At 42.5% G+C, this 288,358-nt stretch overlaps 1 protein-coding gene, 2 non-coding genes and 1 pseudogene across 10 annotated transcripts; 1 reads left to right on the top strand and 3 right to left on the bottom strand.

Moving 5' to 3' along the window:
* Positions 1 to 24,211: 24,211 nt before the first annotated feature.
* Positions 24,212 to 24,375, bottom strand: LOC118884485. Its single transcript, XR_005017317.1, has one exon. It is a non-coding gene; the product is annotated as a U1 spliceosomal RNA (small nuclear RNA).
* A 35,988-nt stretch (positions 24,376 to 60,363) lies between these two features.
* Positions 60,364 to 279,979, top strand: ABCC4 (ATP binding cassette subfamily C member 4). 8 transcript variants are annotated; one of them, XM_036831958.1, is made up of 32 exons: positions 60,478 to 60,580; positions 96,646 to 97,171; positions 105,010 to 105,120; positions 105,675 to 105,795; positions 118,108 to 118,332; positions 138,549 to 138,638; positions 139,231 to 139,394; positions 140,536 to 140,661; positions 142,182 to 142,431; positions 148,975 to 149,076; positions 152,720 to 152,809; positions 154,007 to 154,198; positions 159,006 to 159,100; positions 159,326 to 159,412; positions 165,155 to 165,251; positions 168,444 to 168,653; positions 170,012 to 170,152; positions 170,967 to 171,004; positions 171,394 to 171,488; positions 173,218 to 173,364; positions 210,190 to 210,269; positions 229,484 to 229,634; positions 231,103 to 231,222; positions 232,656 to 232,766; positions 233,765 to 233,865; positions 234,900 to 235,091; positions 239,782 to 239,937; positions 256,007 to 256,096; positions 258,270 to 258,442; positions 258,874 to 258,979; positions 265,319 to 265,453; positions 278,212 to 279,979. In XM_036831958.1, exons 3-32 carry the CDS (start codon positions 105,065 to 105,067, stop codon positions 278,317 to 278,319), a joined length of 3,849 nt encoding a protein of 1,282 aa, XP_036687853.1. In that variant the 5' UTR covers positions 60,478 to 60,580; positions 96,646 to 97,171; positions 105,010 to 105,064; the 3' UTR covers positions 278,320 to 279,979. The 8 variants fall into 8 exon arrangements, with proteins under 8 accessions (XP_036687848.1, XP_036687854.1, XP_036687855.1 ...); XM_036831953.1 differs by lacking the exon at positions 96,646 to 97,171 and having other exon boundaries at positions 60,364 to 60,580; XM_036831955.1 differs by lacking the exons at positions 60,478 to 60,580; positions 96,646 to 97,171 and adding an exon at positions 61,890 to 61,918.
* On the bottom strand, positions 67,441 to 69,254 carry LOC118884346 (annotated as a pseudogene).
* TRNAK-CUU lies at positions 78,587 to 78,659 on the bottom strand. Its single transcript has one exon. It is a non-coding gene; the product is annotated as a tRNA-Lys (tRNA).
* Positions 279,980 to 288,358: the final 8,379 nt, after the last annotated feature.

Here is a 288,358-nt window from a genome sequence, read left to right as displayed (position 1 = left end):
GCTGCCATAACAAAATACAAATTGGGTGGCTAAAAAATAAGAAATTAATTTTCTCACAGTCCTGGAGGCTGGAAGTTCTAAATCAGGGTGCCAGCATGGTTGGTTTCTAGTGAATATTCTTTCTGGCTTTCAGAGGGCTGCCTTCTCGCTGTGTACACACATGGTTATTTCCTTAGTGTGTGCTTGCAGAGAGAGAGAGAGAGCAAGAGGGCAAGAGAACTCTGGACTCTCTCTCTCTTCTTACAAGGACACTAGTCTTACTGGATCAAGGTCCTACCCTTATGACCTCATCTAACCTTGATTACCTCCCTAAAGGCCCTACCTCTAAACACAGTCACACAGGGGTTTAGGGCTTCAACATATGAATTGGGGTTGGAGGGACACACACATTCAGTCCGTAACATTTAATATTGTTATACCAACTTTGTTGGGGGAAATGTTTTCTTTGTATATCATTTTCCTTCACTTTAAACCTCTGATTTCATTATGTTTTAGGTGGATTTCTTATAAATGGCATAGATGGTATTTCTTTTTTTCTTCTTTCTTTTTTTTGCCACGCCACGTGGCTTGCGGGATCTTAGTTCCCAGACCAGGGATCGAACCCAGGCCCTTGGCAGTGAGAGCTCAGAGTCCTAACCACTGGACCGCCAGGGTATTTCCCCATAGATGGTGTTTCTTGTCCAATCTGAAAATCTCTTTTATGACTGATGAGTGTAATAATATAATACATACGTTATATATAGGATAAGTAGAAAACACTACACATATTTTATTGTCATTTTAAAGCCCTGTTTGAGATGGAGGCTCCTACTTTTCTTCAATTCTGGACAATTTTCTCTTCAAAAATGACCTTTTTACCTGTTCTCCCTCAGTTCTCCTCTAGTTTCATACATCCCAACCTTCGTTTCTCCTAATCATGCTTTCATATATTTCATCTTTTCATTTGTCTGTGCTGCAATCTGGATAGTTTCAGATTTCTCTTCCAATTTACTAAGTCACTTTTCAGCTATTTCTAAACTGCTGTTTAATCTGGTAATTGAGATTTTGCAAACTGTAATGGCCTTCAAAGGAGATTATCTTCTCTGTGGGAGTTCCATGTGACATGGTTTGTGAGTTTTTCTATCTAGTGGTTTTTAAGTTGCTTCTGCCAGGTGTAGGGGAGGGTCAATGGTTCTATTAAACCTCTCTTTCCCTCCCTGCCTCCCTCTCTCTCCCCTCTTTTTTCTGCTAATCCCTTAGTTTTGATTTGTATAAATCAGGATCCAATCAGGAAAAGAGAAACCACACTAGTACTTTAAACAGAAGGGATTTAATACAAAAAACTGGCTACCTAGGTATTGGAAATCTGAGAGCACAATGGAGATACTGAGGTAACCCTGAAACAAACAACTGCAGGAAGCAGATAGAATCCCTTGGGCTGAGGAAACAAAAGAGAAGAGGTGGGGTGACCAGAACTAAAGCTTGAGAGAAGGGCACTACAGGTGCTGTTCAGACTCCTGAGGGGAATGTCCACTCAACCGGTGCTCAGGCAAGGCCTCAGCAGCTGTGTGGACCCCTGAGGAAGAGGCCCGACTCCACAGGGGCTCAGACCGCGAGGAGACGAGTTCTGGGAAACCAGGAGGTGTGGACGGGGCACCAAGGAGCTCAGCTCCACTGGGGCTCCAACTGCCACTGCTCCTAGTCTGAGAGGGGGCTTGGGCTGTTGCTGGAGACGGTGCCAGAAGCTGGAGGAATGCTGGCAGAAAGCAACATAGGAAGTCTCCTTTCCCTCCCCGGGCCTCAGGTCTCCCTCTGGTGCCTCCTGCTGACAGAATCTAACAGGAACCAACCAGCAAGGGACTCTGGGAAAAGTGGTCTCCAGAATCCTAGCCCCAGCTCTCTAGAGGAGCCTATTAAAGGATGGCTGTATACACAGCATAGAGTAAACACAATAGAAATGTTGTTTGGGGTTTTACCTCTTTCCCAATCCCTAAATCGCCACCTACTTTCTGTTGTTTGAATAGTAAAGGTAATATAAAGAACTAGATTGTGGTATAAACAAACGTGAGAATGTTTAATTTGCTTTTGGTTCTACTCATACTTTTTTGTACATTAAAGAACATGGATTTTTTTTTTCTTAAAAAAAAAAAAAAAAGAAGAAGAAGAAGGATGGACTTAGGGGTAGGAGACATGAGTTGACCAAGCTCATTTTGCTCTGCCCCCTTTGACTACTCCATACACGCCCTTCTACCCGTATTTGAGCCTACATCTGACAACTCTAATAGTCTTGTGCTTTTTAAAGAAACTATGGTAAAATATACACAATGTAACATTTGCCATTTTAATCATTTTTAAGGTACACTTCAGTGGCAGTTAAGTACTTTCACAATGTTGTGCTACCATCACTACCATCCATCTCCAGAACTTCTTTATCTTCACAGACTGAAACTCTGTACCCATTAAACAATATCTCTCCATTCGCTGCTCCCCCAGCCCCTGGCAACTACTTTTTTTCTCTCTGAATTTGACTCCTCTAGGTAACTCATGTAAGTGTAATCATATGGTATTTGTCCTTTTGTGACTGGCTTATTTCACTTAGTATAACGTTCTCGAGGTTCACCATAAATAACATGTACATAACAACAAAGTAGAAAACATGCCTAGCTGCTGTAGCCCTCATTTCTATAGCTGACCCTGAGCCTTTAGTTGATATTTATAATTTTTTCCTATTACCCATTCCATCTTCCCTTTCACTTCAGCCAGGAAGTCAGCTGGTTGGGATTCTTTATGTGGTATTGTGACCTAAATCTTCATTCCTGAAGGATCAGAATCCTTAACTGGGTGAATACAGTCATTCTTTTAACCTTAATTACTGGACTTGAGGGTATTAAGAGGCATTCCAGAGAGTCCCTGGTTTGACTAAGTCTTACCTGCCCCACCGTGTAGTAGCAACCCTACATCCTCTTATAATTGTAATCAATTACTCCAGTCAGTAATTTACCTGCTTCTTTGCATATTGATTCAGTGGCAAGAGAAGCAGTTTACCTGGAACCACTGATGTGTCTCCCGGTGGACGCATTCTCCTCGCAGAAGTAAAGAAAGTCCACTAAATCTTCAGACATTAAAAACGCAGGAATGGGAAGCAAATTTCAGGTGTGAGACTAAGAGGCGCTATTCCAACTTCTACCAGCTATATCCTGGACCAGTGTCTGACTGTGGGAGAAATATTAATTTCTGACCCAAAGCATGTACCTTATCCTGTAAAATAGCACTCCAACCTAACAGGGTGTTTTCAACCACGAAAAGGAGTCTCGTCTCCTTGGACACGGAGAAGAGAGTGAATCCACTTGTAATGGTGACTTAGGGACCTTTGATGTTTCAAAATCATTTTATTTGTTCAAATCCACACAAATGTCCCCATTTCAGTTCTCAGAGTCCCAGTTCTCAATTAATGCCCTAAGGTTTATGTCAGAAAACTGGAGAGGCTGCTAAATCAGTTTCTCTTGTAATTCCTCAGACCAAATCATCCAACTGTAGGTCTCTACCAGTTCTGTGGCTACAAGAGATCAGTGATTATTCTAGGGCTATCATAGAAGTTCTTGGGTTCTCTGATGGCCTTAAATTGAGTATTTAAAGTCCTGAGTTTGTCATTTTCTTTATTTAAGGCTCTTCGGTACAGTAAGGAGTAGTCATCCAACCTCACGATCCTTGCACCATCATTCCCAACGAAACATTAAATGCAGTAGCCACTCAGTGTCCCAAAGCCTTGCCTTTGAGAAGTACTTCATCCAAGGCAGTCACAGGCCATAATTCAAACACCTCTTTTGCCATTGATGCCATACCCTACCCGGGTCCTATTTTTCATTGGCCATAGGGTTGTCACTATATTCCAGCCCAATCAATTTGATGACCAATCTCAGATTCCCATCTTGAGGGTCTGTTTTTTTGTGATCCATTCCTGGTACCAAATAGTGCAACAGTCAGTATCTGGTCCAGAAAAACATGACTCTATGTATTTCCAAAACCATCCATCTGCACTGAGGAAGATTGAGTGAGACCCAGGTTTCTTAAACACAGTGGGTGGGGGAGCATATATGAAGATGATCCAAGGAGAGAAGGAAACACTGAACCTTTTGTGAATAAGGCACGTGGGTACTCAAGCGTTTTGTTGGAAAAATGAAACTTGGGTGACTGTGCTTGTACTTGGACTGGATGAAGAAGATCATACTGAAGGGCTTATATGATCTGTTTCTTAAACTGGAGGCCATGGTGATGGCTCCTTCATGTAAATTACTCCTGCTCTTTCTGTCTCTTCCAGCCTTTGGTGCTTGATATATGTTTATCTGTCTATGAACGTATCCTGTCACCCCAATGGGATTTCAAGCTCTGATGACAACAACCAGGAATATTTCCTTCCCTAGACTTGTAACCTTAAAGCACAGTGATGCCCGAGGCACCAGGAAGAGGTGAATTCATTCACCCTGTTAGTCATCCCTTTGATCTCAGAGAACTGAAATTATAGATTAAAACGAATTAAGTAAAAGAAGTCACAAAATAGTAAATAATTAGCAGAAAGCAAGTCTTAAATGAATTACTAAAACCAAACCAGTCAAGGTGTTTTGTTTGAAAAGTCAAGTCTCAATTCTCATCTACTTTTATATTTAGTTTCCAATGAATACTGCACAGTTGGTCCTCATGTACCCGGTTTCTATTTGCTAAACCAATAGACAGGTAATTTCCATAACAACTCCTGTAATGGCAGAAGCAACAAAAATGTTAAATATTAACTTTTGAGGTGAGTGGGTAGGGGATCAGTGTCAATTCATTTAAAAAGTACAGAGTAATGATTTAATTATTTGGGGGAAGAACACATATTTTAAGTTCAAATCCCTGTACATTTTATTCTCAAAGCAATGCAACTGAGCAGATTTGTGTTTGTAGCTAGAGATGGGAGAAAATGAAAAGAGAAACATCAGGTGACCTGGTCAAGGTTCCTTCTGCCCACAATTTCTGTGTGATGTTACCTGGACTGACTGGAATATTTTGATAAATAAATGCAACCACATGTGCTTTCTGGCTGGGGCTGGTGGGTGGGAGTGGGGAAGGTTTTCTGCTTCTGAAACTCTAGGAGAGGGAGAATGAGCCCCCAAGAGCAGCCTTATATTTGATTAGGAATCATTGCTAAATGATAAGAAAGATGCATAGTTGGGGAAAATGTCTATATAATTTACCTTTTGGCTTAACTATTTCTATCCAGATCCTAGCAATCCTAGAAATTACTTTAAAATTAGACAAAGGGGTGTTGGTGAATAATGTTCTTTAAAAGAAAAGCGTTCAGGGGAAGATTCATCTAATTTTTGCCTATAATTACCTTTGAATGAAATTTAACTTTCAAAAATATAACTTTGACAGACTTCTGCTTCCAGTCAAGATGAAATAAGAGGGACTAGATTTATTCTTCCACTTGAAAGAAGAAGAACAACAATAAATCAGAAAAATATGTGTAACTTTAAGACACTGGACATCAAACAATGAAGGGCAGTGACCCCTGAGACACAGAAAAACAACGAGGTGAGCCAACACCTGATTCAGCTTACTGTCCTGAAATAGTTTCCAGGCCAGGGTGCAGGAAGTGGGCACCTGGGCAGAGCCTACAGGAGGCTCTGAGTCAAGAAGATTGAGCCAAGGGACCAGGGAGACCAAGGTGGTTACAGAGCTGCACAGAGAGAATCCCTCAAGAATTCACTAGAGGAGATTGGTTCAAGATGGCAGAGTAGAAGAATGTGCGCTCACTCCCTCTTGCGAGAGCACCAAAATCACAACTAACTGCTCAACAATCATTGACAGGAAGACACTGGAGATCACCAAAAAAGATACCCCACATCCAAAGACAAAGGAGAAGCCACAATGAGACGGTAGGAGGGGCGCAATCACAATAAAATCAAATCACATAACTGCTGGGTGCGTGACTCACGGACTGGAGAACACTTATATCACAGAAGTCCACCCACTGGAGTGAAGGCTCTGAGCCCCACGTCAGGCTTCCCAACCTGGGGATCTGGCAACAGGAGGAGGAATTCCTAGAAAATCAGACTTTGAAGGCTAGCGGGATTTGATTACAGGACTTCGACAGGACTGGGGGAAACAGAGACTCCACTCTTGGAGGGCACACACAAAGTAGTGTGTGCACTGGGACCCAGGGGAAGGAGCAGTGACCCCAAAGGAGACTGAGCCAGACCTACCTGCTAGTGTTGGAGGGTCTCCTGCAGAGGCGGGGGGAACAAGGACACTGGCAGCAGAAGTTCCGGAAAGTACTCCTTGGTGTTAGCCCTCCCAGAGTCTACCATTAGCCCCACCAGAGAGCCCGGTAGGCTCCAGTGTTGGGTCACCTCAGGCCAACAACCAACAGGGAGGGAACCCAGCCCCACCCATCAGCAGACAAGCAGATTAAAGTTTTACTGAGCTCTGCCCACCAGAGCAATGCCCAGCTCTACCCACCACCAGTCGCTCCCATCAGGAAACTTCCACAAGCCTCTTAGATAGCCTCATCCACCAGAGGGTAGACAGCAGAAGCAACAAGAACTACAATCCTGCAGCCTGTGGAACAAAAACCACATTCACAGAAAGATAGACAAAATGAAAAGGCAGAGGACTTTGTACCAGATGAAGGAACAAGATAAAACCCCAGAAAAACAACTAAATGAAGTGGAGATAGGCAATCTTCCAGAAAAAGAATTCAGAATAATGATAGTGAAGATGATCCAGGACCTCGGAAAAAGAATGGAGGCAAAGATCGAGAAGATGCAAGAAATGTTTAACAAAAACCTAGAAGAATTAAAGAACAAACACCTAGAAGAATTAAAGAAAAAACAAACAGAGATGAACAGTAAAATAACTGAAATGAAAAATACACTAGAAGGAATCAATAGGAGAATAACTGAGGCAGAAGAACGGATAAGTGACCTGGAAGACAGAATGGTGGAATTCACTGTCACAGAACAGAATAAAGAAAGAAGAATAAAAAGAAATGAAAACAGCCTAAGAGACCTCTGGGACAACATTAAACGCAACAACATTCACATTATAGGGGTCCCAGAAGGAGAAGAGAGAGAGAAAGGACCAGAGAAAATATTTGAAGAGATTACAGTTGAAAACTTCCCTAACATGGAAAAGAAAATAGCCACCCAAGTCCAGGAAGTGCAGAGAGTCCCAGGCAGGATAAACCCAAGGAGAAATACGCCAAGACACACAGTAATCAAATTCACAAAAATTAAACACAAAGAAAAATTATTGAAAGCAACAAGGGAAAAGCGGCAAATAACATACAAGGGAACTCCCATGAGGTTAACAGCTGATTTCTCAACAGAAACTCTACAAGCCAGAAGGGAGTGGCATGATATATTTAAAGTGATAAAAGGGAAGAAGCTACAACCAAGATTACTCTACCCAGCAAGGATCTCATTCAGATTCGACGGAAAAAGCAAAAGCTTTCCAGACAAACAAAAGCTAAGAGAATTCAGCACCACCAAACCAGCTCTACAACAAATGCTAAAGGAACGTCTCTAAGTGGGAAACACAAGAGAAGAAAAGGACCTACAAAAACAAACCCATGACAATTAAGAAAATGGTCATAGGAACATACATATCGATAATTACCTTAAACATGAATGGATTAAATGCTACAACCAAAAGACACAGGCTCACTGAATGGATACAAAAACAAGACCCATATATATGCTGTCTACAAGAGACCCACTTCAGACCTAGGGACACATACAGACTGAAAGTGAGGGGATGGACAAAGATATTCCATGCAAATGGAAATCAAAAGAAAGCTGGAGTAGCAATACTCATATCAAATAGACTTTAAAATAAAGAATGTTACAAGAGACAATGAAGGACACTACATAATGATCAAGAGGTCAATCCAAGAAGAAAATATAATAATTATAAATATATATGCACCCAACATAGGAGCACCTCAATACATAAGGCAACTGCTAACAGCTATAAAAGAGGAAATCAACAGTAACATAATACTGGTGGCGGACTTTAACATCTCACTTACACCAATGGACAGATCATCCAAAAGGAAAATAAATAAGGAAACACAAGCTTTAAATGACACAATAGACCACACAGATTTAATTGATATTTATAGGACATTCCATCCAAAAACAGCAGATTACACTTTCTTCTCAAGTGCACATGGAACATTCTCCAGGATAGATCACATCTTGGTTCACAAATCAAGCCTCGGTAAATTTAAGAAAATTGAATCATATCAAACATCTTTTCTGACCACAACACTATGAGATTAGAAATCAATTACAGGGGAAAAAAATGTAAAAACCACAAACACATGGAGGCTAAACAATACGTTACTAAACAACCAAGAGATCACTGAAGAAATCAAAGAGAAAGTCAAAAAATACCCAGAGACAGATGACAACAAAAACACGATGATCCAAAACCTATGGGATGCAGCAAAAGCAGTTCTAAGAGGGAAGTTTATAGCAATACAATCTTACCTCAAGAAACAAGAAAAATCTCAAATAAACAATCTAACCTTGCACATAAAGGAACTAGAGAAAGAAGAACAAACAAAACCCATAGTTAGTAGAAGGAAAGAAATCATAAAGATCAGAGCAGAAATAACTGAAATAGAAACAAACAAAACAATAGCAAAGATCAATAAAACTAAAAGCTCGTTCTTTGAGAAGATAAACAAACTTGATAAACCTTTAGCCAGACTCATCAAGAAAAAGAGGGAGAGGGAGGACACAAATCAATAAAATTAGAAATGAAACAGGAGAAGTTACAAAAGACACTGCAGAAATACAAAGCATCCTAAGAGACTACTACAAGCAACTGTATGCCAATAAAATGGACAACCTGGAAGAAATGGACAAATTCTTAGAAAGGTATAACCTTCCAAGACTGCACCAGGAAGAAACAGAAAATATGAACAGACCAATCACAAGTAATGAAATTGAAACTGTGATTAAAAATCTTCCAACAAACAGAAGTCCAGGACCAGATGGCTTCCCAGGTGAATTCTATCAAACATTTAGAGAAGAGCTAACACCCATCCTTCTCAAACTCTTCCAAAAAATTGCAGAGGAAGGAACACTCTCAAACTCATTCTATGAGGCCACCATCGCCCTGATACCAAAACCAGACAAAGATACCACAAAAAAAGAAAATTACAGACCAATATCACTGATGAATATAGATGCAAAAATCGTCAACAAAATACTAGCAAACAGAATCCAACAACACATTAAAAGGATCATACACCATGATCAAGTGGGATTTATCCCAGGGATGCAAGGATTCTTCAGTATATGCAAATCAATCAGTATGATACACCATATTAACAAATTGAAGTATAAAAACCATATGACCATCTCAATAGATTCAGAAAAAGCTTTTGACAAAATTCAACACCAATTTACAATAAAAACTCTCCAGAAAGTGGGCATAGAGGGAACCTACCTCAACATAATAAAGGTCATCTATGACAAACCCACAGCAAACATCATTCTCAATGGTGGAAAACTGAAAGCATTTCCTCTAAGATCAGGAACAAGACAAGGATGTCCACTCTCATCACTATTATGCAACATAGTTTTGGAAGTCCTAGCCACTGCAATCAAAGAAAAAGAAATAAAAAGAATATAAATTGGAAAAGAAGAAGTAGAACTGTCACTGTTTGCAGATGACATGATACTATACATAGAGAATCCTAAAGATGCTACCAGAAAACTACTAGAGCTAATCAATGAATTTGGTAAAGTGGCAGGATACAAAATTAATGCACAGAAATCTCTTGCATTCCTATACACTAATAATGAAAAATCTGAAAGAGAAATTAAGGAAACACTCCCATTTACCACTGCAACAGAAAGAATAAAATACCTAGGAATAAACCTACCTAAGGAGACAAAAGACCTGTATGCAGAAAACTATAAGACACTGATGAAAGAAATTAAAGATGATACAAAGAGATGGAGAGATATACCATGTTCTTGGACTGGAAGACTCAATATTGTTAAAATGACTATACTACCCAAAGCAATCTACAGATTCAATGCAATCCATATCAAATTACCAATGGCATTTTTTACAGAACTAGAACAAAAAATCTCAAAATTTGGATGGAGACATAAAAGATTCTGAATAGCCAAAGCAGTCTTGAGGGAAAAAAACCGAGCTGGAGGAATCAGACTCCCTGACTTCAGACTATACTACAAAGCTACAGTAATCAAGACAATATGGTACTGGCACAAAAACAGAAATATAGATCAATGGAACAGGATATAAAGCCCAGAGATAAACCCACGCACCTATGGTCAACTAATCTATGACAAAGGAGGCAAGGATACACAATGGAGAAACACAGTCTCTTCAGTAAGTGGTGCTGGGAAAACTGGACAGCTACATGTTAAAGAATGAAATTAGAACACTCCCAACACCATACACAAAAATAAACTCAAAATGGATTAGAGACCTAAATGTAAGACCAGACACTATAAAACTCTTAGAGGAAAGCATAGGAAGAATACTCTTTGACATAAATCACAGCAAGATCTTTTTTGATCCACCTCCTAGAGTAATGGAAATAAAATCAAAAATAAACAAATGGGACCTAATGAAACTTAAAAGCTTCTGCAAAGCAAATGAAAGTACAAGTAGACAAAAAGACAACCCTCAGAATGGGAGAAAATATTTGCAAACGAATCAATGGACAAAGGATTAATCTCCAAGATATATAAACTGCTCATGCAGCTCAATATTAAAAAAACAAACAACTCAATCCAAAAATGGGCAGAAGACCTAAATAGACATTTCTCCAAAGAAGACATACAGATGGCCAAGAAGCACATGAAAAGCTGCTCAACATCCCTAATTATTAGAGAAATGCAAATCAAAACTACAATGAGGTATCACCTCACACCAGTTAGAATGGGCATCATCAGAAAATCTACAAATAAATTCTGGGAGGGTGTGGAGAAAAGGGAACCCTCTTGCACTGTTGGTGGGAATGTCAATTGATACAGCCCCTATGGAGAACAGTATGGAGGTTCCTTAAAAAACTAAACATAGAATTACCATATGACCCAGCAATCCCACTACTGGGCATATACCCAGAGAAAACCATAATTCAAAAAGACACATGCACCCCAATGTTCACTGCAGCACTATTTACAATAGCCAAGTCATGGAAGCAACCTAAATGCCCATCGACAGACGAATGGATAAAGAAGCGGTGGTACGTATATACAATGGAATATTACTCAGCCATAAAAAGGAACAAAACTGGGTCATTTGTTGAGACATGGATGGATCTAGAGACTGTCAAACAGAACGAAGTAAGTCAGAAAGAGAAAAACAAATATTGTATATTAATGCATATATGTGGAACCTAGAAAAATGGTACAGATGAACTGGTTTGCAGGGCAGAAATAGAGACACAGATGTAGAGAACAAACATATGGACACCAAGGGGGGAAAATGTAGGGGGGTGCTGGTGGTCTGATGAATTGGGAGATTGGGATTGACATGTATACACTAATATGTATAAAATGGATAACTAACAAGAACCTGCTGTATAAAAAAATAAATTAAATAAAATTAAAAAAAAAAAAAGCATTCACTAGAATACAGATCAGCACGTGCATTTGAGGAAACCCAGGTCTTGAGAAAGAATCATCTGAAAGAAGGAGAGGAAACAAGCATTGGTGCTTACACAGGACCAGGAATCATGTCTGTCATCAATGGCCAGATTGAAAAACTCATAATTTATGGACATTGGGTAGACTATTCAGGAAGATCTTGCCTCACTAATGGGGAATAATTAGCTCTAGACTAACTACTACTCCAGAGCCTCCTAATAAATTATAAAAGCAAGACCCTAAAGAATCCAATTTCTAAGCAACACATTGCAGAATAAAGCTCAAAAATATTTATAGGATTATAAAAATATCCAGCCTGCAACAAGGTAAATTTCACAGTGGCTGACACCTAATGAAAGATTATACAAAAATACATGCAGAGACATAGAAAATACAACTTATAATAAGGAAAATAATCAATTAATTGAAACTAACCTAAAACTAACACAGATGTTAGAATCAGACAAAGACATTAAAGCAGCTATAATAACTATTTCCCATATGTTCAAAAGGTTGAATAAAAGCAAATAAGATATAAAAAGACTCAAATTGAACTCTACTGACTACAATTTCTGAGGTGAAAAAATAATCAGATTAGGCAGCTTAGACATTGTAGAAGAAAAGATTAGTTAATTTGAAGACGTCGCAATACAAACTGTCCGAAATAAAACACAGAGATAAAAAAGGAATTTAAAAAATAAAAAACAAAGTGCATCAGTAAGCTGTGGGACAACTTCAAACAGCCTAATAGATGTGTAGTTGAAGGCCCTGAATGGAGAAAGGGAAAATATATTTGAAAAAAAAAATTTCCAAATTTGATGAAAACTTTAAACCCATGGATCACAGATGAACAATTAATGCTAACATAAGAAATGCAAAGAAAACTATATTAAAGTGCATCATAATCAAATTGCTCAAAGCCAATGACAAAGAGGAAAATTTAAATACATCCCGAGGAAAAAAGAAAAGAAAAAGGACATGTTAAATACAGAGGAGGGAATTCCCTGGCAGTCTGGTGGTTAGGACTCAGCATTTTCACTGCCATGGGCCTGGGTTTGATCCCTAGTTAGGGAACTAAGATCCTACAAGCCATGCAGTGCGGTCCAAAAAAACCCAAAAAAGCAGGAACAAAGATCGAGATGACAACAAAGTTTTTGTCAGAAACAAATTTAAGAAAAAAGATATTGGTATAGAGTCATTGAAATATTGAGGGATAACACACCATTGTAAAGCAATTATACTCCAATAAAGATGTTAAAAAAAAAAAGAAATATTGAGGGGGAAAAAAACCCTGTGAAACTAGAATTGTGTAAGTAACAAAATTATCTTTCAAAAGCAAAAGTGAAAACAACTTGGTACATTTACTGAAAATCATGGAATTGTACAATTGAAAGGAGGGCATTATATGACATAAAAAATACGCCTTGATAAAGTTGCTTTTGAGTCCCTCTTGCAAGGGCTTCTCTTTCCAATTTCCCTTTAGCAGGTATATCTCTTGCTCTGAAGCAAATGACCTTTGTTCCATCAAATTTATAAGAATTTTACAACATTTTTAAAAAAGCAAAAGACGTGCTTCCCTGGTGGTGCAGTGGTTAAGAATCCACCTGCCAATGCAGGGGACATGGGTTCGAGCCCTGGTCCGGGAAGATCCACATACCGTGGAGCAACTAAGCCCGCGCACCACAACTACTGAGCCTGTGCTCTAGAGCCCGTGAGCCACAACTACTGAAGCCCCCACGCCTAGAGCCTGTGCTCCACAACAAGAGAAGCCACAGCAATGAGAAGCGCACGCACCACAACAAAGAGTTGCCCCCACTCGCTGCAACTAGAGAAAGCCCGCACACAGCAATGAAGACCCAACGCAGCCAAAAATAAATAAATAAAATCAATTTATTTTTTAAAAAAAGCAGAAGACTTTTGCAATCATACAAAAGCTAAAAGAATGCATCACAGCAGACTCACACTACAGAAATGTTACAGAAAGTCCTTCATGCATAAGAAAGATATTATCAGGTGGAACTCTGAATCTACACACAACAATGAAGAGCACTGGAAATAGTCACTACTTGGAAAGCATTTGCTAAGTATTAAATAATATTAAGTAATAAATACTAAGATTTTTTCTGAGTATTCAAATCTCTTTAAAAGATAGTTGACTGTTTCGGGACCTCCCTGGCGGTCCAGTGGTTAAGACTCCGCACTTCCAATGCAGGGGGCGGGGGTTCCATCCCTGATAAGGGAACTAAGATCCCACATGCCATGCCGCGCGGCACGGCCAAAATTAAAGAAAAAAAAAAAAGATATTGGGAAAATCCTCAAATATTTGGAAATGAAATAATATATTTTTATATAACCCATGGATCAAAGAAGAAATCAAGAGGAAAATTAAAAAATATTTTGAGCTGATTGAAAGTGAAAACAGAACATGTTAGAATTTGTAGAATGCCAGCAAAGCAGTATTTAGGGAGAAGTTATAGCACTAAATGACTATATTAGAAAGGAGAAAAAGGTCTCAAATAATTGGCCTCAGCTTTTCCCTTAACTAGAAAAGGTAGAGCAATAAAATCCAAATTAAGCAAGAAAGTAAATAATAAAGATCAAAGCATAGGGCTTCCCTGGTGGTGCGGTGGTTAAGAATCCGCCTGCCAATGCAGGGGACACGGGTTCGTGCCCCAGTCCGGGAAGATCCCACATGCCGCGGAGCAACTAGGCCTGTGAGCCACAACTACTGAGCCTGCGTGTCTGGAGCCTGTGCTCCGCAACAAGAGAGGCCGCGATGTGAGAGGCCCGCGCACCGTGATGAAGAGTGGCCCCCGCTCGCCGCAACTGGAGAAAGCCCTCGCACAGAAACGAAGACCCAACACAGCCATAAATAAATAAATAAATAAATAAATTTATAACAATAAAAAAAAAAAGATCAAAGTGTAAGTTGATGAAATAGCAAACAGCAAAATGGCTGTGAAAATGAATCCAAAGCTGGCTCTTTGAGAAGATCAATAAAGTTGTTAAACCTCTAGTGAAACATTCTTGCATACGATTTCTCATATCTTATAAATTGTTCTGAGGTCCAATGAGATAACTTTGTGAAAAATAATAATCAAGATATGACTATAAGATCATTTCTAAATGTCTATTTGCCTATGGTGCTGCATTTAATTCTATAAATTACTTAATGGCTTGAAATTGTAGAAAGTTACTGGCCAATTCTGTTAGAATTCACAGAGCTGGCTCAATGAGGAGAAAAACGGGATTTTTTGGACCCCAGAAAATGCCCATCTTTTCTCCATGACGCCATACCACCTTTGTGGAGATTTCAGGGAAGAAGTCTCTTGCTTCCCATCCCAGAAAACTACAAATGGCAAAGCTAAAGCAAATATCCTATAATTCACACTAGGATGAGTATTAAACATACCTATTAAGCTCATACTGTGTGACACCACGTGAAATGAGAGAACAGATTCTGAAACCAGATTTCTGTGTTCAAATTCTAGCTCTGCCCTTTACATGAGAAATTTTATTAAATCTTCTGTGCTTCAATTTCATCATCTGAATAGTTGAGATAATACTGGGTCACAATACAAAATATATTTCTTTTTTTTTAGGCCTCACCATGCGGCATGCAGGATCTTAGTTCACCGACCAGGGATCAAACCCTCACCCCCTTCAGTGGAAGCGTGGAGTTTTAACCACTGGACCGCCAGAGAAATACCGCAAATATTTATATTTCTGGGACTTCCCTGGTGGCACAGTGGTTAAGAATCTGCCTGCCAATGCAGGGGACACGGGTTCAAGCCCTGGTCCAGGAAGATCCCACATGCCATGGATCAACTAAGCCCGTGCACCACAACTACTGAGCCTGCACTCTAGAGCCCGCGAGCTGCAACTACTGAGCCCGTGTGCCACAACTACTGAAGCCCGCACGCCTAGAGCCCATGCTCTGCAACAAGAGAAGCCACCACAATGAGAAGCCCGCACACCGCAACGAAGAGTAGCTCCCGGTCACTGCAACTAGAGAAAGCCCATGCATAGCAACGAAGACCCAACGCAACCATAAATAAATAAATAAATATTTATATTTCTAACTACAGGTCCCAGTCCAATAAGTTTGAAAGCCACTGGTGTAGTACTTAAGAGCCTAAGACCTGGAGGATTCAGCCTGAATTCCTGACCTGAAGTCAGGAATCCACCTAGATCTGAATACTAGTTTTGCAGTTTATGTCATAAAAGTTTGGGGGAATTTACTTAAGTTCTCTGTGCTCATTTTTTTCATCTATGTAATGGGAATAATAGTAACCACGTTATCAAAGCGTTGTGAGCTATATTTATAACACGAGCTAATTTTTATTAAGCACTTAGAACATTGCCTGATGTACAGTGAGCTGTAACATAGGGGTTTTTTCTGTTATTTGTTGGTTTGCTGGTTTGGGTGGGTACTTACTTCCTTGAGGAAAGACTTGAGGATAGCAGGTAGCATCCTATCAAAGTACTGATCACAGAAAAAATAAAACCAGAACAAGCAAAAACATTTTTTTTTAAATTTTAAGGCAATATATTCAATGTTTAGTCTACAAAAACCATGCAGCTTTTCCCATCTTTACGTTTTGCCCAAAACATAATAACAACTTGATCACAAGGACGAAATCTTGTGTTTACTTTTATCTCTGCGGTTAGCATGATGGTTGGTATGTAGACAGTTAAACCCAACTTCAAGAGCTTAAAATGCAGCAGCGGCCAGGGCACAGTAAAAGAACTGGATGTAAACATTGGCCAAGGTGAAACAAACAGACTACTTGCTTGACTAAATTAAGGGAGAAGGGAGAAGCACGTGTCAAAGATGACTACTGTAGACCAGCTCAGCAATGGAGAGGGAGGGGGAGAGGGAGGGGGGAGGGAGGGAGGGGGAGAGGGAGGGGGGGAGGGAGGGAGGGGGAGAGAGAGAGAGAGAGAGAGAGAGAGAGAGAGAGAGAGAGAGAGAGAGAGAGAGAGAGAGAGAGAGAGAGAGAGAGAGAGATTGATTTGTCAAGAATGGCCTGCATTTTGGTGGTAGGGAAACCAGTTCAGGAGTTTGAGGTGGCTACAACAGAGAGGGGAATGTCCGATAAGTCTCCTCATAGTATGATTATAAAGTCCAAAAGACATGGCACCGTACCTTTCAGCAAGTTAAACACACGGTTTTGCCCCACAGTTGGGATTCTTATAGGAATCCTGGAGTTTAGGGATAGTTAAATGCCTGAGGCCAGCAGTGTGTTCTCTTGCAAACTTCCCAGAACTTTGGTACTGGTTCCTCCAGTACCAAAGGCTGGGGTCACTGCCGTCACAGAGCTGTGGGCGCCATTGCAGAGACAGATAATGTAGAGACAGGGTGCAGGGAACCCAAGGCTCACTTAGCTGAGTAACCGTTCCAGCTACATTGACTCAAGGATAAAGTAAGAGCATGGAAACTTGGCAACAGTCCCTGGCCTAACCCCCATTTGTAAAATCAGTGGAGTCTACCTGCTCCAAGTTTCAGCGGGTATTTCTGGGCAGCCTCACATGTGCTCTTCCTGTGGTTAAAGGGTCAGCTGCTGACACCACGTGTCTCTCAGGGGTGTGGTGTTTATTGTCCTTCCAGGACAACAGCTCCAGGAAGAACTCACTCAGGGGTGGGCAGAACCACCATCCTGTCCGTGCGCTAGGCACTGTCACAAGTCACTCAGGAGGTGGTTTCCTGGTGCTTCCAGGAAGTGTAGCGCTTTATTTTCCATGTCAATGTAGCCTCCTAGGAACCAGACAGAGGTAGTAATTGCTGGGCTGCTGTACCATCTGCATTGTCCCAACCTCCCATGCCGCATTCCACATCCCCCTGAAACTGCCTTCTTGTAAAGTCTTGGCACTTCTGGGATGGTCCTTCATATCACCACGGAGAAGTGGTAGAAAGGCAAACACACAACACAACTAGGAGTGCAGGTCTTTGAACCTCCCCAAGTGAGGATCAGGACGGGGGTCTTTCCAATCAACAGGAGGAATCAGGTTCACTCTATGGCCCTTCTGAGCATTCAGTAGCCTAAGTTAATCCCAGCCCTGAGGACCTCTCCTTGGCCCCTTCAGTGACACAGAAATACCTGGTTGTATTTCCAGGTATTTGAGAATTCACAGTTCATGGAACCTGCAAGATAATTTTGCTTACATCTTAGCAATGCTGCTTCTACTTTAATTCCCATTTACAAATTTGATATCAGGCCACAGCTTGTCTTCTTTGAACAGTGTTGGCTTTCTGCTGATACTTTGTAGAGGACACTGATTTGAATCTATAACTAAATCAATGAATTCTCAACACTGTTACTTAAAAAAGTCGTTTCATCAAAATATTATTGCTAAGTCATCCTTACCTTTGAATTCTGAAAGGGAACACAAACTAGATCTTGCTGGAGTAACCTCTTTTTAGAACATTCTGACTCAATTTGGTTCCAAATTCCAAGTGGGATGAGCACCAGGGCAAAGTATAGACTCCTGTAGCTCAGACAGTGAATGCTTGGCCCAGATAAAAGCCTAACTATTCAGATCCCAGGGTACAGCCACAGGCCATGGTACTATTCAATATACTCCCCTCCTAGCAAGCTTTTTTTAAAAAAATAAATTTATTTATTTTATTTATTTATTTTTGGCTGCTTTGGGTCTTCGTTGCTGTGCGTGGGCTTTCTCTAGTTGCGGTGAGCGGGGGCTACTCTTCATTGTAGCCCTCGGGCTTATGGTGGTGGCTTCTCTTGTTGCCGAGCACAGGCTCTAGGTGTGTGGGCTTCAGTAGTTGTGGCTCGCGGGCTCAGTAGCTGTGGCTCACAGGCTCTAGCGCGCAGGCTCAGTAGTTGTGGCGCATAGGCTTTGTTGCTCTGTGGCATGTGGGATCTTCCTGGACCAGGACTCGAACCCATGTCCCCTGCATTGGCAGGTGGATTCTTAACCACTGTGCCACCAGGGAAGTCCCCCCTAGCAAGGTTTTGATTCCTGTAATTTAAAGTCAGTCCTTCTTCCCTAATGAGTGCAACATAGTAAATACTTTTTATTTTTTTAAGTTTATTGAGCTGTGATAAAAATAAGAAATGAATGTCATGGAGCATTAGTATTTGTAAGCTGTGACTTGATTGCAATACATTTGCCTGAGTCCAGCGAACAAAAATAACGTGAAGTATAGCCAAACTTTTCAGAAAGTAAAATTATATAAGGCCCAGTACACTGCAGATGGTATGGATTCAGTGAACATATGTTAATTTTATTAAGTGGTTTTTGTTTGTTCTTTTGTTTGTTCTTAACTTTCCTTATAGCAATAAATATTTTGATAGATGAATAGTCCCTTTAAAATCAATTTTGTCAGATATTTTAAAAAAATAAAAAATGAATAAAGTCAGTCCTTGTTTTTCTCAATTCAGTTTGAAGTCCAGGTTAATGAATATGTCATATTATGCTGACTGCTAATGTGGGATATGTAACAACGGAGATAGGAACTGGCTTGAAGGTTTCCTATGACTCTAAAAAATGCCCAAGTGATCTGACTAGAAAAGAGAAATTGGGGGCTTCCCTGGTGGTGCAGTGGTTGGGAGTCTGCCTGCCAATGCAGGGGACACGGGTTCGAGCCCTGGTCTGGGAAGATCCCACATGCCGCGGAGCAACTAGGCCCGTGAGCCACAACTACTGAGCCTGCGCGTCTGGAGCCTGTGCTCCGCAACAAGTAGAGGCCGCGATGGTGAGAGGCCCGCGCACCGCGATGAAGAGTGGTCCCCACTTGCCACAACTAGAGAAAGCCCTCGCACAGAAACGAAGACCCAACACAGTCATAAATAAATAAATAAAAGAACGTGAATTTCTTTAAAAAAAAAAAAAAAAAAAGAGAGAGAGAGAAAGAGGGTTCAAAATGGAGACTGAGGTCAGAGCCTATGGAGATCCCCAGAGCCTTTTTGGTATATTCTGCAGCTGCCAAATTTAAGTAAAAAAAAGAAAAGGCTAACTACTCCCCAACAACCTTGCTACAGAATTTTAATGACAGCTGATTTCAGATGGAATTCTGCCACAAGGAGAGTCAGCTATTAGCAAACATTTATGAGCAAGCAAGCATAAAAACAGTTCACATAACTTGTTCTGTAAACTCCATAAAGTCCCAGCTCCCTGTCCTTATATATGCTGTAACTACACCTTAGGAAAGGTTGACTTGAGACAGTTACAGCAATCTAGAGATAATAAGTAGTTAACCCACTGGCAATCAAAATTCTCTGAAATCATGGCTGGACATGCAAGACCATTTCAGAAAGGTGCCTTGGGATCCAGTTCAAATGAAGAGAGAGGGAAGTCTTTCAAAGTTATGTCTACCTTGTTCATGTAAGGTTGGTTTTACATGATGCTGTCTAAAATATTTTAATCTATTCTTGTAGTTTGAGTACCACTGAGTCACCAGCGAGGATCCACTTCTACACCCAGGATGCCAATTATGAGCTATTCATTTCACCAATGAAAACCCACTAGTTCCCATTGGATTTGTTTGTTTACAAGAGCTATTAGCACTTGGTGTTTACACTGCAGTAGTGCTGTGCAACATGGCTTATCATTTAGGCCTTCACTTATCTATAGTCTCTACAGAGATGCCACTCTCCCAGTCCTGATCTGTTGCGAGGTGAATTGTGCCCCCATTCCCCCAAAAAATACATTGAAGTCTGAACACCAACACTTCCACCTGTGAACGTGATCTTATTTGGAAATAGTGTCTTTGCAGATGTAATCAAGCTAAGATAAGGTCATACTTGGGAATTCCCTGGAGGTCCAAAGGTTAGGACTCAGCGCTTTCACTGTGGTGGCCGGGGTTCAATCCCTGGTCAGGGAACTAAGATCCTGCAAGCCGTGTGGCATGGCCAAGAATAATAATAATAATAATAATAATGAGGTCATACTTGATTAGGGTGGGCCCTAAATTCAATGACTGGTGTCCTTAAAAGGAAAGATTCTAAGTGTTGTATTTATTTCAGAGCTCTCCCTATTATCTGAAGTTACTGGGTTTTGGTTTTTTTTTTTTTCACTTCTTTATATGTCATCCTCTACTAAGCTGGAATGGACCCTATTTATCTGTTGTTGTTGGTTTTTTTTCTGTATTCCTCCGTGTCTTTAAGAGTGCTTGGTACATGGTCGATGCCCAGCAAACATTTCTGAAATCAATGAATGAATATGGCTCTAGCCGCCTAGGGTTGTTGTAATAAAGCACCACGAGCTGGGTGTGCAGCAACCCCCCCATATAAGCAATTGATTCGTTCATAGTTCTGGAAGTTAGAAGCAGCAGCAGTTCTCAGCGTGGGAGGCAGGGTATGGGGGAGAAATATAGATGGAGATGCGCCCTCTAGGAGGAAGCAAAACCACCAAGTGAAAAAAAAAACGTCTGGTCCAGGTGATGATGGGGTGCAGCCGGAAGAAAGTCTATATTGAGGAGGGCAGGACCCTGGGCCAGTTAGACCTAATCTAGTGAAACTGACGTAGAGAATTTGCAGCCCCATAGCTCATGCACATGGTGAAGTGCCCTTGATAGGAATCAACTTTGGAAGGGAATGCATGACCCTGAATAAGGCATTCAGTAAGTCCCATGGATGGCGGGGCCGGCACAAGTATGGTACACAAGGAAACCAAATCCAAATCCAGAACGTGTCTATTCCACTGAGGACAAACTGCTGCCCTAGCTACAGTGGAAGGGCCCATGGCCTCAACATGCCATGAGATGGCTGGGGTGGCTTTGGGCACCCAAGGTGTGGCTCCATACTGGGGCATCAGGGTTGCTTGCTGCTGCTGTGGGCCAGCTGGACGCTCAGCGGTGACAGCAGCCAGGCTCACTGGGAGAGAAGGGGTCTGTATTACTGAGTCCAGGCACGGTTTCCATCCCTAGCACCTCTGCCACTTTGTTCGTGAACTCACTGGGCAGGTCTTGAAGAGGCTGAGCAAAGAGCTGTCGTAGGGTGGGAATACCCAATTTGAAAACATCCTCAGCAGCGAGGGACTTCCAGTGGGCATTCACGTGGGACAAAAATATTGTCTCACTGTGATGCCAAAAGATACATCCATCCATTCATATATCTCTTCCCTAGAATTTGTTACAAATCTTCCAACCATGAATACCTATCATCTGGCTAAAATTTTAGCCATGATAGATGACAGATAGATAGATAGATAGAAAGATAGAAAGATAGAAAGAAAGTCAGACAGGAGGGAGGGAGGAAGGGAGGAAGGAAGGGGTGGGGGAAAGGGACATATACCTTCATGTCTAAGTTCATGTCTGTTCATATACCTTCATGTCTGTTCATATTTCTCAGGCCATTCCTTCTAGGCAAAGTGGGTAATGATGCGTATGTACCACTCAGAATTTTGCTGACAGGGAATATTTCACATCAACCTATTCAGTGCTATCCCTGAGTGTGGCTGATACACCACAGCGGTTCACGTCTCCCTGAGATAAGCACTTAGTGCAAAGCCTGCTACTTCCTGCTCTACAGGTCCTATCAGCATGATGTTATCAATGTAGTGGACCAGACTGATACCCAGTGTAATAAGGAGATGATAAAGTCACTGCAGACCAAATTGTGACAAAATGCCTTCTGTCACTTTATGTCATTCAACATCAGGATAACATCCAACAGCCTATTATGTTCCCTGTTTACTGGGTGAGAGGAAAGAAACTGTCAGCTCAAGAGCTACATATCAGGTACCAGGTGCTGTGTTAATTTTCTCTAGGAAAGAATTCTATCTACAACAGCAGCTGTTAATAGAGTTACCATCTGATTAGGTTTATAATAATCCACTTGTTTTATTCTAGATCCGTCTGACTTCTGCACTGTGTAAACCAGAGGAGTGATAAGATTTGCCACCTATAGAAGAGTTACTAGTTATCCAACGTCTGTCCTTCTCTTATTCCTCAATAACAGAACCTTGTTGGCAGCTTGGTACATGGTCCTTCCAGCTAAGAGCGGCCGTGGGACTAAACTCTGGCTGACGGAACGTAGGTGAAGGAGTTTTGTGCTTATATCTAAGGGTGTTGGTTGGGGGCCTTATCCTTCCCTTCTTTATTCCTGCTGCCTAGAATGAGAATGTAATCAGTGGTCCTCCTGCAGCTGCAAAGCCATATGAGTGGATGAGATCACCTTGGGGGTCAGTACAGTTGATGGGAAGTAAAGTTCCATTAGTAGGAAGATGAAAAGAAATCAGAAGAGGAGACTAACTATAAGGTAGGAGGAGGATCAAAAGAGAGTTATGCCTTAGAGAGCAAGAGAAGAAAGTGATTTAAAGACAGCTGTTCAACAATATTACATAATACTTATAGGTTGAGTAAAACGTGGAATGAGAAATGATTATTGAATTCGGCAACATGAAGGTTCCTGGTGACTTTTGGGCTTGTCTAATGTCTTCTTGTGATTAAATTCAGGTACGCATTTTTGGCAAGAATAACACAGAAATGATGTTGTACCCTTCCAGAGAAAAAGAACTAACAGGAGATGAAATAAAATTCATATTTTATGGCAAGACAAGAAAAATTTAAATGTTCTCTGTCCGTTTGGGCCTCCTCCCTCCCCTTTAGTGTGTATCGTGCATCTGCATTGACCAGACTTCCTTAGGAGATAACATTCCTTCTTAACTTGTAAAGAGTCAGGATGACCCATTACTTGATAACTCCTCAGGAGATAACCTGCCTTCTTAATCTTGTAAGGTGTCACATGTCCCACTACTTACTTTGTACCTGCAGATCTGGATTGTGTAACTGTCAATACGTTATTTGACAAATTACCCTTTGTCTCAAAAACATATATAACTGTGCTTTGATCTCTAACGGGGCAGAACAGTCCTCAGAGCTTTCTAAAAGACTGCGTTCTGGGGTTATAATCCTCAGGTTGGCACCAATAAAATTTTCCATTTCTTTCTTAGATTGACTATTGATCTATTTTTCATCGACATATACATATATATATATATACATATATACCTATATAAGGGAGATTTATTATGAGGAATTGGCTTACATGATTATGAGGGCTGAGAAGTTTCACAATCTGCCATCTGAAAACTGGAGACCCAAGAAAGCCAGTGGTGTAATTCAGTCCAAGTCCGAAGAAGGCCTGAGAACCAAGGGAGGCAAAGATGTAAATACCAGTCCAAGAGCAGGAGAAGATGAGATGAGATGTCCACTCAAGCGGTGAGACAGGAAAAAAAGGCGTGAATTCCTCCGTCTTCTGCCCTGCTTCTATTCAGGCCCTGAACAGGTTGGGTGGCGGCAACCCACACTGGGGAGGGCAATCTACTTTAAAGAGTCCACTGATGCAAATGCTAATCATCCTCACAGACTCACCCAGAAACAATGGTGAATCTGGGCACTCTGTAGCCAGTCAAGCTGACATCATATTAGGAGATACATGATGTAGATATGTTTCAGCATTGGTGATAATAACTTAATCACAGGTTTCTCCCCTGTGAATTTACTATTGCCCTTTCAACTTACTAAGGGTTTTGTGGGGATATACTTTGAGTCTATGCCAATATCCTGTTTCTTTTTTTTTTTTTTTTTCCAGGGGAGAGCACGAACGCAGTCCCCCACTACCACAAATTATGCAGTCGAGTTTCCCATACTTGGGGAAATCTCAGTGGTCAGCACATCCAGAGTGCAATGGATGAGGCTCGCCCTGGGAAAACCACCTCTGTGATCATGGCATCTTCCCTGCCAGGTAAGTATGCAATATCTTATTTCTCATCATATTTTTGCCTATTAATTTTAGCATTTATTCTTACCTATAACTATTACTACTGTGATGTTTACCACATGGTAATTTTTAACATTTCTGCCAACCCGTCTACGTTTATTAATTGGAATTTACTCTAAAAGAGTGTTCTGCTCACTTCTAAGTGAGAGTAGGTAGGACTGTGTTCTGGCTGCTGGCTCTGTGGTTTGTGGTGATGATTCATGGTCACCTTTGTCCAGTAGAAATATTGGGAGGTGGATGGAAAGGCACCAGCCCTCTGACCATGAAGAAAAGAATTGACTTTCAGTTTTTCATATTCTTCTCCAAATTTTATGTGATTACATTGTCATTAATTTAATAATAACACTTTCACAGTAAAATAGACCATAACATGACTGATTATCTTCTGGGTGACTATATTCATTAAGTCAGAAAGAAAAGAGTGTGGGTAGGGTAGAAATGACATGAAAATTTCTCATTCAATTTCCCCTGCATGTGAGAAGCAGAGAAAGGACAGACTTCTCAAGCTCAGCGTGAATGATATGATGACCTTTATGAACCCTGGCAGCTTTAGATCATCTAACAAAGCCTTTTCATGGACTTGGCTGGAGGCTCAGGAGGTGCTTTTGACTCAAGAAAAATACCTTGATTTGAAAGGGGTTTTGGTTTCTATTTCTTCCTTATAGGAGCAGAAAACACAACCTTTCCTCTCCTACAGAAAACTGCACTCTGTAGGTAGAGAAATAAGGGCAGGATCTTTTATCCGATGAATTCCAAGTGTTTTAGGGTTGGGAACTCACCATTCCTCACTATCCTTCCTTACAGGCAGGCACGGGATAGAGAATTATTAGTCTTTGTGTAAAAAGCAAGGGAAGGAGGGCGCAATTACAGTAAGAACAAGCTGGCCTCTGCAGACAGGTGGGCTGATGGCCGGGACATCGGACAACTGCAGCCCTCACTGCTAAGGTCTGCTGCCTGTGACTCATGCAGGTTCATTCCAGAGCCCTCTCTCCACTGCCCTCACTTCTCAGGGTTTGCTCTCCAAATCCCTAGACTTCCCTTATTCCAAAATAAGCCTGGAAACACACTGCCTTGCTGATCTTCAATTAATTCCTTGATCAGACTTTGACCCTACACGAGCCTTGCATCAACAAACGACAAAGGAGTGAAAATGAAATTTATACCTCACGTGTTATCCTTTTGCCATCTGACCAAGAGTATTGCTAACACCAGATTCTTTTTTCAGAGCGGGTAGAATGTTGAAGGAGGGAAGAGGAGGGAAGATTGAGGACTGGACTGTCCTGATGGGTCTGTCCACCCAAATACTGTTGAGTTCATCTCCTTGAATCTCTAATCCCATCTGCTTATCTCAGCTCCAGCTCCACCACTCAAGCCCAGTGAAGAGTATTTCTCTCCTGGAAGACAGTCATACTGGCCAGAGAAGCCCTGCATTCACTCCAGCCCAGTGGTTCTCAACTGGGAATTTGGCTCCCCCAGAGGACATCTGGCAATGTCTGGACACATTATCAGTTGTTACAACTAAGTGGGGGGGGAGGCAGGGGCAGTGACTACTGCCATCTAGTGGGTAGAGGTCTAGGACACTGCTATGCATCTTGCAATGTACAGGATAGCTCCCACCACTAACAAAGAATTATCTGGTCCAAAATGTCGATGGTGCTGAGGTTGAGAAAGCCTGCTTCCAGTTCCCCTGCAATACCTCGAATATATAACCATGACCTTTTTTTAAAAAAATTAATCAATTAATTAATTATTTTTGGCTGCGTTGGGTCTCTGTTGCTGCACGCAGGCTTTCTCTAGTTGCGGCGAGCAGGGGCTACTCTTAGTTGCGGTGCGCAGGCTTCTCATTGCGGTAGCTTCTCTTGTTGCGAAGCACGGGCTCTAGAGCGCAGGCTCAGTAGTTGTGGCGCACGGGCTTAGTTGCTCCGCAGCACATGGGATCTTCCCAGACCAGGGCTTCAACCCGTGTCCCCTGCACTGGCAGGCAGATTCCTAACCACTGTGCCACCAGGGAAACCCCCATGCTCTTTCTTTAAAGAGCAACTTGTATCATGTCACCCCATTGCTTAAAACCTTTTACTCTTTCCCATTTTTCCTAGTATGAAGATTAAACAGAAAATCCTCAGCTCCTTGAATCTGCATGACCTGGCAGCCATCCTCCCTCTTTTCTTGTACTCTGTGCAGTAACCAGACTAACTTTATTCCCGTTTTTCTAGAAAGCATCATACTTCCTCCTCCCTCACAGGGTCTTGGCACATATTATTCCCTCTTATAAATCATTTCCCTCCCTCTTACCAGCCTCTCTGCCTTCTAATCCTTTAGGAGACCTCAGCTCACAGCTTACCCTATCAGACTCCCTCCCTGACCACCAAGCTGTAAGCAGCCTGAGATGAAAGGCCACGAGGAGAGAGAAACCAGCCCATCCCAGCTCTTCCAGCCATCCCAGCTCAGGCCTGCAATGGAAGTGAGGCCCGTCTTGGACACCCAGCACCAGCTGAGCCCGACGCTGGGCCTGTGAGTGAGCCCAGGGAGGCCAGCAACAGCACTGCCTAATCAGCCCTCACAAGTGTGCTAAGTAATGGATAAATGACCACTGTTTTAAGCCACTTATGTCTCGGGTGGGTTATGTAGTGATAGACAGCAGATTCATTCTCACTGGCGTTCTTGAGCTGTGCACTAAGAAGAACTCCCTGATATCGTGCGGAATTTTCCCCTCACCTCCTGGCTCTGTCACCCTTCACGGGACTGTCGCTCAAGACCTGAGTTTCTGGGTCATGGTCCACTTGACAGGATGATGCTCTCTCCCCAGCAGGTCAGTGAGTGGAGGAGAGGAGACTGGGTCCCCTTTCCCATCTCACCACCCCGTCCCATCAGCCTCCCTAGAACTGCAGCACTGCACTGGGCAGGGATATTCTAACTCAGTTAACTCGAGAGCTGGAATAAACTCAAAAGGGTATTTATTTCAGTGCAGAAGGGAAATGGCTTAAGTTTTTGACAACTTGTCTTTTCCCAGATTCTAAAAGGGAAATCACTTAAAGAACTGGGCCTTTTGCAAAAAGGTCTCTTCGTGGGAACTCCCCAGGGTCCACACCATTCTTCTTGCCCCCGGTTTTTTATTGAGGGCCCTTGTTCAACTCTCTTCACGTGAATCTCTACCCATCACCTTCAGGAGACCCGTCCTCATAGGAAAACCTCATCCCCAGGAGGGTCGCATCACCTGTGTCAGGCTCCATTCCCCTGGCCAGTCGCCAGGTCTCAAGTCTAAATCACTTCGTTTAGAGTGACAGGGGCGTTTCCTGGGGTTCAGGTCAGTAGGGTGGGGCGTCTGAAGGAGAAAACACTTGATGCTGCTGGCTCCTGGGTCTCGTGTGAGCCTGGGTCTCCCGGACAACGCATTTCCTTCCAGAATCCCACCTCTGAGAGGTTCCTGAGTGTCTGTTTCTTTAAGTCTCTGACCTGATAGAACAAGAAGGTCTATAAACCTCACCTGGCTTCTATCAGGAGGGGAGGCACAAGTTTCCAAGAGTAAATAATCACTTTTCAAGGGAACGATGCAGACTACACTCGTATTAAAAAAGCAATACTTTTCTTAGCTAGTCCAGCGCTTCTCCCTTATCTAGGTCTCTAGGAGATGTCACATACCTTTATTGGGCAGAAGAGGGTTTGATTTCTTCCCGTTCTGTTACCGACCCTCCCGAGTCAGACCCCAATAGGAGTCCTTCCGCCTGGTGCCCATAGAAGGATCACAAGTTCAGATGAGAAGCAAAGGAAAGCTCTAGTCTTTGATCAGAGAAGAGAGAAGGGAGAGGTGAGAGCTTACGCTCTAGCATACACTCCCCCGGAAGGCTCTCACCGGGCTGCATTATTTGGTTCCTGTGAGCGGGGAGGGGGGCGGAGTCTTCGTGGGTCAGGCGCAGCTGAGCTCCGGCTGCAGGGCCGGGGGCAGCGTCTCTGCACACGGCGCCCTCCCCGCCATCTTGAATCACGGTGATGGGTGCAGCTTGTTTGCGCACGGCGCGCTGGGCTGCGGTGTTGGCGCAGCCGTTTCACAGCCGGGACTCTGTTCCAAAGGGCCGGGTGCGAGCTGGACTAAGCACAAAGGAAAAGAAAAAAGGTGAGACTTTATTTTAGGACCCAGAGTCTGTGTTTCCTCCCCGGGACTCGTTGATGGGCTTGGCCGGTGACACGTCCCTCCTCTGGCTTCCGTCCTGCGCCTCGTTCCTGAGGGGCGCGGAGGGGCGCAGGTCCGGCTCCTGGAGCTGCTTCCTGCTGAGTGTGGGGTCGTCAGGCCCCGGGGGAGGAGCAGGACTTCTCCCGCCGCCTGTAGCCGTGTTTGGGGGCCCCCGGGGCCCCAGCCCTAACTGTTGTGCCTGTGCGTGACCGCTGTCTGGAGTTTTATAGATCCTGAGGGTCATTAAGGGGCCCAGGAAAGGCACAGCCTCAGCGGCGCGAGGGTGGCCGGCGTTTCCCCGGCTCCAGATGTGTTCACCAGGTCAGGCGGCCTGGTTTCTGCAGACAAGCGGCCTTCCCGGTGGTCTGTCCGCGCCTCCTCCAATTAGGCCGCGTGCATCCGCGTGAAAACAGCTCCACGTGCTGCCCGGTGCACAGACCCCCGCCCCCCTCCTCCCCGGGGAAGCTAAGGATGATCCGGGTTAACACGGTCCCCCGGGACCATACCGGCCAGTGAGTCGGCGGACTTTTGTCACATCTGAAGTCCAGGCCGGTCTCGTTGGCCGCTGTCGCCAGGGTGGCTGTTACCTTTTTTATGATGACAGTGTTGTATATGGTTCCCCCGACCAAGGTCACTAGCTCCCCTCTGAGCACAGTTGATTCCTACAATTAGTCGTCTCCTCTTTTGGGACACACTTTTGGTTTTTTTTGGAAGAGAAGCTTCAGGTCAAGAGAGGGGTTCGCATGAGTAATCAGGGCGGTCCGTTTCCCCAGGTTGTCCCTCTGGAGGTTGGGGCTCCGGGGCCCCCTTCACGCGAGTGTCATGTCCCCGTGGAGTGACGCCCTGCAGCTTCCGGGCGGATGGGTGCTTAGCATCACCAAGTGGGGTCCGTTCCTCTTAGGAGTCGCTGGACTTGTGGGGCTGCAGGTTTTCCAGGTTTTCAGATACACCTGGTCCTCTGGCTGGAAGGGGTGGAGGGCAGGTCGGAGGGTGCGGGCAGCACCTCGTTACCACGGTGTCTCCTACCTGGAGGGCACACTCGAGTCGTTCTATTTCAAGGGGGTTAAAGTGTCACTTCTCTTGGGCTTGGGGAGTGGGTTTACCGTACATGACTTCAAACGCCCTTTTAACTTATCCCTTGGGGCTAAGCACAGGCTGAGTAGAGCAGTTGGAATTAACTTAATCCAGTTTTCTTGAGTCTCCTGGCATAACTTGGCTGAGATTCATTTTAAGGTCTGATTTGATCTCTCTACTTTCCCTGATGATTGGGGTCGCCAGGCTGACTGCAAGGTCCATTTTATGCCCAGGGCAGTTGTTATCCCTTTTGTCACTTGAGACAGGAATGCTGGGCCATTAGCATTTTGTAAGGATCCTGGGAGCCCAAACCTGGCGATTACTTGTTTTACTTTAACCACTTCACCTGCCATTTCAGTTCTAGCGGAGAACCCTTCTACCCACCCTGAAAACATGTCCACTAGCACCAAGAGATACCTGAAGTTGCCCTATGCTCTCGGTATGGCAGTGAAGTCAATCTGTCAGTCTTCTCCAGGATATGTCCCTCTGGTCTGAATAGGCCTTATCTGGGGGCCTCTGGGGGTCTGGTGTTGGGGATGTTCATTGTGCGGATGGGACGCGTCTCAACTATCAGACTAATTATACTTTTCATGCCGGGAGTTACCATGAGGTCAACGAACCAATTATATAGGGCATCCCTCCCATAGTGAGTTCCGTGATGAGCCTCCCTTATGACTTGACAAGCTGCTGTTTGGGGAAAGAAGTATTGCCCACATTCATTAACTACCCCTCCACGGCCTCCTAGATCTCTTTTGAAGCCCCATTTCTGGGCTTTGTGTAATTCATCCTTCATATAGACTAGGGAGTAATAGGATGGATCTGGCCTTTTAGGTATGAGGGTAGTTGCCAAGTTACCAGTTCTAGGGCTGCCCTTCTGAACTAAGTACTGTTCAGAAGCAAAGGACACCTTTAGTCTTTGATCAAAAAATGGAGAGGTGCAAGCTCCTGCTCTAGAGTACATACTCTCTCCAAAAGGCCATAGGCAGGGCTGCTTTATAAAGTTCTTGGGGGAGGGGGTGTTCCAGATTCAAGTGCCAAGCGTAGCATTTCTGCACCGGGCCGGCCAAGCTGAGGGGTCGGCGCAGCCATTTTGCACTAGGGACTCTGGTCTGAAGGGCCGGGTGCGAGGCCTCTTCACGTGGCGCCCTGTGAGCAAGTGAAACTGAAGCCGTGCAGCTCAGATTGGGACTTGACTCCAAGTGCCCAGGACCGAACCCAGCCTAAACCCAGCTCCTTGCAGAAAGAATTCAGTGAGAGACAAAGTGATGGGTAAGAAGTGCATTTATTTAGAGAGAAACACACTCCACAGAGTGTGGTCCATCTCAGAAGGCGAGAGGCCCTGAAATATGGCGTGGTTAGTTTTTATGGGCTGGGTAATTTCACAGGCTAATGAGTGGGAGGATTATTCCAATTATTTTGGGGAAGGGGTGGGGATTTCCAGGAATTGGGCCATTGCCCACTTTTTGACCTTTTGTGGTTGGCCTCAGAACTGTCATAGCACTGGTGGATGTGTCATTTCGTATGCTAAAGTATTACAATGAACATAGAATGAGGCTCAAGGTCTATTGGAAGTAGAATCTTCCGCCATCTTGGACCTAGTTGGTTCTATTCAGTTTTTGTTATGTCCTATGGCTAAGTCATTCTTTTAAAGATTGCACCCTGCCCCCTTCCCTCCTGCTTCAAAACTAGACTAAGCACAAAGGGAAAGAAAAAGTTAGGGTTTATTTTATTAGCCAGATTCAATTTTTCTCCCAGGGAATTGTTAATGGGCTTTGTTGGTGACAGTTTTGTTCACAGCATGGGCTACTGAAAATTAAGGGGACTACCTTACCTTTAATCACTGTTTCCTTTGTTATCAATGGAGATAATCCTGATAAAGAGAAAGAGACCCTATGCCTGAATGTCCAAAGAGAGAAGGTATTAATGTAATGTTTTTGTTTATTTTATTCTGTTGTTTTTTTACCCATAAGGTAAGTACCTAGTTTTAGGGGTTTGATGTTTCTCCTGAAATGAGTGAGAGTCCTTAGTGTCCTTTATTTGCAGAAGAGAATTGGGCATTAGTTAAATGGGAAAGGAAAGGGCCTAGACATCAGTGTGCACAGAGAACCGGGTCTGGGCTCCCAGGTAACAGGCTAGGATGGCCTTGTCAATATGGAAACAGTGTGTCTGTGCTTGTACTGTGGGGGATGAAGAGTACGGATTATAGACCTAACCTGATTACAGATCATATTGAAATGGAGCAGGACCCTGTGGGGCCCTCCTGGGCACAGATCCTTTCTGTGACCCGGTCCCTCTTTCTTGTTTGTAGGAAGTAGGCTTCTTTCAACCTCCTTGACCTTCCCTGACTCCCAAAGGGCAGATTCAAAGTTGCTAATCAGGGAAGGGAGCGAATGCAGAAAAAAGAGGAGCAGTCCAGACACAGTAGTGCAGCCTTGGGGGCAGGGTCCTGGTTCCTCCTCAAGGAATATACATAACAGTATCTCTGAGCTCTTCTGCAGGAACTAGGGCCCCCGTCCAGGTGGAGGACGGTAACTTCAGCCTGCGCACGGGACTCCTGGACTCCTGGAGCAGCGCCGCGTTGCCTCACCACCAGCCAATCAGCCACATACCCTGCAGCCCTCCCCCCAAATTTTGCCTATAGAAACTTTACCCCCAAAAATCCGTCAGGGAGCTTGGGGTTTTAGAGCATGAGCCACCTGTCCTCCTTGTATTGGCACCTTTGCAACAAAGTTACATTTTCCTTCACCACAACCCAGCATCAGCGGATTGGCTTTCCTGTGCACGGGTGAGGGGACACAAGTTTGGTTCGGTAACAGTATTCTCTAGATTTAAGCAAGGTTCTTATTTATCTTCCTGTTGTTGTCTCTTAAACTTTAGCAAAGTGGTTTCCACTTTTCTGGGCAGATATTTTTAAAATTTATTTTATTTTCAAAATCAACTTTGCTACAGGATTTTTTTTTTTTTTTTTTTGGCTGTGTTGTGTCTTTGTTGCTGCGTGCAGGCTTTCTCTAGTTGTGGTGAGCTGGGGCTACTCTTCGCTGCGGTGCGCGGGCTTCTCTTGTTGCAGAGCACAGGCTCTAGGCGCATGGGCTTCAGTAGTTGTGGCTAAAGAGCTCTAGAATGCAAGCTCAGCAGTTGTGGTGCACGGGGTTAGTTGCTCTGTGGCATGTGGGATCTTCCCAGACCAGGGATTGAACTCGTGTCCCCTGCATTGGCAGGCAGATTCTTATCCACTGCCCCACCTGGGAAGCCCCTGCTACAGGATTTTAAAGGACGGATGTAACTGAGTCCTCATCTACTCCCCAGCTGGATGGTACATGCTTCATCTTCTTCTATGGCATTCTCTTATCTTGTCTCACAGTATCCGTAATCCTGCTGCCTCCCCCTTTTCATGCTGAAAGTTCAGCCTCTCTGTACACCAGTGGTGAATCGCATCTCGGAGACAGAGTTCTGGGTGGAGTAGAAAAGGATAACTTTATTGCTTTGCCAGGCAAAGGGGGGACACAGTGGGCTCCTGCCTCAAAAAACTGTGTGTCCCAACCTGGGAGGATTTGATGAGGAGTTTTATAGCAATAGTTCAAGGGTGTGTTTGCTGACAAGATGAGGGTGTGTGCAGAGGCTGCAGTGCCTTAATCTCATCTCAGGTGGTCTGGTCTTCAAATCTTGATGAGCTTCTCTGGTCCTTCTAATCTCGCCTCAGGTGGTTTCCTGGCTGCCCCTCCCTTGATTAGCAGCAGTTCCAGTCTGCCGTTTGGAACTCCGGATAGGTCATGGAGGCTGGAGTCTTGCCTACAAGAAAGGGGGGGGGGGACAAAAAGGGTTCTCTGCCCAGGAGCCCCACAGAATCCTGCTTGGTTTCACTTTCTGAAGTTTCCAGACCCCAAGTGGGAAATTAGGGCTTTTCTACTTTACTCGTAATACAGGCTGATGGCATGGGAGTCTCTTCTACAAAGCTGCCAACTCGACTGTCTTATAGCAGGAAGTAATGTAATAGGAAAGAACAAATCTGATGCCATATTAGACCTGTTTCTTTCACTTTAACTTTTGTATTCTATTGCTTTTGCTACAAGTTAATCACTAAACGGATGTTACCTATAGCTTAAAATATACATAATGGCCCATCTCAGGGAACCCTGCCCACATGCTTGAATGATAAACTAGAATATCTTTGCTCAGCTCACAGGGAACATCCTGACCCAGCCCACCTGTGAAGGGCTGCAGGAAAGAAGAAATTAACACATCCCCTCCTGAGTCTGGCAGAAACCGGGAGATATTTGCAAGAACTTATAACCTATATTGCCTTTTTTTGTTGTTTCTTGCATGAACAAATGTGTGACTGAGCCTCTGATAAAATGATATGTAGTTCCAGATGAGATCAATGATTGTAATAATGTAACTTTAGATATGGAAAGAAGCAAAAGGAGGGAATATTTTCCTGGACCATAAGAGACTAGCAAGGTAGGTAGTCCAGAGACTTTTGGCACTAAGTCCTACTCCAGTGATAGCACATTGAGTGGCCTACCAATGAAATCTTTGCCAGACCTGGGAATGAGCATTCCTAGCACCATGGGACGAAATGGTCATGAAATGCCCCCAAAACCATGGTCAAATTTATGACCATGAAGGGGCCCTGCCAGCTGAAAATTGGCACTTGCCATCTACCTCTCCACTGCAGCTGATGACCTTCAACACCCCCTGAAAGGAGTTCAAGGTGGAGATGAGGAATGAGGCATGCTATGCTCTGGGAAAAACTGGCAAAACAGGCCTTCAGGTAGTTAGATATTTTCAGAAGATTTTATGAGTCCAAATCCTTGCATCTTCTCATATATAGAAAAGCATTAAAATCACTAATGGTGACATCTGCTTTGGCCATTGAAGAAAGAAATGCATTTGGAAGTAAAAATGGAGTAGCTGTGCCACAAGCCATTCTCAAAGCAGTGTCGGCCGAAATGTGGGTACCTCTGTCAAGTTTACGATTAACCTCCTTATCCGAACCTTTATTCCTTTTCTTGTTCAAAACTTGTTCTCGGGCCTTCCCTGGTGGCACAGTGGTTAAGAATCTACCTGCCAATGCAGGGGCCACGGGTTTGATCCCTGGTCCAGGAGGATCCCACATGCTGCGGAGCAACTAAGCCCGTGCGCCACAGCTACTGAGCCTGCGCTCTAGAGCCCGCCTGCCACAAGTACTGAAACCCACGAACCAAGAGCCCGTGCTCTGCAACAAGAGAAGCCACCGCAATGAGAAGCTCGCGCACCACAACAAAGAGTAGCCCCTGCTCACCGCAAGTAGAGAAAGCCTGCACGCAGTAACCAAGAACCAACGCAGCCAAAAATAAATAAATAAATAAATAAATTTAAAAAAAAATTTTTGTCCCCTCAAGATTGAGGAGTATCAAAGAAAAGGGAATTGTAATGGAGCGGGGCCCCATGGGGCCTTCAGCGGCGGGGGACAGGCCTTCCCCCGGATCCTCTGCCTTAGCACCTCTCTGAAGTACCTATCAGATAATAGTATTTGATGCACATTTCCTGAGTGGTTTTGCAGATGTAACTCCCCCCACCTCTTCCAACAAATGGAAGATGTTAAGGACATAACGACCATGAGCACACAGCCCCAGGCCTGCTGGAGCCTAAGGGCTGATAACGTTTATCTCTGTGACACCACCCTGCTACCTCCCCATCAGCCAATCAGAGAACTGTGCACAAGCTGATCACATACCCTGCCACCCGCTTCCCTCACTTGGCTCTTATTTTATTTTATTTTTTTAAATTTTATTTATTTATTTATTTTTATTTATGGCTGTGTTGGGTCTTCGTTTCTGTGTGAGGGCTTTCTCTAGTTGCGGCAAGTGGGGGCCACTCTTCATCGTGGTGCGCGGGTCTCTCACTATCGCGGCCTCTCTTGTTGCGGAGCACAGGCTCCAGACACACGGGCTCAGCAATTGGGGCTCACGGGCCTAGTTGCTCTGCGGCACGTGGGATCTTCCCAGACCAGGGCTCGAACCCGTGTCCCCTGCATTGGCAGGCAGATTCTCAACCACTGCGCCACCAGGGAAGCCCTCACCTGGCTTTTAAAAGGGCTTTGCTGAAGCCCTTCAGGGAGCTTGAGGATTTTTAGGGTGTAAGCTTGCATGGCCTTGCAATAAAACTTTCTCTGCTCCAAACTCCAACGTTTCAGTTTGGCCTCACTTTGCGTCAGGCGCACAAACTTGCATTAACAGTAAGGCACAAGCCATATCCTGTATCCCCCCTAACTTGCCCTTGCCCAGGAGTTTGGGGATGGTGACAGTTGGGGACAGGGAACTCCAACTCTCTGCCTCTCGTTCCCAAACCTTTGCTCTCCTGTGACTTGTGTTTCAGTCTCTCTTCTGTGGAGGAAAACTTGGCTGGATACGTTTTCTTGTAAACCGTGCTCTTTATGCCAGCACCAGTTCCCTTCAAGCTGAAAAACTCAAGAATTCCATTCTTTCATTCCTTTTGCACTCTGTGTGGTCTGTTTCTTCCATGCCAAGTGTTAAAAGGAGGAAGGGCCACAGGGTAACAAAGGCATTACAGGGGTGCAAAATTGACATCATGCCATTATGTAAGAGTGACTTTCAGACCATTCCTGCGGTTGCTCAAGAAGACAAGAGGGGTTATAAAGATGAGGGTGTGACGCACATAATCAGACAGCAGGGCCCAAGAACTTCACAGCCTGTTCAGGGGGGCAGCTCTCACCAGAAACTGTCGAAGAGGGATCCTCTGATACAACAGGCACACAACAGGGAGGAGTGAAAAAGCTGCCAAACAGGATTTAGCTCACAAAGAGCTTTAAAGTCCACCTCCGGAGTTTTCCTATCCTACATAGCAACAAAAGTGGCAAAGCTCTGAAATTGCCATGGGAACCTAATTCTGCTATACAAATGCTGGCTCCTGGCCTGATTTCTGAAGATCAAGTAAACAAAGGATTTCTTTATCAGATAAAGTTCCCAGATTCCTGTGCTAATAAGTACTATTGATCTAAGCAAGAGACTGATAACTACAGAGAGACAAAAATATGTATATAATATATTCCAAACAAAATAAGACACCCTGGTGGCAAGAAGAAAACATTAAGTCACTATTTTACTTTTTGGAGTATTTTTAAAAATTCAATTGAAATAATGATTAAAGGCAGGTAGCATGCTCTATACCCTGTGTGGCCCATGAATCTACAGCAGCGGCATCACCTGGGAGAGGGTAAAAAATACCAGTTCTCGGGACTTCCCTGGTGGCGCAGTGGTTGAGAATCCACCTGCCAGTGCAGGGGACACGGGTTCGAGCCCTGGTCCAGGAAGATCCCACATGCCGCGGAGCAACTAAGCCTGTGTGCCACAACTACTGAAGCCTGGGCTCTAGAGCCCGAGCTCTGCAGCAAGAGAAGCCACCACAATAAGCCCACGCACCGCAACAAAGAGTAGCCCCGCTTGCCACAACTAGAGAAAGCCCATGTGCAGCAACGAAGACCCAACAACAAAGACCCAGTGCAGCCAAAAATAAATAAATAAATAAATTTATTTAAAAAAAACAAGTTCTAGGGAATTCCCTGATGGTCCAGTGGTTAGGACTCTGCCCTCTCACCTCCAGGGGCCTGGGTTCAATCCCTGGTTGGGGATTGGGGAACTAAGATCCCACAAGCCATGTGGCACGGCTAAAATTGAAGAAAAAAAGAAAAAAAGAAAGAAATACAAGTTCTCAGACCTACTGAACCAGAATCAGCATTTTAACAAGATTCCCAGGTCATTTGTGTGAACATTAAAGCTTGTGAAGCACTCTCTATGAAACTTTTAAATTATTATACATAATAAAGGCACATATCTGTTCATGATAGCAGACTGAAGTCTTTGGAACAATGCAATTAATATGTTAATATTTATTTCATATAAGATACAACTGATATTGTTAATTACAATATTCTTAAATCTTGCGTAACTTAGATTTTCTAGATACACATTAGTTTGGAATCATTTATGTGTTGGGAAAATTAGCAAAGGCAAGTCACTTTGAATTTTCAGATCTTCAATTATGTAAATGCTTTTTTTTTTTTTTTTTTTTTTTTTTTAGCCACACCCGTGGCTTGCGGGATCTTAGTTCTCCAACCAGGGATACAACCTGGGCCCTAGGCAGTGAGAGCTTGGAGTCCCAACCACTGGACCACCAGGGAATTCCCTAAATGCTTTTTTTCTTTAATTGAGAGTAAAATCTAGGATCTTGAAGGTCTTGAAATCTTACTCCAACAGTGACTCAAGGATAAGAGGGTGTGATAATGGTTGTAAATGAAACACTGAGCTCAGGTAAGGGAGAAAAGGATTTTGAATACGAAGACATTAGGCTTATTCTATATGAGAGCCAGGCACACCAGGAACATTCGGACAAAACAATTGGTCCTGGCTGCATCTCTCACTTTCTATGTCATTTCCCAAGGGAGGACATAGTTGTTACCACACATTTAAAAAGCAAAACCAAATATAGCTTGTCATTCTTATGCTAGTGGGCAATGCTTTCATTTTATGCAGTCTTGAATCCACACCCACCCAGCAGAGGGCATGGTGTGGTTAAACTGTAAATCCTTAAAATACTTCCTTTTTTTTTTTTTTAAAGTTTTTTTTTTTTTAATTTAATTTATTTATTTTTGGCTGCATTGGGTCTTTGTTGCTGTGTGCGGGCTTTCTCTAGTTGCGGTGCGCAGGCTTCTCATTGCGGTGGCTTCTCTTGTTGCAGAGCACGGGCTCTAGGCGCCTGGATTTCAGGAGTTGTGGTTTGCAGGCTCTAGAGCGCAGGCTCAGTAGTTGTGGCGCACGGGCTTAGTTGCTCTGCGGCATGTGGGATCTTCCCGGACCAGGGCTCGAACCCGTGTCCCCTGCATTGGCAGGCAGATTCTTGACCACTGCGGAACCAGGGAAGTCCCCAGATGTGATATTTTTGTTAAAATTCAACTATTCTCTTGCTTAAGTCATGGTGGCATGGAAAAGTTAACATCCAAAAAACATTTCAAGGTACTTCTCTAGCTGTCCAGTGGTTAAGACTCTGTGCTTCCACTGCAGGGGGCACAGGTTCAATCCCTGGTCAGGGAACTAAGATTCTGCATGCAGCATGGCCAAAAAAAAACAAAAAAACTTCCAAAAAACATTTCAAAAGTATGAAAACAATTCAAAGATTAGATAAGAATTTCTCTGTTTAAAAAAGATACATTAGAGTTAGTCATAAACAAAAATTCTGAAAGGAAAAAACATAAGGTGTTTTAGATATCAGGAATAAATATGCTTCAAAGAATATGGCTATTAGTTTTCTATTTTAAAAATATTTAGGAGGACATTTGAGAGTGAACAAGTATAATGAAACAGAAGGTTAACATTCCATTTTAAGAGTCCAGTGTCATCCCACTCTGTTCATTGACTTGGGGTGATCAATGGATGTACTTGACAAACTGAGAAGATTCAAGTGTGACTTGACCCTGGGGCTTTGGGTCCACTGCCTGGTGGTCCCAGTGACTAATATCAGCTATGAGAATCCTTTTTTCCACAGAGGCCTGTTGCCTTACACTGTATGTGTGTCACAGCAAATTATAACTCAGATTTTCCAGGGATGACAATGGGAAGAGAAGGGCCATGTTCTCTTCCTGTTACTGCCACCATCGCATTCCGTCTCAAGCATGGGCACCAATATCTTTTTTTTTTTTTTTTCTTCGCTTGTGGAACTTTAGTTCCCCTGACCAGGGATTGAACCTGGCCCTAGGCAGTGAGAGTATGGAGTCCTAACCACTGGACCTCCAGGGAAGTCCCACCAGTATCTTTCACGTTCCATAGAAATAACAGCAACTCAGTAAAGCTGAGGGGGAAGGAAAAGAAGGAAACGAAAAGCAGCAACAAGGAGATTATACAGAGTTCTTATAGAAAAATTGAGGTTATAAAAGGCAGTAACTCTAATAATATCAACAGCTGCAACAATAAGATTTTACCCCATCCCATCTGATATCTTCCTAGAAAACGAAACAAACAAAACAACAACAACAAAAATAAGAGTTTACTCATTGGGGTAAATACATAAAGTGGCTTATTATTTTTTTTCCAAAAGGTGTTTTTCCAGCTCGTCTATGTTATTGTCTTTCCCTTAATGAAATCTGACTGATTCTATGTTTTTTCAGTTCATAAGACTCAGCGCTGTTCATTTACAACTTCTGTCTTACACTCTATTCAATCTCTTCTCACCTGCCCATCAAGCTCATTAGACCCTGGGCCCTATATCTGGGTCTCTCCATCTCAGGTCTGTTGACATTTGGGAGGGCTGTCCCATGCATTCATTGTTGAATGTTCAACAGCATACTTGGCTTCTACCCACTAGAAGCTAGCAGCACCCTCCCAAAAGTAGTGACAACCAAAAATACCTCCAGGCATTGCCATATGTCCCCTGGAGGGCCAGGTCTCCCCCAGTTGAAAACCATGGCTCAAGAAATTTGGAATGTGTTATGGAAGTTGCGGTATGTCTGGTTCCCACACAGCTCTCCCTGGTGCCAGAATCCCCCAGTCAAGTAATTGCAGCTGGGGTGGGGTGGGGATTCCCTGGTAGTCCAGTGGTTAGGACTCCATGCTTCCACTGCAGTGGGCACAGGTTCCATCCCTGGTTGGGGAACTAACATCCCGTGGCATGGCCAAAAAAAAAAAAAAAAAAAAAAATGCAACCTAGCTATCTATTTCCTTTATTTGGGATTGGGGAATCGGTGGAGGGAAGATACAGGGACTGTATTAGTCCATTTTGGCTGCTATAACAAAATACTGTAGACTGGGTAGCTTACAAACAACAGAAATCTGTCATAGTTCTGGAGGCTCAAAATCTGAGAAGAGGGTGCCAGCATGGTTGGATGAGGGCCCTCTCCCAGGTTGCATACTTTTCATTGTATCCTCACATGATGGAAGGGGGCAAGTAAGCTCTCTGAGGCCTCTTTTACAAGGGCACTAATTTCATTCATGAGGTTCTGCCCTCATGACTTAATCACCTCCCAACGGTCTCACCTCCTAACACCATCACCTTGGTGATTGGGGTTTCAATGTATGAATTTGGTGGGGACGGGCAGGACACACACATTCGGACCATAGCAAGGGACAAGCCAGTTTAGTATTCTAGTAAAATATCTTGCCGTAATAGCTTCCATTTATTGAACGACTCCTATGTGCCGGGAACTGTATTAAGCACTTTCACAGAAACAATAACTCTGAGAAATAGATACTACTTTTTAATACCCACCTTACCCATGAAAAACTGAGTTCAGAGAATACGTGTCATTCAGCCAGAGGCAGAAGAGTTGTGAAAGATGGAAGACATGAATATGAATCTAGAAAATTTGGTATACAGTACTCATCTTCAAATTGGGGTTCAGCTTCTGGGATAAGGACAGATTAACACAGGGGAAATAGGAGAGATACTAGATCCAGGCAATCTGATCTTAAACGTCACAGAACACTGTTGGGTAGAAGTGAGGTACAAATGACACATGAATAATAGGGAGATAGCTGGGCAACATTCAGGGTGTATTCAAAGCAGCAGGATAATGAATAGGGGAGATTTGTTTCTTTTTCCATTTCCAATAACTACCTCTGCCAGCTCTTCCTGCCCAAGTCACCAGGACAGGTATCCTGCACTCCTTTTACTGGTCCCCATTTTCTCTGCATCATCTTGGGGCTTAGCTGACAAAGCTCCTCAGCTAACTTACCTTCTGATGTTTGTGTTAACTGTGGTCTACTATGAAGCTCATCCTTGCCAAGGTAATACATCTAAATTTGGACAGTAAAAGCCTTTATTGTCTGGTGAAAGTCAAGACAGCTGGCTTTGAGTGAAAAATATGTGGGTTTATGCCCGGCTCTGTCACTGTCACTGAGATGTGTGGCCTTGGCAAACCAAGGATTTTCTCTGAGCCTCAGATTCTTTTCCTGTAAATTCAAATGATATCTCCCACCTTACAAGAGTATTTGGGGGATTAACTGAAGTATCCCACCTATGAAAACCAAGCACCATCCCTGAATTCTATGAATTCAGTAACAGTAGTTGGATGGAATCTTAATCCACAGGAGAGGGAATTTCAAGGCATCATTAGTCAGTAAAGACATATTGGGCAAGGAGCAAATTCACATTGTTTGGGATTATATGGGCTAAGTTAGAAAGAAAAAGAAAGAAAAACTGAAGGGCTCAGGTTAAATTACTCAGTTCTGATGGAATAGGAAAGATAATGGCATTGAAGATTAAAAGAGGAGCTCCAGGGCTTCCCTGGTGGTGCAGTGGTGAGAATCTGCCTGCCAATGCGGGGGACACGGGTTCGAGTCCTGGTCCGGGAAGATCCCACATGCTGCGGAGCAACTAAGCCCATGCACCCCAACTACTGAGCCTGCGCTCTAGAGCCTGTGAGCCACAACTGCTGAGCCTGCGTGCTGCAACTACTGAAGCCCACACGCTTAGAGCCTGTGCTCTGCAGCAAGAGAAGCCACTGCAATGAGAAGCCTGCGCACCGCAACGAAGAGTAGGCCCAGCTCGCTGCAACTAGAGAAAGCCCACACGCAGCAACGAAGACCCAACAGATCCAAAAATAAATAAATAAAATAAATAAATTTATTAAAAAAAAAAAAGACTGCAGCCCATAATAGTCCCACATGAATACCAGTGACCAGTAGAGACCTCTGTCCTGTTCTATGCTGAGTTATCTTTAGTCTGCGTGTACTGTAGCACGTTCCTCAACAGCATCCAAACACTGACGAATTCGTCGTATCCTAAGATGCCCCCCAGTAACCCGTATGTTAGTACAGTGCAGCCACATCTTTGCTGAATGGGTCAATGTGATCATGGAACTCGGCTTTATTATGAAATAGGAAAAGCTTGTCTTTCGAGCATTGTGGAACTTTCTCTTTCAGCACCTCCCCCTCCCGCCTTCCCGAGAGGTCCCCTGAGGCCACCCTCAAAGAGGGAAAGGGGGGAATATTACAAACCTGGAAGGAGTTGTCTTGCTCAGTGAATAAGGCCACTCCTTCCTTTTCAGGATTTAAAGCAAAACTCACATGAAAGCAGAAATGAAGCTTCTGAGTTCAGTTTTGGGTTATCCAAACGAGAAAGTTTAAGCTCAAATTGAGGATTTCCTGGACTATTAAGCTGTAAAATAGCACCAGTGAAATTAATTTCTCCACCTGTGCACCTAAGTTCTGCATGGCGTTTTCACATGTGACAATCTGACTTAGACCCTCAGAAAGGGATGGATAATCAGGTTCAGACTTACAAGAAAAAGAATCCAAGCTACTAAATCAGGGAGAAAAGTTATTACAGGCTTTTTCATAATTCATAGAATGTCCAGTAGGGGGGACAACTAGGATTGAAGGCTATGTCCACAGAAAAAATATGTCCGAAATTGTGCCGCCCTACTAGGCTTGTGAAGATGCTCTTGCTACTGCCACTGGCCACGGACATAGCCTCCTGCACTGTTGCTAGACCTTGGACCCTGTTGTTAGAACCATGACCTCCACACTTCTGGAATCTGGCTGTAGTAGCCCTACCTAAGACAGAATGGATTCCACACAGGTCAGTCTCTTGGCATCAGCAGTTCCTAGATCAAAATTGTGTGTGGGTAAGTCCAATTGACAGAGCTTAGGCAGGTATCTGGCCAAGTGGGCAGGTGAGAGGACATTGCTGAGTGTTACCCTTTTTTCCTGCTGGCACAGACCCAGTTTTGTTCCTGATATCTATACTCCATGCCATCCTGTGATTCAGAAAAGGTGGATTCAACCACCTCAGGAGTTGAATCTAGACCTTTTAGGAATTCTGTTCCCTTGCCAGTGGACTTGTGATACAATTTTAACCGATGAGATGTGAGGATAAGTCTGTTACAGGGTGTACAGATACCAAGACACTCAGTTCTAACTTTAGGTGAACAAAACGAGAAAACAAGGCCCTAAATGTCCTCTGTACCAGACAGAGCTTTGTAGTCCCATGGGTTTTATCAATGACCTTCATTCTGTGTGTGTGTGCGTGTGCGTGTGTGCGTGTGTGCGAGCACGATGCGTTGGAAGAGGGCTGGCCTGCTCTCACGAGGGGACGTGTCAGAATAGGAGTCAGGGTGCTTAGCACCACTTTTTCCCCCATTAAGTTCTCTAGTCATGGCACATGGAGTGTTGAGTGTTTCAGGGACCTATGCCAATAGGTCAGACCCAATCTGGGTCTAAAAAACAATTATTGGGACTTCCCTGGTGGTCCAGCGGTAAAGAATCCACCTTCCAATGCAGGGGACACGGGTTCCATCCCTGGTCAGGGAACTAAGATCCCACATGACGCTGTGGGGCAACTAAGCCCGTGCACCACAACCACTGAGCTCGTGTGCCTCAGTGAGAGAGTCCGTGTGCCACAAAACCTACAGAGCCCACATGCCCTGGAGGCTGTGTGCCACAACTAGACAGAGAAAACCCACACGCCACAACTAGAAAGAAGTCCATGCGCCGCAGGAAAGAGCCCACAAGCTGCAATGAAAGATCCCACATGCCTCAAGGAAGATCCCGTGTTCTGCAACTAAGACCTGATGCAGCCAAAAGAAAACAAAAACAAAAGCAAAAAAACAAAAAGAACCCACAATTGTCAACTTCAGAATATCAAAAGAAAGCTGTAATATTGATATTTACAGTTATTTAATTAAATATTCCTACAACACAACCAGTGACAACTCCTTTCATTGCCAATTTTAATATTTATGAAAATGTTAATGGAAGTGATTTGAGGGACTTCCCTGGTGGTCCAGTGGTTAAGACTCCTTGCTCCCAATGCAGGGGGTCTGGGTTCGATCCCTGGTCAGGGAACTATTTAGATCCCGCATGCCGCAACTAAAGATCCTGCACGTGGCAATGAAATCCCACGTGCCACAACTAAGACCCAGTGCAGCCAAACAAATAAATAAATAAATATTAAAAAAATAAAAAAGAAAGTGATTTGAAAGGTCTGGTTTTCTCACTGCACAGGTGTTTCTAAACATGTACACTATTTGTAAGGATATCTGTGGATAGAGATATTACAGTCAATCAAGTAAATGAGTTATTTGTAGCCACATAGTTTCAAAGCAAACTCCTTTCTCAAATGATTCCAACATTAAAGCATATCTTCCGTAGGATGTGAGTGCATTTTGACATGGGAACTTATGTGGGGTGGGACCCATCAGAAGTGTCCAAAGCCAAGGCCACTTTTGCATTAGCACAGGGCCCCTGTTTAGAAGGGCCCTGAGATTGGTTTAATGATCTGCTGTTGTTATCTTGGAAGTCTTAATAATTTTTTAAAAATGAACCCAACATTCTCATTTATCACTGGGCCCTCCAAATTGTGTAGCTGGTCCTGTCCAGAACTTAACAAGATTTTAAAACAGCCCTGGGTGGAGCTGTTCATCATTCTAAAACAATAAGGCTATGCTTCCTTTGCTTTGGCTTGTTTTCAGGTCCTGTGTTTCATTCATTTGAAAAATGTATGAGATTTTATAATTCTTACAGGGTAGCCTAGATTTTAAAAGTTGGGGCTTGAAAAGACAAAACTCCCGTTAACCAAAGACACAGACCAACATCAGAAGGCATTACAAACAGTGCCAAGAATTTACAAAAAATAAAGGGTGCATCAAAATTAAATTCAGACTAAGCACTTCAATAGGTATTGGCGGCCAAATTGCATCTAGGCTGGGAACCAAGAGTGAACAAACATTTACCTCCACAAATTAAATTTTAAGTGGCTGCAAGATGTTTCCATCTACTTCAGATAAAGTTTTAATATGGTTGTATCCACAGTCCATCAAAGTACTGTCTAGACAATGGATGGCATTTTCTGTTTGGGGAAACCAGGGGAGGAAAAACCTCAAGGCCACATCCTGCTGATATCCTAGGAGACTCAATGGCAGGATAAGGCCCTGAGCATTCACTTAACCCTCCCCTTTCTTCCCATGCCCTGAGGAGTCAAGGGCCAGGTGAGGACACTGCCATTTGTAGACATAAAAGGAAAACTCAATCTAGGGACTGGTGAGCGGAGACACACGCACCCTAGGAGTCTCCGGTGCTCTTGGGACAGGATGAAGGGAAGGATCGCCAGTGGGAATGGGGTTGTTCATCATCATCCTCATCAGTTTTATTCTTAAATAAAATTTATCTTAATTTGGTGGCCAATTTTTTTTTACCCTAGAAATAGTATCTGCTCATCATGTAACATTTAGAAAATTTGGAAAAAAATAGAAGAAACCACCCATAATTTCACTTCTTTAAGAAAAACCATTACATCATTAACACTTAGATATCTTTCCTTCTGGTCTGTCTTCCACAATAATGTATATTTTTACATAGATTGAGTAAAATATATGTTCATATTGTACATATATAATTTTGTTTCCTTTTTCCTCTTAAATGGCATGACACAATCAGGATAAATAAAGTAAAAAATAAGATGGTTGAAATTAGTTCTAAATATATCAGTTATTAAAATAAGTTAATATTGGTTAGTTTTATGAAATAAAAGAAATAAAATGTTGTGTTGGATGAATAACAAAAGCCAGACCTGTACTGTTTACAGGAGACAAAACTAAACCATAAGGACCCATCAAGTTGAAAGGAAAAAAAAACAAAAAACCAATCAGATACCAGGTAATACTAGCTAAAAGAAAAAAATAGCCATAGTCATATTATACAAAATATATTTTATCCCTCAAATAAGATCTGAATAAAAATGAAAGTGTTGCCTATCAAATCTTGTAGGATGCAGATAAACTGTACTTACCAAGAGTTACATGGTATCTGTATCTGGGGTATCTGTATTTGGTTATCTGTATCTATTTTGTAACAGTACAGTTGTTCCAAATTCCTTTGTATTCTTGGCATGTAGTTTTTTCTTTCCATTTTTAAATTTTAACCATTTTTTATTGAAATATAGTTGATGTACAGTGATATTATATAAGTTACAGGTATGTAATATATTGATCCACAGTTTTAAAGGTTATATTCCATTTATAGTTATTATAAAATATTGGCTGTATTGCCCATGTTGTATGTTACATCCTTGTAGCTTATTTTATACCTGATTGTTTGTACCTCTTACTCTCTTAATCACCTACCCCTATCTCACCCCCACTTTGTCCCCCTACTGGTAACCACTAGTTCTTTATACCTGTGAGTCTGCTTCTTTTTTGTTATATTCACTAGTTTGTTGTATTTTTTATATTCCACATATAAGTGATATTGTACAGTGTTTGTCTGACTTATTTCGCTTAGTATAATTGGGCATGTGTTCTATTTGGCGGGGGGGGGGGGCATATGTTCTTACTGCATCCCATCTCACCAGCCCCAGCCCCTCCACACACACATTTTTGATACAGGCATGATCAAAATAATCGTATTTGGATAGTTGCTGCAAGATGGTTACAGAAAAGCATATTCCCATTTTTTAATCTAAATTAAAGAGATTATTCACTTTAGACCTTTTGAGTGCATCAAAGGAAACTATTGAAGGAAAGGTAAGTTTCCCTCTCATCCTAGACCCCCTGGTAACCCTGTCCAGAGGCAGCAACTGTTAGGTTTCCACAAACATGCAAGGATGATATATGCTACTGTTTTGGGTTTTTCACAGAGGGGACATATGTAAGTACTCTTTTTTGTCTGGCACTTTTCATTTCATGATATATTTTGGATAGCCTTTGATATCAGATAGAGCAGATAGATCTCTACTTCTCTTTTCTGTTTCCCTGTTATTCCACTGTATCAATGCCCCACATTAATTTAACCAGTCCTCCATTGATGAGCACAACGTATCATTTGCAGTCCTTGCTTTTACAACCAATTTTGTGATAACGTCTTTCTTCAGAGATGTCAACACACAGGCATGATTGCATCTTTAGGATGTGTCCCTGAAATACGTTGTTGTGTTGAACCTCATGTCCATCAAAATGTTTATAGATTTCGTTTATCATAAAATGTCACCAAGTCTTATAAAGATGCCAGTTTCCACACCCTGGCCAACACATTTTTTGCTCTTTTGCACTCTGTAAGGTGAAAAATTATATATCTCATTGTTTTAATTTGTTTCCCTAATTATGAGCAAGATATTAAGCATCTTTTCTCTGGTTGATAAGCAATTTGCATTTTTCCCCTATGATCAGCCTTCTGGATCTTTTGTTCAATTTTCAGTTGGGTTGTTAGTATTTTTCTTACTGATTTATCCAATATCATTGTAAATGAAAGGAACAGCCCATTTTATCTACAGCATACCTACCGCAATTATCTTTTTTTCCTGTCTTGTCATTTATATTTTGATTTTTCTTTATGTGATTTTTGCCATACGACAAACTTCTGTTTTTAGTAAATCCATTTTAACAGTCTTGTTCTCCATGGTGTGTGGGTTTATGACTTTTAAAGAAGGTCTTCTCTAAGCCAAGATTATTAGAAAGAAATCACCTGTGTTTAATTCTAGGACTTTTATAGATTCATTTTTTAAAACATTTAAATCTTTGATTCATATATATATAATATATATGTACATATATATATATTATGGTATAAGGTGTGACGTACGTATTAAATTTTATCTTTTGCAAATAGCCTATTACTTCAATACTATTTATTTATTTTCTTTTTTCTTTCTTTTTTTTTTTTTGGCTGTACTTTGTAGGGTCTTATTTCCTCAAGCGGGGATTGAACTGGGCCCTCAGCAGTGAAAGCTCAGAGTCCTAACCACTGGACCAACAGGGAATTCCCATTCAATACTATTTATTCAAGAATGTATCCATTCTAGTTTCAATTGCTGCCTTCATCACAAACTAACTTCCTTCATGTATTGTTGTCCAAAATTGGAGTCTCTTGTATTTTATTACCATGTTGGTGCTAAACTTTAATTATTTTAGTGTAGGTTTTTGCATTTCTTCTCTGAGGTGTCAACTCATGTTTATTTAGTTCCTTTCTATTTTGTCTCATCCTTAAGCACATTTATTCCTTAAGTCCTTAGATTTCTTCTTGGAGCTTTTGTTTCAGACAGGCCATATTTGATTCAATGGATTAGTATGTACCCTAAATTTCATTTTGGATTCCTGACATGTGCTGTCAGTGATTTCTGATGGAGACTTGGCTCTGCAGGGTGAGCCTTACTACTTAGGTAAATAGGTAGGCGACATTGTCCTAGGAGAAAGATTATTTACCTTGGAATTATTTCCATTGTGCAGGGAAGAGTCACTTGACCAGAGTCTCAATTATATAAGTGTATGGTGAGTAGGCCTCCTGTAACACAGTTTGTCTTGCTATAAATTTGACTGCTCAGTTTAGAACAACATAAGTTGCTATGTAAGGTGAGTAGCCCCATGTCAGGGAATAGTTTAACTAGATTTTCTCTGTGAGTGGCTTCAGACCTCTGCCATGAAGGAAATGGGGGAAGGTGGGTCTGGTCAGAGAGGCAACAGACTAGGACATTCCAGACACAGACCTTCAGAAGCTGGACAGTACTTTGGAAAGTGATTGGGTCTGTGAGGTAAGACACTTGATGCCTGTCACTTTTACTCTATGCCATGTGCCCAGGCCTGTTTGGGTGTGAGGCAAGCTTGACTTGAAGGAAAGCCTCCATACAGAGTCTTTGTACAGTGACTCAGCCCAGCACCAAATCAGCCTCCTCCATCGGTTCTCAGGGCAGAATCTGTTTTAGGATACTTGGTGACACTGATTCCCTAGAGCCAAAATCTCTATATTTCCACTTTCGATATGCTGGCCAGCACCAGCTTCCCTCCAGCAGCCAGAGAACTATGTGGCCAGGCAAGCCAGAACAGAGGGCTGAGAGAGAAAGGCCTTCCTCCCAGTGACCTCAACCTAAAGCTTTACTGGAGGATCCCTGGTGCGTGAAAGGGAGGAGGCTGGCAGGGGAGAACCTGGATCTCTTCCGTTAAAGCACTCTGAGGATGACTGGGACACATTACCCCCCAAATCAAAGAGAAACACCTCCACTGCTCTATTAAATATTACACACTGAGAGCCTGTAAAACAGCCTTGGCATTGGGACCCTAAAAAACAGATGGACAACCACATGGAGGGATTTGGAGGGTATTATGATTAGAGAAATAAGTCAGACAGAGAAAGACAAATGCTATACAGTATTACTTATATGTGGAATCTAAAAAATAAAACAAGTGAATATAACAAATAAGCAGATTCACAGATATACAGAACAAACTAGTGGTTACCAGTGGGGAGAGGGAAGCGGGGGGGCGGGGGGATTAAGAGGTACAAACTACTATGTATAAAATAAGCTACAAGGGGGGACTTCCCTGGCGGTCCAGTGGTTAAGACTCTGTGCTCCCAATGCAGGGGGCACCGATTTGATCCCTGGTCGGGGAATTAAGATGCCACACAGTGTGGCCAAAAAATAAAAAAATTTTTTTTTAATTTAAAAAATAAAATAAATAAAATAAATAAAATAAGCTACCAGGATATATTGTACAGCACAGGGAATATAGCCAGTATTTTTTAAATAACTGTAAATGGACTTCAACCTTTAAAAAATTGTGAATAACTATGTTGCACACTTGAAACATTTAGTAAATTGATATCTCAGTAAAAATTTAAAAAATAAAAAAAAAGGTGGAGACATTCTTTTTTCCTTCTTTCAGAAATAACACTTTAAAAAAATCGTGCTTATAGGGGGTCAGAATATGCAACCCCCCAAATATGCTACTTTGGCATAAAAGTTATTTTGAACTGGAGGCAAATGAGAATTAACAGATATAGGAAGAAGCCTTCCCGGAGCTTCCCTTATCCAACTAAAAGCAGAAACTTCCAAGAAATGAGGCCAGCCATAAATTCTGTCTCCAGGAAGGTTTAAGGTCCTGTGGAAGGGACTCTCCTGGTGGTCCAGTGGCTAAGACTCCACGCACCCAATGCAGGGGACCTGGGTTCGATCCCTGGTCAGGGAACTAGATCCCACATGCTTCAACTAAGAGTTCGCATGCTGCAACTAAAAGATCCCCCATGCCACAACTAAGACCTGCCACCGCCGAATAAATAAATAAATACTAAAAAAAAAAAAAGGCCCTGTGGAAGACAGAAAGTAGGCACCACGATTGGTCTGCAAACAAACCAAACCTTACTAAAATAACCCTCATCTTCCAGTGGTTTCTCCCATATATTTACCTTCCCACAGTTTGCCATCCCTAAAAACCTAACCTGGTTTTCCTTTGTCTTGTCATTTCTCTATAGATCTGTTTTTCTTTATTAAGATGCTACATATACCCCAAGTTCTAAGGACCCCTTTGAGTTACTCAGCACTGCATTTCTCTCATATTTATGCATGCTGCACACGTCAATAAACCGTTGTTCTCTTGTCTATCTGCCTTATATCAGTTGGCCTTCCAGTGCCCCAGTCTTCTAGAAAGGTAGAAGAAAAAGGAATTTTTCCCTCCCCTACATGGTAAAATATAAATAACCTCAAAATTTACCTTTTTACCACTTTTAAGTGTATTGTTCTGTGGCATTAAGTACATCCACATTGTTGTACAACTGTCACCACCATCCATCTCCAGAACTTTTTCATCTTCCCCAGCTGAAACTATGTACCCATTAAACAACTCCCAACCCACCCCAAACCCCCATCCCCTGGCAAATACCATTCTACTTCCTGTCTCTAAGAATTTGACTACTCTAGGTACATCATATAACTGAAATTGTTACCAAACGCAAGTTCATGTGCCCAACTCACAGTGAGGCCAAACAAACCAAAATGTCAGAGTTTGGAGTGGAGAAAGGTTTACTGCAGTGCCAAGCAAGGAGAACAAATGACTCATGCTCAAAAACCCGAAATCTGATGGTTTTCAGGGAGTTTTAATAGGCACAATTTGGGGTGAGGGCTGCAGGGTGTGTGACTTTCTTCGGATTGGTTGCTGGTGAGGTAACAGGGCCGTGTTCCAGGAATCCCGTGCTCAACCTGAAGTTGCCATCCTTCACCTGGGTGAGAGCTTTAGTTCCCGCAGAAGAACTCGAAGATACTGTTATGTATATTCCTTGAGGAGGAACCAGGATCCTGCTTTCATCTCTGCATTATAGTTTCTTGATTGTTCTTCCTCTGTTTTTGCATTCCCTTATTTCCCTGAATAGCAACTGTTTGGACCTGCTCTTTGGCATTGAGGAAGGTCTAGGAGGCTGAAGTCTTTTTCCTGCAAATAAGAAATGGCGGGCACAGAACAGCGTTTGTGCTCAGGAGGGCCCCACTGGGTCCTGCTCAATTTCAGAATGTCATTTGGTGACTCAATACTTCTGGCCACCAAATGGTGGATTTTTTTCCCACGCTAACCAGTTCTCCAACTCTCCAGACATCAACTGTGTCCTACAATTTAACTCAATTCTGACACTATCTACCTGGAGTTAGTGTCAGACCTTGTAGGTTAAGGGCTCAGTCCCACAAGTCTGCCCCTCCTTCCCAACTTTCGAAGCCAATCCTAACTCCAGGTTGTCACACGTGCTTCTTACAGACTGGTTATAAATCAGGGTTCCCACAACCCCTCCACGGGTTTCGTAGTTTTCTAGAGTGGCTTACAACTTAGGAAAACAGTTTACTTAATTAGGTTACTAGTTTATATTATAAATGGATTCAACTCAGGAACAGCCAGATGGAAGAGATGCATAGCAAGCTATGGGCGGAAAGGGCATGGGGCTTCCAAGCTCTCTCCAGGCAAGTCACCCTCCCAGCACCTCCATATGTCTGCCAACCTGGAAGATCTCTGAACCCCATCCTTTTGGGATTTTTATGTAGGCTTCATTGCTTAGGCACAGTTGATTAAGCCATTGGCCATTGGTGATTGAACTGTTTCCAGCCCTTCTCCCCTTCCTGGAGGTCGGGGGTGGGACTGAAAGTTCCAACCCTTTAATCCGGTGTTTGGCTTCCCTGACAAATGGATTCATTCACTCAAACTCAGGTGTGGTTGAAAGGGGCTTGTTTTAAATAGCAAAAGAAACCTTATCACTCTTGTCTTAGACCTCCTAAAGGTTTTAGGAGCTCTGAACCAGGAACAGGGTGAAGATTAATGTATATTTCTAATTATAAATCACAATAACAGTCTTCTGTGTTCATGCATGCTGCAGCATGTGTCAGAATTTCCTTCCTTTTTAAGGCTGAAAGATACTCTATTGCATGTTTATACCACATTTGTTTATTCATCCCAGAAATAACACTTTTGAATGCATTTATTTTCTTCAAATAAATCTTGACATACAGGGAATTCCCTTGCGGTCCAGTGGTTAGGACTCCGCACTTCCACCACAGGGGGTGCAGGTTCGATCCCTGGTCAGGGATCTAAGATCCCTGGGTGGCACGGCCAAAAAATTAAAAAAAAACAAACAAGACGAAAACTAGTATTTCTTTAGGAAAAAAATCTTGACATACATATTCAGATGGGTTTCATATATGGCAAAAATCTGAAGTTATTTATTTCCCTCTTGTGCTATTATCCACTTATTAGCTCTTTTTTTTTTTTAAAGCTGAAAATAGAACTAACAGGATTCTTTCTCCCTTCTCTCCTAAAGCTTAGTCTATGTTTTACCTGTAAATAAAGTAGTGAGTGACTAGTAAATATTCAGCAAATACTGCTGAGAGATAGGTAAGAGCTGTTCTCGTGTAAAGTGTGATTGAAGAATCTAATTCTGACCAAAAATTTATTCTACAATAGGTAAATATGTAATCTGTGCCATTTCTAGGCTTTTAAGCTCATAAATACTTTAAAATTGTGTTTTCTTGGACTGGGCAATTAAAAAAAAAATCCATGTCTCTGCTGTACAAGCTGACTTTTCTGCTGTTGCGATCATACTGGTTCCAGGGTTTGGAGAGCACAGTGTTGCAGTCATTCTACCCAACTCGATTCTGGTGACACCACTTCAACTCACTGTGAGGCAACCGTTTGCTCCAGCAAACTGTCTTTATACACGTCTAGCTTCCTGGTTCTAAATTGCATCAAGTACCTCAGAAATGTTGATGCAATGATTACTTCTTTACTTTCTGTTTGTGACTCTAAAATCATATCTGAAGATGAAGAGAGAGGCAGCCCAAAGTGGCAGAAAGTTCATGGGCTTTGGGACCAATATCTGTGTTCAAATCTTGTTTTTCCATTTTGGAGAGTTCGCTTCACCTTTCTCTAAACTTTATTACCTGTAAAAAGATAATTACATATGCCCTATACCTATTGCAAGGATTTAGTGAGATGATAAAAGAGTACAGTTACACATTCAATGAAGGGTAGTTATTGTTAGTGAATGAAAAATATCACGTTTTGCCAAACAATTGCCTTATATGACATAACCTTTGGTCAGAAGCATAATTACAGACTGATTATAAATTCCTTGGAAGGCTTGCTGGATTTTTGGTGTGTTTTTCATATGAATATTGGTACGTACTTCATTTGCTATGTGTTGCTGAGAAAGCTAACATCAGCGATGATTGTATTTAGTAACAGTTTTTGTTCTTTCAACACTGCCTTCTGAAATTCAGAAAACCTCTGTTAATCTGTATAATGTAATACAGCATTTATTTTATTTTATTTTGTTTATTTATTTACTTATTTTTTGGCTGCGCAGCGCTGCATGCCAGATCTTAGTTCCCTGACCAGGGATCGGACGAGCACCCCCTGCAGTGGAAGAGTGGAGTCTTAACCACTGGACCACCAGGGAAGTCACTACAGCATTTCTTTTTTTTTTTTTTAATATTTTCTGTACCTCTTAGGGTTGTGATTTTTTTTCTTTTTTTTAATATTTATTTATTTATGGCTGTGTTGGGTCTTTGTTTTTGTGTGAGGGCTTTCTCTAGTTGTGGCAAGCGGGGGCCACTCTTCATTGCGGTGCGCGGGCCTCTCACTATCGCGGCTTCTCTTGTTGCGGAGCACAGGCTCCAGACGCGCAGGCTCAGTAATTGTGGCTCACGGGCCTAGTTGCTCCGCGGCATGTGGGATCTTCCCAGACCAGGGCTCGAACCCGTGTCCCCTGCATTGGCAGGCAGATTCTCAACCACTGCGCCACCAGGGAAGCCAAGCATTTCTTTTAAAAAACTTTATTTCCCTCAGGAAAAAATAAGGTTTGCCTTGGTTTTTAATTACCCATAATCTGACAATACAGAAATAAACAATTATTGTTATCATTTTGGAATATTTTCTTCCAGTGTTTCTTGTTTCACGCATTCTTGTGCAAAATTGGTATAATGGTTTCGTGTCATTATATGAATATTTTCTGTTGTATTAGTTTGGTCCCCTGAAACTAAACTCTAGGACAAGAATTTGAATGCAGTAGATTATTTTGGTAGTGGTCCCAGGAAACGCTGGTAATGGAGGGGGGAAGTGAGACAAGAAAGGGAATGAAGGCAGCAAAGGTTATATTATCAAGCATTTTCCAGGGATGGGCTACTGGAGCATAATCCTGCTGGGTAACTTTAGGAGACAGTGTGGAACACAAGCCTCATGGTTAACTTCTCTGAGGAGTGAGTGAGTTGGGGTATTTATACTCCTGTCTGTCTGTTGACTGAAGGCTGCTGGGGGAGGAGAGCAGAGAGAGACATTAAATTCCCTGGCACTCTGGGCCTGCCTTGAACTTGAGCAGAGCTGACTGTGGTGGCAGACAAAGCCCTCAGGCAGAGTTGCAGGAAGTCAGGCTGGTGTGAAATGGAAGGGGCAGGGCTTATGGGCAGGCACTGGCAACTCTCACCCATGTCATTAAACACTGGCTATAGAACAGTCTACAGTGTGGAGGAGTGCCTTCTCAAGGGTTGTACTCCTGCAGTTATTTCTTTTTCCATTTTCTGTTCCTCCTCACAGCAAAATTTCTCACAGGAGTTGTGTATAACCACTGTCTCCACACCTTCACACACTGTCCTCTGCTCAACACATTTTTATAGTGTTTCTATCTCTCTCTCTTTAAAATACTGCTTTTCCGAAGTCACCAAAACCTTCCACTTTGCCAGATCCAATTGTTACTCTTCAGTCTTCAACTTACTAGCTCTCACAAGCATAGGTTCCAGTTTTTCCTGCACTTCTGTGACCACATTTTCTCCCACCTCTATCTCCTTTGGCTTCTCCCTCTCTCTCTCCCTTTGTTTTTTTCCATACATCTTATTTCTTTAAGGAAAATTCTAAGTAAATATAGGAAAATCAATATTTTATATAATCTGGGTTATATACACATTTAAAAAATAAAATTTGGCGATATTTTTAGCATTCTTAAAATACTTCACATTAAAAGAAGAGGGAAAATTTACTAACCATTTAGAGACACTTATAAACCATTAGCAAACCAAAGTGCCTTGTGATAACATTCACTTCTCCAGCTGTCATTCTTTAGGCAAGTTCAGTTTCACAGAAGACAACTGAGGCCAAGAGGCATATAAGTTGCCAAAATTATATGTACAAACTCATAATTATTATTCCTAGCAGAGAGCCTCAGATCCTTACTTTGAAGCCTATTCAATATTACTTTACAAGCCGGTTTAAAAGCATTTAAAGGGGGGACGCTTCCCTGGTGGCGCAGTGTTCAAGAATCTGGCTGCCAATGCAGGGGACATGGGTTCGAGCCCTGGTCCGGGAAGATCCCGCATGCCACGGAGCAACTAAGCCCGTGTGCCACAACTACTGAGCCCACGTGCCACAACTACTGAAGCCCGCGTGCCTAGAGCCCATGCTCTGCAACAAGAGAAGCCGCGGCAGTGAGAAGCCCATGCACCGCGATGAAGAGTAAGCCCCGGCTTGTCACAACTAGAGAAAGCCCGTGCACAGCAATGAAGACCCAACACAGCCAAAAAAACTAAAATAGTATTTAAAAAAGGAAGAGAAGAAATAAAAATGTATAAAAAATAGACGTGAACTTTTTAAAGTTTAAAAAATTTTTTGTTGTTGTTGTTATTCAATATATATACATAAATCAGTAAACCCCTATACCTTATGTTTCATTAGGCCTAAGAGTATTGCACCAAATGACACAATACCACATGCTGGTAATGATACTAAATAATTAATAACATTTGTCATTATGTTCTGCCCACTCTGAGAATGGAGGGCCATCAGCAATACATTTTAGAAAAATGCCCATCAAAAAAGGCAACATTTTTTGTTTTAATATTGAAACATAATGGAATTTATTTCCATTATCTACATTACAATAAAGGCCTTCACTCAAAGGTGTGTCTCTAAGGATGGAAATTGCTAAGTTGTAAGCTCTGTGAGGGTATGAAACTTACATTTCATTTAGATGCAATTTGCTACTTCTATACAGTACAGCTTCCCTGAGAGTTCATATCTAAAAGGAATGAAGGGGGGGGACTTCCCTAGGACTCTGAGCTCCCAACGCAGGGGGCCCGGGTTCAATCCCTGGTCAGGGAACTAGATCCTGCACGCATGCCGCAACAAAGATCCCGTTGCTGCAACTAAGACCCGGCGCAGCCAAAATAAATAAATAAATATTAAATAAATAAATAAATAAAAGGAATGAAGGGAAGTCTTTTCAGAAAACCAAAAAGAAATTCTAAGTTTTTAATGTTCAGGAAGAGTGCTTCAGCTTTTTAACCCCTGAATGTTATATATCTATGAGTATCCAAAACAGAGATTAAACAATAATATGCAATACAAATTAATTTTATAAATCTATTTCTTACCTCAAATTCTATTTCTCTTAGTTTAATATATAATAAAAAAAATTTTTTTTAATGAAGAAAAAAATGGACCCGATGATGGTAATTTGCAAGGGATGGAAAGGAGATTATGATGATAACTTTGGTAGTGTTTATACACTATTTTCTAAAAATTGACAGGAGAAAAGCTAAGTCTACCCTTCTAATTTTCTTGAGTTGAAGAAAGCTGTATCTCTATCAGATGCTATATAAGACTGAAATTCTCTAAGGGATCAATGGGGATATTTTATTAATATAGAATCTGAATCTATAACTTAAAAAATCTCTTTATTTCCACTATTATAACATTTCACCTTTTGGATAAATAGTCTTCATCAGTGTCTTACCAGTGTTTCATACATTTTTTTCCCCTTTTCTTTCCCCCTTCCTTCCTTCCTTCCTTCCTTTCTTTCTCTTTTTTGAGGGGCAAGTACGGAGATTTCCCAAATCTGCCCTGTCCCCGCACTCCATAGCCTCCCCACTACCAGCATTCCTCCACCAGAGTGATGCTTCTGCTACAACTGATGAATCCACATTTACACATCCTAGTCACCCAAAGTCCATAGTTTACATTAGGGTTCACTCTTGGTGTTGTGCATTCTACGGTTTTGGACAAATGTATAATGACATTTCCATCACTATGGTATCATACAGAGTATTTTCATTGTCCTGAAAATCCTCTATGCTCCACCAGTTCATCCCTCACTCCCACCTCCACCCTCTGGCAGCCACTGATCTTTTTATTGACTCCGTAGTTTTGCCTTTTTTGTCATATAGTTAGCATTATACAGTATGCAGCCTTTTCAGGCTGGCTTCTTTCGCTTAGTAGTAAGCATTAAGGTTCCTCCATGTCGTTTCATGGTTTGGTAGCTCATTTCTTTTTTGTGCTGAATAATATTCCATTGTCTGGATGGGTCAGTTTATCCATTCACCTACTGAAGGATGTCTTGGTTACTTCCAAATTTTGGCAGTTATGAATAAAGCTGCTATAGGCATTTCACAGATTCAAAAAAATTCCTTTCTCTTCCTTCGAAATGCATCCAAACCAGACTGAAGAGGTGCCTTCCTTTGGTCTACTTCATACTCTCTCCATATTTGCATTAATTGCTTTATTAAATTAGCATACTATTTTCTCCATCTTCCATGTATTTATTTTAAACAATGCGGGAAAATGCAATAAAACACCCAAATGGATCGACAAGTGCCATTACAATACAGAGATGGTTGTTTAATGGAAACTGAAAAAATTGACTCATAGGCAGAGATGGTTGGTTCATGCTCAGAAACTGCAAACTCCCAGATGGTTTTGGGGAGACATTTTTATAGGCAAAATTTGGGGTGAGGGCTGCAGGGTGTGTGAATTTCTTCAGATTGGTTGCTGTGAGGTAACAGGGCAGTATTCCAGGAATCCTGTGCTCAACCTGAAGTTACCATCCACCTGGGCGGGGGCTTTATTTCCTGCAGAAGAACTCAAAGATATTTTTATGTATATTCCTTGAGGAGGAACCAGGATCCTGCTTTAATCACTGCACTATAGTTTCTTGATTGTTCCTCCTTTGTTTCTGCAGTCTCTTACTTCCATGATTAGCAACTATTTGAATCTGTTCTTTGCAACAGGGAGGTCTAGGAGGCTGAAGTATTTATCCTTCAAATAAGAAAGGAGGGGACAAAGACAGGTTTTTGCGCCCAGAAGGATCCCACAGGGTTGTGCTTAGTTACAGATTTATTCATCTTGTGTAACTGAAGCTAAAAGCCGTTTTTTTTTTAAAATTGAAGTATAGTTGATTTACAATGTTGTGTTAAAAGCCATTATTAATAACACCATTTTAGCCAAGGTACATGGGAAATTATCAAAGTGATCTTGTTATAAGCACCAAGAACTTTGATCCTCCCTCATTTAGGGTAGAAGGGATGAGAAACTGCTGAGCTGGTAAGATGGCCACACAAATAACTAAACACTTATGAGTGGGAATTCAAGATTTTGTTCATTCAGTCCTACAGTCATTCATTCATCCAAACCATGTATTCTAGGTACTTTCCACACACACTGTCCATCCACCAGACCATGCTGGACTCTCGCTTGAGTCCAAATCAGAATTCATCATTTATTGATTTTAAGACCTTGGTCAAGTTCTGTCCTTAAGCCTCATCTTTTTCATCTGTGAAATAGGGATAAGAATGCCTTCTTAAATAGGGCATTGTCAGAGTTAAAAGTGAGATCAGGTCCCCAGAAATTCGAACAACCGTGTTTTGTAAACATACGTCACTGTTATTCCACTAGGATCTGAGCACATGACGAAAGAAATCATAAGGCAGTCTCTCTCTCCCCGTATTCCCCTTTCCTCATCTAAGAGGGCAGCAAAAAGCTCACAGAGGTCCCTCGCACAGTGCAGCAACGTGAGATGCTAAAAGCCTGTCCCAATGGCAACATGCAGTCATCTTCCAAAATCATTTGAGTTCTAACCCTCTGTTACTTTTCTTTAGCTCTTGCAGCTCAACGAACATAATCTGTGCTAAACGCTGCTGTTGTCCGTGGTCAAATGCTCGGCCGCAGGTCGGAGACCCTCCCCCAGGACTCTAGTTTGGTCAGGATGAGGGCAGGGGGCCCAGAGGGCAGACTGCTAACGCCTTCTGCCCGCTTTCTCCCGGCGTTTGGAAAGCCGCTGCCGAGGGGGCGTTTCTGAGCAGCAGGGGCGGGCAGATATGGCGCCTCCCCTCTCCACCTTCTGGGTGGGTGCCTGGGCTGGGAGCAAGAACTACGGCAGAGTTTGCAGCCAGGTGCCAGCACGTGGGCGCCTAGGCGCGGAGCCCGGTGTTCCCTGCGCTCGGCCTACCCGCCTCCATCCGAAGGCGCCGGCGGCCTTGCCTCACACCTTCGCCAGGCTTCCTACTGCGTCCGCGCGGCCAACCTTTTGTGCCGCCGCCCCCGCACGCGGCCTGTAGCTCTAGGCTCCCAGGGATCCGGCAGCAGCGCGTTGCCGGCTTCCTCCAGGCGGCCCCGGGAGGCGGCGCGGCCTGGGAGGCGGAGACCCGGAGGGCCACAAGCGCTCCGCTCCCGGAAGCGAGTTGTTCTCTGGCTCCCGTGGCGCGGATCCGCGCGGCAGCCTGAGGTCCAGCATCCCAGCCGACGCCTCCAGGAGCAGCGGGAGCGGCGCCCACGCCGGAGCAGCGCAACCCCGGCCAGCGCCCGTCCTGGCCTGCAAGATGCTGCCGGTGTACCCGGAGGTGAAGCCCAACCCGCTGCAGGACGCGAACCTCTGCTCGCGCGTGTTGTTCTGGTGAGCGCCCCGCCTGAGCCGTGACACCCCTTGCCGCCGCGGGCCGGCGCCTGGCGCCTTTCGGGGGCAGAGGGTTGCGGCGAGCAAGCGCTTTCCGCTGGCGCCCAGGCCGCTGGGCTTCTTGCTGCCGGTGGGGCCGCCCCGCACTAGCCGCCTGGTACCCGCCTGCGCGCGGCGGCGGGGCAGAGGGCCGGTGACTGGGACCTGGCGGCGGCGGCGCCGGGTGTCCCTGCCTTTCCGCTCGCCGCCCCGCCAGCTTCCAGTTGCCGGGAGCGGCGGGAGCAGGAGGCGGGGAGGCTGAGACCCGAGGCTGCCCGTGGGGGGTCGGCACCCAGCGGGAGGAGGGACTGGACCCTCCCCACCCCCGACTCCACCTCTGAACTGCACCCTTTTTTCTTTTTTTCGTGAGCAAGCAGCTTATGAACAGCTTCCTTTATGTAATTAGTGCCCTGGACCAGTCGCCGTCTTCCAACAATGTCCCCACCCTTAACCATATTCCTTACATGTCTTATGTGACAGCAGCGCTCCAACTCCTCCGGGCTTCCTCTGTGTCTGTGACCCTGTCTCCCTCCCTCCCTCTCTCTCTCCGTGTGCGTCTCTCAGTGTCCTGGTACGTAGTTAAGGCAAATTTCTAGTGGATTAAAAAACACTCTTATTTGTATTTAATGAACGGGGACACTATTAGAGAACACGTTTTGCTTTTGCCTGGGACTCACAGCCACGACTGGAGTGTGCATTTGACCAGCCCTTTCCCTATTGGGAATCTTTCCACTTCCACCTTTGAGGACCACTCTGGGGATGGGGTCCCTGAAGTCTGTGGGGTCTTACCCAGGTCTCTAGCCTTCAGAGATGTGTTCTGTGGTCTTGGTGCAGGTGGTCTGCCCAGGAGTCCTATTGTCTTGAAACCACTGAAGAGTCCTTGAGTTGAGAGGAAACACCAATGAAAAACGGCTCAGAGAGAAGCTCTTAACTGAAGTTTTCCATCTAGTAGCTGGGACTACTAACTTCAACCTTTGGGCTTTAGTCACACTTGCTTGATTATTAGACCTTTTGTTTCAGGACCCTAACTCATTCATCTTTCCCGTATATTCTATTTCCTTTTTTTAATGGGACAGCCTAGGGGATCCCCCGGGGATGGGAGCTCCTATGCTTGTTTTGATGGTGGTGTATTCAGTTTGTGTAGGTACGTCTCTTGGCCATTTGGTGGCCTTTCAGGATCAAGAGGGGCCTAGAAGAAGAAATATGGGTGTGGTTACAGTAACTTCAGGCAGGGCAAGGAACTCTCCAAGCCCATTCTGTTGGTGGACTTTCAAAATGTATGCGAATGGAAATGGGAAGGTGAGGACTTCTCATTGATTTTGGTAGGCACCCATTTCCAGTTTTCCTGCTGGAGGGCAAGGACCTATATTATCTCTTATTTTACAGCTGAAGGCACCGAAGCAGAGAGTTTGAATAAGTTGTCTACCATCACACAGCTAGTAAGTGGTGGAGAGGGACCGTAAACTAGGCAGTCTGGCTTCTGAGCCTGTGTTCCCTGTGTATGTAACTGCAGTTCTGAGCTGCTTCTGTTGGTATATTCATTGGTAAACACAAAGAGAAGGCGATTGCAAACACATCTTTGTTCTTCTCGGCAGGAGTTTCTCAAGGGAAGTTCTTAGCAGCTGTTGGAGGTCATGGTATGTGATACGTCTCTATAAACAAGCTAAAGGGTGACTGTTCTCGAAGTATGGTACTCAGCATCCTCATCACCTGGGCATTTGTTAGAAATGCAAATTCCCCTGCACTCATTCTAGGCCAGTTCTGTAAAGTTAGAAACTCTTCGGATGGGGTTTAAACAAGCACTCCAGGTGATTCTGATGGAAGGTTGATACTGGCTACTGCTTTAAGTCACTTCTCCCATTGGCATTGTTACTTCAGTATTAACTTGTAAAAAGGGGTCCAGGACTTCCCTGGCGGTCCAGTGGTTAAGATCCCGCTTTTCCACAGCAAGGGGCACGGGTTTGATCCCTGGTCCAGGAACTAAGATCCCGTATGCCACGCCAAAATAAGAAAGAAAGGGGGGCAGGGTCCAGACTTTGCGAAGTTAGTTGTTGACCATGATTGCCATCCTGTATTCAAAGTCTGAGGTACCTTAGTGATTTCCTTGTGTACCCAACTTGGCTGTCACGGGAAAGCTGAAATGAGCCCAGCCAGGAAGTTCCGCCCAGAGAGAAGGCCCACCTTGTAGAGAAAAGTCAAGTTTTCATCTTCTCATTGGGTATGTGCTTCTTAAATTTCATCTGGGGTTTAGTGTTTCCACAGCACAGTTTGCGCACATAGCATCTAAGGAGTCATACACTATGGCTTTGATAATTTTTGTGGATTTTAGAAAAGAATATGTATTTTTCTATTTTTGTAAGAAATTTAGAACTATAGAGCAAGACGAAAAGAATAAGGATGTGTTACACCTATTAGCCAAGTACACTTGCTGATATTTTGGTTATTTCTTGGTCTTTCCCCTAGAAATCTTTATGCACACCTTCGTGCCCACATTCATCTTTCCTATAAAAGGAAATAGTTTTGAATCCTGAACCCTTCTTAATTTTCTATGGTTAACATTTACTTATGGCATTAAATAAGCATGGTATTAAAACATGGTATTTAATTGCAGTTTATGCAGTCTTTCACTTTTGTCTAGCACAGTTTATTGCTAATTATGATGTGCTGTATATCCATGACCTTGTATTTTGGTGCGTCTTTCCTTTTTCTATATTCTCAGAAGTAAAATAACCAGTGAAAGGCTACATTGTTTTCCATCAGGTTCTGGCCAATTTGCCCTCTTAATAGCTGTTTGTGAGCTCATTTCATTGTCAGCTTTGAGTACGTGAATTACATTTTTCTAGGTCTAAAGTTAAAAATAATATCAAACTCGTTTTTTTGTTTGTTTGTTTTGTTTTGTTTGGCTGCGCCACAAGGCATGCGGGATCTTAGTTCCCCGACCAGCGATGGAACCCGCGCCCCCTGCATTGGAAGTGTGGAGAGCTAACCACTGGACCGCCAGGGAAGTCCCCCAATATCAAGCAGTTTTAATTTGAATTTATTTTATTATTATTATTATTATTACTTTTTGGCTGTGTTGGGTCTTCGTTTCTGTGCGAGGGCTTTCTCTAGTTGCGGCAAGCGGGGGCCACTCTTCATCGCGGTGTGCGGGCCTCTCACTATCGCAGCCTCTCTTGTTGCGCAGCACAGGCTCCGGACGCGCAGGCTCAGTAGTTGTGGCTCACGGGCCCAGTTGCTCCGCGGCATGTGGGATCCTCCCAGACCAGGGCTCGAACCCGTGTCCCCTGCATTGGCAGGCAGATTCTCAACCACTACGCCACCAGGGAAGCCCTGAATTTATTTGATTTGCAGAAATGGAACCTTTTTTTGGTGTCTATTGACCATTTATTATTATTTTTTTGAATTGTGTATTAATAGATATTTTCCTATGAGGTATTTATATTTTTGAAATAACTTCTAACAGTGCTTATAATTTTGCAGATTTTCATTTCTCTTAATTTAGCTTAGAGGTTTTAAATTATATATCATTAAGTATATCAAACTTTTCTTTTTGGTTTCTCCTGTTGCTTTGTAATACCTTTTCTAAATCCCAGCATCATCTAAATCTCTGTAAGCATTTTACTTTACTTCTTGTTTCATTTCTAACAATAAAGCCAGCTAGAATTTCTCTTAGTGTTAGATATAAGATAGGCCCCATTTTTTCTGAAACAGCCCATCTTCCTATCATGGTTTATTGAATAATTCTTGCTCATCCCCATTATTGGAAATAAGTGGCATAAATTATGAACTGTGTCCAGTCTGCTGAGACTCTTCCTGGTTATGTCCCCACTGTCCGGCACAGCAGGCCTCTGGGGTGTGCTCTGTACTTCTCTCCCACCCTCGTCCCAGAGGCCAGCAGTTTGGGGGTTAGTGTGGGACCTGTCCCCAGAGATGAGGGTTGAGTAGGGTCTTTGGCCAGATGCACTTGGCCCATCAGGGAGTGGTTAAATTGTAGCTTCCCTGACGCTGACCATGTCTCAGTTGGTGAACTGTCACCTTGCAAAGGGAGTGCTGTTGTGGAAACTGCCACTGGTGTCCAGACAGACTCTCTGGAGACTCTTGTCAGAGAAGCTGATGACATGAGGGGGGATGTGAACTGGCTGAGTGCTGAGATGTTTAGGGAGGTTGGTCCTGTTAGGCCCTCAGTAAATACTGATCGTGAATGCACAGAAATGTGTAATTCCAAACTAGAATTCTTTGCACCATTTTCATACTACTACTTGTTAGAATCTTGTTGTTCTTCGTCAACAGTCAGAAATCCAAATGTTGTAGATGCAGGCTGGGTGAGCTTTCCAGGGCTCTTTCTCTGACTTTGGTTTGTTCCCCTCTTAGGTGTTTAGTTTGATTAGTTTTGGCAATTTTATACAATAACTCCAGCACCATGGAAGATGAAGAACACCCTAAAGGTGTATTAAAATTTACTACTAATGGGACTTACCTGGTGGTGCCGTGGTTAAGAATCCACCTGCCATTCATTGCAGGGGACAAGGTTCAATCCCTGGTCCGGGAAGATCCCACATGCCGTGGAGCAACTAAGCCCGTGTGCCACAACTACTGAGCCTGCGCTCTAGAGCCCATGAGCCACAACTACTGAGCCCGTGTGCCACAACTACTGAAGCCTGCTCACCTAGAGCCCGTGCTCTGCAACAAGAGAAGCCCGTGCACCACAACGAAGAGTAGCCCCCGCTTGCCACAACTAGAGAAAGCCCTCACACAGCAACGAAGACCCAGTGCAGCCAAAAATAAATAAATAATAAAAATTTACTACTAAGTCCTTACAGTGAAATACACAGTGTAACAAATTTAAGTTTACTTCCTGTAGTTTATTCCTGGTTTTTTGGGTCTTTATAGTCCTCACCTGCTCAGCCTGAGAGGTGTCAGCTAGTGTCCACTCAGACGTGTCACGTGGATAATTTGCCTTTCTGAGTCTTCCAGGGGTCCCCCAACGTGTTGACTCCCTTCCCTTTGTTGATCTGAAACAGTCTGTCAGATATTTCTCCAGCAAAGATGGGTTTATTTGGGATCAGCAGTGAGTTGCAATTCAGGGTCTGCAGCCGTGGCGAGCCATGTGTACGTCTCCAAAGGGCAGGGGAAGGAGAACTCTTATAGAGGGGAAAAGAGAGCTGCAAGGGCTGTTGTCGTAAGCAGAGTCCATGGCTTTTCTTTCTCTTTTTTTAAAAAATAAATTTATTTATTTATTTATTTTGGCTGCGTTGGGTCTTTGTTGCTGTGTCTGGGCTTTCTCTAGTTGCGGCGAGTGCGGGCTTCTCATTGCGGTGGCTTCCCTTGTTGCGGAGCACAGGCTCTAGGCACGCGGGCTTCAGTGGTTGCAGCATGCAGGCTCAGTAGTTGCGGCTCGCAGGCTCTAGAGCGCAGGTTCAGTAGTTGTGGCACACGGGCTTAGTTGCTCCACGGCATAGTGGGATCTTCCTGGACCAGGGCTCGAACCCGTGTGCCCTGTGTTGGCAGGCGGATTCTTAACCACTGTGCCCCTAGGAAGCCCCATGGCTTTTCATTGGCTGAGTCCTTGGTAGGAAAGAAGAGTCTGTCTGCTTGCCTTTGGGCTCTGATATTTTTGCAGGCGTGAGAGCTCCCCCTCCTGGTCTCCCAACTATTTAATTGAGGTTTCTGTTCGTTCATTTTTTTACCCTTCCCTGTCTGTCTCCCAGGCTATGTCTGCTATGTGGGGTGTGGAACACCTTCATCCTAAATCTTGCCTGTAACTTTCTGATGGATCCAGGGAACCCTGTCCCTCTTACCATGAGGCTTTTCCATGGGTTTCCTCTTTGCGTAAGATAAGCCCTTGTAAGTGTTTTCTGTGTTTCTGTGTCCACCACGGATAAAATAAAGGTGAATACCTGTAATGCAGTGGGAAGTTCTGGACTTAGGTGTGGATGGACTCAGGTCTCATCTTCGGCCCTGCAATTCTATGTAGCTACATGCAAGTGAATCTCAGCCTCCCCTGGCTTAAAATCGGGAGGCTGGAGATAATCTTAATTCAACTGACCCAGTCCAGAGTTATGGCCTCAGGTTGTTGGGGCCTGGGGATGCCTGAAGACAGGCAGGTAACTTTTAGGTCCGTTCAAAGATTATTCCTTTTAAGATCTCTTTATGTTAGGTAAATACCTAGGGATAACTGAAAATGGCAGGGGGTAAACTGAATCCTTTCTTCAGATGTTAACTCATGTTTTCCCATTTTCAGCAGTATTTTCTGATGTGCTGTTAAAAATGCAGATGCAGGGCTCTTTCCCTCCCTGCCTCAAGGTATTCTGATGCTGGTAGGTGTGGAAGGGACCTGCATTTTAAGTTTATTCACAGCACTTGCATGCAATTAGTCGTCAGAGATGGAAACATCTAGATAACAATACACATAACCACTAACACCTATTGAATGCTTCCTCTGGGCTCAGAATCTTGCTCATTGTTTTTACTTTTTTAAACATTTTATTTATTTATTTTTGGCTGCGTTGCTGCCCGCCGGCTTTCTCTAGTTGTGGCCAGCGGGGACTGCTCTTCCTTGCAGTGCATGGGTTTCTCATTGCGGTGGCTTCTCTTATTGCAGAGCCCGGGCTCTAGGCACATGAGCTTCAGTAGCTGTGGCGCAGGCTCAGTAGTTGTGGTGCACGGGCTTAGTTGCTCCGTGGCATGTGGCATCTTCCCGGACCAGGGATCGAACCTGCGTCCCCTGCATTGGCGAGCGGATTCTGAACCACTGCGCCACCAGGGAAGTCCCTGTTTTTATTTTTTATTTATTTATTTTTTAAAAACTTTATTTTAAAATTTTGGTTACAGTTTCATTTTTGTTTTCTTAACAAGTCTACTGTTTAATCTCTCAGGATTAAAAAACAATTATTAATCTTCTAAAGAACTGAACAACAAAGGAATGTCAAGGGAAGGGCACAACTGCCCCATTCTCTGGGGGTATAGTAGCTACTCCAGTTTAACACCTAGCTTCAAAACAAAATGAATTTTTATATTTTCTAAATGAAATAATGTACAACCACCATCTTCATCTGAGCTTATTATAACTTTCAAACACAAAGCTTCATTTTAAGCTTGGTAAAAATCTTTTAACAGGAATGATGGCTGACCTTAATATGTAGTGTGTATCTTACAGGAAATGGTTTTTAACAATCATAACACAGTAATAATGCCATTAATGAAGTCCTCAATTTAGAATCTGGAACATTCTTCCATCAAGGGGGGGAGGGGGAAATTCAGTCCAATGAGTCTGTCTCAAGATCTTCATCTCTTGTTTGCTCCACTTGTATTCTCTTTTCAGTAACTGGATTAATGCTTTGAGCCCAAAATGAGATATATTTTTTATTACTGTAGATTACATGTTGTTTGGTGCTCAGTTTCCATTTGTTCCTCTTGCTTGCGTTTTCTATCTGCTGCTTCTTTGTCATGTTGGCCTTTCAGCATATTCCTTCTATGAGCAGTCTGAAAGTTTCTTCCACCTTTTCTCTTCTTTTCACCTTCTTGATCATCTCCTTCCTCTTCAGAATCAGAGGTTGATGTAAGCCCTGTTTTAGCTAAATTTTTCCTTTTTGGTTCAACTTCTTTTTTCCCCTCTTTTTTATCTGGCTCTTTTCTTGGCTTATCTTCTCCCTTTTGGCCCTCTTAATCCTTTTTAAGCTGCTTTTTAGGTTGTTTTTCCTCTTGCCCTTTTTTCTTACTTTTGTCTTCTTCAGTTACCATGTCACTCTCTGAAGGACAGGGCTGTGTTACCATTTTGGGTCTGCCTCTTGGTTTTGGAATCTTGACTTCTGTAGCTGCAGGTCGTCCTCTTTTAGGACTCACGTTTAGATTAACAGATGCTGTTGCTGTAGTCACTACTCCTGCCTCCTCGGTTTCTACTTGTTTTTCTGCCTTTCTCTTTCTCCCTCTTCTGGCAGCTTTTGGAGTGGTTATGTCAACTGCTTTAGTCACATCCTCGTTGCTGGCCTTTTTCTTCATGGTCAGTATCTTCCTTTGAAACACTAGTTTCTTTTTCTTCAACTTCAACATCAGATGACGCATTTGATTGTTTAGTTGATGCCTGTTGACTTGAAAATTTCACTTTCGGACTGTTATCTATCTCCCATAAACCTTCATTAAAGCCTTTTCGTTTATTTGGTTTGCCGTACTTTTCCTTATTTTCTGAGTAAGGAAATATGTCCTTTGGGCCTAAAAAAGCAGTCTCATGAGTTCCAGAAAAGAAAATGGGTAGTTTGTTTGTGGGTGGTTTTACAGCTCCATCAGGAACTTCATCTACTCGAGCTGGCCAATGAGGATAACCTTTCATCTTGGCGAAGATGAGGTCCCCAGGTTTGAAATCGCGAGTCATGTTTCGGGGGCGAGGCCGGGGGTCCGAGCACAGGGAGGAGGTGTGGCGGTGCGGACTGCGAGGGGATGCGGGAGGGCGGACGGCAGCCGAGGCTCCCGCGGCGGCGGGAGAGGGAGGATGCCTCGGGGTGTCCCGACGCGCCTGCCGGGGCCGCGGGCGCTGAGGCTGCGGTGGCGGGCCGGCCGCCTCTGCCCGCGTCCACGCAAGCCACCTGCGCCACCAGCTGCCGCAGAGGCGTCTCAACGGCTCCGAATAGCAACCGCCGCCGCCGTCGCTGCGCTGCTCCCGCGCGGCTCCCGCTCGGCGCCCGCTAGCACTGGGACGGGACCAACTGCTCCTGTTTTTATTTTTAATGTCTCATTTAACCCTCAGACATTCCTATGAGTCAGTGAGGCAGGCATCGTATGAATGAGGAAATCCAGGTCCAGAGAGGAGCCTCATAGCTGGGAGGTCTGAAGGCCCCAGCTGGGACTCCACCCACATCCTCGGCACACCCGGGAGGCTGGCAGTGCTCAGTGTCCTGTCTGCCTGGCTTTAGCTCCCACAGGTTGGGTGAATAACAAATGAATATGCTGACAGTTAAAACTCATGTTAGTGACTGAATATGCTCTTTACATAGGCATGCATCTGGAGCATGTTTTCCTACGTTCTGTTTGTTGTGCTGCTGCCCGAATTGCTGAGTGGGTTGTTGGCATCCTTATTCCTGCAGTTCTGAAGGCATCAACCTGTCAGTTCCCCTTGACTTCTTCAGCCTCATCTGCTGACATCAGATCCTGTTGATTCAACTTTAGACATGCCTTTGGAGTCATTCATTCATTCAGCAACTGTTTCCTGAGTGTGGATGTGTGGGATTCACAGGAAAGGGGACCACAAAGATGCCACCCTCCTGGAACTTGTGTCCCTCCCCGCCCCTGTTCCGTCCTCACCTAACAGTCTTGGCTTCACGTCCTCCCAACGGGTCTTCCCGCTACCGTTCTTTCCCCTAAAACAAATCCATGCCATCCCCCTGCTTAAAAATCTCTGCTTCCTCCTGCTCTGAAGAGTAATTCTTTAGCATGATGTTCAAGGATCCTTAAGAATCTCCTTTCTGAGCCTCATCTTTCATCATTTCTTACACAGCTGGACTTGTCTGATGAGTTGAGGCCGATCTTATAGCTATCCTGCCTTTGCAGGGCCGTCAGAGCCAGGCCTGGGGTCCTGCCTGGTGAAAGGCAGCTGCCTCTGAGGGAGCCGTTGCGTTACCGGGGCTGTGGGAATAAATGCGGGATAGCAGGCCAATGCCCATGTTGTTTTCCCAGCACCACTGCCCGAGGCTCATTTATACAACACTGAGTCCTCATCTAGGTCGGGTACAGTGGAGCAGTGCCCCATCTGAAGCCAGATTGCCTGGGTATAGATCTGACCTCTGCAACTTACCTGACCATCATACGCACCTCACAGGGTTGTGGAGAGCATTAAATGAACCAAACACTGGTGAAACATTTAGAACAGTGTCTGGCAGATAGTAAGCAGTAAATAAATATTAAAAGATAGCCATGGCACCTTCTTGTTAGCAGTCGTAAGCTAACATTTTCGTTTGTAAATTGACACGGTCTATTTCCCAGATGGGTGTGTGCTGCAGGAGCGGTATGAATGAGGTGTGCACTGATTGATGCAGGGCTTTGAGGAGGGGTGGGACGGAGGAGGAGGGGACGCATCCCAGGCAGGAGACGGGCGCACGCCGGACGCAGAATTCTGTAGGAGGTAGTACGTCCTGAGAATAGAAAGACGTGTGTGGGTGCCCCTCTCTCCCGTCTGGTGGTGTTTGCAGTTCCTCAAGGTCACATTCCTCCCCTATGTCATCCCTGCCGACTCTCAGACTTCTCTCATCCTCTCCCCTAGTCGTGTGCTCCTGATGCACATCTGTAGCCCGGCTGTGGTTTCTGACTTAGCTCCTTGTTCCATTTCCTGGTTTCATGGCCACTTCTGTGCTGACCTCTTCGTGTGGCTAGTCCCTACCTGGTCTTTTCCCGAAACCAGCTCCTGTCTGCCCTCCTTCCAACGTTATGAGATCAGAGGGTTGGAAGGGAGAGAGCTTCTAATCCATACTGAATACAGGAATCTCTTCCAGACATTGTGCAATGGGGAAATTTACTGCTCTTTATGTCTTCATATTAAAATGCCAGAGTATGGTCTATTGAGCCAGTTTTCTTTCTGACCAATTTATACTCATCTGTGTCTCCTTTTATATTTTTTGGTCAACACAGGAATTTGACTCCCCATCTTCATATGGGGGCCTTCTGGTATTCAGAGATGGGCTTCACGGACCCATTAAATCTTTTCAGAGAACTGTCTCCAGTTTCCATGCTGCCTTTTTAAGTGGCAGGGTTTTCAGGCCCTCTTCCAAGTGGTTGAACTGAATGCTCTTTAGTAAGGTTTCTTTTTAAAATAAATTTATTTATTTATTTTTCTATCTTTGGCTGCATTGGGTCTTCGTTGCTGCGTGCGGGCTTTCTCTGGTTGCGGCGAGCGGGGGCTACTCTTTGTTGTGGTGCGTGGGCTTCTCATTGTGGTGGCTTCTCTTGTTGTGGAGCACGGACTCTAAGTGTGCGGGCTTCACTAGTTGTGGCACGTGGGCTCAGTAGTTGTGACTCATGGGTTCCAGAGCGCAGGCTCAGTAGTTGTGGCGCACGAGCTTAGTTGCTCCACCGCATGTGGGATCTTCCCGGACCAGGGCTCAAACCCGTGTCCCTTGCATTGGCAGGTGGATTCTTAACCACTGTGCCACCAGGGAAGCCCCTGAATGCTCTTTAGTTTATCAACGTCTTTATTCTCATGTGGCATCTGGAACTGGACAGATTTGATCTGATCAGAGGTAGTGTTTTAACTAATTACTTAGACAATTTAACAAATAATTTGTGTGCTTGACGTGCTCCAGGTTATGTTCTAGACCACGTGTTGGCACACTGTGACCCACAGGTCAAATCCAGCCTACTATCTGCTTTTGTAAATGAAGTTTTATTGAAACACAGCCATGCTCATTCATGAGCATGAATGTTGCAACAGATGCGAAGTTGCAACAGAGACTGTGACCTGCAAAGCCTAAAATGTTTATGATGTAGCTCTTTACAGAAAATGTTTGCTGCCCTGTTCTAGATGCTTGGGATATAGTAGTGAGCAAAAGAGGTAACAGTCCCTGCCTTCACGTAACTTAAGCTCTAGAAAGGTGAATAAGTAACATATAGTATGTTAGATGGTTATGAGTGCTGAGAAGAGAATAATAAGACGGGGAAAGGGATCAGGAGTGTGTGTGGGGAAGGGAGGTGACAGTTTCAGGGGGGCCAGGGGGAGCTTCACAGAGAAGACAACGCACCAGAGAGATGACCTGGAGAGGAGGTGATGGAGTGAGTTGTGCACATTCAGGGGGAAGGACAAGTGTAAGGCAAGAGATGATGGGGACTCCGTTGGCCGTTGGAGGACTTGGGCTTCACTCTGAGTGGATGGAGTCTACTGAAAAGTTTTGAGAAGAGGTGTGACATGATTTGCTCAGGATTTAGTAAGATCACTCTGGCAGCTGTACGGGAAGTCGACTAAAGAAAGTTATGGGCAGAAATGGGGAGACTGGCAGGAGATTTGACAGTAGTTCAGGCCAGAGATGATAGTGGCTTTGACCAGGATGGAAGGAGTGGCAGTGGTGAGTAGTAGCTGGGTTCAGGGAAGAGCTTATTTAAAGGTGGAGCTGTGGGAGAGGGGGTTGGCTTTGATGGTGGAACTTGAGAGGAAGTGACTTGCAAGGTTACCTCTGGATTTGGCCTGAGCACCTGTAAGGATGGAGTCACCATTAAATGAAATGCTGAAACCTGCAAGAGGAATGGGTTGGAGAAGACCAGGAGTTTGGTCTTGGCCGAGTTAAGTTTGAGATGTCTGGTACACGTGGGAGAGGTTGAGCAGGTCATGAGTCAAGGGCTCAGAGAAGAAGTCTGAGCTGGAGATAAAATTTGGGCGTCATCAGCAACGCATACAGTTGAGATGTATTGGACCCATGGTCAACTGACTTCACAGTGCATCCCCATACAAACTTCTATTTTATCTGGTTTTAAGTTCATTTATTTTGTTGATGTCAAAGTTCAACGTCTCATTGTTGCCTGTAGAAAGTGCTTTGAAAACTTTTGTTGTCTTTACTTGAGAAAGGACGGGTCCTGGGACTGTCCTCCAGGTTGTGGCCAATCTGCTAATGAACATCGTGGGCAGTGGGTGAACTTGACACAGGTATCAGGAGAGGTCGGGAGTTCAGAGGTCTCTTATCTACTGGGTAGTTGTTCTGAAACCCTACAAAGAGAAGACTTGAGGTTAGTTTGACATGATTTCCTCTTAATGATTGCAGGCTGGCTCTTGGTGCTGCCTTTCCTAAATATACTTGGAAATTACCTTCTTCAAACAATTGTTGGCATGTATTATCTGTTAAACTTGCTAGCTCTGTTTTATCTTAAGTTCCTGCTATTGATTGTACAGCAGTTTCTCAGCCCTCAGTATGATTGAATCACCTGGGCAGCCCTAAAATTTGAATGCCTGGTCCCTCCGGTTAGGCCAATTTGAATCATCATCTCAGGGCATGGAACCCAGGTATCAATATTTTTAAAAGGTTCCCTGCAAATTTCTGATGGACAATGAAGACCAAGAACCCCTGATTAAAAACAGTTTCCAAAGGTCAGACATTTTCCTGTGCAAATTTTCGTTTTTGCGGCTGGGGGTTCTGGTCTGCCCTCACCTGCACCGCCTTTTCTAAGTTCCTCTCAAAGCGGGAGAACAGCTGGCTTGTTCATCCCTGTGGGGACTCAGCAAGGTGTTGTGGAGGAAGGGAGCTGCCTATGTGTGGGGATCTTAGATATACTTGGTCCTTGGGTCCTTGTAGTAAACCCTTGTTGAACCTGGTTTTGTCCTCATTTTACCAAAGCAGGACAATTGAGGAGCTCAGAGTTGAGTCAGGACGACAAATTCCAGAGAATGAGCTATGGCATCTATGTCGCTGTGTTTATTTCCTCACCCTGGGCAGACAAGAATGCCTGGATTGATTGAGCCTACAAGGGTAATTGAGTGGAAATCTCACACTTGTCAACAAAAAGCTCGTGAGCATAAAATTGCTCACCCAATAAATTGCTTTTATTTGCAGACCCTTATTGGTGTGTTTTGTTGGTCAGGATGTGACTGAGATTATGTGATAAACCCAGTTGGCTACTTCTTTTAACTTCTATTGAAGGGATTCTTCAACTAGGCAGTGTGCACTCTTTTCTCTCTCTGTAAATATAGAAAGGTGTCTGTCCTGTTTTTTTTGGCTGTGTTGGGTCATTGCTGCGCGGGGGCTGCTCTTCGTTGTGGTGCGCGGGCTTCTCATTGTCGTGGGTTCTCTTGTTGCAGAGCACGGGCTCTAGGCGTGTGGGCTTCAGTAGTTGTGGCAGGTGGGCTCAGTAGTTGTGGTTCGTGGGCTCTAGAGCGCAGGCTCAGTAGTTGTGGCACACGGGCTTAGCTGCTCCGCGGCATGTGGGATCTTCTCCGGGCCCGGGTTCGAACCCGTGTCCCCTGCATTGGCAGGCAGATTCTTAACCACTGCACCACCAGGAAAGTCCTATCATGTCTTTTTATTGCTTTAAATGATCAAGTGTTATTTAAGTCTTTATTCATTTGTGACTTAAAAAAGAAAAAAACTATATTGTTAGCTCTTCAAGGGCAGAAACTAGTGTCTTTGGCATCTCTCAGTGCCTAGCTGAGCATCTTGCCCTTAATAGGTTTATTCAGTGATTGTAAATTACTTTAGTCTTTTTTTTTTTTTTAATTTATTTATTTATTTATTTATTTTTGGCTGTGTTGGGTCTTCGTTTCTGTGCGAGGGCTTTCTCTAGTTGTGGCGAGCGGGGGCCACTCTTCATCGCGGTGCGCGGGCCTCTCACTATCGCGGCCTCTCCCATTGCGGAGCACAGGCTCCAGACGCGCAGGCTCAGTAGCTGTGGCTCACGGGCCTAGTTGCTCCGTGGCATGTGGGATCTTCCCAGACCAGGGCTCGAACCCGTGTCCCCTGCATTGGCAGGCAGATTCTCAACCACTGCGCCACCAGGGAAGCCCAATTACTTTAGTCTTAATCTGAGTTTTTCTAACTTGGAGTTGCTGACACCTCCGTCTTAGATCGGAGCAAGCTGAGTATAAGGAGAGAGCATCAGACTGGAGCCAGGGGTCCTAGTCCGGGATCTTACTAGCTGTGTGACCTTAGGCAAAACACTTAACCACTCTGGGCTTTGGTACCCTCTTCTAGAAGCTGGCAAAATTAAACCTACTCACAATGTGTTCTGAAAATTAGATTTTAGATTTAGTACAATGAACGAATAAAGTTCCATATACTTATTTTTCTCCCCCACTTCCAATCAAGCAGGGCAAGGCAGCAGGGAAGTAATGTGGGAAGTAGTGCAGTGTATAATATCCATCTCTGATGAATGGAGAAGTGACCCGTTAGTAACTGTCCCACAGAAATTAAGATATATGAAAAAAAGCTACAAAAAATTTATACTCAGAACTGGGCTGCTGTCTGTCGAAGCATTTTGAAAATTATAAGGTGGTGTTGCTACATCTGCCAGAAGTCTTCTGGAAAGCAATTTCTCAGCAGAGCAATGTGGCCAAGACTGCCCAAGTCAACTTCTGGCAGCTTCCCTCTTTCATAAACAGCGCCAACGCCTTGATCTTGGACTTCTAGCTGGCAAAGCTGTGAGAGAATAAATTTCTCTTGTCTAAGTCACCCTGTGTGTGGTACTTTGTTAGCCTGAGCACATGAGCAACTCCCTCCCATGGAGGGCTTGGTTGGAGTTAGTGCCACTGGTCATTGATCAGAGCTGCTTTGTATTGTGGTAGTTTGTCCCGTTAGACTGGACTCACCAAGGATTCTGACCCCACAAGCCTTACCCTCTACTCCATCTGCTTATTATAGACCGGCCCTCACATATTTTTTTGAGTTGAATTCAGGTATAATTCCTAAGTCTTCAAACATACATGTAGCCAATCTTCATAAACCCTTCGAGTGCTGTACTTGGGAGGGGAGAGTGCATTCTGTCCCTGGGCAGGCAGGCTGGGCATTGCAAGTATAATTTATTGCTCTAGAAATTAGATTACTCATTGTTGCTGTTAGTTCCCCCAGCACAAGGTGGGGACATCTTTGGCATAAGGCTGTCTATCCAGTGTAAGCTCTTCTGTTCTTTTGGGCTATGAGGTAACTCAGACTCATGCTCTAAACTTTCTCTTTTTCATCTACATGAAAGTTTCCCAAATTATTTTTTGCTTTTGGGAAAACCCCATACAAGTCCGTAGTGTATCTGATATTAATAGTTGAAAAAAGATGGCTCTATTGTTCTCAGGCAAACTCAAAATCCTTTCTTCTCCCCCCTTAGAATATGATGTAGTCCTAGTTTTTCCTTCAACAAATATTTTAAAGAGAAGAGTAGTCCCTTTGAGTAAGCCAAATTAGAATTCCTCTTCTCCCTCCCTCCTCCCTCCCTTCCTCTCTTGAGTGGATTTTGGTCATCTCGGCTAGGAGCCGCTCAGAAAGTAAAGTCTTTTGAAGGGAAATTCCAGCCGCTTCATGGGGAGGGATTCCTATAAGGGGGAGACACATTTTCTAAGAAACCCTTCCAGGAAGGATGAGGTGCAGCAGGAAGGAATCCCACAGGGCAGCCGACTCACAAACAGAAAGGGAATTAGCTGCCTTTGATTTCTGGGAACTGGCCTTTTTATTTAGGGCAGAGCAAAGTGAGTAAGGAGCAGCTACCGCCGAATGCGAGTTGTGCAGAAGGTGGTATATGGGGTGGGGGAGGGTTGTGTTGGAGAGACTGAACTCAGCCTGCAAACTGCAGATGAACCCGAGGCCGGCTGAGCCGTGCTGACTCCGGGTCATCTCAGGCTGACTCTCCGGGAAAGTCTGATTACTCTGAGAAGCTGGTGACAGGCGAACCCCTGGCCCAGGCAGGTTGAAGAAAACGCCGCGCAGGGTCACGCAGACAGAGCCGCTGTGGTTTAAAGCCACTGTGCGGTTTCCTCCCTCTCACATGTTTAGGCTGCGTTCCTGGCAAGGATTTCAAGGCCCTAAGAGGTGCACATGAGCGCCGCTGCAGCGCCCCGTGCGTGGAAGGACCCACGGCGCCGAGCGTGGTGGAGAAGGTGGACCTGAGTGAGGCCGCCGAGTCCTGCCTTCCGGGGGCAGGAAGCACGCAGCGCCGCCGCTGGCCTGAGGTCTCACTCCACGCTTCCTGCCGCCTCTGGGCTCCCTCCCTCGGGCCTCTTTCTGCCTCCTGGTCCTGCCTTCTCCGGTGTTCTCTGCTTTATTTTTCTCTCTGCTCCCCTCCCCTCCGTCCTCAGAAAGTTGGCCCCGTCTACTGAGTTCCACAGAAAACCATGTGCAGTGACGCTGGGTGGTCTTTGAAGGCGGGGACTGAGGGTTACCAGGCGCGCCTCCATCCGCCTCTCAGCTGCCCTCGCTCTCCGCTCTCCAAAGCAAGAGGCGCATCCTCTGCGCAGCCACGCTGAGCGCTCCAGGACCCGCCCCGCCCGGGCTCTGCGGAATACTTCCCGGCCTTAAGCAAATTCCCGTAATGCCAGGTGCACTGCTACCGCAACCATGGCTAACGTTTGTAAAAGCCCGGCCAAGGGCAGCCGCGTTCCTTGCCTCCAGCTGAGGAAACTCAGGTGCGGAGAGGTCAAACAGTTTTGTGCCCACAACTTTGTAAATGGGGAGGGGGTGGTATTCAGATGTTGCAAGTCCGGTGCCAGAGGTCCTTGGAAGGCAGAGGAGGAGGAGGAAGACTTACACTGAGCTTGAGGAGCTGGTGGGATCTCAGAATAGAACCAGGTGGTGCTGGTAAAACTACATTTTACCTTAGTTTGTGCAGAAATTCTCTTTTTTTAAATCCCTTAAGAAGTGCACCTCCAAAAGCATATCGCACTACAAATGATGGCTTCTTTGCTAGGTTTAGCAATCTGGCGTTTATGTCCAAGTCCAGTCTTTATTTCTTTTTTTTTTAAACGTCTTTTTTTAAATTTTTTATTTATTTATTTATTTATTAAATTTATTTTTTATTTTTTAAAAATTAATTAATTAATTTATTTATGGCTGTGTTGGGTCTTCGTTTCTGTGCGAGGGCTTTCTCTAGTTGTGGCAAGCGGGGGCCACTCTTCATCGCGGTGCGTGGGCCTCTCACTATCACGGCCTCTCTTGTTGCGGAGCACAGGCTCCAAACGCGCAGGCTCAGTAATTGTGGCTCACGGGCCCAGTTGCTCCGCGGCACGTGGGATCTTCCCAGACCAGGGCTCGAACCCGTGTCCCCTGCACTGGCAGGCGGATTCTCAACCACTGCGCCACCAGGGAAGCCCCTAGTCTTTATTTCTGAAGTGTCCCCTGATTCCCGATGGACTTTAGCATTTGGCTTGATTGTAGACAAAAGGGTTTGTGTTCTTTATATCCTGGTCTTCTGACAGGCCAGGATCCTAGTGTTGTTGCGCTTGCATTTTTTACTTTGTTTTTGTTTTAAATTTTGTTTATTTATTTTATTTATTTTTTTGGCCGGGTGACGCAGCTTCTGGGATCTTAGTTCCCTGACCAGGGATTGAACCCAGGCCCTCTGCAGTAAGAGTGCAGAGTCCTAACCACTGGACCGCCAGGGAATTCCTGCATCTTTTTATTTTGGAAGGAAATGATTTGGTCTAGCAGCCTCCCTCCTGCTCTTCCCCCCAAAAAAGGGGAAAAAACCATACCTTGATTTGATATGAAATCAGATTAATAGTAAAACTTTTCATTGCCTGAGGTTGTAGAGCTGTACTAAGTATTTTTTTGAATTTTATTTATTTATTTTATACAGCGGATTCTTATTAGTTACCTAGTTTATACATAATAGTGTATGTATGTCAATCCTAACCTCCCAATTCATCCTACCACCCCCCTGCCCCGCCCCACTTTCCCTTCTTGGTGTCCATACATTTGTTCTGTACATCTGTGTCTCTAGTTCTGCCTTGCAAACCGGTTCATCTGTACCATTTTTCTAGATTCCACATATATGCGTTAATATACGATATTTGTTTTTCTCTTTCTGACTTACTTCACTCTGTGTGACAGACTCTAGATCCATCCACGTCTCTACAAGTGACCCAATTTCGTTCTTTATTTATGGCTGAGTAATATTCCATTGTATATATGTGCCACAACTTCTTTATCCATTCATCTGTCGATGGGCATTTAGCTTGCTTGCGTGACCTGGCTATTGTAAACAGTGCTGCAGTGAACATTGGGGTGCATGTGTCTTTTTGAATTGTGGTTTTCTCTGGGTATATGCCCAGTAGTGGGATTGCTGGGTCATATGGTAATTCTATTCTTAGTTTTTTAAGGAACCTCCATACTGTTCTCCATAGTGGCTGTATCTATTTACATTCCCACCAACAGTGCAAGAAGGTTCCCTTTACTCCACACCCTCTCCAGCATTTGTTGTTTGTAGGTTTTCTGATGATGGCCATTCTGACTGGTGTGAGGTAATACCTCATTCTAGTTTTAATTTGCATTTCTCTAATAATTAGGGATGTTGAGCAGCTTTTCATTTGCCTCTTGGCCATCTGTATGTCTTCTTTGGAGAAATGTCGATTTAGATCATCTGCCCATTTTTGGATTGGGTTGCTCTTTTTTTTAATATTGAGCTGCATGAGCGGTTTATATATTTTGGAGATTAATCCTTTGTCCGATGATTCGTTTGCAAATATTTTCTCCCATTCTGAGGGTTGTCTTTTCATCTTGTTTATAGTTTCTTGCTGTGCAAAAGCCTTTAAGTTTCATTAGGTCCCATTTATTTTTGTTTTTATTTCCATTACTCTACGAGGTGGGTCAAAAAAGATCTTGCTGTGATTTAGGTCAAAGGACGTTCTTCCTATGTTTACCTCTAAGAGTTTTATAGTGTCCAGTCTTACATTTAGGTCTTTAATCCATTTTGAGTTTATTTTTGTGTATGGTGTTAGCGAGTGTTCTCATTTCATTCTTTTTTCTTCTTTTTTACAATTTTATTATTTTATTTTATTATTTATTTTTTGGCTGCGTTAGGTCTTCATTGTGGTGTGTGGGCTTCTCGCTGCGGTGGCTTCTCTTGCTGCAGAGCATGGGCTCTAGGCGTGCGGGCTTCAGTAGTTGTGGCTTGTGGGCTCTAGAGCGCAGGCTCAGTAGTTGTGGTGCATGGGCTTAGTTGCTCCGCGGCATGTGGGATCTTCCCGGACCAGGGCTCGAACCCGTGTCCCCTGCATTGGCAGGCGGATTCTCAACCACTGCACCACTAGGGAAGTCCTAATTTCATTCTTTTACATGTAGCTGTCCAGTTTTCCCAGCACCACTTATTGAAGAGACTGTCTTTTCTCCATTGTATAGCCTTGCCTCCTTTGTCATAGATTAGTTGACCATAGGTGTGTGGGTTTATCTCTGGGCTTTCTATCTTGTTCCATTGATCTATGTTTCTGTTTTTGTGCCAGTACCATAGTGTATTGATTACTGTAGCTTTGTAGTATAGACTGAAGTCAGGGAGTCTGATTCCTCCAGCTCCGTTTTTTTCCCTCAAGACCGCTTTGGCTATTCAGGGTCTTTTGTGTCTCCGTATAAATTTTAAGATTTTTTGTTCTAGTTCTGTAAAAAATGCCATTGGTAATTTGATAGAGATTGCGTTGAATCTGTAGATTGCTTTGGGAAGTAGAGTCATTTTCACAGTGTTGATTCTTCCAATCCAAGAACATGGTATCTCTCTGCATCTGTTGGTATCATCTTTAATTTCTTTCATCAGTGTCTTATAGTTTTCTGCATACAGGTCTTTTGTCTCCCTAGGTAGGTTTATTCCTAGGTATTTTATTCTTTTTGTGGCAATGGTAAATGGGAGTGTTTCCTTAATTTCTCTTTCAGATTTTTCATCATTAGTGTATAGGAATCGAAGAGATTTCTGTGCATTAATTTTGTATCCTGCAGCTTTACCAGATTCATTGATTAGCTCTAGTAGTTTTCTGGTGGCATTTTTAGGATTCTCTATGTATAGTATCATGTCATCTGCCAACAGTGACAGTTTTACTTCTTCTTTTCCAAGTTGTATTCCTTTTATTTCTTTTTCTTCTCTGATTGCCGTGGCTAGGACTTCCAGAAATATGTTGAATAATAGTGGTGAGAGTGGACATCCTTGTCTTGTTCCAGATCTTAGAGGAAATGCTTTCAGTTTTCCACCATTGAGAATGATGTTTGCTGTGCGTTCGTCATATATGCCCTTTATTATGTTGAAGTAGGTTCCCTCTATGCTCACTTTCTGGAGAGTTTTTATCATAAATGCGTGTTGAAGTTTGTCGAAAGCTTTTTCTGCCTCAATTGAGATGATCATATGGTTTTTCTTCTTCATTTTAATATGGTGTATCACATTGATTGATTTGCGTATATTGAAGAATCCTTGCATCCCTGGGATAAATCCCACTTGATTATGGTGTATGATCCTTTTAATGTGTTGTTGGATTCTGTTTGCTAGTATTTTGTTGAGGATTTTTGCATCTATATTCATCAGTGATATTGGCCTGTAATTTTCTTTTTTTATAGTATCTTTGTCTGGTTTTGGTATCAGGGTGATGGTGGCCTCGTAGAATGAGTTTGGGAGTGTTCCTTCCTCTGCAATTTTTTGGAAGAGTTTGAGAAGGATGGGTGTTAGCTCTTCTCTAAATATTTGATAGAATTCACCTGGGAAGCCATCTGGTCCTGGATTTTGTTTGTTGGAAGATTTTTAATCACAGTTTCAATTTAAGTGCTTGTGATTGGTCTGTTCATATTTTCTATTTCTTCCTGGTTCAGTCTTGGAAGGCTATACCTTTCTAAGAATTCGTCCATTTCTTCCAGGTTGGGTGCATATATATATTTGTAATCGTTATATCTTCTTCTTGAATTGATCCCTTGATCATTATGTAGTGTCCTTCCTTGTTTCCTGTAACATTCTTTAGTTTAGAGTCTTATTTATCTGAAGTGAGTATTGCTATATCAGCTTTCTTTTGTTTTCCATTTGCATGGAATATCTTTTTCCATCCCCTCACTTTCAGTCTGTATGTGTCCCTAGGTCTGAAGTGGGTCTCTTGTGGAGAGCATATATACGGGTCTTGTTTTTGTATCCATTCAGTGAGCCTGTGTCTTTTGGTTGGAGCATTTAATCCATTCACATTTAAGGTAATTATTGATATGTTTGTTCGTATTACCATTTTCTTAATTGTTTTGGGGTTGTTTTTGCAGGTCCTTTTCTTCTCTTGTGTTTCCCACTTAGAGAAGTTCCTTTAGCCTTTGTTGTAGAGCTGGTTTGGTGATACTGAATTCTCTTAGCTTTTGCTTGTCTGTAAAGCTTTTGATTTCTCTGTCGAATCTGAATGAGATCCTTGTTGGCTAGAGTAATCTTGGTTATAGGTTCTTCCCTTTCATCACTTTAAATATATCATGCCACTCCCTTCTGGCTTGTAGAGTTTCTGCTGAGAGATCAGCTGTTAACCTTCTGGGAGTTCCCTTGTATGTTATTTGTCATTTTTCCCTTGTTGCTTTTAATAATTTTTCTTTGTCTTTAATTTTTTGTCAGTTTGATTACTGTGTGTCTCGGCATGTTTCTCCTTGGGTTTATCCTCCCTGAGTGTCTGTGCTTCCTGGACTTGGGTGGCTATTTCCTTTCCCATGTTAGGGAAGTTTTCGACTATAATCTCTACAAATATTTTCTCGGGTCCTTTCTGTTTTCTCCTTCTGGGCCCTCTATAATGCGAATGTTGTTGCGTTTAATGTTGTCCCAGAGGTCTCTTAGGCTGCCTTCATTTCTTTTCATTCTTTTTTCTTTATTCTGTTCCACGGCAGTGAATTACACCATTCTGTCTTCCAGGTCACTTATCTGTTCTCCTGCCTCAGTTATCCTGCTACTGATTCCTTCTAGTGTATTTTTCATTTCAGTTATTGTATTGTTCATCTCTGTGTTTGTTTGTTCTTTAATTCTTCTAGGTTTTTGTTAAACATTTCTTGCATCTTCTCGATCTTTGCCTCCATTCTTTTTCCGAGGTCCTGGATCATCTTCACTATCATTATTCTGAATTCTTTTTCTGGAAGATTGCCTATCTCCACTTCATTTCATTGTTTTTCTGGGGTTTTATCTTGTTCCTTCATCTGGAACATAGTCCTCTGCCTTTCCATTTTGTCTGTCTTTCTGTGATTGTGGTTTTCATTCCACAGGCTGCAGGGTTGTAGTTCTTCTAGCTTCTGCTTTCTGCCCTCTGGTGGATGAGGCTATCTAAGAGTCTTGTGCAAGCTTCCTGATGGGAGGGACTGGTGGTGGGTAGAGCTGGGTGTTGCTCTGGTGGGCAGAGCTCAGGAAAACTTTAATCTGCTTGTCTGCTGATGGGTGGGGCTGGGTTCCCTCCCTTTTGGTTGTTTGGCCTGAGGCGACTTTGTGTGTGCCCTCCAAGAGTAGAGTCTCTTTCCCCCAGACCTGTCGAAGTCCTGCAATCAAATCCCGCTAGCCTTCAAAGTCTGATTCTCTAGGAATTCCTCCTCCCGTTGCCGGAGCCCCAGGTTGGAAATCCTGACCTAGGGCTCAGAACCTTCACTCCAGTGGGTGGACTTCTGTGGTATAATCATTCTCCAGTTTGTGATTTGATTTTATTGTGATTGCACCCCTCCTACTGTCTCATTGCAGCTTCTCCTTTGTCTTTGGATGTGGGGTATCTTTTTTCGGTGAGTTCCAGTGTCTTCCTGTTGATGACTGTCCAGCAGTTAGTTGTGATTCCAGTGCTATTGCAAGAGGGAGTGAGCACACATCCTTCTACTCTGCTATCTTGAACCAATCTGCCTCTAAGTCTGTTTTTTAAAAAAATTTTTCTTTTCGCCTGTATCAGGTGGCTCACCTATTGGTTTGCCCAGGATGGTCCTGGTTTACATCACTTATCGCATTGTAATTATTAACAGCACCCCGTTTTACTCCTAGGAGTATCTTAGGTTGGGTGATAAATAATATGATCACTCTAATGGAGCTAAGGTCATCTTCCTTAAAATGTGCCCCTCCCCCCTGCCGTGGAGTATGGGCAGGAACTGTGGACAGAGTAATGCTAATAAACTTTTTAGTATTTGCTGAAGTTTTACCAAGAGTAATGTTTAGTGAAAACCTATTACTATTATTATCCTCACTTGAGCGGGTATCCCCCTAAGATAACCCCTGACCTGTGATATGTACATGAGAGTGATGGCTGTGAAAGCTACAGGGAGAGTATGTCCTCCTGGAGGTGGCATCTGGCAGGCTGGGTGGGTGGGCATCTGGGTTGCTTGGTCCCAGCCGGTTGTGGGACCTGGGGGAATGTTGACAGTCTTGGGACTGGAGAGACAGTACCTAAAGGGGTCTCCTGAAGGTGTGTGCTAGTCTAGCCAGTGAAGGTGCTTAGCTCAGGCAGAGAGAGCCAGCTGAATAGGAAGCCGAGGCAAGGGGACCGTGAGCGGCCGGGCACCAGGGAAGTCCTGGGTCGGGTGGAGAGGCTGGCAGGCCCCCAGCTGACCCAGACCTTCACTGTCTTAGCTAGCTTAGACGACAAGCTGATTGTAGTGCTTTTGTAGTGGGTTGGGAGGAAGAGTGGGCTAAGGGCTCCGAGGGGCCTGGTGGCTCCCTGTGCCCTTGGGCTCTGCAGAGGCTGAGGAAGCTGGATTCTCAGCCCTGATGGAAGGACACTGTGTCTGAGGTGGGGTTTAGTAAGTGAGTTTGAACTCTGTGGTGACTGTCCTGGCTTATTACCAGCGGTGTCTTCTCGATCTTGGTCCATTTCCAATCTGAGCCAGTCTCTTTTTTTCTCTTCTTTTCTTTTTTTTTTTTTAAATTTGGCCACGCCACTTGGCTTGTGGGACCTTAGTTCCACCACGAGGGATTGAACCCACACCCTCCGCTGTGAAAGCGCTGAGTCCCAACCACTGGACGGCCAGGGAATTCCCCCAAGCCACTTTCTTTATTTGCCAATTTAACATATTAGTATTAACCTTGTGGGGTGGATGGGAGAAGATTTTAGCCACGTTTGCTTTTGCTGCTTTCCTCTGGGACCTGCCTGAAGCCCAGCTACCTCTCCCAGATTCGCCGATACCCTCCCTTCTACAGGACATTCTTTTATGATCTCTGCTGAATTAGAGGCAAGTACTTAGTATTTCGGGATTTTTCTGAGAGTGCTTTAGGCCTTTGGCTTCTGACTCCCTGTTCTCTTTGCTTGGAACACGAGGACCCTGCTCTCATCCTTCGAGTCTTGGTCCACACCTGGCCTCCTCAGTGAGCTCGGCCTCCTCACGCCATCTAAAGTGGCTGCCCCCACCCTCAGCCGTGTCTCCCTCTTTTTATTTTCCGTCTGGTCATTATCATTGTTCTGGACCTATCTTTTTAATTTGATTATCGTCCTTCTTCCCTTCCCGAATGTGAGCTCCATAAAAAAGACTGTATCTGAGGTCTAGAACCTAGAAAAGTGCCTGTTACACGATGGGTGCGTAAGCGTTAATTCGAATTAATGTTATGATTCCGGTTTCCCTATAGTCCTGTTGTTGAGATTCCTGGTGAAAAAAGTGGGTTTGTGTGTTGCATCCTTTTGTATTAATAAAGGGGTTATGCATATGCTGTGGTTTGGGGGCTGCTTCCCTGGGGATTGAGGGAGGAAGATCTCATTTGGTTCTGGCCTCTTTGGAGGGAGAAAGAGGGAACGGCCCTTCCTCTGCTCTTGGGTTACACAGCAGGGTCCTGGGGCCCTTTCACTGTTCTTAACCCTTTGCGGGGTGTGTGTGGGGTGGTCTCTCTTACCTCTGTCCCTCCATCCTTCTGATGAGGTGCAGGTGACCTCCATGAGGGGCGGGGAGTAGAGAGGCTTGTGAGAGGGAATCAGATTCCCTTGAAAATGGCATTCAGGTCACAGGGGCTGGTTTAGGGCTGTGGGGAAACAGGACAGCCTGGAGCCAAGGTGACAGGCCATCTTAAAGTGTCTCCTACAAAGCATTCTCTTTGCTGACAAAGCCTGTTTGTGTTGTTTTCAGTTGCTTTTTTCCCGCCTCTGCAAGCTTATAGGAAACTTTTTTTTTTTAAAGCAAATGGAGAAGGTACCAAAATTATTAAGTAAGCTGTTTTAGCCTGTCCTAGGATTCACTAGGGAGTTTCGTCTCCTATCAAATAAGCCCTTTAACAGACCACTTACAGAGGCTTTTCACAAGATGTTTTTGTTCTTTCTGAATATGCAGCTATTCAAGCTGAGGGTTGGTATGTTCATAATTGACCTAATGCTTCAAAGAATGAACTGGTTTAGCTGGAATTTTCCGAAAGTCTGTCCTAGTGACTTAGTATTGCCCAGATAGAAAGTGTATAATTTATAATTAGCTTTTCCCCCTGAACTCTGAGTAATAGGCAGAAAGCCTATTACATTTTAAACTGGATTATCATTTTGGACAGCTCTTCTCAGTATTATGTAAAGAATTCCCCATTCCAGGTCTGGAGTCTCTGCTGAGAGCTCTAAACAGTTGCCTAGAAGAAAGATGGACAGAATAGTCATAAAGGAGGACTGACCTGGTGTGGAAGAGTGGTTTTATGTTCACAGCCAGCGTGGGCACTGGGGATTTTTCCATCACGCCTTCTGCCTCAGGGCTGTTGGGCCTTCTATGTTTTGTTTATGGAGCTGAAGCAATCTCTCAGTTATTAGTTCATGGATAATTACCAGAAATATGAACTCAAGGACTTCTCCGGTGGTGCAGTGGTTAAGAATCCGCCCGCCAATGCAGGGGACACGGGTTCGAGCCCTGGTCCTGGAAGATCCCACGTGCCGCAGAGCAACTAAGCCCGTGCGCCACAACTACTCAGCCTGCACTCTAGAGCCTGCAAGCCACAACTACTGAGCCTGCGAGCCACAACTACTGAGTCCACGGCACCTAGAGCCCGTGCTCTGCAACAAGAGAAGCCACCGCAATGAGAAGCCCACGCACCACAATGAAGAGTAACCCCCGCTCGCCGCAATGAGAGAAAAGCCTGCACGCAGCAACGAAGACCCAATGCAGCCAAAAATAAATAAATAAATAAATAAAAAGTGATGTGTGGTCTCTATGCACTTATTAAAAAAAAAAAAATGAACTCAAATCATTACTTTTTTTTTTTAACCCTTTACCTTTTCTCCTAATCATGTAGGGTGGTGACATAAAAATTAAATGAAAAAATAGGCTCACCTACTTTATTAGTTATTCTGTTTACTTGGAGGAAAATCATAGCTGTGTCATCAACTGCCCTTTCTCTTCAAACCTCATACCATTTGCCAAGAGATAATTGTGAATTGTAGGACAACCTAGGCCAGAGGTTGAAGTCTCTTGTCAGAGTGTTCCTATGGGGCCTTAAATATTTAAAAATTAGTCACCTTGCTGTGTGATGATACAGAAGAATCTGATGGCCAGGCCTGAGGAGAAAGAAGTTTGGGCAGAAACATGAACAGCTGAAGCAGATTGTTAAGAAAATCCTGGAGCCAGCTGCAAGAAGCATTGGAGAGAACAAGAGGGTCAGTGGTACTATACCAAAGTCTTAGGGTCCTCAACTCTCTCAGTGGAACAGAAGGGAACGCACCAAATGCTGCCTCATCGAACATGGTGAGTTTAATTTTAACTTTCTGCATTTCCGATGACATCCTCTGGGGAATCGAAGGCACAACTGAGTCTGATCGGTGGGCCTGAAGAGTCATGACCCCAAGGGAAGGGACCAGGAACAAAAGGAAGCAATAACAGAGGATACTCTTCAGGACTTCACGCCTAAGCCAAGTTGACAGAGCTACAGTGAGGCTGGGCAAGATGGACTTGCACCCTGAAATTCACATCGGTGTTGAGGGAGCCCTAGACTGTCAATGCTGAAAGAATCATCAGAAAAAGAGAATGTCTAAAAATTAGAACTGTGCTGTGTGGAGACTTTGGGAAAAAACAGTTTGGAAGTTTTGGGGAGATTCCAAATAAATAGGAACCTTGTTCTGAATAAATTGTTTTCGAGTTAGAGATAAATGATTGCAATAGATGCATCTTCCTGATTTTTTTGGGTGGCAAAATATCTGTTTTTCTTGTCCTTTTTGGGGACATAAAATAAATGGGGTCACAAATTAGGCATATGTGTGTTTTTGTGTTAAGTAGCAAGTATTTAGGTTTGCCCAGAACATACTTTGCATTATATATTAGGTGCTTTGGGGAAATGAAAACAGTAAAGACAGCCTGTGGCCTCGTGGGACCACTGAAGGTAGAGGGGATTGATTTAGATTTCATGTTTGACTGTGAAATTTGTGGCAGTTTCAACAGTGCCAGGCTGGAAGGTGCTTTCTTCCCTGGCTGTGAAAGGTTTTTCCTAAGTACATAAACATTATAAGTTAGATGCCCTGAACTCTAGAATGTTTTTTCCAAGGAAGTTGTCTCTGGTCCCTGAGATTAAGCAGCCTGCGCCTCTTTGAGTTCATCCAGTAATTTAGATTTCTCATGAATTCCCCTTCAGATGGCTCTTTCTTAGAGTTAGTGGGCAGAGGCTTGCGATGGGAGTTCTTGGGGGGTGAGGGGGAGGATCGGAGCTTCCTGGATGTTCAGCCTGTTTCCCAGGCTTTGGTTTAATGGTGATTGCAGGCGGAGGGAATCCCATTCCCCGCTTCTGGTTTCATGCAAAGCCATGTCACACTCTGTGCCCTGATACATTGTGTGCCCAACGTCTGTTACGTGCATAGCAAAAGAACATGAAGTTAGGTAAACTTCACCCTAGACCCAAGGAGGTTCCACTGCAAAACAGAGCGTCTCAAAGTATCATGGGGTTACTGCCAAGTTCTCATCTGCTTCTTGCAAATTTTGGACAAACACAGTGTACAAAAGGTTACAAAACCTTTATAAACACCGGACTGCTAGTATGTTGAGGGCTGAGGTGATGCAAATATTTGCCAAGATTTTATATAGACAAATAGTCTGTTAATGATAGCTGTGGTCTCAGGGAGTAAACAATTTCTACATGGACTTCTGCGTAAGAACAGGAGTTCTGGTGGGCCCTGTGTGTGAACCCAAGGCCCACGTGTGACCTTCTTGTCCTCTTGTCCTCTACTGCCAGGCCAGCTGTCGCTATTCGTGTGCTGTGGAGATCCCACTGTTGACAGCCCTGTCCTCTGACTCGGGGTGGCAGATACTGTTTTTAATAGAACCCAGGCAACTTGTATCACGTTACACATACTAAAGTAATCTGTCTGCAGCTGTCTCTGGATTCATTTACTAGCTGCACTTTGAGACCGGAGTTAATCATAGGTGAGAGTTAAACTTTGTCGTGGGTCAGGAGAGAAAGGCCAGCTGGCTATTCCTGGTTGGGTCGTTTTTGGTGTGTCTTCTACCGCTCATCATTTGACTGCCATCTCTGAGTCATCAGAAACGAGAACCTCTTTGGTGGGTGTCTGCCTAGAGCCTCGCTGGTCTGCAGACCAGCAGTATCGCCATCACCTGGAGCTGGGGAGAAACGTAGTCTCAGGTCCTGCCACAGACTTAGTGAATCAGAATTTGTATTTGACCAGGATCTCCAGGTGATTCGAATGCATGGGTGTAGGCCAGGCTCCTGTTGTCTTCTGCTTTGTCGAAGCTGGGTTGCTACCTCATCCAGGTTCTGACGGTGGAAGAGGAGAGCGTGGAGGAGGTGTGCTCATGGTTTTAAGGCCTGGATCCTGTGTGTGAGTGGCACACAGCCCTTCTCCTGTCTCCCGTGCCACACGGTCTCACCTAACTGCAGGGGGGCTAGGAAATAGTCTGAACATGTGCCAGGAATAAGAGAAGGAAGGATCAGACTCACGAATGGGCCAAGTGATGGATTAGGTGAGCCACGCTGTGGATGGAGTTCAGCTGTTAATATTATTCCCACCTTTCCTTTTGTTACTCCTTTATTCTTTGTTTTTCATTAATCATTACATTAATTAAAATATTTAAAAAGTATACTCGGGTTTCCCTGGTGGCGCAGTGGTTGAGAATCTGCCTGCCAATGCGGGGGACACGGGTTCGAGCCCTGGTCTGGGAAGATCCCACATGCCGCGGAGCAACTAGGCCCGTGAGCCACAACTACTGAGCCTGTGCGTCTGGAGCCTGTCCTCCGCGACAAGAGAGGCCGCGATAGTGAGAGGCCTGCGCACCGCGATGAAGAGTGGCCCCCACTTGCCGCAACTAGAGAAAGCCCTCGCACAGAAACGAAGACCCAACACAGCCAAAAATAAAAATAAATAAATAAATTAAAAGAAAAAGTATACTCATTGCTGATTAGAGAAAAAGATATTAGTTTTATTTCTAACCACAGATAACACCAATATTAATTGTTGGGTGACTCACTTTTATAGAGAAAATAACCCAACATCTAAGACCTATGTACAGATGTGGATTTACCCCCAGTCTTCCTTCTTTTCTCTCATGATGGAAAATGACAAGCATATACAGAAGTAGAAGGAGTTGCATAATGAACCCCTGAGCACTCATCTGTAAGTGTCAACAAGGGTACCACCTCATGGCTAATCTTGCCTCGACTCACTTCTGACTCACTTCCTGTGCTGGATGTGAAGTGTCCATTTTTTTTGCATGTCTGATGAGTGAAGAATGGTGTTATGGGCTGAATTGCGTCCCTGCAAAACTTAGGTGTTGAAACCCCAGTGCCCAGTACGTCAGAAAGTGACTGTATTTGGACACTGGGCCTTTAAAGAGGTGATTAAGCGAAAATTAAGACATTAAGGTGGGCCCTAACCCAATATGACTGGTGTCCTTGTAAGAAGCGAAAAATTGGACCCTGAAAGAGACACTGGGGATGCACATACACACAGAGGAAAAGGGCCTGTGAGGAGACACAGAAGGTGGCTGTCTGCAAGCCAAGGAGAGAGACCTCAGAGGAAACCAACCCTGCTGACACCTTAATCTTGGACTTTTAGCCTCCAGAAATGTGAGAAATTTCTGTTGTTTAAGCCACCCAGTCTGTGGCATTTTGTTGTAGCAGCCCTAGCAAACTAATACAAATGATATACCATTGCTCTTTCCTTTTTTTTTTTTAAAAGGAAGAGCACCAAAACCCACTTTTGTTAATGTCACCGTGTATATTTGTTATGTAATTTTCACAAGTCTTTGTAGGAAAGTGTCAGTATGATTATATATACACATACACACCTGTTAAATTATCTATTGATATCACATTGTACATCTTCTCACTTCACAGTTTTTTTACTCTTTGTGTCATACAACAGGCACAGAATATTATATAAACAAAGGCATAGCTTTAGAGAACTGTTGTAAAGTGAACACCCTGTAACCACCATCCAGATTATGAAATAAGGTTCTGCCAGCTTCCCCTTCCACCTTCAAGTATCCTGTCCCAGTCACAAGCCCTTGCCTTTCCTCAGAAAGAATTAAAGGTCAACTTCAAACTCTTCAGTGTCTATATTTCTTTTAAATCTTCATCGGTATACCTGTAGTGTATTCAGTTTTTTAGAGTTTTAATTAGTCTGCTTACTCTGATGGGTTCACATTCTGCTTCCTTTTAAAATGCAGTATAATTTAATATAAGCAATGCCTTTTGATAATGCCGGTCCTATATTTATCTTTTAAAACAACTCTAATATATTCTAGCATATATATTTTAGCGATTTATCTGTTTTCCGGCACTTGCCATTTGGCTACTTTTTTAAGGTAGTATTTTGAGTGTAATCATCATCTCTGGACTGATTCTTTAATTCTGAACCGTGTAATCATTCATCCTGAAAATACATATTCAGCACCTTCTCTGCCCCAGGTACTGGACTATGCACTGGGGAGAGAAAGTGCTGGCCTTCTCTCCCAAGCTTTAAAGCTTAACTCTGTGGAGTACATTTCTTTTTTTTCCTTTTTTTTTTGGCTGCGCCGCACAGCATGGGGATCTTAGTTCCCTGACCAGGGATCAAACCTGCGCCCCCTGCATTGGAAGTGCAGAGTCTTCACCACTGGACGGCCAGGGAAGTCCCTGAGTACATTTCTAAAAGTTAAATTTCTGAGGCAAAGGATACACTGGCTTTGTATTAAACACATCTGGGGGTTTTTTTTGTTTTTTGTTTTTTAATTTTATTTATTTATTTTTTGGCTGCATTGGGTCTTCGTTGCGGTGCACGGGCTTCTCATTGCGGTGGCTTCTCTTGTTGCGGAGCACGGGTTCTAGGCACGAGGGCTTCAGTAGTTGTGGCTCGCAGGATCTAGAGTGCAGGCTCAGTAGTTGTGGTGCGCGGGCTTAGTTGCTCCACGGTATGTGGATCTTCCCGGACCAGGGATCGAACCCATGTCCCCTGCATTGGCAGGCGGATTCTTAAGCACTGCACCACCGGGGAAGTCCCTACATCTGGGTTGTTTTAAAGGAAAATTGGATCAATTTGAAATGTGCCAATCTTGTAATTGTGTCTGTGTTGACCTGGCCAAAATTGGAAGGAAAAATGAAATTGGGTCTGGCATGGCACCTTTGTGTTTTTCTGATTCCCAGCAAGGTTGACGTTTCCCCAGCACTGCTTACTGTTGGGTTTCCTGAACAGGTTGACTGTTTATCGCTAATGCCCTTAGGAGTGAGGCAGGGCCAAGTTCTCTCCTCACAGGTGTCCCTGACTTGAATCCTACCCTCTTCACACTGGCATGGCCCCAGGTGCTCAGAATCTGTCCATTGAGAGCCCTTCTCCTACCTCCTTCCAGTTGCTGCTGTCAATTTCCACAGCTGTCTGGAGCCTCAGACCTGTTCCACTTCTGAGCCAGTGGTCAGTGGTGGCCGGAGTGGCGGGCATGAGGGGACACCAGTGACAGGGGCCCGTGCATCCCCATTCAGTAGCTGGTCTGCTAGGCAGTATCAGTATCCTAAATCCTTGCTTCCCCGTCCTTCCCTCAGGCATCCACCACAGCTAGATTCTAGGGGGAGGGAGGGATCTTTGACCTACCCTTTGCAAGGTTCCTCAGGCCGGGTATCCCAAAGCCTGAGTTTTTGTTTCTAGTTCAATCATTTAACTGACCTTGCCATCTTAGGCCAGTTTTCCTCTCTGGGGCTCATGGGCTGTACTAGATTTTCCAAAGTGTGTTCTAGCTCTCATCCCCTATGATCCAACAATCATTTACCACCGCCGGTCTTTCCTGGAAGGGTAATTCTCCATGCAGTTCCGGACCAAATCCACGAGGAATGCTTGCTGAAAATGCAGATTCTTCGTCTCTGCCCCAGATCTGGGGAGTCAGAACCCCCGTGAGTGGGGTCTGTGTTTATTTTTAATGAGCTTCTCAGGTGATTTCATTGCAGATTAAAATGTGAGAAGTCTGTCCTAGAGTTAGATAGAGCCCGTGCCCACCAGGCAAGAGGAGGGAGCTCTTAAAACATTCCTAGTCTCTTCTTTCCGTGTTGGCAGAAATGTTCATAGTGACAGCAGTGGGCTGGTGGGCACTCGGTCTAGGACTGTAGTTGTGTATTAACTGCGGGCAGGACAGGGAGGCTGTGGGAGAAGGAGGTGGTCAAAGCAGAGGAGCCAGTTGGTGGGTGGACCTCTCGGCCAGCAGAAGCTAAGCAGGTGTCGTCCTGAGATGTGAGCTGATGATGTGGAATCTTAAGCTCCAGGGAAGAGTTGTGCACTGAGTTCCGGCACCAACTCCCAGGAGTTGACCCAGACCTCACAGGTGAAGGGCCTTGTCCTCCACAAGACTGCCCTCCCTCCCTTCAGACACCAGCTCCCAGGCCAGGGGTCCCCAGGCCACCCTCGCTTTTGACCCACTGGCTACAAATTAAGGGATTCCCACAACCCCCTCCCGTTCAATAATTCGTTAGAACAACACACAGAACACAACTGCTTATTATGGCAAACAGATTCAAATTGGAACCAGTCAAAGGGAGAGTCACACAGGGTGAGGTCTGAGAGGGTCCCAAACTCTAGGCTTCCTTGTCTTATCCCTGTGGCGGCAGGACATGTCACCCTCCCAGCACATCGGTGTGTGATGATAGAGTATGGCCAACCAGGAAATCTCCCCCAAGCTTTGGTGTCCAGAGTTCCTATTGGGGTTTCATTATGTAGACATCATGGATTGGACCACTGGCCATGTGATTGATCTCATCTTCAGACCGCCCTCTACAGAGGTCAGGCTGAAAGCATGGACTCACAGGCCCGACCTTCTAATCCCATGGTTAGTCTTCCTGGTGTGGCCAATCCCCATCCTGAGTCCTCTATTAGCATAACCTTTAGGAGCCAACCATGAGTCACCGTGTTAGCATAAACAGTCAGAGCCCACACTCATGTTACTTGGGAAATTCCATGGATTTAGAGGAATGAGGATAAGTAGCAGCCAAAGTCTTTTTTTTTTTTTTTTTTTCCTTCCCAGCTTTATTGAGGTCAATCGACAAAATTGTAGGATATTTGGAGTTTACGATGTGATGAGTTGATATATGTATGCATTGTGGAAAGATTCCTCCCATCAAGTTAAGTAGTGCATCCATCACCTCATGGACACCTTTTTTTGGTGAAAACATTTAAGTTCTATCTTAGCAAATTTCAGTTGGACAATACAGTGTTATCAAGTATAGTCACCATGTTTTATATTAGATTCTCAGACCTTATTCATCTTAGAGCTGAAAGTATGTACCCTTTTACCAACCTTTCCCTTTTTATCCCCAAGCTCCTGGCAACCACTTTTCTTTTGTTTCTATAAGTTTGACTTAAAAAAAAAAAAAAAAAGATTCTGCATATAGGTGATACCATGCAGTATTTGTCTTTCTCTCTCTGACTTATTTCACAAAGAAAGCATAATGCCTTCTAGGTTATTCCATGTGGTCACAAATGACAGGATTCCCTTCTTTTTTTAAGGCTGAAGAATATTCCATTGTGTTATGTGTGTGTGTGTGTGTGTGTGTATACATATGCATACATACATATACATATATATCACAGTTTATTTATCCATTCATTTGTTGGACATGTAGGTTGTTTCCTTACCTTGACTATTGTGAATAATGCTGCAGTGAACATGGGAGTACAGGTATCTCTTTGAGATAAAGATTTCATTTCCTTTGAATATATACCCAAAAGTAGAATTGCTAGACTGTATGGTAGTTCTGTTTTTAACTTTTTGAGGAATCTCCGTACTGTTTTCCATAGTGGCTGCACCAACTTACATTCCTACCTACAGTGTATGAGGGTTCCCTTTTCTTTACATCATCTCCAACACTTGTTATTTCTTGTTTTTTTGATGATAGCCATTCTAACTGATGTGAGGTGATATCTCAATGTGGTTTTGATTTGTATTTCCCTAATGATTAGTGATGTTGAGCATCTTTTCATGTCTGTTGGGCATCTTTATGCCTTCTTTGGAAAAATATCTATTCCGATCTTCTGCTATTTTTTAATCATTTTTTTTTCTTTTTTTGTGAAGATGTATGAGTCCTTTATATAGTTTGGCTATTAGCCCCTTGTTGGATATGTGATTTGCAAATATCTTATATTCAGTAGGTTGCCTTTTCATTTTGGTGATGGGTTCCTTTGCTGTGCAGAAGCTTTCTAGTCCCATTTGTTTATTTTTGCATTTGTTTCCCTTGCCTTTGGAGTCAGATCCACAGGAACATTGTTAAGATTGATGTCAGATAGGTTACTGTCTATATTTTCTTCTAGGAATTTTATGGTTTCAGATCTTACCTTCAAGTCTTTAATCCATTTTGAGTTAACTTTAGTGTGTGTGGTGTAAGATAATGGTCTAGTTTCATTCTTTTTTTTTAAAGTAAATTTATTTACTTATGGCTGTGTTGGGTCTTCGTTGCCGTGCATGGGCTTTCTCTAGTTGCAGCGAGCGGGGGCTACTCTTTGTTGTGGTGCGCGGGCTTCTCATTGCAGTGGCTTTTCTTGTTGTGGAGCATGGGCTCTAGAGCGCAGGCTTCAGTAGTTGTGGCACACGGGCTTAGTTGCTCTGTGTCATGTGGGATCTTCCCGGACCAGGGCTCGAACCCGTGTCCCCTGCACTGGTAGGCGGATTCTTAACCGCTGCGACACGAAGGAAGCCCAGGGTTGGGACTGTTGAGGTAAATACAGACAAGGTGTGCTCTGTGGCAGGTTCTCAGACTGCAGCCGGCGTCAGCGTCACCTGGAAGACTTGGTCCAGTACAGCTCGCTGGGCCACACAGAGTATTTTTCATAGGGCAGGGTTGGGACTGAGAATTTGCGTTTCTCACGAGTTGCAGGATGCTAATGTTGCTTTTCTGGGGACCACAGTTTGAGAACCTGTGCTGTATAGAAGATGGGTAAGCTGGGGGATTGATCCCTTAGCCCTACTTTGCCCTACATTGACCTGCAAAAAAGCCAAGAAGCAGATCCTATGCATAGCTCACAACCACAGTTTCCACATCATATTGTAATTCCTTGTTAACATAGATCCCTTGCTCCCCAGACTGAGCTGCTCAAGGACAATTGAACCAGCGAATATAGGAATGTGTTTAAACCATAACCCTTGACTTGGTGGTTAAGGACTGCTGCCAGTGCCCTGTGCTACTCTCTGGGGCCAACCTTTGAAGTAAAGTTCTGTGCCTTTTCCAGAAAGACAGATTAGGGCAGTGGTTCTGATCTAGGAGATTTGGCTACCAAAATGTCATTTTAGGTTGTCACAACTTAGGGTGAAGAGATGCTACTGGCATATTGAGGAAGGAGCCCAGGGATGCGGCAGACTTGCCTACAAAGCACAGGGGAGCCACCTGTGACGGAGAAGCATGCAGCCTGAAACGTCAGCAGCGCTGAGCTTACGAAATCCTGCCGTAGGGGAAAGTGTTCTAGTGCGGTAGGGTGGGTCTTACTGTGAGATCTGTCTGCGTGCCCCTCATTTGTCCCTCACCTCAGTCCCTGCTCTTGGACTTTCTGACCCAGGTCATCCTATTTCCCTACACCCCGTGTGTCACCAGCCCTGCCCAGGCTGGGCCATGGAAGCCTCCAGTAAGCAGGGAGCACTAACCAATGATTAATAATTTGCCACAGCTAAAAGTGCTTTAAAATGCATTATTCTTTCAACAATAAATGACTTATTTGAGTGGGGTGAGGGCACTTGTTGAATGTTTAACTGACCTCAGCTGACCTTTGCATTCCCCTTCTCCTAGAGAAATTTAGAGAGCGTTGTGTGAGTGTTCTTTGCCGTGGCTTCTCCACCAGCGAGTTGTTCATTTATTTATTCAGCAGAGTTTTGAGTGACTCACTCTGTGCCGGGCCCAGTGAACCACCACGGAAAGACTGGGTCCTACCTGCATGGAGCTCTTGCATGGAGAAGGACGAAGTAAATGAGTGGATTATTTTTTCTCTCAACAAATAGAATGTAGTAAATGGGTAAAGAAAGTTGGAAGGAGGAAGTAGAGAATCTGGATTTGCTTTTTTAGACAAGGCAGTCCAGGCCTTTCTGTGGAGGCAGCAATTAGCTTGAGACCTGGAAGAGAAAAGGTGTAATGATGGGGGAAAGTGAGCGAGAGGATCTGTCTGTTCCCAACAAAGGGAACAGCAGTCAGGAGCGTGGCAGGCTCTCGGAAGCGTAGCACATCAGCATGGCTGGAACACTGAGCAAAGGTGCTGGACGGGAGACGGGGTGGTGAGCTGGGAGGGACCCATCATGAGTTACACTCGGTCAGGACCGTAGGTGTAATTCTAGTGCAGGAGGACAGCATGCTCTTGTACTTTGAAGACATCATTCTGGCTTCTCTGTAGAAAGATCCTAGGGAAACCAAGGGTGGAAGCAGGCAGTACAGTTTGCAGGCTCTTGCAGCTCTGAGAACCGATGGCGGCTTGGGGCTTCGGTCTCGGGACGATGGTGGTGGGAGGGTGAGAAAAGATGCCAAGTGGTTGGGGCCAGGCTGCACTTTGGAGGAAGCAGCTGTGGGACTAGTTGGCGGGTTGGCTGCGGGGGGGTGAGGGGAAGGGAGGCATCAAGGGTGACCACCAGGTTTCTGGTTTGAGCAGTGCCTCTGTGAGGTTGACATTTACAGAGAGAACGGGGAGAGCAATTTTGGTGGGGAAATCGGGAGTCCCATCTTGGACTTTAAAGTGGAGATGCCTGTTAGCCATCTATGAGGAGAGGACAAGGAGACACTTGGCCATAGGAGTTAGGGGGAGGAGTAGCCGCTGTCAGAGAGTGCAGGGGACTGCTTTGGCTAACATCTCTACACCTCCTAGTGTCTCTTTCAGCCTCTCCTCTTGCGGGCCTTCTAGCGTCTCCTTCAGCCTCTCCTCTTGGGGGCCTTGGGGAACAGAGCTGAAAAAGCAGTGGCTTCACAGATATACTTCCTCAACATCAAGTGGGTGCAGCTTCCCAGTAATGGAGCCTCAGTTCTGTTTTCTAGCCCATCCCTGCCTACCTGTAAACACGCCCCGACAGAAGAACCTGTAGAGGCCATGGCACGTCTTTGCCAGTTCTCTTCATTCAGTGTTGAGTCTTTTTTTGTTTTTTTTTTTTAAGCATGCTCCATAGTTTAATAAAACTTCCAGGAAGACGCGCCAGTGTTTCTGTGGCCTTGTGCACTCCTGGGGCATCCGTGAGCCCTCCTGGGAGCGTGGGGTTCCCTGGGTCAGGTCAGGCACACGGCTCCGTGGGACGTTGGCCTTTACAACATAAGTACTTGTATTGTTTTGGTTGTTTTACGTGTCACTTCCTTCTCAACTTTATGGAAAACAGGTGACACGGAGTGGCAGCCAAGTGTGAGCTGGGGAAGGAGGAAGCCCTCCTCAGAGGAGGTCATTTCCGTGTGGTTCTGTGTTCACTGAGCTTCACCGTGTCCCAGGAGCCGTGCAGGTCACGGAGTGTGCGAGGCGTCTGCGAGGCCGTCCTGCCCTTGAGGGAGCCCCAGTCTGTTGTGGAGGTGACGGTGCTACGGACAGTGTGTGCTCAGCGGGCAGCTGTCCGCGCCAGTGTGGTTCAGACGTAAGATCGCAACCCATCAGTGCAGCACGAAGTCAAGTTTGTGGATTTCGCCTGGTGTTTCTTTCTTCTTCAAAATAAGTTTTAAAAATTGTGGTAAAATACACAACCTATTTACCACCTTAACCATATTAAAGTGTACACTTGAGTGGAATTAATGACATGACACTCCTGTGCAACCATCATCATGGTCCACAGGATTCTTTTCATCAGTAAAACAGAAACTCTGTACCCATCACTACAACCCCCCTCCCCCTCCCCTCCCCCCTCCCCTGGTAGTCACCATTCTACTTTCTGTCTCTCTCATTTTTGACTCTTTGGATACTTCATATAAGTTGAATCATATGGTATTTGTCTCTGTGTGACTGGCTTATTTCACTTAGCATAATATCCTTAAGGTTCATCTATGTTGTAGCCTGTGTCAGAATTTCCTTCTTTGAGACTCAGTAATATTCCAGTGTACATGTATGTACCACACTTTGATTATCCATTCATTCATCATTGGACACTTGGGTTGCTTCCACCTTTTGGGTACTGTACTGCCAATAATGCTCCTGTCATTATGGGTATATCATGACTGGCATTTCTTTTGCAATGAAGTAGGCTAGAATAGAAAATAGCAGGGGATGGGACTTCCCTGGTGGTCCAGTGGGTAAGACTCCACACTCCCAGTGCAGGGGGCCCAGGTTCTATCTCTGGTTGGGGAACTAGATCCCACATGCATGCTGCAACTAAGAAGTCTGAATGCCGCAACTAAAGATCCCACATGCTGCAACGAAGATCCGGTGTGTTGCAACTAAGACCTGGCGCAGCCTAAATAAATACTAAAAAAAAAAAAAAGAAAAGAAAGAAAAAGAAAATATCAGGTGTACATAGTGTGGGCAGACCCAGACTACTGATGAGGCATGAGGCACAGCTTTGCAAGCTGTATGAGATGCCATATATCCTAAATTAACCTAAACGCATTGATGTTTATTTCCCACGGACTGATAGATACACTTTGAGCACTCTGTGAAAGCATCAAGATAACTCACTAAATTCTGTCAGTTCTTTAACCTTGAGTTAGGCATCCTTGTTTTTGGCCACGCCGCATGGCATGCAGGATCTTAGTTCCCCGACCAGGGATCGAACCCGCGCCCCCTGCAGTGGAAGGACAGAGTCTTAACCACTGGACTGCCAGGAAAGTCCCCTAGACATTCTTTTAATTAAGAAAGTGTGAATTAGTTGTTCACATGCATTTGATTCAGCTGCTGGAATGGTTCTTTGACCCAAGTAAGGTAGTTTCTTTCCTTTGCTCTGTGGTTTCACAAATCCCAATGAGTAGCATCAAAGGCTTGCTTGGGTAGGCAGTCATACTCCTTACTCTCAGGAGGGATATCTGGAACTTGGAAGCAAGAGCTCTGTCATCCCTCATGAGGGAAGAAGTTTAATAGTTTGGAAGAAAGGGTTTGACTGGAACAGACACTAAAGGCCAGATATTCAGAGGTGAGTCAGCACCAGGCACTAACCGGCATAGAGGGATCTTGGTGACGAATTGAGTCCTGTATCTAGCGGTGGCCGTGTGTGCTGTGCTAAGTAGATAAGGTATCACCTGCTGGTTGTGAGGTCCCTTACTTGTTAGTTCCAACCAATACTGCTTCAATCCCTTCAGAACCTTGGGAGGTGGTCAGCATGAGTAATATTTTACTTGTGACTCCTTGTTTTATTCTCAGTGTTAACTGAATTGTGTGCAAATGTGTCAAAAAAATTTTTTTTGGAGGGGAGGGATAAACTGGGACCCTGGGATTGACATATACACACTACTATACACAAAATAGATAACTAATAAGAACCTACTGTAGAGCACACGGAACTCTGCTCAATACTCTGTAATGACCTATATGGGAATAAAATCTAAAAAAGAGTGGATATATGTATATGTATAACTGATTCACTTTGCTGAACAGTAGAAAGTAACACAACACTGTAAATCAACTCTACTCCAATAAAAATTAAAAAAAATTTTTTTGAGGAGGCGATGAGGATGGTTACCCATGCACAATAGTTGTAGATTCTCAATGTTGGTTGTAGCGTGGGAAAAAGTATCTGGAAGACGTGTGGTGATAAGAAAAGGGACACTATGAAGAAGTGAAGGGAGGGGATTAGCTGGTGGGAGGAAAGGGAGATAAGAGGGCCAGGGATGAACCAGAAAAGGCCTGGAAGCTCTGAGGCAGGAAGGCTCTGCAGTGCCCACAGCCTGGGAGGACCCGGGTGGACCCCAGGGTAGAGGGTATGGAGGGAGCTGGGGGCACGCAGCTTGCATTGCTGCTTCGCTTAGAACAGGACGTGGGTAAAAAGAGCAGGGATGAGAAAATGGATTTTGAGCAAGTTTTAAGAAATGGGGAAAGTCACAGAGGAAAGGAGAGAAGATTCTAGCTTGAACATTGCCACCCACGTCTAATTGGATTTGGCTGTGGGCCACTCCGGGAAAGCCAGGGTGGTGACCCGTTTCAAGATAGTTCATCAGCAGTGTGGGTGTTCTGATGTCACGCTGGATGGGTTCCAGTGACATCTGTGCCAGACACCGTGGCACGCAAGGCCCGTGGAGATGCCACGTAGTATGTGAGTTGTCATCGCCTGGAGGGAGTTGTGGTCTCTGGTGGGACAGTTAGGAGGGAGGTGCTGCTGCTGGATGAAGACTTGCGGGAGAGGAGGGAAGGAGAGAGTATCATGGTGGCGAGGGCGACTCTTGGGTTGGAACTGGGTTGAGGGATGGCTAATTTGGCAGTGGTCTCAATGCTGTCAGTGATAAATTGGAGTCAGGGTGCCAACTGACTCAGGCCTCCGTGTCTAACTGTTTAGGTGGTGACACATACTTTAGGCTCCTGTCAGTCAGCTTGCCATCTGATGGAAATGCAAACCTTCATGCCTTGATGGTACCCAGATTCGGGAAGTGAACGGATTTGTGAGGGTCCTTAAATCAAGAGCTATGGGGAAAGAAATTTGCCTAATTGAGCAACTTCATCTATTTTCTGCTGGGACCCACATGGGATTACTCAAGATTGCTGTCATGGTGACAGCTGCTCTTTGTCTGACGGGACTTTGTAGTGTGCGGAGCAATACTGAGCCTTTCAGTTGGTGGCTCAGCAGCCCAGGGAGGTGTTATGATCTCCAGGTGTTCTCCCCGTTTGCTGGAGGCCAGTGCTGAGAGGCGATGTGGCCAATTCAAGGCCATGCAATCAGAAAGTGGCAAAGTATCATTACATTTTTAAAAATTGTGGTAAAATGCATATAAAATAAAATTTACCATCCTGACCATTTTTAAGCACATGGTTCAGTAGTGTGAAGTACATTCACATTGTTGTGCAACCAATTTCCAGAACTCTTTTCATCCTGCCTTAGTGTGTCATTAAACACTCCCCATTGTCCTTCCTTCGCGCCCCTGGCAACCACAGCGCTACTTTGTTTCTCTCTGAATTTGACTAAGTACGTCATTTAAGTGGAATCATACAGTATCTGTCCTTTGTGACTATACCATTTTGCACTTCCAGCAGCAGTGTGCAAGGGTTCCAGTTTCTCTACATCCTTGCCAACACTTGTTATTTCCCTCCCTCCCTCCCTCCCTCCCTTCCTTCCTGATAATAGCCATCCTAATACATGTGAGGTGGCATCTCATTGTGGTTTTCATTTGCATTTCCCTGACGATGAGTGATGCTGAGAATCTTTTCCTGTGCAAGTAGACTTTTAAAGAGGGCCTTTCAGGGTAAATCGCAGTGTTAACTCCCTGAGCGTTTTCGGTAGCGAATAAGTGTAGGATAAATGGCAAAACATTTTTCAAACCTGTTTAGTGGTGATGCTCACAGATTTATACTTTTACTTGGGAAGGCAGTTGAGACCTAGAGATATTAAGGGTCACGGAGATGCTGAACTGGAGTGGAGAAGGAGATGGGGGGACAGTTGAGGCCCTGGGGCCTCAGTACCACTGCTGGGACTAGAAACCAGTCTTCTGCCTCCTGCTCTGGGGATCTTTAGAGGTGCCAAGCTACCAGGGTTAGCAAAATCTGAAGCTTAGTCTCTCTTACTGCTTCTTTAATAATTCATAGACGTTCATTTATTCAACAAAGAATTCTTTAGCATCTCCTTTCTACCTGTATTGTGCTAGGAATAACACAATAAAAGAAGTGTGGGGCTTCCCTGGTGGCGGAGTGGTTGGGAATCCGCCTGCCATTGCAGGGCATACGGGTTTGATCCCTGGTCGGGGAAGATCCCACATGCCGCGGAGCAACTGAGCCCGTGCGCCACAACTGCTGAGCCTGCGCTCTGGAGCTCGCGAGCCACAGCTACTGAGCCTGTGCACCACAACCCCCGTGGGTTGTGAAGCTACAGCTACTGAAGCCCGCGCACCTAGAGCCTGTGCTCTGCAGCAAGAGAAGCCATGACAGTGAGAAGCCCGCGCAGCACAACGAAGAGCAGCCCCCGCTCGCCACAACTAGAGAGAGCCGGCGTGCAGCAACGAAAACCCAACGCAGCCAAAAAAAAAAAAAAGAGAGAAGTGTGGTCTCTGCTTTCATGGGTTATTATTGTCTGGCCTTGGAAATTTCCTTACTCTGGCAAAGTGAGTAGAATGGTGTTAACCTTTGGGCTGTCTCTGCATATTAATCATTATCATTTAAATAATGCATAATGGATTTGGATAATTTTTTTTTTAGTCCTTTGTATAGTTCTTGTTTTTTCCATTAATAATAAGTAATTTGTGGAGAGGTAATTTGAGATTATGTAAATATCATGGTTCACATCAAGCTTTCACCCACTAGATTTAACTTCCATTGATAATTTTCTGACTCCAATGTTCCTTCTATATTTGTTTGCATTCTAGACTGCAACAACTTTCCCTTCTCTCCTATTTATGAAGCAATAAAGTCATGGATTCTTTTGTTATTTAATGGGTTATAATTCACTGGCATTTATTTAATACCTAAGGTATCCCAGATTTGGCTAGCAAGAGCCCTTCAGGCTGGCTTCTCTGTCTTTTGCACACGTCCTTGTGATTACTTTAGAGCTTCCTTATTTTCTGGTGCAAGATGTCCAGGCCCATCTTGTACTTTCTCTGCCGTTGGTCCTGGCCCGTTGATAGTGATGCTGTTGCCGGGAATGCCTGGGGCTCTGCTCACCTGGACCCGGTCTAGTTACAGCAGCCCGCACAGAAATTTCCTCTTTTGGGGCCCATGTTGTGGCTGGACCGGCCCTTGTGGTTCTTACGATTGTGAGACATGTCTCAGCAACAACCAGGAGGGAGTTCTGAAATGGCAAGGTTTGTCACTCACATGTCCTGAAGGGTGCAAGGCACACCTGGGGTCACACAGCCCCAGAGAGAGGGAGACGGAGGGAGGGAGGGAGGGAGAGCCCGCGCCCGTGGGTGAGCTTGTACCTGCACTTCTGCCTTGTTGGGGTCAAGGGCTGGGTGCATGTCAGGCAGGCACTTATGATGAAAAAAGCTAATTGTCAGGTGCTAACACACGCTGAACCAACCTTGGAACCAGCCATTGCTTCAAGGAGCGCTGGTTCCTCTTAGGAAGGATATTAAAAAGCCGAGATCTGGGTGAAGGGGACCAAAAGGCACAAACTTCAGTTATAAAATAAATAAGTCATGGAGACATAATGTCCAGCATAGTGACTGTGGTTAATAATACTGTGTTATTTGAAAGCTGCTGAGAGTTGACCTTAAAAGTTTTCATTAGAAGAAAAAAAAATTATTACTGTGTATGTTAAAAAAACAAAACACCAAGATCTGGAGGCTTGAATACTCCTTGCTACCAGTGTGTCATTTTTTCCAGGGCCTCTCAGCATATAGAGTTAGAGAGAGAGAGAGTGTGTGTGTGTGTGTGTGTGTGTGTGTGTGTGTGTGTGCGCGCGTGTGTGTGTAAACACGCATCTAATTTTCTTCCCCCATATCTCTATATATTTAAAATGTAGACCTATTTCTGTAGACCTCTTTTTTTAATTTTTAATTTTTTTTTTTTTTTAAAAAACAAAGGCCGTCAGTGTGGGATTCTAATTAGACAGATGTGTAGTTTGGATATATGTCACTCTCCTTTTAATTTTTAACAGGTGGCTAAACCCCTTGTTTAAAATTGGTCACAAACGCAGATTAGAAGAAGATGACATGTACTCAGTGCTTCCGGAAGATCGCTCCAAGCACCTTGGAGAAGAGCTTCAGGGGTAAGTAGCAGGCAGTGAGGAGACGGGGAAGGAAGAGTGAGAGTTCCTCCGTGTGGCTAATGGTTTGGAGTGGGTCTTACCTTCCTCTGGGTTCTTCTGCAGCCTCCCCGCCCATGACATTGCATGCTCACCCCGCTCAGGCTGACCCTGGGCTTAGCCCACTTTGGAGGCCGGGGGGACCCGTGTTTCCTGTGCCTTTGCGGAGGGGAGGGAGCCAGCAGCCAAGGCCCTGGATGCTGAGCTCCGTCCCCGGAGGTGGTGTCCCTGGAGGATGCTGTCTGCCCTCTTGAGCTGCTCTTGGTGCTGTGAATACAACGAAGCTTGGAAGTAACTTGTTTATCCAAGACCGTGACTGTTCCCCTCAGAGCCTGTTTTTCTGGTCCTTCAGGGTCTGTACCGCTCATCTTTCAGGAGCCCTGCAAGCAGTTAACCAGCATTCGTGGGGCGGTCACAGAGTGCCCTGTAGTGAAGGCCTATCTTCCTTCCACTCTGCCACCTCTCCTGTTTTACCTGTGGCGGGGCTGTTCTTTACTGTGCTGTGTTTCTCATTGCAGGTACTGGGATCAAGAAGTTTTGAGAGCCGAGAAAGCTACACGGGAGCCTTCTTTAACGAAAGCAATTATAAAGTGTTACTGGAAATCCTATTTAGTTTTGGGAATTTTTACGTTAATTGAGGTAAAAGCTGTTACATACAGCGCATTGCTTTTCAGTGTATGTGGCTCAGTAATGAGATGGATGCGACAGGTGGGGAGAGGCCAGTCGTTTAAGGTCTGAGGATAAACCTTGTCTAGGAAACATGTAGCCCAGCGGTTGTGTTTACCTTCAGAATGGACAGGTCCTGAAAAGGAGTGGACCTCCAGGGGGTTAAAATTTTTCTTTTAACTGATTAAAAACATAGTGTCGTGGAAGGATGGCACTGAAAAGGAAAGACATGTTATGTTAGGATGTTCTTGGTGCTCAGTATAACTGCTGAAAGTGATCCTTGACCAAAACAAAACCCTGCAACCTCAAACAATATGTGCCCTGTGGTTTGGAGAAAGTAAACTTGGACCTGAGGCCACAACAACATAAGACATTTTACAGGCGCTCAGCAAATAATTGTTAACTTGACCAGGTCACATCTGATAAATGCTTTCCTAAGAAGGTATCTTCACCTTCCCCCTTCCAGCGGAACAGAACCCATGACCCTGCATCTGGGTTGGAGCTGTCCAGAGCTCGGAAGAGCATACCCTTCACTGGGCTGGCCCTTCCCAGCGGGCCGGGCACTGAGAGCCGAAGCCCCCCACGGGGAGGAGCTCCAGCTTCACCACGAATTCTGTGCACCACACGTCCTGGTTTCTGTCCCTGGCTGTGGGAGTGGATTGCTGGTTGAAAGCAGAGTCTTGGTAGCTGGCGTTTGCCGAGGGTGTAGGAGGGGGATGTGCAGGGGAAAACCTAAGGCAGAAAGCTGGGAGGTCAGTGACCACCGTGACCCAGAAGGTTCTGGGTTAAGCTCCCCTCGTGAGACAGTTCTCCCTGGGGGCACAGTGCCAGTCAGCCTACCTATTCTGGCTGCAGCCTGCTGGAGGCCCGCTGCAAATCCACTTGGGTGGCTCGTGCTCTCTGTGGTACCTTAGTGCTGCCTTAGGGACAGGGCCGGCCTGTGAGTGTGTGAGAGCAGGAGGGATAGAAGATGCAGTTGCTATGAAAGGGTTGTTTTAGGTGGAGAAGGTGGTGAGTTGTCATAAATATGTTTTTATTGGGGGTGAGATGGGTCGGCTAGGTGGTTTGTAGGTGGGAGGTGTGGCTCTTTTTTTTTTTTTTTTAATTTTTATTGGACTGTAGTTTCCTTACAATGCTGTGTTAGTTTCTGCTGTACAGCAAAGTGAATCAGTTAATGTATACATATATCCCCTCTTTTTTAGATTTCCTTCCCGTTTAGCTCACCACAGAGCATTGAGTAGAGTTCCCTGTGCTGTACAGTAGGTTCTCATTAGTTATCTCTCTTTTTTTTAAATAAATAAATTTATTTATTTATTTATTTATTTTTGGCTGTGTTGGGTCTTCGTTTCCGTGCAAGGGCTTTCTCTAGTTGCGGCAAGTGGGGACCACTCTTCATCACGGTGCGCGGGCCTCTCACTGTCGCGGCCTCTCTTGTTGCGGAGCACAGGCTCCAGACGCACGGGCTCAGCAGTTGTGGCTCAATGGGCCTAGTCGCTCCGTGACATGTGAGATCTTCCCAGACCAGGGTTCGAACCCGTGTCCCCTGCATTGGCAGGCAGATTCTCAACCACTGCGCCACCAGGGAAGCCCAGTTATCTCTCTTTTTTTTAAAAATAAATTTATTTATTTATTTATTTTTGGCTGTGTTGGGTCTTCGTTTCTGTGCGAGGGCTTTCTCCAGTTGCGGTGAGCGGGGGCCACTCTTCATCGCGGTGCGCGGGCTTCTCACTGTCGCGGCCTCTCCCGTTGTGGAGTACAGGCTCCAGACATGCAGGCTCAGTAGTTGTGGCTCACGGGCTTAGTTGTTCCCTGGCATGTGGGATCTTCCCGGACCAGGGCTCGAACCCCTGTCCCCTGCTTTGGCAGGCAGATTCTCAACCACTGCGCCACCAGGGAAGCCCTAGTTATCTCTTTTATGCATAGTAGTGTGTATATGTCAGTCCCAATTTATCCTGCCTCCCCCCGCCCCCAATTCCCTCCTTGGTGTCCATAAGTTTGTTCTGTACATTGTGTCTCTATTTCTGCTTTGCAAGTAAGTTCATCTGTACCATTTTTCTAGATTCCACATATACGCAATATTATATGATATTTGTTTTTCTCTTTCTGACTTACTTCACTCTGTATGACAGTCTCTTGGTCTCTCCACGTCTTTGCAAATGGCACAGTTTCGTTCCTTTTTATGGCTGAGTAATATTCCATTGTATATGTGTGCCACATCTTCTTTATCCATTCATCTGTCGATGGACACTTAGGTTGCTTCTATGTCCTGGCTATTGTGAATAGTGCTGCAATGAACATTGGGGTGCATGTATCTTTTGTAATTATGGTTTTCTGCGGGTATATGCCCAGGAGTGGGATTGCTGGGTCACATGGTAGCTCTATTTTTAGTTTTTTGAGGAACCTCCATACTGTTCTCCATAGTGACTGTACCAATTTACATTCCCACCAACAGTGCAAGAGGGTTCCCTTTCTCCACACCCTCTCCAGCGTTTATTGTTTATAGGTTTTTTGATGATGGCTTTTCTGACTGGTGTGAGGTGATAAATCTCACTGTAGTTTTGACTTGTATTTCTGTAATAATTAGTGATGTTGAGCATTTTAAAATGTGTTTGTGGGCCATCTGTATGTCTTTTTTGGAGGAATGTTTATTTAGGTCTCCCACCCATTTTTTTGTCGGGTGGCTCTTGTTTAAAAGGCGTGGTTGTCCTGAAGGGCACCGCAGGCAGCGGGCAGCTGGGTAGGTGAAGTCTGCCCCACACAGCTGGAGAGACCAGAGAATTCTGTCACCTCGCGGGTGACTGGATGGTCCTGGGAGACTGAGTCCTCGTTGATGACACAGGTGGGTTGGCCATTGTGCCAGAGGGTGGGACATCTATATGGGGCCGTGTTCCGTCTTTGAGAGAGCACTGACCACCTGAACACTGCCGTGGCCTCGTGAAGGGCAGGGTGGAGATGCAAACCCGTGCGATTTCCTCGGGGGTTGGAGAGGGTGCAGGAGCCCCTCAGTCTGTCCCAGCCCTTCTTTGACCTGTGTACAGCTGTCCCAGTGATGGTGTTTCTGCATAGTCACAGTAAGTCTCTGTTTGGAATACAGGCGGCAAGCTGGTGTGGCCTGTGTGTGTAGGGTTTCCCGACCTCACAGAGCAAGCGCTCATGAATTCTGCTTGTCTGGAAACCTTGGGGCTTCGGGGTGTGTCTGCAGCTCATGCCGGGTGCCTGGTTTGGGGGGAGCAGAGATGAGTGGCCTCAGGTTTAGTGTCGGATCGTATCCTGAAGCAGGCCTTTCTGTGCTGTCCCTGGTTCTCTAGTTTCTCTTTGGTACCGGATGCTGAAGAAGTTGAAGGCAGGCGGGTCTCAAAGCGTGGCCCATGTGGCTGGGTTTGGACCGAGCTGCAGGTTTTCCATGCTGTCCTGCACTGTTGGCTCCTTGGGTGGGGTCACTAAACTTTAGATGGATCCCATCCTAATATGAGCCCCAGGTCTTTGCTGTGGCAGCTTATGGAAGAAGCAGACACAGAGGGAGAGGCCACAGGCACTGGGGTTCTTCCTGAGAGGGAATCGGCCTCACTGGGGTGCTGGGAGCTTTGATTCCGAAGTTGTCCAGCCCCGGTAATACTTCCTGCTAGGGGTCCAGGAAGAGCAGGCCTGGGGGCTGCATAAGGTGCACCTGGTAGAGCCCTGGCCCCTCTCTCAGGAGGTTGGTTGTTGGGCGGTCATGGCAGAAAAGGGGGGAGTAGAGGACCTGGCAAACGTGCGGGCTCATCTCAGTAGTAGTACTAGGAGTACTAGTACCAGTAACAGGGGCTCCTACTCAGTAGCACTGGTGGTGGTGACTGCAGTACCATTAGTGTGGTAGTAAAAATATTAAGTTCTTGAAAAATACTACGTATCAGAACTGCTGTAAGCACTTTATACGTGATATTAGTATTATTTCTTTGGCTGAGTCAACAAAGTCATAGGTGTTATATTACCCCCATTTTAGAGAAGAAGATACTGAGTGCTAAGTAGTTACACAGCGTGCCTGTGGTCACACGAAGCATAAAGGACGGACTGAGGTTCCATCTCGGGCGCTCTGACTTAAGAGAATGTCCGTCTCAGTGACTGAGCTTGTCCAGGGTCCGGAGGGCCTGTCTTGAGAGCTTTGTTTTCGTGGTCTCAGGCACACGCATCCTGAACTTGGTTTAAGGATGATGAATAGGATGCTAAGAACCCCCTGCAGCAGGAAGCCAGCTGCGAACATAACGAGGGCGGAGCCAAGGTGACCCCATCTCCTGGGTGAAGAAGGTACTAGGGCTTTGACACTGGCGGCAGTGTCATGCTGTGTTTCGATGGACCAGGAGGGGCCCTTTAGGAAACCACCTTCCACTCGTGACCGGCTGTACGTGGATGAGGTTGTGACTGTTCCGGTGACCCAGGTTCTAAACATCCATCCCCACTCTTACGAAACCATTCCAGGTGGGCTCCCTGAGATGGACCAGGGGGCAGGTAGTAGGTCTTGGGTGGTGGCTACGGTGGGACATTGATAATCTGGGCACAGGTGGAGTCTTCCATGTTTTTTTGTTTTCTTAAATAAATAAATTTATTTATTTATTTATTTTTTGGCCGTGTTGGGTCTTCGTTTCTGTGCGAGGGCTTTCTCTAGTTGCGGCGAGCGGGGGCCGCTCTTCATCGCGGTGCGCTTGTTGCAGAGCACAGGCTCCAGACGCGCAGGCTCAGAAATTGTGGCTCACGGGCCCAGCTGCTCCGTGGCAAGTGGGATCCTCCCAGACCAGGGCTCGAACCCGTGTCCCCTGCACTGGCAGGCAGATTCTTAACCACTGCGCCACCAGGGAAGCCCCCATGTTGTTTTTTAGTAAGAGTGCCCAGTTGCTTGCTGAGAGCTCGCTGAGAACTTGCATCCCTGTGAATATGGGGTTGCATTTGCTCAGTGAGAATGAGAATCCCAGGTCAGTTACTGGGGTGTGGAGCAGTTCTCCTGTTCTGTTGTCTGAATACACTTCCCCACACACAGGTGTGCCCCGGGCCTGAGGTCCTAGGGTGATAGCTGGGTAGGGCCAGCTGGACTGGTTAGGATAATAAGTGGCAGAACTCATGGTGGTTCACAGTATAAAACCAGACAGGGGTCTCTATTCCCTAGGTGAGTGTTGTGACGGGCGTACGGTGCTCATTCTAAATTTGTGCCCTTCGGATAATAACTCGCAGAACTCTTAGTCCTGATGCAGTGGAGTTCAGGGAGTTGAGGGCCATTAAAGCTCAAGGAGAAGTAAACACTGAACTTTACTGGCAGTCAAAAGAAGCCTGAAATCCAACACAAATACTCCTGTTTTCCTAGACTTGCCTTTTGACATACTGCTGTTTTGGAGAAGTTAATAATCATTCCTTATGACAAAGCTAATAAGGATCTGTCACATTTTAAAACTCATTTTCAGGTGCTGTTTTGGGTTTTCAGTGATTAAAACTACTGAGTTAGATGCAATAAATGTTACTTAAATAATTGATTTTATGAAGCAACTTCCCATTTTGTGATCATCTATGCTGCTTGCTGGTCTTTGTATTTTATTTTATTTTTTAAAAATATTTATTTATTTGGTTGCGGCAGGTGGGCTCCTTAGTTGTGGCATGCGAACTCTTCCCCCCACCACAACAAATGTATTTATTTATTTATTTATTTATTTATTTTTGACTGCATTGGGTCTTCATTGCTGCATGCGGGCTTTCTCTAGTTGCGGAGAGCGGGGGCTACTCTTTTGTTGCAGTGCGGGGGCCTCTCATTGTCATGGCTTTTCTTGCGGAGCACAGCCTCTAGGTGCTCGGGCGTCAGTAGTTGTGGCACATGGGCTCAGTAGTTGTGGCTTGCGGGCTGTAGAGCGCAGGCTCAGTAGTTGTGGCGCACGGACTGAGTTGCTCCGTGGCCTGTGGGATCTTCCCGGACCAGGGCTCGAACCCGTGTCCCCTGCACTGGCAGGTGGATTCTTAACCACTGGCATGCGAACTCTTTTTTGGGGCATGCATGTGGGATCTAGTTCCCTGACCAGAGATCAGACCTGGGCCCCCTGCATGGGGAACGCAGAGTCTTAACCACTGCACCACCAGGGAAGTCCCCGGTCTTCGTATTTTAGATAGTGCAGGATGTATACTCAGTACTCAGTCCAGGATTCTCTGAAACGCAGATGTTTCCTTTGTGACCTCCGGGCCTCTTTTAATTCCTCTGGTGCACAGAATGCCTCGTGGCTCATCCGTGATTCCCAGGCAGTGTGCTGTGACCACCCACAGTGCCGGTGGGGCCTCCCCGCGCTACTGGCAGCACCAGCGGGAAGAGGCAGGTGACTCCAGTCCAGGGCGAGGCTTCGGGATTAGGATTTCGAAGTATGAAAACCTCTGTCCTCTGATAATTGAGGAGTGATCATAATGCTTGGAGAAACAAGTACCAGACTGATGTTGAACATGGAGAGCTTGCAGGCCACCCCTAACTAGAACAGAACAAACAGCGAGGTCCCAGCACGCCTGGCCCCTGTGTGTACCTTCTCAGGGACCGCAGGTGGGGAGGACAGGTCTCTGCCTGCCCAGGGCCCTCAGGGTGGAGAGGAGGAGCCTGAAGCCTCTGCCTGGGCCAGAGACACAGAGGCTGCCTCCCCAGGTCACCAGGGGTCTTCTCCCTGCGAGATGAGGTCTCTGCCTGCCTGCTGGTGTGTAAGTGGGGTGACCTCAGAGAGCAAGGGTGGGTTCGCCCAGTCCCTTCCCCTGAGAGGGGAGGAGTGGCCTGGGGGGTTATGTATTATTCCCGGGACCCTTAGAAACGGCCCCCGCCTAACCTGTAGAAAGGCCTCATTTGGCCTTTGTCTGAGGCCACTTTTGCTGATTGTCTGTGGTCCGGGTGGAGCCTGTAGGAAGGCACATGTTTGTTTAAACTTACTCTGGAACTCAGCTGATGGATGGGAACTAAGCAGAATCCTCTGGTTCCCTCAGAGCTGTAGTGGGCCTTTGCATTTATTTCCCAACACTTCCTTCCATGTGTCTCTCACTTCCACTCAACCCAGAAGACTGAGGAGTGGCTGCTGGTGGTAAAGATACTGTGGGCCGTGACCAACCACTGAGGGCCACACAGCAAGGGAGAGGTAGAGCGAGCACTGAGCAAAGGGTACGGGGGACCTGCAGAGCAGACCTGCTGTGTGCAGCCTGCTGGCTCTTGAGTGTAGGCGTTAGCCGTGAGATATCAGCAACACCCATAGTGATGACCTTGAGTCATCAGTGAGGGTGATGCTCTTCAATCCATTTTCTTTCCTTTTTTTTAAACATGTGTAGGTTTTTATTATAACAAAAGTTTTAAAAAAATTGAAGCATGATTGACTTACAACATTATATTAGCTTCAGGTATACAACATAGTGATTAAATATTTCTATACATTACAGAATGATCACCCCCGTAAGTCTAGTTACCCTCTGTCACCATAGAAAGTTTTCCAATATTATTGACTATATATCCTGTGCTCTACGTTACATTCTCTTGCCTTATTTATGTTATAGCTGTAAGATTGTACCTTTTAATCTCCTTCACCTATTTCACTCATCCCCCCACCCTTCTCAACCCGTCGTTTTTTAAGAAGTCAGGCAAGTAGGTGACTCATTTTTACAAGAGTGCATTTACAATGGTTCAAATTTTAAAAATCTGCTTAGAACCGAAACTTTTTAGTACTTTCCAGAAAAGTTGGCTTTTATGAATGACTTCTCAAGAGTGCTTGTTCTGCTATGATCGCCTGTAAGAAGCAATGAGTTTGCCAAGCCCTTTGTGAAACCAGCCTCTGCCATTCAGAATAGAATAGGTCTCTTCCCAGAACTTCTGGATAATAAAGTGATCATAGCTTACATTTGTTTTTATGCTGGTTTCAGAGCACTTTGAGCTGTTTGTTGTATTTCATTTAGCTGTCCCAGGATTCCTCTGAGGTAGACGAGGCAAGTATTTCCACAGACAAGGCCCTGGAGGTGCAGGAGGGCACATGATGGGCTTAGGGGGTCATGTGGCTTGCAGGTGGCAGACCTGGGTTCTGAAGCACAGCGTTCTGATTCCTAGGCCAGTGTTCTTTGCATTCTGTCCTGAGGCTTCCTCTCCTGCCACAGCTTCCAGTGAAGGCTCGCAGAGCCAAGACTTTATGAGAACAACTTTTTTTTCTGATAACAGCTCTGTGCTCCTCTTTCAGCTGCTTCCTGCAGTGCGGTTTTTTGGGGGTTTTTTTTGGGTTTTTTTCCCCCCTGAAGATTTTAAAGAACATTTCAAAAATAGAAAAACAGAATAGTGTTGAAAGGTAGCAGAATACAGCACCCTAGAATATGGCTTTCTGGAGTAAAGTTTATTTTGAGCTGACTTTTTTTGAAAAATAGACACAGGGACATTTACATTGATAACTCCATTTGTAAGGGCCTCTCCTTCTCTGTGCCTGGAAGAGAAGATTGGCTCTAAATCACAAAAGAATCTTGTCAGTGAAGATTGGGTTTGCATAAGAAATCCAACTCTACCTTTCTTAACTTGTTTACTCTGCTTTTCCTAGTAACCTCTCATAAGGCTCCCCCCTCCCCCCGTTTAGCTGGAACCTCAGGACTTGTGTTCATATAGGTTTTTCTTGGAAGTACGATATGTCTCATGAAATTCTGATTAAAACCCTTTGTGGTACTTGTAAGTCATTCAGAGCAGGTCTGTAGCCCCTCCAGACTCAGATGCCATGATGATGCAGGAGAGGAGGAGAGCAGATGTTTACATGAAGTTAGGTTCTGCATCCAGAATCTTCCAGGGAGAGGGAATTTAAGGCTCCATCCCTAATCTGTTGAACCTAAACCAGTTCCTAGAGGCTGGGCCTCAGGCCTGTGAGTGCTCTTAACCCCTCGAGGTGATGCAGTCACAATGAAGACCACTGTGTAAAAGAGGAGTGAAGACAGATACAGAATCCTGATGGTTATTATTTCTCCAGATTCACTGCTTTTCCTCCTTAGCTCTGTATCTTTCTCAACTCTAACTTTGTCACTTCTTCCCCAGTTTCTAAAAATTAACTGCCTATTCATTTTCCCACAAGCTCACTCATTTGTTTCTTTGTCTGTTAGATGGTTTCTATTTCCTGTATTTTTTTTTCCCCTTCATGACTCAGAGATGACGGAGTTGGGCAAGAAATATTTAAAGTACGTGGGGGAGGGACTTCCCTGCTGCTCCAGTGGTTAAGACTCCGTGCTCCCAGTGTGAGGGGCCCGGGTTCCATCCCTGGTCAGGGAACTAGATCCCTCATGCCACAACTAAGACCCGGTGCAGCCGAATAAAATAAATAAATAAATAAGTAAGCAAGTAAGTAAATAAGGAAAGAAAAAAGAAGGAAGGAAGAAAGAGAAAGAAAGAACATGGGGAAACATGGAGGAGAAACTGTACATACTGGGGAAGTTCTACCATCAAACTGTGTAAGAAAAAACCCTAAGAAGAAGTAAGAGGTGGGGTTAAATGTGAGGTGCTTTCAGGAGGCTGAATACGAAGGACTCCACCACGAAATATTTGCCTGAGAGATTCCTGTGAAACCTCAAACAATGGGGCTTTGTCGTATTATATTGGGTTGTTTTAAAAATCCTTTATGGTTTTGCAGTTGTGAAGAATTCTTGTGAAGAAATAAGAACTATATTCTCAGTTGGTTTGTGGAAAGAATATTCACTGGGTCATAAGTTGGTGCCATAGATGAAGCGTTTATTGGAGCAATTTTTGACCTTGTTCCTGCTTATCCAGAAAGTTTTCATTTGGTTAGTTCAGGTTTGATAATGAATATTTTTTCAGTTGTTTTATTTCTCACTAGCTGAGGTTTAGGATCAGGAACAGACAGCAGTTTGGAAGCTTTGGGCCATGGACTGGCATTACTCTTATTTTTTTAAAAAGATTTATTTATTTATTTCATTTAATTTTTTTGCTCCATTGGGTCTTAGTTGCGGCACGTGGGATCTTCGTTGTGGTGTGCGGGCTTCTCTCTAGTTGTGGCTTATGGGTTTTCTCTAGTTGTGGAGCGCAGGCTCCAGGGTGCGTGGGCTTTGTAGTTGTGGCGTGCGGGTTCCAGAGCACATGGCCTCTAGTTGAGGTGCACGAGCTCAGTAGTTGTGGCACGTGGGCTTAGTTGCCCCGCAGCATGTGAGATCTTAGTTCCCTCACCAGGGATTGAACCTGTGTCCCCTGCATTGTAAGGCAGATTCTTTACCACTGGACCACTAGGGAAGTCCCTGGCATTACTCCTTAATGAGACTGTTTGCTCAACTGAGTTATTAAAGATGGTCTCAGTGAAAAAATCATGACGCTTAAGCAGTAGTGACCTGCCTTTATTTTGTACTCTTTTTTGCTGAATTTGTTGCACCTGTCGGTATTCTCTTTGGTGGGTTTCCGACGTTAGGCTCAGACGGAGAGCTGAGTAACAGGAAACAGTGATTCCCAAAGATAATTATAAGTTTTCGGAAAGTTTGGGACGGCAGGTGTTACCCCTGGGCTTCTGGTGGAGAGCCCCAGGTTTGTAGGTTGCGGCACTGGGCTGCCCTTGGCCATACCCGGGCTGGGACTGCCCAGTGTGTACAGTTTGACATTCTTGCTTCTCTGTGTCAGCCTCCAGATTTCCATCTCAGTAAATTCTAAACAGTGTGTTTTACCATCTACTATATGAAGGGCTCTTCCATGAGCTCTTAATGCCTCTAGGGGTGAATGAAGGGGCATGCTGAAAATGTAACAGTGAGCCTTTGTGTCCTTGAGAACTGATTATCTGGCTCTGATCTGATGATCTTACTCATCATGATTGTTCAACTAAACAGTGTTACCTTCCTTGTCTGCAGTAGATGAAACCTTCCATGACCTCATGGAAGGCGAGGCAGTTGGTGCAGCCTGTGAACATGTGTGTAGAGCAAGACAGGAGGGTTGGGGTTTGATGTCACACTGATTTGAGGGACGGGGACAGCTTTCTGTAAATATCCTGATTGGGTACTAGTTGGTTGAGCACAAAATGCATGTTAGTTTTGTTTCGCGTTTGGACTTTTGGATTCTCCATCCCTTCCTCTTGCGTGTGGGTTCTTCAGCTTCAGACAGACAGAAGAGAGCTATCAGATTCAACCTGTCATTTGTTTACCATGTCTGTGTCAGTAAGGAGGGATTGCTTAAAAGGAAAAGCCGAGTTCCAGAAAGATTTCCAAACTTTTGGCACTTTGTCTTTTGAGAAGTCTGTGGAGGAAAGGATGTCGAGGGCGGAGGTGTTTACTTTTGGTGACTTGGATTTGTGTTGAGTGTTTGGTTTTCCCTGATGGGGGAGAAGGGTAACTTTCGAGGGGTGACTAGAGGGAGGAAGTAGGTTATGGGGTGGAGTGGCCATTTGGCAGGGTGGGCAAGTGCTGCTGTTTTGCCTTTAGTTTCGGGAAAGAAAATTGCTTTCACTAAGTCTCTCTCAGGAGGTAAGCATCAATGCCTCCGAACTCATTGGTTTAGGATTTTAATTTTTGCCTTGGGGAATAGATGATTGGTAACATTTCTTCCAAACCAGCAGCTGCAGTGTATGGCGGATGGAGAACCATGGATGACATCATTTGTTAGCTTGGCTTCTGTCCTGTTTAATGTTGGACTCCAAGGAACATCCCAGCTTCTAGTGGGTAGAGACATATTCACACAGCGCCCCCTGGGGCTGAGAGCCTGCGAACCTCCCAAGCTTTGTTTCTCTGTGGTGCTCCCGCAGAAGCTGGGCTGCATCCTCTTGATCTCTGGACATGTGGAGTTTGGGTTGGGAAAGAGCGGATGTGTTTATGCCAGTGTCTCATTTCATAAAGGCTCTTAAAACAGAAGGTGACGGCAAGAGCCTGTCTCCTGTACATAAACCATCTTGACTTTCTGTTGGGCTGGGACGTTGAGAGCACAGGGGGCAGGGGCAGGCTGCCAGCAGGGCTTGTTCATATGGAAGCAGATTTCTTACCCTTCTTCAGCTTATCTTCGGCTAAGACTTACTTGGTATTTTGCCAAATGCTTTCTAAAGCACCGGTTGTAATATTTATTGAGCATCCACAGTGTACGAAGCACAGTGTACCTAAGGCTTTATTGTCTGTGTAAAATTTTTGCTTAAGGTTAAAACTGCTGTCTGCTTGTGTTATAGAAGATAGTGGATATGTGGATTTTTCTTTTAGATTAACCATGAATGTTGCGTTTTGTCAAAACGCCTTTTTAACAAGTAATAATAAAAGTAAAGCTTGTGTTAAGAAAAACTGGTTTGGCTTGTGTTTCTAATTAAGGCTTTTTTTCTTTACTTTTAGGAAAGCACCAGAGTAGTTCAGCCCATAATTTTGGGGAAAATTATTGGTTATTTTGAAAACTACAATCCCACTGATTCTGCTGCTTTGTACGAAGCCTACGGCTATGCTGGAGTGCTGAGTGCCTGCACGCTCGTTTTGGCCATCCTGCACCACTTATACTTCTATCACGTTCAGTGTGCGGGGATGAGGTTAAGAGTAGCCATGTGCCATATGATATACCGCAAGGTAAGTGTCATCCGGTACCAAAGTGTGTACCTTTCCTGAAGTATCAGAAGCCTTTTGGGAAAGTTCTCTGTAAAGCAAAAATTTTATAACTAGTAAAAATTGTGAATCACTACATTGTACGTGTGTAACTTATATAATACTGCACATCAAGTATACTTCAGTAAAAAAGTAAGAAAACACATTGCACCCGGGAAAAAAATTTTTTTTTTAATGACTGTACTCACTTACACCATACTACAGAGGCTTGCTATTTGCATCAAGCCAATTTTGTTGTTTAAGCAAACCTTACAAAAATGTAATGAAAAGATCTGTGTTGAGATCAGGTCAGGGCTGCTTTTGATAACTTTCTTTCACAGTCCACTGCATAATATGCAGTAAATTTGTAATGAAGTCTATAAGCATCAGAGTTATCAAGTTGATTTTTACTGTTTTCATGCCTATATCTCATAGTGGTATTTATGGAGACTCTGTTGTTGTTCATGAAAACCTTTATTTACACAAAGTTGTATTTAATAGTAAGCTTCAGTGATTGGATCTATAAAATTAAATCTAGGAGAAAAGAATGTATTTGAGAAAGGGAATGTTTATATATATTTTTTTTTTTTTTTTTTTTTATTTATTTATTTTTGGCTGTGTTGGGTCTTCGTTTCTGTGCGAGGGCTTTCTCTAGTTGCGGCAAGCTGGGGCCACTCTTCATCGCCGTGCGCGGGCCTCCCACCATCGCGGCCTCTCTTGTTGCGGAGCACAGGCTCCAGACGCGCAGGCTCAGCAACTGTGGCTCACGGGCCCAGCCGCTCCGCGGCATGCGGGATCTTCCCAGACCAGGGCTCGAACCCGCGTCCCCTGCATTAGCAGGCAGATTCTCAACCACTGCGCCACCAGGGAAGCCCGAATGTTTATATTTTTAAGTGACCCATCTAATCATATTCATTATAATTATGTTCACTAAAGAAAAATGTAAATGGAGTCCATGCTACATAGAGACTCACTCCTTGTGTTGTAGAGTTGTGATTGTTCATAACAGTATTAAAGAAAACAGGTGTTTGGGATAAAACTTGAAATTTTTCATTGTTTTTAGTAATTTGGGGGAGAATTCGTTACCGTTCATTCAAAGTCTTTTTCTTAATACATTTCCCTTTTTTCTTTAGTATGTATTAATAGCAGTTTTAATAAGACCTGGTTTGATGTTTTCAGTGCTTTTGTATTGAGAAATGCCCATACAATTATTCCATAGATTACCCTGGTCTTAACTAGTATAAAAGGTGTAAGGATTTCAGGTGTCTTTACAAAGGAATTGCCACAGATACACCAGTGTCAAGAGCTGAAGGGCTCTTTATAAACTTGATCCTGGATATCTCTTTTCCCTATTTACTTTCTTAAGAATTTTCATTTGACTGTACTGTATACTTGAAATTTACTGAGATAGCAGATACACACGCAAAGGACAACTACATAATGGACACGTTAAGTGGTTTTACTACAGTAATTATTTCCCACTGTGTATTTATATCAAAGCAACATGTTAATACACCATAAATGTATACAATTTTTATTAAAAAATAATTAAAATCGTCCTTGAAAGCCAAAATCAAACAATTTAAATTGAAATTTTCACTTCTTTTACCTAGTTGCTACTTATTTAGACCTTCTGTTTCTTGGGAGTACTTTTCTTGGCAAAATGGAAGATGTGTCATCATCTTTTCTTGAGCAGAGTCTTGTGAATCTCGGGGTGTCTGTGAACCCAGGGACCTGGCATCTCACTGGCTGTGTTTGGCTACAGCATCTGAGCCGGTTTCCTCCTGGGTGACGTGGAAATGGCAGTGGTGCCCGTACACTCTAGTCAGGGGTCTTCCTTGTCGTTCATCATCATCTTTGTTATTCTGTGTCACCTTCTACTATTTAGGAGACGGATACTCAGATTGCCACAAATTAGCTAGATGCCTGTCTTTCCAGATCATGCTTAGCTCCCATAAATAAATAGGAAATGTCACCAGAAGTGCCCTGTGAAAGCCTTTCATTAGGTCTGATGGTTCAGTCAAACAGAGCGCTCTTTGCTGCACAGGTGAGCCATTGTCTACCTGTTTTTCTTCCTCTTCCCACTAACACTTGGAAACGTTGCCGTTGGGAAATCTGATATAATCTGGCACATTTGCTTAGATGAATGTAAACATGTCCCAAAGCCATTAGTTTGCTGGCTTGATTAGGGTAAGAGAATTGTTCTTTACGAAGTCAGCTATTGTTGGGATTATACCATAGACGTGACCTGAAATTCCAGAAACGTGGGAAAGACCAGTTTCCTCATGCACAGCCTTACATCTAGGATCCTGCTCAGGCGTAGAAATATGACACTTCTTAGCAGGTTACAGGTGGGCTAGTTCCTTAGGGGAAAAGCTGGTGCTGCAGAGCAGCTCTGAAAAGCCCCTCTGATCTTTGGGGTTTATGCTTACACCCCCCGCCCCTGCTAATCCCTGGTCCTGGGGAGAAATCAGGTTGGGTGTTAGAAATGGAATGGCTGCTAAGTCACAGATGTAACTTTGAATGATCTTGTGGGATGTATCATATATAAGAATGACTTGTCGTTTATCTACCTTTCAGCTGCTTTGGTAAAATTACTTTTGATCACTGCTTTTTAAAAAAATTGTAGTAAAATATACACAACATCAAATTGTCCATTTTAACTCTTTTTATGTGCACTGTTTAGTGACATTAGGCACATTCACATTGTTGTGCAGCCATCATCGCTATTTGTCTGCAGAACTTTTTCATCTTCCCAAACTGAACCTCTGCACCCATTAAACACTTAACTCCCCACCCCCTCTCCCCTCAGCCGTCACCATTCTACTTCTCTGTATGAATTTGACTGCTCTAGGTGCCTCATAGAAGTGGAATCATACAATGTTTGACATTTTGTGTCTGGCTTATGTCATATAGCACAATGTCTTCAAGGTTCATCCATGTTGTAGCAGGTGCCAGCATTTAATTCCTTTTTAAGGCTGAATAATACTCCATTATAGGTTTTGTGTATCCATTCATCTGTCAATGGACATTTGGGTTGTTTCTACCTTTTGGCTATTGTGAATAATGCTGCTGTCAGCATGGGTGTTCAAATATTTGTTCAAGTCTATGCTTTCAGTTCTTCTGTGTACATCCCCAGGAAGTTGAATTGCTGTATTATATGCTAATTTTATGTTTAGTATTTTGAGGAACTTCCATACTCTGTTCCACTGTGGCTACATCATTTTACATTCACACTTGATCATTGATTTTTCTGTTTAACTTGAGGACTAAATGAGAAGTTTTTATGAACTGTGACATTTTGTTTGGATCAGTGGCTCCAGTTGTTGGTCTGTTGAAACAGCTCATGATGGTCTCTTCATGTTCCTCAAATCTCTAGGGCATTTTTTCGAACTTCTTACCAAATAAAGGGATTGTGGAACACGGGCTCTGTTTTTTGTAAAGTCAGCAGACTGGCATTACAAACACAGGTTCCTCAAAGGAATAGTGTTTTAAACATTATATTCACTCATTTTAGAAAATCGCCCTCAGTCCCTGGTGATATTCCCAGCATGAGTTGCTATCACCTTTACAGTGAGACCAGTGTCTTAATTCCTGTCTTTGTTTTTGGTTGGGACAGAGAAGAAGGAGAACTCATCCAGCTTCAAATCTCAAAGGGTAACTTCCCCAGCTCAGAGCATGGGAGGTGGGCCCGGGCTGGGGGAAGATGGTAATTTCAAGCAAGCTGAGCCTGGCTTGAAGACAGCTGTTGATCTCCAACCCCAGTCAGTAGTGAGAATGTATCTCCCAGTTTCCAGTCCTGACCTTGTCTTCGTGCCTGAATGTTACAGGTGTTCTGACCTGGGGCAGACAGCATGATAATCTCACTAAGCAGGTTGATCTTGTCATATGGCACAGAGATTTTATGTATTATAAAATGCATAGGGCACAGATATCTTTCCTTAAGAGGCTCCTTAATAGCCTAGTGGACTGTAGGTTTCCTGACTTTGTGTGCAGTTTGTAGAACTGTGGCCGTTCCCCATGGTGGGACCCGATGATGGGTTGGTTTGCTCTGTCTGAACGCCAGGTAAAGCCAGAGCGGATAGTCATGGAGATCACTGAGTGTTCTCTGCTGCTTGTTACCCAGTGCAGACTTACTTGCAGAATCTAATTAGTTTGAGCAGATTTCTTTTTGTGGCTGAAATCATCACTCTCTTTAGTGTTACCCAAAGGATAGTTTGCAGGAGAGATTTGTCATTCTTTGTTTCAGCTTCTAAGATGAGTTGACTCGCTGCAAACACCCTAATTTCCCTTTATCCTTTATTGTAGACCTGTCTTAAAAGAATTTATGTACAGTTAATCCTGGATATTTGTAGATTTTGTGTTTGCGAATTTGCCTACTTGCTAAAATTTATTTGTAATTCTAAAAATCAGTACTTGTGGCTCTTTCATGGTCTTCTGCGGGTGTGCACATAGTCTCTTAAGTTTTTTGTCATCTGATATGCATAGTCCCAGCTGGGGTGAAAACAATATGTTCTTGCTTTCATACTATGGAACAGATGCCCTCTTTTTGGTCTACTTGGTGCCTTGCTTTCCACATTTTTGTATTTCTTGGGGTGTGATTTTGCAGTTTAAAATGGCCCCTAAAGAGGGCTGAAGTGCTGTCTGGTGTTCCTAAGCTGAGGAGGGCTGTCATGTGTCTTACGGAGAAAGTATGTGTGTAGGTGAGTAAGCTTGCTTCAGGTATGTGTTATACTGCTGCCGGCTGTGAGGCCAATGTTAATGAATTTACAACAGCAATTAAATAAGGTTAAGTAGAAACATACGTAAAACAAGGTTATGTGAGTATTGAGGAGATGGTGAAGACGTTGTTACCAAAGGCTGCCAGGGACCCTAGCCCTGTATTTCCCTCAGGAGCGATGAATATTCACTAGTTCACATTCATCGTGACTGTAGACCATGAACATTGTCAGTAATGAGAATCGACTGCTGACTCAAGGAGGTTGTTTCTATAGATCAGCATCCTGCCTAGAGAAATATTCTTACTTACCTCACATCTATTTTCAATCATCTAAGTGATGTAGTTCTATTTTCAGTTTGGGGGGACATACATGCTCGTTGTATCCACACTATTTCTATTTCATGGTTTCAGGTAACCATCATCTTTCTGAGTGAAAGACCCTTTCTCTTTCCTTTAATCCTGTCTCTTAAGACTCCCTCCTCCACTCAACCATGTTATTTCTTTTTCAGACACTTCAGCTCAGTCATATATATATGTTTATAAATTTATTGATTTATTTTTATTTTTGGCTGCGTTGGGACTTCATTGCTGAGCGCGGGCTTTCTCTACTTGCAGAGAGGGGGTTTCTCACTGCCGTGGCTTCTCTTGTTGCGGAGCGCGGGCTGTAGGCGCGCGGACTTCAGTGGTTGCAGCACGTGGACTCAGTAGTTGTGGCTCACGGGCTCTAGAGCACAGGCTCAGTAGTTGTGGCACATGGGCTTAGTGGCTCTGTGGCATGTGGGATCTTCCCGGACCAGGGCTCGAACCCGTGTCCCCTGCATTGACAGGTGGATTCTTAACCACTGCGCCACCAGGGAAGTCCCAGCTCAGTTACATTTTAAGATCAGTGGTCAGGACTGCAGGCATCCTTTCTCACAGAGCCTAAGCAGGAAGTAGAAGGAGGCCTTCCAGGGTGCAGGGGGTGACCAAGTTTACAGACTCCTCCGAGCGATGTCTGCTGTCCTGTGCGTAAATGGAGCCTGACTTTAAAAAAATCTATGCACTGAGTGTGCTAAGTGTGAGCAGGGAAGGAAGGGTTCAGCCCCTGCAGCACCTCCCTCTTCATCCCACCCTTCCAGTGTCATCTCCCTCTGAATTTGCTCCTTGGAGTGTGGAAAGCAGAGAGTAGAAAGCTTTGTCACTGTCTCAGCCATGTGATGTTGTGTTCATAGTTCTCAGAACTTTTGTTTTTATTTAAAGCTAATTCTGTTTCGGTACAGACAGTAGATTGCTTTAAATTTAGACTGGACAATATGGAATGACAGATGTTCAACTGATTTGGGCTTATAAAACAGCAATTTCGTATGGTTCAATCTGATATCTTGCTTACTAGTCTGTGGTTGTATTATATTTTCTTTCTGAAAATATTGAGGGACCAGCATCTTGAGTATTGTTAAAGTGAAACAGTGCGGTATTTATGGAAATAGAGTGACTCCCTTGAAGCACGTGATACTTTGTTTGGACTTTCTCTTCTAATGGTATTTTCTAACTTTCTGACAAGATTAGAGTGAACTAGTAATGCTTCTTACACTCTTCCACACTTTTAAAATATTTTAAACACACTTTTTTCCTTATTTCTCTTTTATTTCTGATATAACCTTGAATTGGGTCTGTGCATCTTGTGAAGAGTTAATCTCATCAGGGGGCAATTGGCAGTTGTTCTAATTTGCTGGGGAGAGCTAAGAGGAGCCAGTGGGTGAAAGTTTAATTTTCTGTGGGTACTCCTAACAAAGCAGGTTAAGGAAGGAGAGGAGAGACTTTGGTTTAGCTTTGTTCGAAGGGGATGTTTCTGCTGCTGGAGAGTAACGGGTGTCAACTGTATTCTACCTCCTGATAACTGTCTGCTGTGTGGGGTGCAGTGCAAGCTGGAAGCGAATGCTTAGCTCAGTGGTTCCCGAACTGCTGCACGATGGATTCATGAAAATTTAAAAACAACACTGATACCCGGGCCCTCTCCGCAGGCATTCCATTTTAATTGGTATGGGGGGAATCTTATTTTATTTTAGTTTTCGCATGCAGCATGTGGGATCTTAGTTCCCTGACCAGGGATCGAACCCGTGTCCCCTGAGTGGAAGCACAGAGTATTAACCACTGGACCGCCAGGGAAGTTCTTTTTTTTTTTGTATGGGGGGAATTTTAAAAGATGCCAGGTAATAGCCATAGGCCTCAAATGCATGTTCAGCTTAATTTTTTTTCTTATGTCTTATAACCAAGATCTTCCAGTACATAGGGGTGTCGTGCGGCCTGCGAGTTTAGCCTTTCTCAGCGGAGATGCCCTTTCGAAACTGCGGCCGTAGACCTGAAGGGTGGTGGCTGTTCTACAGCCCTCCCGTGTCTCAGATTCCGCGCCGGGAGCCTCGTGTGCGCCGAGCCGTCAGGTGTTGAGTCAGGCGCACGGGCACTTTGTAGAAGACGTTGTGGCAGGTCGGATAGGGTAGAAGACTGTGAGCGTGGACCGTGAGGACAGCCAGACCTGAGATCCAGTCCTGATTCTGCTGTTGGCTAAACTGTGAGTGAACTCACTTCTCAGGCCCTCAGTTTCCTGAGTTTAAACATTGGAGTAGAGAATATCTGCTTCATGGGGTTTTTTGAGCATTGGATAACATAACTCCTGCAAAGCACTTTTTACGGAAGTCATTTATTAAATTTGGGAGGGTGGGCGTCGTAAGCATAACAAGACTCTGTAGTTTGACTGCTTTTGTATGAACCCCAGCTTCCCTCTTTGTAGATGTTTGCCTTAGGCAAACTGCTCTAAGCCTTAATCTCCTCGTTTGTAATAGTACCCAACTCTTAAGGTTGCAGAGAGGATTAAATGAGTCAATCTGTGTAAAGCATTTAACACAGTGCCTGGCATTTAGCTAATGTTCAAACATTCCTATCGTCTTTATTATTGGCACTCAGTCACAGAAGGGTCAAATACATAATATAATCAGATGAAATAGCAGTACGGGTGCTAAGTGGTACACAAGTGTATAGACTTAATGGTTTAGGAAAGGATCCCTCCAGTTGGTGGAGGGGATGTCTGTGTGTTTGTGTATGTGTGTCTATGTGTATGCACATAGGGGGGGGCGTTCCATGCATTGAGCAGTGTTGAGGTGGAGAGTTGAAACAGTTTATTCAGGGAATTGTGGAAGCACAGTTGGCATAAAAATTTAGGAGAGCATTAGGCTCCAAGGTACATCTAGAAAGGAATACAGGGACCAGGTGATGGAGAGCCTTGATCATGAGTTTAAGGACCTTGGATTTATTTAGTTGGCAGAGGGGAACCCCTGGAAGTTTTTAGTAAGGTAGTAAATGATCAGAGCAGTGATTTAGGAAAATGCACCTGACGCCTATTGTACATGGCCATGCATGAAGTTGCAAGGGACCCTCATGGAGATAATGATTGGAAAGGAAGTCAGGTCTGGGAGATGCAGTCTGAGTATCTTACAAGCCATTCATTCATTCATTCTTTCATTCATTCATTAACTCTTACCATTTTGGCTATTTGGTGAAGCATTTAGTTCTCAATAACTGCTCCTGATATCCCACAGATGAGAGTAGTAGGTCACTGTAAGAATATAATAATGTCTTATTTCATCTCATGTATATGTGAACTGATCTAGTACAATAGTGGGCAGAAATACATGTTAGACAAAATAGCAAAATGAGTTAGTATGTAGACCTTTTAATTCATTGCAATATTCATGAGAGATGGAGAAAAGAATAGAAAGGAGCCAGATCTGAGCGATTAGTTATAGAAGGGGAGAAAAGTGTTGGTTAGGAAATCATAGTTCTAATAGGAATCCACAAAGCTATCAGTCTCTTAAGTATTGCTGTTTTTGCTTACCATTATTCCAAAAATTTGGGAGGAAATACCCCAAATGCCATCATCCTATATATAATGGCAGGTATCATTTTGCAGATTCTTTTCCAGTCTTTATCTAGCCACACATATCCATACATTTACAGTCTTATTATGTATACAGCTTGTGTCCAGTTTTGTCACTGTATTGACTGCACTCTTACCTCCTCACTGGCTGCGTTGATAGTCCATCTAAGAGACTCCCCGTGTTTGCTAGTCTCAGGGTAAAAGACGTCTATATTCATGGCCTTACATGGAGTGTCTCTTTGGTCCATGTTTTGGGATATGCCAAAGTTACCTTCAGATGGGATTTTTTGCTGTAGTCATTTATGGGAGCCTGACTATGGCAGCGCACTGTTCCACTTGAGCTGTGCCGTTCTCATAGTGACAATGTTAAGTCCCCCCTGGAGGTGGGCTGTGTGTGACCCAGGGTAATAGGTTTTTACTAGCTAGCCAGTTTGAAAGCAAATTGGCAATACTTGCTTCCTTTCAAAAATTCCCCAACAACAACAACAATAAAATTCCTACACCCTTTCATCAAAAGTTAATGTAACTAAATTCCTAAGTTTGGGGTATACAATACACTGTTTAATACTGAGTCTTCTGTTTTCATGTAACTAAAGTTCTGCTTCTCTTCACTATTTTTTAATCAACTCGAGTATTTTACATAAATGCACACATTTGTGCATTCAATTCTTGACAAATGTATACACTTGGAATGTATGTATAGCAGTTTCTTTAAATCTTTCAAAATCGAATGTCTGGGTCAACTTTGTTTTTATTATGAAGAGTGCCTTCTTTTTTGTGTGTGTTACATTTTAAAATTTCTTTGCATGTCTAGGACTTTTACATTGTTTATTGGACGTTATGAAAGCTCCCTTGTAGGTTTGCATTCTGATGTTCTTCTGAAGAGTGTTGAATTTTGCCCAAATCTGTCTTTGAACTTGTGTAGGCTTGGTTTGATGCTTTTTTAGGTTAGATCTTTGGAAGTCCTAAGGTGTTTTTCCCAAGCTTGTCTAACATGTGGGACTCCACCTTCACGCCCCATGTTTCTTGTGGGTCTTCTTAGGCCTTGGTGTTAGTCTTTTCTAGGACAAGTCTAGAGTAAGTCTGTTTCAGAGGAGGGTTTCTAAACCTCAGCAGTACTGACTGCCATTTAGGGCTGGATATTTCTTTTTATGTGTGTGTGTTAGGGGGACGGGGTGAAGAGTAGGGAGGCTACCTTGTGCCCCGAGGCTCCCAAGATCCTTTTTTTTGGTAAACCTCTTTACTGGCTGGCGTCTTGCCCTGGAGGAACCTGCCGGCTGCTCCAGCTGACTCAGTCTCTGGCCTCTGCCTCGGCTCCATGGGGCTCCTGTGCTGTTTGGACCTCAGTTCGCTGCCACAGCTGTGAAGTGGCTGAGAGCCAGGCCAGTGACCGTGTTCACCTCGTGGGTGTCCCTTTTCTCAAGGATCAGTCTCGTACTGGCAGTTATCCAGTGCCTACCCATGTGGTTGCAGTGGAAGTGGGGCTCTTCCACTATCAGCTACTCAGCCATTCATCAGAGCAGCAGTCTCTCCACGGCTTTTAATAGCTGGATATTTATGAGCCTTGAGGCTGGGCACTCTGTGTACAGTGCAGGGCATGGTAGTTTGACCTGCAGTAGAGACCTGTTCTAACTTCTCGCTGAACAGATAAAGGGTGAGGGCTTATGCTAGGCTGAGGTTCACCAAATTCTGGTGCGAGTCACTTTCGTGCTTAGTTAAAAACCCAGAACCTCTGTCTAATCCCAGACCTACTCCCTTGGAATTTTTTTAAGGAAGAAGCCTAAAAATCTGTATTATTTAATCTGTGCCCGAGGGATTCTTATCATCGAGAAAGTAGGATGATACTTTCAGCAGACTGGAACGGGGCAGGGGAAGATGTGATGCCCTCTTGGAAAGGGAAGAGAGCAGCATGAACATTCTGCATTCCCTTCCCTTGGATCTGTGCTGTAATCATGACTCAAACCTATCTATCTATCTATCTATCTATCTATCTATCTATCTATCTATCTATTCATTCATTCATTCATTTCTTCCTTCCTCCCTTCCTCCCTTCCTCCCTCCCTCTCTTCCTTCCTTCCTTGGGTGTCTCACTGCAGTGGCCTCTCATGTTGCGGAGCACGGCCTCCAGGCACGTGGGCCTCAGCAGTCGTGGCTCGCAGGCTCTAGAGCACAGGCTCAGTAGTTGTGGTGCACGGGCTTAGTTGCTCCGCGGCATGTGGGATCCTCCCAGACCAGGGCTCGAACCCGTGTCCCCCGCATTGACAGGCGGACTCTCAGCCACTGTGCCACCAGGGAAGCCCCTCATACCTATTTTTAAAAATTCTAATTAGTTAAACAATTTTTTTTTTTGTCTGAATATGTTTTTATTTCTCCTTCATTCTTTATAATATTTTGCTAGGTTTACAATTTTAGGTTGGTGGTTATTTTCGTTTAGGTCTTCAAAGGTAATTTTTTTAAAAAAATAAATTTTATTTATTCATTCATTCATTTATTTATTTATTTTGGCTGCGTTGGGTCTTCGTTGCTGTGCACGGGCTTTCTCTAGTTGTGGCAAGCGGGGGCCACTCCTCATCGCGGTGCACGGGCCTCTCACTGTCGCAGCCTCTCTTGTTGCGGAGCACAGGCTCCAGACGCGCAGATTCAGTAGTTGTGGCTCACGGGCCTAGTTGCTCCACGGCATGTGAGATCTTCCCAGACCAGGGCTTGAACCCGTGTCCCCTGCATTGGCAGGCAGATTCTCAACCACTGCGCCACCAGGGAAGCCCCACGATGCATTTTAAAAAAATGTTGATAGAAGTCTTTTTTCCTCCCCCCTTTTGGGGGGCCTAGTTGATTTGTATTCTCATTAAGATTATCTTCTCTTGCCGAACCCTAAAATGTATATTTATGCATGTTCTTGGATCTCCTTTCTCTCCCTGTCATGGGGTTTTCAGCACTCTCCATGGTTTTCCTTCTTCCTGTTGCCCTACTAGCTCACCTTTGCCACAGCTGTTTCTGTGTGGTTCATCTTTCTGTTCACTTCTCTTGCTTGGTAAACCAGTCATCGGGGCTTCTCTTTCAAACGGAGCAGTTGGTGGTGGAAGGGTCTAAGGGTAAAGGGTCTTTCAGCCAGTATCTTGGAACGTGACCTCACTCTGAACATACGTCTATGAATTTGCCTTATCTATTCCTTGCATTTATATCATAGACTTTATTAATTAAACTGTAGTCATTTTCCTAAAACAGTATATATTGACCACCATCTCAGTCATGTAAACACCTATTTTTAGTTCATTGTTTCAGGTTTTCTGGGATGTTCTCAAGAACCTCGGGCACTTCCGGCCCTTCCACAATGGGGAGTAGTATTTAGCATGCTGTATGGTCACCAGTGAAGGGTTTGACAGTCTTGGTGGCAGTTGTCAGAATGGGGGCCTGGCCATATTCTGCTTGTCTTCACCATGCAGGAGCTCTAGGACTTGGGGGGGTTCCCAGGGTACTGCCTCAGGGACTCATCCCCCAGAGGGGATGAGGTCAGAGAATGTGAAGAAACTCCTCCTGAGGAGTTCACGTCCTTAGCCTGACCTTGGGGTAGATATCACAGGCTCCCATCCCCCAGTGGTTCTCGTGGTCCGCATTATGACTCTCACGTTCAGAGGCTCACTTGTCAGCTCTGTATACATGGCGTTCTGGCGAATCCAGTAGGTTCTGTGGTATAATGGTAAAAGGTGGCCAGCAGAATTTAAATGAAAGCTAACAGTTCTTCTTCCAGGAGGTAAATGCCACATCCTTCAAAGCTTACAGAGAGCTTCTGAGTAGTTGTGCTGGCTTGCATGCCAGCCATGGAAAATCAGGCCAACAACAAAAAAAGGCAATGGAGTTGTCAGATGAGAGAGGAGCATGTGGTTGATCTTGCATTGACTTTGTTTTTCATTTCCTTCAATCCCATAGAGGGAATCTGTTTAGTTTTATAGAGGTCACTCGTGTTCATGGGGGTGGAAGATATTAGGCAGAGTTTGGCTTCTTCCCTCAAAGCAGAGATTAATGGCTTTAGATTATGCAATCATGACAGTAGGTGTGACAGCATTACTAAGCACCTCTGGGCAACAATATGGGAAAAATACAGCAGTGTTCTGCTTTAGGTGAGCTAAACATATTCTCACCCTAGTTGCCTGTTGGAGGAATACCCAATGTACCTAGAAACTGCATTATCTGACAAGCTCAACTCTGGGGGGTAGGGCCGTGACCCAGGAAGTAAGCCAAAAGTGCAAAATAAGTGACACAGTGCCTGTTTTCTGTTCTGAAAGTCCTTTAGGTTCTTACTCAGAGCCTGTTTACTCTGACTCACTTACAGTTTTATGAAGCCATATCCTAGTTTAGAAACAGCAGTAAATGGTGAGATAGTCTCTTGAAGGGATAGCCTGACGGCAAGGGACAAGATAGAATTACAATGTATGAAAACCCAAAAAGCATGGCCATTTTGGGCACTTCGTAGGAGCGTCTACACACTGAGGATCATTGGCATTGGAAAAGAGTCATGTTAGTGGTGAGGAATCTTCATCATGAGGATGGTGAAGTACAGCTCCCGTCTTCTGTTTTAAAGGACTACTGGAGAACGGTTTGGGGAGCGTTTCTATTAAAATGAAGATTGGATTCTTAAAGGGATAATACTTTTCACCAGTCTGGAAAACTCAATTCTGTGGAAAGAACATTCTTTTCTCCTCTGCTCCTTTGATGGTTATATTTATCTGCCCACACTTAGGTTTTGTGTTTCACGAAGTCTGCTGATTTAAAATAATTGAGGAAGGACACACTGTTTATTTTTCAAATGAATGACTAATGTTTCTTGCATTTCTTTTTTAAAAAGTTGAACAAAATCGATGTTTTGGCCTAGATTATAGAGTTCTCTTATGACCCCATATGTAATTTACCACCCCCTACCCCCCATGCCGTAGGAACCCACCATAAATGGATCCTTGCTTGGGTGGAATTCGCACTTCGCAATTCATAATATTGTTTTTAAAGGCCATGCGGATTCTAGTATAATCAGTAATTAGATATTCAGATTGTTTTCCAGTTTTTATATATTAACAAACAGCAGCGCAATGAACCTGATTAAAGCTAAACCTTTGGAGACATCGTTAATTTCTCAGGGTGTATACATTTTAAGCCTTTTGATATACCAGATTTCCTTCTAGAGTTAACTGTTTGCGTTCTCTTTAGTGAAATGAGATGGCCCTACACCCTTGCCAAACGTGGATGTCACATTTTGAGTTTCTTTGAATTTGAGTATTTGCAAATTTTCATTAGCCTTTTGTGTGTTTTGTAGTGAATTTCCTGTACATGTTCTTTGCCCTTTAAAAAAATTGGTAGGCTTTTATAATATAATTCTTATCTATATTTAGGTGTTCTTGATTTATTAAAGATTAATAGCTTACTAACTAATTTAGCATCTGACATACATGGTGCAAATTTGATTCCAGTTTGTTTGCCTTTTATTGTTCTCATGGTGGAACTATTTTGCTTTCACAAGGAAAACAGATTTAACCAAATAGTATCCCCTTGTAAAATGTCAACTTAAAGGAAATATAGAACCAAAACATTAGCATTAATTTGTATGTTGTTTTTCTCTGCACTGGATGTGACATGTTTTTAACTATAACATAAACATTTTATTAGAACTGAATTTTAATTTTCTAAATTAATGAGGAACAGTGTGTGGACTGAAAAAAAAAAAAAAAAGCACAATCTAGAAGTTGAGAGTTATATTTTATTTAGCGGACTCTTTCAGGACCTCAAGCCCTGGAGACAGGACGCTCGGATCACTCTGAGGGGCTACTCGGAAGAGCAAGGGGGTGCCGGGGGCGAGGCAGGATACAAAGGGGTTTGTGCAACAAGGACTGGGTAGTCAGAACATCAAAAGATTACTGTTCGTTAAAGAAAACCAGACATCTCAAGGTAATGAAATCAGCACTTTTCTGTGTATAGCAAGATACAAGTCTGGGCTCATTGAAATCGTTCCTTTGACATGCACCCCAGCCATCTGGGGCCAGTATCCTGTGCTTTCTCATCCTTAGTCTCCTCAGGGTGCACGGCAGGGGTGGCTGCAGCAGTCGACTGCTTCATGACCAGCATTCTGTTTCCATCCGGAATTCCCTCAGGGGACCGGCAGTAATGTGGCAGCTTGATGACTGCAACATCCTTTGTTTAATGACTTGGCAGGTAACATTTCTCCTTCACAAGTTGTAACTTTGCTTCATTAAAAACAAAATAACTGAGTGCCCATTCTTTGTCAGGTAAGAATACTTTCAGTTTATTTTCTTATGTGCAAAATAGGAAACAATTCTTACAAATAAGGTTGTTTTCTATTCAGTGTCTGGCTTGTAGTATGTGCTGAATAAATGGTAGCTGTTTTTATGATCATGATGACATAAATGACTATGACATGTCTGTGCACTCAACTACCTGATAGCTCTTGAGGGCAATAGACATGTAATTGATAATGCATATTTCTTATTTCCCTTGTGATATTTTGTTTATTTCCAATGTTAACATATTGGAAATATGTTAATTTCCAAATAGTTGTGCTTTTTAGATAAGATATAAATTATTGATTTCTAATTTAATTCTTGTCATCAGAACATTCTGCGTACCATTTTTTTTTTTTTGTACCATTTTTATATTTAGAAATTTATTGAGATTTATTTTATGGCCCCAGCATATGGTCTTGGTGAATTTACAATGTGTACTTGAAAAAAACCTGTCCTATAATTGTTGAGTGTGGTGTTCCATAAATGTCAGTTAGATTAAGTTGGTTACTTGTTATTCAAATCTTCTGTATCTTTACTGATTTTTTTTTTTTGGGGGGGGGGTCTACTTGTTACATTTACTGAGAAGAAGGATGTTAAATTCTCTTGCTATGATTGTGGGGTTTTCTGATTTTTCTCCATAGTTCTGTTGCTGTCTCATATATGTTGCAGCTCGGTAATTAGATCCATACACATTTAGGAGTGGTGAATTGACTATCCTATCATTATGAAATGTCCTTCTTAATCTCTGGTAGTTTAATTCCTTGACTCAAAATCAACTTTGATAATAAGATAGCCTCACATGATTTCTTGCGCTTACTGTTTGCATGCCGCATCTTTTTCCATCCTTTTACTTTAAAGTGTATCTCACATATACAACAAGCTGGGTCTTTCTTTTATTAATCCAGTGTGAGTGTGGCAGTCTCTGGCTTTTAACTGGAGTGTTAGTATGTTTGCTTTTAGTGTAAATATTGATGTGATGGGGCTTAAGCCTTTTACTTACTGTTTATTTTCTATTTGTTTCATCTGCCTTTTTTTGGGGTGGCGGGGCTCCATTCCTGACTTATTTCAGTCACTCAGATATTTTTTAGTATTCCATTTTGATTCCTTTGTTGGCTTTTTATCAGTATCTCGTATTTTTAATCTTGCTTTAGTGATTAAAATAGGCATCTTATTACAGTCTTTTTTTGCATGTTAATATTGGATTACTTTACATAAAATGTAAGAAACGTATAGGAGTAACAGCCTATCCCTTGTACTATTGTTACATATTTTACATCTACATACACAATATGGTGTTACCATTATTTTGCTTTTAAGCAGCCATTTGTTTCGCAAAGAAATGGAAAGGAATAATACAATCTCTTATATTTACCCACATGTTTGTTTGTCATTTTGGTTTCTCTATTTTTCTACAACTGAATTTCCATCTGGTACCATTTCCCTTTAGCTTGAAGAATATCCTTTGTAATTTCTTAAGGATCAGGTTGGGTGGTGATAAAGTCTCTGAGACTTTATCTGAAAATGTCTTAATTTCACCTTCATCATTTGAAGGATATTTACTTTTGTTAGTTATAGAATTTGAGGTTAACAGTTATTCTTTTCTTTCAGCACTCTATAAATTTTGTTCCACTATCTCCTCCTCCTTTTAAATTGAGGTATAATCGATATACAGCATATTAGTTTCAGATATTCAGCAAAATGATTCAGTATTTGTGTGTGTGTGTGTGTGTGTGTGTGTATATAGTGTATAGTATGTATGTGCATATGTGTATATAAATGATCACCACAGTAAGCCTAGTTAATATCCATCACCATACATAGTTACAGAATTGAGTTTGTTAAGTCAGCTATTAGTTGTATTATTTTTCTTCTGTATGTAATGTGTTGTTTTTCGTGGGCTGCTTTCAAGACTGTTACTTTCTGGTTTTCAGCATTTTGACTGTGATGTGCCCAAGCATAGGTCTCTTTGTTTTGATCCTTTCTGGGGTTTGCTAAGATTCTTAGGTATCTGAATTAATATTTTCTACCAAACTTGGAAAAATTTCAGCCATTATTCCCTCAAATATTTTTTTCTTCCCTATTTTGTCATCTCTCCCAGGACTCCAATTACATGTGTGTTTCATTGCTTGTATGGTCCCATTGAACCCTTAGGCTTTCTTTTCTTCTATCAATCTTGCTCTCGCTCTCTGTTTTCTGTTTGTTCTTCAGGTTGTAAACTAAAAGAAAGACTTAATGAATCTGGGCACAGAGCAATGGAAATTATCTGATATTAAAGTTATCTAGTGAACTTTTCATATTGTACTTTTAAGTTCTAGAATTTCCATTTGCTTCTTTTTGATAGTGTCCATCTCTCTTCTGAAATTACCTATCCAGAGAATTCCCTGGTGATCCAGTGGTTAAGACTCTGTGCTTCCACTGCCGGGGTCCCGGGTTCAGTCCCTGGTTGGGGAACTAAGATCCCACGAGCTGCGTGGCGAGGCCAAAAAAAAAAAAACCAAAAAAAGAAATTACCTATATCCATTCACTTGTTATAACCATATTTTCCTTTAATTCCTTGAACATATTTATAATAGCTGTTTAATAGTTCTTGTCTACTAATTCCAAAATCTGGATCATCTCAGGGTCTATTTCTAATGCTTGTATTTTTTTTTTTCCTCTTGATTATGGGTCAAATTTTCTTGCTTCTTTGCAGGTCTAGAAATTGTCTTGTCATGTTGGGTGTTAGGAAGTATACATTATAGGAAGTCTGTGTTAAAGGGTATTTGTTCTGATAGGGAATTCCTGGTAGATTGGTCTTGTTAGGATTGGCTTATTCGTTCTATCTTTCTGTTTGTCTTGTCTGTCTATCTGGGGCAATTATTTCCATTTTGAACTTAGTCCAAGTGCATGGGTCTTACTCTAGACCGTAAGGCATGGCCTTCCTGGCAGCTAAGTGAATGTCTGAGGCGCTTAAGAAGAACTCTTTCTTCTAGGTAGGCAGAAACTCTAGTCTCCTGGCATTGCGTGACCTCACAGAGGCCTCATGGGTCTGACCCTGCTCACGGACAGTGAAGTTCTGGCAGAGTCCCTTTGGTAAATCCCCACAAGATATTCTGGGTCTGCCCTCTGCTATTCCTGCCCAAATTCCAGCTGTTTCTGCAACTTAGAACAGCCATCTCTTCCTCTTCAGTTCAGTGAAAGTTTAGCTCTGCTTGGGCAGAAGGTACCCCCAGGCAGAAAGACAGGCCAGTCCCGGGCTCTCCTCTTCTCTAGGCTTACACTTCAGCCCTGCTTGTCGTTCAGTGCCTGAAAACAGCTGCTTCATATATTTCATTCAACTTTGCAGTTTTACAATGGAGGGCAAGTCCAGTACCAATTATTCTTTCATGGTTGGAAACAGAAATCTGGCAGTTTGCTTGTAAGCTGCGTCTTCCTCATTAATAATGTTACTGTCACTTCATGTTCTGTTTTTTATCCTGTGTGGAATATGACTGATTTTCTTTTGACAGATCCTTGATATCTGTGTTGGCTGCAGTCTTTTTTTTGTTTTTGTTTTTATTAATTAATTAATCAATTTATTTTTGGCTGCGTTGGGTCCTCATTGCTGCGCACGGGCTTTCTCTAGTTGCGGCGAGCAGGGGCGACTCTTTGTTGCGGTGCGCGGGCTTCTCGTTGTGGTGGCTTCTCTTGTTGTGGAGCATGGGCTGTAGGCATGTGGACTTCAGTAGTTGCGGTGCATGGGCTCAGTAGTTGTGGCTCGCGGGCTCTAGAGCACAGGCTCAGTAGTTGTGGCGCATGGGCTTAGTGGCTCCGTGGCATGTGGGATCTTCCCGGGCCAGGGCTTGAATCTGCGTCCCCTGCACTGGCAGGTGGATTCCCAACCACAGCGCCACCAGGGAAGTCCCTGGCTGCAGTGTTATAGTTGATTCATGTTAACTTTTGTTCCAGAGCCAGCCTTTTGGTGCATCAATTCCAATTAGGTGCAGTTGTCTTGATTTTTTTTGATGATCAGTTTAAACTCAGAGTTTGGCGGAACATTCTGCCTTCTTTTAGTTGTTCAAATTAGGGATCAAACTAGCTACTTCTTTAAAATAAGTATTTTCTGCATGAGGGATTAACATGTATTTGTATGTAAAATAGGCTTTAAAACTATTTTCAAGAGAGCTTTCAGTAATTAAGGCACAATATGGTTTCTTTCTTTCCTGTAGTGGTATATCCCTCCCTCCCTCCCTCCCTCCCTCGCTCATATTTGCAAAGCATTTTTTACCTTTCAAAGTGTTTTCAGTGGCCCTTTGCTACCATTCACACATCCCTACTGCACAGTCTGGTTACCTCTTGACTGTTTCACTGACCCTTAATTCTCCTTTCTTCCAAAAATCTTCTGGCCAGTCACTTCTTCCGTTTAATTTTCCTAAAGTTGAGTTTCTGTAATGTGAAAAAACACTGACTGTTCCATGTTGCCTTCCAAACTGTTTATCTATTTCCCAGACCACCTTTCTAGCCAGATTTTGCATTTTCCCTCCCTGGAGTCTCTGCATGGGTTCCTCTCACCCACAGTGCCCTTCCCTTCTCTCCATATACTTTATCCTTTTCGTCGTCCAAGCTCCTCCCTCACTACAGTGTCACTTGGTAGAAACCTTCCCCAGTTCCCTGTGCCACTGTATTTACTGTTCACTTCACACCTGAATTACAGGTGTTGGTATATATCTTGTCCCATCTCCAAAGACAAGAAGACATGACTATCAGTAAATATATCTCCAGGAGCTCCTGGTGTCCTCCACATGGTAGATAACAAATATCTGCCATTCAACTCTCATACGTACCCTATGATCTTATGCACGGTGAAGAGTTATTTCCATTCAAAGAATGAGGAAACTGAGAATACAGTGTTGAAATGATGTCACACACAAAATTAATGATTGATTTGCAGCCTGTGTCTCCTAATTTCTGTCCTTAAGGCAGCTTCCGTGCTCTCATCTAATATGGCCCAAAATTACTTTAGTTGGCTTCTAAGCATGAACCTACATCCCTTTATATTTTGGGCATGTCCAGATTCATCAAAAAAAAAAAGAAAGGCGGGAGATTTTGCGTCGGCCTCTGTCTGCTGTCCTTGTGGGCGTGGCTGTCGCCACATTGAGGCGTCAAAGGATAAACATGGGTTCCTAGAGCCCTGCTGTCAGGGGTCATCCTGCTCGTCCTGGCGCCACTCAAGACCCCGCGAAAACGTGCTCTGTTTTGTTACGTTCTAAGAGTGACTTGGTATCACCGCAGGGATCCAATTCTCTGTTACCCTCTCTTGTTTCAGGCACTTCGCCTGAGTAACTTGGCCATGGGGAAGACCACCACAGGCCAGATAGTCAACCTGCTGTCCAACGATGTGAACAGGTTTGATCAGGTAAGCTGCCCCTGGGGGATCCTCTTCCATTTCCTGTCCTTACTGTGTTTAGCTTTTTGGGATGCCAGGTGCCAGTGTTTGGCGTTGGCCAGGATTCTTTTGAAGGCATAAGACCAAGAGTTCTCTTTATCCAACTCTCATTTCTTCTGTGTGCAAATTAGATGTAATAATGTGTATTGTCCTTTAGACGAGAATTTTATTTTTCTAATAATAAATAGGCAGCAGTGTTCTTGCCCCGCGTGGTTAGTGTCTCGAAGGGTCCTCCTGGAGTGGCCCTTCTTGACAGGGGCTGAATTCTGGGGCAGACTTTGAGGAAGCCCTGGGCTCATTTGTGGGATGGACAAAACTGAAATCTTCCTGGTGCTCCCGGTCCTCTTCTCCCTGGACGTCCCTGAGCCTGGCCCTATGCTGTCCCAGAACAGCGTCACCTGGGGTAGATACTTGATTTCTGCTTTAGCAGGTTTAAAACCCACTGTGATCATTTCTGTTTAGGTTCCCGTCTGTTCTTTGACAGAAGATTGTTTCTAAGTTGTGTCCTTACTGGTCTGGTTTTTATACATTCCTAAGAAGGCTTTGTTCTTTTTCTTTTAAGGTAACGATATTCTTGCACTTTCTGTGGGCAGGACCACTGCAGGCTATCATAGTGACCATCCTGCTCTGGATGGAAGTAGGAATATCATGTCTTGCTGGGATGGCGGTTCTAATTATTCTTCTGCCTTTGCAAAGCTGCATTGGGAAGTTGTTTTCATCACTCCGGTAAGAGAAACACTGGTTTAAAAAAGTGTTAATATGTAACTGGTAACATCCACCATCTGCTTGATGCTTTTGTTCAACAAAAACAAAACAAAAATGCTTTCTTTGGTCTCTTTGCATGTGTTGTAGACCCTTTAGGCTTAGCCAGTAGATGCTCCAGCCTTAAGCTGAAGTTTGATCCTGAAGCGGGAAAGGTGACAGCATCCGCTGGCTCCTCCCGGCACCGTACCTGAGCAAGTAGAGTGTCCTTAAGCAGAATGTACATTGAATAGTGTTATTTAAGCATTATTAAATAGTAATGATCTTATAGGGTCAATTCCAGATGCATCTAGTTTTGTTATGCTTGTGTTAGAGCCATTTTCAGGTGTGTATATGTTTGCATCTTGTTTTTAATTCAGCGTTTCCATTAAGTTATAAGCACCCCAAGGGCAAGATCGATCTTAAATATGTCTTTATAAAGCCACATTCCTAGCAGCCTATGTGATAGAAAAATGGCTGGTGATGAAGAGCCTAATGCTGATTAGTTAGGCTTGAAGCAGGTCCCAGAGGGTTGGAGGTGGGTCATTGTCCAGGTTCTCAGGTGAAGCTCATTGAGTTCTTCTGTGTGTGTGTGTGTGTACCTTTTCGTGTGGTATTTTTTTTCTCTACTTGGAATTTCGTTTCCTCTCTTTGCTGTGGAGAGGTGTTCCGTATCCTTTGAGGCCCTGTTCCAATGCTGCCGGGTCTCTGAAGGCTTTCTTGTTCTCCTTTCCCAGTGGAATTAACAGCCCCATCTTTTCTGCTCCCCAGCACTTTACTCCTCTTTTATTACAGCACAGCCACTGTCTTCCTGTTAAGAGTCGGGTGTCTTTCTGCCTTCCCTACCTGACCGTGACATCCTTGGGCAGATGGTTTGTATCTGATTAATTCTGGGTCTTCATTAGCAGATACTGCAAGTTCTCCAAGTTACTTCTTGAATTGGGCTGAATGGTTGGCTTCCTAATTGAAGTCTTCTCCATTTCTATTTTGAGTAGGACCTGCCTGTCAGCGCAAAAGAGCTGTACGGAATCATTTGATCCCTGGTCTCTGGCTGTGCCACTGCTGCTGCTGATAAGGAAAGTTGGGCTGTGGTCACTAAGGCTCATCTCTCATGTCTGTCCCTTAGGAGTAAGACTGCAGCTTTCACAGACACCAGGATCAGGACCATGAATGAAGTTATAACTGGCATCAGAATAATAAAAATGTATGGTTGGGAAAAGTCTTTTGCAGACCTTATTACCAGTTTGAGAAGGTAAGTTTTTGTATATATACAGCATATTTTCATAATTTATCTCTTATTTACTGAATGGTTTAGAAGTCTTACCAAGTTTTCACATTAAGGTGAACTTAACTACTATCCACTCCACCCCCAACACGTGGCAGTGGGGTTAAGTAGAACAGTGGAGACATCATTTTAACCTGCTCTTCCATTTACCATCTTCTTAAAGGAAAAAAAATATATGCTTCTTATTTATACAGAAATTAAATTCCAAGTATTTCTTTCTTTTTAAAAAAATTTATTTATTCATTCATTCACTCATTCATTCATTTGTTTATTTATTTTTGGCTGCGTTGGGTCTTCGTTGCTGCTCACGGGCTTTCTCTAGTTGCGGCGAGCGGGAGCTACTCTTTGTTGCGACGCGCGGGCTTCTCATTGCCGTGGCTTCTCTTGTTGCGGAGCACAGGCTCTAGGTGAGCGGGCTTCAGCAGTTGTGGCTCACGGGCTCAGTAGTTGTGATGCACAGGCTTAGTTGCTCCGTGGCATGTGGGATCTTCCCAGACCAGGGCTCGAACCCGTGTTCCCTGCATTGGCAGGCGGATTCTTAACCACTGCGCCACCAGGGAAGCCCCCAAGTATTTCTTAATAGCACAGATTCCAAATAAACAATGATTTAAGATGTTGGCATCTAAAACAATATTTAAACTAAAAGTATAATTTATGTTAATATAGCACAAATAGGGAGATTATAAAGATTGGGTACTTATATCGGGCCAAACTTTATGAGTCAGTATTATTCATTCCAAACAAAGCCATAAATATCTTTTTTGCTTTGCTTTGTGTTTGTAGAATTTTTTTCCGTCTTTGACTTAAATACCTGATGAGGGCTTACACTCCAGCACAGGGTACTTAGAATTCTCCGGCAGCACCCTGTCACCTCTCACTTTGCACCTTTGTGGGCGCCCCTCCCTCTGCTGGGAACACACTCGCATCGTCCTTCTTCTCTGGCCTCCGCCAAGCCCGACTGACTCCAGCTCATCTTCTCAGGGTCCACCTGCATGTGACTTGCCCCGACTCTACTGCTCCGAGTTACACGCCTCTGCTCTGTGCTCCCGTGGGGGCCCTGCTGGCGCCTCTGCCTAATGTCTTGGTGTCTCACAATTTTGGGGTTGTTTTTTCTATTCTTTTATGAGTTCGTCAACTCCTGGAGGGGATGGGCTGTGTCTTTCTGTCATCAGTGAGGAGCCCGGCGCAGGACTTCTGGTTATGAATGGATGTTGACTGAATGTTCAAACCCAGTCTGATTGACCCAAAATGTTTAAAATGTGACACTAAGCCTCTGTTTAGTTGGAAGAGTGAAGTGGTGATGAAGTGTGTGGTCTTTGTGTCGGGCAGGCCCCCAGGTGTGCACTGTGTAGTATCTCCATGATGTGAGGGATGGTTTATCTTCATCTGTGTCCACTCCCTAGGAAGAGGCCACTCACACAGGGCGCTTGAATTCATGTCTTGGATGTTGATGCTTCTTTTAAAATCTATTTCCTACTCTTTTCCAGGAAGGAAATTTCCAAGATTCTGAGAAGTTCCTACCTTAGAGGAATGAATTTGGCATCGTTTTTTGTTGCAAGCAAAATCATTGTTTTTGTCACCTTCACCACCTATGTGCTCCTTGGCAATGTGATCACAGCGAGCCGTGTGTTTGTGGCGGTGACACTGTATGGGGCTGTGCGGTTGACAGTCACCCTCTTCTTCCCTTCGGCCGTCGAGAAGGTGTCAGAGGCAGTCGTCAGCATCCGAAGAATCAAGGTTTGCTGGCAAATAACTTTATTAACTTGTCGGTGGATTTTACCTAAAATGCCTCCTTTTATTTGGTGTCACAGTGTGCCAGTTAGGTGAGATCTAACGCTCTCACTGCCTAAGCTGGTGGTCGTTCCAGAGAGTCTTTAGTGCTTCCATCTTCTGACATAGGGTGCGTTATAAATACCTTAAGAGGCTGCTCATCTACGGGCAGTAGTGTAAGTAGCAGCGGTGCAGGGCTCTTGTCGAGTAATGACTGCAGGACGATTAAGTTGCCTGAAAGTAGGAGAAGCGAGCAGATCTCATCTCCTGTGCTAAATAACTCCATTGACGAGGTGACAGCTGTGCTCAGTCCTGGGGTGAATAGGTTCCTCTCTGGGCCGGGCGGGAGTGAACATGCTGAGAGGTCTCCGTCCCTTGGGCGGGAAGCACGGCCTCAGCCTCACCTCATTCTCTGTGTTTACAAATGGGTTCTTTCCTCCGCAGATGGTTTGCTTGCTGATTTCTGAGCATGCCTTTTCTCCATCGGCCTTTTTGTCCCTGTTCTCTTTTCACTTACGTGTAATCCTATCTCTAGCTGCCCTCTTTCTTTCAAACTTGTGATTCCCACCATACCCACAGTCACTCTCTCTCTCTTTTTAATCTAACTGTCTGTAAATTGCCAGGGGTGAATAATTTACATCACCAAGATAAGAACCTGTAGATATTTAAGGAGTTGTGTGTGTATGAATTGGTGTAAAATGAAGATAAGCTGGCTTTGTGAGCCGGCCTGGGCGTGAGCTTGAGTGTCTGGGCTTTACAAAACATCTAATTTGTTTTGTTCCTACTTGTCGATAGTGATGGATGGCCAGTAATAGATCTCTTGTGAAGTTAGATAGCTTTGGCTGTGATTTTTATTTGATCATTCAGTCGTCATAAAAGGTGAGTTTTTTTTTTTATGATGAAGTTTCTATAGTATAAAAAGCTATTGCCCATAAAACAGATCAGTTATACGGGGTCAGTTCTGCTCCCCTGAATTTATCGTTCTTTCTTTCTTTTCTTTTCTTTTTTTTTTTCTTTAATTTTATGTATTTATTTATTTATTTTGGGTCTTCGTTGCTGCGTGCGGGCTTTCTCTAGTTGCGCCGAGAGGGGGCTACACTTCATTGCGGTGCGCGGGCTGCTCATCGCGGTGGCTTCTCTTGTTGCAGAGCACGGGGTCTAGGCACGTGGGCTTCAGTAGTTGTGGCGCATGGGCTTAGTTGCTCCGCGGCACATGGGATCTTCCCGGATCAGGGCTCAAACCTGTGTCCCCTGCCTTGGCAGGTGGATTCTTAACCACTGCGCCACCTGGGAAGCCCTTATCATTCTTTTTGATGGGGGCTTCTAGCAACACTGTTAAGGGATGGTCCATGCAGTTCAATAAAATTTCTTTTATGAAGCTTTCACATCTTGAAAGAGGACATTTAGGGATATCCTTGAACTGTAGTGACATTCTTAGTGACACAGTAACCTGTCCAGATGGAGGCTTCACACGTGTGTTGTGCTGCTGTGGTTTTGTTATTGCTGCTGCCGCAGCTGCTGTCTTCGATCGCCGCTGCCGAGGTTGCTGTGTGGTCCGGGCACTCCTGAAGCCTTTGCATGTCATCTCATTTAATCCTGATAGCAGTTGAATGGGATAAGCATTAGTGTCCCCACTTTACAGATAAAGAAACAGGTTCCTATAACAGGTGAAATAGCTCACCTATCCTTACATAGCTAGTAAATGACAACTAGGATCCTGCCCGAAGCCTGGTTTTTTAAACCATTGTTACATTGCCTTCTTAGTACCTTCTAGCACGTGGAATATCTATTTTAAGGTGTTGTTTTCATCATGTGGTCTTAGTCCGAAGACCTTCAAAGTTTCCATGTTACTTGCAGAATCAGAATTTTAAACTCTAGGCTCCATTGGCAGCTCTGTTTCACAGCGCACGATGCTCCACTCTGGCGGGGGAGCGGGGAGGACGGGTTGTCTGTGTGACCTGTCACATTCATCCCTGGTTTTGGCTCACTCTTGTGGGCCCCCTGGGTTGCCTTCTCGTCAGTCCTTGCTTTAAGCAAATGCTGCAGAGCCCTCCGGCAGCCCCATGCCCCTCTCCCAGCACTTCCGTTCGCACTGACCTAGGGCTTCCATTTGTGTGCAGGGCCAGCCCTGCACGGCCCAGCATCATGTCAAGCCGGGTGATCGTGTCGTGACTCCCCAGGAGTATTCTAAGCCCCTTAACAGGAGAGATGGATTGTGGGCTCCTTTCAGTTTTGGGGCTGCAAAGTCACCTGGAACACTAAGGGGAGGAGAAGAGCAAGAATTTGTGTTCTTCCTTTCCCTGCTTCTCAGTTAGGTGTGTTAATGCCTAATTAGAAGATGAGAATGGCAGCAAGAATGGAAGAACTAGGTGAGGTTTGACCACAGACGGGCTGGAGGTGTGGTGGGCACGTAGAGTTTAGAACAGAGTGTGGTTGAAACCCTGCTGCCCCACTGCCTTCTGCAGCCTGGGACTCGGTAGACTGGATGGGCTATCTTCCCCGATTTCCACTCAGGTCATGTTTGGGGCTCCTAGGAAGAAAACCCACCACCCCTGGCTACCTTGGAGGTGGTGCGATGGTCCCCTTATTTTTCTCTTAGTAATGAAAGGGGACTGAAGGTCTTGGCGTTGAGCTACTGCAATAGGATTAAAAATATCTTGTCTCAACTGCAAAGCACTAAAAGTCTTCAGTGACTTTTACATCCAGTAAAATGTGTCTCTGAGGTTATATTGTTCACAGAGCTGCTTAGGTTTTCCCCTACCAGCCACTGGGAAGTCAGTCTTTTTGGCTGCAGTTCTGACGTTGATACTTTCCTGCAAGACCTGCTCTGGGTCTGCACTTCCTGGCTCTAATGGCAATTTAATTTCACCTTTCTCATCAGCCCGAGTCCTGGGGAAAAATGCAACCACCACTTCTTGCAACTTTACAGGCTGGTCTTGTGTTGAATGGAGTCTCATTTAACCCCTGGAAGATTGTGACTTCTTTCCCTTCGCAGACCTATTATTTGTAGACAAGTGCTCAATAGATTTAATTCCTCATTTAAGGCATACTTTTTCTTTTTTTTTTTTTGAAAGTGGGGAATTTCTATTCTACCATACATACACTGGATATTGAGGTTTTTTATCTTGGTAACACGCTTAAGGTGAAATTGGAACTTCTGTCTAGACAAGATGTATAACCTACACGCATAACCTTTCGCTTGCTGCTGTGTTAGCTCAGACCACGTAAGGCTGTAGCCACGCAGTCACCGGCTGGACGGATTTGAACAGCCACGTAGTCTGTTCCTTCCCTTAGCCTGATGCCCACGATGGGCTGACTCTGTGCAAGGCTTGGTCTCAGGTGGAGTTGGGACTGTGTAAGTGCAGGAATCACCTAGTGTCTCCCCGCTTTATGACTTTATATCCCTATGAGGGTTCAGAGGTAGGGAGGGCAGTGCCAGCCTGGATCCTCCTGAGCTGGTTCCCAGGAGGATTAGCATTTGAGATGGCCCAGAAGGGTGGGTGGCATTAGTACTCAGGGTGTCCAGGCAGAGGCCACTTGGGGATGTGGACATAGGTGCTGCTGGGTCACTGGAGGGGGTGAAGCGTGCTGGACACTCTCAGAGGTGCTGTAAGGAGATCAGGAGGGAGTGGTGTTGGGGGAGCGTCGGTGGTGCTGGGGAGGGCTGGGGAAGGAACCAGCAAAAGAAAAGGCGTATCAGTGTTTTAAGTGGTTAACAGCAAGTGAGATTCTGAAATTATGTTGCTTCAAGAGGAAAGGAGAATTGGGAGAGGGATGAACTGCGGCAGCACAGGCGAGAGCTGGTACCCGGCTGACGATGGGAGGGGTGCTGTGGAGCGAGAACTCAGGCTGCAGTGGCTGAAAGCCTGCAGAGGAGTCCTCAGGCCACTGTCCATCCTGCCTCCTGCTGGACACGGGCTCGCGGCGGGTAGGAGCAGCCGCGCCCAGTGTTCAGGTTCTCAGTGAGCCTGGATGAGAGGAGGTGGGAACGAGAGGATAGCGTCTCCCGCCAGCTGGTCCTTGAGAGAAATGTAAGGGTCTCGTCTTCCTTTTCCTGCACAGAAGCGGGTTTTCATGTTCAGGTTTTTTTTTTTTTTTTTTTTTTTTAATAAATTTATTTATATATTTATTTAGTTTTGGCTGCGTGGGGTCTTCGTTGCTGCGCGCGGGCTTTCTCTAGTTGCGGTGAGCAGGGGCTGCTCTTCGTTGTGGTGCGCGGGCTTCTCATTGCCGTGGCATCTCATGTTGCAGAGCATGGGCTCTAGGCACCGGGGCTTCAGCAGTTGTGGCACACGGGCTCAGTAATTGTGGCACACGGGCTCTAGAGCGCAGGCTCAGTAGTTGTGGCGCATGGGCTTAGTTGCTCCGCGGCATGTGGGGTCTTCCCGGACCAGGGCTCGAACCCGCGTCCCTTGCATTGGCAGGCGGATTCTTAACCACTGCACCACTAGGTAAGTCCTCATGTTCAGTTTTTACCAGTTGTTTTGAAGTAGAAGGTTGCAGTCATATTTGTAGCTTTGGGGCATGGTAGACAAGGATGTCAAGGACTTGAAGGGTGTTCATGATGTTTAGGGTAGTAGGTTACTATTCACCTGTTGTTTTCTTTCTCAAACATGCTCACATGGTTGTTTCAGTTCCCCCTGTTTTGTTGGGATTTGATGCCTGTGGGTCCTAAAATTAGCAATGTTAAAGCTGCTTACACAGATAGTTTGTATTTCTCTCATGCAAGCATCCTTGTAAGGCTGTGTATGGGTTTCCTGGGGCTCCTTAACAAAGCACCACAAACCCGGTGGCCTAAAGCCACAGAAATTTGTTTTTTCTCAGTCTTGGAGGCTTGAAGTCTGAAATCAAGGTGTCAGCAGGGTCACGATTCCTCTGAATTCTATAAGGGGGAATCCTTTCTTGCCTCTTGGTGGTTGGAGACAAACCTTGGTGCACCTTGGCTCGTAACAGCCATTACTCCAGCCTCCGTGTCCATCATCACATGGCTGTTTTCTGCTTGTGTGTGTCTCTGCATCTCTCTTCTGATAAGGACCAATCATATTATGTTGAGGACCCACCCTAGTCCAGTGTGATCTCACCTGAATTGATTACATCTGCAACAACCTATTTCCAGATAAAGTCACGTTTTGAGGTATTTGCGGTTAGGACCTTAACATTTTTTTTTTTTTTTGGTTGGGGTGAGCAATTCTCCCTGTAACAAGTTCCATGGCTAGTATGATCCTCCAGGGTGTTCTCTCTTGTTGCTCCTCTGCATGTGGCCCTGACCCAGCTGGTGACCTCCAAGGCCCAGGCCGTGGGGTGGATGAAGGTCCCGGACGTTGTCACTTTCCACCGGCCTGGATGTAGTCACGTGGCTATACCTGTCTGCTCGGGGGGGCTGGAGAGAGATGGCCTCCTTCCAGGCTGCCAGGTGCCAGCTAAAATCCGGGGTTTGTTACCTCAGAGGAACGAGAGCAGATTCTGAGGACAGCCAGCAGTCTCTGTCTGCCACACGTTCACAGTTCTTGGGGGGGGGGGGTGGGCAGTGAGGGTGGTATTTCTCTACCGCTGTAGCTTTTCTTGTTGAATTATGTCCAACATTTGCAGGGCAAGAGGGAGTTTTCCTATATATGGTTATGTTAGTTCAGTAGTGGTTCGCAGGACTTGGTTTTATTCAGCTGAGTTGCATTGAATAGCTGCTAAGGGGTGTGAAAATAATAAGAAGTGGGAGATGTGGCCATTCCTGCTGTCGAGGAGAGAGGGCGTTGACTAAGGAGAAGAGACAAGTGATTGTGAATAGATGCTTGTAAACTATTTCTCAAGAGATAGAAACTTAATAAGAGCATTTCATTTTTAGAACAGTGACTCGAGTGATAGTTAATGACAAGCAGTGATTGATTTAACGCGCATGAGGAGTAAAGCAGAGTGTACTTAAGTGCCCAGGGAAAGGTCACGACCCAAAACAGGCAGAGCCAGGGTTTTTGTAGGTCTTGTGTTCCCAGCCTGTCCTGTGCCGCCTGATACCTGCAGGCCTGGGAATGGCCTTCCTCTCTGTGTTCCTAGCAATGTTGCATGGTGCTTGGCACATGGTGGGATTCAGTAAATATTTACGGAATAATTCCCTACCAACTCTTTTGTTTATTGTTAGTAAAACAATAGAAATATCAACCTTTTAAATGTGTTGGAGTTTGGAACCACATTTTCTCCTTAGGGTGGAACCAGTACGCTTGTTAAGAAAGTTACAAAGACAGCCTCAGGGCCAGGAACTCTTCATTTGTCATATATGTAATATATCTCATACTATACCCTACACTATATGTATACTTTATTGTATATTATTACAATAGTATATAATATTCCATATATTACCTAGTCTGTTCTAATGTGAACCTACACTTTAAGTACAGTTGGCAAAACGATATGTAGGCTGTATAAAGTTTTTTACTGCAAATTCCTAGAAAGCAGTTATTTTTGTTTATGCTTTTCTCCTGGAGTTTAAACAATCTATGTTTTTCCTTTTTTCTGTAGAACTTTCTGTTACTTGATGAGATAACACAGTGCAACCCTCAGCTGCCATCAGGTGGTAAAATGATAGTGGACGTGCAAGATTTCACTGCCTTTTGGGATAAGGTAACACATCCTGTGTATCAAGATTGTAACTGCTAAAAGACAGCAGATTTATTGGAGAACTTTGAGGTTTTACACCTGGTGTAAAATGTGACCTGCTAATTTACTGAAAGTATGTTATAAAAATTCTCCAAATCAGGAGTAAGGTTTGCAACTAATGGAGATGAAGTGTAAAATCAGCCTAAGACATTTGACATGTTGCTCTCTCTCTCATTTTCAAGAGAGCTTTCAAAGTATTAGCACATTTTGACCTTAAAGTCCATATGTTTGTAATGTTAGAATTTATATTGATTGTAGAGAAAAAATGCTGCAGTATGGAATGGGTTAACTAACAAATATACAACCAGTTGTTGCAGACCAGAGGCTTTGGGGAATCAGTGTACATTTTTTGCCTTGATGTTCTCAGATCATCTTACTACATACTGAGGCCATGATTTAGGTCTTTGCTGTGGGGCAGGGTGGGGCCCCCCCATGCTAAGCTTCTCGATGGTTCTGGCTACTTTGGTGGCAGCCAGGGACAGGGAGGCGACAGCAGGAGGGCATAGTGAGCACCAGTGGTTCCCAGTTTTAGGGTTGCACTGTGTGGCAAGCTGACAGGGATAACTGGTGATTTTACAACACTTGGTTTATTTATGACGTTCAGGCAAACAGGAAAAACAGCAGGGTCTGCTCTCAAAACCGCACACCTAGTGCAGCCCCCTTTTCCGACGACTGAAACATTCCTGCCTCCCCGGTTCAGTGGTCCTCTGTGGATTACTCAGTAAAACAGAACCCATAACCACAGGAGAGGGAATTCCATGTAGGGAATTACTTATGCAGAGGATGAAAGACGGGGGAAGAAAAAAGCAGAAAGGGCAACTTGTACAGCCAGGTGGGCAGGTGGCAGAAGGTTTCAGGGACCCAGGTCTCATTCATGAAATCATGGGACTTGGTCTCAGTCTTTAAGGAGACAACCCAACCCAGAGATTAGTAGTGGTGGGAAGCCGCTCCCACCCCCAGGGCCGGAAGGACTCAGACGAGGTGGTGCCTCTACCAGAGGGTCCACCATCTGGCGCAGAGCCCAGGAGCTCGACTGCTGGTGGGAGTGGAGACCACAGTGCAAGTGTCCGGCCCGTGCAGACCCCTCGTGTGTATTCCTGCCTGTCACACTAAGTGCGGTGCCACTTGCATCCTGTTCACCTACTTCTGATTCAGTACCTGCTTCCCCACCAACAAAACAGTAGTATGTTCCCAAATAAATAAAAATATACCCCCTTAGCTTTCGCACATGGAAACTCTAACAAGGTACCTTATCTGACCTGATAGTTTCTCCTACCTTAATATTGTAGATTTACCTCCTGCTTGGTATTTCTCATCATAATACACTTGAAGCATTTATGAAAAGCACCATTAAAATTCCATTACGATGGCAACTCTCTGTGAATGGTAACACATACTTTGTATGGAACATTAACAAAATCTCTTATACCAAACTGTGCAGCATTATAAAGTGAGCTGTTTTGTTCTTCTTGCAAGAACGTAATAACACGCTCTCAGACTTCTGTGCAACTTGCACTGTAGTACAGAGCACCCGATTCTGTGGTCCTGGCCTTGCCTATGGAAGGCTGTGCCCTGTGCTGGGTCATTAGTAATTAGGGCCTCTCAGGTTAGGTCATGGGTGAAAGAGCCCTCGGGAGGGGAGGGGCACAGACCTTGGGGATTTTTGGAGAGAAGCTGAGTCTGAATGAATCCCCTGTTGGGTTGGGAGGCTGGAGATAGACATGAGCTTTCTAAGGTGCTCCACTATACAGCCAGGTGGGCAGGTGGCAGAAGGTTTCAGGGACCCAGGTCTCATTCATGAAATGATGGGACTTGGTCTCAGTCTTTAAGGTTTAAAATAAATGGTCCTGTGGGAGCCTCCAAGGGACAGAGAGTGGGGCTCAGCTGATGATCCTCGTAAATCCGCATGCCCTGAGCCTGGATAACTAGGAGAGGACAGGCCCCAGTACCATGGGCTGTCGAGTGCTGCCCCCTTCTGGTCATGCCAGAACAGTGCCCGATCCTGAAGCCTGAACAGGGAGGGAACTCAGTGTCTGGTCCTGACACACTGTGAGGTGTGGTGACAGCGAGCTGATGTTTGTAGGTGGCCCACTATTTTGTCATCTTAACTGAGTGAAAAGTGGTAAAATAAGAACCCTAAGTTTCAGAGAAGAAGAAAGAAGTGGAGAAGCTTAGATGTTTCTCATGTATTAAAATCTAGCTTCTTATTGATAGATTTGTAATTCCTGTAACATCTGGGGCTAGTGTTTTGGTGATGAAGAGCCTCAAGCCTGAACAGGGAGGGAAGTCCATGTTTTTTGCCCTGACAAACTGAAGGGCTGCAGCAGGAAGCTGTGTTTGTAGGTGGCTCATTATCGTGTAGTCACAACTGAGTGAAAGGTAGCAAAATAAGAATCCAAGTGTTAATCAAAAAGAAAGGAGTGGAGTAGCTTTAAAAAAATGTCTCGTGTTAAAATATGGGGCTAGTTATTTTGATGAGTAAGAATAATTATTTTTTCAGTAGCTGCCTGTATCTATAATCAGTTCAGTTCTTTCCAGAGAAATTGCCCATTTAGAACATTATCCAGACTTCTTATCCAGACCCTGTGCTTTTATTAGTCTTTTGGGCATTTTACTTAATCACATGTAACCACTTTTTTTTTTTTAACATTAGCAGTTAAGAATTTTTTTAAACACTTAGTATATGTAAAGAAATACACATACCCCTAAGTCTCTTTATGACAGAATTTACAGTTTGTTCAAGAACTTGACCTGTGATTGGCACGATGAGTACTTTATCCTTCTCCTTTGTGTTGGATTGTTTGCTGTGACATGTACCTCCGTGGTTTGTTTTTGTTTTTTTTTACAGTAGAAGTACTTTGTTGTCCTTATTTACCCAGAATAGGTAATGCATGTAAGAGGTACAAAACTGAGGCTTTATCACTCTAGCCTACTGTGTTATACATGATCCCCGCCCCACCCCCTCCTTTTTTTCTTGGTTGTTGGTGTTAAATTGAATCTCTGGTGAAATTGGAGCCTTGACTGCCATGTACGTGACTTTATTTATCAAGAGCAACTTTATCATATAAAGTGCCCCGTTGCTTGCTGAGCATTACTGAGATTCATTCTTTATCAAGTGAAAATAAAGAGATGAGTGGAGATGTCAGATTACTAGCAGAGGACCAGGCATGATATGTACTTACGCTGCCACCCTGTGGAGAGTAGTGAAGTAAACAACACCACTGGCCATAATGGAAACTTACAAATGATTAAAAACCTCCCATACTGGGTATTCTATTAAATATATTATCTTAATAAGCTAGTGTGCATCATGGAGTTTGCATTTCGAGGAGGGGCCTTGTCATTTCAACTACTTAAATTCTGTGGGTGTCTAGAGCTGTGTCCATATGAAAATCTGGCAAAAGAAGTAGGCTTCCTAAAGGCAACTAAAGCTGTTTCAAAGGTGTTTTTTGATGAAAAGGCCCCCAGGACTCACTATCTTAAAATAGGAAGGAGGAAAGTATGGGTTGTATTAGCATATCAGTGACTTAACGTTATTTTCTCTACTTTCTGAAGTTCGTTTTTTTATTTTATTGAAATGAACCATTTTGTAAACTTAAATTTGCAGGCATCAGAAACCCCAACTCTACAAGGCCTTTCCTTTACTGTCAGACCCGGTGAGCTGTTAGCTGTGGTCGGACCTGTGGGAGCAGGAAAGGTAAGTTATGATGCCTTTCGTCAGCTTGATGCAGTGCCGCAGCCCCTGTGAAATTCTCAGAGTCGAGCCCAGAGCTGTAGGTAACACAGTTTGAATTGGGTGTATCTCGAACAGCATTTCTCTGTTCCATGGAACATTAGTTTTGCAAGAAGGTTGCATGTCCAAATAAATGTGGATAAATGCACATTGTGTTTTCCTTCTTGGCGCTTCATGTTACACAGTTGGGAACTGCTTGTCGGGACTTTGGACGTCTCAGTGAAGGAAATGATTTATGTGACAGCTGTTCAGGACAGAATGAGACAATGGGGACTTCTTTCTGTCACAGTGGTCCCTCCAGGAGGTCTGGAGGTTGTAATGGCTCTTCCGGGAAGCTTTGAGCATTTCCTCATGTGACTTGACTTGGTCCCGTCAGTACACGTGTAGTGAATGTGCAGCCATGTGCTGGAGCTAAAGATACAGACGTGAGCAAGACCCAGACGCCTCTGCCCTCCAGAGGCAACTATGTTCTGGGGCGAGACAGATGTGCAGGCAGATTACTTCAGCCCAGTGTGGTGAGCGCTGTGATGGTGTGGACACAGACACGCCACGTCTGTGTGTTGTTAAAGATTTGAAGGACATGTGCACATGCACTTGGTCTGAAACAACAAAATACAGGAACCTAAACGTGGGATATGTACACGAGGGGGTGATGATTTAATTTATGATGGAGTTTTGCTCTTTGGACACGACTCACTTCAGAGTGTTTTTAAAAAATAATCATCTTTCGATATATTACTCAGAGAAAGCTTTATTTAAGAACAAGTGTTTGTCAAGTAAAGGATACCCGGATGCAGGAACAATTGCACTGAACATCAGATACATGAAACTACACATCCTGGTGGGCTGCTCTGCTAGTTAAGGATGTTAAACATTCTAACTTAGTCTTTGCTGAGTAGAGCATTTCAGTTGGGGGAAACTCTTGGGCAGTTTAGATTGTCATAGTATTATATTAATACTCCATATCAATCATTAGTGTGCATTGACCAGTAGTGTTGTTTTCAATTTTTTTTGTCTCAACTGCCACAGCTGTACTTTATCCTCTTTTAAAGGAAAAGGGTTCAATCGTTTATCAAGCGCCCAGGGTGGGGACAGTTGTTCTGCGGGCATGTCCGTCCTGAGCGCTGCCTGTTCACGCCTGTGTGTTGCCATCTGTTTCAGTCGTCACTGTTGAGTGCTGTGCTGGGGGAACTGCCCCCGAGCCAGGGGCTGGTCAACGTGCACGGGAGGATCGCGTATGTTTCTCAGCAGCCCTGGGTGTTTTCAGGAACTGTGAGGAGTAACATTCTATTTGGGAAAAAATATGAAAAAGAACGATATGAAAAAGTAATAAAGGCTTGTGCTTTGAAAAAGGTGAGTAATGACTTTTGAGTTATATATACTCAGATTTCAAATGATGATAGTGTTGGTTTAAACTACAAGGTTTGTTAAAAGACCTTTTAATGTTGTTTAATGCTTTGAAGCTGGTCTTCTGGATGAACATGTACACACGTGTGTGCTACTGGTTGAATTCTGATGTAACGACGCTCACAGAATGCCTTCTTGGGGGAGGGGACTGTTTCATCTTGTGAGGTTTCATTCACTTTTACCTTCTTTTTTTTTAACGCACAATTACAAACAATTGTAAAAATAGAGAGCACAGTTTAATGAACTCTCAGTTACCCACCCCCAGCTTCAGCCAGGGTCAGCTTGGTGGCCAGTCTTGCTGCATCTCTACCCCTGCCCACCGCCAGGCCCACTCCCACCCCAAATTATTCTGAAGCAGATCCTAGACCTCAGATTAGTTCATCTGTAAACATTTCACTAGTTTTCTCTAAAAGACCTTTGGAAAAATATTACCACATTATGACACCTGAAAAGTAACCTGAATTTCCTGAATATCATCAATGTTCTCGTCAGTGTTTACATGTTGTTAATCATCTCACTGGGGAATTTCCTTAACCATTGGCTTGAATCAGGCTTCACATAAGGTCTGCCCCCTGCGCTTGGTTGATGCCTCCTCGGTCCCTTTCATTCTCTAGGTTTCCCTCTCCGCTTCGCTTTTGACTTGTAATTTATTATTTAAAGAAAAAGTAATGCTTTAACATTTCTTCTTAATATGCCCTATTTTCAGTGGGGGGAGAGATTGTTTTCAGAAATGGCATTGAATTTCATGGAAAATGGAACATTTCTCTGTACATGGGGATTTAAATGAAATTAGTGAATCAGTTATGCAAACTGAACTTAGCTAGTAGGATAATATAATTTAGTGAAACAAAAGAAAAAATATAAATACTGATAAACGCTATGTTATTCTCTTTGGTTATAAAAATCTGTGAATAATAGCATTAAAGAGCTCTCCCCGGGGTCTGGTCAGAGCAGTCTGGACATCCTATTGTTCTTTTATACTGTGAGGAGAAGGCTAGGACAGGTTTTCAAAGGTGTGGTGTTAAAGGCCTGTGTGGAAATAGTTACTCTGCTTGAACAATGGCTTGAACGTCATAGACTGTAGGAGATGAGTAGCATTTGATGATGTTACTCTGCTTGAACAGTGGCTTGAACATCATAGACTGTAGTAGATGAGTAGCATTTGATGATGTTACTCTGCTTGAACATTGGCTTGAACGTCATAGACTGTAGTAGATGAGTAGCATTTGATGATGTTACTCTGCTTGAACATTGGCTTGAACATCATAGACTGTAGTAGATGAGTAGCATTTGATGATGTTACTCTGCTTGAACAGTGGCTTGAACATCATAGACTGTCGTAGATGAGTAGCATTTGGTGATACTGTGGACACAACACAGTCGTTTGCTTGTTTAAGGGGCTTCTATTTCCTTCTCGTGAGCTTTGGTTAATGGGAGATTTTTCGTTTGCAGAAATGAAGTAAAGTTGACAGGAATGAGGTAGATTTTTTAAAACATGGTATAGGAAAAGGGGAAATGCAAATGTAAAACAGTAAGAAAAATAGCTCTCATTTTTCAGAGTCCATGTGGAAGTCATTTTTCTGTTTGTCACTCACATGCAAGCACACATAACAAGGTGTATGAGTTACTAATCTTTTACAAGGATCTTTGATGTTACCATCCTCATTTTATAGTTAGTAACACTGAGGCTTGAGAGGTGGAATGCCTCACCTCTACATTTGCGGCTCAGGTTTAGGACCCACGGGGGTCAATGCTTTGCCCCAGCCCCGTGGGGCGATGGGACCAGGAACTCGGGCCGTGCCCTGGGGCTTCACCCACCCTCGGGTGTCCGTGCGGCACAGACTCTGGTGGGAAGGGGCCACTGCGGGATTGGGCTGCACAGCGATTCTTCTGTACGCGATGTGAGGTTTATAAACACGGACTGCTCTACTGGTCGGCTGCGTGGTCGGGACATAGAGTTGGGGCCCCTCGTGCCCATTCCCTCCTTGGCAGGAAGGGAGGCCCAGGGCGGAGAAGGAGCGGAGAGCGGAGTCCTGGCCCCGGCTTCGTCACTTGCCTGCTGTCACTTTGGACACGTCCTGTTTCCTGCCTGGGCCTCTGACGTTTCTGCAGCAAAATGAGGGCGTCGGGTCAGAGGGTTTCCAAGAGGTTTTGCTGCTGCTCTGAAATGGAATCCATGTGTCCATGAATGGGCATAAGACCGTCACAGATAATAGTGGTGTCGTGGAATTATTTTGACCTATAGATACAGAGACTACATGTGTAGTAGGAAAAAAAAGTGTGGTCTCTGGAGAGAAATGGTCCTGAGTAGTAATTTCAGGTGTTCCTCTGTTTCCTTTTTATAAAATGACGGGGAGGTAGGGGTTTTTTGTAAAGAGAAAGGCAATGTTTGTAAAATGCAAAACTGCCAGGTTTTCAGAAGATACATACATAGAAACAAAAATAATAAAAATTTCTTTTTATGGGTGGTTCCCATAAAATAGGAAAAAGCAACATTTCTTTTATTACATATCTTAATAACTAGATGCTTTATACTAGATCTAATTGAAGTACGTGTTTAAGTTCATTGAGCCGAAAACATATCTGTAGTTAAAATATAAAGTAATCACATTTGGCAACGTCGAATTAAGCTGATGCCATATTCAAAGTGACCCTATAGGGAGTTATACAACACAATGTAGGGAACAACCTAATAATGTTTGACCTGCTGTAGGGATCGTGTTTAAACTGCAAGGCTTAGGAGGTAGAAGGCTCAGGGAATGAGTTTCAGTTTCTCTATTTAGTAGTGAAAAAATCATGATTTCAGCTGCTTTTCTGAACCTCACCCGGCCTCAGTTTCATCATCTTTAAAATGGAAATCATAGTGCTATCAGCCAAATGGATTTAAAGGTGTGGTGAAAGGCAGTTTTACGCTGTTTGACCTGGACGGAACCCAGCCCTCCTCTGCCAGGGGCTCACGTCAGGTCCCCATTAAATATTTTAACAGTCTGTTCCATGTTTGTACACTAAGTCTCCAGCATCCCTAAAGGGCCCTTGATGTGCTTCTGGACAGATGGTATCAAACCAGCTTAGCCATTTCCTAGTTTTCCCGTAGTTCGTGTGTCTACTTTTCATTGAAAATTGGTGAATAAGAATACCTTCCTGTCAGTGGGAGGAATTGTAATATATAATGAACTCAGGCTTTTCCCCTTTAACCTAATCAGCAAATGGTGGCTGGGAAATCAACCTGACTTGGATTTTACTTCAAATCGTCTAAAATGTTTTCCCATTTGTGGCTGGTCCTTAGATAGATTGCAGAGCTAACAGCACACTTGAAGTCCTCCTACCAGACTTGGAGAGAGAGCCTGTTTCTTATGCCCTAACTGTGCTAGAGTGGATCTAAGTGCCTCTTCTAAACCATGGTTCAGATTGCTGCAGTACAGTGTGGTGCTGTTTTGAGAAGGAAACCAAAACAGCATAAAATGTAGGCATAAAAACTAAGCAGAACAGTTTGCAAGGACTGTCATCAGTGAAACAGAGGCCAAGTAAACTCTGTGTGTTTGTGTGTGTGTGTGTGTGTGTGTGTGTGTGTGTGTGTGTAAGGCTGGGAAAGTATCTTAAAACGGCTTATTGTATCTCAGGAAAACCAAAAGCAAGCGATGGTATTAAAGAATTAAGGTGAAAAAATGATGAATTTTCATGACAGAGCAATTGCTGCCTTTCATTTGATGCTCCGCATTTAAGCTTTGAGTGTACAGGGAACCTGTGTGTGCCTGTGTGTCTTTGTGGCTGTCAGGGAGGGTTATGATGGGGATAGTCTCTTTCTTCTCCTTGTGGTCATGTGCTTTGCATGTCATGATTCACACTGTGCATGGGTTTTCACTGTTGGTTTGATGAGAAAATAGGCCTCAATCACCAATGGCAAGTTACAATCCCCTCATGTCCTTTTTCCATTTATGGAGGGTGTTTATACACTTGTTTTGATTCTCACAGGATCCTGGAGTTTAGTGATTCTTGTTTCTGCAGCACATCTCTGTAGAAGTTGAAAATGAGACTTAGGGATTTCAAAGGACTAGTTTATCATGGAGATTCCAGTGTGCCACTAGTTCTCTCCCCAAATTTGCTGAAGCAGAGACCAAGAAATGAGGGCTTCATCTGCAGAAAGGTAGTCTGTGTATCCTAGGTTGATGCCTGAGGGGTTTAGTAGAAAACAAGCTCTCTGCAAACTCTGCTTGTCTATGCCAGGATCTGTCAGATGATAATTATTAGGCAATCTAGTTCTACGCCTGCTTCACCCTCCGACAGATCTACTCAAACCCCCTCTGAACAGAGCCCTTGTCGACCCCAGTAGTGACTCCCTTTCCCTCCTTTACTCTCTATCCCCCTAAGCCGGCTTCCTTTTTCTTCTCGTCCTTAGTACTTGCACTCATGTTTATTTTCCATCTCCCATCATGGAAAGAAACTCTAGGGACTTTGTCTCCTCATGGCTGAATTCCTTGTGCCCAGAACAATGCCTGGTATATAGTCGATCCTCAGTAAATGTGTGTCAAAGTAGTCAACTGCATAAATGCTGTGAAAAACTACAGAATGAAAAGAAATGAAAAGCCCTGAGAGGTTTTTTTTAATGTTTAAGGTTACAATTTAGTCACTGTAAAATATACCCATTGCTGTTGATCAAATACTTGTATAAAGAACTGATGCTAGAAGGTTAGCATGACAAGAGGAGAACACATTTTAAATCTTTCTCTTTTTCCCCTTTTCTGTCTCCACGTAGGATTTACAGGTTTTGGAGGATGGAGACCTAACTGTGATAGGAGACCGGGGAACCACGCTGAGTGGAGGGCAGAAAGCCCGGGTCAACCTCGCAAGGTAAATGGCGTTTCAGTTGCCATCCTGCCCCTCCCTCCTCTGCGGCTCCTAGTGGAAGTGAGCAGGCAGACCCCGCTCACCGGGTGGCCCCTGTGTGAAGCAGGGTCTTGGCCCTTTTCCATGGGCTCTTGGAATGAATAATGATTTGTTGGACACCGTCATGATTCAGAAATGGGATCTAGGAAGCTGGAAGCGTTCTTCTCCTGACATCTCTACGTTTTCTAGAGCCGTGTATCAGGATGCAGACATCTACCTCCTGGACGATCCGCTCAGTGCAGTAGATGCAGAAGTGAGCAGGCACTTGTTTGAACTGTGAGTTTGCTCCTGTTTCCTATCACTTCTGCTTTCCAAGGACCCTGTGGAGTTCAGGGAAGAGAGCTCAGGAAAGCGTTTGTGCTTCAGGAGACTCAGCTCATTCTGCCCTGGTGTCCCTCCCTCCCCTCCCTTCCCTCCACAAAAGATCCATCCTAGAGAAATTTTGCATCATGATGAGGTCAAGACAGGGAAATGCAGAAAGAGCTTGCAGTGTGTGGAGGTCAGGGAGTCTGTGCTGTAGGGAGCTGAGGAGCAGGTGGCAGATCTCCCCCTGCTGCTTGTGGCTGACGGCCACACGTTGTGGATGGACCCAGACCCCAGCCGTAAGGAAGACGACGTACGTACGGCTTTTAAATCGGAGAGTGGGACCCAGTAGCCTGGCACTTGTCTGCCGGTCCTTTTCCTCCATCATTTGTTTAAGGCCCGTCAGAAGCGAAGTTTCCAGTAGTGACATAGGACTTCCGTGGAAAGGCCTAGTTGGTTTATGCTTATTATTGTATCAGTTTGGAAATACTTAATAAAGTCTAGAATTTAAGAATGATTTTTTTTCCACCTCGGAGTATGACTTCAAATATTTAACATTGCTTCATGGATGCTTACTAGAATTAATACTTAGACCCACATTGTAGGGTTAAGTTGAATTTCAGACTCGGTATCTAGAATCTGGCTGAAATCCTGACTTTCATTTTGAGTTTCTGGAATTTGTTGTCAGTGGCTCTTGTTTGGCCACTGGACCCCTGAAGCAGAACAGCTCTGATGCTTTTCTGTGTATAACGTGTCCTAACACACGCTGACTGAGGCCTCTTCTGGAGTCTAGACTGGCCTCTTTGAAAGCCTCGTTGAACTTGCTTTTTCTGAAACAGCGCCCACATGTACCCCACGGTTAGTTACCTTGCTGTTGTTCACCTTGTTAAAGCCAACGAGCCCTTCCAGCTGCACTTATTAAAGCCCTACTGTGTGCACTGAGATCCATGCCCTTACAGATGTTGTTGCACAAAACCTCGTAGTTTACAAAGCAGAACAGTGAGCCAGGAGAGGGGAAGGACCCACACGGGGCAGAAAAAGGGAGACTAAGACGTTCAGCTCTCATTTCTGCCTCTAAGGAATCTGTCTCTATGGAGCTTGTTAAGACAGATGCCTGGGGAAAGTTCAGCAGAGTCGTGGTTTAGAGGGTTTGGATATAGGATGGTAAATGCTAAATGAAAGTAGAAGTGGGCAGCTCTAGGCTTTCAGGTGAAGTTGGAAAGCTCCCTGTGCACTGGCCTTAGCGGGAAGTGGCCTGTGGGTTTGCAGGCTGGGCAGGGTTTGTGGAGGCTGAGGATAGGATTCAGTTCCTTTTGCTAAATAGGAAGATTAGAAGCAAAGGTGGACACTGAGAATAGGATTCAGCTTCTTTTGCTAAACGGGAAGAAGCAAGGCTGTGAGAAGAACAGCAGGCACGTCCTTGCCTGGAGGATGCAGGTTGTACGGCAGAGAAGCAGTTTGAAATTCTCGCTGTCAGTTCCTCTATTAGTTTGCTAGGGCTCTGTCTGTCCAGGCTGCTCTCACAGGAGACCATAGCCTGGGCAGCTTAGAAATAACAGAAGTTTATCTCTCACAGTTCTGGAGGCTGGGAAAGCCCAAGGTCCAGGCACTGGCAGATTTGGTGTCTGGTGAGGGCCCGATTCCTGTGTCTTCACGTGGCGGAAGGGGTGAGGGAGCCGTGCGGGTTCCTTATATATGGACACTAATCCCATACATGCAGGCTCTGCCCTCATGACCTAATCACCTCCCGAAGGCCCCATATCCAGTACCTTCACTATGGGGATTAGGTTTCAGCGTACGAATTTTGAGTAAGAAAACAGTCAGTCTACAGCAGCCGGTTATATTGTGAAGGCTGGAAGGTCAAGATCAAGGTGTGGGCAGGTTTGGTTTCTGCTGAGAACTCTCTTCTTGACTTCCGATGGCGTCCTCCTCGCTGTGTCCTCACGTGGTCTTTTCTCTGTTCACGGGCCGGGCTCTTAGGTGTCAGGCTCCTCTTTTTCTGAGGACCCCAGTCAGATTGGATTAGGCCCAGCGTGATTAAGGGTAACAATTATTTCTTTAAAGGCCCTGTCACCAGATACTAAGGTACTGGCGAATAATGTGTCAACATGAATTTTTTGGGGGGGGAAAACTTCATTCACAGCAAGTCCGAAGTAGCATAGTAAAGAGGCTTTCGCAGAGCCAGCAGTGTGAGAGCGAGACGGGTGAGGCAGCCCTGAGCTCTGGATACTAGGAGCTGGGATTCCACATCCACTAAGCAGGGGTCATTGGGCGGGTTCCACCAAAGTCTGTATGTAACTTGTGCTTAGTTTTGGGGTGGTGGGAGAGCTCTGGAGATCGATGGTGGTGATGACTGCACGACAGTGTGAATGTACTTAATGCCACGGAGCTGTATGCTTAAAAATAGTTGAAATGGTAAATTTTACGTTATGTATGTTTTACCACAATAAAAAATGTGCAAAGTAGCATTGAATCTTTCAGAACACAAGAGCTGGGCAGCTGACACGTGGCATGGCCTCCAGCTCTCTGATCTGACGCCCTTTTCCCACCCTCTCCTGATCATGACTTGATGAATTTTCCTTTAGAGAAGTGCCTTGTGGCTTGTCATGGGTTCAGTGAAAGGGCGCTAGTGCTGTGACAGAGGTTCCCCACCCCCCATCCTCCTGGCATCATGGGCAGTTCAGCCTCCCTGTTCCCAGGGTGCTTACCACAGAAGTTCTCCCAAGTTCTTCTTCTAACAGAGGCAGTATTTATAGCTGTTGGGTTTAATGACCTTGGGTGTACACTTGATAGAAACTAGCTTGTTCAGACTGTTGTTTGCTAATCAGAACCACATTCTCTGGAGAAACTTAGGGCAGGGAGCACGAATGCAATTTAGGAAATCACTCAGCAGCAACTGGAGAATGTTCTCAACGAGTTAGAAAATTGGATGGAACAGTATGCTATGAAAGATGGTGGTCGTGTCAAAGCTTAGTAATGGGGAGTGTTTTGTATTAAAAGTGAACGAATCGCACTTCTACTTGCCATTAACAGTTTCCCTTAGTCATGAATCTATATCCAAGGTTATTTAGGTTTGTGAATTTTACAACTATATGTTGTAAACCTTAAGTGGATTCTATCACCTACAGAAGGTTAGAGCCTTAGGTGAACTGATGCAGTCTCACCAGAGTCCAGCTGTGGGTCCTGTTTTGGTTCAGAGAACCCCATATCGCCAGACCTCCCGCCTCCTGCGTCATCAGTTCTTCGGGTCTGTCCTGATCAGATGCCCACGCTGCGTCTACACAGCTCGCCCTTCCTGCTCCAGCCCTTCACAGGCTCCCCTCATGTTCAGGCTCAAACGGAGGTCCTCAAACGGAGAACCAGCTTCTTTGCCATCTGCCCCCATCGGCCTTGCCAGCTGGTCCTCACACCCACTCGGCCGCGCTGGCTTTGTGACGGGCCCTTTCTCACACCTGTCTGTCTGTAGATACTGCTCCCTGTGTCCCAGAGCCCCTGCCTTTCCCTCCTGTTCCTTCAGGGGGAGCCTGTGCCCTTCTGTCTTCCCACAGCCCTCAGTGGGTTGCACTTGACCATGTATCAGTCCTCCCCACCCCCTATAAGCTGTGAATGCAGGAAGGTTCCTTAGCCCAGCATGTTCTGTCCCAGGACCCTTGGACCCGCTGTACTTTCTTCCAGGATGTTTTCCCCCAGATAGTCTCAGGGCTCCCGTGTCACCCCCGTCTAAGACAGCGGCCCCCCTTGGTTTTCCTTCAGAGCACACATCACGGCCCGATAGTGCATTTTCTAAACTCGTTCAGTGTGTCCCCCTGTTCACAGTGCTGAGTAGTGTCTGCTTTCTTGACCTGTGGATGTATGCTCGACAGTTAAGACTGTGCCTGGTATCTCACCAAGGCCTGTCGAATGAATGAATGTAGATAGGTGCTCTTTTTCATTCTTATTTGATTCACTCTGCTACGGGATGTATCCCCTGTTAACACAGCCCTTATATAGGAATAATGCTTAAAGAACTCATCCCTGAATCAATTATTTTTTTATGGTATGTCTTGGAAATCTTTACTCTTAAAAACTTGGAAGATAGATTATTTTCCTAGAGATTTTGATTAAAAGTCTTAATTAGGAATAAATTTGTAGCCATCAACTGATCACTTTATTGTAATTATTTATATTACCTTTTCTGTGATGGAATTACAGGAAGAAAACATTCTAAAACTTTTGGGTAACTCTGTCTTGGACATAGCAGCTCATTAGATTTGATTAACATTTGCCTTCAGTGGTTATTGACAGGTAATTTTGAATTTAGGAGAAACAATTCCATTAAAAGCTTTAGTGCTGAGTCTGAAAAGGTGTTGACTTGGTCAAGAAATTTAGTACAAAATCTGAACTAAGACATGTCAAAAGGTAAAAATAAGTCCGTTTGGACATAATGGAGCGATGGTGTATGTGACTACATCCTGAGCTCTTGCTTCTGATCGTAGACCCAGTGTCCAGCGTGTCCCCTTAGGACTTTTCTGTCTTGAGTCCAAAGCACATGACCGCACGTGGGTTAGGAGGGAGTGGAGGAGGGGGCTGACATTTACTGAGCGGATTGGTGGTTTGATTTCTCAGAACTTGTTGTTGAGTTGTCATTGGCCTTGTTTTGAGATGAAGACACTGAGGTTTAGTAGCTCGTCCGACGCTGTCAGGCTCGTGAGAGGGATTGAGCTGCAGTCTGCTTCCTCCAGACTCTGCATCTGGCTCACTCAGCAGGCTGAGCTGTGGCCCAGGTCCCTGAGATTTGCTCTGCGAGGGGCTCGGGCACCCAGAGTACACGCCTGGAGCCCTGCCCGTGGTCACCGGGGCCCCGGACCCGGCTACTCGCTTCCCTGGAGGGGTCGTCGACCCTTGTGGGATGAGCCCGGGGCTGAGTCCCTAGGGGTCGGCATTTAAAATGTGGAGCAGTCTGAGGGGTTACTGTAAAAAAAAACACTGAAGTTTGAATACTGAGGGGATTTTGGCTAAGAGAATTGGCGTGGCTTGAGCCACTGGATGACTTCCACTGTGATGTGGACCATTTGGGCTCTCATCTTTCATTTTCACATTCAGAAAGTTTTCAGTGCAAATGAAATAAGTTTACTTCCTGGATGAGACTGGGAGTGTTGTAGAGACTGATCAAGGCCATGATAGCATTCGTTTTCAATCTAATGTTATTTGGGAAGAAATGTCTACAAAATGCAGTCTGGCTAAGGTTACTGAGAAGCTATGACTTTTTTGGGGGGGTTAATATGTACATCATAAACAATCACCTAGGAAACTGTGTACTTTTTTATATGACATAGATCACTCTTCTCCCATTCCTAACATAGGTATAAAATAATTAGTATTTTAATTCAGTCAACTTTTGGAATCTCAGTTTTGCTCCATTGTTTTTCATTGTGAACTATGTAAATAATTGTTAAGATCAGTTTTAGGAAAAACAACTTAGCAGTTGGTGCATCTTTCACTGGACTGCTTTTTAGAATTTTTTAGTGGAGCTAGATTCAAACTTGCTGCTGATTTGAGGACCTAGTTGAATTGATTGATTTATATTTGTATTTAATTTGTATTCATACTGGTATTTGAAGTAGAGAACTTTTGACTGCTGTCTTGTCTTTTTCTCATTATGTTTTCAAATTCTGTTTCCAGTTTGGAGCACCTCCACTAATGTGCTTTTGCATGCTGTACCTTTTACATTTGTAGGTGTATTTGTCAAGCCTTGTATCAGAAGATCACAATCTTAGTGACACATCAGTTGCAGTACCTAAAAGCTGCAAGTCAGATTCTGATATTGAAAGATGTAAGTAATATCTAAAAGTCTGTGGAAATTGCTAGCACTTAGTTGTGTTGAAGGCCAGCCCTCCCTGCAGGTCACTCTCCTTGGATTCTTGGTAAACGCCCTTTTCTGCCTCAGTTTTATGCCTCCCTTTTCTCAGAGCTGGTATCCATGACTTTGAGGATGAATCCAAAGACCTTAGAAATATCACTGTTACACTCTAAGCCACATAAACCCTAAACGGTATAAAAGTGCTACTGCAGAGTTGCTGAATTATCAGTGTTGTTGTGAAAATTGTTAAGGATAATGATGCTATTTGATTTAGAACTTTTTATTTTCCCCTTCCACAGCCTAAATCGAAGTGTATTATTTGGAAATTAGAGATACTGAGACATGTTTTTATCCACCTGTTTGTTATACAGTTTGTCTAAAGAGCATCTTTCATGAATACCAAAATGGGTCACCGAGCACCCCCAGTTAGAGATGCCCGCTCTGCTGGTTTACCCAGTTTCTTGTCTCACTGCTCAGATCTTTTTATGTGTCTGATAAACACATGTGTGTGTGAGAGCCTGTGCAGCAGTAGGACAGGGCCCTGCCTTCCCGGGGCTCCCATTCTTATGGGGACAGATGTGATGAAAGAGGAGGTGGGACTGATATCCTGCCTTCCTCCCTGAGGAGCTGGTGCCTCTCGGGCCTGAGTGACATGAAGGTGAGGGCCATCCAGGCACCTGAGGCAGGGCGTCCTAAAGAAGGAGCTGGCCTGGCAGGTTGCAAGAATGGCAGGAAGGCCAGCGTGTCTGAGGAGAGTGAGCAGGGGAACGTGGAGGGAGCTGGTCTCTGAGCAGTGCACAGTGGTCCAGGAAGTGGGATGGAAGCCGTTGGTCGGTCCAGAGCAGAGGAGTGACGTGGTCTGAGATGGGATTTAAAAGATTCCTCCAATGTTCGCTGGACGGGCAGCAGCAGAAACAGAAGTCTTGGTATAGTTGGGAAGATTCTAGAGCTGCCATAACAAAGTACTGCAAACTGGGTGGCTTAAAGCAACAGAAATTTATCATGTCACTGTTCTGGAGGCTACAGGTCCCAAATCAAGGTGCTGGCAGGGCCGTGCTCTCCCCGAAGGCTCTAGGGGAGAATCCTCCCTTCCAGCTTCTGATGTTCACTGGCTTTCCTTGTGGTTCCTTGGCTTCCAGCTGCAGCACTGTGGTGTCTGCCTCCAGTGTCACATGGCCATTGTTCCCGTGTCTGTCTTAGGCTCTTCTCTTCTCATAAGGACATCAGTTGTATTGGATTTAAGGCATCCCTACTCCAGTATGACCTCATCTTTCCTTCATTACATATGCAAAGAAGCTGTATCCAACCAAATAAGGTCATGTTCAGAGGTGTCATGTTTAGGGCTTGAACATATCTTTTTTGGGGGGCCACCACTCATTGAATGCACAACAACTCACGTGTTTGGGGGTTGAGTGGAGATTAATGAGAATTTTGCCGAGTTAGTGGTTGTTTTGTGCTTCACTCCTTGTTTGCCTGTGTTCCTCAGCACTTCCATCGTGAACCCTTGTCTGTCCCAGTAGGCCCTCACTTATGAAATGAATTTCTGCCATAAGAAAGAGTATTAAAATACAGATCCTCCATTCCTCTCTAAGTCGGGGGCTCAGATTCTTCCAACTTGAGAATAATCAATTTCATATGCAGAGACATGATGCTAGTGTGGTAAAGCTCCAGCATTAGCAGTATCATGAGCACAGAGTCGGTGATTGTCAGAGTAACCTGAATGACCAGTGTGTGGATGTTTCAGGGCCCCCTTATTGCTTGTTTTGAGGAGACCACCCTCAGCTTTAGTACTGTCAGAACAAGCAGTTGTCCGCTGGTGAGCACCCTTGGATGAGTTGGGGTCTATCCTTACTGTTTGTCTGGTCCCTGTCTCACAGTAGTGAGGGGATGACTGCCCCCCTCATCCCTTCAGAATTATCAATGTTTGGCTGCAGAGTAAAATTGCTATCTTTGTACCACTAGTCGTTTCCCTGTGCATCTTACAGATAACTAAGTAGAAAGCTGTAATTTCCTTAAAGAAGGTGTATGCATTTTGCTTCCCAAGTGGAACAAGACACAATATATCCTGAATAATTTTCTAGTTCTGCAGTGTCAGGTGGTACCCAAAGGCTTCACTGGGTTTCTCCCAGTGGCCCGCCTTAGGGGATAGGGTGAGAGGGGTACCAGCTAGGGTCCTGGCCCACCTTCTTCCATCTGTCTTGCCTTAACCAGAGCTGCCCTCCTTTGTTTAGTTTTTTTTTATTCTCTCTTTTTAAAATTAGTTATATAACTTTTCATTTAATATTGGAGTATAGACAGTTAACAATGTTGTGATAGTTTCAGGTGCACAGCAAAGGGACTCAGCCTTACTGCCTTAACCAGAGCTGTCCTCCTTTGTTTAGTTTTGCATCCTGGGATTTTCCATATTTTCTTTGCAACTGAATGAATCAGCTGTGTCCTTTTTTCTATGGTGAAAAAATAGAAATCTTCTGCACATTATCTTATATTACTTTGTAAGTGAGGGAAACTGTGCAATGATGCGTCACATGTGTTCAAAGAAAATTATTAGACTGGCTATAGTTGAAGCAGTTACCTGATTTGGGGAAGACTGGCTGCTTGTGATTGGTTGTTCGTTCCTAAGTTCTTTCTCGGACTAAAGTGCATTGGTTCTGGCTGAAGTTCTCGTTTGTGGCATGTGGGGTACCAAGGCAGTAGAGCCATCCCAGGCTTAGGGCCTCCTTGTTTAGCTACTTTATCAGGTGGAATATTGAATTTTCTAACGTCTGTGTTTGTGGGGAGGTTGTAAAGACCATGAAGACGCCGCTCATGGGTTCTCTCAATTCCCATGTTGTCTAAACAGACTATATTGATACTCTCACCAACATCTGTGCTTTTTGCTTCCCTGAAAATGCCCCTGATAGTTACGTCAGTGGCCTGCATTTTAAATTCATGATCACACATTTCTTTCCTATCCCCCAGTACCTAACTCAGGGTGTGGCAGAGAACAGAATGCTCAGTTCAGTTGAACTGAACTGGATTTGTTAACCAGAATTTCAGATCTAAGGATCATTTTTTTAACAAAAATCATAATTTAAGATTAATTTACTTCTCTTGATTAGTATTTACATTATATTAGTATTATCAAACGCAAATGCATTCCTTTCAAATTCTTTATTGCTATATTAGGGAGAAATGATGCAAAAGGGGACTTACACTGAGTTCCTGAAATCTGGGATAGATTTTGGTTCCATTTTAAAGAAGGAGAATGAGGAGACTGAACCATCTACAGTTCCAGGAACTCCAACTCTGAGGAATCGCACCTTTTCCGAGTCCTCAGTTTGGTCTCAACAGTCTTCCAGACCCTCGTTGAAAGATGCCGCTCCAGAGGACCAAGATGTGAGTTTGTCATCCTGCAACATGCCCTGGTCTGTCTGCTCTTGGTGGACCTGTGGACCTTCAGTCTGCTCCGCTCATGACATCTTCGTTTGTCCCAAAGTAGATCCTAAGTTGCCAAGGCCTTATTCCATGCAATTGGTAGAATTAAAAGAGCATGCAGGGAGCAAGCCTGATTAAGGTTCTTCTTTGGGTGTAGGGTGGAGAATCTTATGGACTCCAGTAGTGGGTGTACTGCTATGAATTCCAGGATGCATGTGATATTGACATTAGAACTCTTCATGTTACCGTAGTTAAATCGTACTTGCTCTGGTAGACCCTGGCTTCCCTTATTCATCCAGAGGCTTAATTTGAAGACCCCCTCATACCCAGCCTGCTATGACTTACATTAAATCAGCTACTTTTCCTACATGTTGGAATGTTCTGGCAGTGCAGGTGACTGATGGTAGTATTTTTCCCCATTGTCAGATGGCCTGTGATAGGCCAAAGGTAGCATGTCCAAAGGACCTGACACATAGTAGACACCTTGGAGTTAGTTCTTGTCTTTCTTTCTTATCTTTCAAGACCGAGAACCACACCTTACCCACCTTGTATTTCCAGTGGCCAGCATAGAGCCCAGGACATCCATAGTCCATGGGACTCTATAATGTATTCTAAGTCCTCCAGACAGAAATGCAGAAATGCACTAGATCTCCCTTAGAAACATGCACAGGTATCCCTCGATATCCAATCCCTCACTGTACAAACCCGGGAGCCTGGATGATTCTGACTAAGTATTCAGATTAGTCACTCACATTCCAAACTCAGGAATCCCTCTCTGAAATTCAGGAACCAAATGGATTTGGATCGTATGCTCTTCCCCTGCTATCCAAACTCACATGTCTCCAGCTCACAGTGTGAACTCAGTTTACTCTATTTAACTAATATTTTGAACCCACACTTTGTTTTATGTTTCTATAATTGAGTGACACAAATAAACTGGAGGGATACTTTAGCTACATAACATTTCGTGTAATTATTTTGGAAAAAGCTTCTTCATTTATACTTTAATCAGTTATGTTGTAAGTGGGCTATTAATCATGGTGTTCTAATTTAAGCAAAGGTACCCAAGAAAATTGTGCAAATGGTATTCCTTATCTCTAATAGATTCCTAGAAGTAGCATGGTTGGGTAAATGCATACATGGTTTGGCTAGATATTTCCACACCTTTCTCTGTAGGAGGTGGACCATCTTGCACACTCCTATCAGCATATAGGTTGTGTCTCTTTCCCCACAGCTTTGCAGTGGAGGTCATTGTTGAACTTTTAAAATTTTAGGGTTCATTATTTATATTTTTGTCTCTCACTGCCTGTCCTTTCCAGACTGAGAATATACAGGTTACACTATCTGAGGAGAGCCGTTTGGAAGGAAAAGTTGGTTTTAAGGCCTACAGAAACTACTTCACAGCCGGCGCTCACTGGTGTATCATCATTTTCCTTATTCCAGTAAACATCGCCGCTCAGGTAAGTCAGGACATTTATTTTGATTTGTGCCCTAAGGTTGATACTTATAATACTCTTTATACTGTATTATTTATTTTACTGTATTATTATTTTTAATATGTGTATTAAGGGATTTATGTCAGAGAACTGACTCCATGAGATTGTGGGATCTAGCTGGGTGAGTGTGAAATCAGAAAGGCAGGCGTGCGGGCTGGAACCCCAGGCAGGAGCTGACCCTGCAGTTTTGAGGCAGAATTTCTTCCTTCTCCAGGAAGCCTCAGGGTTTGCTCTTAAGGCCTTCGTCTGACTGGAGAAGGCCCATCACACTGTTCAGGGTAATGTTCTTTACTTATGTTCTGATGATAGATGTGAACCACATCTACAAAATACCTTAACAGCAATATCTAGCTGAGAGTTTCGTTGAATCACTGGAGACTGGCCTAGCCAAGCTGACACAGAAAACTGACCGTCACAGTACCTGTCAAGCTTTTTTCCTTTGAAAAATCCTGACATTTATACAATTATTACTGTATTTTGCAGTCCACTAGGATTCGCACTGAAAAGCGTTAATATGTGCGGAGCAAAATAAGTGAGGCTTACTGGTGTTGTGTGTGCGTGACAGAGAGATTCTAGGAAAAATATGAAGTCTTTTAGAGATTTTAAAATGTCACATGCCCTTCCCTGACCTGCGGTTATCTGGGGTGTGGGGCTTGCCACTGACCTGAGCTGGAAGGACCGTCTCCGTTAACTGGAGCCTTTCCATCCATTCTAGTGAGTGGGGTTTTGAGGGGGTCAGTAATGTCAGTGTTTGAGTGATTGTTGTTTCCTGCTCCAGGTTGCCTATGTCCTTCAGGATTGGTGGCTTTCATACTGGTGAGTGATTCCTGGTCTGACCCAAAGTGCTAAAAAATCGACATGAATCCTCAGTTTCCCACACAGTCATGGGGGAGAGATGGGGCTTGTTCAGCCTCCTCTTCTAATCCTCATGTAGTTTCCCTGAAGAAAAATTAAAGTTCCTGCTGGTGGGTGTGACCCTCCCATGGTCTCTGCTGATGTCTGACCCTTAGCAGGTTCCTTACAGACAATTTTGAGAGCTGTAAGTCATGATTCAAATTGAATTTTCATAAGGTAGACAGACACAGGGCCTTGTGAGCTGGGAAACATTTTCCAGCATAAAACATGACTCCTAAATCGAGGTTAATTTTTTTTGTATTTACCTAACTCCATCTATTGCATAATGTTTTTTCTTCCCTGCTCCATAGGGCGAATGAACAGAGTGCCCTGAATGTCACTGTTAATGGACAAGGAAATGTAACTGAAAAACTCGATTTATACTGGTACTTAGGAATTTACTCAGGTAAAATTGAATCATCTGGTCTATTATACGAGAGTCTGAGGTGCTTACTATGAGCCTGTGTGAGCAACTAGGGCTTCCAGGAGTAATTCAGTAATGTCTTAACAGATTAAGAGTCTGAGTCGCATTTATTCTGTGAATTAATTAGAATAATTATTTTAAAAATCTACTAGAAGAGAGAGGTTGAATGAAAATTCTTAATTTGCTCTGTACTGGATTTTGGAAGTTAAACCAGCATTGCACATTCAGAAAATCAGCCACTGGAAATATGTGGCTATTGTCTATTCTAATAGGTTGCTTTAGCTAAATCTTATATCATTATATGGATGGGCAAGAGGATTAGAAACGGATCCCCACCCTGTGGTTCGGATTGTTCCAATTCTTTCTGAATAAACCTTGGCTTTTATGGACCTTGGATGAAATCCTCTGGCAGCAAGAGCCCCCAAATAAAAGCATTATTCCCTTGTAGGTATGCAAAACTCCCCTTCGCCACATTGCTCATCTCTTGGGCTTCACTAATTACTTAAGAGAGAAGCTAAGTAGGGAGAAATCCAGTGTCTGGGAATTAGGATTCCGAGTCTTTCTTACCTTGAGATCACAATGTTATCATGTCCGCTACTGTGCAATTCATTTAACTTCTGGCTTGCCAGGCTAATATTAACATGGCTGTCTGTTTTCACAAGAGTGCCTAGAATATATGTAGCATTACATACTTTTAAAAGGAAATCCTCATCTAAAATTTAAAATATTCCCACAGGAAATACTCACACAAGCCTTCTGCAAAGATAGAGTGAGTTATCTTTGTAAGAACATACTCAACTGAAATTTTGTGTGTATTTCGTTGATCTCTTGCTAAGAAATCTAAATCCATTAGCTGTTTACCTTCTGAATTGGTGGACTATGGAGGCTTAAAGGAAGAAGGAAGGGATTTTGCTATACATTCATATAGGATGGTGGGCTAAGGAAAATGCCTATTGATGGAATCCAGGAATTTGAGCGGCTTTCAGGGTTTAAATAAGTGTTATGTCATCTAAAGGGAAAAAAGTACTTGATGGAATATTTATTACAGAAGTTATTCTATTTAGCATTGTGAGTTCAAAAGATCTTAGGGGAGGGTATTTTAATTTTTATGTGCATAGTAGGTACTCATTTATATCACTAACAAAACAGAATTTAAATGATGATTATTTATAATTTGTATTTTTCTTACAGTTCAGTTAGTTAGAATTAGATTTTCTGCTTGAAAATTAATGTGGTATTGTCATATTCTTTAAAGCTACTTGGGCTTTGTCTACAAGGAAATGGTAGTAAATCATTTCTCCTGTTACCTGTTAATTCACATGCTGTTACCAAAGCATATCACAATATTAGATTGAGACATGTTGTAATTAGTAAGATTTCAAATGCGAAGAAGGGACCATCAACTACTTTTTAAAATTATCTTTCTTCTGAGTTTTTAGTAGAATGTATAATTGAATTAGGAAATCCTAGAATGAAATTTTATTTTACACTTGATGTTTTTCCCCCATGAGGTTTCTATTCAATGAGAGGAATACAGTGATTTTTATATTCTTCTTTTTAAGTGTATCTTGTGAATGCATTAAACTCTTTTAGAATCCAGATGCTTAATGGAATAAAGTATTTACATAATATCTTTATAAGCTGCGTGGCATGGTTTAGCATCCTTGAAGAAAAGGCAGAGATCTTGTGCTGAGTGGTTTCTTTATTTCAGGGTTAACTGTATCTGCCGTCCTTTTTGGCATCGCCAGATCTCTGTTGGTTTTCTACGTCCTTGTTAGTTCTTCACAAACTTTGCACAACCAAATGTTCGAGTCCATTTTGAGAGCTCCAGTATTGTTCTTTGATAGAAACCCAATAGGTAAGTCAGACACCAAGGTTCTCAGTAAATATGTCTTGTTATTGTACTTAATGCCTGATTACGTTTGATATTTGAGGTGCTTGGAAGAAAATCACTGTGCATGTTAATCCATTTTCTACAAAAAACTTTGCTGATATTTTTCGCCTACGAGAGGATATCTGAATATAGAGGCATATAAGCTTTTATTCCAATTTATGTGTGTGTGGAAAGATAAGTGTATGCTCACTTTGCAGAATGATTTAGGAACCGATTTGTTGTGTGGCAAATGAAACACCCTACATTTGGTGCAAATATATTTAAATATTTTTGGCTAGTTGCTAAAATATTGGCTGTGTTATATTCTGTTAAGGTAAGTTGTCTGCTAGAACCTTCTTATAATGAATCTCTACACGACAGGCTGTGTGTTTCTTTCTTTCATTTCCCATCCACTTCTGGAATCACAGAGCTCTGGCATGTGCCGTGACTATGAGGTTTACCTAGAATGGTAATGAAAAATTAATTAAAACCCAACATTAGTGAAATGTAAACATCCTTTTCAATAAAATTAACTGTATAGTTTACATTGGACTTTTGGTGACATGTAAGAGGCTTGTGGTACATAGCAGGTGGATCTTCAGTAGTAAGTTTCTGGATATGAGTGTCCCTGGAGGTTTATCAGTGGTTGCTTCCTCCACCCTCAGGCCTTTGACCTGTCTTGCTCCTGAACTGGGTTCCTATGAAGAGTTAGTTCATCAGCATACATGCCCACTCTGTTCAGTTGGTTCGACTTGTGGTGAGGCCCAGGGTGGCTTTGTTTTTGCAGGCAATGATTGACAGTACCTTTCAAGGCAGGGATGTGGGCTGGAGGGAGGACAGGAGTAGCCTTGGCCTGGCCATCAACTAGCTACGTGACCGAGGCCAAAGCAGATACATACTGCTGGCTGGGCAGGCGAATCTCAAGGCAGGATGTTGTCTGCCTTGATCTAAAAGTATGGACTCTGGAACCAGCTGCCTGGGTTCATTTCTGGTGCTAGTTACTAATAGTAATAGTCCGTTAAAGTTATATTAATATTTATGTGTTGGTTGTTTAATTTCTCTGTGTCTCAGTTTTATCTGTAAAATGGGGGTGCTATTCACACACTCATTAATATATTGATACTGTTAGAATTAATTAGGTTAATACATTGACAGCGCTTAGCATACGGTCAGTGCCTAATGAACCTTCGTGACCGTGACTGCGTGGTATCTGGGAACTTCCTCTCCTGTGAAACGGGAATCACTGCTGCCCTTCCTGTTTCACAGGACTGTTGTGAGGATTCAGTAAGACTGTGCAGGGCAGCATCTTGTGCAGATTTATTCAGCACATGTTGTTTAGTCCAGGCACTGTGCAGAGCACAGGACGGTAAACTGCAGAGGCCCCCACGGATCTCGTCTTTTTATGTCATCATAATGCAAAAGTGATTGGAGGAGTATGTGCTATTATGGCTGTTGTGAAGTTGGTTCAATTTGTCAGTTAATGTGAAAACTACAGCCATAAAGTTGGGAGCATTAAGTGGGACTGGGTGTCTGTTATCACAGACTGAGTGCTCGTGACCACAGTTACCCAGGCTCTTCATGGTCAAGACCTGTAGGCTTCTCCAGACGCTGGTGGATTTGTTATTCAAGGATTTGGGACCACGTGTAAATCTTAGAGGTCGCTAATCTTAGAGCAGCTGGCACGCTCGTGTTTATCTTGCCTCCCCCTCCTGTATCTATTAGCAGGACTTCATTCCTTCAAGAAAATAGAAGCCCAAATAAGTACTACAAACATAGGCCTCGTTTGCCCAAAAGGTTTAGGGGCCAAGAATTATTTATTTACTCTTTTAGTGGTAGATGAAAACTTTTTTTTTTAATTAAAAATTTTGAGTGATCGAGTTTAATTTTCTGTTTGGATAAAAATTTTGTACTTTTTACAGTTGGAAAAAATACAAATTCTTACATGGGTAAGAATTATGCCTCTTAGTTGACATTATCGATTGTGTGTAACCTAATAATTATATAATATTTTTTAAAATTCCCCTCTACAGTAGAGAGATGGACATGCTTGACTTTTAAGTTGCATTAAATATCTGCGTTTAACGCATCCAAGTTCCCAGCATAAAGTTGTGGCCCCTGAGTTCCAGAGTATGTTCTCCAGGTAGCATGGAGAGATCAGGAAGCATATCCTTCCATTGTCAGAGCACACTCTCCGGGAGACCCCAGGGGTGAGTAAGTTTCCTGTGAGTTCAGGATCCTGACAGCCTCCCAGAGTTAGAAAAGGGAGGGAGAGGAAGGACTTTGGCCGGTGTGTAGAGTTGGCATGGTGACTGATGGAAGCTGGAAACTCCAGGCAGAGGCCCATCGGATCTGCCCCATCCCCAGTCTGGCTGGGATTTGCAGGCGGTTTGCCAGAGTTCCCTTCTTTATACTTGTCTCCAGTGCCCACTTGTGCCAGTAGATTCTCAGTGACCCTGAACTGGATTGTCACTATGCCTTTTGTACATTCATCCATTGGTGGGAGTGCTCCAGATGTCCTGTCTCCCTTCTCATGCTTCATCTCAGATCCTCATGAACTTTGTTAGACACTGGGGTACTCTGCACTTAACGCTAAGAACCAGGCCTCCAGGGGAAGTTCCTGAAACACAGGTTGTCCTACCAAAGTCCCAAGTTCACTTACTTGCATTTTAAGAAGGAGGGCAGAGTCAGCCTGGCAAGTGTGCAGTTCTGAACAGCGTAGTTTCTCTGCCTGCAATTTAACATTCCAGGAAGCCGATTTTAAAGAGGGTTCCATCCCTCTAAGCTCCAGTGGCTGTTACTCTCCATTTTGAATCCTTGTATTGGGTGCATGAAGTTTACTTAGTTTGTTTATATAATTTGATACCTTATTGCCTACTGGTCTTTCATAATCTGTTCCTTAGAATGGCAAAAGCAATGTTTCTTTTTTCTCTGTTCTTCTTACCTTCCCATTACCTCACGGATCTCTCTGCTGTGCTTTCTTCCTTTGGTGTATTTTAGTAATGGTACTGTGTGTGTTTATTAAAGAGCCACACATTTTCAGGGGCCCTGACATTTCTTACATGATTTGATTGCAACTGGATTTGAATAGTGCCTTTGCAGATGTGGGCTGTGTCCCTGTGCTGTTTGCTGCGTCCACCTCTTCCTAGCCAATCTTTGTCTTTTATCACCGAAGCTGCATTTCACTTGTATCAGATCTTCATACACAGGTAACGCAAATCTTAGGTCAAGAGTAAATCAGTTAGAAATTTAGAGATCATTTCTTTTTTTTTTTTTTTTTTTAATTAATTAATTAATTTTTTTTTTTTAATTTTTGCTTGTGTTGGGTCTTCGTTTCTGTGTGAGGGCTTTCTCTAGTTGCGGCGAGCGGGGGCCACTCTTCATCGCGGTGCGCGGGCCTCTCACTGTCACGGCCTCTCTTGTTGCGGAGCACAGGCTCCAGACGCGCAGGCTCAGTAGTTGTGGCTCACGGGCCCAGTTGCTCCGCGGCATGTGGGATCTTCCCAGACCAGGGCTCGAACCCGTGTGCCCTGCATTGGCAGGCAGATTCTCAACCGCTGCGCCACCAGGGAAGCCCTCATTTCTATTTTGAATCCAAATTGTGTTTCCGTTGAACAGGCAGAAATTGTTTTATTTTCTACATCTGGCACAAGAGGGCAGCATGATCTACATTATTTCAGGGATATAATGTAAGGGGCACCTTATTGCAAAATCTGGTTTTTCTGTATTAAAGATTTCTTGGAAATTCCATTTTTATGTCTTGAATCTTTGTATTTTGTAGTATTGATACAGAATTTTAAAAACATTGTTGTGGTTTATTATGTTTGAAACAGTAAACTCTTGTTGTCCTGAAATATCTAGCATTTCAAACAAGGTATTTAGATTTCTTTTTTTTTTTTTAATAACAAGTTGGTTTTTTTTTTTTTTTTGGCTGCGCAGCACGGCATGCAGGATCTTAGTTCCCCTACCAGGGATCGAACCTGCCCTCCTAGTAGTGGAAGCACAGAGTCTTAACCACTGGACTGCCAGAGATTTCTTAGTTTATATGTTCTACCCTAGTAACTGGAATAGACCGCTGCTGCCTTTTGTTTTTTTGGCTGCTTTGGTTGCTGCGCCCTGACTTTCTTTAGTTGCGGCTAGCAGGGGCTATTCTTAGACGCGGTGCGCAGGCTTCTCGTTGCGGTGGCTTCTCCTGTTGCGGAACATGGGCTCCAAGTGTGCCGGCTTCAGTAGTTGTGGCACGCGGGCTCAGTAGTTGTGGCTCGCGGGCTCTAGAGCGCAGGCTCAGTAGTTGTGGTGCACGGGCTTAGCTACTCCACGGTAGGTGAGATGGGATCTTCCCGGACCAGGGATCGAACCCGCGTCGCCTGCATTGGCAGGCGGATTCTTAACCACTGCACAAACCAGGGAAGCCCCGCTGCTGACATCTTGACTGGATATATTTTAATTCCTGAAGGGTAGAATATGGTCAGTTGTAGGACCTGAGTCAAACATGAGTTTTGTAAGAAATATGACCACACAGTTTCTTCCATTTTCATCCATGCCATCAGAGTCAGCAGAAATATTTTATTCTTATCAAGTGTCTAGAATTTCACCCTTTGTTTTGGAGACAAGATGAGAAGATAGTTGTCCTGCTTTTTCATGACTAATCCTTGTGACAAAACACTTGGCTGAGTGCTTTGAGTGTAATGGATTCCAGATAAATAATTGTTTATTTTCTGTCAGTTTGTTAATTTGGCTCTAAGAAACTGTGCCACCGGCGTTGCTAGATGTTGTGTTTCTTCTCGTAGGGAAAAGCGAAGTTAATTGGATTGTGGCCAGTATGTTCATTTCACGCGACTGATTTTTCTGCAGTGTGCGCACACGTGTTAGTTCACTTATTTATGCATTCAGTGTAAAAAGAAAGGGACAAATGTATATCCTTAGTTTTTCTTTACAGATCAGGTTAAGTTAGAGTTAACGCGTTATCAAAAGAGAAAAAGTACTAATTTCTTTTGTTCTTTTTATTCTTCTGGTAGCACTACAGTTTAAGAGAAGACATATTCTTTTATCTTCCGTAATCAAAACTCTAGAATTGCCCTAAGGATTAATATTTCCAACTTGACTGAGTGGGAAATAAGTCTCTGCAGATTTCACGCATGTAAAATACCCTGGATTAGGATGTGCATCATGTAGGAATTGAGGGTTGGAGCAAGGAGGAGGGTAGTGGAGGTTTGAACTATTGCCATTTCTTTAACCTGGAAAGGGAGTCCTTAACCTCCACTACAAGTTGCTAATGAACTTGTGAAGAAGTGAAAAGTGATTTGAAAGCAACGTGGTGAGCTTTTTGTACTATCAGAATAACCCTCTTGCTATAGTATTTATAAAACCGGTTGTCAACAGAGCACTGCCTTGCTAGAAAAAAGAGTCATCCGTAGGGAAGAATAATAATTGCAGGGATACCTGTCTGTTTATTCAGTGCAAATGACCACTGAGGTTAGTGCTAAATGCATATTTTTAACAAGTATAATATTTCAGTACTGTCAAAATTACCTTGACGATAATAGGCCTGTTAAATTATAGCTCTATAAGTTAGGAGGTAAGATGGCTCTGCTTAGCACACAATAATCTATGCCTGTTCACACAAGTGATTCTGCTGAGCAGGTAGCATGTTAGAACAAGAAATACTGGTCCTAAAACCTCTGATTTATGGTAGGTGTTGTTTTGACACAGCATCATTCAGACGATTTACAAGGCAAAGCTTCGTGTTAAAATATTTCACCAGTGTCATCATTCGTCACCGACATAAATATTCAGTAGTGATGCTGGAAAATTGGTAATACGCCCATTCATGCCAAATCACTTGCTATGTTTCCTTTCAAGTGAGATCTGTTGTGGATATGGTTAAAAGAAACTATGATTTTTCTTCCTTGAGAGCAGATGAGCTGTAAGTGATTGAGAATAAGAATAACAACTATCCTGACAGCTTTCATGTACTCATCTTGCCTAGGTTGCTTTTAATTCTGGCTGAAGTCCTACAGCCTCCCCCCGCCTTTGTTTTTCTTCCCTTTCTTTGCTTAGTGCACATTGTAGAGAACATATTTATATGTACATTAGTTAAAGAGGCTTTTTGTGTTCAAAGGAAGAAGTTAGTCATCATCTGAAAAGCTTTGTTGCAAAACTAAAACACACATTTCCCCTTTCATTTTTCCTTGTTAAAAATAACAAATGCAAGTGACTATAATGGGAATAACACAAAAGATTTCATCAATCATAATGATTCTCAATGGCCACATAAATATTACTTTTTCAGGTTTCAATGAAACAGCTAATAGTTTGAAGTAGGTGTGGTAATTAAATCCTGTTGGGTTGTGACATATTAAAAATAATGTTTTTCACATAACAATGGTTATATGTACTTAAAGTCTTATCAGGGTGATATTAAGTCATATTTTATGGGTGTTGCTCATTTACTGCTAATAGTATCATAGAAGCCTTTGTTACGAGTTTAAATAGTTACATATATTTGATTACCATTGTTATTTTGTCAGTAATCTCTATAAAGGTGATTATTATAGCACTTGTCTACACCTGGTAAATATTGCAACATTTTGGTGTACATTTTAAATCTATTAGAATGTTCTGATTACTCTTTATCCATTTTTTTTTTCTCCGTTAATAATCATACATGGAAATACGGACAATTTAGTAACAGAGAAAGCACTGTGGTTCTCCAATAAAATGTTAAAAAGATAAGATTTGAGAAGCTTGTACCTTGTTCAATGTGCTAATGGTACTATCTCCGGAAATTGTTAAGGATGACATTTTACTTGATTGCATTTAAAAATTTTCCAATATCATAGGATATAGAAGTTCTCCACTTCATTTTAATATGTGTTGTCTCAACCTTCAGCTTAATTGGAGTCAGGCAGTCTTTGGTACCTAGGACTTCACTGCTGTATTCCAGTTTCTGGTCTTAGTGTGCTCAGTAATTTGGCATTATTTTATGGGATGTATGAATTATAGTGCAGTTATCCCTTGGTATCCTCGGGTGGTTTGTTGCAGGACCCCTGTGGATACCAGAGTCTGAGTATGCTCAGTGTCCCTAATACAACCTGTGCACATCCTCCCATACACTTTAAATCCCTTCTAGATTACTTATACTTTTACTTATATAAGCAAATTCAAGTTTTGCTTTTTGGAACTTTCTGGGATTTTTTTCAAATATTTTTGATCCATGGTTGGTTGAATCCAAGGATGTGGAACCCATGGATGGGAAGCCCCAAGTGTAAGTATAATTCAAATACTGTTATTTAACAACACCTGCCTCCCCAGACACACACACACACACACACACACACACACACACACACACACACACTATTACTTCAGCCTTGTAGCTGTTTGTGACAGAAAATACATCAAAGTAGTTTTATGACACAGTTCATTGCTTTTGTACAGCTATTTCAAGAGAAACTGGAATAGTTCTTCGAGGTCGGATTCAACAACAATAAACATTAAGTATATCAATTTCCTGGATTGAAAATTCCGTATGGTTTTGCTTTACGGCCAAGTCTTTCCCCTCAAAGATTTGATTTCAAAGCTCTCCTGTGACACCATGGGGCTAAGTTTGATTTTCATTTTCTAACTGGGGCCTTCATCTTCTGTTACCATTTCTTCCCTGCCTCCCCTTTATTTTAACATTATTATTATTTTGCCATGAAGAGAATGGAAAAAAATCCAAATATTAATAACATTCAGCCAGCAATGTTTTATTTCACATAAAGTTATGTTTTAGTTAATTAATTTATTTTTAAAATATTTATTTATTTATTTGGCCGCGACGGTCTTAGTTGCGGCACGTGGGATCTTCTTTGCCGTGTGCGGGATCTTCGTTGAGGCGTGTGGGCTCTTAGGCCTCTTAGTTGTGGCACGTCGGGTCTAGTTCCCTGACCAGGGATCGAACCCGGGCCCCCTGCATTGGGAGCCTGGAGTCTTAGCCCCTGGACCGCCAGGGAAGTCCCCATAAAGTTATGTTTTTAATCTCATCTTTATAGTACTTTTCACAATTACAAGTAAATTATAATTTAGGTAATTATGTATTGACTGCCTGTCTCCTGTGCTAGCCTTGTGCCCTCTGCCCTCCTAGAGTGTATCTGTGGTGTTACTGTGAAAGCCTCCAAATCAGGATTGGGCAACTGTAGTTGCTTAGTAAGTATTTGTTGACTGGATAGAAGAAAGGGTGTTCAGGAGCGTATTTGAATCTCTCCATGCCATGATCTCGAAGAACAATGGAAGTTTACAGTCTTGAAAGAACACTTGGTGTTTATATTAAATTGAATTCTTCCTTATAGTTTATTTTCAAAAGTAGAATTTGTAATAGATTATTTATGGTGGACTTTGTTTTTGGTATTTGATGGCATGAAGAAAAAAACCACACATATTGGTGCTTTGGAAGCTGCGGCTCATAGAACCAGAGTAAGCAAGGTTCCAAGTTCTCCTAATGCCAGTCAGTCATGGAAATGAAACTGTCCAACACCTAATACATTCCCCTGTGGTTTAGTTGTGCATTGAAGATGAATCTTGGCACTTAAGAGGGTTTAATATTTGATACCTGGTAGTTTTACCTTATAAACTACAGTCCCTTAAGAAGTAAAGAGGGGGAATTCAACCATTTTAAAATGCCAGTAGACATTAGTAAACTGTGATTAGACAGGGAGCTCAGATGTAAGTGGAGATGTTGCAGTGTTCCTGCTCTGCTAGAACAGAGCTTCGGAAGAACTGTCACTTCACTTTTAACTGGGGCTTTTTTACTCATCAAAATGACCATTTATTGGTCATTTACTGGTTGTCAGTTGTGGTCCCAAGCATTGGAGCAAAAAGTCCTCTCTTCAAGGCATTTGCAAATTTAAAAAATTGCCGACAGTGGATTGTTTATTTTATTTTTTTTAAATCTAATGTTAATATTCTACAATTCCATATAGAAAAGATACAGATTCAGAGGCCTGTGGGCTCTTAGTTGCAGCATGTGGGATCGTAGTTCTCCGATCAGGGATCGAACCCATGCCCCCTGCATTGGGAGCATGGAGTCTTAACCACTGGACTGCCAGGGCAGTCCTCTTTGGGCTTTTTAGAAGTGTGTTACAAATGCTTTGACAGCAGGTAGAACATAAGCAATGACATTTTCTCCATAAGTAATGTTATCATGAAATCAACTATGATCTGTTGAGTGTTCTTTTCATTCTTGGTAACCACGATTATTCCATTAAAAGTTTCCCCCTCATTTAGATGGAAAGTCTATCTGACAAGCTTCAAAGTACACTTTGAGTGGAAGTTTATTAAAGTACTGTGGTTAAATGGAAAGCTATCATGAAATCAAGTTCTCTGTTCTGGAAATATTTTCCTTTCTTTTCTTTTTTGCATCTGCATTTTAATAGATTGTATCACACGGGGAAATGTTTCAACCTCTTGAACACCTGGAAGGTCTGTTTTAGACTTGTGATGTGTTTAAGAATCTTTATCCAGACATTAGTCCAAATACAGTCCTGCTCCTCACGATGGGGAATCCTGCCTCTGGGTCTGCTGGGAGAAGGCGGTGCCACCAAGCCGCGTGTTGTTAGCACGTCAGGAGAAACCAGAGTATCTGCCCTGGTTGATTTTCAGCCCAAGTTCCTGATTTGGGGATGTTTAAGTCAATAGTTAGTTAATGATTTCTCTCTGAACTTCAAGTGGATGTTTCTAGAAGTGTTCTTTTGACCCAGTGACTGATCTTATTCTTTACGCCGCTTGAGGCATATAATGAAAATGTATAGAGACTTTGGAGGGTGTGGTAAGAAAAACAAAGCTTCCACCTCCTTCTGTTCTACACAAAGATATTTGAACAGATACCACAGAGCACGTGGATTTGTCCTTAAACATATTTTCTTACATAAATAATTCTGTTTATCTAGGTCAGTAGCAGTGCTTTGAGATGTAGTCAAGATCATGGGTTAATTTTTTTTCATTGCCTTCACACATTTAAACATAGAATAAGAAGAAATGGTTGCTTTCTTACATGCAGTCATTATTTTTAGAATTGTTTTATCTTTTCTGTTGGTGTCAGACTGGCCTGGGGTCATAAAATTTATTTCCTTTGGTGGAACTATAAATTTATGATTTTTCCTTTTTGGAGAATAAAGTGGCAATAATATCTTAAAATTATATCTCATGGTAATATAAATCTTCACTATATTTTCCTCTTAGCATAGAAATGAAAAGGTTGTCAAATATGGCTTAATGAGTTCCACCAATGGGTGATACTGTAGACAGAAATATTTCTTATTGGTGCTAAGTTTTAAATGTTAGTCTTGACATAATCCTGTAGATAGAAGGAAAATAAACACGTATTTCAAGGTGATGAGTAATCAGTGTTGCTAGAAAATTGTTCTTCCTTGACTTCAAGATTAAATAAATAGTTGTTGACATAAATAGCCATACTAATAAAAGGCAGCACCTGTGTAATCCAGGCAGTCAGTGGTTTAGCCTACAGTCAGATAAGCTGCTGTTTTTTTAAACAAATTGTCAAGTCTTTAGACCAGGTGAGTATATTTCAGTCATACATTAGGGAATTTTAAAACTTGAATGAAGGAGGTTTAATTACCCTTGATATCAGATTTTCTAACCACTCACATCTCCTTTCACAAAGTAGACACTATAAGAGTTTCATGCTTAATTGACCTGGCCTTCAGGTGTATCGTCTCTTAGTTCTTGTTATGACCAAGTTGCCAACTTTTTAACATAAGATTAAGGTTTGAAATTTTAGGTAACACAGTGAGTACCTTATAGGTTTTGGATAAACATTGAGTATTTTTAAAAATATACCTCTTCTTTCCTCTCCCCCTGATATTTATGTCCATTTTTTATTTGATATCAGATAAGAGGACTTTGTCATCAGTAGACATTTTAAAGCTATTAATGGAAATGGAGTTGGGATGTAGGTGGAGATATTGCGATGTCTCAGATCTGCTAGAACAGAGCTTTGGAAGAGCTGTGCCAGTCACTTCACTGGCACAATCAAGGTCCTCTTGATTGAAGCACAGTTATCTTAAGCAGCATTGATGTGGGCTGGTGGTGGTGGTGGTGGTGGTGTGTGTGTGTGTGTGTTTGTGAATGAGAGACTTCTTTTGAGTTAGATTGTCACACCAGAATAAGATTCATATTATTAGATTCTATTAAAGAGATGTAAAATTTAAGGTTTTAATATTAACCAGCCAAGAAAGTGTTCTTTGACTTTACCAACACCAAACTGAATGGTTTTCCTTTATTTTACAATAGTGGTTTTGACCACTGTAATTTGGGATCCACGGTGCCCAGTGGTAAAGAGAACAGACTTTGGAATCAACCTGCCTGAATGTGAATCCAGCTTGGCCAGCGACAGATAGACCTTTGTTCAGTCATTTAAACTCTATCTGCCTCAACTTTATCTGCACAATGGGGATGATTGTATAATAATAGTCCCAATGTTTTTTTATGCGTGTGAGAATTAAGAGAATTACTTTATGTAAAGCATGTAAAGCAGTGCCCAAGAAATAACTGACATTGATTGAATTTTGACTAAGTGACATCATGAAATTTTAGCGATTTTTCTTTTTGTCTTTTTTTTACCCCTACAAAATCCAGAGGAATATGTTAATTTTGATAAAATGGTGGGAAAGGTTGTGTGTATTTTCCCAGATGCAAGGAAAAATATGTAAATGATCAAGACTAACAACCTACAAAGCAAAATCAACAGCATGTTTTTTGTTTGTTTGCTTGTTTTGTTTTTGTTTTCATCGGGGCTTAGCTTCATTCCCGAGTTCATTTTAATTTGGTTTCACAGCGGGAGCTCAGTTTTGCATATAAGTACCAAACATCTGGTCTGTTTTGTTTGTTTGAAAATGATACGGCTGAAGTTTATTACAGAAGTCTATTGTGTAATTAAGTAAAGACAGTTTGAAATTTTATAATATAACTTCTATTTAAATGGAACATTGTAATTATTCCAGGGAACGGCTATACTTCTTAGGAGTAGCAGGAACTTACTATTTTTTAAAGAAAACGCTGTAACTGGTCAAAATGTATTCACCTTTTTCAAAAAGCGTGAAAAATGGCAAATTTCACAAGTGAAAGTTAAAGTTGACCTAAGGCAGTTTTAGATTGTCCAGCCTTCAAATTTTATTCATGGGATGTTTTTAGAGAAATTTCGTGGTTTGTTCACTCAGGTTAATTCCAGGCAGTTTTCCTGCATTTCTGTCAGATGGACATTCTGATACTTCAAAACTTCTTCTTGCGCAAAATAATGGTTAAAGCAGCTTGGGATGAAAATGAGATTCCCTGTTAGTTGTTATCAACCGTAGATTACATTTTTAATGCAGTTAAAGGCATACCAAATGCAACAGAACAAATACAGTTTTCCTATAAATATTTCTCAATTAACATGAATACACCAACCCGGCAAATGCCATAACTTACTGGCTGGGTAAAATGGCATTGAGGTCGGTGAAGAATGCATAATTTTGGGTGGAGAGACCTAAGTGAAGACAGAGAGCACTTACTTGGTTAACACCTGCCTGCCAGGTGGCTGTATTAGTTAGGCAGGGAGCACCTGCCTCGTCCCAAGTCTTGGCATTCAACCTCAGTTATGTCTGAGAGGCCTTAAGCTCTGAAATTCAGTGATTTTATCATCCTGCAGAACTGGCTTAGAAATAATTTGATGAAGAAGCAAACCAAAAATAGGTTGTAAGGACTTAGAGGATTTTTGTGATAGTAGTTTCCGCGCACGGTATAATGTTTCAGAGATCTGCTGCACGACAGAGGTTTCGTCTGTTGGCAGTTATAATGTAGTTCCCTATCATATTGAACATCAGCCTGAAGTGTGATAAATTTGGACTGCTGCCCTATGTCTTGTCATTTCAGAGCAACGTTGTAAATGTGTTTGACAATTTAAACTTGTTAAAATACCGTCTCTTCCATTGTTTCATTTCGTCTTTAATACCATCGAAGCACATGAAATTGTTTTGCAGCCTCTTCTGCCTCTGTCAGCCACATGGTCTTCTCTGCCTTCTTGCCGAATCCCCTGGTCCTTGTCCCCATTGGTTTTTATGTGGAAACCATAGAGATATGATGCCTAGAATTGAAAATAAAGAACCAGTTTGCCCCAAATCATTAATCATCATACAGGTTATATAACTCAACATTGAAGAAGCATCTGCATATGCCAGTGTGCTGGGAATTTTGCGTAAGGTAACCAGATACTGTATTCTGAAATCTCCATGGCCATTTTCTAAAGATCCGGCACCCATTCCTACATATTATATTTCATTATACAATAATGGCAGCTCTTCAAGTAGAGGTGAAATTATGTTTAGCATAGTATTTCCTATGAAATTAATGTGGACATTGTATTAATCAGAAATTGTTTCAGAAATTTCCATGACCTGGACAGTCTGCACAAAACAGGTATTTCAGTGTGTATGAAATGAATGGATATGTGTATCTGAGTGTGTGTGTGTATGAATTCTTTGATCTTCATCTTCCTCATTTTGTTTATCCAGCTTTTACATGAGCTTCTTGCTTTTATCAATTTTCAGAAGGATTTAGCATTTGAAAATGAATTAGTTCCAGAATGGGGATTGGAGATGGACCTTTCATCTGCAAGGAAGATTACTGTTTCTGAAAACTAGATGATCATTTTTGCCTGTTCTCGTGGCCCTATTTTTTAAGAGACTTTTACTAGTGCCTTGTCATGACTTTTAAAAAAGGTATTTTTGTGGTACAACATTGTATAAGTTTAAAGTGTACAGCATATTGATTTGGTATATTTATATTGCAGTATGATTGATATTATTGTGTTAGCTGACTAACACCTATGGCATCACAAAATTATAATTTATTCTTATGTTGGGAATGATTAATATCCAGTCTCTTAGCAAATTTAATATCTATAGTACAGTTTTGTTGTCTATCATCACTGTACTGTGTTTTAGGTCTCCAGGGCTTATTTATCTATTAATTGCAAATATAGACCTTTAAACATCTCATTTTACTGTCTGGTTTTATGAGTTTGATTTTTTTTTTTTTTTTTTTTTAGATTTCATATATAAGAGATATCATACAGTATTTGTCTGACTTATCTCACTTCGCACAATTTCCTCAAAGTCCATCCATGTTTTTGCAAAAAGAAAAAAGAATTTTCTTTTTTCCCATGGCTGAATAGTATTTCACTGTGTGTGTATGTATCTATGCATTTATCTATACTTATAACATCTTCTTTGTCCATTCATCTGTTGATAGACTCTTTGGTTGTTTCTGTATCTTGGTTATTGTGAATAATGCTGCAGTAAAAACAGGAGTGCATGTATCTATTCTACATCCTGTTCCATTTCTGTCTTGACTTTCAGAATAAAATTTTTGTAATTTTATAACTGATCATAAGTTAGGAAAATGTTAGATCTGAAATCTATATTATTTGATATAAGAAAATATGTGGGATCTTGGTTTCATAGTGAGCTCTTCTTTGGCATTTAAGTCACTCTTGGGAATGAAAACAGCAAAGCACGCGTATGAGCGTTTTTTTCCCTAACTTAAATGGGGAGGAGGAGTCAGGGAGTAAGAGAGTTAGTTCTCAGATCCTATCATGTTAGAAATGCCATTAAGCATCCCATGATGTCTTTAATAATTTGCATAAAGAGAAAACTACCCTTAGGTAGGCTATTTTGGAAATGTAGTTTAATGTTTAATAGGGTTCATGTTGACTTTAAATGGGAGAATATTATGGTTAGAGGACTTGGAGTGGACAGAATGGAGATCTGAGAAGGTTCCTATTGGGGGAACCACAGCAAAATGACTCCCTGTATTATAGGAACCCCACCCAGCTCGTCGGTAGATCTAAAGATATGGCGGTGCTATAGAAGATTGGGTAAGTTCTCGCATTGGTGTAGTTTAGAGAAACCCTGTTACTAACCAGGAGCTTAGAGTTGATAATGATGGCAGCCTGGAGCCATAGATGAATCAATCCAGGTGAAATCCCACTTAAAACCACCTTTTCTCTTTCTTTTATTCAGGCTTTGGTACCTAGTTCGTTTTTCACTCCCCTACCCCATGCCCCTACTCCCCAAATTTATGGTGACTGGAAAGAGAAGAGATTCTTCAGTTGTCTGTTGTACTGCCTGTGTCATAATTTTTTTTGCAGTGACGTTAGTGTTTTGCTTTCTTACTTGTTTGACTGTCTGATATAGAAGTAAAAAAATATTTGGAAAGTTGCAGGAAAATAGTGCCCAGAATATCTTATTATTTAGTCTCTATAAGGCCCAGTGTTTTACAGTGAGACAGTTTTATTTCTGCTCATTCAACTTTTGCTTATTCGCCTTATCCCAAATAGTATAAGGATAGGATCTAATCCTAATTTTAGCCATCTTTTTGTTTTTTGTTGTAAACTTAGGTGTATAACCTGGAAGTATCACTGTTTCCTTGGTTCCTGGGAAAACCTGTTTCTAGTGTCATTTAAGTTTTGATAGAAATGCAGAAATAGGGTTTCTGAACCGTTGCGGGCTTGGCCGGCTCCCTGGATGATGGTTGGACCAGCTTCTCCTTTGTTGGGCTAAAGTAACCCAGTGTCATGGTCCTGGTCCCCAGTTGTTCCCCCCCCCTCAAAGTGCCTCACTTCTCAGGTTCTTTTCAAATATTGGCTGAAACATATTAAGATTTATTTATCAAAAATGTCATTAAATCCCCGTACACATGACACACCCCCCCCCCGCCCAGTATAATATGTAATTTAGTGAAAGATTGCGTATGGGGCTTTCTGTTCATGTGATAGCCTGTGTTCTCTCTCTTCACGCTGCACTTCAGAGCAGTATTAAGTTCTTGGACTTTTGAAACTTTTTGTTTCCTTTGTTGAGGGCACAGTTTAGGCAAAAATAATTGGCTGATAAAGACTGCATCTGGACAAAACGAGAAACAAATGAGACCTAGGTGAAAAGTGAATTGACCTAAAAAATCCAAGGATAAGGAATAATGTGTTTTGATCTGAGAAAAGTAAAACGTCGTCTTGGGCTCTCCTCTCCACGCACATTGCGATGATATTTCCCAGCATCTGAAGGCGAGAACCATTCGGTCTTGTGTCTCCTTGCAGCCTCCACGTTGTAACGTCTTGGTGAATTAAAGCTCTCTTACTCCTTTCTGATGAAAATACTAGCAATTTCGGAATTGTGACTAGTGGATCTGTTCGGCTCTGAGGAAACCTTTCAGCAATGGGACTTTTCATCTGAGGCCTGTGAGCCCATGACTGTCCAAGAGATTGGGATCTTGCAGTGATTTTGCTTCATTACGAGCCTACACCAACATTATTCAATGGAACCAAGTTTCAAATGCTGCTAAGGAACACAGTTAAGGTCATGGTCTTAAAGGACTTTTTATGTCCTGCAGAAACCTGATTTTCACCTAATATGTAGAACAGCTTGTGCAGTCTAGCTCTCGGGAGATGAATATTTGTTCGTGTAGGTTACAATCACCAACATACCCTGAGAGTGTTGGGAATGTCAGGCAGAATGTGTATTTTGAGGAAAAAGAAGAACTAGTATGCAAAAATTAGTCATGGAAATCCATAAATACCAGGCCAAGAATATTCCTGCAGATGTGTCAGTTGGGTTTTACTAGGAATGATGGACAGATACTTTTGCAGATTTTCCTAACAGAGAATTTTCTTAAAAGTTCAGCAAAATTATGTCTTCATAGATTTTAAACCCTTTCCCCCTTAAATAGAGATTTCTCCTTTCCTTAGTTGCTAGAGTTTTCTGTTGAAAGAATGCACGAGAAGCCTTTTATTCTATGGATTTCTTTTGAACTGTCCCTTAAGAAATGCATACCAATTCTGGAGAATGGTACCCTGGTGCAGTCTTTGGTAGCCGGGATTACTGAGATGGTTTGCTGTTCATACTGTTTGCTTGTGCAACGAGAAAAGATTCAATTCCTCATCAGGTTTTAATAGCTGACGAATACCTGCAAATTCTTTGGTTAATGTGTAGCTTGTCCTTGACTAGCTGTGTTGCCTTTCCTTTGAGGCTGTGGAACATCCATGGCTGCCCTCCCCTCTGAGGGAGACAAGAGAATGGAGACACCCCCTTCCCACAGCTGAGGAAGTGCAGAGCCTGTGGGTGTATCCATCCTGCGTGTTGGTGAGAGTGCACTGGGCTGACTTCACGGGTGAGGAGAGACTTTGAAGAAGGAGAGCCTGAGGCAAGGCTACGGAAGCAGAGCCATTCTGAGTGGAATCGGGTGAGAGGGGGAGTGGGGATAATTGAGGCAGGCAACCCAGAATTCAATTTTGGTGGTGGATAGTAGAACAGATCAGAATGAGCGCTAGAGGCTGGGAGATCAGCATGGAGTTGACAAAGTTTTCCACGTGGGTTGTTGCCAGCTTCATGCCAGGGGATGCTGTGGCATTTACGGAAGCACGTGGTCATGTAGATGTGATTAACCACTCAGACGTTTGGCACCAAAATCTTCCCCTTTTAGAACAGCTGCCGAGATGGTGAGTTGTACCGGTGTGAACTGAGTGGGGAATCACAGTTGAATACAACACGGGATCCTTAAATATCTTGAAGCTGCAAGGAGGGAACTTAGAATGACGAGCAAGATGAAATCTTTCTTTGCTCAGTTTAGAGAATTTCTGTAGATCCTGCCTTCCTTGAGGTGGAGGCAGACAGAAATCATGTACATGTGCGTGTTGTTTCTGGGAGCATAGGGCCTCATTCAGCATGGGCGGCTAGGGTGCGCCCAGGCCGGGGGTGGTGGTTCCTGGCGCTGGGGGGGGTCTCCCCCACTGTCATGCTTTTGTCACAGGGCCAAGTTTCTGTCTGTGTTGTAGCTGCCACAGGAAGAAGCTGGAACATTCCTCTTGTTTTGAATTAGACCAGTGACTGGCCCCATCTCCCCCCCAACACCCACTTTTGATGCCCTCTTTCATCCCTCCTTTGGGTGGTCAGTGCCAGCCTGTCTCTACATTGGCCTCAGAGGCTCATAACGAGGTTCCCATAATATCTCTTTTCTAAATAGTGCCAATCTGAAAGCACCATTTTCTAAACACATTTGTTTAGTGTTTTATCCATCTTTTGTGATAACGGCTCCCTAAGTTTTTCTCGAGGCATGGTGTCATCCAAACCTGTGTGTCTTCTGCTGGACACCACGTTAGTGACCGTGGAAGTATGGCTGTGATTGGCCTTGTGGAGCCAAAGAGGCTCAGCGCAGGGAACCGGCCGCATGTGCAAGGGGCCCTAAGCGGATTTGAGGGGCAGCTGCTATTGTGGCACAGGTGGAACTGACCAGAGAATGAGTTGGGTTATCCAGGATGTGGGAGTGGCTGATCGGGGCGACCCTGCCCTGGAAACCAGGGAAGGAAGGCTGCTTGCCTGGGGTGGCGTGAGTGTGGGCAGGACGGAGGGGGCTGAACCAGGCTGGGGCGGGAAAGACTTTGAGCTCCGTCCTGAGATCGGTAGGATCTGTTTGGTAAGATGCCTGATAACACACCCTTCTGTGCTTCCCAAAGCTCCGTCACATCGCGGAGCCTCATAATAGGTGGAGTGGGAATTTGAGGGCATTTTCTCCTTTAAAACTTCTGTAATTCTCTGACTCCATAGTTCACACTTAACCACATGCTTTGTGGCCATTTGATTCTTTGGTTTTAATTTAATTGTATCGGGCATAACTGGCAAATTCTGTCTTCTCACTGTTTAAGATTGTTCAGAGTGCCTTATAAAGAGGAAAAAAACCAACGTATTTTAGCATACCTTTAACACAGAAAATTATTGCATAATGAGTTTCTGTAAAATGTGTGCAAACTTAATTTGAAACTCAGGACAGATTACTGTATTGCCTGGATTTATTTTTGTAGTTCTAAGTAGTGACTACTATTTCATAGATACTCATCTACCACTAGTTATTGAAAAAGTGAATTGCGGTCCCATCTTGGCTCTGGGATAGCAGTGAAGTTGGCGCTTTGTGAGGAGGCAGCTACAGACCAGCAGCAGCTGCTCCCTGCCCCTGGGACTCACAGACTTCAGCTTTCTAAAAGTTTTATTCATGTCAGAGGGGGTTTATTATACGAAAAGAGTAGGACATTTTTCCATAAAGATAAAAATGCTGCTCATGGGGGATTCTCCTCTGCTACCCACACCCCTCCTTTCCTGAAAAAAATGAAACTTTGGTGCTTAATCAGGATTCCAGATGTTTGTGTGTATTTATTTATTTCGATATTTATAGTGTTTGCTGTCAAGCCGTTTGCCTCCCTGGGTGCATTCCAGAAATTTTAAAAACATACATGGCAAAGCCACAAAGATCAAAGACCTATGTCTTAGGAACTCTTTGTAGCACTTTAGGCCTGTCTCTGAAATGATTCCTATGAAAGGAACCAAGTAAGAGCTCTGGCTGTCCACCTCTTGTCTTGAGGAATGTTCCAGATGGGGACCAAGCACCTGGTGAAGGACCCATCCTGGGTGCGGTTCTTCCTCTCTGCTCAGTGAGGGGTCTTCGCCTGAAACCCTCCTGCAGAACAAGGCCTTCTGTTAGCTTGCTGGGACACCTCTGACCTCTTGTCTTACCACATTTTATCATTGATGTTTTTATTTCATCCTTTAAAACATAGGCAATAATTATTTCTCCACCATCCTTGAATATTACTAAATTAACCACATAGAATTTTAAAGACAGCCCATTAGAAATAGGGGTGCCACTTTCTATATTAGTTTAAAAGCAATACCGTCTAAATGGAAAACAACAAGAGTTGTTGTAGTAACCATTACTGCCCCCGTGACTAATACCTCAGAACGGGGAAGCGCCCTCAATAGTTGAGGCCATATAGAAGAATCAGCAGAGGCAGGAGCCGCAGAAGCTTTCTTCTGCTACAAACATCTCAGACACAAAAGGCCTTCTTTGCAGTTCTTACGCGAATGTTTTAAAGATCATGCATTTGGGTTATGGCATCATCGATCAACGTTGTAAAAGCAATCAGTAGATGTTTTCTTGCTTCAATTCCCTACCGCAGATGTCTTCCGGGTGGGACTTGTGGTGGAAGGAGGAAAGTGAGGAAAGGCAGGTAGTTGTGTGAAGTGACAGCCTTGAAAAGGAACCGTCCCTCGTACCTTCATACCTACCCTGAACACAGAGTGTTCTCTACAGAGCAAACCACGCGAGGTATAAACTTGACCTTCACCCTAGCCCAGCTCTGGGTTTTACCCATCCAGAAGCCTGTGGTGCTTTCCTCATTAACCTGGGAACCTTCCTAGCAGAGCAGTGAGTTGTTAACCAGCTCGGTTGCTGGCAGCTCGGGCCTCATGCCTCCATGCTCTTGGGCACTCCCTGTGCCTTGTTACCTTTTAAAGTGCTTGATTCTCCCTTTCATCTTTCTCTCCAGCATATCAGCCACCCTTAGGCGAGAGAGTTGAAAGGAATTGCCTTTAAGCTTAGTGAATTTAGCCCAAAGGGCATGGAGTTCTCCATCTTCTCCAGGTTGGCCTGTTTGGAGAGGTACCGTTTGCCTTCAGTCAGCCTGAGGCTGGATCTCCTTCGAGGAATCCAGCCTTGTCATCAGTGACCTCAAGAATCTAACTTGGCTTAGGTTCTCGATGCTGCCAATTCATGCTGGGTATACCCTCAGCAACACTGGCTGTCTGCTCAATCCAGTTACCTAGCCTTTTTGGTTTTTTTTTTTTTTTTTTTTTTATTGTTTTTTTTTTTTTTTTTTTTTTCATAGCTACTTTATTTATTTATTTATTTTTGGCTGTGTTGGGTCTTCGTTTCTGTGCGAGGGATTTCTCTAGTTGTGGCAAGTGGGGGCCACTCTTCATCGCGGTGCGGGAACCGCTCTTCATCGCGGTGCGCGGGCCTTTCACTATCGCGGCCCCTCCCGTTGTGGGGCACAGGCTCCAGACGCGCAGGCTCAGTAGTTGTGGCTCACGGGCCCAGCTGCTCCGTGGCATGTGGGATCTTCCCAGACCAGGGCTCGAACCCGTGTGCCCTGCATTGGCAGGCAGATTCTCAACCACTGCGCCACCAGGGAAGCCCCTGGTTTGTTTTTAATTTGAGAACTCTCCTGAGAATAAACGCCTTGCTGTCCCTTAAATATTTCCAAAATTATCAATTCATTTTTCCATTTAATGAGTTTTACATTGAATTGTGTCTGAAAAGTCACGATTTACCAACATTTTAAAAAATCCATTGAGTTTTGATTTCGCTAAATGTATTTTAAAGCCCACGTTGACATTTAGCTACAGATGCTTTCATACCTAATGTTCTTTTACCCATTGGAACTGGTGGTTTTTTAAAATATAATGTTTATATTTTATATCTCTGAGATCAGTATTGGCTTCAGGTTGCTTTTTAGCATTAGATCTCTGCAATTGCACACAGTAGGTATAGGTAGTTTTTATGCCTAATGAATGAAAATCTAAATTGAATATAATTGTCAAAATATTTTCTCCTTCTAATATTGGCGTTTTGAATGCTAGCAACATCTTGATTTTTCCAATGAGAATTATGGATATTATTAGGATTTTACCTGATCCTGAAATGGTCGGGTTCAGGGAAGAAACTTTTGTGTTGAGTTTGTAGAACTGTATTTCCTTGCTCCTCATTTAATTTCCTTTGGTTCTGATAGTATTCTTCCCTTTTACTTTGCCTAAGGGTCTAAATTAAATATCATATGATACGAAACCCTTTAAAATGGCGTCATGTTCAGAATGATGCTGGTGTTTTCTGCTGGATGCTAAGTCGTCACTACTAAGTTCTACCTAGGCTTGTTCAGAGGTTTTCAAACAGTTTCTGCATAAGGGAGAAAATATTAGCAATTTTGTGTATATGTGGTAAAAAAAAAAATACATTAGCTAGTGATTTTACTTATTGCCTTTTAAAGATATAAATGAAAACAGATGCCATGTGCTATCCAAAGTTTGAACACAATCAGACCTGTTACATGTATTCTTTTAATTAATTAATTAATTAATTAATTAAGTTTTGGCTGCGTTGGGTCTTCGTCGCTACACGTGGCTTTTCTTTTAGTTGCGGCGAGTGGGGGCTACTCTTCATTGCGGTGCGCGGGCTTCTCATTGCGGTGGGCTCTCTTGCTGCGGAGCACAGGCTCTAGGCGTGTGGGCTTCAGTAGTTGTGGCACTCGGGCTCAGTAGTTGTGGCTTGTGGGCTCTAGAGCGCAGGCTCAGTAGTTGTGGCGCTCGGGCTTAGTTGCTCCGCGGCATGTGGGATCTTCGCGGACCAGGGCTTGAACCCGTGTCCCCTGCATTGGCAGGCGGATTCTTAACCACTGCGCCACCAGGGAAGTCTGTGTTACATGTATTCTGAAAGAGAGGCCCCAGGGCCCTAGGAGTAACCCCTGTGTGGCGTTGCCTTCGGCATTTGGTGCTGCCACCTTCACCCCTTCCCCCACCCTCCCCCAGGCGTTTGTTTGGTGGGTCTTTTATTCCTGCCCACCGAGCTTCAGGGCTCCTTTCCATCCTTTAAGTGGTTCTCAGGATCACCCTTCCCTTAATACATGTTCCTAGATACTCTTTTCTGGCGTACCCTGTGGTTTTTTTCTTCTTTGAACTCAACGCTTGGCCCATCCTCACCTCACTTGATCTAATGATATATCTCTCTTTGCTTTTTATTCCGGGAAACACATGCCCTGGAAGTACAGAGAATGTATATACTCACTGTCATCTTCTGTTTAGATCCAATTTAGATTTGTTTTGGTGTTTTCCCCCCTTTGCTTTCTGTTTTTAAGTTATATCACTTCACAGAGGGCAAAGGCTGTTGGCACTTCTAAAAGGCTCTTAATCATGCTTCTGGGTGTTGATGACCAACCTAGGAACTGTCTGTAGGGTTCTGACGGGGTTGTCCTTGCCTTGAAATTATACAGATCGGGAGGCTTTAAGTGAATCCTGGTTGTGTTGATTTAGCCACGTCATCCAGTGGGGCTGGATTCCATTTATGCTGATCTTTTGCATCTTTTTCAAAAAAATTTTATTGAACTATAGTTGACTTACATATCTTTTGCATCTTGAAAGGCTTTTCAAGGTCTTGGCGAGTTTATAAACGGGGTGGGGGAGCATCAAGAATGTTTATTCATTGTGTGAAGTATTTTTGAAAAAAGGTAAATTGCTACAGCATTGTAGCCATGTTTTGAAGACTAAAATGTTTACACATTCTGTTCTGTCTCCTTTTCTTCACTTTTTGGTGGTGGGTGGCATTTGTGTCTCTCTGGCACTCTTCTCTGCCACCAGCAGGCAGCCTGGCCCTCTGCTCATTTCCACCCTGGCAGATGTTCTTCATCTTCGCTCTGTTCTCCTTAACCTCCTGAGAGACGGTTCTCCTCCGTTGGTGTGCTAGATGGGACCTGGGGCCTCTTGATCCCCGTAAGTGCCCAAGCCTCTGTCTTCCTCACCAGGATGGTGACAGAGGTGGCTGCCCCAACAGGCACCTCTCCCTTGGCCCTGGCACTTCGGGTGCACGAGTACATGTGGAGCTGACATTTTTAACAAGGGCAACAGGAGCAGATGGGCGAGACAGATGGAATGGATTCTGAGAGAAGGATCAGCTTGAATCTTCTCTTCTCTTTTTATTTTAAAAAAGTTATGGTAGGGCTTCCCTGGTGGCGCAGTGGTTGAGAATCTGCCTGCCAATGCAGGGGACACGGGTTCGAGCCCTGGTCTGGGAAGATCCCACATGCCGCGGAGCGGCTGGGCCCGTGAGCCACAATTACTGAGCCTGCACGTCTGCAGCCTGTGCTCCGCAACAGGAGAGCCTGCGAAAGTGAGAGGCCCGCACACCGCGATGAAGAGTGGCCCCCGCTTGCCGCAACTAGAGAAAGACCTCGCACAGAAACGAAGACCCAACACAGCCAAAAATAAATAAATAAATAAATAAAAATTAAAAAAAAAAGAGTTCTCATCACAAAGGAAAAAACTTAAAAAAAAAAAAGTTATGGTAAAATACATAGAACATTAAATGTACCATCTTATTCATTTTTACTTACGCTCAGTGGCATTAAGCACATTCTCACTGTTGTGCAACTTCCAGCACCATCCATCTTCAGAGTTTTTTCGTCTTCCCAAACTGAAACTCTGAACCCACAACTAACTCCCTGTGCCCACCCCCCTGCCAACCACCATTCTCCTTTCTGTCTATGAATTTGACTATTCTGGGTACCTTATGCAAGTGGAATCTTTCAGTATTTGACCTTCTGTGTCTGGCTTATTTCACTTAGCATGTTGTCCTCCAGGTTCATCCGTGCTGTGCATGTGTCAGAATTTCCATTCTTGAGGATGGATAATACTCTACTGTGTGTATACACACCACATGTTGTTTTTCCATTCATCTATCAGTTGGCACTTAGGGTTGCTTCCACCTTTTGGCAATTGTGAACAATGCCGCTACGAACACAGGTGTGCAAACATCTCTTCAAGACCCTGCCTTCAGTTCTCTTGGGTGCGTCCCCAGAAGTGGAATTACTGGGTCATGCGGTAATTCTGTGTTTCATTGTTTTTTTGAGGAACTGCCATACTTCTTGCATGGCAGCTGCACCATTTTAGATTCTCACTTAGAGTGAACAGAGTTCCAAATGTTCCACATCGTCGCCAGCACTTGCTGTTTTTTGATTTGTTTTTGATGGTAGCTATTGTAACAGGTGCAAGGTGGTCGAATCCTTTATTTTCTTGAGTAAATCATAGGAGGTGGCTTTGGATGCCAGTCCTCTATGGCAGCAAGGGCTGCGTCCCCCAAACAGTTGGGCAACAGTTCCCTGAAAACAAGATGCCCGTGCGGATCTTGTGCTCTGAGTGCAGGTTTCTTTGTTGCTGGTCTCCTCTTGTTGCCTCTTTTTAATCCTTCACTTGAAAATTAGTTCAAATGCAAACCGTGTTTAGATTTATTTACAGTTTTGTAACTCCTTTCCTGTTTCCCTTTTAACAGGCTTGACTTAAGAAGTCTCTTTCAAGTAGTAAATTAATTTAGGTGGCAAGCACCCCACCCGAATTTTGTTATATGCTGGCAGTTTAGATAAATGGATGTTATAATCTCAGCACATTTCTGCCCAGTGCTAGTGTGCCTGTTTGCAAGAGTCCACAAAAGGGATAAAATTTTGTCAGTTTGGGGCCTAGAATAAGAAGAAGAAAAATTACATATTTTCTTATTTGTATTTATAGGATGCCTGTAGGGAAGCTGAAAGTGCCGTCTGGCAGTTTACATGGCTAAATACAGATGAAGAAAGATAAGAAACCCAAAGACTTTCTTTCTAGGCACAGGGGAGAAGACAGGGTCCAGATCAGTTACTGTCAGATGTGTTGGAGATACATTCTCCATTGCGACCGAATATTATTTTTTCCCTTCAACTCACCATTTCGTTGAAGAATGGAGCCTATTTTTAATGACTTTATTGATTTGACGATTGGGTTACAGTGTGCTTTATTTACTGCTGAAATGTTTCGCTCCTGTTGGCACTTAATGTGAATAAATCTACTTTTTGGCCTCACTTTGATAGGCTGATAAAACTGCTTATATTTGCAGGAAAATTTGTTTTCCTATTTTTATGTACAGACACAGTGTGACTTTCCTTTTCAAAATCATTATATGTCATAGTGTAGCTGAGAAATAAACACATGCAGGGCTGTTATCCTTGTGTCCTATTAGAGCAACATAAAACAAAATGTGGGTTTATGCCTGAGGGATCACAAAAACAGATTTAATATTTATAATTAAGGTCAATTTTTTAATGATTTATTGATTTATTTTTTTGTTACTGTGTTAAGACTTAGCAGTTTTGGACTCAGATTTTATATGTTTTTTGAAATTATAAATATACAGTATATCCTACATTCACTGTTATGGTTTGCATATGAATTTAATATTTTGTGTCCAATGAGACCCAGTAAAAGTGCATCTTTTTTTTGTATCGCCCAGTTTATGAGCAGAGTTAGAATACATTGTGCTAATAAGTTTTACATGAAGTTTCTAGACTTTCTTATGGAAAACAATGTTACGTGTATTTATCTTTTATCAATTATAATAAATTCAGTTGGGGGTGAGATATATCAAAATTCAAAATTTTTCACGAGACACTTCCCCTTCTAAAAATATTTCCTTTTGTTATTAAATAAAGAGAAATACAATTAATTTTACACGTTCACTTTCACAATTTTATTTTTAAGTGCATGATGAAACTAGTAACGATACAGCATTTCATAAAGCTGGACTAGGAACCCCTCTCTAAAGATGCAAGTAGAATCTTCAGCAGCACCTGTACTACAACACCATAAAACCCATTATCAGCCAACTCTAAGATTTCTAATTCATATCTGAGTCCACAATGAAGGGTAGAAATCATGCACTTTAAAAATAGCAGCATTAGTGAAACTATGGAAGTGCTTATAACTGCTAGTGTGTGGGGGAAAAAAACCCCGGCAAATAGAGACCAATGTCGTTTTCCTTGATACTTCACCCTTAGGAAGAAATGAACTTGCAGGAAAGTAGCAGTTCATCTAAGAAACTTGGGGAAAAGTCTCTGGGAATTATCAACCAAACTTAAAATGGCCCTCTGGGTTTTCTTTTCTTTTTTTAAAATTAATTTTTATTGGCGTATAGTTGATTTACAGTGTTGTGTTAGTCCTCTGGGTTTTCTTGGGGAGTTGTGTTCTGAAGGGACGAGTAACTTAAAGGAAGCAACTTGATTAGGGAGGAGCAGGAAACCACAAATGTTTGAACAGGTTTTTGCTGGACGGCAGTTGTGTGGATCAAGGGCTTTTATGGCGGCTAATTATCTGCCCTGGGAGAAGTGGCCATAGCTTGCCTTTCCTTCAGGTGGAAGGTGGGTTCCCTGTCTCTTATTCTTTTCCCTGCTCAGAGTGAATAAATATTTTAAGTATGTGGGCAACCGTGCAGCTCTTTACTTTTCCTTTGGGAAGAAGAGAGTTGCTTAGGTATGGTATTGAGAATAGAACGCAGGAGGACTTGCATACGCCCTCCTGCCCAGGACTAGCCCAGCACATCCTGAATCATGCAGATTGAGCTGCCTGCTAAGTGGGGAAGGAAGGAATATCATGCACAGGCATTTGATGTCTTTTTATGGGGGAACAAAAGAGTTTTGATTTTTTTCACTTGGAGTTCAGCCTGGCTATTGTGTGGTAGAGGAGGCTTAATGAATCATTGTTTAACTAAGATCCTGCCAAGTATTTGACCATTAAATAGCCTCCATGTGTATAGAGTTCTTCTCTGACAGACTCTTATTTGATTGTGATTAATTGGCATTGAATTGGTGTTTAATTACCTCCCGCGGAATCTGAGAACAGTTTGTGTTCTGATTAAGTTATATGATGTAAAACCCCCCCTGGCGCTGGGGAAGTCAGCTCTGTCCTTGCTGTACCTGCCTTAGTGCTGACACGCCAACCTCTGTGGTTGCTCAAAGCTCAGAGACTGTCTCAAAGTATCAAAAACCCGTAGAAATTGGGGTTTCAGTTTTTCTTTTAATATGCAAAAGTTTTAGGAATCAAAATTCAGCATAAGTCTGGAAAGGTTTTCTTTTTATGTTGAAATTCTTTTTAAGCTATTCATTGGGCTATGTTAAACATTTTATACCAGTGGATCAGCTTCCTCTTTTCATAATGTGTCACCGTGTACACGCACGTGAGATGTCCAGGGGGAGAGATCCACCAGCTGGACACACTGACGATGGAGGGACAGTGGGGCCGGTCTGGTTTGGGTGTCACTGCCCTTAGAGAACAGATGACAGCAGAAGAGGTAGGAGATGATCATTGTGGGGATAGAGTTCCAAATACGGGGTGGGGGGCAGGGGGAGTTGCATTTTGGCAACAAGCTAGGTCGCAGGAATGACGAGAGATACTCAAAGAAAAAACCATTATATCCCAGAAACCAGCATACAGGACTATTTCAGAAAGAAGGTCGTTAGAAGTGTTATCTGCTACAGAAAAGGTCAGGATGAGTGAGGATGGAGGGAAAGCTGGCTATTGGTTTTAGAAACTAGATGATGGGTGTAGAGAGGGCAGAAGATGGCCTGGAAGGGACTTGTGGGGTTTTTGAATCGGTCATGATTCCGTCGTTTGGCTAAGAGATAATGTGTCTCCTAAGCTTTTTATAACTGACAATAGAATACATACAATTATAACTCTTAGAGCAATATTTCCACTTATCACTTTTATCTAATTTTTGAAAGGAGTACAGTAGTTGAAAATGATTTTTTCCCCTCCTTTATTTTTCTTTTAAAAAAATCATTGAAGTATAGTTGACATACAGTGTTGTATTAGTTTTAGGTGTACTGCAAAGCAATTCAGTTATTTGTATATGCATATCTCTATCTAGGTATCTATCTTTTTTGAGGTTCTTTTCCATTATAGGTTATTATAAGATATTGAACGTAGTTCCCTGTGCTATACAGTAGGTCTTTATTGTTTATCTGTTTTGTATTTAGTAGTGTGTATCTGTTAATCCCAAACTCCTAGCCCTAGTTTATCCCCCTGTCCTTTTGGTAACCATAAGATTGTTTTCTACGTCTGTGATTTGTTTCTTATTTGTATAAATTTTTTCATCCCCTCCTTTGTAATGGTGTTCTTACGTTGCAGTTTTTTCCCCCCAACAAAGGTCCACGCACTTACACTTAATACAGCCCAACCACATTTGTGTAACATCTATTGGTGGTCCCCAGATATTCACACGATGCACTGGAGATCAACTGAGATCAGATTTAGGTGTTGGTTGATCCCACTCCAGCTCACCTTCAGTCACTTTACATTGGGTGGGTAGTGGGAGGGACGATTGTCTTAAAGTTTAGTCACATTCTCACACCAAATGTTTTGCTGTCCTGTTTCTGAGCATTACATGTCCTTGTACGTGTATTAGAGATGGGACGGGTTGATTTCGCATGTTGAATGGTAACTTCCTGATATGTGCCTTTGTGGAAGTGGGACTTCTCTGCTTAGATGAAAGCTTTATTAATAGGTGGTTTTGCCTGCATCGCTGTGGGAGCACATTCCCCAGGTGAGACTGCTCCACGTTCCCCCCACCCCAAACCCCCTCCAATCCCCATTCTTCGGGAGATATGAGATAGAGACTGCGCATTTTACCTTAAAAGGTGGCCAAGGTGCACTGGGCCAGGAAACAAAGACCTTAGAGACAGAGTGGTGCATTCCTGTGGCAGGAGGAGCCCCGTGATAGGTGGTGTCCTGTTCCCTCAGAATCGGCAGTTCTCACCTGGCCCACGTCTCTCATGGCCACCCCACTTCCTGTGGTTCATGGTTTAGGTATCCCCTGAAATCATGCAAACTGCGCACATGGGCATTTTCCAGTGGACACGCTCTGTAGGTTTCACCAAACCTGCAGTGTTTCAGAGCCGCTGTCTTAGAGATTTTTCTGCCTTTTGCTGTCCATTCCTGACCTTATATGAACTGTGAGCCAAACTCCTGCATGACATATGCACGAGATCCAGCGGTAAAGGAACTAGCCTGGCCCAGCTTCCTGACCCTTTTCCCCCCAGTGCTTAGGAGACGTAAAATATCATGGCGGCGGCAGCAGCACGGTTTTCTGTGTCAATTTGTGGGGTGTATCCACTCCTTCAAGGTCAGTCCCCTTCCAAACTTAGCAGTGCCTGATGTGACTTGCCCTGTGTCACAGGACAGGGTAAGGCCTGGAATGAGGTGGCTCTCAAGCCCTGGACTTTGCTTCTGTCCTCATTCATTCTTTTCCAGTCATTTGTTCACTTGTTAATGCATTCATTCCATCTTCAATAACTTGTATAATTTAATTTTGAGGTGGGGTTATTTTAAATGTTTTGCTTTAATTATGGTTAGCCAAGAGAGAATTCCTGGAACTCTTCTAACTCTTCTAATACTCAAAACTTTCAGCGTCCAGTGGATGCTAATGGGTTCAACGTTAGCCAATCAGAAGGGGCTGGGCTGTCAAAGGCCAGTTTGACGATCACCGTTCATACCAGCTTAACACCAGCCCTGCCTATGATTTTACTGTCTCATCCTTATTAGTACATTTTGAATAGAGTTTTCAGATGTGTCCAGTAAAATAGCTCTGTGTCATAGATGTGACGACGTGAATTTTCTTCGTCTCCGTAACCCTGGGTGCAAGTCCCAACCTGGCTACTTTACAGCCGAGTGTCATTGAATTAATTTCCTCCTGCCTCTAAGCTTAAGCTGCCTCTTCTGTAAAATGGGGACAACATCTCGCTCATAGTTTTGAGATGATGCGTACGTAGTTTCCGACACTTACTTGGTGCTCATGTGGTGTTGGTGGTGTTCTAGAAACCAAGCAGAACGACCACAAGAAAAAAATCCCACCAGATCTCTGGTGTGTAGCACAGGCAGCCTGGTGAACCTGTGCAGGGTTTGTCTGTGGGCACAGAGGCCAAGACAGAATTGGTCCTCGGCTGTCGGCTGGGAGCTCTCAGACTCTCTCTGGCCTGGGTCGGATGTGTAAGATGCACGCTCGCTCCACCAGGCCCCCTCCTCAGGACTTCCTCCTCACAACCACGGCTTTGACAAGAGAAGTCAGACCTCTTTGTGACTCTAGGCAGTTTTCAGCAGGGGCCCCTTAACACTACACTCTTCTCCACGCCCGTTCGCACACAGGTTCTCCCCTGTCTTAGCTCTCCAGCTGGGCAAATATTTGTCCTCCCACCCGGACAAACTCCGCTCTCCGTCAGTCCGTCCTCTGGCCTCCTTCTAAGCGCTCAGGCTGTGTCTCCTCCATGAGAACCCATTAGCCTGGCCCTGCCTAAGCCTGCAAGTCAGTGACACTGCCTCGTGTCACCCGCTGCTGCCGTGGCCCCGTCTTCGCGCTCTGCCACCAGCATCTTGGATCGCGGTGCCGGGCCCAGCGTCTCTGCACGCGGGCCGCCGAGCTGAGGTGTCGGCGCGGCCACCTCGCACCGGGGACTCTGGTCTGAAGGGCCGGGCGCAGGGCCGGCAAGCTGCACGAGGCGGTGTGTGGGCGAGTGAAACCTGATTGAGCACAAAGGAAAAGAAAAAAGGTTGGACTTGGTTTTATGACCCCGATTCTATTTTTATTTCCCAGGGATTGTTAATGGCCTTTGCTGGTAAGAGTATGGCGAACGAGACACTTCATATGTATTTCCCCATGCGTCTCCCCAGGTTGGAAAACAACACCCAGCAGAAGAGAGTGCGTGAAATAGCAATAGATACTGAGATTTGGAGACAAACCATTTATTTATAGAAAGGCTCGTTGTATAGGTTCATACAGAATATGCTCAAGCACCCTCTGTATGTGAGGCATTGGTCCAGGCACTGGGGTAACAGCAGTGAATGAAACGGGTAAAACTCCTGCCTTAATAATGTCTATATTATAATTCAGTTTCTGTGACTAAAATGGAGACAAGTGGTTATTAGCTTCTGGAAGCAAAGAATGGAATTTCAAGGGGCCGTGAGAATTCCCTGTCAATCCAGTAGTTAGGGCTCTGCGACTTCATTGCCCAGGGCCCGGGTTCAATCCCTGCTGAGCCACTCGGCCAAAATAAATAAATACAGGGGACATAATTGTACATGTTGATAAAACCCGATTAAAGGTTCTTGAGACAGAACATCATCAGAAACGTTCAGGTTGTTCCTTGTTACTCACAGTGTGGTCCTTTGACCAGCCAGCATCAACATTACCCTGGGAGTTCTTAGAAATCAGGAATCTCAGACCTCACCCAGACAGAGCTCTTGAGAAGTTACATTTTAATCCAGGTGCCTTGGAGATTTTCATACAGATTATAGCTTAGAAGCATTGTTTTGTGTGTCTTGGGCTCTTTGTGATCAAACTTCACTTGGATGCACAGGAGCCTTCAAGGTCCTGGAACTTTCACCCATGTGTTTATACATCGAACACGACTAGAGTGCTGGTGGACTCCGTAGTGATCAGAATTAATCTTTCCAACTGTGCCCCCGATTGACATGTACAAGATGGTCACTAAGTGGGTTCCAGGTCTTACTATATATCTCCCTTCAGGATGAGCCCCGTTTGAAATAATTCATTTCGTAGATTTGTTTTAGGTTTTTGTGTAAGAGTGTATCTGCACAGAATCGTTCCTATTTTAAAAAAGAAGGTTGGAAAGCCAGTGCCTTTGTGGTGTTTTATTAGTAAACCCCACCTTCTGCCTTGCCCAGCACTTTGCATTTTGTTATAGATTGTGTGAGAAATGTGGTCCATGTTTACAAAGGGTGTATAATCTAGATGTAAACTCAAGACTAATATACATGAAAAGTAGTCAAACCACTAAATAGATTATACTATGATATGTTCTGAGAATGTACCCAGACCCCAGGTGGAATCTGGAAGCTTGCTGAAACAGTCCCTCACCAAACAAACTGTCAGAAAATCTATGCCTTTAAACATGAGAATCACTTATGTCTTTGCTGAGAGTGTGTGGAGTCTTCTTTTTGGCTCTCCTTGGCCGTAGGGTTTCCTCAGTCCTCAGCTCTAAAAGGAAAAATGGAAGTTGGTGGCAAGCTCTGGGCAATAGCACAATGTATCAGCTGAAAGCACAGTATTATAAAAATATTTTTGTTAAAAAAGTAGTTGGGTGGAGGTTGGAGTGCAACTTCAGTAGCCTTAAGCAGCCCCAAAGGCTATTGCCATGTTTAAAAACAGTTTAACTATTAACGCTCAAAATAAAAAAGGTTAGTTTTGTTACTTAAAAGGGTAATTAGTAATTCGAAAATTTAACTGTACAATTTCCCCAACTAATTTTAGAAAGCAAGTCTCTTGTTGGACATGTGGCGCTTGTTCTAGTCTAGGCTTTTGGGTTGCTAGGGGCAGAATCTACACAAGTTAGTTCAGATGAGGAGACCTTGATGGAAAGGAAATGGGCATCTCCTGGAGCTGGAACGATGCTGAGTTTCCTGAAACTGAAGCTGGGAACTGGGGTCCTCATGGGAGCTGGGGCCATTGTCACAGGGCTCATGCCCAAAGCCACTTTGCCTCTGATCTTTGCTGGGTAGGGCGAGGCTGGTTCACTTTCCGGGCTTCTCTCCTGGCCTTGTATTGCTTGAGAGGGGAAGTCGGAATGACTAGGTGGCCGGTCAGTGAGTTGGCTTCCCCTGGGGAGAGAAAAAATTAAAATTGCACGTAATACATTATAGACTTGTTTCAGGCTTGTTCGGGTTGTTTTCTACTTCTGACTTGCCAAATGTGCCACGCTGAATATCTTTGATGCACTCGTTAACTCCTGGGTATATGGTCCTAGAAATGGAATTTCTGGGTCAGAAGAGGTACACTCTTAGAGTTGTTTATACATACTGCATGTTGGTCCCCAATATCTTCCTATGTAGTACAGATGGGAGCGATGTGGGTATTCATTATACCCACATCTAAAATGTGACCTGGCCACCAGAATTTATCGTGATTGTTGGCTCTGTGCTTGGATATGCAAGATGGGAGAGGTGGTGATACCACTTTACCCTAAGGTAATCAAGCAGTACCTGGGGTATTGATTTTAATACTGGGCACAAGGCATTAACTGAGACTGTCCATCTGAGTCTGGACAAGAGGCAGAAACCAAGATAGGACACCGAGCTTTATGAGGGATCATTGAGGCACCAAGGAGTAGTTGCTGGAAAGGATATGATTCACTTCATTCAAGTATTTGAAAGGCTGTCATATCAAGAGAAATTAGGTTCACTTTGTGTGGTTATAAGGGCAGAATAAGCAGCACAGCTTGGATGTTCCAGGAAGGCAAGATTTGGTTTAATGTAAGAAAGCCCTGTTTAACAGAACGGTCTGAAAATGCATTGGGTTCCCCATGTTCACGTGAACTGCCCTTCCCTCTACCTCCCTGGAGATACTCCAGCAGGGGCCACGTGTCATTTGGGTGAAGAGTCATGGCATGTGTGTGAAGCGAATTCATCATTAGGATTTCATTTGGAGAGTTTTGAGAAAAGTTTAGTACTATGAGGCCATGAACTTGGAATCACACCTCTGGTTACAACAGTCTATTTCAGAGCCACGTGAAATATTCTGCAAACACCATTCGTTCTCTTAATATTTCTTAGTGCAAAGAAGTAACTGTTGAGGACTTCCCTGGTGGCACAGTGGTTAAGAATCCACCTGCCAATGCAGGAGACATGGGTTTGATCCCTGGTTTGGGAAGATTCCACATGCCCTGGAGCAACTAAGCCCATGCGCCACAACTACTGAGCCCGCGTGCTGCAAGTACTGAAGCCCGCGCGCCTAGAGCTTGTGCTCCGCAAGAAGAGAAGCCACTGCAAAGAGAAGCCCACGCACCACAACGAAGTGCAGACCCCGCTCACCGCAACTAGAGAAAGCCCGCGCGCAGCAATGAAGACCCAAGGCAGCAACCCCCGCCAAAAAAAATAAATAAATAAATAAAAAGAAGAATAAGAAGAAGTAACTATTGAACTTTTTGATCTCACATTTTCTATACTTAGCTCATTGGTGAATAAGAGTTTAGTTTTTTTGATGATCTTTGACTTTCTGTTCAGTTTCTGTAGTTGCTACGAGGGGAGATGGGTTTTTCTCATTGTTTTTGCTTTGCTTGTATTTTACTCTTTGCCAACGCTTGGTCTCTCAGACCTTATGACTCCCACATCTGGTGAATGGTAAAGGGGTGGTTGACACATACTGTTCATCCCTGAGTAGCCAATATCTCTTTTAACACTTTCTAAGACAAATTGTACTTGTTTCCAAATTCTGCCTACGTTAAAAAGTTGTATTTTTCCATTGAAGAAATCACAAGAATTTAAACTATGTCTTTAACATTTTTTTTAATAAATTTATTTATTTATTTATATATTTATGGCGGTGTTGGGTCTTCGTTTCTGTGCGAGGGCTTTCTCTAGTTGTGGCAAGCGGGGGCCACTCTTCATCGCGGTGCGCGGGCCTCTCACTATCGTGGCCTCTCTTGTTGTGAAGCACAGGCTCCAGACGCGCAGGCTCAGTAGTTGTGGCTCACGGGCCCAGTTGCTCCGCGGCATGTGGGATCTTCCCAGACCAGGGCTCGAACCCGTGTCCCCTGCATTGGCAGGCCGATTCTCAACCACTGCACCACCAGGGAAGCCCTCTTTAACATTTTTTGACGCGTATTTTCCTTATTTGGGCATTGCTGCTTTGAGAAGGTAAAAAATAACTAAATGGGCCACAATATGCATAAGAATATGTGGGGAAATTGCACATCTGATTTTAATGTTCCTAAAGCAGAATTGATTAAATGATTCCCATCTTCTTGCCCCTCGAAGTGTGATCTAGGAAATAGCAGAAAGGGGGTCACCTGACAGCTGGGAAGAAATGCAGACTCTCTAGCTCCCCCCAGCACTCCTGAATCAGCAAGTGCATTTTAACAAGTGGACCTTCCTACAGTGTCTGGTAGACTTTCCGAGGTGACATGATGCTGCAGAACCTGGGGGGAATAGTCATCATCTCACCTTGGTGGTTGAGCACCTGTTAACTCACCGGGCATTGTGACTGGCTTCTTTCACCTGCACGAGCCCATTTAATCCTGAGAATCACCTTCTAAAGCAGGCATTCCTAGAGGCTCTGAAAATTTGTCCCTGGTCCTCCAAAGGTGTCACTAAAAGTCAGTGTCCGGAGTCTGTATTTCCTAAGCCTGAGACAGGAGGATTGAGGCCCGGCCTGTAACGGCCTGGCCTGGCCAAGGGCGAAAGCCTCCAATGTCTGCAGCTCCCGGCTTGGGCGCACCCTGTGCCTCCGGTGAGCCAGGCGCCCTGTGGAGGGCGGCCCAGCCGGCCCAGCCCGGCAGCAGAACCTCAGCGCCCAGCCTCTGCTCATTCAGGGTCCAGCTGGGGCTTGGTGTGAAGGGCCTCGGGAGGAAGTCGCCTCTGACAGAGGTCAGGAAGAGCACCTAGAGGTCCCACATCTCACCTGCAGCCTGGCTTCCTGGAGCCTTCATTACGAAAGAAATTCAGGGGCCTAGATAAACACATTTCTCAGGAGTTGCTACCCCAAAGTAGGCTGTGTGCGTGCCTGCGTGTGTTGTTACTTCAGTGCCTTTGAATTTAATCATTAAACAGACCAGATATTTATTACAAATTGGTTCTCATCTTCCAATCCTGCAGCCTTCAGAGTATACTGTTTTGGTGAATTTTGAGAAGGGAAATAAAAGCAATAAGAAATGATCTTTTAGTCATCAAGTAATATTTGTTTTCCTGCTTCCATCCCTCTGGTCTTCTTGGATGCTTAAGCATGAGTCGTGTGTTCTTCACACTTGGTGTGCCTCTGAAAACAACAACTTATTGCCCTGGTAGTAATCGCACAGCTTGGAAATTGGAAGAATCCCAAATTTCCCAAAATGTAAGGTGCTCTGCACCATCCTGGGGATTAAAAAATTGCAGAGAGGTTGTAATTAGTTTTCTTTTTTTTTAAAGTATCTCTTAGCAAAATTAATTCTGATAAATCAAAGTTAGTGTAATGATTAGGAGTAATTTATGAATTTTAAATTGTTTACCGCCTCTAGCACTTGAAGTCTTAAATAGGATGGATGTAAAAGGACGAAACATTCTAAAATCCACCAACCCTTCCTGATACTTCCACAAGATCTTCTCCCCCCCACCTTTAAAAATAAGGGCCAAAAATTTCAACTGCCCACTCACTGCCATTGGTATTTTAATATCTCTTTAGGTAACGTCTATTTTTTTTCTTTACCACTGACATTGGCTTATTTCATATGACTCTATAATATATTAAATACATATGCATTTAAAATATTGTTTTGATTTGTTCATGAATTGTTTCTCTTAAAGGGCCTGTCTGGGGAAATGAGTAATTTCTCATATCCTGTTCTTGCAGGAAGAATTTTGAATCGTTTCTCCAAAGACATTGGGCATATGGATGACTTGCTGCCCCTGACATTTCTTGATTTCATCCAGGTAACGTAACGGTCATTTCAGAGTTCTCACAGCGCAAAGCAAAGTGCCTGTTTTTCAAGGCCTTTTCACAGGGACTGAGATGGGCCTTTCAGCCTGACTGTGTTATCTTAATTAAGTGAAAGGTGTGGTTGTGATCGGGAGGCTGAGTTAACATGAGTGACACCTGCTGTAGGAGTGGCTACACAGTCAAGGTTGGTTCGAAGCAGCAACATGCTTGGTAAGTGGTTCTCCTGCTGCCGTTCAGGTATCTGGCGTGGATTCCCTTTACTGTGAGTGAGCACATTTCACAACAGAGAAACAATCACCTCTCATGGTAGCCTAGATTAACTAAATTATGCATCGGATTACCACAAAGGACAAATATTTACTGCACCGTTTTTTTTTTTTTTTGTATAAAGCCAGGTGTGGTTACTTACAAAGAAAAGATTAGTAATAATGTGAAAATAATACTTTAACAAGGACAATAGAGAGCAGTTATGGAAGATACAAAGCCTTTAAAAGCAAGTACCTTTAAGCCAATAATTTGAGTAAGGGATCAAAGTCATCTCAGAAGATGTCTTTTTTGTTTTTGTAGACAGCTTTTCTTTTAACACATTGATTGCTCTGTCTTAAGATGTCTTTAAAAAAACAAACCTTCAATCCCACAGAAATACCTTCTACACAGCCTTTGTTTTGTCTGTGGACTTGGAGTTTCTAAAGAATGGTGTTAGGTCATCTGAGCTCTAATCTCATTGAGTACTGTTGTGCGTTTGGGCTGTTTTTCTCTGTTGTTTAATTCTGTCTACTTTTAAGTGATTCAGGCTGAGGGGACTTTCTTTTTCATTTCCAAGTGTTTTGGACATCAAAAAGCATTTATCAAAAGGTGTATATTTTCTAAAATTCCAGCTACTGCTGCTAATATTGATACTTCCTAAGTTTGAAGCCTTTTCACTTTCCCTAAGTGCCAGTTAACATGAACCCATTTTGAGACCAGGAAGGAGAAATGCTGCGGTTATGGCTTGATGCTCCCCATGCCCCCATTTTTTATTTCAATGCTCAAGTGCTCTTTAAGTCAAAACTTAGGGTCTCTCCTGGAGCCATTTTTATAAAAGGAGCCACAGATACTTAATTTGGAAAATCAGCTATGTCAGAAATATCAGTAATAGGCCTGAGATTATTCTAGCCATTCCTGTTAGTCACAAAGAAATGTGCCAATGAATGTAGACTATGGGCAGAGGCCTCCACTGTTTACCAATGTGAAGTAAGCTGTGATTTAGAGGCAGAGTCTTACTGTTCTTCTTTTTAACCCGAGGGACAAGGGTCTGACTTAATCTTGGTGAAACGTAAATACCAGTAGTTCCAATTAGCTGATTTCTTGAATCTAATTGCAATAGTAAATCTCAATATTATTGTCTTCAAGAAAGGAGTTTTTGTATAAAGGATGACTCAGTTATCAATTATGATAAAGGTCTATTGTCACTTGTTTTGTTTGCAGGTGTCTTTAAGAAGGCTCCCATAATCCCTTCAGGAAGAAATATTTTCTCCTTTAAAAGAGAGTATTAGTTAAATATAAAAGCCCTGATCCCTGCCATTGTTGTTGATTCTTTGAGAGACATTTCCCAACATTCATTGTTTAAATGGTTGTCGGGAGGAATCAGGTGAAACTTAATAAACGATTCAGTAACCGGTTCATCTTACTTTGTGTGCAGAAGCCTTCCTCCAGAGGATTTGCATTCAATGAGTGGGGTTTTGACGAGGTATCACTGGGATCATTTTGAAGTATTTGGACCTGTTGCTATATTAGCAAGCAAACATTTTTATTAAAGCCACAAAAATGAAGTTAACCTGCCCTCAAAGAAAGGCCAATAAAAATCAAAATGTAAATTGATTTTTTTTTCCTCTTTTTTTGAATTTGGATAGGACACTGTAAAGACGAAAAGAACCCAGTGGTGATCTGGGACTCTTAACGGAATCATGTAAACTTAAAATAAACACTATTATGGTAAGCACATAGAATGAAAACTAATTTTCCAAATCAAATACATTATATTCATTTTCCCCAATCAACCAAATGTTTAAAACCTGTTAGTTATAACAGCAATCTTCTGGAAATTAATTAGAAGCCTATTAGCTCTGCTAGCTGAGCTGAACCGAATGAAGAGGGTTGCTCGTTACATTTCTAAATAGGCTCCCGAATTAAAGCAAAGGAAGGTCAAAATGACAATCAGCTTGACTCACCTTATGGCTTTGCTTAAGAGGTGGATGTATTTTTTTTTTTTAAGGAGTTAATTTTTTTTTAAGGGAATTTTATCCACTTGGACTCAGTCCTCTAATTTAAAAAGTCAGGATAAAAGGTATCCTGCATATTATCTTTGTTAACAATAACACCCTCTCAAGTGCATAGCAATCTGAAATGGAAGCGACTTTTAGGTCTCTTGTCTGGCCCATCAGCTTCTCTGAAGAGTTTTGTCATCCCCTTTCAGAACTGAGATAGAAAATTTCTTGTGTGCCTTTGATTTTAATGTCATTAGCAAAACGGGCCGCTGACATCAGGAGACCCTGGGTTTTAATGTCTCTCATCTGATTCTTAGGGTCAGAATCCTAATGACTAGCAGCTCTTCCTCTGCTCAGGGAAGTTCACAGAATGTGAGTCCTTCTAAACCCAACAGCTGACTTTAGAAAGGGTTGGGAATTTCCGTATCAAGAAGTTAACCTTGGTTTGATCTTGCGGTCCTTCCTGATCTACATGTCATCTCTTATTCTTGAGCCAGAAAGAACTTGGCAGGATTTATAGTAACAAATAGAATGCAAATCAACATTCAAAGCTTAGATATCTTTCCACTTTTCAGAATATTAAAACCAACACTGACATGTTTAATGTTTGTTTCTTACTGAAGATAAGCATGTGATAATACTTTTCAGGAGAATTAAAATCAAACAGATACAGAAATAATGTCATTACACTTATCCATGGTAACTTTTTAATCCATAGCATGCGTGTTTCACTACTTTATCTGTAAGACAATGATAATTTTGTTGGTTTTGTAAGTAAGAGTTCAGAAATATGGACCATTGGCCTAGAACATAATTGTGTCTCCAGTTAAGTCTGATGCTGATGGATTGAAGAAAGGGAGCTGAGACAGAGCCCTCATAATGGGGGAGGGGGTGCAGTCCCATGAAGGAAGTCGGAAGTCAGATTTTATTATTCCACTAACAGAGTGACTGAGATGAGAAAATTCTGTTTAAAATGTGAGCAAGTTCGCTGGCCACATGGAAGGTATTTACTTAACTTTGTCCCTTGGACTTCAACAAATGATTTGTATTTGTGTGAACATTTGTGGGGTTTTGTTTGCTCTTTGTTTTGTTTTTGGTTTCATTTAGTGATTCATACCCATGCTGATGGGAAACAGTGACACAGCTCATTTTGAAATGAGTGTAATTTACTATTGTGCAACATTCCAGTGAGAATTCCAGAGGAACAGTGGGGTTAACGTGTGGGATTTGGGAACCTGAGCTGACAGAGGCATGGAACACGAGTGAATGAAGAGAGACCAGTTTTTGACTGGCGAGGCATTTTGGAAGCGTAGGCCAGAAATGAGGGAAATTTTTTTTAACATATCATAGGAAATAAATAAATTTATACAAAATAACAACAGTCTGCAGGTTGTCTCAGGGTTGCCTTGGGCTTATCAGATAAGTTAGCCAGTGGCTGGCAGTGCGCATCTGGCTTATGAAAGTGTTGTTCAGACAGATTTTGTTTGTTTGCTTTTTCAAAAATCATAACAGCTTTGAGTATTAACAATATTTTAAAAACCAAGTCATCTGTCAATCCCGAACATGGTTCTTCACTCATGAAAACTAAATATCTTTATGAAAATAGGGATTGAAATACAAAGTATAAAGGCCATATAAACCTCGTATGTGAGAAATCAATGAGGGAGAATTCTTTGAATAGGACTTTGGCCTTCAAAACATAATGTATTTGAATAAACATAAACAAACAAAACGTGGTCACTTAAAATTCACATTCTTAGGTGTATGACTTGACTTCCTAATGTCACAGCATAAATACCAGCAACATAAATATAGCCTCTCACTTTCTTAAAACGGTGATTGATTTAATTAATAATGGTACCATACATACATAATATTTATGTTTCAGTAGTATTTAAATTTAAAATTTAATTTTATTAAGGATTAAATTAATTCTTAATGATCATTTTAATAATACAGTACATTTGTAATATTTGCTGGGCAGTTGTATTGTTTTGTGAATGTATTTGCAACTAGAAATATAATGGAAAATCTTGAAGTTTCTCTCAAACGAATTATTTCCATTGCATATTTGTGATGTGTGGATTTGTAATTCGTTCAATATTTCTTTTTCCCACAACATGTCTTCATTTTTGGATTGTTTGCAGCAGTCTTTTATCGGGCTTCTATTATGTGCTAGGGATGTGGGGATGAAAAAGGTAAAGCCTTTGTCTTCGTTCATCGGACAGGCGTTCATTTGAGTGTGTCGCGTGTGCTAGGCACCATGCAGGGCTTGGGGATGTGGAGTTGAATGAAATCTAATTCCCGTCTTCCTTGAGGCACACTCTCCTGGGAGAGACAGATCGAAAGTCAGCAAGTACTGTGCTGTGTGGTAAGTTACAACAGGAGTATACTGGATAGGAGACTGGATAAGGCTTTAGTGTGAGACAAATCTGATTTCCACACCCAGATCTTCCTTGACATTTTTGGACCTCCAGGTGGAAGCATGCTGTACTTAATTGGAAGTAGGAGTCTGGTGTTTGAAAGAGAGACCTGGGATGAGTATGGCACCTGTGTATTCTTTACTGAGCAGGTAAAAGCTGAATCTGTGAAAATGGATAAGATTGCCCAGAGAGAGAGTGAAGCATTTCAGGAGCAAAGATCCTTATGGAAACCTTTATATTCAGAGAGAAAGCAGAGAGAGATGGGAAGCAGAGGAGACACACAATGAACAGCAAGGAAGAGAGGAGGAAATAGGTTGGGGAACCTAGGAAGGACAGGCCTGTTCAACGCAAAGGAGAAGGTAAGTCCCTGGAAAGTTGTTGGTTGATTTGGAATCAGGGCGTCTGGTGACCAGAAGAGCAGGTTTCAGATGTGAGGAGGCCCCATTGCAAAGGGCTGAGAATGGAGGAGGCGTGGAGGAAGCTGAAGTGAAGGCAGGCTACTCCTGGAAGGAGTTTGAGTAAAACCAGAGAGAGGCCCATCCGGAATGTAGGGTCTGCGGAGGAGTTGCTGGTTGGGTGTTTAGTTTTGGGGTTGGGGGTGTGTGGTGGGTAATATTTTCCTCTGTCCCTCCTTCCCCTCAACAAACAGGGATTAGCGTTGAGGCCCTGAAGTACAGGGGTGAGTCAGGCAGGAATCCTCCCCTCCAGGCCCCCAAGGGGAGGGAGACACCCAGAGATTCACCCCTTGCCGCCTTTGGAATCCTAACTGTGGCAGCGCCCTGGAGGAAATCCTGGAAGGCTAACTGGGTGTGGGGCTGGAGGTAGTAAGGGAGCCTGGTCCAGGAGGTGGGCGTGGCTTCTAGAAAGCGACCTTTGATCCCAGGTGAGAGGAAACAGCCTCTGTGGATGGTGGGGCAGGAGGGGCTGCTGGAAGCCTCGTCCCAATGGGCAACAGTCTTTTCTGTCTGTCACCGGCTGAGAGTGGTATTGGCAAGGGCCTTGAAGGGGGTTTTTCAGTTCTGGTTTGTTTTAAAGGATGTAGGTAGTGCCAAGTGTGTTCAAACTCATTTTTTTTAAAAAAATTATTTATTTATTTATTTAGACTGCTCCAGATCTTAGTTGTGGCTCGCGGGCTCTTCGCTGCGTCATGCAGGCTCTTAGCTGGGGCATGTGGACTCTTAGTTGCAGCATGCATGCGGGATCTAGTTCCCTGACCAGGGATTGAACCCAGGCCCCCTGCATTGGGAGCACAGAGTCTTACCCACTGGACTACCAGGGAAGTCCCACAAACTCATTTTTGATGATTCTGCTCATCCTTGGGTATATTTGATAAACCTTGAAATACACTTTGATCATTTTCATTTTTATTTTCATTCTAAAGTGTTTATTCCATATACTTTTTCTCATCTAATTCTTTCTCATTCCCTAAAATGAAATCTCAGATAATTCATTTAATATTTTGTAATTATACAAAACACCTGCTTTGTGTTATTTCTTTGTTTCTTCTGTCTTTCCCTTATGAGTACTGTGTTGCATAGATTAACCTGCCCACGATCCTCTAAGATCAGATACCTTTATCATTTTTGCTTCAAATGCCCAAATAATTGCTTATTTCAAGTGTTAAGTTTGCTTTTTCACTGAGATGCAGACTAATATATCATAAAAGGGTGAGACCCTTGAAGGGAAGGGGTCATCGGCTTCCAGGATCCTCTGAGCCTGGCCGTGGAGCACGCCTGACACTGGAGCGGGACTCACACCCTTTCCCACGGTGCAGTTCCATCTTGGAACACACAGCTAAATAGATTTGTTTCGCTTTCTTTGCCAGTGATTTGTTATGAAGGAGCCCAGGCCTAGAGAGTAAAATTGAAATTTCCTAGTCCTTAAATCTAATCTCCCTGCAGTTCCTGGAAAGAAAGTTTACATGCCTGATGGACTGGCTGTTGATCTACTGGTTTGTCTCTCTCTCTCTGTGTGTGTGTGTGTGTGTGTGTGTGTGTGTGTGTGTGTGTGTGTTTGCGTTTGCACATCTTTAGCCCATTCTCAAATGGACCCTCTCAATGCTTCAGTTTTTAAGGGACCAGAAAAAGTCTCTCTTCCACATTAATGAAGCTTTTCTTGACCACTCTATTCTGCAATAAAATAATGTCCATCCCTTCCAGAAAAGAAGAGACCCTGTAACAGGAGGCTGATTGCCTCTAGATGGGACGGCAGATTCAGCAACTGCTCTTTTTCGGTTAATCCATTTCTTCATTTTCACCTCCTCCTGCATCACATCATCTCTCCATTTCCTCTGTAACATATGCTTCCGGTGTCTGCCTCCGGGGTGCCTACACTCTCTGCTCCAGTCCTCAACCTCGTTATGTTTCTTCTAAATCCGTTGTGACTCTTCCTAAACTTGTTCATGCTACTTGCCCTTGTTGTGTCATCTTAACTGTAAATCTCTGGATTCCAAATGGAAGAGTTGTTTGTCTGGCAAGTTGGATACTTTGGAAGGAATTAATAAAGGCGTCACTTAAATAAAAAAGGTGTCGATGAGACAACAGATGAGTGGGGGGGAGGGATGAATTGGAGAAATATAGGAGAATTCTGTGCTGAGAGTTTCAGAAGTGTTTTAGAAATTGTAGATGATGCATTACAGATGTGATTTATACAAGAGGAACTCTTGACATGATACCTGTTTGTGCTGTTAAATTATACCAGAACATTAAGATTTTGTATTATTCTAGAGTTGACTAACTATTCAGATTGTAGCAGTTAAGGGGGCATCTTCTGTAACGCTGCCTGGAGAGACTGGGGATGGCTTCCCGTTGATTCCTGAACCTCATGTAGAGATGCAGGATGCAGAAGTGGCAGGGAGCCCAGGAGAGTGTAGGATGTAGGCGGGGGCCAGCATACTGTAGATAGCTGGATTGTGAAGCTTGGGGGTCAGTCATCGAAGGAGATAAAGATGGAGGGGCCCAGTGGGACAGATCACAGGGTAACTTGTGTCTCAAGCACAGGAATTTGGTTTGGAGTGTTGGATGGAAGGCTACAGAGAGGAAGAAGAGACCACCAGAAGGACAGGGTTTTGCCAACACAGGGAAGACAGGACGAGGCACTGGCTCGTCCACGTTTATCTTTGGAACATCCAAGTCGCAATGCCTTGTGTTTCTAATGAAGACCCTGGATTCTTAATAGGGGTTCCACACTGCAGGACAGTCCATCCCCTCAGGTGATGGCATTATTATCCCCATATCCTAACAGGGGAATTACAAGTTTGTACACCATTAGTTTGACTCTTACAGTTACCAGATATGTTGCCTGTCCAGTTGAATTATAGTTATTGGCCAAATTGGAGCTGCTCATCACTCCAAAGCAAGAAGGAAGTCAACTTTAAAAAAAGCCAATTGATGTGGTATATTTAATGTGATTCTACCTGAGGATGTAAGAGCCCTGAAAATGGTTTTTTTCCAGTGTTCTTTGTTCTCTAGGAAAAACTTGATGTTTTAGTGGTGTGATTGTGCTACTGTATTATATACTGATTATATGTTAAGGGATAATCGTCTGTGATGTCAGTAGCTTTAAGGAGTGCTGAAGTGGGGAGCCCCGTAGTCTCCCTTTCCAAGCTTGAATCCTAGCTCTCTCCCTCTCTCCCACAAAGCTACACTTTCCTTCTCTGTAAAATAGAGAAAATATTACCAACTTCATAAAGTTTGTTGGGAAGACATAATGAAGTCAATAAAATTCTAACTACATGTTAAGTGCTAAATAATGGCTAGTTATTTTTGAAATAACACATATATTTTTAATTAGGAAAAATAGTCCAATAACAGCATTATGTTACAATAAAGTAATTGTTACAGACAGTTTCCAGGTCCATCTATATCACCACATGAGTGTGTGCCACAAAGATTCTCGGTTTGTAATCCTGAAGAATTTAATGGACACTTTCAAATGTAGACTTACAGGGGGAGAAAAAGTTGTTTTCTAAATAGACCATTGAGTACTAAATATCTCCATACAATTTCGGAAACTTCAAGATCCCTGATAACATTGAGTAAGGAGTCAGAATTATTCCAGAATTCTTTCCATTAAAATGTCCACTTTCAAGACGTCTTCCAATAGAAAAATGAGTGAGCGACCATGACCAGTAAGATTCGGAAGGTTGGATTTAGGCATATTAATTAATAAAATTTGGGAACTGCTGTGAGCATGCAAACTTGCACACAGCAAAATGCTGTAATTTATTGAGGAAAACTGAATTGCAAAACCTTTGCTCCTCACACACCCCTAATCCACCCAAAAACAAAACACAGCAGCTTGGCTGAGCTTAAATAACTGACTTTTCATATCCTTTCATGGACACAAAGGGCTAATCCTGAGGCTACTTGAGCCACCAATGCTGGCAGTGGTGGGGACCACCATGGAACGTGTCATTCCCTCCTCACCACACACAAAACACATTGACTGAAGCTTTATGAAGTGAAAATGCCCAAGAAAAAGAAAATGTGAAGGAGGTGTTCTCAGTCATTTCTTTCCAGAGGGGGGAGCGCAAAAGAACAAGCTGCTGCATCTGGATATTGAGAACAAAGCAAGCCTGAGACCAGGGCATAATAGGGTTGGGTCACTTGCTTTTATAGAAGCAAAGAGTGGAACTGCCTTTGCTTGTCTCAGTACCACTGACCCTTGCATTTCATTGTGTAGAGATGTCAGGGAAAGTGTGTAGAAAGCATTCCAGCCTCTTTCACTGAACAATGACTTTGTCATTTTGAGATTTCTGTGGTGTGTTGACCCTTTCCCCACCCCCTCCCTCAAATCCCCATTGGACAAAAGAGATAGTTAGGCTGCCTTGCCCTGTTTGAAAGATCTCTGTTTTTCGGACTCTTTAAAAGTAAACTCATCCATTTTAACTGAATCACAGCATTTTCCCGCTTTTAAAATCAACAGAAGCGTTTTAGTTTGGAATTTGCAGGGATGGGATACTCCCTGAAAACGCTAGTCCCAGAGATAAAGATTCATGCACACTGCCAAGTGAAAGTGGGTTTCCTTTTTAATAGAAAGGAGAATTGATGATATTGGTTACTGGAAATATTTACAAACACTTGACCCTCGGGTTTCAGAGATTAAGGTGATATGCTTCACACAAGCCCACTCATATGCTCCGTTTACCTTTCTTTTTAATGAAAGATCAGACGGCGGGTGGGTTTTTCCAGCTTGATAGTTAGCACGCTTAGAAATCAGCAGTGCCAGCATCAGCCTGGTGACAGTTAATCAGCGGGGACCTTCCTAGGCTGGCAACCAAGTGTTCCATTTTGTCTGTCCCAGCATGTGTGGTCCAATGATAACGTTTATAGTTTAACCAGAAGCTAATTAAGACCTAAAGAAAAAAAAAATAAGGACCCCATTTTTATCAAGCCTTGCGGTGGTATTCAGAGCATAGAACTTTACATTGTAGCATAATTGGACGATGTCCATTACAAAACTATAGTGGCCCTTCACAGTGCTTTCTCTCCCTGCCATCTTGTATCTTTAGGAATGATCAAATGGACTGTTGTTCCTAGGGAGAGGAAAATGGCAAAACATTTGCTCATGTTGAGCACCTTTAGAGTCTCTATATGCTCTTCTTGAGTATATTTCTTCAATTCTATCTACCAATGTATTTTCTTGATAAAATTAAGAAGAACGGGTGAGCTGGAGAACTTCCTTCATTTTCATGAAAACCTCGTCCTTGCTATTTTATGCATGGATATATGTCTTCAATCTGATGTGGAGCGTGATTAATTATAATCTATTTGTCTTGTGGTTGCTCTCTGCTTGTGAGTTTTGTTTCTTGCAACTCTTTCTCTGGGTCTTTTGATTTAGTTTTCCCTGATTGTTATCTGCATCCAGTTAGGAAGCAGATAGGGCAGCTCTAGCATTGAAGCTAAGGGCAGCGTCCTGTAGGAGATATGTCACATGGGGCTCAGGCACCCCGCTGGTTACCGTTATCTCCCACATGTGTCCCCCAGCCTGCCTTTCCCAGTGCACCCAAGGTAATCAACACATGAAATTATGATTGTGTATTTTACACATTGCCAACACCTGCCTGAGCATAACCGAAGGTACGGGAATTGGATTCTGGTGTCATCATGGCTGTCGTTGCTGTGTTTTTCTTTTTCTTCTTGTTGTTGTTTGTCTTTTGGTTTTGTTTTGTTTTGTGTGATTTGGCTGCTCTGTGGGGCTTGCAGCATCTTAGTTCCCGCACCAGGGATCGAACCCATACCCAAGCAGTGAAAGCACCGAGTCCTAACCACTGGACCGTCTTTTAATCTGTTTTTTAAAACGTATTTATTGATTTTTTGAGGTATAGTTTACGTACGATGAAACAAGCAAGTTTTCATTTTTTTGGTTAATGAGTTTTGATAATTGTTTACATCCCTTTGATTACCACAAAAAACAAAATGTAGAGCATTCCCGTGACCTCAGAAAGTCTCTCTTGCCCCTCTGCAGTCAGTTTCCCCACCCCCGCAGTTATCCGAGATTTCTGTCGACATAAATCCGTTTTCCTGTTCTTGGGCTCCATATATAAATGGAATCAACATAGTACAGGTTTTGCTGTGATGCCTTGTTTTGCTTAACGTGTTTTCAAGATTTTCAAGATCCATCCATATTGCTCCTTGTTTCAGTGGTTGTTTTCTTTCTTTTTCCTTTCTGAGTCATTCCATTATATGAAGATACCACAATTTATTTATCCTTTCTCCAGTTGATGGATATTTGTGTTGTTCATAGCTTTTAGCAGTGAACCTTCTTGGAGAAGTGTTTATACGGACACAAGTTATCATTCTTCTCAGCTCTATTTTAGAGGAATGATACAAGCTCCATGTACAAGTGGAATTGTTGGGTCATAAGGTAGGCATTTGTTAACTTTAAAAAAAATTACCATAAAGTTTTTCAAGATAGTTGCACCATTTTACACACCCACCAGCAATATATGGGAGTTCTGGTTGTTCCACACCTTAGCAATTTTTGCAGCACTTAGTATTATCAGTCTTTGTGATTCAAGTCTTTCTGTGCATGACTACTCTCATTGTGGTGTCAATTTGCATTTTCCTGATGATTAATGATATTGAGCTCTTTTTCATGCATGCTTACTGACTATTTTTTCCAGTTATTCTAGCCACATTTGTTTAAAAGACTTTAATGGATTGAATTGGCACCTTGATTAAAAATCATCTGACTGTATGTGAGCAAGTCTGAGTTTGTATACTTTATTTTGTTCGATTGATCTGTTTATCCTTGTACCAGTACTGCAGTCTTAGTTACTGTTCGTTTTAGTAAGACTTGAAATCCTCTGGTTTAAGTCCTCTAACTTTGTACTTCTTCCTTAAGATTGTTTTGATCATTCTAGATCTTTTCTGTATAAATTTTAGAAGCCTTTTAATTTGTTTTCAATGAAAGCCTGCTGGAATTTTGATTAATATTTTCTTTTAGCTATAGATCCATTTGAGGAGTGTCTGAGTTTAACACTATTGACTCTGTCAATTATGTCTGTGGTACATCTCTACTTATTTAGGTCATGTTGAATTTTAGAAGTGTTTTGTAGTTGTTACAGAAATCTTATAATCTTTTGGTTAAATTCATTCCTGAATATTTGGTGTCTTTTGATTGTATTTATGGGATTGTTTTTAATATCACTTTCCAATTGCTTGTTGCTGATCTATAGAAATACAGTTGATTTATTTGTGAATCCACTTTGCATTTCCTGGACGTGGTTTTTCTTTTTTAATCTTGTAGAATTTTCTATATCCACAATCATGTTAGCTGTGAATATTAACAATTTTACTTCTTCATTTCCAATATTTGTTAGTTTTATTTCCTTGCTGTGGCTAGAGGTTTGAGTACAATGTTGAAAAAAGGTGATAATACATTCTTGTACTCTTAAGATAAAATCTTTTAATATTTTTCCATCAAGAATGATGTTAACTGCAATTTTTTAGGTAGATTGAATGTTTCCTTTAATTCCTAAATTCCTGAGAATTTTACTGTTTTTAAAATCAAGAATAGGTGTTAAAATTTGACCAATGTTTTTCTACATTTCTTCAGATAATTATATTATTCACCATTAATCTTTTAATGTGGTATATTATACCGATTGATATTTGCAGGTTAAATTAACCTTATATTCCTAGAATAAACTCCACTTGGTCCTAATGTGTACCATATATATTTTTTTTACGTATCATTGTATGCAATTTGTTAATGTTTTGTCAAGAATATTTGTATCTGTTGTTCATGAGGCATTTTGGTTCATAATTTGCTTTTCTTTAAATGTTTTGCCAGGTTTTGGTATCAGAGTTATGCAGTCCTCATAAAAAGACATGGGAAATGGATATTTTTGTTATGGTCTTTTTTTTTTTAGCTGCACCTTGCAGCTTGTGGGATCTCAGTTCCCCGACCAGGGATTGAGCCCAGGCCAGGGCAGTGAAAGCCCGGAATCCTAACCATTAGGCCACCAGGGCACTCATTCCCATGGTCAGTTTTTTTTTTTTTTTTAATTTATTTATTTATTTATGGCTGTGTTGGGTCTTCGTTTCTGTGCCCCATGGTCAGTTTTATGTGTCAATTTGACCAGGCTGTATTCCAGTTATTCAGTCAAAAAGTAGTCTAGGTGTTACTGTGCAGATATTTTATAAATACGATTAAAGTGCATAATCAGTTGACTTTAAGTAAGGAATGCTATCTTAGATAGTCTTGGTGGGCCTGATTCAGTCTGTTGAAAGGACTTAAGAGTTAAGGCTTCCCTGAATAGAAAGAAGTTCTGCCTGTGGATAACAGCATTGGCTCCTGCCCAAGAGTTCCAGCCTATCGTTTGTGACAGCTGGCCCTGTGGATTTCTGACTCGCCTAACCAAGTTTGATTGTGAAATACTACTTTTTTTATGTTGTTAGATTAAGTTTATTGGTATGTTGTTTAGTGTTCCTAAGACAGTTTGGATTGTAATTTTTTTTCTTTTAATGTGTTTGCGTGGTTTTTATATCATGATAATGCTGGAGTCAAATTCCCTGGAAGAATTTGGTAAAACTTTTTTCACAATCTACTTGTGAAGCCCTATAGACCTAAAGTCTTTTTTTGGTGGGAAATTTTCATATTATGGAGTCAGATTCTTAAATTGATATGGACGTATTCAGATTTTCTGTTTCATATTATGTCAGTCTTTGTATGTGGCTTTTCAAGAAATTTGTTGTTTGCATTGTATTTTTAAGTTTATGAGCACAATGCTCATTATGTCCCGTTTTTAGTGCCTGTGATATCTCTTGTGTTATTCTCTTTTAATTCACGTTAATGGTAATCACCCCCCCCCCCTTTTTTTTTAAATACTTCCTTGGTGCTTTCAAAGAACCAAGCTTTGGGTTTATTAATTTTTCTCCTTAGAAGGTAGTTTTGTATTTCATTAGTGTCTGCTTTTTACTTTCCATTCTTTTACATAATTTTGTGTAATATGCTGTTCTTTTATTTTAAGATGGATTTTAAGACCCTTGAGTTTTATACTTTCTTTTTGTTTTTTTAAATAAGACTTTTTTTTTTGTTACAGCAGTTTTTAGTTTACAGTGAAATTAAGAGGAAGATTCAGAGATTTCCCATGTATTCTCTGTGGCCTTTAAAAAAATGTTTAAAGTTATAAATTTACCTCTAAGCACCTTAGTTGCAGCCTTCAAATTTTAATATTTGTAGATATTCATTTTCTTTTATGCCAAAATTCTTTGTAATTTTATTGTAATTTTGAATTAGATGATACCCTGAAATGTATTATTGAACTTCCAAATATTTAGTGATATACTAGTTACCTTTTTGTTATTGATTTCTTGTTAAATCCGCTTAGGTCAGAATATATTCTGTACAATTTCTGTCCCTTGAAGTTTGTTGATACTTGCTTTATAGTATAGGATATATGCAATTGAAAAGAATGTCTTACGTAATCACTGACTGCTGTGTTGTATAGTTCCTAATTAGGTCAAATATATTAATGACATTTTAAAAATCTTTTATATCTCTGTTGATTTTTATCTGCTTTTTCTATCAGTCTTTGAGATGGGTGGGTTTCAATCTCCCACTATGGGTATGGCATTGTCTATTTCTACTGAGTTCTGTCAGATTTTGCTTCATACATTATTGAGCTGTGTTATTAGGATTATGTAAGTTTGGATTTTTTAAAATATCTTTTAGATAAAATTGACCCTTTATTCTTATGAAATGTTTTCCTTTATTTCTAGGAATCCTTCCTAACTTCATGTTAGATAGATATTCCAGCTTTCTTTTGGTTAGTTTTTACATGGGGTACCTTGTTCAACATTTTATTTCCACTTTTATTTGGTGTTATTGCTAAGCTGTGCTTTTCAAACATAGGAAATAGATGGACTGTAGTCTTGAATTTCATAATAAGCTCAAACACTGAAAAAGGTTAGTAAAGAAGCTATTGATCATTGAGATTTGCTGAACACAAAGGAAGGGAGAAGTGCACTCTGTTTCCCTAATCATTTCTCTTGTGTTGGTTAAGAAACTGTAAACCAAACCCCACCATGCACTCTTTAGTGGAGTTAACTGTGACTCAGGATTAAGGGCCACCTGAAGGATTACACAGGTTCCACAGCTAGTGTGGATCTGAAAAGATCTAAGGCAGTCAACTGAGGGATGAAAAGCATGATTAGTGAATCCTAAGGAAAGGACAGGTTTAGAAAAGCTTTATTAATATTAGAGTGTGTATGGATCTCATCATAGAGATAAGACACACCACTTTTTATCATTTTCTTATATAAAAGAGTTAATTGGGTTGGGTGAGGTCAAAAGAAATGTGATAAAGGAGGGGTCTGGAACCAGAGCTGATCTGTAGACTCCCTTAGACATGCAAGGTACCATATCGCCTTACACCTGCAGACTCAATATTAACTCTAGGGTTAGTATTAAGTTTAGGAGCTTGCACTGAAGAGCTTTCCCTATTTTTCCCTTTGCTTCTATTTATCCTGTGATTGAAGGGTAAGGAGTATTGCTTCATAAAAATTACATTATATTGTTTTGTATTTTTTAAAAATATTTATTTATGTATTTATTTGGCTGTGTCAACTCTTCGTTGCAGCACGTGGGCTCTTCGTTGCTGCAGGTGGGCTTCTCTTTAGTCGTGGTGCCCAGGCTCCAGAGCTCGCGGGCTTAGTTGCCCCACGGCATGTGAGATCTTAGGTCCCAGACAAGGGGTCGAACCCACATCTCTCGCCTTGGAAGGTAGATTCTTAACCCCTGGACCACCAGGGAGGTCCCAGAAATTACATTTTATTTCTTAATACTTAGAGAGCTTCGTGTAGGCGTTCAGGATTTTACTGCCTCTACAAGAATCTTGTGTTAGCTAGCAGCACAATGGATGAGATAGTCATTTCATTGAAAGGCTTTTTTCTAAATCTCATATGTTTCCAGAATAAACAGGTAGAAGAATCTTTCCTACACCCACATCAATAAACAGCTTACTGATTAAAAACTGGGCATTATTTTTTTATCTCCCTAAATCAGAAGAAAATCTTGCTGTATTTTCTTGCCAAGAAGTGAATCTTGCTTTGTTTATTGCACTTGAGTCATATCTTCTGCAAAAATCAGTAATAGTTTAAGGCATTCTGGACGATTTGTACTTACACAACTTGGAATATAATTCTTAAGAGTCTGACTGACAGCAAAATTCAAAGATTTGAAATTCTCTTGGGGTGTTAAGAATCTTAATGATCCTGATTTTATTTTTAATCCTGTAAACAGATAATAAAAGTCCTGTCTACTTATTAAGTGATTTTATGATTAAATACATATTTTACATTGTGCCCAATACAAGAGTGAGCGAGAGAGTTCACATAAGAATGGAGTGAGCCAAAAGTATGGATGGCATATTTGTTTGCATAAAGTAAGAAGAATACATTTTTACTGGTGTTTATAGAGAACATGTTCTTTGGCACAAGCTTCACAGAGACTAGCAGGAACAGAATCCCATGGAATTAAGTTTAAAGTAACATGTGGGTAGAGATACCTAGGAATTCCTACAGGACTGTAAGCAATTTGGAATTTAAATGCCAAACAGGCAAACAGGCCCTCATATTTCACACTGTGCTTGTGAAAGGAATATGTTAAAGTCTGCAATATTAGAATATAGTGTTAATTCTAGACTTAGAGACTTCCTGGGGAAACTTTAATCCAAGTGTATATATTGAACTTATAAAATCCTTAGCCTCATGTTTGTGTTCTTGGGGTTTATGTATTTATTAAAATTAAGTTGTGTTGTATTTTATGCTTTCTTATGAAACATTTTAAAAAAATTTAAACAGTAATTATTAAAACATGTTAGTGTGTTCTATGAGCAATCATTTTTAAGACCTTTTAATGATCAGTCTGCTCTGTGAGCTGATCAGGCTCTAATTAGCTAGGAAACTAGAACTGGTCCCTGCATGGGAGAGAATGCAAATAAGTGGGGAAAAATATAAAAGGGGACTATATTTAGATCTTAATTTTTTTATTATGAATTTTATCTGTATATGGGATACTGTATCAGGCAGAAATTAAAAGAACAGGCTTGGGAACAAAATGAGTGAATTCTCTGACTTCGAGCAAACTCCCAAACCTCTCTGAGCTTTGTAAACAGAAAGGATAATCTCTCCTACTCAGATGTGATATGAGAATGAAATCAGTAATGCTTGTGAAATACTAGAGAGGTGGGACCCATGGCAAGCCTCATGAAATGTCATCCATTATTGGTAATTTGGAGGGTACAGTAATAACCACCATTTATTAGGTTGTCAACCAGATCTAGAGAATTGTGGAATTTCTTCAGTATTATGAAAAAATTTGCCATGGGCACTAGCAATACAGCAGTTATCTTAGTTTTCACATTTTTTGAATGGGGAGGTTTTTAAACAAAACCATTAACATTTTCCAGAAGGCATTATTATTATTATTTTTTCCTTTACTGTTTTGCTGTAGTCGATTAACAATTCATTTAGCTTACAGTGTGGTTTGTCAGAAAGAGCTGCTCGCAGGACAGCATCATTTCTGAGGATGAGAGGTGCTCATTAGACCTCCCTTCCACAGGTGGTGGTGACAGTGTCCTCTGCCTGAGTCATCCTGACATCCTAACAAGGCTGCTTTGTTCCACCAAGAAGGCTGACCTAGGGTGGACACAGTTAAATTTCCTGGGATTCACTAGTTTACAAAATGTAGCTTCTGTACTTTCATTGATATCAACTCACCAATTCATGGTGCATGAAAGAGAAAATGTCAAATTGATCTTCTGTTTGGAATATACTTCTTAATCAGGTTTGCTTTGGTGCTTCAGAGGTCTACCATTTTTTCCCCTTAGTCTCCAAGAAATGCTCAGCAATTTCAGAGCAGTAAGTTTCCACTAATAAGAAGCAAAGTTTGAAATAAAAAAAGGATACAGAATAGGAAACATCTCAAAAAATGTTGACTTGCCTCCATTCCCCTAAGGTTATCAATCTTTGGAAGGCCTAGAGTTGGGAAGAAAATACAGACGGGACAGAAATTGTACTAGGGATGAGGTTTATTGTTCATATTATTTTAAAAGTGTGTCTTCAAACAGAATAGACCTCACATTCAAGTTTTCTCTGTGGCCAGAGAAAAACCACAGTCACTTTGTACAGGTGACATCATTACCACACCTAGGAAAAATAGCACCTGCTCCGGTATGTCCTTGGTTAGTACTAAGCTGTTCCAGTCATTAGAATGAACTGTCTAACAGGGTCCAACCTCATGAGATTCTTAAGATTCTTTGGGTCCATAAATCTATTAATACACCATCCCATCTCCCCTGGCTCCTTGAATCTAGAACACAATTAAGGGAGTTAGAATTTATATTTGTTATATATGAACTGGTAGGCACTTTATATACAGTATCTCATTTAATTCCCATCACCATCCTTTTATGCTGTTGGTATATCCCAGTTTTTGCTTAGATTAAGGGTGTTTGTCAGACTTCCCTGGTGGCACAATGGTTAAGAATCCACCTGCCAATGCATGGGACACGGGTCCGAGCCCTGGTCCGGGAAGATCCCACATGCCGCAGAACAACTAAGCCCGTGCGCCACAACTACTGAGCCTGCGCTTTAAAGCCCACCAGCCGCAACTACTGAGCCTGCGAGCCACAACTACTGAAGCCCGAGCACCTAGAGCCCGTGCTCTGCAACAAGAGACGCCACCGCAATGAGAAGCCTGCACACCGCAACGAAGAGTAGCCCCCGCTCGCCGCAACTAGAGAAAGCCCGTGCACAGCAATGAGGACCCAACGCAGCCAAAAATAAATAAATAAACAAACAAATAAATAAATATTTTTTAGAAAAAGTTTTTCACATGGTAAGCGTGCAATAAATATCATGAGCAACACCTGTAATTTTCTTCTTTCTTTGGATGGGAAAGCATTCCTTACCATTCCAACATGTCCTTCGACGAAAGGAGTTTAATCCTAACAAAACACCCATTAAAGGTTATTTTTGAAGAGAATGCTGGATAAAGAGGCCACTGTATCTGTTTTCACTCTTCTAGACATTTCTACAAGTGATTGGTGTGGTGGGTGTGGCGGTTTCGGTGATTCCTTGGATTGCGATACCCCTGGTTCCCCTTGGCATCATTTTCTTTGTTCTCCGGAGATATTTCTTACAGACGTCAAGGGATGTGAAACGCCTTGAATCTACAAGTGAGTACCCGGGGCTCTCAGGTTGGGATGGCAACTCAGGCTGGCTTCCGTTTACGCTGTAATGAACCAGACCCCTGAAATTCTGCAGACTCTGTCTTCTGGAATTTCGCACTAAGTTAACATTAGGTAATTGGATATTATGGCCACTGTGAGTCCGTGTGGCCCTTAAGGCAAATGGAGCTGGTGGCGGGTCAGCTGCAGCTTGGCATTTTAGCACAAGGAGGATGAATGTGAGACCATGAGGACAGGGACTGTCTGTCTTGTTCATGACATACTTCCTAACACAGAGCATCTACTCCATAAATACTTTTCTTAAAAATACAGTATTTCATCATGTTAGAACTAACATCTTCTCTAGGAGATGCACAGGTAACAAAGTGATGTCAGTATTTTCTGCTGATAAAGCACAAGCTATCACTCATCCCAGAAAGGTCACAGGCTCAGAATCTGCCCACAAAAAAAGCAAGTTGCCTCATTCACGGTGGGGAATGAAAACCAAAAGGGGTCCTTCCTGCCCAGCAACCTACAACCCACCTGTTCCCTGAGGTGCAGGAGCCAGACCGTGGTGCTTGTTGCTCAGTGTGCTCTTAGAGAAGATGCCAGGAAACAAATGGCCAGTCATGTGACACGAGGCCCCAAACCGACGCATAGTCACTAAAAAGAGAATGGCCACTGTCAGATTCTAAAAGAGTGATATCAGTGTCACATACCACAGTGGCCTCCAAATGCCTCAAGTATCCTGTAGGGCAGTTATAAAAACATCCATCAGGTTCCCAGAGCGGAAGTCGAAACTATTCAAAGACCCCTTGACTGCATGGGTCCTCTGGGCACAAGGGCCGTGTGATGCCCAGGTGCCCCGTGGCGCACGAAGAGACTCTTGGCATAGGTGTAGGAAAATTCCCAGGATGGAAGGAGATGGCAGACTGTCTGTTCACCTTACTTATCTCGCCTGTGTCCTGTGCCAGCCCTTAAGTTTCTAATCTAAGGTGGAGACAACACACAGATACACAGTTTCATCAAAATTCACACACAATTTCATCAAAATTCAGTGTGGTCAGGGACTCTGACGGAGAATTAAATTTAAAAATGATACTGAATCAAAAATTAGTGAACAGTAATTTCTACCTGGAGGGATGTCAGGGAAGAATTTGGAATGTGGCCCTGTTTGAGGAGGACCTTGACGATTGAGTTAGTATGGAGATTCATTATCTAAATCTAGGTCAGATTTGAATTTGGTCATAGACGGTTTTAAAGAGAACCTTTCATGTCCAGGTCATAAAAGTGAAGCTTAGTGTGAGCAGGAGTTGGAGGGTCACATGGAGGATCCTCTCCAGGAGAGCGGCGTCATCCCTCTTCCCCCAGGCAGCCCTCCAGGAAGCCCTTGGGTGCGCCCTTTGGAAGGCGGTGGATTTCTTTGCATCGAGTCTACCTGACTTTCTCTGTCGTTTGTCTGTCTCTGCTTCCCCAGCTCGGAGCCCAGTATTTTCCCACTTATCATCTTCTCTCCAAGGACTCTGGACCATCCGGGCGTACAATGCCGAAGAGAGGTTTCAGGAACTGTTCGACGCACACCAGGACTTGCATTCAGGTCTGTAAGTTTCTGGAAATGATTTCAAAGGATGGGAGGTGCTGCCTTCTGAGGCTTGAGTCCTTGTCAGGTGGCCTCACTGGCCCACACCTCTCTCTGCCTCCCCACGTCCTCCTCCCCACTCCTTCCTCTCAGCCTCCCCTCTGTGCTCCCCTCTCTTCCCCTGTCACACCCCTGCTTTTCTCCCCTGACTGGCTTGCATTGTCCTTCCATCAAGGTGCCCTGTGGCCTTCTGTCCGTTTAGGGAGGGTGTCAACAGATTTTATTTTTTTAAGCAAAGAGCCACACGGTCTCTGTTGCAACTACTCAGCTTTGCTATTTATTTATTTTAATAATTGAATTGTCAAAAAATTTATTTATTTATTTATTTGTTTGTTTGTTCATTTTTGGCTGCATTGGGTGTTCCTTGCTACACATGGGCTTTCTCCAGTTGCGGTGAGCGAGGGCCACTCTTTGTTGCCGTGGGCAGCCTTCTCATTGTGGTGGCTTCTCTTTTTGTGGAGCACGGGCTCTAGGCACGTGGGCTCAGTAGTTGTGGCGCACGGGCTCAGCTGCTCCGCGGCATGTGGGATCTTCCGGACCAGGGCTCGAACCCATGTTCCCTGCATTGGCAGATGGATTCTTAACTACCGCGCCACCAGGGAATTCCAGCTTTGCTATTTATTACCGCACTAAAGCAGACAAAAATAACACATCAGCAAATGGCTGTGTTCCAGTAAAGCTTTATTTACAAAAGCAGGTTGTGGCCATTCTTGGCCCTCAGGCTGTGATTTACTGACTCTTTTCAGAGCATACAGGGTGGCAGACCTGAAGAAGGAAAATAATTTCTCTCTTATCAGATTTGCCACCCAGAATTTCCTCTAAGTCAGTAAAATCCTGGCCCAACTTGCCAATCTTTATTGTATTTTGAAGATAAAATGGCATTTTGAAAGCCACATGCAGATCCTGTTAGCTGATGGTCGTTTGGATACTGGCTCCTAAGAATAAACATTGTGCAGGGCCCTGTAGTAAGTGCAGAAGGTGCTGGAAACAGAGTGTGAGCTGCGCTGTCTGCCAGCGGAGAACTAGGAACAGTCAGCCCCGTGAGAGGATGAGCCTCACGTTGAGGCCCAGAGCTGTAAGAAACACACCAACGAGACCATTTTTCTGTGTTCGTTATTATGATCGTAATTCTGTTTATAAGCTGTGGGTTGAAGAGTTTAGTACCTTCTTCCCACAAAGCCCCTGGACTGGTATCTATGTATACCATACGTTGTCTTGTGTCAGAGCCCAGCTTTTTGTGATCTTTAGGTTGCTTGAGGATGTAACTTTGCTGTCCTACCTTGTGTAAACATCTTCTGTAGCTCAACAGAGCAAAATGCTCTCCCTCATTAGAAGCAGCCTTCATGATACTTCTGCTTATTCATTATGCTTATTATACTTCACCAATGCAGAGGCTTGGTTCTTGTTTTTGACTACGTCCCGATGGTTCGCTGTGCGTCTGGATGCCATCTGTGCCATCTTTGTCATTGTTGTTGCCTTTGGGTCCCTGATTCTGGCAAAAAGTAAGTACAGATGTGAATAACTATCTGTATTATGATTACGATTTATAGCTTCATTTGCAGTTATTAATTTAAACTCTTGCCTCTTTGTCTAATACCATATACCGTTTGGTTCTAGTGAATTGTATTAAAGTGTTTGCAGCGTGTGGTTTTTCAGTGTGGCCCTTGTAGAGGAGTCATTTGGGTCTTGATGAGGCCTTTAATGAGATGCCTTGATGAGGGCTTTGATCCTTTTCTATTTCTTAAATGGGTTGAAGTCTCTACACCTCTAGCAGCTGACCTTCTGAACATTCCTGATAACGTCTTAGCGTTAGGAGGAGAGAACCAAGTGTGCTATTAAGCTTTTTGTCAAGGCTATGGCATTCAGGCTCCTCGGATCTCTTGGTTGTAGGTGCCTGGTGTACTGAGGTGAGAAATATTCTCTGTAGGAAAGAACAGTATCCCCTGCTGTGTGGGTACCAGATGAGCAGGTCATGGTGTGTGTGGCGTGAATTCACCATCCCTAACTATTCCGCAGTAACAACACTGAATCGTAGTGTTTAATAATGGACCAATGAGAGCAGTATTTTAGATTTAAAAGTACTGGCTCTTAGAACCTATTGACTTTTTTTTCGTGGTTTCCAACTGCAGCTGCGTTGTTGGGCGTACAAAGTGAAATTACATAATGGTCCTTGAAACCATAATGACGAAAGCCTGAATGATGACATGATTCCTCGCCTGTATAATACTGTCAAGTGTATGTCAGTCCTGTCGGGATTAATAAACTTATTTAATAGTTTTCTGAGTTCATAGTTTCTTTTGTTTGTTTGTTTTTTCTTTTTGTTTTTTTTGTTTTTCGTTGTATCATGGTCTCAATCAACAGGTAGTAAAAATATAAGTAATGCTGTTGTTATGTGCAAGTGTTTTAAATATTATAAAGAAGTCTTGGTACAGTGACAGTAGGATCCCAACTCAGGGTTAAGAATGGAACTAAATTATTTCCTTTCTTCTTCCTCATTTAGCTTTGGATGCCGGGCAGGTTGGCCTCGCGCTGTCCTACGCCCTTACGCTCATGGGGATGTTCCAGTGGTGCGTAAGGCAAAGTGCCGAAGTTGAAAATATGGTAACATTTACCTTTTAGTCTTTTCAGGTCTCCTTGTCATTACATCACATAAAGGCAATTCTTATGTAAAAAAAAAAATCTTAAAACTTTTCTTTTTTTTTTTTACATCATAGCTAACAGGGTTTGTTAGATCCTTCCTCCATCTGTTTACAATTTATTTAAAATAAAATATATACATCTTTTTCTCAGTCTTATGTATGCCATGTCAGCAGGTTTTATATTCATCACAAGCTGTCTTCAAATATAATAAATGTCTCTGTAGGAGGGAGGTTCTGAAATCCTGGAGAAGATATAAGCTAGGGTAATTCCTCATTCCTGGTGAAAGGAGAATTTAGTATTTTGAGGTTTATTTGTTTAATTCATTTAATTTAATTATTCCCCACCCTCCCCATTTGAGAACTTTTCCTCGTGTGTGTTGAACACCTGAATTTATTGGTGCCCCTTCTCTCTGAATGTACTATCAAGTTATGGTTGTTTAGAAGGCCTTAGTCAATATGTAAATTCTCTGCTGTTTCGAATATTTTCAATTTCTCCTAAAGGGAGAAAAATGATGAAAATGAAACTTTTCTATTTCGCTCTCTAACAGAGAAGAAAGTAACTAATTATGAAAATGAGGTGTACTGACTATGCAGTTCTATTCATCTACAACAGATGACCCTTCTGTAGCAAAATGCTACTGGTGGGCGTCCATACATACTCTTTTCATTGACAAAATTCTCTGTTTTTTAAAATTCATTTGCGAAAATTGGATCAGTTAAATCATAGTATTCATTTCTCTAGTTCTTTTTGTTTTAATATAATGTTGAAGAAGGTAGCCATAATAAAAGTGTTACAAGACAATGAACAAGTTTACAAATCATCAGTATCTTCATCAAACTACTACTTCTGTCTTTTGGGGTTGTTAAGACCTGAGATAGCCTTCATTATATAAAAGCAGATATAATGATATAAATGCAGAACATCTCATTCACAGTCTTTGAACATCCATAAACAAGACCCTCCATTCCTAACTCATGTGATGTCATATCTTTCAGATGATTTCAGTAGAAAGGGTGATTGAATATACAGATCTGGAAAAAGAAGCATCCTGGGAATACCAGAAACGCCCACCACCGTCCTGGCCCCAGGAAGGAGTGATCGTCTTTGACAATGTGAACTTCTCGTACAGCTTAGATGGGCCTCTGGTATTGAAGCACCTGACAGCACTCATTAAATCAAGAGAAAAGGTTTGTTTTAGCCATTTGCCTCTTTTTTTTTTTTTGCTGTGTGGATGCTGATTAGATCGGTCCCTCAGGCGGGACCAGGGCAAGCTCTTGAAAAAGAGACTAAATGAGAACAGACATGGTGGCAGGAAGCTCCCCGCACCTGCCCCTCCAGCTTCAAGTCCTGATGTACATACACCCCCTGCACTCGGGTCGTGTGTAGATTCTCCCATTGTATCATGTCCTCCCTGCTTCCTGTGCACACGCTGCCCCTCGACCTCAGAGACCCTTCCCTTCTGTCATGTGGCTGGTGAAAGTCTCCTCATTTTCTGAGTCAACTCTCATTCATCTGCTTCTCTGAGACCCTCTGTTCTTCCTCAGCGTCTTTTACATAATGAAAGTAACAGATGAATGGGTAAACAAATGTGCTATATCCTTAACAATGAAATATTATTCAGCCTTAAAAAGGAGTAGAATTCCAATCTATGGATAAACCTTGAGGGCATCAGGTTAAATGAAATAAGTTAGACATAAAGAGAACAAATACTGTATGATTCCACTTATATGAGGTTCCTAGAGTAGTCAGATCCATGAAGGCAGAAAGTAGGATGGTGGTCACCAGAGACTGGGTAAGGGGAATTGGGTGTTGTTGTTTAATGGGTACAGAGTTTCTTTGTTACAAGGGAGAAAATATTCTGGAGGGACAAGAATATGAATGTACTTATCACTAAACTGCCCACTTAAAAATGGTTTAGTTGGTAAATTTTATGTTATCTGTATTTTACCACAATTAACTGGTGGCATCTGTGGCGTGCTTTGTAATGGTGGGTCTGTATCTCACAGAACCCTCAGGCTCCTTAAGATCGGCGAGCATCTGGTTTTCATCTCTTGTTCCCCCAAAATTGGCATTCTGCAGGGCACAGAGAGGGTGCTGAGGAACTGCTGGCTGGGAGAGTGAGTGAGTAACATGTACAGGTGTGAGCAACCAGTAACAAAAATACACACACAAGACAACTGCGTAAACAACTGATTACCTAGAGTGTTAAATACTTTTAAGAACTGCTCTTTAAAACTCTTTCCACCACAGACCCATCTAGTGGACTACAGCCATAATTTAATGAATGATACCCTTGTGATGGGAAAGAGTATTCAACTTAATGCCCAAATGGTACCCAGGGAGCAGCTTCAGTTAGTCACACGGCAAAAGCTGGCTTCTAATTATTTCCAGTTTCACCGTAGGTTGGAAAGAAGGTGAGGATTGCTGTGTCGAGAAAACATTCACTGCAGCTCTTGATGCAATCCTGTCCCTCAGAACTCTGTAGGCGATGTTTGCTTACTCACCGACAATGTGTCCATCATATTTCCTGTTTGATACATAATTCTGTTAATTTGCACATGTCTTAATTCATATTTTCTGGCTTTGGGGGAAATTTATCTAAGAAACTCTGCAGTAGAACTTAGGAACATAACATATGTGTATTCTTCTATCTTAAAATCCCCAAGTCATAGGATTAGCTGAGCTTGTAAAACGTTTGTGGGAAAATTGAATCTGGAGACTGAATTAATAACTGTAGTAACGTGACTTTTTATTTACATCTTGATCCACTCACAGTATCACCGTTAGCTTCATTTCTGTGTTTGGAGATTATACCTGGGTAGCATAGTCATGAAGCCATTTCACTCCGGCTGTGTACATCCCAGGTCTCCTCTCCTGCACACCTGCCCCAGCCCCTGTTGCTCTGGGACACCCCTTTGGTGTCGGATTTGATTGAGAGAGGCTGCTGCAGGGGACGATGTGGGAGTGAGCCAGGCCCGCAGAAGTGGAGCTTTATTCTCTTTCCATCCTTTCCTCTGCTGTCCCAATTTCTGGAAGTTCTAGTAAATGGGAAAAATTAATAGGCACTATGCAGGTTTCTAATTCATGGAAGAAATAGCAAGTAAAAATAAAGACCCAAAATGAGGTAAATAGCACCCTAGGCTTCCTGGTTAGATTCTGAACACTGGCTGCATTTTTCATTTAGATGATTTTGTGGTTGATTTGATCATTTTAGAGAGTACTGGGCCATTTTCAAGCCTTTTCCAGCTCTAGAGGTAGATTGATTTTGGTTTGTTATTTTTTTTTCTTGCTCAGAGCTATTACTTGAATAATACATTCTTACAGATGCTTACTAGACCTTGCTATAATGTGCAAAAATATCAGTTTGCTACATTTTCTCCTCTTTTACATAATATTTCCTCGGAAACCCCTCCCCTCACTCCCAGATTGTCCCACTTCCCCTGCAGGCTTCCTTGTGACTCAGGCTGTGGTGCCCGGGCCAGCAGCACCTGCATCGCCTGGAGCGTCTTAGAAATGCAGAATCTCAGGCCCACCCAGACCTACTGACTCAGCATCGCATTTGAGGGAGACCTCGCAGTAAAGATTTTCTCCAAGTGTCTTTGCTTTTAGGAATGTAAACTTAACTGGTAATGGTGACACTCTTCTCAGGCAATTGGTAAAACCCTTTGGTGACCTGGAAAAGACTTTCAGGTTATAGTTTTGATAACTGAATGGTAGAAATAGCCTAAGCCGGGTTTTCTTTGAGTTGCTTTTTTCTTACTCTCCTCACTGGAGTGTTGTACTTCCATTCCTGTGGCCGTAAGCAGCCTTCAGTGCCACTGCCGTATCTACGCCGTTTACAAATGTTCCAGTTTGCATAGATGGATCAGTTTCAGTGCAGCTAATAGCATAGGAATATACACACATTCTCACAGACACAGTTCTCACCTGTGTTCTGATGTGTGCTGATTTACATATGAGAACACCCAGAAATACAGGCATACTGCTGTTTCTTTGGGGTTTTTTGCGTGTGTGGGTGTGTTTTTTAAAATAACAAATCGAACATTTGTTGCAACCCTGCATTGAGCATGTCCATCAGCACAATTTTTCCTACAACATTTGCTCACTTCCTGTCTCTTTGTCACAGTTTGGTAATTTGTGCAATATTTTAAACCTTTTCATTATAATTATATTTGTTATCGTGAACTGTCATCAGTGTTCTTAAGCTTACTACAACCCTATGAAGGCTCAGATGATGGTTAGCTTTTTTTAGCGGTAAAGTATTTGACATTAAGTATGTACATTCTTTTTTAGACATAATTCTGTTGTACATTTAGTATGCTACAGTATCGTGTAAACATAACTTTTGTATGCACAGAGGAAGAAAAATATTCATATGACTTGCTTTATTTTGCGATATTCCCATTTTTGTGGTGGTCTAGAACCAAATCCATAGTATGTTCAAAGTCTGCATGTACACAGAACAAATGACCCATATGTACATATACCCTCTAGGACCTGCCTATATGCAGAAATTGTCCCATCTATATTATATAAATTAGGATTTACCATATCATACAAAATGGCTGCAAATGTAAATCAACTAAAGCCACTTTTCTTTCAGTTAATCTCTATAAAGATAAATTATTTTTTGAGATTCGATTATTGTTTTTACAGACTAAGATTCGAAACTTTGGAGGTATTTAATGAGAAAATATATCAAGTTACCGTTGTATAATCAGTGCTCAGAGGGGTTTAGTTCTTCTCTGTTTAAAGCCATGAGTTTTTAAAATTTACTGAATTAATTTACAAATGATTGAAAGCATATCTTAGGCCCCCATCTGTATTTAGATTTATAAATAGAGATGAAATCATCTCTTGGGAAGCTCCCACCAGGGAATTTGTAGTTGGGAAGCTTACTGGTAAAAAAAGGCCAGTTTCTGCATACATGTTTGAATTCAGACAGCTAAAATCCAGTTTTTACAATACAGTTTCATTCCTGACCAGCATTTTACCTGCATTATATTGATTCTTTGATCTTATTGTTAATGCACTTAATTTCTCTCTGCTTTGATTTTAATAACTTGACCGATACGTGACATGTATCTTTCCAAGGTTTAATTAGAAGTATTAATTGGTTTGTAAAATGCCTTTTGAAGTGCTCAGATGAAAGGTCCCATATAAACAGCAAATGTTATTTGTGTTGTTGTTGTTGATCTCATTATGTGTATTTTGCCTACTGGGTACTGCCTTTTAAGACACTGAGACCTGCATTTTACAATTTTAAGGTGTTTCCTTTCAAGATAGAGCATTATTAAGGTATTTCTTATCAGGAAGTGATTTTGTTTGTCTGCCAAAGAATACTTCCTCTTAAATGATAGAATCTGATATCCTGAATTCTTGTTTGTGTATAATACTTCTTACTTTTCTTGTTGACATCTCTGTAAACTTGCTCACATAATTCTCAATGTTCAGAATAGCCAGACACTAGGAATACAACTAATTTAAAAGCTGACTGCTAATTGAACACGTGGGAAACTGCTGTTGTTTCACTGCCAGTAGACTGATTCTGTTATTTTTAACTCTTCCTTGGACCAGGGGTTCTTAACCAGGGACATTTGTCAATGTCTGACATTTTTGGTTGCCGCAATCTCGGGGGTGCTCCTGGTATCTAGTAAGGCAGAGTCCAGGGATACTGCTAAACATCCTAGAATACACAGGACAGCCCCCATTCCCCAATGAAGAATTATCTTTCCCAAACTTTCAACAGTGCCACAGTTGAGAAACTTATAGACTACACTCTGTACAGAACTTAGAAAATTCGTCTTCAACAACCAAGGGTTTTCCTAGGTTTGTTGCATATTGTGAATTCTTAATCCCTCCTGGATCTCTTTACAGGTTGGCATTGTGGGAAGAACAGGAGCTGGAAAAAGTTCCCTCATCGCTGCCCTTTTTAGATTGTCAGAACCTGAAGGTAAAATTTGGATTGATAAGGTCTTGACAACCGAAATTGGACTTCACGATTTAAGGAAGAAAATGTCAATCATACCTCAGGTATGCACTTCAGAGCATTGACACGTATTCTTTTAATATGGCACCTAAGTTTAATGTCTTTCAATTTGATTGTTTTTTTAAAAATTGGATGAAAGAGTTGATCCTTTTTCCCCCAACAGAGCATATTTTTAACTTCAGGGATTTTCAACAGATATTTTCATCAGATACCTGGTTTGGTTTGTTTGTTCGTTTGTTTTTTTGTGTGTGTGCCTGTGATTTAATAACTTACCCAGACAGATTTCTGGATTCAGACTTTCTCAGGTACCACAATTTTATCCACTGATAACCACATAATTCTGAAAAAAAATAAGTGGTTTGTTTAGCATGTGAGTGGTTTGTGTAGGGAAACACGAATTTTAAGTGTCTTAATGATGGAATTATGCTGTAGGAAATAAGCTACCTTTTCAAAGGTGATTATCTCCCTGGAGTACTTTCTGTGAAACTGTGGGGCTTTGAGAATTACAGCATGTATATATGCTTTGGAGAGACGTTTAGAATTCAGCCATTAGTAAGTGATTTTAATCAGGCAGGCACTACGGAATAGTGAGGAAGAACACGGGACTTGGAATTCCATCTCTGTGCACCTCAGTTTTCTCTCCCTTTCGAGGCAGCTAACAGGACCAACTCATCGAGCTGTTGTGAGGACTAAATAGGTCAGTGTGTGTGGAGTGCTTCCCGTAGACCCCCATACGTGGTTTCTGTGATGGTGGAGCATTGAATTGGGCTCTGATTCTGTATTCTTTTTTTCCACTTCTTAAATAAGTATGGTGTTCAGGGAGTGTTTGATTATTTGCACAATAGAAGCTCCTGTCATTCCTTATGTTTCATCCAGTCAAAATAATTCAGAGAACTTTTACTGAGCAATTCCTATCCTCCAGATATATACCTAAGGGCAACATAGGCCCTGTGCCTTCATCTTCTATCCTGCTCTCTGCTTTGATAAACTTGCTGAGTTTTTTTTTTTTTTTTACTTTGGGTTTTTTTTGTTTTTGTTTTTTTCTTAAATTTTTGAATTTTATTTATTTTTTTATACAGCAGGTTCTTATTAGTCATCAATTTTATACACATCAGTGTATACATGTCAATCCCAATCGCCCAATTCATCCCACCACCAAGCCCGCCCCCTGCCGCTTTCCCCCCCTTGGTGTCCATATGTTTGTTCTCTACATCTGTGTCTCAATTTCTGCCCTGCAAACCAGTTCATCTGTACCATTTTTCTAGGTTCCACATATATGCATTATATACGATATTTGTTTTTCTCTTTCTGACTTACTTCACTCTGTATGACAGTCTCTAGATCCATCCACGTCTCCACAAATGACCCAGTTTCGTTCCTTTTTATGGCTGAGTAATATTCCATTGTATATATGTACCACATCTTCTTTATCCATTCGTCTGTTGATGGGCATTTAGGTTGCTTCCATGACCTGTCTATTGTAAATAGTGCTACAATGAACATTGGGGTGCATGTGTCTTTTTGAATTATGGTTTTCTCTGGGTATATGCCCAGTAGTGGGATTGCTGGATCATATGGTAATTCTATTTTTAGTTTTTTAAGGAACCTCCATACTGTTCTCCATAGTGGCTGTATCAATTTACATTCCCACCAACAGTGCAAGAGGGTTCCCTTTTCTCCACACCTCTCCAGCATTCGTTGTTTGTAGATTTTCTGACGATGCCCATTCTAACTGGTGTGAGGTGATACCTCACTGTAGTTTTGATTTGCATTTCTCTAATAATTAGTGATGTTGAGCAGCTTTTCATGTGCTTTTTGGCCATCTGTATGTCTTCTTTAGAAAAATGTCTATTTAAGTCTTCTGCCCATTTTTGGATTGGGTTGTTTGTTTTATTAATATTGAGCTGCACGAGCTATTTATGTATTTTGGAAATTAATCCTTTGTCCGTTGATTCCTTTGCAAATATTTTCTCCCAATCTGAGGGTTGTCTTTTTGTCTTGTTTATGGTTTCCTTTGCTGTGCAAAAGTTTTGAAGTTTCATTAGGTCCCATGTGTTTATTTTTGTTTTTATTTCCATTACTCTAGGAGGTGGATCAAAAAGGATCTTGCTGTGATTTATGTCAAAGAGTGTTCCTCCTATGTTTTCCTCTAAGAGTTTTATAGTGTCTGGTCTCACATTTAGATCTCGAATCAGTTTGAGTTTATTTTTGTGTATGGTGTTAGGGAGTGTTGTAATTTCATTCTTTTACATGTAGCTGTCCAGTTTTCCCAGCACCACCTATTGAAGAGGTTGTGTTTTCTCCATTGTATATCCTTGCCTCCTTTGTCATAGATTAGTTGACCGTAGGTGCGTGCGTTTATCTCTGGGCTTTCTGTCTTGTTCTATTGATCTATGTTTCTGTTTTTGTGCCAGTACCATATTGTCTTGATTACTGTAGCTTTGTAGTATAGTCCGAAGTCAGGGAGTCTGATTCCTCCGGCTCCGTTTTTTTCCCTCAAGACTGCTTTGGCTATTCGAGGTCTTTTGTGTCTCCATACAAATTTTAAGATTTTTTGTTCTAGTTCCGTAAAAAATGCCATTGGTAATTTGATAGGGATTGCATTGAATCTGTAGATTGCTTTGGGTAGTATAGTCATTTTCACAATATTGATTCTTCCAACCCAAGAACATGGTATATCTCTCCATCTGTTGGTATCATCTTTAATTTCTTTCATCAGTGTCTTATAGTTTTCTGCATACAGGTCTTCTGTCTCCTTTGGTAGGTTTATTCCTAGGTATTTTATTCTTTCTGTTGCAATGATAAATGGGAATGTTTCCTTAATTACTCCTTCAGATTTTTCATCATTAGTGTATGGGAATGGAAGAGATTTCTGTGCATTAATTTTGTATCCTGCAACTTTACCATATTCCTTGATTAGCTCTAGTAGTTTTCTGGTGGCATCTTTAGGATTCTCTATGTATAGTATCATGTCATCTGAAAACAGTGACAGTTTTACTTCTTCTTTTCCAATTTGTATTCTTTTTATTCCTTTTTCTTCTCTGATTGCCGTGGCTAGGACTTCCAAAACTATGTTGCGTAATAGTGGCGAGAGCGGACATCCTTGTCTTGTTCCTGATCTTAGAGGAAATGCTTTCAGTTTTTCACCATTGAGAATGATGTGTGCTGTGGGTTTGTCGTAGATGGCCTTTATTATGTTGAGGTAGGTTCCCTCTATGCCCACTTTCTGGAGAGTGTTTAACATAAACGGGTATTGAATTTTGTCAAAAGCTTTTTCTGCATCTATTGAGATAATCATATGGTTTTCATTCTTCAGTTTGTTAATAGGGTGTATCACATTGATTGATTTGCGTATATTGAAGAATCCTTGCATCCCTGGGATAAATCCCATTTGATCATGGTGTATGATCCTTTTAATGTGTTGTTGGATTCTGTTTGCTAGTATTTTGTTGAAGGTTTTTGCATCTGTATTCATCAGTGATATTGGCCTGTAATTTTCTTTTTTTATAGTATCTTTGTCTGGTTTTGGTATCAGGGTGATGGTGGCCTCATAGAATGAGTTTGGGAATGTTCCTTCCTCCGAAATTTTTTGGAAGAGTTTGAGAAGGATGGGTGTTAGCTCTTCTCTAAATGTTTGATAGAATTCACCTGTGAAGTCATCTGGTCCTGGACTTTTGTTTGTTGGAAGATTTTTAATCACAGTTTCAAATTCATTACTTGTGATTGGTCTGTTCATATTTTCTGTTTCTTCCTGGTGCAGTCTTGGAAGGCTGTACCTTTCTAAGAATTTGTCCATTTCTTCCAGGTTGTCCATTTTGTTGGCATACAGTTGCTTGTAGTAGTCTCTTAGGATGCTTTGTATTTCTGCGGTGTCTGCTGTAACTTCTCTTTTTTCATTTCTTATTTTATTGATTTGAGTCCTCTCCCTCTTTTTCTTGATGCGTCTGGCTAGTGGTTTATCAGTTTTGTTTATCTTCTCAGAGAACTAGCTTTTAGTTTTATTGATCTTTGCTCTTGTTTTCTTTGTTTCTATTGCATTTATTTCTGCTCTGATCTTTATGATTTCTTTCCTTCTGCTAACTTTGGGTTTTGTTTGTTCTTCTTTCTCTAGTTCCTTTAGGTGTAAGGTTAGATTGTTTATTTGAGATTTTTCTTGTTTCTGGAGGTGGGCTTGTATCACTGTAAACTTCCATCTTAGAACTGCTTTTGCTGCATCCCATAGGTTTTGGATCGTCGTGTTTTCATTGTCATTTGTCTCTAGGTATTTTTAAATTTCCTCTTTGATTTCTTCAATGAGCTCTTGGTTATTTAGTAACGTATTGTTTAGCCTCCATGTGTTTGTGTTTTTTACATTTTTTTCCTTGTAATTCATTTCTAATCTCATAGCATTGTGGTCAGAAAAGATGCTTGATATGATTTCAATTTTCTTAAATTTACTGAGGCTTGATTTGTGACCCAAGATGTGATCTATCCTGGAGAATGTTCTGTCCACACTTGAGAAGAAAGTGTAATCTGCTGTTTTTGGATGGAATGTCCTATAAATATCAATTAAATCTATCTGGTCTATTGTGTCATTTAAAGCTTCTGTTTCCTTATTTATTTTCATTTTGGATGATCTGTCCATTGGTGTAAGTGAGGTGTCAAAGTCCCCCACTATTATTGTGTTACTGTCGATTTCCTCTTTTGTAGCTGTTAGCAATTGCCTTATGTATTGAGGTGCTCCTATGTTGGGTGCATATATATTTATAATCGTTATATCTTCTTCTTGGATTGATCCCTTGATCATTATGTAGTGTCCTTCCTTGTGTCTTATAACATTCTTTATTTTAAAGTCTATTTTATCTGATATGAGTATTTCTCCTGCAGCTTCCTTTTGATTTCCATTTGCATGGAATATCTTTGTCCATCCCCTCACTTTCAATCTGTATGTGTCCCTAGGTCTGAAGTGGGTGTCTTGTAGACAGCATATATATGGGTCTTGTTTTTGTATCCATTCAGCGAGCCTGTGTCTTTTGGTTGGAGAATTTAATCCCTTCACGTTTAAGGTAATTACAGATATGTATGTTCCTATTACCATTTTCTTAATTGTTTTGGGTTTGTTTTTGTAGGGCCTTTTCTTCTCTTGTGATTCCCACTTAGAGAAGTTCCTTTAGCATTTGCTGTAGAGCTGGTTTTGTGGTGCTGAATTCTCTTAGCTTTTGCTTGTCTGTAAAGCTTTTGATTTCTCCATCAAATCTGAATGAGATCCTTGCTGGGTAGAGTAATCTTGGTTGTATGTTCTTCCCTGTCATCACTTTAAGTATATCATGCCACTCCCTTCTGGCTTGTAGAGTTTCTGCTGAGAAATCAGCTGTTAACCTTATGGGAGTTCCCTTGTATGTTATTTGTCGTTTTTCCCTTGCCGCTTTCAATAATTTTTCTTTGTCTTTGATTTTTCCCAATTTGATTACTATGTGTCTCAGTGTGTTTCTCCTTGGGTTTATCCTGTATGGGACTCTCTGTGCCTCCTGGACTTGAGTGGCTATTTCCTTGCCCATGTTAGGGAAGTTTTCAACTATAATCTCTTCAAATATTTTCTCAGGTCCTTTCTCTTTCTCTTCTCCTTCTGGGACCCCTATAATGTGAATGTTGTTGCGTTTAATGTTGTCCCAAAGGTCTCTTAGGCTGTCTTCATTTCTTTTCATTCTTTTTTCTTTAGTCTGTTCCGCAGCAGTGAATTCCACCATTCTGTCTTCCAGGTCACTTATCCGTTCTTCTACCTCAGTTACTCTGCTATTGATTCCTTCTAGTGTAGTTTTCATTTCAGTTATTGTATTGTTCATCTCTGTTTGTTTGTTCTTTAATTCTTCTAAGTCTTAGTTAAACATTTCTTGCATCTTCTCGATCTTTGCCTCCATTCTTTTTCCGAAGTCCTGGATCATCTTCACTATCATTATTCTGAATTCTTTTTCTGGAAGGTTGCCTATCTCCACTTCATTTAGTTGTTTTTCTGGGGTTTTATCTTGTTCCTTCATCTGGTTCATAGCCCTCTGCCTTTTTATATTGTCTATATTTCTGTGAATGTGATTTTTGTTCACAGGCTGCAGGATTGTAGTTCTTCTTGCTTTTGCTGTCTGCCCTCTGGTGGATGAGGCTATCTAAGAGGCTTGTGCAAGTTTCCTGATGGGAGGGACTGGTGGTGGGTAGAGCTGACTGTTGCTCTGGTGGGCAGAGCTCAGTAAAACTTTAATCCGTTTAACTGCTGATGGATGGGGCTGGGTACCCTCCCTGTTGGTTGTTTGGCCTGAGGCAACCCAACACTGGAGCCTACCTGGGCTCTTTGGTGGGGCTAATGACAGACTCTGGGAGGGCTCTCGCCAAGGAGTACTTCCCAGAACTTCTGCTGCCAGTGTCCTTGTCCCCATGGTGAGCCACAGCCACCCCCTGCCTCTGCAGGAGACCCTCCAGCACTAGCAGGTAGGTCTGGTTCAGTGTCCTCTGAGGTCACTGCTCCTTCCCCTGGGTCCCGATGCGCACACTACTTTGTGTGTGCCCTCCAAGTGTGGAGTCTCTGTTTCCCCCAGTCCTGTCGAAGTCCTGCAGTCAAATCCCACTAGCCTTCAAAGTCTGATTCTCTAGAGATTCCTTCTCCCATTGCCGGACCCCTATGTTGGGAAGCCTGCTGTGGGGCTCAGAACCTTCACTCCAGTGGGTGGATTTCTGTGGTATAAGTGATCTCCAGTCTGTGTATCACCCACCCAGCAGTTATGGGATTTGATTTTACTGTGATTGTGCCCTTCCTACCGTCTCATTGTGGCTTCTCCTTTGTCTTTGGATGTGGGGTATGTTTTTTGGTGAGTTCCAGTGTCTTCCTGTCAATGATTGTCCAGCAGCTAGTTGTGATTCTAGTGTTCTTGCAAGAGGGAGTGAGAGCACGTCCTTCTACTCCACCATCTTGGTTCAGGGCTGGGTTTTTTTTTTTTTGTAATACTCTACAATCATCAGGCCACCAAGGGAAGCTGACTAAAACATATACCTTCTTGAGGTGAGAACCACAGAGAAGAGACACGATTAAAGAGCCAGGCAAATGTACTTCCTGGAATGTGGGTATAATGAGCTCTGAAATGCCTGGTTAGTAGGAAGCATATAGAACACGGCACCCAGAGGAAGTAGAATGTGGACTTGTGTCTTATGACTGAGTTCAGGTGCTGCTACCTACCCCTGGCCTCCAAAATACCTGGAATTAGTCTAAGTACTTTTGAAATGAAGATAATCCTATTAGATCACAATGATATGCCATCTCACACCCTTTATGATGGCTGCTGTTGAAGAAAAATTAAAAACAACAAAAAAGGTGTTGGTGAGGATGTGGAGAAATGGGAATCCTTGTGCACGGCCGGTAGAATGCAGAATGATACAGTGACTGGAAAACACTGTGTAGGTTCCTAAAAAAAGTTAAACATAGAATTATTATATGATCCAACAATTCTAATTTACAGTTTAAACCCAAAAGAATTGAGAAGGGAATGTTACAAGATATCTGTACATGCATGTTCATACCAGGATTATTCACATTAGCAAAGAGGTGGAAGCACCCCATGGTCCATTGATGGATGGATAAACAAATGTGGTATACATACAACGGAACATTATTTGGCCTTAAAAAGAAAGCAGATTCTGACACATGCTACAGCATGGTTGCACCTTGATGACATTATGCTCAGTGAAATAAGCTAGTCACAAAGGACAAATACTACTTACACGAAGTACATACAGTAGTCAATTCATGGGGACAGGAGGTAGAATGGTGGTTGCCAGGAGCTGCCAGGACTGGAGAGGTGGGGGGGAGAGTGGGGAGTTGTGGGGGTTTTTTGTTTGTTTTTTTATTTTATTTTATTTTATTTTTTAACAGCTTTATTGGAGGAGTTGTGGTTTAATGGGTACAGATTTTCAGGTTTGCAAGATGAAAGGAGTTCTGTAGCTGGATGGTGGTGGTGGCTTCAACAATGTGAATGTATTTAATACCACTGAACTGTACACTGAAAAATGGTTAAAGTGGTAAATTTTATATGTATTTTACCACAAGTAAAAAAATATTATATATATAATGATATATATGTTTTATTATATATCATTTATTATGTATATAACAGTTTCCCTTTTAGGAAAAATGGAAAGAAATTTTCAGCATGTAGAATCCCTGGATTTGAAGATTCCCTCTGGCTATTTGATTGGTGGCTTAGTGATTAATGTTGAAAATAAATGGTTTTAGATTCCCAACTTTTAAATTTTGATTGTACCCATCTCTGAAATGGGCCAAATGAGATTAGTTTGCAGAAATAATGAGCATGTCTGTAAAGTGCTTTTATGTTCTTAGATGAAAGGAATGTGAAACGTGCCCTGCATTACTTTTAATGCTTCTTAATAAGAAAAGTTCTATGCTTGTATACATAAAAGAACTCTGTAAATAAAGAAATAACATTAGATGATTCTTGGCTCTGCAGGTAATGTTTTGGAAACACATCTGAGCAAAGACTATAAACATACCTTGACATCACCAGGTTTTGGTTCTTTTCCATCTGTTTCCACCCTACTTTTCTGAGTATACTCTATGTATACACTCCGGAGAGTGTGCTTACAAAACAGTGCTAAGCTTTGTATCCATGTAGGTAAAGATCACGAACCACTGTAAACACAGAACCCTTTTTTTTTTCACTTTATATCTGTTTGTCTCTGAGGCGCAATGCTAGTTGATTAAAGAGAGAGTGTTTTTGTAACGGGTCCCAGGAAATCATTCAGGAGGCAGCCTGGGACAGAATGTTTAAGAGTGTAGACTGAGTGTCAACATGACCCACATTTTTATTCCTGCTTTGCCTCATACGAATGTGGGGACTTGATGAAGTCACTTGGCTTCTGAGTTTCAGTGTCCTCACCCTTAAACTAGGTCTAGGATTAATGTCACATGGATTTGTTGTGAAGATGTGACTGGATGAGAAAATGTTTGTGGCCCATACCTGGGTTTTGGGAACGCTCAGTCAATAGTAACTATAAATATTCTTAAGGATTGGGGCACTGGCCTTTTAGGTGTTATTTCTATAAGATTAACACATTATGGAAAGGCTTTGTTCTTTTCTGTTTAATGTTTTTGTTCTTTAATTTCTGTTGATGTTTTTGCGGTCCTTGGTGATTTTCATTACATTTATTTATTGCTTACAACATAAACCACGTTATTTATATAAATTTAAAGAGTGAAACAAAAGAAATAAATCAACACAGTAGCAGTTTTAGGGGAAAAGCATAGCCGCGAAAAATCTACGTAATGTGTTTTCTCCAAGGAACAAGAGGAAAGAATATTACTTTCTTTTTTCTTTTGATTTCTGGCTCCCCTCCTACCAGGTTCTTTCCTGATTACCACCCTCTACCCCACTCATACTTTCCAGTCCTCCACCAAAGCCTCCGGCATTTTTTCACAGTCCTCCCCACGTTCTCGACTATTTTCCTCCTCTCCTTGAGGACAGGGCCTGTACCTCTCATTTCTGTTGCTCTAGTGCTTGTTGCAGGCCCTGACAAGTTGCACAAGTTTTAATAAGAATTCCTAACATTTGTGGAATCCTTAACACGTTTTAGCCTCTTTCTCTACCATCTCCCACTTAATCCTCACAATTTTCTAGTTACCCTCATCTGACAGATTTAAAAACTGAGGCACTGTGAGCTTAACCCACTTATCAAGTAAGCGGCAGAGCCCGTATTCAATTTTTTGTTTGTTTGTTTTGTTTTTAATTTATTTTATTTATTTATTTATTTTTGGGTGTGTTGGGTCTTCGTTTCTGTGCGAGGGCTTTCTCCAGTTGCGGAGAGCGGGGGCCTCTCTTCATCGCGGTGCGCGGGCCTCTCACTATCGCGGCCTCTCTTGTTGCGGAGCACAGGCTCCAGACGCGCAGGCTCAGTAGTTGTGGCTCACGGGCCCATTTGCTCCGTGGCACGTGGGATCTTCCCAGACCAGGGCTCGAACCCGTGTCCCCTGCATTGGCAGGCAGGTTCTCAACCACTGTGCCACCAGGGAAACGCTCAAATTTATTTTAGGGAGATTCTCAACTCCAGAGCCTGAGCAGCTAACCACTCTGCTGGCAACTTCAACATGCTGTTGGCTACAGTCACAGTAGAACTGCCTCGTATCATGATTTCATGTACACACACACGGGAATAAAAATTTCAAAAAGCATTATTTCTCTTGCGCTCTGCACTCTAATATTTTCTATCATATCCCTTCTATTCTAGTTAATATAAATGATAAAATGATGGTCACAAGGCACAAAATTGACTTCCTGATCCATTGGAGGCACCTGCAGCTTGACAAATACCAGCCCTCACTGTCCCCCTGTTGGGCTGGGCTCCCGGTCATTGTTAGCATTACGCCAGGAGCTTCACTGTTGTTCCCGATTCTCACAGGAGCCCCGCAGCATTATCCCTATTTTACAGTGAGGGAACTGAGTCTTGGGAAGATTAATAACTTACCCTGAGTCTAATTGCTAATACGCAGTAGAATCAGAACTGTCTGACTGCAAATACATATATGTATATTTCAATATATGTTTGTCGTACTGAATGATGTTTTCGTTTGATATTTTACCCATCTTTTTTTACTACCACCCCACTAAAAAGGATTTCCAAAACCATCACAGAAGTTAATAAGTGTAGAACAGAGCTGAAAGATACTTCTCCTAGTGCTATGTCCCACTTTTGGACAGTATCAATTTAGAAACACATTTATTCATTTATATGTCATGGGGTAATATGTGTCAGGAGACGATACTCAAAATCTTAACTGCAAAAAGCTTGCGTCCCTCTTCTCCTAAAATGCATAGGAAGAAGTGCTGCTTATGTCTGAACACCGTAACTTAGGGAACCTTAGAAACTGCTAGCAGAATCTGCAGAGGGGGAGCCGAGTGCTGTTTCTTTGAGTTGCTCCGCTTTGGTGGGCCAGGCCCCCATCATCCCTGGCTCTCTGCTCTCTGTGATCCTGGGTGCAGCAGCGAGCTTCTGGAGTGATCTCTCTCTCTCCCAGGCTCATCCCCATCACTGCTGACCCCACTGTGAGCAGGTTAGAATTGGAGGAGATGTGATAGTACCAAGACCTGCATAGGAACCAGAGTCAGGGGCGTAGTGACACAGTCAATCCTTGAGTCTTGGATGGAACTTTCAAAAACAAATACTATATTCTTAATAAGGTACTCCTCAATTTGTGTTCACAGTTTCAGGAATAAGCAAAAAATGAAAGCACTTCCGAAATAATTTCCTTAAACAGAGCAGGTAGCAGAAATGTATATGGCATTTGTGCTCATGACATGAAGTAGTTAAGTTTGTTAGAGAGGACAAGGTTAGATTATATTCAGGGAGTAGATTGCTTATCTGAAAGGATCTGGAAAAATGGATTTCAAAACCTCTTTGGATGATCCTCTACACCTAGAGCCCTTCATCCTACTGGCATAAAGAAAATGTTTTCAGTTGAAGAGGGCTTCCATGCAAATTCAGTATTTATGATTGCAGCCCAAGGGTTGACGCAGGTCGCAGCCATCATCTTTATCATGATTAAACAGATTCATTTTTTATATTTAAAAGCTTTCTTTTCTCAATCAAATCAACAGCTAGGTATTTTTTTAATACAGTCCAGGCTGCTCTTTTGGTATTTCTATTCCCTGAGTTTTCTTCAGTAGGTTGAAGAACGTGAACCAGAGCTTGTCTCTCTGACTTCTCGCTGATTACCTGGTTTTCTTTCCCTTTTTTTCTTGTTGAGAACAAAACTGAAAGACAGAAGAGGTGGCTATGCTGTTACTAGTAAAGAAATACAACTGGATTCTAGCCTAATGCAGTCGGCCCTTTGTCTCTGACACTGAAGTCTTCATTAAATCCCTTGGAACTGCTCCCTGGAGCCCCTGAAAGAGGACTTTACAGGACTTAAATTCTTTTTCCTTTGTTGGAGAACAATGTCCTTTTCTCCTGAATATGGATGATGATCAATTCATTCAGAGGCTACAGGATTTAGAAAAAAAAAAAAGGAAACGAAAATGTAAAGTGACTTCAGGTGATTCTCTTATTCTTGAAACAGGGAGATGAGCTTCCCCTTAAAGTCCTCAGATTAGAAATGAGAACATAGCTTTAGGACGGGAGGAAACAGTAGCAGTAGCTGCTTCTTTTTTTTCTCTTTTAAATCAAATTATGGTTGATTTACAATGTTGCGTTAGTTTCAGGTGTACAGCAAAGTATACATTCAGCTTTACATATATATATTTAGCAGAAGCTACTCTACATACACTTTAGTAGAGGGCAGTTTCCTGGTTTGGGAGTGAAATGATTAGGGTAAGGATTGTGCTTTATCCTCCCACGTTTGTAACCACTTGTACGGTTTTTTGTCTTGGTCCCAGGGCATTTTAACCCTCTGAAGGTTAGTGAGTAGGATTTCTTTGTAAGATAATGAGAGGCTTGTCTTCCAGCAGCGTATACAAAAGGTCCAGTAAGACTGCAGTTTTCAGTCTTGAAGTTGTGTCGAGGGATTATCAATTTACTATATTAAATACTCTGATTCAGAGTGGCCAATTTTGGGTTACACGCCTAATATGAACTCGTGTTATGTTAGTAACAAGGAAAAAATTACTACTGAATATGGCACAAAGGGTTACATGTAAGAAGTATCAACTTTAAACCTTGGTGAAAAACAGGTTTGAAACGAATGCTTCATTGAAAGTACTACGTTGAACAAGAGCATTTGTTTTTTGAGTGTACTGTGCCACCTCTTATTAAGTGACGTTCAATTGTGTCCCTTCAAAAAAAAATATTCTTAGGCTAATAAATTTAGTGTATATTTACATGAAGTTTGTATATCCTGCCATAAACCTCTACACTGAAGTGTTTTGCTTGCAAACATTTTTACAACACTTATTTATACGATTAGTTTATTAACTTCATTGCTTCGAGGTGGGTACTTTAAATAATAATATCTATCAGAAATGATCATTAATTTGACCCTTATCTACCCTTGCAGTATGTGTCTACTGTGAGCACTTTATTACCTTTTGTAGATAATATAATGTTTTCTTATTTGGCAAGTGGATGAAAGAAGAATGAGTAGAAACCAAAATGAACACCATGCATAAAACACATTGACATATTAAAACAGACATTGTTCACAAATTGCCTGCTGGCTTTAAAGAAAAATATAGCTTCAATCAGTTAATGTTTTAGTAAATCATTCTTTTCATTCAACAAGTTTTGATTGAAATTTTACTGATTTTGAAATATATATTGGGCATGTCATAACAAAGAGAAATATTCTTGTATAGAAAACAATTTTCTTCCATCTAGTGCTGCTAAATAAAGAAATGAAATTTCCAGATATATCCTTTTAGACTGACAGTACAGACTTAAGTGGGCACCCTCTCGGCCTTTAAGGCCTACAGAGTGTCTGAGGGCTCTGTTTAAAGGTTAGCATAATCCAAGTTCAGGCGTTGGTCAGGGGTTCAGAAATGAGGGACTCCTCTTTCTGCAAAGAACCCCGTTTTAGTCCCCTAGTCTTTGGAGAGACTCATGCCCGTCAAAGAGTTTCCTAAAGAGAAGAAGGTGAGGGAAGTGACAATAGAGAGAGGCCCTGATTATGAAATAGGTGATTGGACTTTATTTATTTATTTTTAAATTTATTTATTTTATTTTTGGCTGTGTTGGGTCTTTGCTGCTGCGTGCGGGCTTCCTCTAGTTGCAGCGAGGGGGGGCTACTCTTCATTGCTGTGCACGGGCTTCTCATTGCCGTGGCTTCTCTTGTTGTGGAGCACGGGCTCTAGGTGCTCGGGCTTCAGGAGTTGTGGCTCGCGGGCTCAGTAGTTGTGGCTCACGGGCTCTAGAGCGCAGGCTCAGTAGTCGTGGCGCACAGGCTTAGTTGCTCTGCGGCATGTGGGATCTTCCCGGACCAGGGATCAAACCCGTGTCCCCTGCATTGGCAGGCGGATTTTTAACCACTGCGCCACCAGGGAAGCCTGTGATTAAACTTTAAATGAGGTCCCTGTGACTGCTCTCTTGAACCACCAAAACCGCACTTCACAAACATGCTAATACCGTGAGCCCTTTGATTGTTCAAGGAAGGAAGAAAGGTGTGTCTTTTAAAAAGAGAGCAATTTATTTCGTAGATTAGCTTAAGTAATGACTCTGGAGTGTACTAAGAAAACCAGGTAGGCCCTTCATCAAAAACTTAGACCTCTTACCGCATGTGAATTTGCTCTATGAGAAGAACCTGAAGGAAAAAATACTCAGGTTGTACAAGCCCCGTTGGCCAAAGAAATGGTCCCGTTGTTACTATAAGCAGATACCCTGTCTCACTTCTCCCAGTTGGGCTCAACCCAATTCCTAAACCTGGCCTCTTTCAGCCCCTTTATCTCCTCAAACACCAGTCCTTGAAGAGTCCCTCATTTGGGGCCTCAGAGGTAGCATCCTGCCCATGGTTTAGAGCCGTAAGTGGTGAATGCGGAGAAGAGTCAAGGGAGAGCGTGGAATACTGGGGACCGGCCTCCCCTCTTCTGGCCACATCGTTAGTGTAAACCTCATGGACACAGATAAAAGAAGAAAAATCGCCTGGCTTATTAGAATCTTAGAGTTGATAATTACAAAGAATAAAAAACTTTTTTATAAAACTCTGAAGTAGAATGATAGTTATTCCCCTGACAAGGAACTTGGGTCTTGGGTTTTTCAGTTCAATTCAGTAATCATTTTGAAACATCGTATGACCAGTGATTTCAGTGCTTTTGGAGTGTATCAGCCACTTGATCAACTTTGTGCAAAGAAAGCTGCCTTTATAATGTCTTCAATTTTGGATTTTGCTTAGGCATGCATCTTTTTCGGTGGCACACCCTGTGTTTTCATGCATTTCTCTCTCACCAGACTTAAAACTAAGACAATAGGGAAAGAACGTACAGGAGGCTCTCTGAGTGTCATTCTTCTTGGCTAGGGAAAAGAAATGTCTGTCTTCTTCTTTCTTCTCAGGCTTTTGTGAAGTGAGGAGGAATAGTCCAGCCCCAAGACCAGGCAGGATTTGAACGTGGTGATTCCAAGCAGTTCGCGGGCACTTGTGGAAGAGTTAGATCTCCTCTTGTTCCCACGTGTGTGCATCCCGTTGTTCTACCCCTTTCCCTGAAAAGAGCCAATCGGGCTCTTCTCTGTTGCCAATAATCTTGTGCCCTGGCTTACTAGAGCCTTCCAGAAGAAAACTTAAATGGCCTACATGAGTTTACATACAAGATTCTCTCTTGAAACCCAGCAAGAGGCATATATTTGCAGAGTAATTTCCTTGTGGTTCCTCCTGAAGCAGATGAATAGGAAGAGCTATTTAAATATCAAAATAGTTTCATTATGACACAGGTCACAATGGGTTTCAGGTCATCCTGGCCTTGCAGTTAATAATGAGGTTCTGTGAGGCATGTAATCCTGGTGCACAGGTGGGAGAACATGGGGATCAACTGATGCAGAATCAGAGGCCAAATCCGCATGAACCAGAGGTGCCACAGGCCCCAGTAGCTGACATTCTCTTTGCTCATATGGAGATGTTCCATTCACACATGTGGAGAGATTCCCTATCCCTGAAGGCTGTTTTAGGAATGAAGAAAATATTCTAGTTCAAATGTGCAAATATTTAGCAATTCTGCTTTGAGCCACAAACTTCAACTAATCATGCTCTTGGCATTTTCCTGTATCTTACCGGGATTGGCAGTTCACTTATATAGCTCTTGACGTAACCTTCCTCAAATAATTATATCCTCTTTCCTTTTTGTTTGTTTCTGTTTAAGTAGATATTACCAGGAAGGCATTTTTTTTAAAAAAATCAAACCTTTCTTTCTCTTCTTCCGTTTCTTCTTCAGGTGATACACTCCAACACTTTCTTCTGTTATTAGTGTTCAGTGGTCTGGAAGATATTTTGGAGCACATTTTATAAAATGGAAAGTTAATAGAGATAAAATTTTGTAAAGAGGCATTTGCAACCTTATTACTAACGATTATAGTGAATTTTTCTTTTGTATTTTAATTTATTTTCTGTAAGCACTCGTGTAAAATGAAAATAAGCTACAGTAATAACATTCCCTATTTTGTGGCATTTAGGAACCTGTTTTATTCACTGGAACAATGAGGAAAAATCTGGATCCCTTTAATGAGCATACGGATGAGGAACTGTGGAATGCCTTAGAAGAGGTAATTTATAAAATGTAATTAATTTGTTAACATCAGTGTATATGGATGGACATTTATAGCATTGCAGGTAATTAAGGGGAGCTTATCGGTTTAACTGACTTTGTTTACCTCCTAGGAGAATACTGATGACTTGTTGCAGTTAAAATGTGTGTACTGATGATGATGAAAACCAACAACATAATGCCTCATGCTTTTTAGCTTTTGCCCTAGAACCCAAAGCAACTGGATAGATTATTTTGTCCTTAGCAGAGCACTAAACTAGAAGTTAAAATTATGGGTTTTAATTCTAATAGTGACCTAGTGAATTGATTATCCTAATTACCCTGCAACATTCATTTTATTCCTCTGGTCTTAGGGAACATCTACTAAGTGGAGACAATGATAGTTTTTCATTATTAACTGAAAGATAATTGAAATCATACTAATAACATGCTGTGAAGTTTTAGAAAAATAATTTTATAAAGGTGAATTATACATTTGGAATGTGATAATAATTATTAATTGGCAATCATGTCATTTTAATGCTGCAGCATGAATGCAGGTAACAGAATCCTGGCCCTTTCACTCAGTTTTTTTTAATTAATTTATTTATGGCTGTGTTGGGTCTTCATTTCTGTGCGAGGGCTTTCTCTAGTTGTGGCAAGCGGGGGTCACTCTTCATCGCGGTGCGCGGGCCTCTCACTACCGCGGCCTCTCTTGTTGCGGAGCACAGGCTCCAGACGCGCAGGCTCAGTAATTGTGGCTCACGGGCCTAGCTGCTCCGCAGCATGTGGGATCTTCCCAGACCAGGGCTCGAACCCGTGTGCCCTGCATTGACAGGCAGATTCTCAACCACTGCGCCACCAGGGAAGCCCTCACTCAGTTTTTATATGGATAAGTTCATTTCTAGAGGATTTTCTCTTATTTGTGTAGTGTTTCACTTTGGACCACTTCTTTGAATTTCCTTACTCTTGCATGAAGAGGATTTTGAATGGTAGGGTGCTGATGGTTTGTATATTTTAATACTAATTATTCTATGCATGTGTCCTAGTTCTGAAAATTGATTCTAAGCTACTGATGGCAGAAACTATATCTAGACTTCTAAACCATACACAGGTTTTTAATTCCTCATACAACCTAGCACAGTCTTTTGCTTTTAGAAAGTAAACACTTAATAAACAGTTACTGAATGTTTGCTTGATCTCTTCATTTCAGAAAAGTGTGGCTTATTTTTTTAAAAAATTGCGTTTTTATTGTTGTTGTTTTTGTACAAATCCCAGTGACCAGTTGCTTACATTGTTGTTGTTTTGAATTTGTACGTTTTGTCATTTAGTGTCACCTCTCCAAGGTTAGCTGTGAAATCTGCAGTTTATACGGATGAGCTTGGGCTCTGAGCAAGCTGATTCGGCCCTACAGTTTTTCCTGCCAGTAATTCTGGTTTCTGAAGGCAGATTATCTTTGGCAGTTAAAAGTTTTTTTTTTGTTTGTTTTGTTTTTTAATCTTGTAGTACAGTTTAATCTTATAACAATCCACTATGTTACACACCATCTATACCCATAGTCTGGGGAAAATAAAACTTTATGTTGTGTCCTGTTTTTCATGAGTTTTCATTCACTACGAAACATTAATGAAATTGAAGTAAAAACCCTTGACTGGTCTAGCAGTATGCTAGAAAGAAGCATACTGGGAAAGAAGCATCCCCCAAATAAGCTCAAGGTTTACTGTGGTACAGTTTGTCATTGTTTGAATTTTTTTTTTTTTAAACCTTTAGACCTTCTAAAATGGTAAAGTACTGATGAGATTATGTCTCTAGAGAACCATACTTCCCACAATAATTAAAAAAAATTTTTTCCCTGTAGTATACTGACTCCTATCAGCCCTAAAGATCCTTTTTAGATCACATTGGGAGAAATAGCTTTATTTTTTGAGAGACTTCCTTAACTAATCCCTAGGTGGGGTTTCTGGTGGATGTCATGTGGCGGTGATGGGGGACACTGAGATCTTTCTGTCTTGAGTTGACTCTACCATCTTTCTCAGTGGACGCTGCTTGGAAGGAGCTCTTCCCATCACCTGGCTGTACATGTAAGATACATAGGAAGTCCTGAGGACTTCAAAGCTCTAATGTCTAAAAGGCTTGTCTCCTTCATTAGTAGTTCATTTAGGAAAATGTCATTCTTCTTTCTGTATCCACAGGTACAACTTAAAGAGGCCATTGAAGATCTTCCTGCTAAAATGGATACTGAATTAGCAGAATCAGGATCGAACTTTAGTGTTGGACAGAGACAATTGGTGTGCCTAGCGAGGGCTATTCTCAGGAAAAATCGTATATTGATTATTGATGAAGCCACAGCAAATGTGGATCCAAGGTATGGACTTGAGGTCCATGAAACTTGGAATCTGAATTTTAAATGTGGTAAATGGAAAACATTTAATGTTGCTGAGAAATGTTCCAAGCGCTGTCTTTTCCCCACAGATATCTCTTGATAACATTAATTGCAGAAAACAAAGGAAGAAACCAAAACCTGTTATATGGTGTTAATGTTATTAGGCATCCTAAGAGAGCTAGATTCCTAAATCCAGCTTCTGATAGTTTCAAGTAATTTCGAGGGAAGACTATCTTACATTGTTTTATGAAAAATCTTCTAAGGAGACTTTTTATACTCAGTTTTTGAAGAGCAATATTATGTCTTAAAGTATTGATTTTTTAAAACATTATAAAAATATGTTATTTTCTTTTAAGTCTTAAGTCTGCTATTTCTGTCTTTAACCGAACTAAATTCAACTTCTTTGTTTCCAGAACTGATGAGTTAATACAAAAAAAAATCCGTGAGAAATTTGCCCAGTGTACTGTGCTAACCATTGCACACAGATTGAACACCATTATTGACAGCGACAGGATAATGGTAAGACCCTCACCTGTGGAATTTCAGTCGTTCCCATTTATGTTCAGTTTTGTCAATGTATCCTTCCTTAGAAAACGTGATAGGAACCTCCAATAAGTTAATTTTCTCTTAAGTTTTCCTCTCATTCCTGACAGTAACTCAAGTACTTACCTACACTTTCAGAATGTGCTATTAAATAATATATCCAGTAATTTCATATTTTCATATTAGAAGTTTATTTGAAATGTTATTTTTCATTAAGATGGCCAGCCACGAAAATACTCCAAATCCAAGACACAGCTTCATATTTCAGTGTTCTAGAACACAGTCATTTTTCCTTTGTCAGTTATTTTTTCAGATTTTTAGATTCCCTTAATCAAAAAATTAGCCTTTCATTTAGACTGCCAAGAGGTTGTTGGGTAAAGTTGCAGAATTTCTCAGCTGTTGGGACTTTCACAAGATTTCCTGTCAGAGGGGAGTCTATGAGAAGAAAGGCCTAGTGAGAAAAAGAAAGTATTTCAACAGAACAGATTTAATTTAGGAAATTTTACTACATAGGAATTGGAGGCATGGGAAAATGAAAGTGAACACTGTGTAAGTAATGTTAGGAAGCAACTATCTAGGACAGATCTGCAGACCTAACTAGCAAGTCTCTTTCACAATAGATCTGGGCACTGCACACATAGCCGACTCCAAGCTTTGGTCTAGTATCTTCCTTCCAGATTTGATTGGCTCTGTCTTTCTTAGTAATTTAATGTTTATTTATTTAGCTTTATTTCCTTCCTTCCTCCCTCTTTTACTTTTCTCTTCTTCTTTTCTCTCTTTTTGTCCTTTCCCTCTGTTGCTTGCTGAGTGTCAATAAATCTTAGGGTGTGGCTTTATAAAATGATAAGATAATCATCCCTCAAAGGAAAAACCTTTGACTGCAAATAAGCCCAAAAGAATGCAAGTTATTTTCAGGCTAACCCCCAGCCTGTGGCAGTGAGCTGGTTTTACTCATCTTACAGACGATAACTGTTGTCACAAGGTACCACTATATCCAGTGATGCTGATTAGTGATGAAGTAAATAGGTAAAGAAAGCCTGCACAATTCATAAGAGGCAACAGATGCAGTTAACTAGTGATTTTGATGGTCCATACTAAACAGATGATAGTCAGTAATATACAATCGTTAATACCCAAAGTCCCTTGTGTCCAGTGATAATGGAGGTGTCTCTTTTGACTTCTTAGGCAGTTTCTGGAATATCACCTCCCATCCTACTTCACATTCACTGTCAGACGGGATCATCAGTGGGGGCACTGAGTAGATAGCAGACTGTCAGCACTGAAGCAGTGCCTTTAGCCTCACTCCCCCGAGCTGGACGTGCACAGGAGTGAGCTCTGGGGAGGCAGACGACAGGAGTGGGGCATCCCCAACCAAAGGGATGCTCTGGGCTTTAAGCAGTGTGTCTGGTCATCTGGACTAGAACATCACAGTAGGAAGCAGGCCCCACCGGCAGTCTTCTGTGCGGGACCAGGTGACATTCCAAGATTGGAGGACAGTGACACTTAGAAACCAGGAACATTGTTTGGCATGGATCGTCCTTAGTCCCTCATTTTGTGTTCTTGAATGCTAACTGGAAAAGGATCCTTTTATTTCTGTTCTTTACTTTTCGATTTGTTGGTCTCATGTCTCAGCATTGTATTTTCCAGACTGTCCCTCAAAGCATCTTTCTTCCACAAGAAATGAATGATGCTGTGTAGTTTACCTATTTCAAGCCCTTTGTCAGTATTTAGAGGCAGCAGCAGAATGGTGGCTTGATCTCCATCCAGTTCAGTTGGGGGATCCACTGAATTTAATCATTGCTCCTAAACGTAACCTGGAGATTAATTTTTGGTTTTTGGTATTACAGCATTTATGGTCGCTGGTTTCTTTTATTATCTAATTATTAGAAATACTGTCACCTTGGAATATATGATGGGTTAAAGAAACAGTGAGAAGGGACAGAATTTGCAGACATGTCAGCTGGTCACTCCTAAATCTTATCCATCAGCACTTGACCAACAGATGTGAACATCTGTATCACCTTAGCCAATCAGCTTTGTTGCCGTTATCAAAATATGTCCATTTGTTTAATGCTTTATGTACCAGTATCTTCTGGTAAATTTCTATAATCTCAAATTTTTCTCTCAGTTTTTCTGAACAAATCCTTAACATGGTTTTACAAAGTGGTTTACAGCTCAGCCCCTCCCCACCTTTCCAGTTTTGTCTCACTCTGCTCTTTCCTTTAAAGCTAAAACCACATTGATGGTCTTTCAGTTCTCCAAATGCGGTTTTCACTCTCTCTTATAATTTTGCCCTCTCTTTTAACATTGGTGGCTTAGACTAAGGTGTTAGTGGAAATGGTGAGATGGTTGGATTTGGGATAGACAACAAAATGGAGCCAAGTGGACTGTGTGATGGATTGAACGTGGGATCTGAGGGAAGAGAGAGGAGTCGATGCTGGTTTCTGGCTTCATCATCTGAGTGAATGGGGAAGAAGGAGTCCACTGGGAGAAGGGAAATGCAAGGGTTCTCTTCAGAACCTGTCACCTTTGTGATGACCAACATTGTTTTCTGTGGTGGACTTGCCCTTCACCGTTGGAGCTGCCCTTCACGCTCCTGTGTTGGGAGACCTTCAGTTTAGGGCTCCCTGGTCAAGGTCATCGGTGATGTTGCAGGGAGGTCCCACCAGGAAATGTGAACATGGCCACTTGTTTACATCTTGGTCCAAGCTGGTTGCGGTTGCTGACTCCTTAGACCTCAGGGGACCCAAGAGACGTGCATCCCCTAGCTTCAGAGCTGGAGAATTGTTCTCTGTGCTCCCATCCACCCTAGGCGTAAACCTTTTATGTTGTTCTGGAGCTTCTGATTACCAGTTGGCTTTCAATTTTGCAAAAATCTCATAAATAATGTTCTTTCCCACACCTTTGATTTCTGTGGCAATTTTTTTTTTGCTTGCTTGATTTAGGAATATGGGCATACCTTGTTTAATTGTGCTTCTCAGATGTTGCGTTTTTTACCACATCTGTGAAGCACATGGTCTGTGGCAACCCTAAGGCAAGAAAGTCTATCGGTGCCATTTTTCCAACACATGTGCTCACTCCATGTCTCTGTGTCACATTTTGGTAATTCTCAGCACTATTTCACATTCACTATTTTCACTATCATTACATTTGTTATGGTGATCTGTGATCAGTGATCTCTGATGTTACTACTACGACTTGCTGAAGGCTCAGATGATGGTTAGCATTTTTTAGCAATAAAGTATTTTTAAATTAAGGTCTGTATATCGTTTTCTCAGTCATAAGCCTATTGTACACTTGATAGGCTACAATGTAGTGTCAACGTAACTTCTGTATGCCCTGGGAAACCAGAAAATTAATGTGAACCAATTTATTGTGATATTCATGTCTTTGTGGTGTTCAGGAACTGAACCCCCAAAATCTGCGAGGGATGCCTACCTGTTTCCTTTTCAGAAAGCAAGTGATTGTCTGTTCCTAAAGCTTTAAGGGCATAAAGACGAGTCAATCTGCTGCAAATCCTGATGTTCCAGAGGGTGGGCGGCCAGCCTCGGGGAGTGGCTGGGGAAGTGACAGATGCTAATGAAGGGCATAACCAACAGAGTTATCACCATAAAGTCATGTAATTACAAGTGCTTAAGGTGTAATAATTACATTTTGTTGCACTGGTGAATACTTCTGCACAAAGTCGGATGGATATGGTTTTGTTTACTGTAAGTAAATTAAGCAAAAGGCTTGTTGGGAAACAACTGTGACCTAATTAATAGCTATGTTTATGTGTTGGCTCTCCAAATGGATTTACCCAGTTTGGGTTCATTAAGCACCATTAATGTGTCAGGCTAAAAATTCTATTTTGCAAAGATGTTCTCTCAATTTTAAGTTTATTAAACATGATGGAGTCATAATGACAGCTAATGTAATCTTCCGTACTTTCTCTGTTGCCACAAAACAGTGGAGCAAGACAAACAAATCAGAAATCCTCTTCCTCCTAAGACTCAACAACTAACTATCTCTACATTAAAGGCTTCTTCCTGTAGTTTTTAGGATTAGCTGGTTGCTTGTGACCTGTTTTCTCTTCAGCCAATAGCACAGCTTTTCCCTCCAATCCCTGCATACTCCAGTCTTTGTATCACCGTGGATTCTCCCTAGAAGTGTGAGCAAAGGAAGCATGTGAAAATCTGCAATTGCTCTAACAGTATTGTTGCCTGTGTTCAACATTTTCACTGTCTGCAGTTAGAGAATTCTTTGGAAATGGATGATGAACAACCAACACCAGGGCCAGGAAACTTGGATTCCACGTCTTCTGTTTATAGACAGTCTTACGATTTAAAATTCTTTGCCTTTCTTCCTCAACTCAAATCTCTTTTTAGTAATGTTTTCCCAGATGAATGAAAACCAGAAACTATTTGTCACCCCCGACAAAAAAAAATTTGAAAACTGTCCTTATGCGTAGTCATTATGTTGCTAATGCTTATAAGGGTCAAAATAGATCTTTCTGCCATTTATATTGTTAATCCTATCGTTTTTTGAGAGTGTTAATGGTTTTCTGGCTTTGCCTTTCTTAGATATTAGTCAATCCTGAGAACTACTCATCTCAGTGGAATCGTGTATTTTAGACAATATGAAAGAAAATGAAAAGATCTGCTATTCCTTCAAATTTTAGTAAATAAAGTAGAAAGTTGGACAAGGACAAAATATTAATAAAACTTCCCCTAAAAAATATATAAAATCTCTCTAGTCAGAGAACTCATTTCCACCAACTCTGAAGTGGTGATTTTTAAAAGTTGTTGCTTTTGAAGAATGTAAAGTTCTTCGTTGTATGAAGTAATTTGATATAATTATTTACTTTGTCTTTGGCATGAGAGAGACCTATGTTTTAAAATTGCATTTTTTTCTTCTTCACCGTCAGGAGGAATGGTTATGCTCTATAACGCTACGCATAAGTAAAATTACACATTCAGGGCATCTAAATTGGCATGACAAATTATACGACATTTTAATAATTATATGGATGTAACAGATTCAGTTACTCTTAAACTCTTTTGAGAGAGCTGCTGTTAGCAGTGATTCTTAGTAGTAAAAGTTTAACAGGAAAATGGCCTTTATGAGACTTAATAAATGTTTCCGATTGAATACCCTGGGACCAAATTAACTGTTAATACCTAGATGTGGAAGAACAACCTGTGTCCTGCGTAGAGTTTCATCGTATTCTCTTAAGATACATTTACTCTAAATATGACCTAAATGAAGAACTAAGTACCACTTAACATCAAAACTGTTTTCCTAGGTATGTCATTTGGGCCAATTATTTCAGATTCTTTTTTTCCCCTCTGAAACCATTAACCAAAGCCACTAATAAGTAGAAAGGCAGAGTTAAGAGCCCTTTCCTCTTCCTTTCAGTTTCCAATTAGTGGACATATTAATGAGCAATAAAATGGGTGAAAGGAAGGCAGCTGAAGAAAGAACAAGAAGCAAGGAAAGATAATTTGTGAAAACAGATTCAGATCCTCGGTAATTCAGATTGGGCTGCCCCCGTGTGCTCTGCAGGCCGTGATCACTGGAATTTGGAGCTCAATTTCTTAATTGCTTCTTTAGACTTATCCAAAGAGAAAATTGGATTTCTAGAGATTTTCTTCTGTGCAGAGCAATTCTGCTAAAGCTGTTTAGGTAGCAGCTCTTTTTGCCAGCTTTTCACTCTCAGAAGAATAAACTACTACCAAAGCTAACTTCAAGAAGCACCTTAACCTCTCTCGCAAAAGATTCTATCCCCACTTAGCTGAAATATTCCAGGGCCCTAAGGAAATTCCGGAAGCATTTACTTTTTGTCCCCAAAATTGCTCAGATCCTGTGAAACCAACTCGGGAGTTCATTTGCTCTCTGCCATCAGTTTCTATGACATCACCCTAATTTTTTGCTAAATTGAGTTTGATTTCCTTGAATCAAGAAATTTCCCAGCTCTGTATATCTGTATAAATAGCCCTCAAAGCTCAAGAGCCTGAGAGCTAAAAGCACTAACTAATGATAACAGCCCCAAATGCCCTGGGCAGAATATAAAATGCCATATACTGCTGAGTGCCCCTAATCATAGTCTAAAACTTTCATTTTCTTCCTATAACATTATAATAATAAAAGGTCGGGTTAGGCCTTTGTCTGCTTAGTAAAACAGGGTAATCAAACCGTTTATAAACACCAGCCAGGCCTACCACCCAGATAGATTCTATTCTCACTGTCTTACCCCTTTCGGAAATGTTGTCTGAGTTATAATATGTTACTGCAAAAACATTGTGTGCTAATGGGCTTCTTTCTGCTGATTAACAGGTTTTGGATTCAGGGAGACTGAAAGAATACGATGAGCCATACGTTTTGCTACAAAATAGAGACGGCCTGTTTTACAAGATGGTGCAACAACTGGGCAAGGCTGAGGCCGCTGCCATCACTGAAACAGCAAAACAGGTAAGCCCGCCGCAAGGAGTTGTAATTAAAGTGCATCTCCAGGGTTCACTCCTCAGGATCTGGCACCAGGGGTCTGGGAGCAAGCACTCTGTGCCCTTTTCACTTATAAGCCTCCAGAGACGAAGCTTCATGACTGCACCTTAAGAGTACATTGCAGGGGGAGGGCATGTCTGCTGAGAATCTGCAGAACTAGTGGGGGCGGGATGCAGGACGGGTGTGCGCCCACGTGTGCACACACGTGCGCATGAGAGAGAGATTTCGGATTGGAGCTTCCACATGTTTGGGCTCTGGGGTCAGATCTCATAGAGCACAGAACACTCATTTTGCAGACCCTTTACATTCTTACGATTGGTGCTTAGCACATTTATGATGCAAATGCTGTCAGGGAACATCCAGGAAATTTGAGAGTTTGAGAAGAAGAATTGGAGTGGAATATTATGAATTGGGTCTAGAAAGATCTACCAGGGAAAGGTGTAGGTCTCTTCTGGCTTCTAACTAAAGAAAACTCCTACATGATACTGTCACTTTCTCCCTAATTCTTCGTTGTTCAGAATTAGGTCTGGTTGCCTCCCTATGCTTCCTCTTCTTTCTGGAAGATGAAATTGTCATCAGGATAAATCAAGAATTCACAGTACCCTAACACTGTAGTCTGAATGGCGCTTGAAGGTTTACAAAGCATTTTCACAGATGAGGTGTGTGGAAGCACTAAGCACTGTACATGGTGTGAGAAAGGTGCTCGATGAGTAGCGTTCAGGTCACGTGGTATCTTTCTAACAAAGGTGAGGTGGTGGTATCTCACAGTACAAGTGTGGTAACTGAGGTCTGGTAAGGGACTTAGCCGCTGTCATGCAGCCAGCTGTAATTCTCTCTGGAATAAGATAGGAGTGGGATTGATGGAAGGATAGAGGGCGAGAAGAAAACTCTGCTGTTCTTGCCCTTTTCGATGGGTGGGTTCAGGTGGGTTGAGGCCTCAGAATGTATGTCGTGAGGCTTTCCGTCAAAACTTTACCTCCGGGTGTTAAATTATGGGTGCATTTTCCCTTCTTTATACTTCTCTGCATTTCCCAGATTTTCACTTGTAAGTTGAATAAAATTACTCTTTCAGTATTTAAAATATCTCTTAAAGAAAACGTCCCATAATGTTACCAACAGGAGATAGAATTAGAAATTTGTATGCTCCCATTATAAGACTTCAAAATAGTAAAATAGCTTATTTTTTAAAAAGAAGGGCAAAAATGGGTAAAACCGCAAGGAGAAATAGAAAATTCCACAATCAGTGGGAGGTATTAAAACAACTTTCTATCAAATTAATAGAGCAAGAAGAAAACTAAGTCAAGATACAAAAGATCTGAATAATCAATTAACCAATTTGACATCATAGGCATATATAGAGTACTGTATTCAACAATTGCCAGTTGTAGGACTTCCCTGGTGGTCCAGTGGGTAAGACTCTGCGTTCCCAATGCAGGGGGCCCGGGAACAGCCTGCAGGGGCCGACCAGGTTTGATCCCTGGTTGGGGAACTAGACCCCACACGCATGCTGCGACTAAGAAGTCCGAATGCCACAACTAAGAAGCCTAGGCTGCGTGCCGCAACTGAGAGTCTGCATGCCACAACAAAGATCCCATGTGCCACAACCTAAATAAAACAAACAAACAAAACAAAACAAAAAAAGGGAAAAGAAAACATGTCCCAGTATCTAAGTAATTCTATATGAAACATTTATCTGAAATGTGGCCTGAATTCTCTGTCATTGTTTTATCTCATTCTTCCTCCTTAGAAATGAAGAGCAGTACCTTCCACTGTTCATAATGTAGGAAATTGTGCTGGGTCACAGAGCTGGCTGAAGAGTTTAGGGATCCCGGAAGATTGTATTCTGAACTTTTCATAAGTACTTATATTGTATGTAAATATAGAGAAGTTGCACTTGGAGCCCTATATATATATATTTTTTTTTATATATATATATAAATTTATTTTATTTATTTATTTATTTGGCTGTGTTGGGTCTTCGTTTCTGTGCGAGGGCTTTCTCCAGTTGTGGCGAGCGGGGGCCACTCTTCATCGCGGTGCGCGGGCCTCTCACTATCGCGGCCTCTTTTGTTGCGGAGCACAGGCTCCAGACGCGCAGGCTCAGTAGTTGTGGCTCACGGGCCCAGTTGCTCCGCGGCATGTGGGATCTTCCCAGACCAGGGCTCGAACCCGTGTCCCCTGCATTGGCAGGCAGATTCTCAACCACTGCGCCACCAGGGAAGCCCCCTGGAGCCCTATAGTTTTTAATGCGTGAAATTCACAGAGCGCTTTCATCCACTAGAGTGTCTCCCAGTCAGAGCTTCCCTCCTAACATCCAATAATTATTTGGGATTCCCTATATAACCTAGTCACAGAACAGCCAGGAATCTCACAAACCCTTTTTTTCTTTGACCTTAGGCATTTCACATCAGACACATGTATCCTCACGTATGAGTTAAAAGTCTCCACTTTAAAAATATGTTATGATTATATATTATCAAACATTGAGCAATGAGAAATAGATCACAGCATTTTAGGTAGGTACATAACATAAGTTCAACACCCTCATTTTACAGGTAAGGAAGCTAAAGCCCCCCTTAGAAGGAAGTGTCCATATATATACAGGTAGTGATAATGCTGCTGTGCAGCAGACACAGGATTAGGAATCTTTTCTTCCAACAAATGTTTTAAATCAAGTGTAACATACATAGAAAAATAGACATAGTTCATTGAATTAAATATCTTGAGATTCCTGGTGTAGTAATCCTGCATGTACTTAAACAATATCAGTGGTAAGTTACATTTGTGTAGTTCTTTATAATTTATTTTACATACTTCTCCCATGTATGATTGCACTTAATCCTTATCATGGTCCTTTTTTATCCCAGGTTATGGATGAGGAGATTGGGTCCAGGGCTCACCTAAGGTCACAGAGCTGGTCCAGGGAGCGCAGGGGGTGAATTGGTGGGGGAGGCTGAGTTCCACCCTAGGCACTCTGCTCTGTGTCGAGCCTGAGAACGCTGCTCCTTTCATGTGGTAGCCAAGACGGGGCCAGTCACCCAAGTTCACAGGGTGGCAGAACATCACTCTTGTATTTCAGTCCTGCCACTGCCTCAGGTCACTTCTTTGGAAAGACATAACAAAATAACATATCCTGATTCTCATCTCAGTTGAGTATCTTCTTGACATTATTTCTACATATGCTTGATCCTCTTCGGAGAACAAGCTGTCAGATTGTCAACTTTTTAAATGTGCAAGCATCAGATATCGTTCAGAGCATCGTTCACAGCTGTAACACCGGGAGGATTAGCCTAAGTCAACAAGCTTGTCACTCTTAACAGAACAGAATTCATTCATTTGAAAAGAAAACTCAACATCTGGGAAAATGTGCATCCAAGTCATGTTTTCTTGACTACGTAGTTGATTCTCTGAAAATGGTGCACGCAAGCTGAATCACTGTCTGATTGACCCTTTTAGATGATCCGTGAAATAGAGAAAGTACCTTTCAGATACATAAAGCTGAAGGATACATTAGTTTGCTAGGGCTGCCATACAAAGTACCACAGAGTAGGCACCTTAAAAGAAACTGATTTTCTCACAGCCCTAGAGACTGGAAGTCTGAGGCCAAGGTATAGGCAGGATTGATTTCCTCTGAGGCCTCTCTCCTTGGCTTGTAGATGCCATGTTTTTCTCTGTGTCTTCACATGATCTTTGTGTGTGCCTGTGTCCTAATCGCCTCTTCTTATAAGGACTCCAGTCATGTTAGATTTGGGGCCACTTATATGACTTCATTTTAACTGAATCGCCTTTATAAAGACCCTATCTCCAAATACAGTCACATTCTGAACGACTGGTGGGTTTAGGACTTCAACATATAAAATTGGAGGGGGAGCTTCCCTGGTGGCGCCGTGGTTAAGAATCTGCCCGCCGATGCAGGGGACACGTGTTAGAGCCCTGGTCTGGGAAGATCCCACGTGCCGCGGAGCAACGAAGCCTGTGCGCCACAACTGCTGAGCCCGCGTGCCGCAACTACTGAAGCCCGAACGCCTAGAGCCCGTGCTTCGCAACAAGAGAAGCCACCGCAATGAGAAGCCTGTGCACCGCAACTAAGTAGCCCCTGCTCGCCGCTGCAACGAGAGAAAGCCCGCGTGCGGCAATGAAGACCCAACACAGACAAAAAAAAAAAAAATTGGAGGGGCCACAATTCATCCCATAACAAAGGATAAATGCCTATCATTCATTTTATTCTGGGATGAAGCAGACCTGATTGAGGCTTTTTTGAAGTTTCTTTGTTGCCAGTGTGTAACAGAGGTTTCATTTTATCTATTCGTTTTATCACCAGATACAACCCCAAAATTATGAAATCCTAATATCCTAGATCTAGGACCTTGGACTGGTTTGAATAGTGCAGGAGGCACTTAGCAACCTTGTGACCTCTTATGTTGCCCAAGGTCTCTGAGCCTCAGGGTCCTCACCTGTATGTAGTGCAGGGATTACAGCACTGCCCGGCTCCTTCGCACTTATTACAAGAATCAGATGATGGGGCTTCCCTGGTGGTGAAGTGGTTGAGGGTCTGCCTGCCAATGCAGGGGACGCGGGTTCGAGCCCTGGTCTGGGAGGATCCCACATGCCGCGGAGCAACTAGGCCCGTGAGCCACAACTGCTGAGCCTGCGTGCGTCTGGAGCCTGTGCTCCGCAACAAGAGAGGCCGCGATAGTGAGAGGCCCACGCACCGCGATGAAGAGTGGCCCCCGCTTGCCACAACTAGAGAAAGCCCTCGCACAGAAACGAAGACCCAACACAGCCAAAAATAAATTAATTAATTAATTAATTTAAAAAAAAAGAATCAGATGAGAGTGCTTTGTGAATATTGAGCATTTTATAAGATACAAGTGGCATCATTTTTTTTTCAGGCTATAGATTCAACCCTTATCTCCCAATAAGAAAAAGTACCCACAGTTCTTCTAAGTAGCATTAGAGACTCTAAATAATTAAATTTTATTTTTAATAATCAGTTCTTAAAGACATGATGTGTCTAATGCTACAAAATTCAAAAACTTCATTTTTTTAGAATAGGTTTTAAATTTTTATAAATGAAATCTAAGTCACTTTACCATTCCTGTCATTACACGGCTCCTCCCCGGGGGTGGAGCTCCAGCACCATCTTTGACTATTCTCTTGACATGTTCTGTGCTTCAGTAATAATTTGTGCCTATGCGGCCTTCCTGTTTTTAAGCACAAATGATAGCTCTTCCTTACTTTTTTCATTGAATATTATATCTATGTGCATAGTTATCTCATTCTGTTTAATGGCTACATAGTATTTATGTTCTCTCCATTCCCTACTCCTCATTTTCCCTTCTAATTAATTGTTACAGTTTTATGTTTTTTTCCCCACAAGAGGAGCTCTGTAGTTCACTTACTACTTGTATTCTTTTTTATAATTTATCACCTTCTATTATCTTTCTTTCTTTGGTTTATTTTATTGTTGCTTACTTCCTGAATGCATTTGTTTTTATTTTTTCTTGTCTATTAATATAAATATTTCAAGGCTGTGAACTTTTCTCTGAATACTGTTTTAGATATATCCTATAGGTTCTGGTGTGTAGTGCTTTCATCATAGTTAGGTTTTTTGTATAGATTCTGCGATTTTGGTTTTCATTTCCTCTTTGGTCCACAAATTATTTGAGAAGGATATCTTTAAAACTTCCTGGGGGTTGGAGTTTTTTTATGTTTATTTGTTTCTGTTTTCCTCATCAGTCTCAGTACCTTATGATCAAAAAATGTTGTCTGTCCTGTTTCCCCCAAGAAACAGTATTTATTAATACTTTTTTTGTGTTCTGGTAAATAGGCAATTTTTGTGAGTGTTCTGTGGGTATTTAAAAAAATGGGCTATTGTCTGTTTAAGTTATAGAGCTTCATTTTTAATTAGATCTATTTAATTACATTATTTAGTTCTTCTCTATCCTTGTTTATTTTGGTCCGTTTAATGTAACTTGGACTAGGTGAATTAGTCTCATGCTACCAAGTTTCACTTTGTACTTCCTGCTTTTTTTGGTTGTTATAATTTTGATGATATGATTTTTTTCCAGTGCACAAATATATTCTTGACTTTTATTATCAGTATGAATTATATTTTCTACTATTTTAAAGTGCCTTTCATTGATTCGTTTAATGGTCTTGGCCCTGAATCCAATATGGTTCATAATTAAGTTGAGTCCCCCTTTTCACGTTGTTTTCATTTGCCTGGTATGTCTTTGACTGTTTTTGTTTTTGTTTTTGTTTTGGCCATGCTGTGGGGCATGTGGGATCTTAGTTCCCTGACCAAGGATTAAATCCATTCCCCCTGCAGTGGAAGTGCAGAGTCTTAACCTCCTCTGGACCACTAGGGAAGTCCCAGTTTTTGATAGTCTTTTTTTTTTTTTTAATATTTATTTATTTATTGGCTACGTTGGGTGTTAGTTGTGGCACGTGGGATCTTTCATTGTGACACGTGGGCTCTTCACTTCATTGTGGTGTGTGTGCAGGCTTCTCTCTAGTTGTGACGTGTGGGCTCCAGAGTGCATGGACTCTGTAGTTGTGGCACATGGGCTCTGTAGTTGTGGCGTGCAGGCTTAGTTGTGTGACCAGGGATCGAACTGGTGTCCCCTGCATTGCAAGATGGATTCTGTACCACTGGACCACCAGGGGATTCCTCCGATTATCTTTTAATAGCAGATTACAGATACGTCTCTTGCAATGGCATGTAGTTAGGTTTATCTCTGAGATTTAATCTTAGCACGTGAGGCACCCCCCCACCGCCCCAATAGATGAGTTTAGGCCATTTACACTTATTGAGATTATAGTTATGTTTTATCTTAGTTCAGTCGTGTTATACTGTCAGTTTTTAGTGCTCTTTTTTTTTTAATCTTTTCTTAGCCTGTAATTTGTGTTTCTTTACTCATTGTTTTATGTATGTTCCTTTCATTTCCTCTAAGAATACTTTATTTCTTATTTTTGGCTCCCCATTATGAACAATGATGTCATATCTTCCCTCTCCCCATTCTCCCATCAGATTTTAATTGTTTTTCTTCTACTGTTTATCTTCATACCTTTAAAAATCCTTAAACCTCTATTATTTTACTTACTTGTATGAAGTGATACTTTTTCCATCTCCTAGTTGGCTAAAATTTGTCCTCTGGTATTGTGTTTTTACAGCTTAGGGGTTTGATTCATTAGTGGGGCTGAGAAATCTGTTTAATCAGTCATGACCAGCATGCTTTAAGAAATGAAATAGAAAAGAATGGAATAGAAGAAAAGGAGCAATGTATCTTTCATAGTAATAGTAAATATTTCATGAAAATGAAACTCCTTTCAGGATAGATAAATATAGATACAGATTGTGAATCTGTACTGAGACTCAAAGTAAAGTTAAGTGTATTTACTATTGTGGGTGGCAGTACAAATGAAAGGTTGAAAACAAGTCTCTATACCATCGTAAAGGAGGGTCACTGGAGTTAAGAATCCCCGACTTACAGTCTATAGAGTTGACCCTTGAACAACAGGGATTTGAATTGCAGGAGTCCACTTATATGTTTTTTTTCCAGTAAATATGTACTATAATACTACATGATCTGCAGTTGGTTGAATGCATGATGTGAAACTGTGAATATGAAGGAGCAACTGTAAAGTTATACTTGGATTTTCGACTATGTGGAGGGTCCCTAACCCCTACGTTGCTCAAGGGTCACCTGTATGAAATATTTTTCTGCTACATCACCAGTTTATATTTCTGGTTATAATATTCTTGGATCACATGTCCTTTCACTTATTGTGTTGTAATCTTTGCTATAAGGTCTTCCAGCATTGTTTATTCATGTGTAGGAGTCTAAGGCCACGTTGGACATAAGTTGATCTTTCCTGGATACTCAGAGGATTCTTTTTCTGTTTTGAAAGTCATTTGTTTTTCCTAGAACATCACAGACTCTTGGTCACTAGCTTCTAGTCTTTTATTTTAGGGATTTTATTTGAATTATATCTTTGAATTTGTTTTAGTTGATTGGATTCTCTTTACAAATATCTGTAATGTATATATTGTCCTTTGTCTATTTCATAAAGCTATTATCTCCTTAATCTTTTTTAAATTTTTATTAATTTATAGTTATTAGACTTGCTTTCTCAGTTCTATCCTCCATGTCTCATATTGTTTGTTCAGTAATGACTAATCTTTGGGCAGCCTTCAGAACTGTCATTTCTTTGATGTTTTCATTTTTATCTTCCTTTTCACTTTGGCATCTGTCAATTCATGTTTCATCTTTTGTTTCTGTGCCATGTTTTCCTGTACTCTCAGATCTCTGCCTCCCCAGGTTGATTATTCTACTACATTTTCTTTAAATATGTAATATTATTTTTTTCATAATTTTCATCTGTTCAGTGATTATTTCTTTCATCCATCATGTGCTTATCCTGTTCCTTTTCCTACTTTTTTGTTTGTGTGTTTTACAAATTCTGTATTACTTTTTTATTTATTATTATTCCTACTACGCACTTTTTAATTTTGTTTTTTTAAGACCATATATTTGCTAGATAGTTGTGGCTAGCGCATCATTTCAGACTAAAGGGAATTCCCTCTGCTTAACATAGAAGCATTCCCCATGATCCAGAGAAAGACAGTGAGTGAGTGAGTGTGTGTGTGTGTGTGTGAGAGAGAGAAAGAGAGAGAGAGAGAGAGAAATTGATAATACATATTCATTTAGCCTGTATTCCTCCCTAGCCTGCAGAGATGGGCAGTTACAATGCTGCTTGCATTTCAGAATCTCTCTTGTCCTAGGACCTGACCAGTGTACATGCTTTAGGCAAAGATGTTGATTCTATATGATTCCTCATAGACGCCTTAGGATTTGCCAGTTAGTTGGAGAACTGTGCTCTCCCATGATTGCTGAGATCTGCTCTCTTTAGGTACTTTCTCTCTGTCTTGCTACAGCCCATTGGATCCAGTTGCATAAGGCAGTCCATCTAGATATTTTGTCAGTTGTGATTTCAAATGATTCCTGATTTCATCAAATATTGGGCTTACTTTTTTTGTTTTTTTTTTTTGTTTTTTATAATTTAATTTTAATCCAAATCCATTTTATTTTGTATAAAGGAGATTTTATTTTTTAATTTATTTATTTATGGCTGTGTTGGGTCTTCGTTTCTGTGCGAGGGCTTTCTCTAGTTGTGGCAAGTGGGGGCCACTCCTCATCGCGGTGCGCGGGCCTCTCATTATCGCGGCCTCTCTTGTTGCGGAGCACAGGCTCCAGACGCGCAGGCTCAGTAATTGTGGCTCACGGGCCTAGTTGCTCCGTGGCATGTGGGATCCTCCCAGACCAGGGCTCGAACCCGTGTCCACTGCATCGGCAGGCAGACTCTCAACCACTGCGCCACCAGGGAAGCCCTGGGCTTACTTTTTAGTCTCCCACTATCCTTGCTGTTGAGAGTGATTTCTGAGAGAATAAGGGGAGAAAAATATCCAATATTCCGTTAAGTTAAAAGCAGAAATCGTCTCTAACTCTCTAGCACTCTTTAACTTTGATAATATACCTGCCAGTATGTCCACAAAGTTAGACCTGCTTTAAAGATGAGGAGTTTGAGGGTTACTGGGATTGAACTAGTGCCGTGCAGTTCAGTGAGAATGAATGGACAGATTCTTGAACCATAATTCTACATATATTGAACCATTGATTGGTGGCCTTTATCCGTGCAGGGGAGCGTTTATTGCTCTGTTGCTTTTAGTAAGATCTAATTCCATGATGGTGGCTTTGTTTACAAGTTGGAGTTTAAATACTAAACTTAGTTTCAGCCTACACTGGAGGAACTATAATGAACTAAACCCAAAGAAGGACAGGAAAAGGCTCAAACCCAACACTCACTGGTCTTATGTTCTGCTTGGCCAGAATTTGAACTTTTTTGGCATTGTCTCTTTTAATCCTCATTAAAACCGTTCTGAGCTGGTAGTATTATCCCTCAGATCAAGAAACTGAGGCAGAAGGGCCTAAGGAACTTGTCAAAGTCACAGGTTAGAAAGTGTTAGTAAACTTTTAACTACTTTCTGCCTCCCGGGTTACTATATTTACTGCATAAAATGTGTATTAACTACGACCCTGTGCTTCTGTAAAGATAAAAATCAAAAGATTCACAAACGGGCCTCCTAGATGTTTTAATTTATTTATTTATTTTTGGCTGCGTTGGGTCTTCGTTTCTGTGCAAGGGCTCTCTCCAGTTGCGGCAAGCGGGGGCCACTCTTCATCGCAGTGCGCGGGCCTCTCACTATCGCGGCCTCTCTTGTTGCGGAGCACAGGCTCCAGACGCGCAGGCTCAGTAGTTGTGATTCACGGGCCTTGTCGCTCTGCGGCATGTGGGATCTTCCCAGACCAGGGCTCGCACCTGTGTTCCCTGCACTGGCAGGCAGATTCTCAACCACTGCGCCACCAGGGAAGCCCTAGATGTTTTGTTCTCATCATGTAAGCTGGGTGATGCTGCTGCCTTCTGTGGACTTAAGGGACCACGTCTCTGAGCAGCATCATAATCACACCCAACACTTAGCTCAGCGTGTTTTCAACCTGCAGTTTGTAGCCATCAATTAGTTCCTATGAGGTAAGTCATTGTCTCGTTTCACAAATGAGGCAGCTGGTCAGAGAGAGCTTAAGTGATTTTTCCAAGGTCAGCAATGGTCCCAGGAGAGAGAGGTGAGTTTGGGCCTCTCCATCCCAGGCTCAACCCATCCACAAGGACCCTGCTAACAAGCGTTCAGTCATCTCAACTCCCTTCATAACCTGCCCTGTGAAAAAGATGCCTTCTCTCACTTGTGCCGTCAGCTAGAGTGTGGTCTACACCATGGCAACAGATGAGGAAAAGAAAGGTCAAATCAAGGATTTTATACACAGGAAGCTCATTTTCATTATTCAGTTCCAAGTATTTCAGACCATGAAATGAAGACCATTTTGGTTAAAAATTACTACTAATAAAAATTTTTTAATAAAAAATTACATTGAGAAAGGGGTATGGAGAAAGGAACCAGGTTGATGGGGGAGGGGTGGCTGTCAAGCAATAGAAAATGAAATGAATTCCCTTCTGTTCTTTTGGCTGTTTTTACTTTCACTAACAGAGTATATAAATACATAACCCCACCAGTATGGCTATTTTAAAAAAAATTGAGGAGGGGGATGAAATGCAGTTAGCCCCCCCAAATGCTTTATTTTTAAATCCTTGCATTATAATGGAAATAGCCTCAAATTTCATCCAGTGGGATCCAAGCACTCTTGGAGAAATTCTTATTTTTCTCCTTTTAAGTGACATTTTAATATACAGCATTTCATATGTAGTGCTGTTTTGGGGGTAGCAAGTATGCAAGCAGTAAGAGAAAAAGTACACATAATATGAAGGTAGGTATCTCAGAGCTTTTCCATTTCATGTGTGAAGTCCACTATCATGATAACTTTGTTGACAGCACCCACAAATGTACCTGGAGTCAGGTTTTGTAAAATAGATCTGAACTCGTATGACTAAGCAACCCAGCACGTGACACGAGCAAGCCTCAGATAGATGGTACGTTTTCTGTTTTAAAGACTCAAACAAAACTTTTCACATTCTTCTTTGGAGGAAAAAAAAATTACTTTTGAAGTCCTTTTTCACCCAAACACATTTAGAGATAAGAGCTCACAAGTCTTGACATTATTTCATTTTGTTTTGTGCGTCTGTCAAGGAACTGAGATACGATACAGCTACTAAAAACTGATGATTGTGGAACAGAGAAACTTGACAGCATTTCATTTCCATTGTGTTCTGATTATACATTTATCAGAAAACCTGTATCTCTTCCAGTTCAGCTAGAAATTGGCAGAATTCAAGAACTCAAAGGCTTGGCAAAGACCTGTCCTATTATTTGGTATCATCTTCTATTTTAGAGAAGTTGCTTGGTTGAGTCATTGTTAAAGCTTTTGATTCTCTTTTCATTCTTGTATCCCACTATCCACAGATCACATTTCTATAGGCCCTATAACTGCTTTGCCGCACAAATTAAACGCCAGGATATTTCATACATATACGCCAGCGTTTCAATGCTTGTCATCAGAGTTTATAAAATATAGGGATTGCAACCTGATATTAACATCTAAATCTATTGTGCTCATTTTGTGTGTGAAAATGAGAAACCCTCGTGCAGACGCTAGATTTCCCAGCCTCTTTGTCACCCTGGTTTTAATTTATCGCCAGGCTTTGAGTCAGTAAAATGATTCCGCTTATCAATTTAATGTAGTGATAAAGCATATCTGTGAATCAGAATGATCAGAACTCAAGTGGATCTACAGGTTGTTTGGTATTAAGCTCAGCCCCACTGAGGGTTTTAATGGGGCTACTTCCTCCACAGAATAAATACGTCCCTGGTTTTTTCACTTGTTCCTCCACTAGTGATGGGATTGCTTCACATGAAAAGTGGACACAGAAATGCACTGCTTGGGGCTTCCCCGGCGGCGCAGTGGTTAAGATTCCGCCTGGCAATCCAGGGGACAGGGGTTCGAGCCCTGGTCTGGGAAGATCCCACATGCCGCGGAGCAACTAGCCCCCGCTCGCCGCAACTAGAGAAAGCCCGTGCGCAGCAATGAAGACCCAATGCAGCCAAAAATAAATAAATTAAATAAATTAATTTTAAAAAAAAAGAAATGCGCTGCTTTAGGGAGGAGGACTTTAAAACTTTTAAACATGTTTTTATACCTGTCTTTTTTTTTCAGGTGTACTTCAAAAGGAATTATCCAGAAATTACTCACAATGGGCATGTGGTTATGAATGCTTCCAATGGACAGCCCTCAGCCTTAAGAATTTTTGAGACAGCACTGTGATTCTACCATGAGGTCAAGTCTATTCCAAAGACATTTTTCCAATAGTCTTTGCACTGTGTAAACTACATTTTTCTTTTTTTTACACCAGCAACAAATATTTACATACAAGTTGTTAGTCTATCTGGATTTTTTCCCTCCACTTCACCCAATGATTTCAAGCTCTAACAAAATGATTTATTATTGTTATTTATACGTTATAGTATTTTTTGTCTTATCTAAATCAGAGGTACAGGCCACCAATAAAAGCTGTTTACCAGGTTTTGTGCCTTAAAGAGACTCCAGAGCCAAAGCACATTTTCTAAGGTATAAGACAAAGTTGTCATAGATGTTTTTTACTGCCCCCAAATTACATATTACTTTCCAATTATATCAGGGATTCTATTTACTTGAAGACTGTGGAAGTTATCATTTTGCCTTACCGCTTTCTTTAACATAAGTAGGATCCACTATTCCCCGCCCAAAACCTCTGGCTAAACTAGTACAGAAAAAACTAATAGAAAAAACAAAAAATACACTTTAGTTTAAGTGGCATTATAGTAGGAGAGGGCCCCCCCCCAGAAAAAAAGATAAATGGTTAAAATACAGAAGGTCAGTATTTAATTATATTTTCTAAAAGAGATGGAAGAGAAAATGCTTTCAGAAAATAGGAGCCCTTCTAGGGGATTTGATGATGATGGACATGTGTTATCATTGATCGTCTTCTAGATTTCATGGCTCCTACATGATATCTGTTGCAGTTTTAGACTCAGCTTGGTGATATTTTCAAAAAGGCTGTGCTGCTAACTGTAATTGACCCTCAATTGACCGTCAATTGACAGTTGATCCTCTGCTGACGTAAGGCTTTTGCTTTGCCCGTCGTTGAAATCCTTTCTAAATCACATGCATGGGCTCTCCCTGACTTGGTGAGGAAAACAGAAAGACGTTGCATATATTGACTGTATTTATGCAGTATGTTCTCAGGATGCGTCAAGAAGGTTCACTTTTATGAGCCTGCCTAGGTTAGTTTACTTCTGACCACTAATTGTACTTTGTCTAGCTCTTTCTGATCAGCAGATCAACAAACCACAGTACTTCCGAGGGCCCTGCCGTACTTCGTTTGAACTATGGGTCCTTAGCTTTTCTTGATGGTGGCGGCTGTGACATGGTGCGTTCAACTTACTAAAGGTTTTACTGTCCTGGTTTTACATGTACTCTCAGAATAAGGCATAACCGCCCTCAAATGGAATATGTTTATTATACACACACACACACACACACACACACACACACACACACACACACACGTATATGCCTTCTGATAGCCGGTTTTTGGATTCTTTAACAGAGAGAAACAGATGTTTCATAGAATTAAGCCTTAAAAACCACATACTCAGCAACCTACCAAAATACATTGAGTGCAGTTTGTATTTAGAAATAATATGGTTAATGTTTAGTCCAGTAAATTGTGTAATAGTCATGGTTCTTATTTCAGGAGACTGACATGACAACAAGGATAATATTGAGGTTTGTTAGAACAGTGGAAGTATTTGAAATGTATATGTGTTTATTTGGTCTTTGGAGGTTTATTTAGTCTTTAAAGGCAGTTAAATATGTTTCTATTTTATTTCTTTTTTAATGTCATTGTAGAGTTTTTTAATGAAACAAAATTCAATTGAAATAAATGTTTTCATCTCCAGAGATCTGTATTTTTATTTTTAGAGGTATAACTGGACTCATGTCCTTGCTGTTGAAAGCCAGTGAGTTTCCCTGAGATAACATCTATTATCAACTGGTTTCTTGGCTAAGTAGGTACACCAGATACGCTCTGCAGAGAGGTGGGTGTCAGACAGATTTAAACAGTTGCTACTGAAGTAATCCCAGTTGTACCCCTTCCACAAAGGGAAAGTATTAGCTTATGTCCCAAGCTTGAACCAAGTAGTCAATTGTTGAAGTTTTTGGGTTTTTTGTTTTTTGCCCTAAACTAACAAGAAACATGTGTTGCTGCTACATTTAAAACACCTGGAGGACGTGTGTTGTCACAGTGTGGTCACCAGGCCGGCAGCGTCAGCATCACCTGGGAACTTGTTAGAGATGCACATTCTTGTGTCTGACCCCATATCTACTGAATCAGAAACACTGGTGGTAGGGACCAGTAGTCTGTCTTAACAAGGCCTAAGGATGATTCTGATGCCTTCTGAAGTCTGAGAACCAGTACCATAGAAAATAAAGAACTCCTGAAACTCATTAAGAAAAACACGGAAAGCCCAATTAAAGAAATGGACAAGAGACTCAAATAGGCACTTCACAAAAGAGAATATCCAACTGGCCAATAACTGGAAAAGCGCTCGGTCTCATTAGTTACCAAGGAAATGCAAATTAAAACCACAACGAGATACCGCTAAACACCGAGTAGAACGGCTAAAATTAAAAAGGCTGAGACTAGGAACGGAGTGCTGATGGAGTAATGGGAACTCTTGTGTGCTACTCTGTGTGCGAAAAAGTGTATATTGAAAAAAAGCCTTTGGAAAACAGTTTGACAGCATTTACTCAAAATGCACACCCTGCGATCTGTTAATCCTACTCCAAACATATACATGTGCTCAAGGATGTTCCTAGAAACCTAATTCCTAGTGGCCGCCAACTGGACATAATCCAAATGCACATCCACCACAGAAGGAAAGCAGACTGTGAGCTAATAGAATATCCCCTGGCCGTGAAAGCAGCTGGACCTCAACAACACAGGTGCATCACAAACTTAAGCCTGACCCCAGAGAATATTTATGATTCCCTTTATACAGAGTTAAAACATAGTTACCATCAAATCATAGAGCTCAGAGTCAGTACTTTGGGGAGTTAGAAGGTGTTGGTAAATGGGAGAAATAAAAGGGTAGCTTCTGAGGTGCTTACAATATTCTCTTGTTGAGGGGGTTTGGGAAGGTTAGATGGGCATTCCTGGGGCTCTTCATTTATTTTCAGCACTTCTCTGTTGCATGTCATACTTCACAACTGAGTTAACTAAAAAGAAACTTCACAGCCTCAGTTTTATTTTAGAATCTCGTTCAAACGCAGTGGTCCAGTCATCTAAAGGAGAATAATCTGCATCTGGGGAGTTATTTCTGCTGAGTTCTTAAAATATGAGGCTGTGTAAGGTCTTCTGGCCCGTCACAAATGGCCTCATATGAAGCTCTTGGTACAAGAGAGCTCAAGGTCTATATTTTCTCTAAACAATCAAAATAAATCCTACTTCCTCTCTCTAGTTCTCTCCAAATGATTCTTTTTTTTTTTAACCACTTGATTGAGGTATGCTTGACGTTTCAAAAGCTGTACATATTTAATGTAAACAACTTGAAGAGTTGGAGATAAGTATACACTCATGAAATCAACCCCACGATCTATGCCATGAACATATCCACCACCTCCAAGTTTCCTTCCACCCTCGCTTTTAATCTCCATTAGTAGGAAAGATACAAGCAAATCAATTTAATGCTAACTGCTTTGATAACACCGTAAATGTGTTTTGTGAAGAGACAACTGAAATTAATTCCATAAGGCAGTGATTTAGGCAATTATGACAATTTGGTGAGTTAACTGTTAATCAGCCGATTAACTTTGACCCTATGTAGATCGATGAAAATCTGGGCTTTTCTTTCTGATAGTTTGACTGGAGATATTAGAAGCCCCTCTTCTCAAACCTGAGTCCTTGTTTCATATCTAATGCTGAAAAGTTTAATGATGTTCAGAACCTTATGACCTGAGTGTGGTAGATTTAGCACCTGAATATGTAAGTCACTTTCACAACTGATTCTGTTTTGGAGTGTTTTCAAGATAACATCTTTACCTAGAAAGCTGTATGACATTCTGGATACCACATCTCAAGAAAAAACTTCCTTGTAATTTCACTAATGTAGTTCAGGGAATGGATGAACTTATTTTTTAAAAGCAAAGAAATCTTTCACTTGGAAGAAAATTGAGAAAGTTCAAATTAAAAACAAAAATCCTAAAAGCCATCTTTATAAACAACCCAGTTTAGTCAACAAATGACGTAATTCTCCAAAGTTCATTTATTGAAAATTGAATAAGTATGTGTCACTAAAGGAAATTATATTCTCCATAAAAAAGTTACAGACTACATCACCTCCCAAGAACAGATTAAAAAAAGGTTTATAGGTTTTCTCAAGAATTGCAGTAAATTCATGGATTAATTTCCACAAAATTTGTGGCATATGGGCTTTAATCCTTATCAAATTAAGAATTTTAAACCGAAGGGGAACACAGAGTCCTTGTTTCCACCATTCTGTATTCTATTTTGGGATTTTAAAATGTTTTAAGTATGTTTATAACCAGTAATTGTCAAATAAAAATCCTCCCCGAGCACTGGAATCTTTTTTGATATGTGTTTCAGGCTGGTTCTCTGGGATACAGACTCAGATGGAGTTTAGTGCTGGGATGTTTATTAGGGGTGGCCTTCGGATCAGTACTTGTGGAATCAGCAGGGAAGAAACAGATAAGGGCAGAGGGAAAAAATCAAGCTGGAATGCTGTCCAGATGAATTTAGCGGACTCCGTTGGGGCTCTGGAGTGAAGATGGCCCTTCAGGGTTGTCCTGACACATCCACTGGCCAGGCCTTTATACCTCCACCTGGATGGGTCATTACAGAGGGGCTGCCCCCAGAGGGTCTGGTAGCTTAAGGTTGCCCACTGGCAGAACTTCCAGCAGCTGAGCAACAAGTCCTTGAAGGGAGGTCTGGACAACACATCTCCACGCCCCAAATGGCATGTGTCACAGCTCCAGAGGTAGATAATTAGGACGTACTGTGGCAGAACACTCTTGGTGACTGACGTTTAACTCAGAATGACTGAGTGATTATCCTTAATACCCTGTATTGAGGTCTAAAAAAGAGGAGAAGGTCCATGTAGGGGGAGATATCTTCATTCTCTAGAATCAGCCCTGTTTTCATCTCTTCTAGGAAGCCACCTTAAGATCAATCGTCATCCTAGGTAACTCGTATTTCTGTAATACTCTGAGCACCTCTCTTTTGTTAAACTGAACCACATTTGGATTAACGTCCTGTTGTTGCCATGGTGAAATGCTTAATTTTTAAACAAGGGACCTGCTTTCCATTTTGCACAGCGTCTTGTAAATTATGTAGCCTGCCCTGATTATGAGCATTCACAGGTGGTCTGTTTTCTCACTAAACCATGAACTTCTAAAGACTTGGAACTGTGCCCTGTTCACTTTTTAGTTACATCTTCCAGCACAGTGTCTATCACATAGGGGGTGCTCAGTAAATGTTTGCTGAATGAATAAGTGAAAAAGTGATGACTGAGAACAAATCTTCCTTCTAAACTTTATAATTTTGAAATGTGAAGAGGTAGCCTGGATCATAGAAAAGCCCGGGTTCTGGAGTCAGTCATACTGATCTGCTTGCCAGGTCTTTCTCTGACACTTGCTAGCAGTGTGGGTTCCCAAAGAATATATTGTCCAAAGTTTGGACCCCTGAGACTGAAAGGAAAGCAACAACCAGCCAAGGTGCCAGGACAATAGCATGGCACCGTCTTTGACAAAATGGGCTACAGTTACCCCATCGCCATGCATTCTTAGTTACGTGCTTGGGTAAGTGTGTCAACCTCTTTGAGTCTCAGTTTCTTCATCTGGAAAATGAATATAGTTCCTGCCCTTGTGAACAGTTGCTTTGGTTGGGATGATAGGACCAAGAGCATCCAAAGAAACAGAAAGGATGGAATCATTGAACTTGGTGGTTCTTAATCACCAGGAGAGGAGAGCAAGATGGGCGTGGATGAAGGAGGTTTGCAGACGGTAGAAGGTGTATTTGAGGAGGTCCTCATCTGATGGCCTAAACCAAGCTGTTCTTCCTCTAACATAGAGTTAAAATGAAACAAGCACATGGGGAGGAGCACAAGCTCTGGAGTCAGCCTTCCAGGGACAAATATTGGCTCCTTTGGGCATTGCTGGCTGGGTTTGGATACGAGTTCTGCTACCTGCTAATCATGGGCTCTTAGGTCGGGAAGCCCACTATGCATCAGTTTCTTTGTAATGTTGAGATGGGGATAATTCGTTTCTCAGAGAGCTGAGAAAGATTAAGTGTGACAGTGACACTCAGTATGGTCTGTGGGCCAGTGCCAATCCACGACCTGTGTGTAACTGTTAGAAATAAGTACAGGAATTTCAAGAAAGCAAGAAACGTGTAACCATCTGATATTGCAGTGACATCCACACTCAGGATGGGTGGGATCTTGAACAGGCCAGAGACCAGTCTGAGTGTCGCACTTGCAGGCGGAGGTGCACGTGGTTGAGCTTCACACTAGCCGTGCACAGTGGGATCATTGATTCAGTTGCAATGGGCTGAAAATTTAGAATTAAATAAAACTGATTCTTAATCCCAGACAGTTGAGAAGCTCTCAATACTATCCTCTTTATTCATTGTTAACCATGATATTTATGTTTAAAATTAGACCATATAGGCTTTCTAAAGGCCTTAACCTTTGAAATACATTAGCAATATTTTTAATAGCATTAAAAAGTTTAAAATAATTAAATTCCTGCTCAAGCTTAGAGGTTTTTTTCCCTTAAGTCAAAAAACAATACTGTGCATAGGTTTGTACCCACTATATTCTTTTTTTCTTTTTATAATTTTTTTTTCTAAATTTATTATTTATTTATTTATTTTTTGGCTGTATCGGTCTTCGTTGCTGTGCATGGGCTTTCTCTAGTTGTGGTGAGCAGGGGCTACTATTCATTGCGTTGCGGTGGCTTGTTGTGGAGCACGGGCTCTAGGCACGCAGGCTTCAGTAGTTGTGGCTCGCGGGCTCTAGAGCGCAGGCTCAGTAGTTGTGGCGCACGGGCTTAGTTGCTCTGCGGCATGTGGGATCTTCCCGGACCAGGGCTCGAACCCATGTCCCCTGCATTGGCAGGCGGATTCTTAACCACTGCGCCACCAGGGAAGCCCATGTATCCACTATATTCTTGAATCAACAGCATGCTCCTGATGTTGAAGAAGGTACCTGGAAACACATCAGGCCCCTTTAAAAGCCCTTCATAGAACACAGGGTTTTGTGTGGAAGCTGTTGATTTTTCTTTTAAAACAGAAAAAATATGGATTAAAAGCTTTTGCTTTGTAAATCTGGGGCTTCCCTGTTGGCGCAGTGGTTGAGAATCCGCCTGCCAATGCAGGGGACACGGGTTCGAGCCCTGGTCTGGGAGGACCCCACATGCCGCGGAGCAACTGGGCCCGTGAGCCACAACTACTGAGCCTGCGCGTCTGGAGCCTGTGCTCCGCAACAAGAGAGGCCGCGACAGTGAGAGGCCCGCGCACCGCGATGAAGAGTGGCCCCCGCTCGCCGAAACTGGAGAAAGCCCTCGCACAGAAACGAAGACCCAACACAGCCAAAAATAAATAAATAAATAAATTTAAATCCTTAAAAAAAAAAAAAAAAAGCTTTTGCTTTGTAAATCTAATGTTCTAAGGAAATTCACCTCATTTTTTTCAAAAACTAAAATGGCAGTGTGTGTGTTGAAAATCTGAGAGAAATATATGTTTACTTTAATTTAGAACTAAAAACACAACATTAGTAGAAGGAATAACATGCCCCTGCCCTATAAGACCTCCATCTATACTCCAGGCCCATTTAACTCGCCTCAGGGGTCAACACTGGGATTGTATGAGTTTTCAAGAACCGAGATGAAGATTTAGATGCACTAAGAATGTTTCAGAGGAAGCTTACACTGGTGGTTCTGACTGACTTCACTCTTTCACTCAGCAGCCATGCTCGTAAGACTAGCCGACTCACACTTATCCATCCCAGTAGGTGGAAGCTTTGAGTATTTCAAAACAGTGTTCAATCCAAGAGCTAATCATATTTAATTCTGGAGGACATTACGTGAAAAACATTTTTTAAATTAAATTTTGTAGACTACCTAGGCAAAAATTAATATGAGTCTCTGAGACAGAGTTTATATCATGTTAGAAGTGTTGTAAGTAAGAAAGAAACAGCCAACAGAGGATTGAGGATTTTAAAACTTTACATTTCATAACACAACGAAGTTTCTGTTTTTCTTTTTGGCTGAGTTGTACGGCATGCAGGATCCTAGTTCCCCGATCAGGGATAGAACCCACACCCCTTGCAGTGGAAGTGCGGAGTCTTAACCACTGGACTACCAAGGAAGTCCCTAACACAATGAATTTTTTTTAAATCCATGAGTTTATACTAATTCTAATAAGATATATGATAGATAGATGATAGATGGATGATAGATAGATTGGAATAGAAAGGTCTTTTTTGCGGTAGAATGCCAACTAACAAATGTAGAAAGATTGACAGAAAAAGTACCATATGGCAGCCATTGTTGTCAAAGTAATTCAGATAAAATTCGATAGTTGGCTGATAAATGAATACAGAGTGAATGTTTGAGGGACGGGGGGAGACAGAGCATTTTCAGAGACTGAAAGCATTAACTAGTTAATAAGGGAGGAATTGTATCTTTAAAGTGGAAAAATTGGGCAGACAGCACCCTAACCAAGTGACCAGTGTTAACATTACCAGTAATGGACCAACGGACACCCTTGGCTCTTGATGTGTGAAGTCATGACAACATCATTTCTATGGTATTCTTGCCCCCACCCCCAAAAGAAGAAAAATGCGTAGCCTAAATCAAATCAAGCGTCAGACAACCAAACTGAGGACATTCTACAAAACAACTGGCCTGTACTCTTTAAAAATGTCAATGACAAAGATTGAGAAGATGCTTCAGATTAAATGGAAACTGAGAAGACATGACATTGAAATTCATTGTGTGATTCTGGATTTTTAGGAAAAAAATGCAATAAGGACAGTACTGAGACAATTGGTAAAATATGAGAACAGTATAATAGATAATAGAGTTCTACCAATGTTAAATTTCTGGAGTTTACTCATTATATCATGGTTATGTAAGAGAATGTCCTTATTCTTAGGAAATACACATGGATGTATTTAATGGTAAAGGGTTATGATGTCTGCAACTTACTCTCAAATGGTTCAGCAAAAATGATTATATAGTGCTATATAATATATGTTAGATATGTGTATTTTATATAACATATATGTTATCACATATATAACATATACACATAATTTTTATTACATATGTGATCCTGGATCAGAAGCAACATGTCTGTTTATCCATTGAGAGGAAATGTAGGAAAGATGTTGAATGAGTGAAACTAGATGAAGGATCATTCAGTTCATTGTACTATTACTGAAACTTTTCTGTAGATTTAAATTTTTTTCAAAATAAAAATTAAAAAAAGGAAAACTTTCCACACTCAACCACAGAGTGAAGAATCCACATCTAGATAAGCAAGAGTGGACTCTGTGTGGTCCGTAAAGCTTACCAGACATGTTTTAGTTTTGCGAATGTTGTTTGCACAGCTCCCTGCAAGCAGCAGCTCTCTGGTCTAGCTTGGGGTGAAAGCACAGAAATATGCACATCCTCACCGGGGAGCATGTGGAGTCGAGGTGCTTACTGGTAACAAAACTAGATTTCACACAGGCAGGATACAGCATTACGTGATTTTTTTAAGGATCTAATAATGCCAAATGCAGAATCAGCTATGAGCCAAATTCCCAGGACTGCCATTCACTCCACTGTTGTCAGAGGGAGTGGCCCCTGTGGGATCCTCCTGTGTCCTGAGTGGAGGTTCTGCCAATAGCAGAGCTGCAGTGAGGAGTGGATGCCTGGGGCCTCTATGGGCAGCTGAAACACAAAAGACTGCTCTTTGCTGCTCAACAGAAGCACTGTAGCCTCCCCCAAACTATGTGTTCTGGTGTAAATTCATTTTCTCCAGAAGGCTCTCTCTTCTCCCGGGCTATATAGATATTTCTACCTGGAGTTGTGCCAGTCAAGTTTATTCTGGCAAATAGACCAACTGCTTTTCATTACTTTTCTTAAAGACCTGGTTTAACTGCTCTGACTCTGCCACTAGTGGACTCTATAAGAAAGCATCATCGCCAGGTTGATGCTACTTGTATGTGTAGTAACCAAGCCAACACGCAACCAAACA

This window comes from Balaenoptera musculus, chromosome 18 (assembly GCF_009873245.2).
Source record: "Balaenoptera musculus isolate JJ_BM4_2016_0621 chromosome 18, mBalMus1.pri.v3, whole genome shotgun sequence".
NCBI classification, from domain to species: Eukaryota; Metazoa; Chordata; class Mammalia; order Artiodactyla; family Balaenopteridae; genus Balaenoptera; species Balaenoptera musculus.
Note: the sequence above shows the minus strand (reverse complement) of the source record. Positions and strands in the feature narration are given on the sequence as shown.

Coding starts and splice junctions, on each gene's coding strand:
- ABCC4 (XM_036831953.1), top strand. CDS start 60,507: ATGCTGCCGGTGTACCCGGAGGTGAAGCCCAACCCGCTGCAGGACGCG. Junction 165,252..168,443: donor AGATTCTGATATTGAAAGAT/GTAAGTAATATC, acceptor TTGCTATATTAG/GGAGAAATGATGCAAAAGGG. Junction 233,866..234,899: donor GTGCCGAAGTTGAAAATATG/GTAACATTTACC, acceptor CATATCTTTCAG/ATGATTTCAGTAGAAAGGGT.